The sequence below is a fragment of the Loxodonta africana genome, chromosome 3 (assembly GCF_030014295.1).
Source record: "Loxodonta africana isolate mLoxAfr1 chromosome 3, mLoxAfr1.hap2, whole genome shotgun sequence".
NCBI lineage: Eukaryota > Metazoa > Chordata > Mammalia > Proboscidea > Elephantidae > Loxodonta > Loxodonta africana.
Window position 1 is genome coordinate 93304756 of NC_087344.1, and position 288358 is coordinate 93593113.

General features: G+C 40.7%; 2 protein-coding genes and 1 long non-coding RNA gene across 8 annotated transcripts; 1 reads left to right on the forward strand and 2 right to left on the reverse strand.

Moving 5' to 3' along the window:
- The first annotated feature begins 11615 nt into the window (after window positions 1-11615).
- On the forward strand, window positions 11616-40011 carry PCSK9 (proprotein convertase subtilisin/kexin type 9). Of its 2 annotated transcripts, none has more exons than XM_010591240.3 (12): window positions 11616-12247; window positions 16347-16538; window positions 18600-18723; window positions 25259-25359; window positions 25602-25743; window positions 30370-30566; window positions 32149-32332; window positions 33089-33262; window positions 33533-33681; window positions 34136-34313; window positions 36197-36378; window positions 38105-40011. In XM_010591240.3, exons 1-12 carry the CDS (start codon window positions 12047-12049, stop codon window positions 38285-38287), a joined length of 2007 nt encoding a protein of 668 aa, XP_010589542.2. In that variant the 5' UTR covers window positions 11616-12046; the 3' UTR covers window positions 38288-40011. The 2 variants fall into 2 exon arrangements, with proteins under 2 accessions (XP_010589542.2, XP_010589541.2); XM_010591239.3 differs by having other exon boundaries at window positions 11619-12247; window positions 25226-25359.
- USP24 (ubiquitin specific peptidase 24) lies at window positions 39789-211643 on the reverse strand. Of its 5 annotated transcripts, none has more exons than XM_064282027.1 (68): window positions 211225-211641; window positions 166055-166220; window positions 164679-164746; window positions 160673-160816; window positions 159855-159977; window positions 155625-155660; window positions 155018-155083; window positions 149944-150009; window positions 147513-147587; window positions 146756-146914; window positions 145151-145265; window positions 144859-144962; window positions 143099-143206; window positions 142587-142682; window positions 142333-142494; window positions 142087-142134; window positions 136451-136558; window positions 135647-135796; window positions 134866-134997; window positions 133938-134049; window positions 132137-132213; window positions 130959-131099; window positions 130737-130790; window positions 128980-129095; window positions 121052-121118; window positions 120811-120921; window positions 118982-119080; window positions 118714-118887; window positions 115459-115544; window positions 115222-115315; window positions 114009-114164; window positions 111665-111762; window positions 107885-107980; window positions 107536-107764; window positions 106651-106810; window positions 105654-105809; window positions 103105-103175; window positions 102202-102362; window positions 99520-99581; window positions 97002-97193; window positions 95896-96013; window positions 93334-93478; window positions 90443-90562; window positions 89693-89818; window positions 88117-88215; window positions 86476-86558; window positions 85958-86099; window positions 85627-85746; window positions 84976-85196; window positions 84442-84566; window positions 82996-83137; window positions 82337-82487; window positions 81203-81298; window positions 80433-80536; window positions 78399-78512; window positions 68947-69043; window positions 66472-66588; window positions 65674-65766; window positions 64007-64109; window positions 56976-57097; window positions 55891-56004; window positions 53116-53181; window positions 50987-51049; window positions 49335-49417; window positions 47639-47714; window positions 47145-47231; window positions 46663-46773; window positions 39789-44101 (listed from the first exon to the last, which is right to left on the reverse strand). In XM_064282027.1, the coding sequence occupies exons 1-68, from the start codon at window positions 211543-211545 to the stop codon at window positions 44039-44041; spliced, it is 7860 nt and encodes a 2619-aa protein (XP_064138097.1). In that variant the 5' UTR covers window positions 211546-211641; the 3' UTR covers window positions 39789-44038. The 5 variants fall into 5 exon arrangements, with proteins under 5 accessions (XP_064138097.1, XP_064138096.1, XP_064138095.1 ...); XM_064282026.1 differs by lacking the exon at window positions 39789-44101 and adding an exon at window positions 45459-46241 and having other exon boundaries at window positions 114009-114104; window positions 211225-211643; XM_064282025.1 differs by lacking the exon at window positions 39789-44101 and adding an exon at window positions 45465-46241 and having other exon boundaries at window positions 166055-166217; window positions 211225-211643.
- A 30529-nt stretch (window positions 211644-242172) lies between these two features.
- On the reverse strand, window positions 242173-249754 carry LOC135230733 (uncharacterized). Its single transcript, XR_010321395.1, has 3 exons — window positions 248533-249754; window positions 247022-247217; window positions 242173-245479 (listed from the first exon to the last, which is right to left on the reverse strand). It is a non-coding gene; the product is annotated as an uncharacterized LOC135230733 (long non-coding RNA).
- Between the last annotated feature and the right edge of the window lie 38604 nt (window positions 249755-288358).

Sequence of the window (288358 nt, forward strand, 5' to 3'; positions counted from 1 at the left end):
CTGTGCGATGTCACCAAGGTGCTCCCCCTCTCTGGACCTCAGTCTACTCATCTTTTAAACAGAGATGGCAACCCCAGCTCAACCTGCTCCACAGGGCTGGGCCATATGAGCGAACGAGAGTGAAAATGCTTTGTAAACTGCGAGGCTGTGGACAAACAGGAGTTCTAAGTGGCTGTTAGGCGAGGTGCCATGCTTGTTTTACAATTCCAAACAGTCTAGAACTATAGAACACAGACATTGAAAGTCCTCAACAGCTCAGTTAGGGGTCTATACCTTCAATTTTGTTTTGTCTACACAGAAGTGAATGTTATATATATGTATATAGCCATCTTCATGAAATGGGATCATGACATATTTTAAAAAGTTATTGATTTTGGACATCTTTCCATATCAGTAATATAAATATCTACTTCCCCCTAAGGAAAAGCATTCCAAAACAAAGTTCCTGACAGACTACGACTTCTAGCTAAGGTCTAGGCCAAATCTCTCCTTGTCCTAAGTGACTCCATCTTAGATTTCTAAATGCAGCTTCTGTCATATAATGCAGTCTGTCACTTCTGTAAAAATTTCCACTATATCCCTTAACTTAGAAAATAGGCAGTTCTACAGCAATATGTGGTTAAAGCCAGCCAGCGCTAAAAGCAGATGAGCATCAGTTTGTACAGGTGTTAGACTTGTGATTTGAAGCACCTAAGCCCATTCTGAGAAGATACCCCCTTAAATCCCTTCAACCATGCTTGTAATTTTCCAGACCTTTGTTCTAACTAACATAGCTTTTCTGTATCAAACTCTTTTTCTCTCCTTAACCATTAGAATACTTAGCATTTTCACTTAAAATCATCCTGTTCATTCAACAAACGCTTTGCTTTTATATTTCAACAGAACTCATCATCACAATACTAAAGTAACTTAGTTTAAAACAGACCACAGATGTCTGTTGTTTTTGTTGTTGTTAGGTGCCGTCCAGTTGGTTCCAACTCATAGAGACCCTAGGTACAAAAGAATGAAACACGGACTGCTCCTGCGCCATGCTCACAATTGTTTGTCTTGCTTGAGCCCATTATTGCAGCCACTGTGTCACTCCATCTTCTTGAGGGCCTTCCTCTTTTTCGATGACCCTCTACTCTACCAAGCATGATGCCTTCTCCAGGGACTAGTCCCTCCTGATAACATGTCCAAAGTATGTGAGACAAAGTCTCACCATCCCTGCTTCTAATTAGCATTCTGGCTGTACTTCTTCCAAGACAGATTGATTCGTTCTTCCAGCAGTCCATGTCTAGATGCCAGGAAACGTGTGATTTAAATGGTCAGCCAAAATCCTGTCACCTAGAGCTATCCTTGCAAATGAGGTCAACCCCTGCAAAGATAGTCAGCAGAAACTCTGACACCTGCAACTTTGTAAATGTTAACCAGTCAAAAATGTTTTAGCTATACCCTTCTGTTTGCTCTGTTCAGATTATTCCAACACTGTGTTTTCCCATTTTGCAAAATGATTTTTCACTGTAATAAAATTCTTTGTTTTTGAACTTAAACAGACTCATGGTTATTCCACTACAACAACTCTTTTTAAAAGCTGTAAAATATTCCACTGTGTGAACAGACTAAAATTTGTCCCTCCATTGATGGATGTTTGGGTTGCTGAACCATTGGAAGAATTTAGTGAGAGCAAATAAAAGCATATAATGCGCTGGCAGATCAAACTGAGAATTTTATACATAAGGCAGCAATTGTAGAAGGGGGAAGAGAGCTAAGTTAATCTACATATTGCCATGGGAGCCCATAATTGCACCACCCTAAAAAAAAATTTTTTTTTTTCTTTTTTAAGAGGCAGGACCCCAATAGCTCTTAGGAGCAGGACCAGATGAAAAATCCTCGCCTTGCCTGCATAGTGCCTGGGCTTCTTACACACTTGTTGTTTTCTGCTGTCGAGTCAGCCCCCCCATTCATGGTGACCCCATACACAAAGGAATGAAACACTGCCAGGTTATGCACCATCCCCATGATTGCAGGTGGACTGGACCATTGCGATCCACAGGGTATTCACTGGCTGATTTTTGGAAGTAGATTCCAGGCCTTTCTTCTTAGTCCATCTTAGTCGGGTAACTCTACTGCAACCTGTTCAGCATCATAGCAACATACAAACCACCACTGACAGACGGGTGGTGGCTGTGCGGGATGTGAACTGGCTGTGAATTGACCCCGAATCTCCCACACGGAAAGTGAGAATTCTACCACTGAACCACCACTACCCCGTTCTGACATCCTAAAGAGTCCTTAATGAGTTGGGGCTTTTCTAAGTGCCAAGAACACCCATTACATAGCAGAATTCCTTAATGAGTGTGCTCCTGTCCTCGACCTCCTTGCCTATCCTGGGCCACTGGCCCAGCTCTGGTCCCCTCCTTTGACAACCATGAACAACTCTAGGTTCTTGGTTAGAATATTTTAGGGCTCCCACACACTTTAATTGCTCTCACTTTTCTACCATGACCATTTTTGTACCAGTAGTATCTCTTTTTAGTATCCCATTTGTCTATTTATTTGTGATAAATTCCTAGAAGTAAAATTTCTAAGTCAGAATGTGTGCGCGTTTTGACAGTTTGGTATTGGCTAGAGAGATTAAAGGAGCGAACCAGAGCCAGAAATAGATACCAAGACATAAGGGAACTCAGTTTCTGTTATGGTGTCCGTACTAATAAGTGGGGAAAAGATGGTATATTGAATCAGTGGTATTGCAGCAATGGCTAGCCACCTGGAAACAATAACCCCAACTCCTTGTACAAAAATAAATTCCAGCTGGAGCTGAGGTTTGAATTCTAAACAAAGGGAGGATTTTGTTAAGGGAGAGGCCCTTCTAAACACAGCACAAAATTCAGAAGTCATTAGTTAAAAGACTGATAAATTTGGCTCCATATAAATTAAAAATTTCCAAACGGGAAAAATACCCTAAACTCAAATGTCAATCAACAAGCTGGAAAATAGATCTGCAACATACATGATACTTAGACTAATTTCGATTATATGTAAAATACTATAACATGTTATTAAGCAAAACACCAACAGACAAATTGAAAAATGGGCAAAGGACATTGTCTTAGTTTTCTAGGGTTGCCAGAACTAAATACCACAAAGTGTGTGGCTTTAAAGATTAGAAATTTATTGTCTCACAATTCTGGAGGCTTGAGTCTAAATCAGGGTATCAGTTGTGTTGATTCCTTCTGAGAGCTTTGAAAGAGAAAGTTTTCTATGCCTGTCTCCTAGTTTCTGGTTAATCCTGGCAATTGATGATATTCCTTAGCTTGCATCTGCCTCCATAGTCACAGTGGTCATCCTTCTTCTGTCTAACTCTCCTTGTCTGGTCTATTTTATAAGACACTGTTTGGAAAGATGTCACTATGATGACTAAGGTGTGCCCTACCCAAGCCATGGTCTTTTCGATCACCTTATGTCCATGTGAAAGCTGGATAATGAAAAAGGAAGAGAGACGAAAAATTGACTCATTGGAACTGTGGTGGTGAAAAGGAATATTGAGTATACCTAGGGAGGTGGGGGCCAGGGGCAGGCAGTAGATGCCCTTTTCACTATGTACTCTTTAATCTACCTACATTTTTAAGGAACATTTTTTAAACTGAAAATATACACAGAAAGGATGCTTTCTCCCCCCTCAAAAGGGTCTGTACATTCACAGTGTTGGTACTGCCAAATTGCCCTAGTTTGCACTCACACCAATGGTGGCTGTAGACTAAGGCTTTGTAGTTGTTTAAGGTGGAGAGGAGGCATAAACATTGAGTTCCAAGTATTCATTCAGGCTGTAAATGGAGATCAAGGGAGAGAAGAGCAAAAGTAGAGGGAGGGCATTCTTAGAGTGGGAGAGACTCAAGATTGCTTATGCGGAGAAGGGGAGGAACAAGAAGAGAAGAGGAATTTGGAGATGTGAAAAAGATAGGGGATAGTGGATGAGTGAGATCCCTAAAGAGGTCAGATTGGGGCAGCCACCGACCGGAAGACCATCCCCTCTGCCCCTGAACGAGGAAGGAAGGAGGAGGAAAGGATTAACATTGACCCAGAAAGGACTCACGGTAGAGGGGAGGATCTGGCAAGGGCTTCTTTCTTACCCTGACCACCCCTCCACTGGTGGGGGGTGGGGTAGGCTGGTCATCTTCCCAGGCTATGGGGGTAATACTTAGTGAGGGACGAAAGCCCTGCTGAGTGGCAGGAGGCCCAGCTGGGACTGGCCCCTCAAAGGGAGCAGTGGAGGGTGTGGGATGAGAAGTGACTGCCCATCTGGTTCCATCTGTTGCAGAGTCCAGGGCGCCTGCGGGGGTTTCTTTCCTCCCCCACCTTCATTGAACACACCCACTATGCACTCCACAGCGTCCCCCTTCCTCTGCCTCCTCTCCTCTTTCCAGTCTTTCTGCGCATGTGTGTCATTATCCTCTAGGTGCACTTGTAGGTGAGACGCCTGGTAGATGAGACGCCTACTGTCCCAAAGGGGATCATCAAGGGAAAGCTTGTTCCCATCTCCAAAGGGCTGCTCTTGCTACAGGAGGAGGCTCTTGACAAGGAAGTTGCCCCCCCCCAAAAAAAAACCAAAACACGTTTTAAACAGAGCTCTATTTGCAGGCAACAGGAAGGAATCACCCACCACCTGCGGAGATGCACCCATCTTTCAGCAAACAAGTAACCAGCTCGTATTGTGTGCTGTACAAGGTCCCTGAGTGATGAAAATGGCTAAGCTCTGACTACTTACCGAAAGGTTGGCAGTTCAAACCTATCCAGAGGCCCCTCAGAGGAAAAGCATGGCCGAAAGCTCACAGCCTAGAAAATCCTATGGAGTGCATTCTCTATTCTGTATATCGGGGGTTGCCATGAGTCAGAATTGATCCCAGAGCAACAGGTTTGGGTTTTTTTTAGTTTACTTTGTGCCAGGGACTATGGTGATCAAAGTGGACATGGCCATGGCCACACGGAGGTCACTGTCAAGTGGAGAGTTAGACCACTGGGTGCACAGCCTTTGTTCAGCCAACCCTCTGGAATGAGGTCTTTGCAAATGAGGTGGAAAGTGCACTCACTTGGGAGTCCAAAGACCTAGGTTCGGAACAAGTTTTTTCACTCTCAGAACCTGCTGCTCAATTGCAAAGTGGAATCATAAAGCCTCCTTTGTTTCTGCCCACCACAACTCTTCCAGGAAGGGTGAGCCATGTGTTGTGCTTAAAGATATAATCTGAGGTCCAGAGCCTTTACATCCTCCTGCTTGGTACACAGTAGGTGTTTAGTAGGCACTTGTTGAATTGAGTGCTTGGCCATAGTGTGAAAGGAATCTTTGCCACCTGAATTGTTTAGGACACAGAGTTTGTGCTTACAGTGGAATTCTTGGATGTAAATACATGACATCTTTGCAGATGAAGAAACTCAATCTTTGTAGAACAAGTCCCTTGAAATGCATGTAGGAGACTAGCGCGGACCGGTCATTGTTGTTAGGTGCCATCAAGCTGATTCCGACTCATAGCGGTCCCATGTGACAGAGTAGAATTGCTCCATAGTGTTTTCCTGGCTGTAATCTTTATGGAAGTAGATTGCCAGGTTTTTCTCCCGTGGAGCTGTTGGGTGGGTTCAAACTACCAGTAGTCAGGTGCTTAACTGTTTGCACCTACAGGGCTCCTTTAGTGCACACTAGAAATCAAAATTTTGCAAACTCAATCTTTTGCATGGGAGACGTTTTGTGAGATGAGGTTGTCCGCCTTGTAAAATAATCGATGTGACTGTGTCATGTGAACTGACAAGTGCAGGCCATACCTGGGTTTCAGCATCCCTGGAAAGCCAGGCACAATTGTGTCACTTTTGTTGGGACTTTACAACCCCTCCCAGCAACATTTCTCCAGGGGTGGGCCTCAGGATACCTACTCAAGAATGGAGTGGTGGGAGGGATTAAAAACTCACATTCCTGATCACATCTCAGAATTAATGAACTTGAGCCTCTGTTGGTGAGAACTGGACATTTGCACCTTTAACAAGCTGCTCATTTGATTTTTCAGCAATACAAATACTTTAAGAATGAACTTTTAGAAAAGTATTAATACATTAAATTAATTAATTAAAAAATACTTTTAATAAAATATCCCTGGGTAGTGCAATCAGGTAATGCTCTCAGCTGTTCACTGAAGGGTTGCAGGTTCAAGTCCACCCAGAGGTGCCTCAGAAAAAAGATCTGGCAAGCTACTTCTGAAAAATCAGCCACTGAAAGCCCTACGGGGCACAGTTCTACTCTGACACACATGGGGTCACCATGAGTTGGAATTCACTCGATTAGCAACTAGTTATCATATACTTACAAAAAAGGGCACAAGTGATAAATGAACAGCTTGATGAATTATTACATAGAGAATATACCTGTATAACCACTGCGCAGATAACAAAGAGAGAAGCCCCCTGAAATTCCCCTTCCTCTCACTTTCCCCAGGACCAATTTATCCATTAAGCACAGCAGGCACAGGGCCTTGGCCACAACACTTTTAGGGGCCCATGAAAATGTTTTAGGTTCTTTTAAAACCGGGGGGGGAGGGGAGAAAAAAAAAGAACTTTCAGGTCAAAGGAAATGTTTTAATATTTAATATTAGTATATTTTTATACCAATGCCATCATAACATGATTTCTAATACTTTCTGTATGGAAGAAGGGCCCAACAAAGGCAAAAGTTTGTGTCTGGCTTCTTTTGCTCAGCATTACTTTTGTGATGTAATTCACAGTTGGATTTTCTTTGTCTCATTACACTCTCTCTTACCATCACCACCACCCCTATTCATTCCCTTCCTGACCTAGAATAGGGATGAAAATAGCCTCTGGTACCTAGTAGTTAAGGAGCCCTGGTGACTAAAGGGTTAAGAGCTCAGCTGCTAACTGAAAGGTTGGTGGTTCAAACCCACCCAGCCTCTCTGTGCTCTGCAGGAGAATGACCTGCTTATCTGCTCCCGTAGAGATTACATCCACAACAACAACCAAAAAAAAGCTCTGGGCCTGACAAATTCACTGGAGAATCTACTAAACATTCAGAGAAGAGTTGACACCAATCCTACTCATACTATTCCAGAACATAGAAAAGGAAGGAATACCTCTGAATTCATTCTATGAAGCCAGAATAATCCTGATACCAAAGGCAGGCAAAGACACCACTAAAAAAGAAAATTACAGACCAATATCCCTCATGGATATAGACACAAAAATTCTCAACAAAACTTAGCCAGCAGAATTCAATAGCATATCAAAAAATAATATACCAATGACCAAGTGGGATTCATACCAGATACCAGGTATGCAAGGATGGTTTAACATTAAAAACCAATGTAATTTATCACACAAACAAAACAAGGAAAAGAATCACATGATCATTTCAGTTGATGCGGAAAAGGTATTTGATAAAGTCCAACACCCATTCTTCATTACAAAAACAAACAAACAAAAACTCTCAGCAAAATAGGAATAGAAGAGAAATTCCTAAACATAATTAAGGGCATATATACAAAGCCAACAGCCAGCATTATTCTCAATGGAGAGAAACTGAAAGCATTCCCCTTGAGAATGGGAACTAGACAAGGATGCATTTTATTACCATTTTAATTCAATATTGTACTGGAAATCCTAGCTAGAGCAATAAGGCAAGATAGGGAAATAAAAGGAATTCAAATTGGTAAGAAAGAAGTAGAACTATTCCTATTTGCAGATAACATGATCCACATAGAAAATCCCGGAGACTCTACAAGAAAGCTACTGGAACTAATACAAGGATTTAGCAAAGTGCAAAGTACAAGATTAACATACAAAATTCAGTCAGATTCCTCTACACTAACCAAGAGAGCTCTGAAAAGGAAATCAGAAAAACAATATCATTTAAAATAACCCCCCCCCCCAAAGATAAAATGCTTGGGAATAAACCTAACTAGGAACATACAAAGACTTATACAAATAAAACCCCCCAAAATTACTGTAAGAAACCAAAAGAGACCTGCATAAATGGAAAAACATACCATGCTCATGGATAGGAAGACTTAACATTGCAAAAATGACAATACTACCCAAAGCAATCTACAGATATAATGCAATTCCAATCCAGATTCCAACAACATCCTTTAACCAGATGGAAAAACTAATCAACTTTATATGGGAAAGAAAGAGGCCTCAAATAAGTAAAGCATTACCGAAGAAGAAGAACAAAGTAGGGGAGGCCTCACACTCCCTGATCTCAGAACCTATGATGCAGTCACAGTAGTCAAAACAGTCTGGTACTGATACAATAGACACATAGACCCATGGAACAGAATTGAGAGCCCAGAAATAAAACCATCCACCTATGGACAGTTAATCTTTGACAAAGGGTCAAAATCCATTAATTGGGGAAGAGGTAGTCCCTTTAACAAATGGTGCTGGTAAAATTGGATATCCACTTGCAGAAAAATGAAACACGATTCACACCTCATACCATACACAAAAGCTAACTCAAGATGGATCAAAGGCCTAAATGTAAAACCTAAAACCATGAAGATCATAGAAGGAAAAATAGGGGTGAACCTAGGAGCCCTAATTTATGGCATAAATAGACTATCAAACATAACTAAAAAAGCAAAAACAGCAAAGATAAACTAGATGATTAGGATCTCCTGAAAATCAAACAGTTATGCTCATCAAAAGACTTTTCCAAAAGAGTAAAAAGAGAACCCACAGACTGGGAAAATTTTTTGGCTATGATACATCTGACAAAGGTCTTATCTCTAGAATTTATAGAAAACTCCAACAACTCAACAACAAAAAGACAAACAACCCAATTAAAAAATGGGCAAAGGACATGAACAGACACTTCACCAAAGAAGACATCCAGGCAGCCAACAAATATATGAAGATCACCAAAGAAGACATCCAGGCAGCCAACAAATATATGAAGATCATTAGCCATTAAAAGAGATGCAAATCAAAACTATAATGAGATACCATCTCATACCAGTAATAATGGCATTGCTTAAAAAAAAAACAAAAAAACAGAAAGAAACAAATGCTGGAGAGGCCGTGGGGAGATTGACACTCTCATACATTACTAGTGGGAAAGTAAAATGGTACAATCACTGTGGAAAACGATATGGCACTTCCTTAAAAAGCTAAAAAAAAAAAAAAAAAGAAATACCTTGTGATCTAGCAATCCCACTTCTAGGTATATATTCTAGAGAAATAAGAGCCATCACATGAATAGACATATGCATACTTGTGTTCATTGCAGCATTATTTACAATAGCAAAAAGATGGAAATAGCCTAAATGCCCATCAACAAATGATTGAATGAACAAACTGTGGTACATGTACACAATGGAATACTACGCAACGTTAAAGGATAATGACAAATTTGCAAAATATCTCACAACATGGATGAACCTGGAGGACATTATGCTGAGTGAAATAATCAATCACAAAAGGACAAATATTGTATGAGACCACTATTATCAAAAGTCCAGAAAAGGTTTTCCCACAGACAAAAACATTCTTCAATTTTTACCAGGGATGTGGGTTGGGCTGGGAGAGGAAGGGAAAGCCACTAACTAGACAGTAGACACGTACTAACTTTGGTGAAGGGACAGACAATGCACAATATGGGGAAAATCACCACAACATAATCAAGGTAGGAAGACAATGAAAGGTATATAAGAGTAAAAGGCAACAACAGGAAATACTTATATGTATATAATCCTGCAACAACAATAATAAACAATAATGTAAGAGTGGATACGTAGGTAGATATGTAAGCCGAACGGGGTGGGAAGGCATTTGGAAGTACACCCACATACATATATATGCGTACATGCTATAAATATACCTATGTATATAATAGTGCCTGTAGAGGACATGCACATGAAAACTTAGCCATAGCCATACACCTCCCGGGACTGAGATACTGGGCTTGAGGGCTAGGGACCATAGTCTTGGGGGACATCTGGATCTACTGACATATAATCCATACAATGTTCTCCATCTACCTTGATGAGTAACAACTGGGGTCTTAAGAGCTTTTGAGAGGCCATCTGAGATACAATTGGTCTCTTTCTGTCCGGAGCAAAGAAGAGTGAAGAAAACCAAAGACTTAAGGCAACAGTTAGTCCAAAGGACTAATGGCCCACATGAAACATGGTCTCCACTAGCCTGAGACCAGAAGAACTAGATGGTACCTGGCTACTACTACCAACTGCTCTGACAAGGACCACAATAGCAGGTCGTTGGCAGACTGGGAGAAAAACGTAGAACAAAATTCAAACTCATAAATAAGATCAGACTTACTGGTCTGCTAGAGACTGGTGAAACCCCCCAAGACTATGGCCCTTAGACACCCTTCAAACTTGGAACTGAAACCACTCTCAGGGATCACATGACAGCCATACAATAGAAGGCCTTGTATACCTCAGAACAATCAACTATATGAGACCTAAAGGGCAGCATTTGCCCAAAAGCAAAGTTCAGATGGAAGGTAGGGGCAGGAAAGCTGGGCGAATGGACATTGGAAACCCAGGAGGAAGGGGCGGGGGGAAGAGTGCTGATACATTCAGGGGTTTCCAACCAATGTCACAAAACAAGCTGTGTTTAAATTGTTGAATGGGAAACTAATTTGCTCTGTAAAAGTTCACTTAAAAAACAATAAAGTGTTAAAAAAAAAAAAAAAGATTACATCCAGGAAAACTCTATGGGGCAGTTCTACTCTGTCACATGAGGGTCCCTATGAGTTGAAATCAACTCCTTGGCACCCAACAACAACCAGCACCTAATAGTCAATAGCTGACGATTCCTGTGATCTGGTCTGAATGTCTTTCAATGCGGCATGAGGAGACAGTGCCATTCAATCGAAAAGCATCTCTCTGGCACCATCTTTCAGCCAGGTGCTGTGCCAGAGGGGTGAACCCACAGCGTGATGAAGGGTGAGTCAGGGAAGGCAGCGGGGTGCCCGGGAGGGAGCAGCTGTCGCATGGTAATAAGGCTTGGGTAAAGCTTTATGGGAGGGGGTGGCGTTTGGGCTGGAACTTTGAAGAACAAACAGAAGTTCACCGGGTAAAAAACCCAAAAACCCACTGCCATTGAGTCGATTCCGTTCAACGGGGTATATGGTAGGGTGGGGTAAAATGCTCCATCCAACAGGGAGCGAGCTCAGAAGTGGAAGCTAGCAGTGTCTTCCAAGAACAGCTAGTTGGTGAGGTCCGCGTGCAGGGTACGTGAGGGACAGAGGCCGGAAAGGGTCGAGGCTAAGTTCAGAAGGGCCCGGGATGCCAAGGTAAAGTCCGCTCAGAGTTCGGTGGGCAATGAGGGCAGATGGTCAGACTGATTAGAAAGGGTCTCCCGGCGCGGCAACGTGGAGGGCGCGGAAGGAGTGATTTAACATCTTCAGGGTGAGAGGCATGGCAGGGAGCGGGGTGGCCGGCCAGTGGCAAAGCTGACAGCGGAAACACTGATGGGGGTGGGCCCTGCAGAACCCGGGGTCTGGCTCTGCGCGCAGAGCGTAGTGGGAGGGGCGGAAAGGAGACGCCTCCCGAGAGCTGGGCCCGACTTTCAACCCAATTAGGATTTGGGATTGCTTTTTCTTCCCTCTGAGCGTAATCTGACGCTGTGGGGGAGGGAAAAGCCGAAATCTGATCTTCCGCCGGACCCTGGGCTCAGTTAATATTTAATCAGATAGGATCGTCCGATGGGGCTCGGGTGGCGTGATCTTCCCGAGCACCGTGCGTCGCGCACCCACACCTTAGAAGATTTCCGCTCGGCGTCGAGGCGCGTGTAGCGCAGGCGGGGGCGCGCCGCTCAGCTCCAGGCCCGAGCCAGGAAAAGGGAGCCAGGCAGTGAGACCGCCCGCGGCCGGGTCGTGTCGCTGCAGCGCGCAGCCCCCCGCTCGGAGCTCCGGGCGCCCCCTCGCCTGTGTCCCTAGCCAGGGCCCCAGCTCCAGCATCGTCCTCCCCTGCAAGGCTCTAGGCGCAACCGGTGCGGATCGTGCCGCCCGGGTATTCCCTCCAGGACGCAAACATCTCCTCCAGCCCTGATGGGCACGGGCAGCTGCGGGCGGCTGCGGTGGCCGCTGCTGCTGCTGCTGTTGCTGCTCCTGGGCCCCATGGGCGCCCGCGCGCAGGAAGATGAGGATCGCGACTACGAAGAGCTGGTGCTCGCCTTCTTGTCCAAGGATGACGGCCCGGCAGACCTGGCTGAGCAAGTAGCCACTGCCACCTTCCACCGCTGCGCCAAGGTGTGCTTGCGGGCGCGGGATTGGGATGCAGGGGTGGCAGTCTGGAGTGAAAGATCTCCGAGGGTTCTGTGCTCACCAGGAGAGGAGCTTGGCGTGGGTAACGCGAGAGTGGGGGCGGCCTGCGCTTTAGGGTGCGGGAGGGTGAAGAGGCTGGGGCGTGTGGCCGCACCGTGAGTTGGAGAGGTGCGCGGGGGTGGGAGACAGGGAGGCGCGAGCACAGCACGTCCAGGATCGCCTGCCCAAATTTCAGACGTTGAGCACCTCTGCGACTGCTGTGGTTAAATGAATTAAAGCCTGGAACGCGCTTAGAACGGCGCCTGGCACAGAAAAAGTAGGCTTGCTATTTTGATGTGCCCTGACTTGGTTCGGGAAATAAGCTCTCAGTGGACGAAGCGTGTGTGATGGGGAGTGCCTGTGTGGGTGGCGGTGGGGGTCTTGGAGAGAGATGGCGCTGCTCAGGGCAGGCGAGAGGTGGGATACATGGCAAAAGTTGGTGCGGAAGGCATTTTCTTCATGCCACAGAACTCATGTTTTAATACTGCGTCCATTTCAGCCAAAGAAAAGAATCAAACAGAAGGGGAAGGGACAGAGTTATTCTTGAGACCCGTTGGGGCACTGGAGGCGGGCGGGGAAGGGCTGTGGGTGCTCTGGCCCGAGGCTGGCGCGCCTGGTAGCGGGGACACCAGCGGCAGAGCCCCGCGCCGCAGCCCACCGGGCGGTCCGCGGAGGCTGGGACAGGGATGGGCAAGGCGAGTTGTTTGAAGTTCTCTGTAAGACTCTGGCTGGGGTTGTGGGAAGCTCTCCCCGGGGTGGGGGCCGCTGGTTGCCTTTATTTTACTACCTTCTCAGGGCTCAGCGGAGGTCCCAGTTGCCCGGGCTTGGAGTCAGATCTGGCTCCATCACTCGCTAGCTGTGTGGTGCTTGGCAAGTCATTACTTAACCTCTTTGAGCCTCCGTTTCCCTATCTGTATTATTTATTTTTAATGGAATTTTTAACCGTTTTTCTTTCTTTATTGTGGTTTAGGTGAAAGTTTACAACTCAATTTCTCATTCAAAATCTTATACATGTATTGTTTTTGTGACATTGGTTGCGTCATTATCGTGAAAAGGGAGGCGATAATCCTTCCCGAAGTGTAGTTGCCAAGATTCGGTGCCCAGCAAATGGTGAAATGAAAGGAAAGGAACTCTGGTGACCATATGAGTGCCCTCACTATGTAAACCCAGGAAGGGATCAGTATAGGAGGTGGAACTAGTTATGTTCCTGGGCTGCAGTGTGACCTCCTGGTGACACGGACTTTGCTCTAAAACCGCCACTTCTGGGGCACAGGAGAAAACTTAGCTGCTAACAGCTGCCTGGCTTGTCCTTCTGGCCAGCCCCAGCCCCTCTGTCTGACATGTTCTGGGATGTGAGGCCCCTCACGCTGCCTGTGCGGGCTGGGTTAGCCAGCAGCAGAGGGAGGGCCCTATCTTCTTCAGTCTGGCTTTCACAGGGGAGAGGGCTTACTCAGTTCAAAGAGCCCTCTACTTTGTTCCTGAGCCTTTCATATTCTAGAATGATGTTGCTGGGTTGTGGCAGGATAAGAAAGGGCATTTCAATTCACTACCGCCCCCAAATAATTACTCTAGAAGCGTGGGTGCCCGATCCTAAAAGGTAAGCAAGCGCAGGCTAGAGAACCACCCGAACCAAGCACTTGAGGATATTTCTGCCTGAGTAGAAGCTTGGAACAGGAACCACCTGAAGTTCATTCATTCATTCATTCACTGAGTATTGTCTCCATTGAATTTAGAATGAAAATATTTTTGGCAGGGAGAAAAGGATTTTAGATCAACCGTTATATTTTACTCATGAGCAACTGAGGCTCAGAGAGGGGAGGCCTTACTCCCTCAGTGGGTTAGAAACAGACTCCCAGGCAAGCACTCATTCTACACTGCACAGGGTATCCTCCGATTTATTAGATTTTTATTTATTTATTTTTATTTATCAGAGGACATTTTAGATGGGTCTTTGAAGTTGAAATAGGAGCTCCACAGTGAGGGTGGCAGGAGAGTTTCATTCTAGGTGGAGGGAATAGCATGAACAAGGCCCAGAGCTGGGAAAGCTAGAGGTGGAGAATAGGGAGCACAGGTCCACAGGCCCTCATCCACCTTCTGAAATGCAAAGCGTTCCAAAAACCAAAAGGTTTGTTGTAACTTACTTGGTGGTAAAACCTAACATGAACTGACATGAGGTTATTTATAAAAACCAAACCAAACCCGCTGCCGTCAATTCCAACTCATAGCGACCCTATAGGACAGAGTAGAACTGCCCTGTAGGGTTTCCAGGGAGCACCTGATAGATTTGAACTGCTGACTTTTTGGTTAGCAGCCTTAGCTCTATAACCACTACACCACCAGGGTTTCCAGGTTATTTATTAAAAAAAAAATTTTATTTATTTTTTGTTTTATTTATTTATTTTATAAATATAGTCTTTACTAATTCCCCTTGTGTGAATATTCATATTCCTATGTTTGCTGCATAAACAATGGATTAGATTACAAGATGGTGCTGCAGATTCCTCTGAGCACCCTGACTGCCTAGGCCTGCATTTCTAAAATCCAAATAAATTCTTAATTTTGAAACCCACTTGGCCTATAAACCAAAAACAAACCCAGTGCCATCAAGTTGATTCCGACTCATAGCGACACTATAGGACAGAGCAGAACTGCCCCATAGGGTTTCCAAGGAGCACCTGGTAGATTCGAACTGCCAACCCTTTGGCTAGCAGCCGTAGCACTTTACCACTACGCCACCAGGGTTTCCATTTGGCCTATACTTGTAGATAAAGGATTGTGGACTCTATTCTACTCTGACTGGGGTCCAGTGTGCACATATTGAGACATGAGAGATGAAGCTGTAGAAGGAGGTTGAGGCAGAGACATAGAAGGGCCTCGTGCGCAAGCATTGATCTTGGACTTTACCTGTCAGGCTGTGGGGAGCCACTGAAGGTATTGGAGCAGGTGTGTGTCTGCGAGCAGTAGGAGCAGGCAAGAGCTAACTGAGATAAAACAAACCTGTTCCACGGCCTTGAATCTTTCCTCCCCACCACCCCACTTTGAGAAGTATTGCCTTTGCTCACTCAATCATCCCTTCCACCTGCCTGTGTTTGCAGAGCATCAGGCTGGGTGCTTTACACACTGTCTCTCTTAGCCTTCCCAACAGGCCTGTGCCATAGATATTATGGTCTCCACAATACAGAGGAGGCATCTGAGAGGCTGAGCAACTTGCCCACGGCCACACAGACAAGAAAATATTGAAGTTGGGAATTCAGGTCCACATTTTCCTGGCTCTAAAGCCCATGATACGGAGTTCCTGCATGGCACAAAAGGTTAAGCACTTGACTACTATCCGAAAGGTTGGTGTTTCATACCCACCCAGAGGAACCTCAGAAGACAGGCCTGGCAGTCTGCCTCCAAAAGGTCACAGCCTTGAAAACCCTATGGAGCAGTTTCACTCTGCACACATGGGGTCTCCATGAGTCAGAATTGACCTGATGGCAACTAACACCACCACCTCAATGTAAGCACAAGGCCTTGCACATAGCATGGCCTAATAAATGCCTGACATTAATGATTAAAGCCCGTGATGTTTTCCATATGCTAGACTGCCTCCAGAGGGGAGTCAGGGCTGTACTAGGATGGGGAGGGGTGATTTCTTCTTACTGGAGCACAGGGGAGACAGTCTAACTAGAAAAGCCTTTAGGAGGAGGTAGCCTCTAGACAGGGCCTCCAAGGGCAAGCAGGCCTTGGTTGGGCTGGGACAGACAGCTAGGTGCAGGTACAGAGGAGAGCCTGTTGTTGATTGTGACCCTCGGTTTCATTCTTGCCTGTCTGTCAAAGTGTTGGATAAACTATGCTAATGTTAATAGTTGGACTGTATGTGATTTTTGGTGTGTTTGCTTTTTTGGTCCTAATCTGGTAACTTCTCTTTTTAGTTTACTAGACTTAATTGCGTCTCTTGTTTCCTTTTGTTGTAATTCTAAATAGAGGTGAAATGCAAGTTCATAGAGGTTTTTCTGTTTTTTTAAATGTTATCATGTCACTTCTCCCTGGTCGGGACCAGGATGCTTGGAGGCTGCCGGGCACCTACATGGTGGTGCTGAAGGAGGAGACCCACCGCTCGCAGACGGAGCGCACTGTCCGCCGCCTGCAGGCCCGTGCAGCCCGCCGGGGCTACCTCACGAAGATTTTGCATGTCTTTCACGATCTCTTCCCTGGCTTCCTGGTGAAGATGAGTGGTGACCTACTGGACCTGGTGAGCCACTTGGGGTGGGCACCTCTGGAAAGGGCTGGGCCACCAAGTATATCCTGGGAACTGTCCTTAGTCTGCCCGTCACTGAAATTCAGAAGGAGACAGCACTTACTGGGTACCAGGCACAGTGGCTCCTAGGTTTACGTACAAGAACATCCTTTACGCCTCGCCATACTCCAGTGGTATGTATGTTCATCTTCATTTGAAAGACGAAGAGACTGAGATTCAGAAAGGATCACACAGGCAGTTAGGGGCAGAGCTGAGATCAAACTCAGGTCAGTCTGCTAACGACCTACTGCCTGGGGGAAGCCTGTAGGGACAAGGCCCCTGTGACACTCTGGGATTCAGGGCCCAGGGGAAGAAATTCCTTTGAAGCTGATGCTATACAGAGTAAGGCCCTCCTTTAGGACAGGGCTGTTCTCCCAGCTGTGTCCCAATGTCACATCTTTGGTGAAGCGGCAGAAAGGGACCTGGGTAGTTGTGAACTGCTGGCTAAACACCGCCCTCCAACCCCCAGTGCTTCAAATGCAAATTCTAAAAGCCTTTCTTGTTTTACTCCTTCTCTCCTGTCCTAACTGGAGGAGAGAAACACATGGTTCCCATTTTCACACTGCCCTCTCTTGGCTGGGAGCTTCACAGCCTCCTGCAGACATTGAGGCCCCCAGCAGGGCTGGGTTCTGCCCGAGGTCATACGGCATGTAACTGGCAGAGCCAGATGTGGACCCAGGTCTCCAAGCTCCACTGCATGACTGCAGCATGGTTCAATTCAATTCATCCTGTGGGGCAATGACATGGGTGGGACAGGGCCACAGCCCATGGGGACTCATAGTCTGGAGGGTGGGAGGGGGCAGATAGTAAATGCCTTCAATCAGTCTGCTCAACATACACTTAACAAGCACCTACTGAGTGTTGATGCAGAGAGGAAGCCGACCCAGCCCTTTCCTCTGAGCTCACAGTGAGAAGGAGAGACTGACCCGGGATCTCCAGTGCAGTTAACCTGGGGCAGTGTGCTCTGTACAGTGGCAGGAGTGAATAGATGCTGACACAGTGCTGGACAGCAGACCAGGGCAGCTTCTCAGGGGAGAGGAAGGCTGAGCTGGAGGCCTCAGACACTCGCTGTTGAGAGCTGGGCATCAGACCAGCCTGGGGTCAAGTCCTGGCTCAGCCACTTACTAGTTTTTCTAACCTGGGGCAAGTTCCTTCACCTCACTGAGCCTTAGTTCCCTATCTGGGCCAGTAATAGGAACAGTCATTTAAAGACTCAGTGAGATCCATGAAGTGTTTAAGCAGATGCCAAGTACAGAAACTCAGTGGGGTGTGTGAAGGGTTAAGGGAGGCCATGGGGAGATTAAAGCACCCAGAGACTAGTTGCAGTGGGAAGCTGTACAGCCAACAGGTCTGAAGGGCAAGGAGAGAATAGTGTTTCCAAGCCCAGAGTAAGCTGGTGGCATGGAGGATGGGCCGTCCAGGGGGCGCTGTGGTCCGGGAGGGACGCAGCCATTGCCAGAACCCTGTGCTGAAGCAGGGAGTGGGTGAAGGAGAAGCATTCTTGTCCCCCAGACTCTGGCTGGTGTCGTCCATTGACTGAGCCCAGCCAGAAGCTGCTGCCAGGGAGCCTGGGTGCTGCCGTCTGCAGGCTCAGCCTCCCAGGTTCCGCAGAGAATGGTGAAGAGTGGATCTGGGGCAAACAGAATTACTAGCACAGTTACAATGATTTGGGAGTCACGTCCAGGTCCTGAGTTCCACTTCCTGTCCAGCTTGCCCAGAGCCTGGGCTCTGCCTGGCTGCCTAGACCAGAAGTCAAATTGAGACTCCTTCCTAAAAGAACTCCTCAGAGCCATGCAGTTTGGCTCAGTGGCTGAGCTGTCGGAACTCTGGGCTGCCCAGCCTGTTGGAGTGAGAAAGCCCTGGCTCCCAGTGTGTCATCCAGGGCATCGAGATGGACCCTGGAGGACAAGGTGGGAAGATGCTGAGTCATGGGTGCATTCCAGGGACAGGTTCGATTAGGTGGGGGCAGTGGCCGTGGCTGTGCAAATGGCTTTGGAGCGCTCTGTCTTCCCACAGGCTCTGAGGTTGCCCCACGTCGAGTACGTCGAGGAAGACTCCTCTGTCTTTGCCCAGAGCATCCCATGGAACCTGGAGCGGATGATCCCTGCGCAGTACAAGGCGGATGACTACCAGCCCCCCAGTAAGACCCCGGCCACACCCTGTCCCCACACTCCAAGCTGAATCCACTTTTTCTGCTCTTCCCTCTCTCTCTCCCCCCACCCATGGTCCTCACCTCTCAGGGCCTCTAGGACTTGGCGTTCCCCACTGGCCAATTTTTCCTGTCCCATCCTCCACCACCTGCAGGTCCCCATGCTTCTCCATTACCCCAGGGAGGAGGCAGGAGCCTTTGCTTAAGTGAGTCCCTTTCCCACCTTCTAAAGTTTCTTGTTTGCTGCTTCTCTTCCTTTGGAATGGCTCAACCACACTTGTCTGGTTGTTGGGTGCCATTAAGTTGATGCCAACTCATAGTGACCCCATGTGGCAGAGTAGAACTGCTCTGTGAGGTTTTCTATGGTGTTATATATATGTATATGTGTATAGATATTTTTTCTGAGTCAGAATTAACTTGACGGCAACTGGTTTAGGTTTTTTTTTCTTATTGTTCATCTTTTATTTATTTATATGTTTATTTTTATTGTACTTTAGATGAAGGCTTACAGAACAAACTAGCCTCTCATTAAACAGTACACATGTTGTTTTATGACATTGGTTAACAGCCCCACAACATGTCAACACTCTCCCTTCTCGACCTTGGGCTCCCTATTACCAGCTTTCCTGTCCCCTCCTGCCTTCTAGTCCTTGCCCCTGAGCTGTTGTGCCCCTTAGTCTCATTTTGTTTTATAGACCTGTCTAATCTTTGGCAGAAGGGTGAACCTTGGGAGCGACTTCTTTACTGAGCTAAAAGGGTGTCCGTGGGCCATACTCTCGGGGGGTAGGCTGTACTCTTTATGAAAGCAGATCACCAGGTTTTTCTCTCGCAGAGCCACTGGGTAGGTTCGAACTGCCAACCTTTCTGTTAGCAGCTGAGCATTTAACTGTTTGCGCCACCAGGGCTCCTTACACTTGCCTTGGGGAGGGGGTAAACTGACCAATTCTTCCTAAGCACCCCTGGTCTCAGTGACCCCCAGCTGCCCTGAGGTGAGGACCAGACTCCTTAGTGGGATTGACAAGGCCCTGTTTGAGCTGCCCCCACAGATCTCTCACCCGCTCTCTCCCTGTGCTGCCTCCCTCCTAACATCACTGGACTTTCCATTTGCACAACCATGGCCCCTGCCCCCACCTGATCAAACCTGACCCCGGGTCTCACCCATGACTCAGCATCTTCCTGCCATGTCCTGCAGGTTCTGTCCTGATGCTCTGGACGACATGCTGGGAGCCAGGGCTGCTGTAACAAAGTACCACAAAACGGGTGTCTTATAAGAACAGAAATTTATCATCTCACAGTTCTGGAGGCTAGGAGTCTGTAGTCAGGGAATCAGCTGTGTTGATTCCTCCTGAGGACTCTGAAAAAGAACCTGTCCCATGTCTCTCTCCTGACTTCTGGTGAAGGCTGGAAGTCCTTGGCATTCTAGATTTCTGCCTCCATCTTCAAATGGGCTTCCGTCTGTCTGTCTCTCGCCTTCTGTGTCTTGAAGGACAGTTGCGACTAGGTTTAGGGCCCACCTCAAGATTCCTGGAAACCCTGGTGGCATAGTGCTTAAGTACTATGGCTGCTAACCAAGAGGTCGGCAGTTTGAATCCACCAAGCACTCCTTGGAAACTCTATGGGGCAGTTCTACTCTGTCCTATAGGGTTGCCATGAGTCGGAATCGACTTGATGGCAGTGGGTTTGGTTTTTTGGTTTGGTTCAAGATTCTTAATTTAATTACATTTGCAAAGAGTCTTTTTCCAAATAAGCTCACATTCACAAGTTCCAGGGGTGAGAAAGTGGGTATAACTTTTGGGGTGTCATCATTCAACCCACTATACTCCCCCAGGCTAGAAACAGATGTCAAGGCCCTTGCCTCCCACACTGGGATGCCCCTGGGATTGCCTCAGCCCTCACGGGCTCCCGGTGGGTACAGGAAATGGCAGGAGTGGAAGGCAAGGGTGTGAAATCTATTCTGGAGTCACATTAAGGGACTGGCTGGGGGAGGATACCCCTGGGGCTGTTGGGCTGGAGCAGGGGCAGAGGCAGGGGAGGACTATGCAGACAAGCGCAGGGCAGGCTCCCCCAGGCCTGGGAGCAGACACTCTTCATTCTTGGGGAGACCATATAGCACAGTGGTGATGAGCAGGGGCTCTGGAGCCAGCCTGCTGCACTCAAACCCAGACTTCTTAAGCCATGTGATCTCGGATAAGTCACTGACCCTCAGGTTCCTCTGCAAATGGAGGTAATAGTAGATCCTGTCCTGGAGACGGCTGTGAGGGCTACATAATGCATTGCTGAGGGGTGTGCGTTTATCTGTGCCTGGTACGCAGTGAGAGCACCATGGTTTTATCTCTTTTCCTTTCTCTTCCTCCATGCAACAGTAATTTCTGTAGCACCCACAGTGAGCAAGGCACTGTGCTAGGTGATGGGGATACAAAAGTGAACAATATGCACTTGGTATCTGCCTCCTCACAGAGTTGGAAGTGTGTAAAGAAGGTTAACACAGTATTTAAACAAATAGCTGCATGACACTAATTAGTTTGGGCTGTGGTGAGAGCCAGGAAGAAGTCCAGGCTGCTGTGAGTGTATATAGCAGGTAGGCCTAACTGATTGTTGTGAGATCTGGAAGGCTTCTTGGAGGAAGTGACATTCAAGCCAAGACTATTAGCAGCACAACAGGAAGGGTCCAAGCAGAGGAATGAGCGTGAACAAGAGCCCTGAGACAGGAGGGGGTGTGGCCTTTAGGAAATGAAAGAATAGGGACTAGAAGACAGTGAGGAAGAGCCGAGGCTGGCAGGATCAGCAGGGCTGTGGGTGAGGGTGGAAGGAACAACCTAACCACATCTCAGCTTCTCAGGCATGGCCCGGGCTGCTTGGTGGGAGGCAGTGAGCTCCCCACTCTAGAGGTATGCAGGCAGGCAGGGGCGCCCACTTGCCAGAAGCTGTAGAGCTTCCTGTGCCAGGCTAGAGGCTGGAAGAGGCCGTTCCAAGGTCCCTTTGCCCTGATAGTGATGGCTTCCCTGGAGGCCCCCTTTTCCTCTCCGTAACATGGGACAATAACCTCCCACTTTGCTTTGGGGGGTTGGGGGGAGGTGTGAGGAGAGAGGGCTGACATCTGGGAGGGGTCCAGCAGGCACTGTATCCCATCCAGTCTGGGCCCCTGCCCTTTCTGGCATCTCATTGGAAGCCCAAGGAATCCCCTGAAGGTGGACTTTGGCCTGTGCCCTTGCGGGAGCCGTGGAGGGAATGTGGGGAGTGGGCCGGGGGTGGGCACTGCACGCCGGGAGCCTCTCATCTGGCAGCATCTTACCAAGGAGCTTCCCCTTTGTGAGGACCACCTGCTCCCTGTTGGCCGTGCTCACAGCCACCTGTCCCTGTCCTGGCAGGACAGCAGGCTGCGGTAAGCTAGAAGCAACCTCTGCTCTCTGGCCTGTATTTAGAAGGCGAGAGCGGCCTCCCTGAGCCTCAAACCTTGGCTGTGGCCACACCCCAGGCCCCTTGCCAAGCTCAGCTGGGATGTCACCTCAGAATCTCTGTGGGCACGGTGCCCACCCCCTGTGCTGCTGGGCCCTGGAACTGCTCCTTGGAGCAGATGGTGCTGTGCCCGGCCCTGAGCATGGGTGGGCCAGGGAAAGACACTCAGCATCCTTAGCTTCCTTTCTGCCAGGAGGAACACGAGCCTCAAGCTCGCCTGGCGTGCTCTCCTATAGATGTGCATTCTGTGTGGTTTTACATCTAGAGAGAGAAACAGGCCCTGTGCCCTGCGCTTCATCAGCTCTTATCCTACCGGGATGTCTGCTGATGTATCCATCTCTCCCGCCAGCCTGGGAGCCCTGAGGCCAGGCTCTGCGTTAGGCAGTGGTGCCCAGCTCCTTCTGCCTCTGCCATGCTCAGTCGCAGACTGAGCTGTGCCCCCAGCACCTAGCCTGGGGCCTCTGCTCAGTGCACAGTTACCGTGGCTTACGGGATCCTGCATGGTCTGGCCCAGCCACTCGCCAGCTCACTGTGTGGCTCTCCCCCTTCGACGTTCCACAGCCTGCTTAGTGTCTAGTCACTCCTCCAGTGTGACCAGCACCCTTTGGCCTCAGGGTGCCCTCAGTGTGGCAGCTGGCATGTGGTAGGTGCCCACTGATGAATGAGAACTATTCACACACTTGGAGGAGGCGTCTGAAACCAACAAGGAGCCCTGACGCATCCTGCATCCTGGGAGGACAGGCAGACTCTTGTGAAGCTGCCCAGCTTGACACAGAGGTGAGGATGGATAAGCAAGGTGCATATGGGCTTACTTGTGTTTACTTACTAATCTGTAGTGCACAGGTCAGCTGAGCAGGGCTATGGAACATCGAAGGGGGAGAGTCACACAGCGAGGCTGGCGAGGTGGCAGGGCCAGACCATGCAGGACCGGGCAAGCCCTGGTAAGTGTGTACCTTGCTTACTGGTTAATCTGCCCCTGCCCAGAAGTAACAAACGTGTTCATGGGTCTGGGGCTGGCGGAGGTTCCAGCCAGGACTGGAGGCCGTGGCATGGTGGATGGCGTGTGCACAGGTGGGGTGCTGGCAGCGTGGGTCAGATGGGCTCTGGCTTCACCTCAGGGTGGCACGGTGCAGGGGGACAGTGCTACGTGGGGGCTGGCCTTGTCTGATATCAGCTAGGGCTTCTCAAAGCAGTCACTGAGCCACTCTGTAATGGGTTGACTGGTGACCCTCAAAGATATGTCCACCTCACAGGAACCTGTGAATGTGACCTTATTCAGAAAAAGGATCTTTGCAGATGTGATTGAGTTAAGGATCTTGAGACGAAATCATCGTGAGTTATCTGGTTGGGCCCCAAATTCAAGGCAGAGGGAGAGCTGGGGCGCGCGGAGGAGGTGGCCACGTAAAGGTAGACTCTGAGACTGGAGTTACGCAACCATAAGCCAAGGAGAGCCAGGAGCCATGAAGAGCTGGACGAGGCAAGGGAGGATTCTTCTCTAGAGTCTTTGGAGAGAGTGTGGCCCTGCCAGCAGCTTGATCTTGACTTCTGACTTCTAGAATGGCAAAAGAATAAATTTCTGTTGCTTTAAGCAGCGGAATTTGTAGTCGTTTGTTACGGCAGTCCTGGGACACTAGTCCGGGCTCCGAGCCTCTGCTCCCTCATCTGTCCTGAGAAGAGACTGTCCACCCTGCAACACTTTCTGAGCATCACTGGGTGGCCGTGGAGATGTGCTATGGGGAGCAACGCTGACCGACAACCTCCAGGCCTGCCTCTTTGGGTCAACCACAGATTCACGCTGAGGCCATGCTTCTGGGCTGCTGCCAGCTTGCTCTGAGCGTGGTGGGAGCACTGGGCCAGGCCATTTCTGCCCAATCTGGGGCTCCTTTAATGGACAGTCTCTGCCCGGGGTCTCCCATTGCCCTGCTGACGTATTACCAGGCAGGTGGGTTTTCTTACAGGGCCCTTGTGTTGGTTATGAGGACTTTTCAGAACATCGTTGCAGTCTGGGGCTCTTGCTACCCAATCATCCTTCCTTCCAGCTCTCCTTCACAGGTGTTAGTCTGTTGCAGGCTCTCCCCGCCTTCTGCTCCCTCTGCTGTGATCCTGCAGTTAGCTCTCTCAGAAAAGCTCTTGCAGGCCTAATCCCACCTTAGTGCCTGCCTCCTGGGGAGTCTGAGCTGACTCAGAAGTGCTAGTGTCTGTACGCTGACACTGTGGGGTGAAGTTCCAACACTGCGGATTTCCCTGAGGCTGTAACTTATGTCAGCTGGCCTCCTGGGCTCCTTGAGGAATGGAGAAAGACATGGTCTTGGGGCCAGGAGGCCCAGGCTGACGTGTCTTCTCTGAGCTTCAGTTTCCCATCTGTGAGATGAGTGGCTGGCTCACATGACTCAGACATCCCTGTTAGCTTTGGCCTTTTATTCTCCAAATCCTATTCAGTCTCAGTAAGATATAAAAGGGTATAAATGGGGTTGGCTTATTTTATGCCATAATATTTATTAGTTTTTGAGTGTCCATATTGTTATTGCATATTAATATTAATATTAAGGAGCCAGATTGCATAGTTCACATCCTGGCTCCCCCATTTGCCAACTGCGTGACCCTGACCAAGTTACTTAACCTCTCTGTGCCTCCCTTTCCTTGTCCATAAAAAAATGATGTAATAGTATGTACCTTGTGAAGGGTTTTGAAGATCAAATGAATTAATATATTTAAAGTGCTAAGAATAGTGACTGAGATGTAAATAGTTTATATATGTTAGCTATTATATTGACCACTATCAATTGCTATGATGCCGAACAGGTTTTGGTGGAACTTCCAACTTAAGACAGACTAGGAAGAAAGGCCTGGCGATCTACTTCTGAAAATCAGCCAACGAAAGCCTTGAGGATCACAATGGTCCAATCACATTGTGCATGGGGTTGCCATGAGTTGGAGACCTACTCGATGGCAGCTGACAATAACAACAGCATATTAACTATTATATTAATGCTTTAAATATTGTATTATCCTCTCCCACAAATGTTGCCTTGGAAAGATGGCAGCGGCCTGGTGGAGGTATATCTCTTAGACACTAGCATCCAGAGTGGCCACCGGGAAATTGAGGGCAGGGTCACAGTCACCGATTTTGAGAATGTGCCAGAAGAGGACGGGACTCGCTTCCACAGACAGGTAAGTGCCCTCTTGGCCATGTCTAACAGGAGAACTACCTGCCCTTCACCACCCTGGCCTGGAGGGGGATGGGGACTGCCATCCTCAGAGCTTCCTGGCTGCACTGCTCTCCTGGCCTCCCAGCTATCATTGCCCCTTCCCTGCCATCAGACATGGGGTGGGAGTGTCTATTGTCCAGTGGCCTGCTGACATATTACTGGGCAGGTGGACTTTCTCACGTGGCCCCTGTATTGGTTGAGCAGGCGAACAAGTGTGAGAGCCACGGGACTCACCTGGCAGGGGTGGTCAGCGGCCGGGATGCTGGTGTGGCCAAGGGTGCCAGCCTGCGCAGCCTGCGCGTGCTCAACTGCCAAGGGAGGGGCACAGTCAGCAGCATCGTCATAGGTAAGTGATGGTTCCAGACGGCACTGGTCTCTCCATCTGGGCCTCGTTTGGGAGGTGGCTTAAGCTCAGAGACAATTAAAGAGTCCTGATGGAGGAGGCTGAGGCAGCCCGCTTTAGGGCCAGAGAGTCTCAGAGTGTCAGAGCTGGTTGGGCTCCCACTGGTCCAGATGGGGAGACCGAGGCCCAGAGAAGGGTGGATCTCAGCCCAGCCACACAGCTTTGACCACCAGGTCTGTCTACAGCTCCCACTGTCCCTCTTCTTCCCTTCTGAAATCCTTTAAGAGATTATATTTTGTCATGCTTTTTAGAATTGATGGACCCTTGAGATTATATAAGTAAACTTTCTCCATTTTCTGCTTGCATGCCTCTATGCGGGCAGCTCTACTCTGTCCTATAGGGTCGCTATGAGTCGGAATCGACTCGATGGCACTGGGTTGTTTTTTTTTTTTTTGATGCCTCTAAAACCAGAGGACTCACTCCCTTGCATTACTGATTGGGCCCTGCAGGTCACCCAGCCAGGTAGACTTGGTGGAGAGACTGGCAGAGGACTTTTCTAAAACTTTTACAGGTTACTCCATCAGGTACCCCTGGCTGGGCCCCAGGTGAGGTCCAGCTGAGAACCAGGACTCTGGAGGCCTGTGGACAGAGAAGAGGAAGGGAGCTCTCATTTGCTGAGTTCCTCCCATGGCCAGATACTGAGCGAGGGATTTTGTACACCACACCCTGAGGCTGGCATTGTGATCCCTGCTCAACAGTGAGGAAAACAGCCCAGTGGGGGGAGATGACTTGCCCTGGCTCACACAGCTAGAGCCATTGACCTCACTGGAGAAGTTGCTGGCACCCAGCAGGGCTTGGCCTCCACTGAAGGTCCCTGAGTCAGACCCTGGCCCCTGAGCCAGTGGAGCATCCTGTGAGCCTGTTTGAAAGGCTGGGGGAGACCTAGGAGTCTGCCTTGGGATCGGTGATCTCTGCCCAGTGATGTTCCTATTCGGAACACACATTTTGATAGTGGGTTTTTGATGCAAGAATCAATAAGGGCTTGCCCCATCAGGTGACCCCTTTTGCCTACCCCACCCCTTTATTGACTGACCCAAGCTCAGGCAGGCCAGTCCCAAAGGTCAGTGAGACGGGGAGAGGCCACGTTCCTGAAATCGCTCCCCGTGTGAAAGGCCTTCTCCAGGCCTGGTGCTCTGGCCTTGGGTTGCTTCCTGGGGAAGAACACATTTCCTCTTGGGGCCCTGGTCAGTGTATCTAAAGCCCTTAACACATTGCCTGGTACAGGCAGGTGTTCAGCAAACAGTAACTGTTACATTCATTGTTATGGTCAGTTTCCTCCTCTGTAGGCAGGCGATTGAGATAGTGTGTCAAGTGCTAAGCACAGCCATATGCACATAGTAAACCAAAACCAAGCTTGTTGCTGTCCAGTTGACTCATAGCTACCTTACAGAACAGAGAAGAACTACCCCATAGGGTTTCCAAGGAGCAGCTGGTGGATTTGAACTGCCAATCTTTTGGTTAACAGCCCAGCTCTTAACCACTGCAGCTTAATAAATGGCAGCTGTAACTGTGGTTTTTATTCCTCACTCCCACCCCACCTCTGCCACTTGGCCCTCTCCTTGGCATGAACCCCAACTCCCGTCTTGACCGGAGGCTCCGGGAATGTCCCAGAGGCCCAGATCCAGAAAGTTCTGAGAGGTCAGCCAGACCACACCCCATTTGGCAGAGAGAAGCTGTCAGCTCCAGGCTCCCTGGCACCTCAGGGGCTGAGCTGATGTTAGAACCCAGGTCTCCAGGCCAATAGGCTAGAACTCATAGGCTGGTGAGAGTTTAAACCGTCCCACCATGATTCTGGAGCCCTGGTGGTGCAGTGGTTAAGAGCTCAGCTGCTAACCAAAAGGTCGGCAGTTCGAATCCACCAGCCACTCCTTAGAAATTCTATGGAGCAGTTCTACTCTGTCCTGTAGGGTCGCTATGAGTCAGAATTGATTGGATGGCAACGGGGGTTACCATGATTCTACATACTCAGCTCTAGATGGGGAAGCGAGGGCTGCAGGGGTCAGAGCGAAGGATGCTATCAAGGATGGGGGTCATGAGCCTCACCAGCTCCAGGGTGTGGATTCTCTTTTTTAATTGTGGTGAATATATGTGTAACAGAATATCTGCCATTTCAACATTCTTCACCTGTATAATTCAGTAACGTTAATCATGTTCATCAAGTTGTGCAGCCATCATCATTTTCCATTTCCAGATTTTCCATCACCTTAAGCTTGGTTTCCCCTAAGCAGTATGTCCCCTTTTCCCCCTCCCTCCCAGCCACCCCCTGTACACACTTTCCTACTTTGGATATTTCATATACGTGGGGTCATACAATATTTGTCCTTTTGTGGCTGGCTTATTTCCTTTAGTATGATGTTTTCAGGGTTCATCCATGTTGTAGCATGTATCAAGGCTTCATTTCTCTTTATGGTTGAGTAATATTCCACTGTATGATTATAGCACATGTTGATGGATATTTCGGTCGTTTCCACCTTTTGGCTGTTGTGAATAGTGCTGCAGTGAACACTGGTGTGTTGCATGTGTCTGTTTGCATTCCTGCTTTTAGTTCTTTTTGGGCATATACCTAGGAGTGGGATTGCTGGATTGAATGGCTTTTTTTTTTTTTTTGCTTCACATTTTTTAGAAAAATTTTAATTTTACTTTAGATGAAGGTTTACAGAACTAGTTTCTCATTAAACAGTTAGTACATACTGTTTTATAATATTGGTTAACCACCCCATGACATGTCAGTACTCTCCCTTCTCAACCTTAGGTTTCCTATTACCAGCTTTCCTGTCCGCTCCTGCCTTCTAGTCCTTGGCCCGCGGCTGGTGTGCCCTTTTAGTCTCGTTTTGTTTTATGGGCCTGTCTAATCTTTGGCTGAGGAGAATCATATGGTAATTTTTTGTTCAACTTTTTGAGGCACTGCCATACGGTTTCCACAGTGACTGCACCATTTTACAATCCCACCAGCAATCGATGATGGTTCCTATTTCTTCACATCCTTGGCAACGCCTGTAGTTTTCCATTTTTAAACTCATAGCCATGTTAATGAGTATGAATTGATATCTCATTGTGGTTTTGATTTGCATCTCCCTTATGTGGCACAGGAGCCCTGGTGGCATAGTGGTTAAGTGCTTGGCTCTGAACCAAAAGGTTGGTGATGAATTGATATCTCATTGTGGTTTTGATTTGCATCTCCCTTATGTGGCACAGGAGCCCTGGTGGCATACTGGTTAAGTGCTTGGCTCTGAACCAAAAGGTTAGTGGCTTGAACCCACCAGCCACTCCACAGGAGAAAGATGTGGCAGACTGCTCCGGTAAAGATTTACAGCCTTGAAAACCCTATGGGACAGTTCTACTCTGTCTTACAGGGTCGATATGAGTCAGAACTGACTTGATGGCAATGGGTTGGGTTTGGTTTGGTTTTTTAATAGTTAACAACGTTGAGCAGCTTTATTATGTGTTTGTTGGTCATTTGTGTTTCTTCTTTGGGGAAATGTCTGTTGATGTCTTTTGCCCATGTTTTGATTGGCTTGCAGTCCTTTTGGTGTTAAGTTGTAGGAGTTCTTCATATACTCTGGATATCAAACCCTTATCAGATATATGGTTCACCAAACTTTTCTCCTGGTCTGCAGGTTGTCTCTTCACTTTGTTGATGAAGTTTTTTGATGAACAAAAGTTTTTTAATTTTGATGAGGTCCAATGTATCTTGTCTTTTGTTGCTTGTGTTTCGGTGTCATATGGCATGGAGTCTTTTAATCCTCACAACACTCCCCATTTTATAGATGAGGAAATGGGTCTCAGAGGGGTGAGGTCACACAGCTAATGAATGGGGAGCCAGGACTTGAATTCGAGTCAAGTGACCTAGTGCTGCTGTAATAGAAATACCATAGATGGGTGGCTTTAAAGAATTCATTTTCTCATAGTTGTGAAGGCTAAAAGTCCAAGTCAGCGTCTTGGCTGTGTGAATTCCTTCCTTGTAGGTAGTCCAGAGCATTCCTTGGCTCCTTGGCTTGTGAGGTGAGCCTCACGTGATATCTGTCTCCCGCCCCTGCCGCCTCGTGTGTGTGTGTGTCTAATCTGCTGTTTTTATAACCCAGAAATGATTAGATTTAGAACCCAACCTATTCAGGTGTAATCTATTCAATATAACAAAACTCTGTTTCCAAACAGGATTGCATACACACATAATGTAAAGGGGTTAGAATTCCAGCGCATATGTTGGGGGGACACAGTTTCATCTATAACATTGGTACACACTTAAAATTCTAGAAATTTGAACTGAAGTCTGTATGAGGACAGACAGCAAGCAAGGTTGTAGAGGTCAGAGATGGGGGCAAAGTAGGCCCTTCGTTCTTTTCCGTGTGAGGACTTAAGCTCTAGGTGCCTCAGTTTCCTAGAAAGGGATAATAGCTATTATTATAGGATCATGTAAATTAGTATATTGGGGCACTTAGAAATGGAGGCCAGTTGACTGGGTTTATTGCTGCCACGGTTGTTAATACTCTTCTGGTGTCCGGAGGGAAGGTGGGTGGGGTAAGGGGAGTGGTATCTCCCCAGGTTTTGACCTCAGCTTTGTCCTCTCAGGCCTGGAGTTTATTCGGAAGAGCCAGCTGTCGCAGCCCACGGGGCCGCTGGTGTTGCTGCTGCCACTGGTGGGTGGGCACAGCCGGGTCCTCAATGCTGCCTGCCAGCGCCTGTCCAGGGCCGGGGTGGTGCTGGTCGCTGCTGCCGGCAACTTCCGGGATGACGCCTGCCGCTACTCACCAGCCTCGGCTCCTGAGGTAGGTGCTGGTGCCACTGTGCCCCAGGGCGGGGGTTGGGGGGAGGTAGGCACGATGGGGGAGATGTGGGGACTCCTATGGTGTGTTCCTGGAGGTGGCAGTGCCCAAGCTTCAGTAAGAAGCTGTCAGAGACCCCGAGTGCCAGAGCTTGGGCAGAGGTGAGACTTGAACTTCCACATTCCTAGAGTCCAACTGTGTCCACTTGGCAGCCCACCTGGACACAGCATGGTCCTCCACTCCTCCCACACCACGCAGCTGCGTCCCATGTCCTGACCATTCTCCTCCTAAGCGTCTCCTGAATCTTACCCCTTCACCCCATGCTTACAGCCTCGGCCTTGTCTGGGCCCCATCCCCTCCCCGCAGGGTTGACACAACAACATGTCAGCTTCCCCCCTCCCCAATCTCTCTGCAGCCCACCACATAAGGCCTCAAGGGCTCATTCTAAAACACAACCTACCTACCTCACTGCCCGGTACCCTCAGGGCCTCGCCATTGTCTGACTGCCCCCCAAGGCCCCAAGCCGCCACCATTACCTGAGTGAGGCTCACGAGATTGGGGCCAGATGAGGGCTCAAGGTCACTCATTTGACAAACATCCACAGAGCATCTGGTGTGCGCCAGGTCCAGACGAAGCCCCTACCCAGGAGGGCTGACAGTCTGGTGGGCATGCGTGGCCTGGACATTCATCTGGTCAGCGTTCGCTGGCCACCTACCATGTGTCGGGGTTGGGCACCTCAGGGAAGGAGCTCTTCTAGGAGTTCACAGTCTGGGGTGGGTGGGGGTGGGTGTGCAGTCGTGAACCTGGCAGTACTAACGTACTTGGCTGCTAACTGAAAGGTTGGAGGTTTCAGTCTACCCAGATATGTCTTGGAAGAAAGGCCGGGCGATCTACTTCTGAAAAACTAGCCATTAAAAACCCTTTGGAGCACAGTTCTACTTTGACACACTCAGAGTCGCCACGAGTCGGAATCAATTCGAAGGTGACTGGTTCCCCCCACTTCCCCCTGGCCTGTCAGAGAGGCTGTCCCTGGCTGCGAAATTTAAAGTAGCATAAAACAAACAAAACTCAACACGTCCTCTCCTCCTTTGCTCTCTGTTTTTCTCAATAGCACTTACAACTGCCTTATACACCAAAAGTTTTACTGTTTGTTTATTGTCTGACTCCTCCACCGGGATGCCAGCTCCATAGGAGCAGGGGGTATGTCTGTGTGGACACCACCAGCATCGGGAGTGGGCCTGACATGTAGGGACAGAGGGCAGCACTGGGGCAGGAGTCAGAGATGTCACTTGGGAGCAGACATTTGAATTGGGCCCAACCAAACCCAGTGCCGTTGAGTCGATTCCGAATCATAGCGACCCTACAGGACAGAGTAGAACTGCCCCATAGAGTTTCCAAGGAGTGCCTAGCAGATTCAAACTGCCGACCCTTTGGTTAGCAGCCGAAGCACTTAACCACTATGCCACCGGGGTTTCCGAATTGGGCCCAAACGGGTTATACAGGGGTCTGCCAACTCAGGTGGCAGGGTCTCAGTCTGTCCCTGCAGCCTCTCCCCTATCTGCCATCCCTCTTTGCACCTGTTCAGGTCATCACTGTTGGGGCCACCAATGCCCAGGACCAGCCAGTGACCCTGGGAGTCCTGGGGACCAACTTTGGCCGTTGTGTGGACCTCTTTGCCCCAGGGGACGACATCATCGGTGCCTCCAGTGATTGCAGCACCTGCTTTGCATCACAGAGTGGGACATCACAGGCCGCCGCACATGTGGCTGGTGAGTTGCTGCCCCACCACCTCGGACCGCCATGATTCTAACAGCCCCTTTGGCAGGCAGGTCTACACCAGGACCTCCTTGTGCCAGGACCTCCATGTGCCAAGCTCTGTGTGCCAGGCCCTGTGCTGGGTGCAGGGGACCAAAGATGAGTCAGACCTGGCAGTGCCCTCAAGGACACTCAATTTGATGGGGAGGCAGGTGCACAAACAGAGGCTAACACTGCACAGTAGTCAGGCTGGGGCAGAGGGAGCCCAGAGGAGGCACCTGACCAGCCTGAGGGTCAGGGAAGGCTTCCTGGAGGAGGGACATTTGATCTGGGCTTGGAAGGATGAATAGGAGTTTACCTGGCAAACCAAACAGCAATTGGCAAGGCCTAGAGGTGTGAGAGCAGGATGTAAGAAGATCTTACTGTTTGGCTTTCACTTGGCAAGTGATTAAGGTGTTTTAACTTTTGGAAGAAAAGCTGGGTGTGTCTGTGTGCAGGTGTGTGTGTGTGTGCATATGTGTGTGCACACATGTGGGGGCCACATGCGGGCATGTGGGTGGCGAGTGTGTGCATATGTGTAGGCATGTGTGTGCATATGTATGCGCATGTGTGTGCGTGCATGTGGGCACGTGTGCAATTTGTAGGCGTGTGTGTGCATATGTGTGGGCGTGTGTGTGCACGTGTGTGTGCATGAGCAGAGGAGTCCCCTGTGAGGAGGAGGGCAAGGCCACCCCCATCTCTTATTGCCTGCCCCCTGACCCTCTGCACAGGTATCCTGGCCGTGATGCTGACCGCCGAGCCGGAGCTTACCCTGGCCGAGCTGAGGCAGAGACTGATCCACTTCTCTGCCAAAGGCCTCATCAATGAGGCCTGGTTCCCTGAGGACCAGAGGGTACTGACCCCCAACCTGGTGGCCACACTGCCCCCTAACGCCCATGACGCAGGTAAGCGGGTGTCCTGGGAGCCCTTGCAAGGTCCTGGACAAGCTCTTCTTCTCCCTCCTTGTACCAGGAGGGATGTCCTACCTACCTCCTGGGGAGTGGGGAAGAGAAGTCAGAACTGGCTGTGAACGGGCTACAGCATTTTAACGGAAAAAGTTGAACACGTTCTTTAAGCTCCCCCGCCGAATTAAAGATTCTTCTGGAGTCCTCTGTGAGCAGAGATCCTTGATGGAGCCTCCAGCCACACCCCCGACCTCCAAGGCTTTGTTGCAGGTGGGCAGCTGCTGTGCAGGACTGTGTGGTCGGCGCATTCAGGGCCTACACGGATGGCCACGGCTGTGGCCCGCTGCGCCACTGACGAGAAGTTGCTGAGCTGCTCCAGTTTCTCCAGGAGTGGGAAGAGGCGGGGCGAGCGCATTGAGGTGACCTGCCCCCCTCCCCGACCTTTGTGTATGTCGTGCATGGTGACCCCATGGGTTACAGAGTAGAACTGAGCTCCATAGGGTTTTCTTGGCTGTAATCTTTACGGAAGCAGATCACCTGGCCTTTCTTCTGCGGCATCGCTGAGTTGGTGGCTTTGAACCACCAACGTTTCGTGGAGCACAATGTGTTTGTGCTGCCCAGGGACCTCAGTGTCAGGAAGGACTTTGGAATAGGCAGAGCTGCCCATCCACACAACAGTCTGCCTTGGCAGGGGTGAGCTCTTTGTCCCCAGAGGTATGAGAGCAGGGCTGACTGGCCCCTTGGCAGGGATCCTGAAGAGGGTTCTAGGGGCTAGGACCAGGTGCCTCTGAGTGGGTCCCTGCCAGCCCCCTACATCCTGGGTTTCTGAAGCCCTTTCTAATGCTGGTTCTTGTTTCTATCTTTGGCTTCCAGGTCCGAGGGGGCAGACGAGTCTGCCTGGCCCACAATGCGTTTGGGGGTGAGGGTGTCTACGCCGTTGCCAGGTGCTGCTTGCTGCCCTGGGCCAACTGCAGCATCCACACAGCACCACCAGCTGGGACTGGGATGGAGACCCATTCCCGCTGTCACCAGCAGGGCCACGTCCTCACAGGTAGGAATTGAGTCTCGCCCTGGGGCAAGGAGGAGTTCATGTCTCCTTATGCACCCAGTCCCCTCCAGGCTTGGTCCTCCAAGAGCATACTCCATTGACTCTGGAGCTAGATTGCCAGGTGCGAGTCCCACTTCTACCACATCTGTGCTGTGACCCCGGCAGATGACTTTACCTCTCTCAGGCTCAGCTTTCTCCTCTGTCAGAGGGGATGATGTTAGTATTGCCTCATTGGGTTGCCATGAAATGGGGTAACATCTAGAGCACTAGTTCTGGAACATAGTAGGCAGATAACGAAAGCCAGTGCTGTGCATGAGGAAGTTCAGGCAGGGCTCAGAGGCTGGATCTGAAAGCTGGGCAAACCTTAGCTTGAATCCCACTCCACCACTTAACAGCTGTGTGACCTGAGCAAGTGACTTAACATCTCTGTGCCTCAGTTTCCTTATCAATAAAATGGGAATGATGGGGTTTAGTACATAACTGCCCCATAGGGTTTCCAAGGAGCACCTGGTGGATTCAAACTGCTGACCTTTTGGTTAGCAGCGGTAGCTCTTAACCACTGTGCCACCAGAATTTCCACCTTGGTGCTAGGACGTTATAAATGCTATTATCATTATCATCACCCATTGCTCTAAAGCCCATTCTCTGATATAGGCAACTACCCCGTGTCAAAAACATGCCCTGGGCACCATGACTGGACAGATAGCTGGAATCTGCAGATGGGAACCTGGTGGGGAGGAGGCACTTGGGCCCCGCTTGGGTAGAGCATGGGATGTCCCAGGGAGGGTTTGGGATGGTGGGGAGCAGGCCTGGAACATCTGGCTCAGGAGCTGTTTCTCATTGAATGTGTACTGGGGAGCCACTGAAGGTTTAGGAGCAGAAGGGTGACTAGTAAGGGCCTGGCTCTAGGCAGAGAGGCTGGCTGGGTGTGTGGGGTGGATTTGCAGTGGAAAGATGAGCCCAGTCAGGTGGCAGTGCCCTCATCTAGGGGAGAGGCTCGGCTAAGTCCAGCATATTGCTGCCACGGTGTGCATCAGGCTCCTGGCTTGGTGGAAGTCATTGTGTTCCAGACACTCTCCCCTTTTGGAAAGCCCAACAGAGAAGCTTAAGGGCACATGCTGTTCGGAAGACATAGGAGTCTCAGAATCTCCACATCAAGCTGACTTCCCTTTTACAGCAAAGGGAACTGCAGCCTGGCCATGCTAAGTGACCTTGCCCATGGCCTATGCGGCTAGGATGCAGAGAGTTCTGGTAACCAGGACCCTAACACATATGGAGCACTGGCCAGGCACTGTGCTGGGGCTTCATGTGTGTGTCTGCATTTCATCTTCACAGCATCTCTGTGAGTAGGTGCTGTTACTCTTTCCATTTTACAAATAGGGAAACTGAGGCTCTCAGTATAGGTAATTACTATTCAAGGTCTCATAGCCAGTAAGTATGTCTGACTCCCAAGCCCCCATGGAGGAAGTCCCAGGTTCCCAGGTGACCCAGACAGACCCCAAGCCCACTCCTGAACTTCCACTTGGGTGGCTGGGTGGGGAAGGGCCTGGGGGAATTGGCACTCCTGTGGTAGCATGTCAGGCCTTGGAACCCCTGCCACATTGCTCCCCATCTCTGAGTAGAAGGAGACTATGTTTTCCCTGAAAAACTAAGGCTCAGAGAGGTTGAGCAGCTTTCCAAGGTCACACAGCAGGTAAGCAGCTGCTTTGAGTTGAGAACCTGGGAGTCCTGTCACTCAGACAGGGTTTCTTTTTACCTGGACTCATTTCCAGGTTTCCCAGCTACTGCCTCAGACCCTAAAGAGATGGGGTCTGATGGGGGTGGGGAGGAGAGATAGAGGGTCCCCCAGGCATTCCTGGGTCTGACCTGGCCCTCCTCTGTCCCAGGCTGCAGCTCCCACTGGGAGACGGAGGACCTTGGCACCCACAGGCGGCCGGTGCTGAGGCCACGAGGGCAGCCCGGCCAGTGTGTGGGCCACCAGGAGGCCAGCGTCCATGCTTCCTGCTGCCATGCACCCGGTCTGGAGTGCAAAGTCAAGGAGCATGGAGTCCCAGGCCTTGCAGAGAAGGTGAAGTGTGGGGTGGGGTGGTGCCTGGTGCCCGCAGGGTGCCTTCTCTGTGTCAGCATCTGTCACCATCATACCTTTGTGTTTATGGGTGGATGCAGTCAGCAATTGTGGGGACAGCTGTGTGTGTGCATGCTTGTGTGTAGCTGCCAGTTTCTACTTCCGCCCCATTACTGAGGTTTGCTATCTGGGCACCTGGCTCCCCTTTGCGGAAAACATGCATTTACTGATTGATCCACTTAGGAAACCTGCCTGGAGGTTGCTTGGGGCCAGGAGCTCCGCTGGACACTGAGGACACAGGGGTAACTCAGCCAGGACCCAGAGGAGGTGACACCTGAGCTGAATGCTGAAGTAGAGGGGCAGTTAGTGTGGCCCCAAGGCAAAGCTTCAGAGAGGGCAAGGCCTGGGGGCATGAGAGCCCTTCAGAAACCTCCCGTGGAGCCGCCTGGTTCCTGGAAAGCAGCCTGGTGGCAGCAGTTACTCTGTAACTCTGGTTTCTAAAAGCCACAGGCAGTTTCTTAAAAGGAAGCCCTTAGAGTCTGCTCTTAAATGCACTCAGACTGGAGTTTTCAAAGTGCTAGACATTGGTAACTGCGGTCTGGATTATGCATTCCTTGAGGGCAAGGACTGCCTCAGACGCACTCCCTCCCTTCCTCCCCCTGTACCAGGTGCTGCGCTGTTCTTGGCACTGCTCCTGGTGCAGGCGCTGGGGATACCAACCCTACCAACAGCCCTGTTTCTCCCTCCTGGAGGGTCCATTAGAGTGGAGGAGACAGGCAGTAAACAAAACTAGGCAATTACATACATACACTTAAAAGATGACAAGTGCTATGGAGAAAAAGCCGGATGGTGATGGGGAGGGGGTGGGTTGTCAGGAAATGCCTCACTGAGAAGGCGCCATTTTAGCAAACACTGAAGGAGCCAGGAAGTGAGCCATGAGGATAGTGCAGGGAACAGTTTTCCAGGTAGGGAGAACTGCCAGGGCAAAGGCCTTGAAGCAACAGCATGGCCGGAGTGTACCAGAAACAGCCAGGACTCCTGTGACCCAGGAGCAGAGTGAATGCAGGGAGGAAGGTGGGGAGAAGGCCTCAGAGAGGGAACAGGGCCAGGTCAGGTCAGGCCTGACGGCCACAGTAAGGACTTAGTTTATTCCGGAGTGAGCTGGGAGCCACGTAGGGTTCTGCGCCCAGGAGGGAGGGACGTGATCCGACCTGGGTGTGAACCAGCTTGCTCTGGCCGCTGAGCTGAAGAGACACTGCAGGTGGCTTGGGCAGGAGAACAGGGAGACCAGACTGGGTGGCTCCCATGATGATCTAAGCCCAGGTGATGGGGGCTGGGACCTGGTGGCAAGAAGTGGTCTGATTCTGGAATTTGAAGGGGCCCACAGGATCTCTGATGGATTGGATGTGGATGGAAGGAGGAGAGGATGATTCCCAGGATTTTGCTGAGCTCCTGGGCAAACAGAGTTGCCATTAACTGGGACGGGCAAGACTGGTGTGGAGGGGGGAGAGGTGTAGACTTTCAGGGAAGGTGAAGAGTTTGGTATTGGTCGTGTTAGACATCCACAGCCTTGGCCCGAAGCAAGAGGTTGGAGCATGGATGCAAACCCCCTGGGGCAGGAGGTCCTCAAAGTGGGCTCGGAGTGAGGGAAAAGTGACACCTGAGTTGGGTGGGAGTGCCTGGCCTCCACGTGGGGCTGGACATGTTCTTCTTCTCCCTGCTGTGGCAGGTGGCTGTGGCCTGTGAGGAGGGCTGGACCCTGACCGGCTGCAGTGTTCTCCCCGGGGCCTCCCTTGTCCTGGGGGCCTATGCTGTGGACAACACATGTGTGGTGAGGAGCCAGGACGTCAGTATAGGAGGCAGAACCAGTGAGGAAGCCACGGCCGCTGTTGCGATCTGCTGCCGGAGCTGACCCTTGGAGCAGGCCTCCTCGGAGCTCCAATGCACAGCCCTGTGGTGGGTGGGGAGGTTGAGGGGCTGGGAGCTGCGGTTCCACATCTGGGCTTTCAAAGGGTTTCGAATTCACCCCTCCTCAGCCCTCCATGGCCTAAGTGGGCTCTGGGAGAACTTGCTCTTGCCCTGGGATCAGCCCCTTCCAGATCTGAGCAGAGCATAGCAGGGTTGGAGGTGGCAGGAAGCTCCCTCCATCACTGCGGGGCCTGTGTTGTGCATTCCACCATTACAGTGGGTGAAGTGTGCTATTTCCTGCCAGCTGCTCCCAAGATGCCAACAGCCATGGGCAGGGTTACCTTTACTGAGCTCCTGCTACCTGCCAGCCATTAATCCTATCTCCATGGAGGGGCAGCATTTTTCCCATGGGAAGGGGCTGAAGGGCCAAAAATACCAGTCAGGGTTGTGAGTGTGAAAGGTAGGGATGCCCCTCTCCTCCTGCCCACTGAGAGCCCTTTTGCGCTCCCTGATAAGTAGAGGATCAGTGTTCTACATCCGCTGGGGAGACATGTCCAGTGCAGCATGGAGGCCAGGCACTCTCACCCTGCTCAGGCATCACTTCTCCCTCGCTGAGCCCACTTTGAGAGCCTCCTGCCCCAGGGGGTCTGCATCCATGGCCCACCCACATGGCGACACTGCCCCAGATCTAGCCAATACTTCATAATGTCCAAAGTGCTTCTCCAGCCACGTTCTCACAGGGTTTCCAAGCAGCCCTGGGACAAAGGCAGGGCCTCTTCTACCCACTGGACAGATAGGAGAATTGAGGCAGGAACGAGCCCATTGTCAGCTGCCAGGAGACCTCAGTTCAAGTTCTTGCTTCCTCTGTATTCATCACTGCAGTGATCTCCTCGGCCCTCCCAGCCTGGCTGTTAGGACTTGACTCCTGCCAGATAGCTTTCCTTGAAATTCCTAGTGCTCGTGCCTAACCCCTGAACCACCAGCAGTGGCATCGGAGATCCAGCCAGAGGCAGGAGATGTGTCCCAAGTGGTCACAGGACCATGCCTTTGTTTCTCCCAGCTCCCCCCATCGTGTTCTCTTCCAGGCCGTTACCTGCCTGGGACTGGCCTGCAAGTGACAGGCACCATCCAAAGCTTACTTTTCAGTTTGAAGGGGAGGGCCACATGGTAGATACACCATCTCATCCCCATTTTATGGAGGAAGAAAACTGGGAACCAGAAAGGGGGTGTGCCCTCAAGCTCACACAGCCAGGAAGTGAGGGGGCACTAGAATAAAACCCAGATCTGGCTGGCTCCAAGGCCCAGCCTCCTACCTGCACCAGCGGGGCCCCATTTTCAAAGCAAACACTGAGGCTCTGAGGGGAACAGAGACCTGGGGCAGCACAGTGCCAGCAGAGCCCATGCCTCACCCTACATCTTCCCAGGCTCCTGGTCCCTGCGGGATGGTGTTTCCTGTGGTTAGCTTTGCGCAGTTCCCTGGGACCTGGGCAGTCACAGGTCCTGAGGGACTGGGGGAACCAACCCTCCTTGAACACTACCCCCAGGCAGACAAGCATGCAGTTATCTTTTTAGTCTGTTTGTGAACAGCGCTTTTTATAGCAAGAAGCTTTTCTAGATCTGTTTTGCTTTTGTAACATGAAGATATTTATTCTGGGTTTTGTAGTGTTTTTATTATATGGTGACTTTTAAAAATAAAACAACTTTGCAACGGCTCTTGCCTGGATATAAGTGTCTGGGATGATGTCTTGCTTATATACTCGGCACTTGATAACAGGTTTTTTGAATGGCTGAATGAAGCGAAGTATTTGGGGGGTGTGTGGAAGCTGGTGATGTGAGCTTGCTGCTTCTGTGTCCTAGGAATGAACTCGTCTTCCCATAGCTTCCCTAACTCCAGGCAGTTAGGGTTCCTTTTTGGTAACTTGTCCTCTTACAGCACTCTAGCTGTTCTATAGTCTGTGTCCAAATTGAGCTCCCAATGTCCTTTTCGTTCCAATCTTCCCAGTACCTAGCCCTGGGCCTGCCACAGAGTGAATGTTTATGAAGAAATTAGATGGTGTCAGAAGCTTCTATAATGAGGAGTCAGTGCTATGTCCATGATCACTGTTCATGATTTGCAATCATGAAGCCTCAGGCCTCTTTGCCAAGTATAATTATCCCATTCAGTGGACTCCCTGCCACAGCCCTTTGCTCCCCTCACTGTGAGGTTGGAGGGTGTAGTTGTCTTAAGCAAGGTCTATCTCTATACAGCTCATATCATAAATGGTGAAGGAAATCTCTCTGCCAAGGAAAAATCTTCCAAGTTATGTTTTCTGACAGTTTTGTGTTCTATATGGAAAGTGTTCAAGAGTTGACAGCTGTGAACGGTCTCGAACGCCAGAACAGAGTGGTGCATCTTTGTGCACTGGCATCTGTGACTGTTGTGATGCTAACATCCCCCCTCCCCGCCCCAGCACAGAATCAAGTGTCAGTTTGTCAAACATTCACAATAACAGCTCCATGTCTTGAGAGAGAAGGGGACAACTTGGCTCTCGCAGATGGCTGGCAGGTATCACAGGGGGTGAGAGAGGAATGGGAGGGGGCCAAAGGAAGAGGAGGATCTGGAATAGCAAACATCCCAGGGAAAGGGAACCATGTGAGCCAAGGCAGGAATTGCCTCATTAGGAATGAGGCTCAGACCCTCGGGATCGAGCAAGAAACCTAGCTTGGCCAGTGCACGTGATTCTTGCTGGGGGCTATTTAGGAAGGACCTGAAAGCTACGGGGAAGACATCTGTAGGCCATTGGCCAGAGTTTGGCATCCTCGTCCAAGCTTTGCAAATGAACCCTAAAACGGTCGGACTATGCAGAAGGAAAAATAGTAGCAAACACTTGAAGACCCACAAACCCCCTTATTATTAAAACAGTGGACCTGATTCACGTCACTATTGCAAAGTTCCAACAGGAAATGTAGCACCATTTGGCACTAGGCCACAGGCCCAGGGTGCCCCCACCCCCTGGCTGTCTTCTGACATACGGAGAAAAATGTTGGTGAGACTCCAACTTTACATTTTTGAAAAATTTATTTTATGCTCCTAGAGGCTGAGAACTCTGCCACTCATGACCCAAACTCAGAGTTAAGATTCTTCCCTAGTTTATCGACTTCCTTTTGAAATTTTATAAACAAAATTCTGTACACAAGAGGTAGCAGAGGGAAATTCCAGTCTGCTTGTTCCAAGCTCAAAAGGTAACTGCACACACCTCAATGTTAGCAGGGAGGGTGGGGCAAGACAGGGTAAGTCTGATGACAAGGTGTCCTAGGTCCTGAAATTTACTGTAGTTGTAAGTGACCAGGGGAGCACTCCAGGAGAAGTCACAGGCAAGATGCCTGTTGGGATGCTCTTGTTTTCTTTCCCGGGACGCCTTTAATGGGTAGAACCGGCCACCTTTGGGAAGGCCTTCACTAAGGGAGCTTCTTGAGAACACACGGCATTGAGTTAGTTGTGCAATTCCTGCTCGATCTGCAGACCGTTTTGAAAGAATTATAAAAACATCTTCATCCAAAAAATTGGCAGTAAAAATGACAACTCTTCCCAGGTTAGCTTGTCGTTAATTGTCACTGTGCTGAACTACATTAAAAAAAAGTCATCAGCAGGTTTGTAGACTGCAGCTGTTGGAAATCAAGTGGTTACTGGCAAGTGGGAATGATGTTCGTTGCAACACATAAGCAAAATTAAGCGAAGCATATACTGTAAAGAGGAGTGATGCTGATGAGGCTTTACCAGAAGGACAGCAGGTGCCAGCGGCTGTGGAAGGTGATGTTTCCACAGGAAATGAGGGCAGCCACAAAGTGGCTATTTCACTCCTGAATCTGGGCTCCTGAGTGTGCAGCTGTCAGTGACGAGATCCCAAGACACGTCACTACCAGCATTTCAATGTCATGTCTCACACAATCTTTTTGTGAGGATGGGTGTGGAAAGAAGGGTGAGGGTAGGGTAGGGGTGCAGTAGGGCATGGAGTATTTATGTGCTCAAAATCAATTTTAAAACATCACATTTGAAAATGTGAGAACACTGAACCATATAAAACTTGCCAATTCCCTCCGTCCATTCCTCCAAGGACCCAGTTACGCTCTTAAATGCCGGGCCCTTCCACCCACCCAGTGTATTTGACAACAGCCATGATTAGCCTGCAGGAAGTTACAGAGTTACAAGTTAAAGCCTGATGGCACAGTAACTTTCAGCAGTTCCATAGTGAAATGACTGGCGTATGAAAAGTGTGCAGCAATGAAAAGCTGTCTGTCCTGTCACATGTCCGTACAAAATGCAAAAGCAACCAAAAAGGCACTTTGGGGCTGGCTGTGCCTCTTTGACTTGGCCAACCAAAATGACAGTGGCACCTGGCACTTCTTAAGGGTGCCCTAGCTCTGTGCATGATGAGTTGAAAATAAGGCAGAAGACGTAACTAAAGGCAAAACAGAGCTGAAAATGTGTGTGGGGAACTCAAAATACAAAATCCAGGGAATATACTGGCATCCCCATCCCCACACCCCGCAACATCAAAAGGAGCTGGTGACTAACCTGAATTGAGTGAATGGTGCGGCTACACACTTGGGAGATACAACTAAACGGATGGTTGTTCAATGACTTTCTGGAAAAAATAAACCTTGAGCCTTGTCCCTGTCTTTTCAGTGTTAATTAGTCACGCAGAGGAGAAACAAAATCTTAAATTCCTCCTTGGCACTAAAACTACTATGAAACTTTCACAGTGGTGTCTCCCAATTCAAATGTTTAACTTCACATATAATCAATATCAAGGGTTTCAGTAATTAAGGGTTTGTTTTAGGCAAAAGGAAATGACTGCAGAGTACATAATGTAAGACTACAGTTTATTCAATATGTCTCCAAGCATTAAATGATGATTTCAGGAAGTCAAACTGCAATAAAATTATATCTTAAAGTGCTTTTTATTTTCGTGTTTTTAAAATTTGTTTTGGGAGCAACTCATAGCTTCTTTAGTGACTGGTGTTATTAAGAATGCACCTTGTACTTCTGGAGAACACAGCATTTTTTTATTGCTCTTTTCAATCTCAATTATATCAGAAAAATACTTTAAAGAGCTTAGTAATTTCCAATTTTTGATCCCAGTAACATTTCGCTGAGATCCAAGCTTATGCCCAGAGCTTTTATCCAAACCCTTCTGAAATTCTGTACAAATAGGGAGACATATTAAATACAAAGGTCTGTGTAAACTGAATTCTTTAACTAATATTTTACAATGAAAATGAATTTTATCACATATCTTTACATTATTTTAAATTGGATATTCCTAGTCAATGTTACTGCAAGATTAAAAATTTGCCCCCACACATCTAAAGGCAGCTTGCTTTTTTTTTTTTTTTAAATATAAAAACCAAATGAATTTCTTTTGTAGCATCATAGAGAAAGCAACAGCTTTACCCTCTCTTGTATGTTCATGTAACAAAAAAGTCTGCCTCCGGCTTAATTTCCTAAAATCTCCACAAAAATGTTAATCCACGCGTAGACTGTCCCCCCTGGGGCAGCTGGTCCACATATCAGAGCTCTCTCACTGCCAAACAGCTCCCAAACCTTTTAGTGGCCAAAGAGTGCTTTCTTTTAAAAACGCTGCTTTCCAAGGTCATGGAGGTTCTCCCAGTTCAGTCTCCAGGCCCTTCTAAGGTCTGAAGGGTGAGATTCTGATCTGAAAAAGGTGCTGAGCATCCTGACTGTGCTGACTCCTCGTCTCGTCTGAGCACCCCTCTAAGGGTCCACGTCGTCAAGGTCACTTCTCAACTCGCCGATCATCATGGGTGACTCGGAGCCCTGGGGGAGGAGGAGTGCAAACCGTGTACGCCACAGCCAGAGAAGCATGTCCCTCTGTGCCAACCGGCTTGTGTTCTGTGGTTTAGACATGTCCTCACCCAACAACTCAGTTCAATGTCTATCAAAGGTAATAAGGTATATTGATGATAATACCTTACACTTTGTAAGATCGCATTTAGTCATTGAAACAACCCAGTGACTTGACTAAGGTCACAATGTCACTCACTACATGACCCCGCAGGCAGGCGCCAGAATGCAGGGTGAGCCGTGTGATAAAGTGGACGGGCTGGTTGTGCGGATGCCGCTCTGTGCCAGGTACGTGCCAAAGATGCCAAAGATGGGCCTGGGTCACTTCTCAGTTGGAATTGTCTCTGTCACCAAATATGTGGCCTACCATCTGCCTTGGGAACAATCTAGCTGGGGTGGGGGTGGGGAGGAAGAATAGGGAAGTCTCTCTGGAGAAGTGACACATAAGCTGAGTGGGAGCTGGGGTGGATGGGAAGGACCTGAGGTGGGAAGGCACAAAGCGTATTTGATAAACTAAAAGATGACTGTTGTATCTAGAATTCAGAAAAGGAGGGGTGAGGGTAGGGGAAAAAGAGTTATGTAGGGGTCAGAACAAGCAGGAGTGTATTGTGGATTTTGGCTTTTATCCCAACAGCAATGGAAAACCATCAAAAGTTTAATAAGCAAATGAACTGGAGAGAAGCAAGAGTGGAGGCAGGGAGATTCTTCCAGAGGTCCAGTAGACTAGGGTACTTACACAGGTGGAAGTGGACAGATGCAGGTGTGTAAAAGGCCTCCAATCTGACAGACTTGATGACACTGCTGGGCAGGCGTCTGCCCTGATGCCATGGTAGACAGGGCACCACTTATGAGACAATGAACACTAAAGGAGGACAGCTTTGGTGGGGTTGGTGAGGATGGGTGGGACATGCTGAGTTTGAGGTGTCTTTGAGATATATCAAGTGGAGAAATCAAGAAGAAGACAGCTGATGTTCAGGTCTGGCGTTCAGAAGAACTGAGGCTGTGGGTGTGGATGAGAAAGGACTGGGAGAGGGGGATAACAGCATATAGGAAAGAGCCTTGAGGAACATTTTCTGGTGGTCCAGAGGAGGCTGAACCGGAAAAGAGACTGAGAAAAGACAGCTGGAGGGCTTAGAGGAAAGCCAGGACAGCAAGGTGTCATGGAAACCCTGCAAAAGGTGTTTCAAAAGGGAGGACTGGCCAGGAGTGTCAAATTCTACCAAGCGGTCAATTAAGATGAAGACTGGAAAATTAAGTCACTTGTCACCCTAACTGCTTAGTTGGAAAGAAGAGGGTTGGAGCTAGGCTAGAAGAGGTTGAAGAAAAAAAAAAGTGAGAGAAAAAAAGGAGATATTTAGGTATATAATTCTTTGGAGAAGTTCAAGTGTGAAGAAGAGGAAAGAGGACAGGGGATAAGAAGGAAGAGAGGTCCTTTTTCAAAGGAGAGGTTCAAGATACCAAAGAGAGAGATGAAGACAGAATGTAAGGTTTCTGAAGAAGTGGGAGGGAAGGAGACCTAGAGGCCTTGGGGCAGGAGAGAAGCCTCCCCTACTGTAATAGGAAAGAGACTGAGGCTGGTGCAGATGCGAGGTGGGTATAAGTTTGGGGGCCAGCAGCTGCAGGAGTTCTTGTCCAATAACTTTTTATTCTCTGCAAATAAAGTACGTGATGAGGTAAACTGCTGAGAGTGACCTTGGGGTAGGTCCTATCACTATGCTGAACCACAGTTTCTCTTCTGTAAAATCAGAGTAATAGCTACCTTGCAAGACTTTTATAAGGATTTGAAAGATAATGTTAAAAACAAAGAAAAAGGTGCATACAACATCAACGGTCATTTAATGAGGGCCTACTCTGTACCAGGCACTGTGCTGGGCTCCTGAGGAGACTGCTGCTACAGAAGGGTGCAGACTAGCAGGGAAGACACAATCAGTGCAGTTACACTGACATTTCATTATTCTGCACGTAGTAGGTGTTCAGTACACATTTCTTTCCTTTTTCTACTATAGTGATCAGTACTGAAAAATTCCCCCCTCCCCTTTTTTTTTAACATAAAAACAGGTATGCTTCGATAGCATGGGGCCCTTCCTTTCAGGGGTCCATGTGTCCAGGAAGGCTGGTAAAAACAAAAGAGGGAGGGAGTGATTTTTATAACCTGGCAGAATGAGGTGAACAAGCTGGAACAAGCTAGAATGGATACTCTATGGCCTAACTTTGTGAGGACTATCTCCAAGTTGATAGCCAGACAGAGAATACCTAAAGCCCTGAGTTAATTTTACACTGCAACACCATATAGCTTTGTAGCATACTGTTAGTGAGTCCCAAACTGAGATTTCAGCTTATGAACAGTTCTGCTTACACCAAGAATACTCTCAGGTCAGAGGGTACCCAGCCCGAGAACGGACTGGAGGGTGGAGCTAGTGATTCCAGATGCACACCCCTGAGGAGATATTTTTTTTCTAATTACGGAAATTCTTTCTGGAAAACTTAAGAGCAGGCACTGCTCTTTCACACGCTGACATGCCCTCCAGTTATACCTGTTGTAAATGCCTCTCTCCGTTCTCATTGGCAGGACTGCTCTCCGACCCATTACTGCTTCCGGATTGCTCTTTTTCATTCAACAAAGCTGTGGCATATGCCAATGTGTCCTGTAGGAGATTTACACACAAGAAGAAAAAGTCAGGGGGTGCTCACATGTAGCAGCAATTATGGGGTTGGGGGAGGGCGACCCTGGGAGCAATGTGAGTGGGGCTTTCACAGCTCAGAGCTCACAGCTCAACCTCGGCTCTACGGTGAGAACAAACTGACCAACCCGAGGCTTTGCTTCTAGGCAAGTGATTTGCACAGATTTGCACAAGTGTAAAACAATCTGCTGTCTTTTCATAGATTGAATAGTTTCTCCTGCTCTTTCTAATTTTTAATCTATACCCCTCTTTTTGAGGCCGAGGTTCCCAAGGAACGTACTGAAAAGCCTATGTGAGGGGTCACAAACCACACAAAGCTGAAGGAGAAGCCTCACCTGAGCTGAGATCGTTCGCTGAAAGGTTTTCCCAGTTGATGTTTCATTAGAGACATTACTCTGCGGTGTCCAGTAATGTTCTGACATCTGAGATCAAAGTCAAAACTTTGTCAGAGATGACAAATAACTCACGTGACTCTGCAATTTCTACCACATTAGAGTGTAAACAAGCATCTAAAATACAGCTGAAAGTGGACATAAAATCTACCCGGACTTTCTGTTCCACCAGGAGATGGTTTCACGGAATACTCACTTCCACTCTCAAGGCTTCAACAGAACACTGCTTCTCACATAACCGTTCCTACTTTCCAACCTAAAGCCTTAAGTCACATGCATGAAGGCGCTAATTTAATGACAAAGGCAGGTATCAACTATACTAAAATGTCTGAAGTCTGAAAACACCTTAAGGTCAGTCTCTAAAAGATTTTTTTCCTGAAAAGAGGCGCTATTATTGATTGTTATGACATAGTCAGAAAAGTTCAAAATTCAATTACCTTCTTTTGTAACCACTGTACAGCCCAACTCCAATGATGGGAATTCTCCTTGAAATATTCTTTAGCAGCCGGACACCTGGTTATTGAAGAATATTTTTATTAGTCAAATGCTTTCTGTGAACTGTACTCGTTTAACCTACAGTGCTTTTATTCTGACATGCATGCTGCTTGCATTAAAATTCAGTTATTTTTATATTAAATTTTTCCCTTTTTTTGGTTTGCATAGGTAATACATTCAAGGGTTTAAACCTCTAAAGGCACTAAAAGGTAAATGTGTGGTGAAAGGTCTTCCATCTCTCTAACTTCCAAATTCAGTTCTATTAAAATTCAGCTTGAAGATGAAAAACAAAACAGAACGAAAATTCCACAACAAATTGTTATATACTGAATAAACTCCTTGGATATAGTAAAATTAGTCTTTAACTCTTATGACTTGAATGATAACAAAGGAATGAAATTATGGGGAAAACATTTTTAAAGCATGGCCCTAGAGACCCCCCCTCCATTTTTATTTGCATATCTAGAAAGCTGTTCTTCACATTTGAAAAATGCTGAGGGTGACATTGCCAATAATGTGTGTGTAAGATGGATATGGAAGTGCACATAAAGATTTCTTTGGTTTTTTAATATTATCTTTGCTATTTGGACTAAGTATCTGCTGGTATCAGACCATACCATCTGGCCCCAATACTACTTAGAAATGTCACCGTTTAGGCAAATACTTACGATGACATGCTGCTAATATCAAGCCTAATTAATGAACCCCCAATTGTAGTAGGATGATAGCCATCTGTGTCCACAATACTACGCCGTTTGGACGGCGCATGTTCATGCATTATTTCAAATGGGCTCTAATTCGTATCTGTTTAGAAAGTTCAAATGCCCAACAGATTTCTCATTCTTATTTTGGAATAAATCTAAGGATGGCAATTCCCATGCCTAAGAATAGAAAACATCTGAAGCAGAATAAATTAGGCTATAAAGAAGGCTTGGTGAAAGAGTCCATGATGGCAGTGTAGTCTGCTCAATAACCTTGGGTTATCACACACCCCTCTGTTTTTTGTTCGCCTGTGTACAAAATAAGGGAGTTGAACTAGCTAACCACGAAGGTCCCTTCTAATATCGAGAACCTTCGCTTTGAAGTCAACCAACCTGTGTTCAGATACTACCTCTATGATTCCAGGCCTGTCACTTAAACCACCTGTGATATGAGACTAATGACAATACCTAACCTCATAAGGTTGTTGCAAAGGTTATATGAGATAACATAGGACAAGTCCTTAGCACAGAACCTGGGTTCATTAGTGCTCCACAGCTATAGGTAACATGATTTCTTAAGACACTATTTTGAAATTGAGGACCTAGAGTCTGAAAGAGTTAGTGGCTCTTTCAATAATGAAAGAGGGCTTGAGTGAAGGCCTCTTATTTTAAGGTCCCCAAATCTGCTTTGATTCCTGCCCTCCCTATATACAGCCTGGGTTGTTCAGGTTTTTTTCTTGAATTCTACAAGATCTGCTACTCTTTTGATGGTTCTCTTCATCCCTTGTGGGATCATTTGAAGATGTTTCTGTACCTTCGAAGTAAACACGACCTGAGTCAGACTCTCTCGGTCCTGAGACAAGGCAGAATTTTTCCCAGGTATATTTGACTTTTAACTCAAACAGCACTCCCCCCTGCATTTCAAGCCAGTACTCACTTTTGAGCAAGAGTTACAAGAAATTTGACACACTGGTAGCAGCGACTGCTGTCCACGTGATTACTGTGGTGCATCAAAGCTAAGTGAAGAGAAGAGGAAATGTTAACAATAAAACACTACACTGAAAGCATGTCTAAATAACAAGCTCTGTTGTTCTGAAAATTTATGAATTGTATGGATAAGCAGGTAAGAACAGCTCAAAGCATAGTGGTACTCGACTCAGCAGGATCCCCCAAACTCTAATGGTTAGAAACACTACTCCAAATAGTGTTCAGAAACACCCAGGGTGGTGAAAGCTTGGCTTTTAGAGGAACTGAAAAGGAACTAAAATTTATACCAGCTGATTATTCACCTAAAGACCTCCAGATTTTTCCATACAACAAGCTACCAAGAGAACACTAGTTATAGCACTTTAGTCTGACAGATGGAAAATTACGGTATTAGTTTAGCTCAACACGTATTTCCTGAGCCCCTGCTATGTGCTTCAAAGATTTACAGATAAGTAAACTCTGGTCTCTGCTCCTGAGAAGTTTACAGTCCACATGTTTTAAAAGCATGGGTACTGCTCTAAGTGCACCATTCCAAGTCGGGTGGCCTGGAAAGCTGTGGCTACAGAATTTTTTTTACCTTAGGTCTCATTTTTGCAATATACCAAACCAAACCCATCGCTGTTGAGTTGATTCTGATTCATAGTGGCCCTACAGAGTTTCCAAAGATGTAAATCTTTATAGAAGGAGACTGCCACATCTTTCTCCTGTGGAATGGAACGGTGGGTTTGAACTTCCAACCTTTTGGTTAGCAGCCGACTGCTTTAACCACTGCGGCACCAGGGCTCCTTTTGATAATATACCCATTGCTGTCAAGTCAATTCCGACTCACAGGGACCCTACAGGATGGAGGAGAACTGCAACATAGGGTTTCCAAAGAGCAGCTGGTGGATCTGAACTGCTGACCTTTTGGTTAGCGGCCTGTGCTCTTAACCACTACACCAGGGATCCTTCATAATATAAGAGGGCCCTAAATCTCCCCTTAATTCATAACAAAATCTAAAATGACTCAGATTAACTGGAAATGTAGATAGATGGTGGGAGTTGAATAACATTTTTTTAAAACCAAACCTTTTCTAATAAATAGCTTATTAAAGCCAATTTAGCTTTCTGAAAAAGGAAGCCCTGCCAACACACCTTTATGAGTAGACAACAGAAATTTGGGTAAAGTCATACCACGTGTAAAAAGATAATCACATTTCATATGCTGGGCAACAACCTGAGCCTATGGTTTTAGGTTTTTTCTTTCCCAATGGTTGCAGAGTGCAATGACAGGCTTCTTGAAACAGAAAGTAGCCTTGAGCTTACTTAAAAAGGTCACAGGACCCCTGGATCTTATATTACCAGCTAAAAGGACCCCAAGGTGCATCTTGCCGATGAAAAGTGGGAGCGTTCAGGGTGGTAAGATCCCGTGCGGCTTTAATTCTCCTGATTAAAACGTGGGAATCCAATGGCCCTGACAAGACTTAGGATGTACTATTCACTGATCTAAGCCAGGGAGGGGCAGCAGGAAGCAGACCTGTCAGTGAGGAGACTGGCTAAAACAGCAGCGGATCCACATATTCACCACTGCCATCTTCATTTAAGCCTGGCATACTTGCCTAGTAATCCATTTTCTGTCTCAAACACAAATTTGACTCGTTCTACTTGTATGGGATCTTCAATGACCTGTGAAAAGAAGGAAACAAAGGTTGGTAAGTGAAAGGAGGAACGTATGTTATGGTCACCGGTGCTTCTTTATAGTTCCATTCAAGTAACTAATTTAGTTTCTAACTTAAAAAAACCAATATAAACAAATATGTCATCGCCATATATTGTAAAAATATCGTAAATTTTAAAGATGAAAAACCATTAAGTAATATTTGAAGATCCAATCATTTCCTATCTTTATATATGAACTCCATCTACAGTTCTTTGTGGGTTACAAAGAAGTATATTTCAAGATCCTAAGGATAGGAGGTTTATGGTTTAACTTGTTTACTAAAAATGTATTAAAGTTTTGGTTTATTACAGGCTCTACAAGCTGATGTGAAGGGCTGGATTTGGGTCTTCCTCATTACTATTTTCCTAGTGCTTAGCAATAAACTGTGCACAGTATAGTAATCTATACGAGTCTGTTGTTGTTCAGATGAATAATGTAGTCCTACCTTTGAGAATTAATAATCTTCCGAAGTTTGTAAAAGCACTAGGACCAAATGGAGGTAAAGGACCAGAAAGAAAAGCTTTTTTATAAATGGCATGTATGATGGATTTCCTTATTCAGGTGTTTATTAAATGCCTGCTCTGTGCCAAGGTCTATATTAAGTATCTGGCATCTAAAGGGAACACAGTCCCTCTCTAAGGAGCCTTTGGGCTAGTATCTCTCATTAATTTGTAATAATCAATTCAAAACTTCTTGATTCACTTCCCAAAAGCTTCTTGGTCTTTCTAGTCCTGCTGCTTCCTTTGTAGTGCAAGCCCTTTTATTTCTCATTCAGATTATTGCCATGAACTCTATGTGGTCTCTCAATTCCCGATCTTGCTTCCTTCTTTAGCCCACCCTTCAAAGAGATTCCTTCAGAGGGATCTTTCTAAAGCACAAATTGGGTCATGTCACTCCCCAGCTTAAAACCCTTCCATGGTTCCCCATCACAGATGGCAGGGGTTGCAGACTTAAATGCCTACAGAGGCCAGGAAGACAACCAAAACGAACAATGTAGGCTAAGTATCAGAAAATAAGGGGTAGTGAGGACTGTGGGGAGTTGGAAAACACACGCCGCATTCAGAGAGAACACACTGCTACTGCTCTGGTCGACTGTGGCATGCAGGAAATGGGGCCAATACGACCATATGTGCCTGATTTTTCAAGGCAGGCAGAAATTCAGAAATCAAGGAAAACAGGCTGTGGGCCAAGCAAAACAAGCCTATAGGCTTGAATGTGGCCACCAGGACCACTGGCCTATAATAAAAGTCCACACGCCTTAGCATTGGTACCTGAAGTCCTTTGTGATCTGGTTTGGAGTTTCTTTTCCCAAACTCGAGTCAGCCCCCCCACTCCTTCTTCTAGTCATACCATATACTTACAATTCACTCAGCAACTCAGCATTTTGGGGGAGAGCATGAGCTCTAGAGCCAGTTGCCAGGCTCAAATCCTGGCTCTACCGCTTACTGCCAGGTGGCTTGGGGAAAATCACTCGACTTCGCTAAGCCTGTTTCCAGTAATAGTGTATTTCACTGATTATAACTGACTTCTGCCCCCTGCTTTTCACATCTCTGAAACTGGGATGTATCTTATAACTGTAAAATTAGATTTTACAGTTTAATGGCTTTTATAATTTTTTTTAGTAGTCCATTAAATAATTGTGCTTTATAAAATCATGGTGTCTTAGACTTGATAAACCATAGAGCCAGTAATTTACCTCAGAGGGTTAGCATGAGGTTTAAATGATATAATATTTGTGGGTAGCACAGTGCCTTATCTATAGTTAAGGCCTCATAGGCCTTCATTCTCTGCACTGTAATCGCTTATGTACTTGTCTGGCTCCCTCACTAAGCTGTGCATTCCTATGAGGTAGAATTCTATTACAGCTTACCTCTGAATCAATAAAGCACATTGACTGATCTCTATGGAGATTCAATAAATGTAGACCAAATAAATGGAAAAACAATAAAAAGGACACCTGACATTTTACTTATAAACACACGCTTACTAATACATATCTGAATATAAGTGAACCACAACATTTATGACTTACCAAAATCTCATGAAGTAGTTGGAACGTATTCTTTAATTCATGGGGTGGAGCTGTTTCTAGTTGGTTCTGAAATGTTTTTAGAAGCATAAAAATTCCAGTAACTCTTCAGTGGAAAAACAATCAATAACCTTGGACCCAAGCCCTAGTTCCACTGCTATCTGGCTGACCTTGGGCAAGTGTAATTCCCCTTTCTGAGTTTTAGTTTCCCCAAATACCAAATCTAGAGATTGAAATAAATAATCTCTGAGGACTCTTCCAGCTGCAATACTCTGTGATGCTTTACTGTGAAATTATGAATAAGGACGGAGGAAGAAAGGAAGACAAGAAAGGGGAGAACTTTAAGTCACTAAACAGGCCCAACTTTACGTTTGTATTTTATTTATACATATCCTATTATGTTCCAGAAAAGGCTGGTGTAGCTATGAGAACGCAAATGAAAATGCTCTGAGGTAAGTATGCTATGAGAGAAGTACATAAAAAAGTCAGCTTATGAAATAGAAAAATTTCCCTAGATACACCAAGTGAAGAAAGTAAGGTTATAAAACTCATACTCCTTTGGGAACTTTAATACATTTATACACATACATGGTAGAAAAGGGCATCATATTACAATACACACTTCCAAGGTGCCAGGTACAGCACTAAGTAAGCACCTTCCATAACCTCCCTGAATCCTCACAAGCTGGGAAGGCAAGTAACATTTCCTCCTGTTTTGCAGAGGAAGAAAACTGCCCAAGGCCAGATAATTAGTGAACAGTAAACAGAAGTGATTAACAATCTCTGATACAGGTCTGTACAGAAAAGGCTGAGGGCAGAACAATTTTAATAAGGACCTACAAACACAGTCCACTAATCACCTGCTCCTTTGTTAATACCAGATGTGCCATCATTATAAATACCGGGGCAGGTGAGAAAGTATGGCAGAAATTCTGTGGGCACAAACTAACACACATGGTATAAATTCACACAGAGAGGCCTGGAAGGAAACAGGCAACATGACAATGTTGGTCCCTGGGGTAAGGTGGAGAAGAGGGGTTGGTGGTAGTCAAAGTGGATGTTGTATGTTTTAATTTTTGACATACAATAAAGTAATGTTTATTCCAGTAATTAAAAATGAAGATTAAAAAGTAATGAGGTTTACAGAGACTACATCAGCCTGAGACCAGAAGAACTAAATGGTGCCCGGCTACAGCCGATGACTGCTCTGACAGGGAACACAACGGAGAGCCCCTGAGGGAGCAGGAGAGCAGTGGGATGCAGACCCCAAATTCACATAAAAAGACCAGACTTAATGGTCTGACTAAGACTAGAAGAACCCCAGCGGTCATGGTCCCCAGACCTTCTGTTAGCCCAAGACAGGAACCATTCCCAAAGCCAACTCTGCAGACAGGGATTGGACTGAAAAATGGGGTAGAAAATGATACTGGTGAGGAGTAAGCTTCTTGGATCAAGTAGACACATGAGACTATGTTGGCGTCTCCTCTTTGGAGGGGAGATGGGAGGGCAGAGGGGGTCAGATGCTGGCCAAACGGACACGAAAAGAGAGAGTGGAGGGAAGAAGTGTGCTGTCTCATTAGGGGGAGAGCAATTAGGAGTATATAGCAAGGCTTGTATAGATTTTTGTATGAGAGAGTGACTTGATTTGCAAACTGTCACTTAAAGCGCAATTAAAATTAAAAAAAAAAAAGTAATGAGGTTTACAGGTGTTTCTAGTAATATCTACAAGGGTAGGTAAACAGATTAAGAGCACGGGCCCTGGAGCCAGACTGCCAGGTTTAAATATCCATTCTGCGTCTTAATAGTTGTGTGGTCTTGGGCAAGTTAGTTACTCTGTGCCTCCGTTCTTTTTCAACTGTAAGATGATGATAATATTATCCACCTCATAAGACTACTTGAGAATTAAATATTAACATGCTTGGAACAGTGCCTGGTACCCAGTAAGTGCAATGTAAGTCACAGTAGTTTCTATATTAACAAAAACAGGAGCCCTGGTGGTGCAGTGGTTAAGTGCTCAGCTGTTAACTGAAAGGTCAGCAGTTTGAATTCACCAGCTGCTCTGTAGGAGAAAGATGAGGCAGTCTGCTTCTGTAAAGATTACAGCCTTGGAAGCCCCGTGGGACAGTGCTACTCTGTCCTATAGGGTCACTATTAGAAATGATTTGACAGCAACAGGTTTTAGAATTACCAAAGCTTCATAATTAACTATACACTATTTCAGAAAGTGGGGAAAAAAAAAACTACTTTTGATTTTTAAAATGTTGTGTATAGAAATAACGAGAAATTGAGAAAAAAATTTTTTGCATAATAATGGCCATCACAGCATTATTCTTAACTATTATTCTTAATAAACAATGAACATAATGCAAATGTGCACTACTGGGAAAGGAATGGTTACGTAAATTATAGTACACGAGAGGATGAAATAGGATCACAGATAACTCTGAGTGATATGGGGAATAATTATTTTAATCTCAAGTGAAAAAAGACACAAAATCATAAAGATAATAAAATCCCAATTATGTCAAAATACACGCATAGGGAATAATAAGGAAACACAAGAGAATGTTCATGCTGATTGTCAATGAATGGTGGGATGAGTTCTTTTTTTTTAATTCATTTATTTCCCTGCATTTTCTAAAACAAGGCTATACTATTTTTTGATTAGGAAAAACAATAAGGTTATTAAGAAGTTTATTGCCTGGGAACAAAGAAGTGCTCTCCTGAAGCCCCAACCAAGGACTAGCAGGCTATCACTAGGTTTGGCTGAGGTCTTACCTTAATGAAGTGCAGCATGGTGAAGGAAAAATGCTCATTACAGAAGCAGCAGTACACCACCATCTCAATTAGTGCCAAGAGCGAGCCCGTCAACTCTCGCAAAGCGAACATTACCTAGAGGAAGATAAAATGGGAGTAACCTTTCCTAAGGTCACAGTTAATAGTCAATCTGTGATAATTGGCTTTAGCTGAAATTTACCCAGTATCACCAACATTGTCTCAAATTGGGTTTCTTAACTGCTAGAGGCCTATGAATAAATTTCGGGGTGTCTGAGCCTTTCTGAAATTTAAAATGATTTTGCGGAAATATGTGCCTTCTTTTTGGGAGAGAATCACTTTCATCAGATTTTCAAAAGCAAATATCCCAAGAGATTAAAGTTCAGGCAGTCCCCTGATTACGAACGGGTTCCATTCCTAAATCTGTGTTTAATTCAAATTTGTACGTAAGTCCAAACATTTAGGTATGGTTCATATCTAACATAATCAGATGCTTGCATTATATATAGTGTACCTTTCTATGCATAAAAAAACATAAAAGAAACACTTTGAGATACATGCTTAATAATACATTAATAATAACTTCTTGGTGTGTGTTGCAAAGTAGCACCTGTTGCTTATTATGAACCATTGCATGTTATCTCATGTTTTTAATATAACAGGCTTTACAGGGGTTGGCTCATAACTACGGGTTGAACATAAGGTTTGTACAGAAGTTCATAACCTGGAGACATTCATAATCCAGGGACTGCCTATAATTACAGACAGATCCAAAAAAGCACATAATTTTGAGTTGGGGGGGCAGTATACAGCACAGTACTGTGGATGTAATTTTAAAAACCAGTATGATATACTGTTCATAGATTCACGTAGATGTAAATCAAGTAACAGAGAAAGGATCAGAAGAGTCAATTCTTAACAGGGTAGCTCTGGGAGGAAGGGGAAGGGACTCACTCAGATCGAGGATGGGCCACACAATACTCTTCATTACAATAATATGCAAAATTTAGTAACAAAAGGCATTTTCCTCAAATACAAGAAAATAATTAAAATAAAAAGAAAATGGCTTTAGCATAACAAGTACATACCTCTAACAGGTAAGGCTTCCCTTCAGACAAGAACAATAAGGCTTCTACTTCCTTGTGGAGGGGCAGCAGAGGGCTGGAAGGAGCAATGCTAATGGGCGTCCTTTGTTTAAATATACCAGGTGCTTTAGGAGACCAAAGAAACAAAACACAAATCAATCTCACTTGGTGGTAATTTCATAAAGTAAATACCCATAAGGTAAGGTGACTCTCTCAAGATTCACGTACACAACAGCTTAGAACTGAAGACTCGATTCCTCAGTCTAGTGGGAAAGCCAGACATGTAGACAATAAGATAAAATGTTTACCTATTTCCTAATTCCTGGTGTCCCCCACCCAAGACAATCTTTCAAAGAGGTAAAAATATAAATAGTATAGGAATAAAATGCCCAAGGCTTCCTCTGCAGAGACACTGGACCAATATACTTTTGTTCCTCTAACAACTGTCCTCAAATAATGGCTAATGCCACCTATGCCAAGCAGAATCAACCCATATGGAAGGGATTACACCATTTGCTAGAAAAACAAGGACCTATACTCTAATTTTCTTTTACAAACCTGTCTGAATTCACGAATTAGGTGGCTTAGTCTTTCTGGATAAATGAGTCAGAGTTTGGGAGTGCCCCCTCCATCCCAATGTTCCTTTAGAAATTCATAAGCATTTCTAGATCACAGTGACGCTCTGTGATCTTTAGTCTCATGCCTCTGGATCTTTCTGTCCAGAGGACATTAAAACCCTACCACAGGGGAAGTGGTGGGGGACAGGGGATGAGAGCATAGGCTTGGGCTCAGGCTGCTTGTATTCTCACACTGGCTATGATGCCATTTACTAGCTGTGAGACCCGGAAGAAGGTATTAAATCTCTTTGTACTTAGTTTCCTCATTTTTGACAGGGATGATATCCCTCATAGGGTTGCTGTGGGGATTAAACACAAAAAATCTAAAGCACCATGTAAAGGCATAACACACAAGAAGCACTGAAGAACCTCAGCTGCTTTGTTGTTCTATTATTACTGTTATTGTTGTTGGTACTGTCATGACAAGGCTGAGGAACAACATAAAAACACAGTACACAAAGAGGGCAGGATATCTTTTGTTGTTGTGAGGTGCCAGAGTTGGTTCTGACTCATAGCGACCGTATGCACAACAGAATGGAACACTTCCTAGTCCTGCACCATCTTCACAATTGTTGCTAGCTAGAGCCCATCATTGCAGTCACCGTGTCAACCCATCTTATTGAGGGTCTTCCTCTCTTTCGCTGACCCTCTACTTTACCAAGCATGACGTCCTTCTCCAAGGACTGGTCCCTCCAGATAATATGTCCCAAGTATGTGAGACAAAGTCTCACCATCCTCACTTCTAAGAAACATTCTGGCTGTACTTCTTCTAAGACATATTTATTTGTTCATTCTTCTGGCAGTCTGCGGTATATTTAATATTCTTCACCAACACCGTAATTCAAAGGCATCACTTCTTCGGTCTTATTCATTGTTCTGTTCTTGTATGCATATGAGGCAACTGAAAATACCATGGCTTGGGTCAGGCACACCTCAGTCCTCAAAGTAACGTCTTTGCTTTTTAACACTTTTGAGTGCTCTTTTGCAGCAGATTTGCCCAGTGCAATATGTTGTTTGATTTCTTGACTGCTGCTTCCATGGGCAGGATATAGGATAAACATATAGGGACAATTTATGCCTCTGCTATATTAAATGACCACTGTGCTGCTGGTTCTTGGTGGCGAAACAGAAAACACTACTAACTACATGTTATATTCAAAGATATTTCAGTGACACAGCTCATATCCCAACCGTCTTTGTTTTTTCCAAGTACTTTAATAACACTGTAGCTCATTAATCCTTACTACTCCTAGGGGCCCCCACATGTCTGTCGGTGTGTTGTACTGTGGGGGCTTGTGTGTTGCCGTGATGCTGGAAGCTATGCCACCGGTATTTTGATACCACCAGGGTCACCCATGGAGAACAGGTTTCAGCTGAGCTTCCAGACTAAGACAGACTAGGAAGAAGGACCCGGCAGCCTACTTCTGAAAAGCATTAGCCAGTGAAAACATTATGAATAGCAGCGGAACACTGTCTGATACAGTGCTGGAAGATGAGCCCCTCAGCTTGGAAGGCACTCAAAAGATGACTGGGGAAGAGCTGCCTACTCAAAGTAGAGTCGACCTTAATGACGTGGATGGAGTCAAGCTTTCGGGACCTTCATTTGCTGATGTGGCATAACTCAAAATGAGAAGAAACAGCTGCAAACATCCATTAATAATTGGAACCTAGAATGTACGAAGTAGGAATCTAGGAAAATTGGAAATCATCAAAAATGAAATGGAATGAATAGACATCTATATCCTAAGCATTAGTGAGCTGAAATGGACTGGTATTGGCCATTCTGAATTGGACAATCATATAGTCTACTATATGACTCTCTCTCTCTCTCTCTCTATTTTGTAGTCTACTATGCTGAGAATTCTTTTTTATGCTGAGAATGGCAACTTGAAGAGGAATGGTGTTGCATTCATGGCCAAAAAGAATGCTTCAAGATCTATCCCGAAGTACAACGCTGTCAGTGATAGCATAATATCCATACGCCTACAAGGAAGATCAGTTAATATGACTATTGTTCAAATTTACGCACCAACCACTAGAGCCAAAGATGAAGAAATACAAGATTTTTATCAGCTGCTGCAGTCTGAAATTGATCGAACATGCAATCAAGATGAATTGATAATTACTGGTGATGGGAATGCCAAAGTTGGAAACAAAGAAGGAAGATCAGTAGTTGGAAAATATGGCCTTGGTGATAGAAACAATGCTGGAGATCGAATGATAGAATTTTGCAAGACCAACGGCTTCTTCATTGTAAATACCTTCTTTCACCAACATAAATGGCAACTATACATATGGACCTCACCAGATGGAACACACAGAAATCAAATTGACTAAATCTGTGGAAAGAGACGATGGAAAAGCTCAATATCACCAGTCAGAACAAGGTCAGGAGCCGACTGTGGAACAGACCATCAATTGCTCATATGCAAGTTCAAGCTGAAACTTAAGAACATCAGAGCAAGTCCACAAGACCCAAAATATGACCTTAAGTATATCCCACCTGAATTTAGAGACCATCTCAAGAATAGATTTGATGCACTGAACACTAGTGACCGAAGACCAGATGAGCTATGGCATGACATCAAGGATATCATACATGAAGAAAGGAAGAGGTCATTGAAAAGATAGGAAAGAAAGAAAAGACCAAGATGGAGATCAGAGGAGACTCTCAAACTTGCTCTTGAATGTCGAGCAGCTAAAGCAAAAGGAAGAATTGATGAAGTAAAAGAACTGAAGATTTCAAAGGGCATCTCGAGAAGACAAAGTATTATAATGACATGTGCAAAGAGCTGGAGATGGAAAACCAAAAGGGAAGAACATGCTCGGCGTTTCTCAAGCTGAAAGAACTGAAGAAAAAATTCAAGCCTTGAGTTCCAATACTGAAGGATTCTATGGGACAAATATTAAACGACACAGGAAGCATCAAAAGAAGATGGAAGGAATACACAGAGTCATTATACCAAAAAGAATTAGTCAATGTTCAACCATTTCAAGAGGTGGCGTAAGATCAGGAACCGATGGTACTAAAGGAAGAAGTCCAAGCTGCTCTGAAGGCGCTGGCAAAAAACAAGGCTCCAGGAATTGATGGAATATCAACTGAGATGTTTCAACAAATAGATGCAGCGCTGGAGGTGCTCACTCATCTATGCCAAGAAATATGGAAGACAGCTTCCTAGCCAACTGACTAGAAGAGATCCATATTTATGCCTATTCCCAAGAAAGCTGATCCAACCAAATGTAGAAATTATAAAACAATATTAAAATCACACGCAAGCAAAATTTTGCTGAAGATCATTCAAAAACGGCTGCAGCAGTATATCAACAGGAAACTGCCAGAAATTCAGGCTGGTTTCAGAAGAGGACGTGGAACCAGGGATATCATTGCTGATGTCAGATGGATCCTGGCTGAAAGAAAAGAATACCAGAAGGACGTTTACCTGTGTTTTATTGACTATGCAAAGGCATTCGACTGTATGAATCACAACAAATTATGGATAACGTTGCGAAGAACGGGAATTCCAGAACACTTAATTGTGCTCATGAGGAAACTTTACATAGATCCAGAGGCAGTTGTTTGGACAGAACAAGGGGATACTGACTGGTTTAAAGTCAGGAAAGGTGTGCGTCAGGGTTGTATTCTTTCACCATACCTATTCAATCTGTATGCTGAGCAAATAATCCGAGAAGCTGGACTATATGAAGAAGAACGGGGCATCAGGATTGGAGGAAGACTTATTAACAGCCTGCATTACGCAGATGACACAACCTTGCTTGCTGAAAGTGAAGAGGACTTGAAGCACTTACTAATGAAGATCAGAGACCACAGCCTTCAGTATGGATTACATCTCAACATAAAGAAAACAAAAATCCTCACAACTGGACCAATGAGCAACATCATGATAAATGGAGAAAAGATTGAAGTTGTCAAGGATTTCATTTTACTTGGATCCACAATCAACAGCCATGGAAGCAGCAGTCAAGAAATCAAAAGATGCATTGCATTGGGTAAATCTGCTGCAAAGGACCTCTTTAAAGTGTTGAAGAGCAAAGATGTCACCTTGAAGACTAAGGTGCACCTGACTCAAGCCATGGTATTTTCAATCACATCATATGCATATGAAAGCTGGACAATGAATAAGGAAGACCAAAGAATTATTGATGGCTCTGAACTGTGGTGTTGGCGAAGAATATTGAATATACCGTGGACTGCCAAAAGAAAGAACAAATCTGTCTTAGGAGTACACCAGGATGCTCCTTAGAGGCAAGGATGGCAAGGCTGCGTCTTACACAGTTTGGACATGTTGTCAGGAGGGATCAGTCCTTGGAGAACGACATCATGCTTAGCAGAGTACAAGGTCTGCAGAAAAGAGAAAGACCCTCAACGAGGTAAACTGACATAGTGGCTGCAACGATGAGCTCGAGCATAACAACGATTGTACGGATGGCGCAGGACCAGGCAGTGTTTCGTTTTGTTGTGCATAGGGTCGCTATGAGTCGGAACCGACTCGATGGCACCTAACAACAACTCCTAGGGGGGTTATGTTTTTGAAGTTTTCTTTGTATAAGTCTTTTACATCTCTGGTAAGATTTATTCCAAAGTATTTTATCTTCTTGGGGGCTACTGTAAATGGAATTGATTTGGTGATTTCCTCTTCGATGTTCTTTTTGTTGGTGTAGAGGAATCCAACTGATTTTTGTATGTTTATCTCGTTTTCTGTGTATAAGATCATGTCGCCTGCAAACAGAGATAGTATTACTTCTTCCTTGCCAATCTGGATGCCCGTTATTTCATTATCTTGCCTAACTGCTCTGGCTAGGAAGGACCTCCAACACAATGTTGAATAAGCGCGGTGATAATGGGCATCCTTGTCTGGTTCCCGATCTCAAAGGGAATGCTTTCAGGCTCTCTCCATTTAGTATGATGTTGGCTATTGGCTTTGTATAAAGGCCCTTTATTACGCTGAGTAATTTTCCTTCTATTCCTATTTTGCTGAGAGTTTTTATCATGAATGGGTGTTGATCTTTGTCAAATGCCTTTTCTGCATCAATGGATAAAACCATGTGATTCTTGTCTTTTGTTTTATTTATATGATGGGTTACATTAATTGTTTTTCTAATGTTGAACCATCCCTGCATGCCTGGTATGAGTTCCACTTGGTCATGGTGAATTATTTTTTTGATATGTTGTTGAATTCCATTGGCTAGAATTTTGTTGAGGATTTCTGCATCTAAGTTTATGAGAGATATAGGTCTGTAATTTTCTTTTTCTATGGTGTCTTTACCTGGTTTTGGTATCAGGGATATGCTGGCTTCATAGAATGAGTTTGGGAGTATTCCGTCCTTTTGTATGCTCTGAAATACCTTTAGTATTAGTGGTGTTAATTCTTCTCTGAAAGTTTGGTAGAACTCTGCAGTGAAGCCGTCCGGGCCAGGACTTTTTTTTGTTGGGAGTTTTTGATTACTTTTTCAATCTCTTCTTTTGTTATGGGTCTATTTAGTTGTTCTACCTCTGTGTTAGTTTAGGTAGGTAGTGTGTTTCTAGGAATTCATCCATTTCTTCTATGTTTTCAAATTTGTTAGAATATAATTTTTCATAGTAATCTGATATGATTCTTTTAATGTCAGTTGGGTCTGCTATAATATCGCCCATTTCATTTCTCATTTGGGTTATTTGCCTCCTCTCCTGTTTTTCTTTTGTCAGTGCGGCCAATGGTTTATTAATTTTGTTGATTTTTTCAAAGAACCAGCTTTTGGTCTCGTTAATTCTTTCAACTGTTTTTCTTGTTTTCTATTTCATTTAGTTCTGCTCTAATTTTTATCATTTGTTTTCTTCTGGTGCCTGAGGGTTTCTTTTGTTGCTCTCTTTCTATTCATTCAAGTTGTAAGGATGATTCTTTGATTTTGGCCCTTTCTTCTTTTTGTATGTGTGCATTTATTGATATAAATTGACCTCTGAGCACTGCTTTTGCTGTGTCCCGAAGGTTCGGTGGTTTATGTTTTTAATATTCCTATTTCATCCTGATTAGAATGGCCAGGTGGCTGGGTCAAGTTCACTTGACTAGGATGCTCCAACCCACACCTTGCCTATTTTTCCCCACTAAATCTGTTGTGCCAATTACAGTGATGAATGGACTTTGAATTAGCTTTTAATCCTTGAGCTGTTTTTTCTTTTTAATATTTATATAACTCCCTCCCCCAAGAAATGATTGATTCATTTTTTCTAATGTGACAAATTAATAAATAAGGTGGAGTTTAACATGAATTAAAACAAAAACTTTTAAGTGCTCCTCACATATCAATGAGCCAAACTACAAACAAGTAACATCCATTTAAATGCTAACACAATTACTCTCCATGCTAGATAAATTCAGTATGCCTTTACTTTTCTGGTGTATTAAAGATATAAAAACTTACCGACATTCCTTTGGGAAGAGACATCTGAATGCAAAACCAGTAATGCCACTGTATTGTGAAGATTCCCAAATTCTCGGGCTTGTGCTGAACTCCATCGACGTATCTGGCACCAGAGAAGATAGCCATTAGTGTTTTGGTTAGAGATAACATGAAAAAGGAGATGATTTGCCGGTTCATGGTATTTTTGGGCCACAAATATTTCTCAAAACTTGACAGAAGAGGTCAAGGTAAAAAAAAGTCACATAGGTGTTAAGGTAGCTCGAATGTGTTTTTCCCCTAGACATTATTTACTCACATTCTAAATCAAATCCATTCATGTATTCAGTTTATGTACTGATGTGCCAGGTAGTTTTTCTGTTCATTAGTATAAAGGGAAAAGCCTGTGGAGCGGAGCAGGGGATCAGGAGGCCTGGCCACATACTGTGCTGTACCAACGTGGACAAGTTTTTCCCGTAACAGTGTCTCATCGCTTCGTATGCTACCTGTTCTGCCTACTTTGTGGCTGTGAGGATCAAATTAAATATTAAAAATGAGAATGTTTTCAAAAGTAAAAATGTGCTTCATAAATGCAAGACGATTATTAATTACATGTGCAGCTGAATTACAGCAAATTTAAATCAATCATTAGAGTCAATGGAATTCCTGATACAGAAGGGCTTGACGTAAAAACTAGCTATTGCAGATCTCAACAAAGTATTAATACACAGCATGTTACAGTGTCAGTACTGGTTTTTTAATACTGAAGAGTAAGAGCAGCATAGTGATATGACAGGAAGCTGAGAGGAGGCCTAAGCAGCAAGCCCATCTCCCTTAATAAAGAAAGGGAAGGCTGAGGGAAAACCTTGTCGGTGCAATGTATTACATACAGAATGCATATATATTTCACTCAGGCTTTGAAATCACCAGAGCCTTGAAACCCTGAACAGGTTACTTCTCTGTGCTTTATTTCTTGCCCTTAACATGGGGAGAAAACTGCCTACTTTACTGAACTGTGAGTATCAGAAGTATGAAGTATGGCATATGAAGTGACCAGTTCTGTCTGGCAGGTAATAGGTTCTCCATTATAGGGCTTATCATTACGGCATGTTAACATTTTGTGTATTTCAAGTCTATCAAAAAAAAGAGATACAGTGGGAAACATACCAATAACCACTGCCGTTGAGTCGATTCCAACTCATAGCAAGAGAGCCACTTTTTCTAATATATATCTGCAGTCCTTTTATTATAAAACAACTTCCCTTTCATTTCCTGAAAGAGGGTGTTCTATTTGTAACAATATCATTCCACTTATAAGAGTACAACTTCACTTTTGAATTTTGGCCTTGTTATTAGCATCAGAACAGCCTTGTTCACAGCCCCAAAGGAGGAGAGGTGGAGCTCCCCAGTGCTGCCTATTCCTTGCTTGTAAGCCCCCAGTCAGAATCCACCTTTCCCTCCCATGGCACGCAGCATTTCACACAGATCTAGTCACTCATTTCCATGGGTTATTATTAGACTAAATTCTATGAAGAAGTTGTAAAAATAACTGAACTCCAAAGAATTTTAAAATATATGTAGTACTAGTAATTGGACTCTTATGAAATTTAAATATCAACCACTTACAATAGGAAAGAAAGCAGCTATGAAAACCCTGGCTGATTCACCGGGACTCTAGAAGCGGTCATTACCTGGTTGTTTTGCCGACTGGCCCCTAGGAGAAAGTTGATCATGTGTCGCAGAGCTGAATGCCTCAGGAGAAGATCTCCAGCCCTAATGCCTTGCTGTCATAAGATACCAAGAATGATAAATTATATTCCTATCCAGATAAAAATTTGTTTTAAAAACATAGTTAAAAATGAAGTATTGTCAATATATTTTTTAAATGCTATGATTTACATAAAGAAAACCAAAAAACCAAACCCATGGACGCTGAGTTGATTCTGACTCACAGCGACCCTACAGGACAGAACAGAACTGCCCCATAGTGTTTCCAAGGAGCACCTAGTGGATTCAGACTGCCAGCCTCTTGGTTAGCATTTAACCGCTACACCACCAGGGTTTCCAAGAAGGCACTTATTAAAATCTAATTAAAAAAATTCTTGAGTTCCAATAGCCTCACACTGCTTGAAATGGCTACCAAAAATACAATTAGCCACTAGTTTAAATGCAGACTCCTACTATTATCAGTAAGTAACTATATCTACCTGTATCAGAATTCTTGCAAGTAATGCACTGCACAAATCAAGGTTTTAAAAACTTATAAAATCATATCATATAGATCCTTTATTGACCAGATCCTATATTGGCTAGACATTTTTCCACATTTAAAATCCTTTGTCATTTTTTTTCCTTTAGACTAAAATCCAAACAGTAAAACAGGACCCTTGAACACTGAAAAGTGAATTTCTTTCCTTCACAGCCATTATAAATACAGTAAGACTTAGCATGTAATATGAAATGACATTAGAAAAAAAAAAATCATTTACCTTTTGTACAAAAGTGTTGAAGAGGAAAAAGTACTGAGCACAGTTTTTACAATTTTCTGGAACATCTTTGTCCAACAGAGCTAGTAGTACGTCCAGTAACTGATGAAGGCTGTTTAACTGGTTAGAGGAAAGGTGAAATTACATGAAGAAAAAGAGTATAAGAAAGACATTTGTAACAGTATTGATTTGAAATAAATCACCATAAGAACAAAAGGAAAGTCAGATTGATACAGTCCAGTCTCAGATTCAGATGGATTTATGTATTAGAGAGCAAATACAGAATTATCAGTTTTACCTTTCAAGGAAAGATTAGTACGGGAGACGTAATTAATAAAAGGAAAACCTGGCTGTTTCCTAGAGTTCAGAATCAAGGGCATGATTCTACTGCCTAATGGCCACATTTTCTCCAGAGTCAAATTCTATCTCTTAAAAAAAGGCAGGGCGCTTAGGGGAGAAGTATTTCTGAATCCCTCCCTCCACTATGCTACTTCTTCACATAATCACAGATGCAAAGAATAAAAACACAGACACAGGCAGAGGGGCTAGAAATTAAGCCAATGGAGCAAATGGAGAGCAACAGCCTGACAGAATGACAACGGTAATATCGACTCAACTGTGAACTTACTTGAAAGCTCGCTGACGCCTCATGGAAAGCTTTGAAAAACATTTTATTTGTTTAGAAGCCATTTTGGTTATCACATTGTTCTTCTCTCCCTCCCACCCCAGCTATATTTTTGGACAAGTCCCTATAAATTCATCTGTGATCTGAGAATTAAGACCAGGCTTACTACTCTTATTAGTTCACTCCCTCTGAAGATGTATAGACTTTTGAAATATTCCCATCCTCCCTGTCACATCCATTATAAAAACAGTAAAAGTTAGCATTTACATAGCACTTCATTTTCAAAGTACTTTACAATTTAAAGTGGGTGGCAAGAGGCACCATTTCCATCATGGAGGGGGGGAAAAAAAAGACATAAGATACATCAGCTGGATATCAAATAGAATTTACTGAGGTAAATTGCTTCCATGGTTATGTCCTCCAGTCCCTTCCCTTTCTATCACCTGCAGTCCTGCCTTTAGAGGTTGGTGGGGTGATATGTTATGGCCAGACCCCAATCCTTAGGGAGACTGCACTAATTCTGCTTTCATCCTTTGTTTCAGTTGATACACGGGAGGAAGGTCCTCGTGTTAAGTAATCTTGATGCAGCTTAGAAGTAATTCCACAGGAGTATCTCAGTGCAATGGTATTCAAACTGTCCACAGGTCCTGTGAAGGCAGGGCTGCACATCCCGCCCTGACCTGACCTAGAGCAGCTCCCAATGACCTGTATTATATATTCTTGCATCCAGGTAACATTTGCTTGAAAAAAGGTTCTGCTGTTTAAAAACACTGCCTCTGAGTAAACCTCAACTTCCTCATGATTCCTGGAATTGACAGATAGTCTTCTTCTAGGTCCTTCCTAAATGGCATATTAGACCTCCTGGTTCATTCTGGACTGAGCAAAGCTCTCGAGCGTCTCTGGACTAACAGCGCATCCTGGGCCAGGTAATGCTGCAGGAACTAAGTGCTTGGGTACTAGGCACTACATCTAGATAACATCCTCCTGAAAGGACTTGCTCAAGGTTGCATAGCAAAGCCAAAATCTGAATTTGAAGCAGCAATTCCTAGAATTGTATTCAGTTCATTAAGACACACTGCCTCCAGCCAATATTTACAAGGAGCCAATTAGTTCTGAAAATAACATTTTTCAAAGTTTTCCATGTAGTGTCAGCTGTTTGAAACAGCAAACTTGGGAAACAGCTGCTGTAAGGCTTAATAACATATTGAAAGATCAGACTTAAAATGTGTATCATTTATTTCCCTAAGACTTTTACATCTTTGGGGAGTGAGGATGGCAATAAATACCACAGTTTGTTTTAGCATGTGTGTAAGTGGAACTGTGAACCAGAAGATATGTTGCAGAAAATAGGGTTAGGAAGAAGAAATTTACAGGAACAGAAACAAAGGCTGGGGAATAAAAGAGATCCATGAAGGAACTGTTCTGGCTAATGCCCCTGAGAGAATGACATTATTTAGTTTGGTTATCAACTACAGGTCTGATCAGCAAAATAGCTTATGGGAAAAACAGACAAAGCCGGCGGCAGCTCAAAATGTCTGCTGGTCTAGACTAGAGTCCTAGGCTCAGGTTAGTCTCAGTTCAGAGAGATGTAATACAAACTCCTGAGAGAGAACTCTGAAAAGGGGGTGTTCTAGAGAGAAAATCCTGAAGCAGATCAAAAGCAGACCTAAAATTCTAGCCTACCCTGGTTCCTGCGATATGAGGAGGAAGGGACAGCATGCCTTCTACCCCGGAACTTATCAGAAAGATAGTGCATTTTATGTGGCAAAAGTACCAGACTCCAATCCTAGGTGCTGTTTCTTACTATGAGCATTTAACAGGATGAACATGTAAGATCTAAAAACGAGACTGACCTTATCCTGATAAAACAAGGCACTATCTAGAGTTTTCTCCAGAATAGTGGATACAGCAACTCGTACTTCTCTCACACTGCACTCCAACAAGAAAATCCTAAAATAAAGAGAAATACAGTGTCAGAAAGCAACACAGACTTCTCGTAACTCCAACCTTTCCATCACAGGTCCCAGATAATGTCCTAGAAACAAAATTCCTCAAAGGCCTTGGCTCAAGTCTTCTGAGAACTTCAGTACACACTCATGGGCCACCATAAAGGAGGAAGTCAAACAGGAAAACAGAACCCTTGAACACTGAAAGGTGGATTTTTTTTTTTTTCTATTTCTTTCTCTCTACCCCTAAAATGAACATCTGTATAAATGTAGATTTGGACTTAAAGGTATATGAAGGCAAAGAACCTAACATCTTATGAGTTCTGTAAATTAAGGAGTAGATCTGACACTCCTTCAGTTTCTCAGAATAAGATACCAGTTAAAGTTTAGAGACCAGATAGCACCTTGTGATCCCTCTTTGCACCTATATTTGTATTCTTTTACTTTCCTCTCCGCTTCCCTCCCCTACCCCAACCTTTACTTATTACTTAGCCCTCCTGGAAGCATTTGAGATAGAAAAGGTCCTTGTTCCTTCCATTCTTCTCCTATCATCGTCAACGTCATCATCATCATCATCTCAGCGGTTAACATTTATTAGGCACTTGCAGTGTTACAGTCAGAGACTATCCTAAGCACTGGATATGCATTATTTAATTCAATCCTTAAAACACCCTGTGAGATGGGGTCTTACAGTATTCCCACTGGATAGATGAGGCAGTATTAGACGTGGTGGAAGGCACTGTTAGGCAGAAATAGCTGCTTTGTGGGGCTGCATCATGATGGTAATGACCTGAGAGCAACTAGGTAACCCGCACACCTTTATGCTCTCACTTTGACGTGACAACCAGTATCATAATCAGCAAAGTGAAAATGCATCTATCATTGCTGACATTTAAAAAAAATTTTTTTTATTGTGCTTTAAGTGAAAGTTCACAAAACAAGCCAGTCTCCCTTACAAAAACTTATATACACCTTATTATATATTCCTGGTTGCTCTCCCTCTAATGAGACAGCACACTCCTTTCCTCCACTCTCTATTTTTGTGTCCATTCGGCCAGCTTCTGACCCCCTCTGCCTTCTCATTTCTTCTCCAGACAGGAGCTGCTCACAGTCTCATGTGTCTACTTGGTCCAAGAAGCTCACTCTTCACCAATATCGTTTTCTACTCCACAGTCCAGTCCAATGCCTGTCTGAAGAGTTGGCTTTGGGAATTGTTCCTGTCTTGGGCTAACAGAAGGTCTGGGGACCATGACCTCTGGGGTCCTTCTAGTCTCAGTCAGACCATTAAGTCTGGTCTTTTATGAAAATTTGGGGTCTGCATCCCACTGTTCTCCTGCTACATCAGGGGTTCTCTGTTATGTTCCCCATCAGGGCAGTTATCGGTTGTAGCCGGGCACCATCTAGTTTTTCTGGTCTCAGGATGGATGTAGTCTCTGGTTTATGTGGCCCTTTCTGTCTCTTGGGCTCATAACTACCTTGTGTCTTTGGTGTTCTTCATTCTCCTTTGCTCCAGGTTAGAGACCAATTGATGCATCTTAGATGGCCGCCTGCTAGTGTTTAAGACCCCAGATGCCATTCTCCAAAGTGGGACGCAGAATGTTTTCTTAATAGATCTTATTATGCCAATCGGCTTAGATGTCCCCTGAAACCATGGTCCCCAAACCCCTGCCCCTGCTACGTGGGCCTTCAAAGCATTCAGTTTATTCCAGAAACTTCTTTGCTTTTGGTTTAGTCCAGTTGTGCTGACCTCGCCTGTATTCTGAGTTGTCTTTCCCTTCACCTAAAATAGTTCTTATCTACTATCTAATTAATGAAAACCCCTCTCCCTCCCTACCTCCCTGTAACCACCAAAGAATATTTTCTTCTGTGTTTGAGCTATTTTTCGAGTTCTTAAAATACTGGTCTCATACAATATTTTCCTTTTGCAACTGAGTAATTTCACTCAGCATAATGCCTTCCAGATTTCTCCACGTTATGAAATGTTTCATGGATTCATCGTTGTTCTTTATCGATGCGTAGTATTCCATTGTGTGAATATACAATAATTTATCTGTTCATCTGTTGATGGGCCGCTTCATTGCTTCTATCTTTTTGCTATTATAACCAATACTGCAATGAACATGGGTGTTCATGTATCTGTTCGTGTAAAGGCTCTTATTTCCCTAGGATATATTCCAAGGAGTGGGATTTCTGGATCGTATGGTAGTTCTATTTCTAGCTTTTTAAGGAAGCACCAAAGGGATTTCCAAAGTAGCTGTACCATTTTATATTCCCACCAGCAGTGTATAAGTGTTCCAGTCTCTCCACAGCCTCTCCAACATTTATTATTTTGCGTTTTTTGGATTAATGTCAGCCTTGTCGGAGTGAGATGGAATCTCATCATAGTTTTGATTTGCATTTCTGTAATGGCTAATGATCGTGAGCATTTTCCTCATGTATCTGTTAGCTACCTGACTGTCTTCTTTAGCGAAGTGTCTATTCATATCTTTTGCCCATTTTTTAATTGGGTTATTTGTCTTTCTGTAGTTGAGTTTTTGCAATATCATTTCGAATTTACAGACGAGATGCTAATTGGGAATGTCATAGCTAAAAACTTTTTCCCAGTCTGTAGGTAATCATTTTACTCTTTTGGTGAACTCTTTGGATGAGCATAGGTGTTTGATTTTTAGGAACTCCCATTTATCTAGTTTCTCTTCTGCACTGTTAGTAATGTTTTGTATACTCTTTATGCAATGTATTAGGACTCCTAGAGATGTCCCCATTTTTTCTTCCATGATCTTTATCGTTTTAGATTTTATATTTAGGTCTTTGATCCACTGTCAGTTAGTTTTTGTGCATGGTGTGAGGTATGGGTTTTGTTTCATTTTTTTTGCAGATGGATATCCAGTTATGCCAGCACCATTTGTTAAAGAGACTGTCTTTTCCCCATTTAACTGACTTTGGGACTTTGTCAAATATCAGCTGCTCATATGTGGATGGATTTATGTCTGGATTCTCAGTTCTGTTCCATTAGTCTATGCATCTGTTGTTGCACCAGTAACAGGCTGTTCTGACCACTGTGGTGGTGGTATAAGAGGTTCTAAAATAAGACAGAGTGAGGCCTCCCGCTTTGTTCTTCTTTTTCAGTAATGCTTTAATTATCTGGGGTTTCTTTCCCTCCCATATGAAGTTGGTGATTTGTTTCTCCATCTCATTAAAAAATGGCATTGGAATTTGGATCGGAATTGCGTTGTATCTCTAGATGGCTTTGGGTAGAACAGACATTTTTACAATGTTAAGTCTCTCTATCCATGAGCTAGGTATGTTTTTCCACTTATGCAGGTCTCTTCTGGTTTCCTGTAGTTTTCTTTTCATAGGTCTTTTACATCTCTGGTAAGATTTATTCCTAAGTATTTTATCTTCTGGGGGCTACTGTAAATGGTATTGATTTGGTGATTTCCTCTTCAGTGTTGTTTTTGTTGGTGTAGAGGAATCCAACTGACTTTTGTACGTTTATCTTGTATCCTGGCAGTCCGCTAAACTCTTCGATTAGTTCCAGTACTTTTCTTGAGGCTTCTTTTAAGGTTTTCTGTATATAAGATCATGTCATCTGCAAATAGAGATACTTTTACTTCTTCCTTACCAATCTGGATGCCCTTTATTTCTTTATCTAGCCTAATTGCTCTGGCTAGGACCTCCCCTACAATGTTGAGTTAAGAAGGTAATAAAGGGCATCCTTCTCTGGTTCCCGATCTCAAGGGGAATGCTTTCAGGCTCTCTCCATTTAGGATGATGCTGGCTGTTGGCTTTGTATAAATGCCCTTTATCATGCAGAGGAGTTTTCCTTCTATTCCTATTTTGTTGAGAGTTTTTATCATGAATGGGTATTGAACTCTGTCAAATACCTTTTCTGCATCAATTGATAAAATCATGATTCTTGTCTTTTATTTTATATGATGGATTACATTGTTTTTCTAACGTTAAACCATCCCTGCATACCTGGTATAAATCCCACTTGGTCATAGTGAATTATTTTTTTGATATGTTGATATGTTGTTGAATTCTCTTGGCCAGAATTTTGTTGAGGATTTTGGCATCTAAGTTCATGAGGGATATAGGTCTGTAATTTTCTTTTTTTATGGTGTCTTTACCTGGTTTTGGTATCAGGGATACGGTGGCTTCATAGAATAAGTTTGGGAGTATTCCGTCCTTTTCTATGCTCTGAAATACCTTTAGTAGTAGTGGTGTTACCTCTTCTCTGAAGTTTGGTAGAACTCTGCAGTGAAGCCGTCCAGGCCAGGGCTTTTTTTGGTTGGGAATTTTTTGATTACTTTTTCAATCTCTTCTTTTTTTATGGGTCTATTTAGTTGTTCTACCTCTGTTTGTGTTAGTTTAGATAGGTAGTGTTTCTAGAAATTCATCCATTCCTTCTAGGATTTCAAATTTGTTAGAGTGCAATTTTTCATAGTAATCTGACATGATTCTTTTACTTTCACTTGGGTCTGTTGTGATACTGTCATCTCATTTCCTATTCGGCCCTCACCTGTTTTTCTTTCGTCAGTTTGGCCAATGGTTTATCAATTTGTTAATGTTTTCAAAGAACCAGCGTTTGGTCTTGTTAACTCTTTCAACTGTTTTTCTGTTCTCTATTTCATTTAACTCTGCTCTAATTTTCACTGTTCGCTTTCTTCTGGTGCCTAAGGGTTTCTTTTGCTGCTCTCTTTCTATTTGCTCAAGTCGTACAGATAATTCTTTGATTTTGGCCCTTTCTTCTTTTTGTATGTGTGCATTTATTGATATAAATTGACCTCTGAGCACTGCTTTCGCTGTGTCCCAAAGGTTTTGATTGGAAGTGTTTTCATTTTCACTGGATTCTATGAATTTCTTCATTGCACCCTTGATGTCTTTTATAACCCAGTTGTTTTTGAGCAGAGTATTGTTCTTTCCAAGTGCTTGATTTCTTTTCCCTCCTTTTTCTGTTACTGATTTCTACTTTTATGGCCGTAGGGTCAGAGAAGATGCTTTGTAATATTTCGATGTTTTGGATTCTGCTAAGGGTTGCTTTATGACCTAATATGTAGTCTATTTTAGAGAATGTTCCATGTGCTTTAGAAAAGAAAGTATACTTGTCTGCTGTTGGGTGCAGTGTACTGTATATGTCTGTGAGGTCAAGTTGGTTGATTATAGCATTTAAATCTTCCCTGTCTCTACTGAGCTTCTTTCTGGATGTTCTGTCCTTCACCAAAAGTGATGTGTTGAAGGCTCCTACTGTAACTGTGGGGCTATCTCACTTTTCAATGCGGTTAGAGATTGTTTTATGTATCTTGCAGCCCTGTCATTGGGTGCATACATATTTAATACGGTTTTATCCTCCTGGTATATAGTCCCTTTAACCATTATATAGTGTCCTTATCCATTGTGGTGGATTTAATTTTAAAGTCTATTTCGTCAGAAATTAATATTGCCACTCCTGATCTTTTTTGTTGCTTGCTTGATATATTTTTTTCCATCGTTTGAGTTTTAGTTTGTGTCTCTAAGCCTAAGGTGTGTCTCTTGTAGGCAGCACATATATGGATCATGTTTTCTTTATCCATTCTGTCACTCACTGTCTCTTTATTGGTGCATTTAGTCCATTTACATTCAGCGCAATTATGGATAGGTACAAGTTTAGTGCTGTCATTTTGATGTCTTTTTTTGTGTGTTGTTGACAGCTTTTTTTCCCCACTCAATTTTTTAAGCTTAGTAGTTTATCTTTACATATTGTCTTTTCCTCTTATTTGTTGTCACTGATTTTGTTTCTGCAAAGTCTCTATTTTTTTCTTGTATTTTATTTTGATGAGTAGGATTGTTTGTCTCCTTTGTGGTTACCTTAATATTTACCCTTTTTTTTTTTTTTTTATCTTTAAACCTTTTATTTCTTTATATCACTGTCTTCCTTTCCATATGAAAGATCTATGACTACATTTCTTAATCTCTCTTTTTTATTTTAATGTTGTCTTCTTTTACATAATGACATTGCTGTTGCCCTGTTTTGAGCATTTTTTAATCTTGATTTATTTTTGTTATTTCCTTATCTGGTATTATTGATTTTCTAACTAGAGAACTTCCTTTAGTATTTTTTGTAGTTTTGGTTTGGTTTTTACAAATTCCCTAATCTTCTGTTTGTCTGGAAATCTCCTAATTTCACCTTCATATTTGAGAGACAGTTTTGCTGGATATATGATTCTTGGCTGGCAATTTTTTCCTTCAATGCTTTATATAAGTCATCCCTTTGCCTTCTTGCCTGCATGGTTTCTGCCGAGTAGTCTGAGCTTACTCTTACTGACCCTCCTTTGTAGGTGACTTTTCATTTATCCCTAGCTGCTCTTAAAATTCTTTAGCTTTGGTTTTGGCAAGTTTGATTATAGTACGTTTCGGTGACTTTCTTTTAAAATCTACCTTACGTGGAGTTTGATGAGCATCTTGGGTAGATATCTTCTCATCTTTCACAATATCAGGGAAGTTTTCTGCCAACAAATCTTCAACAATTCTCTCTGTATTTTCTGTTATCCCTCCCTGTTCTGGTACTCCAATCACTTGCAGGTTTCTTCTCAAGAGAGGCCCATATGATTCTTAGGGTTTCTTCATTTTTTAAAGTTATTTTATCTGATTTTTCTTCAAATATATTGGTGCCAAGTGCTTTATCTTCAATCTCACCAATACTGCCTTCCACTTGCTCAATTCAGCTCCTCTGACTTTCTACTGAGTTGTCTATTTCTTTAATTTTACAGTTAATCTTCTGAACTTCTGATTGCTCTCTATGGATTCTTGCAGCTTATTAAATTTTTCATTATGTTCTTGAATAACCTTTTTAATTTCTTCAACTGCTTTATCTGTGTGTTTCTTGGCTTGTTCTGCATATTGCCTGATCTCCCTCCTGATGTCTTGAAAAGTTCTGCATATTAATCTTTTGTATTCTGCAATCCGCTAATTCCAGGAAGGCCCCTTCACCCAGATGATCCCTTGATTCTTTGTTTTGAGAGCTTGTTAAGTGATCATGGTCTGCTTCTTTATGTGATTTGATATTCACTGTTGTCTCTGAGCCATGTGTAAATTATTATATTAGTTTATTTTATGTTTGCTTACTATATCCTAGCTTCTTGCTTTGTTTTAGAATGTCAAAATAGGTTGCTTGAGTGAGCTAGCTTGATTATTTTTCCCTTTGAAGCTCTAACTTCCTGTCACCTGATGGCTAGAGCTGTTACCAGGTGTATGAACCTAGGAGTCCATTCACTTTTCTTGTATGGATTCAGCTCAGGTGTCCAGGTAGCTCGTCATCAATTGTGTGGTACCTCTCTGTCCTAAAGTCTTAGGGGGGCAGGGGTAATTGGTGTAGGTACCAGTATCTGGCTGCAGCCGGGGGTCACGCTCTGAACAATGCAAAGGGCTGAAAACTGTCCCTCAAGGGTCTGTAAGGAAAGCGTGTCCATGTTCTCTACAGTACAGAGGTTGGTGGGTTCTGCAGATGGACCTCAGGCACCCATGGTTTTGGTTGTAAGGACTGGGAGGTACCAGTTATCTTTGGACCCCTGCTGCGGGTAGCTGGGTGACCTGAGTGGAGCCACCAGCCCTTAGGCCCCTGATGTGGGTAGGTGCGGACCCTGTTTAATAGGCAAAGCAGTGTCAAACATCAAACACCCACCTCTCCACCACACAGCTGAAACAGTTGCAGTCTGCCAGCAAGGGCCTATTCTTCTGAAATAGGCCCACACGGGTCCACGCAGTGGGGAAAGGTACTTGAAGTCCATGGACTGTTTGTGCCTGGACAGGAGCCGCTTCTCCCCTGAGCTCCCCGGGTTAGTAGAGCTGAGAGATTATCTTTTCCCCAATTGTGAATTTATTCCTTCTCCAAGGCTGGGAAGATGGCTCGGGGCACACTGCAGGACCTATCTCAGGGCCAGGGAAATTGACAGCTACTGAGGCCGGCTGGGGGGTTGGGGGGACGGTAAAGTATATGCAAGTACTTAGTTTTTGTCGAGTCATTGCTGACATTTCTTGACAGAAAATTCTCATTATTCCATGTGGAAAATTTAAACATGACAATTTTGATGACCCAAGTAAAAGTTGTCCTGAGGCACTCGTTCCAGGTGACAGAAGGGAAAGCTGCTCTTGTCTTCACTGGTTTGGGTGGAGCGTCTTCCTCCCCTTTCAAGAGCATGCTGAAAACTCTGCTCTCTCCCAATAGGGAGATGAAAATGAAGCCTTCTGAGGACACTCCACATAATTGTTAGTGTTATTTGTTAGCTACCTAATTTGAACCAGACAGATAGGCTCTGTTCAAAATCTATGAACAGTCTAAGTGGAGATTATAAAACGGTTTAAAGGAAAACATGTACTCTCCTAATATTTAGCTCTGGAGGCTTGATCAGATTCAGGTACAATTCTTCTGGAAAGTATACGCATGGTGGTGCTACCCATTTCCTAACATATTCCAGAAAGAGGCACCATGAGAATGCAAATCAGAATATGGGAGTTCTAAAGGACAAATCACCACTTTCCACCCAAAATAGATGACATGACAAAAAAAAGGCAGCACTGGGAAAAGGGAACTATTACAGATAAAAAAGTCTTAAAAGAAATATAAACTAAATGCATTGTGAAACCTCATGTGGACCCTGATTTATACAAACTCAATGGTAAAATGACATTTTTGGCAAGAGCCAGTGGATTGGAAGGATGGGTGATGACAAGGTCAAGAGCGGGATACTGGGAGGTACATCCCCAGTAGCCAAAAAACACGGAGAAATCAAGGCACTCGCTGGGCCCCATATATGATGGATGATGAACCCTGAGGACAAGAGAAGTCGGCTTGGTAAGCATGACTGGGAGTCAGGGCTAAACACTCATAGTAACTGAAGCAAGTGGAATTTTTACCTGAACAAGCAAATTATCTTTTTTACTATAGGTCATGGGTAAATACACAGTGTATTTTTGAAAAGTATATATAAATTTTTAGCTAGAATCGAAACATTGACAATACTGCGGACTGTGTAGTGAACTAGGGCCATTTACCTTTCTAACTTGACACCAGACTGTGAGTCCCTGAGGGAAAGGACCTGCATTCTAAATCCCCTGGGCCATAGCAGGGTTCAGGATATGCTTGCCAGTGAGCACGTGGCTACCTGCCTCACATGCTCTCCTTGCACTTGATGAACACTTGTCTGACTGTAGTCCAACAGAGATGGTTAGGGAATGAATGATTTTGGAGTGACCTAAGTTTCCTACTGCAAACAATCAGAAAAATAACTTCAAGTTGAAATAAAATAGGTTACGAGAAACCTCATCTTCAAATCACCTGAAGAAACTCAAATTTCTTTAAATTAAAAGATCTCAACACTTACTTTATTAACTCTCGTCCTTCAGAACTAATAAAATATTCAACCAGCCACTGACAAGCATCAAAACTTTTTGAAAGTAATGCTTCAATAGTGGCAATCCATTCTTCAGTGTCAACCCTTTAGAAAAAGTAGAGATAACAATGTTACGACTATGGTCCCAAAAAATACCTCCATGAAGTGTCACTTAGATTTTTCTTTTTTTTTGGGAGAGGGGAGAGGTAAGTTACATACTCAAGGATGCTAACTACCATGGCTCAATGTGCCCCAGAAACTAATGGTTTGCATTGCTTGGTTACTTGTGATGTGACTATTTTTCCCCGACAAAAAAAAGCGTGAAGAAACTTAAGTCTCATGCTACACTTTTATCTTCTGCATCTTCCTTAAACAATTTCAACTGGAAAAAAGGCCTCACCTGTAGCATTTTGTATTGCTACATTTATCTATATTCATAAAACTCCCACTTTCAGGACAGCTTACTACATCAACATTATTATATCTTATTGCTACAACCATATTAATCCTACTTCATGGAATAAAACATTCAGCCAGAAAAAAGGTGTAATGACTATACTACCCATGACCTGGTACAACCCCAGCTCCCTACCCCCCATAAAGGTAAACAAAAAAATAGAAATAATGTGCATTGTGTAGACAGCTTGGCAAATTTATAAGTGAATATAACCAAATAAATTTCCTTATTTAACCCTATGCTAGACTTTTTACACATTATTTTTTCTCTTTCCATCAAATAACAAAAACCTGTATCACAATTTATCTTTGATTATTCCATATAATGGAAACGCTGGTGGAGTAGTGGTTAAGTGCTATGGCTGCTAATCAAAGGGTCGGCAGTTTGAACCTGCCAGGCGCTGCTTGGAAACTCTATGGGGGCAGCTCTACTGTGTCCTATAGGGTTGCTATGAGTCGGAATCGACTTGACGGTACTGGGTTTGTTTTGGTTTATTCCATATAAAAATGAAGTAGCTATCATATTCGTCTTCTTCTCAAAGAGTTTCTCAACTAACAAAATTTTTCCAAAACCCTCTCCATACCTGGAGAAGTTCACCGTGCTAACAACTGATAAAAGACTGAGAACTTCAGTAGTCTTCTACCTGTAATTGGTCTCCTCATCCTAACTCTCTCTTTATTCCAGGTATTTACAAGCTACTGCTCAACTACTCTTCATCCTCTACTCATTTATTACCTGATACCTATGTGTCAGGTACCCTACAAGGTGCTAAGGATAGAAACCAATGATGAGCAAGACACAATCAGATCTAGAGCTTCTGAGGCACTGCTGTAAACACACTGTCTTCCTGTTCAAAACTCTTCCATGATCTCCACTGCACAAAGCCCTACTCCCTACTCCGGCACTTGGGACAGTCAGTGATCTCATCTAAACCCAACACCCGGGTCTCCCCTCAAGTGAGTTCGTTATATGTAGTAGTAAAACACAACAATTCATTCTCACTGCTCCTTAGGCAAGTCTTGCCTGTTATTCGTGTTTTATCTCTCTGCCTAAAATGGGCCCTCTGTGTTTTTCTATCTTTGCCTTTCAAAACCCTCTGGAAACATCAATGTCTTAACACCTACTCTAATCCCCATATCTGGATATGATTTCGCTCACACCCAAAAACCCACAGTACCCGTACCTTGCACCACAGTTAATGCTTTTTTGTTTGTTTTATCTACCCTTCTTAGTAGACTGTTGTTGTTAGCTGCCATCGAGTTTGTCCCTGACTCACAGTGGCCCCATTCACAATGGAATGAAATGCTCTCTGGTCCTGAGCCATCCCCATGATGCTTGCAGATCGAACTGTTGTGATCCATAGGGTTTTCACTGGCTGATTTTTGGAAGTAGATGGCCAGACCTTTCTCTTATTAGATCAGAACTTTATAGACCATGTCTTAATAATCTGAGCATACTAGGTGGTATCTTTACAATGCTTTAAAATGTTGAATTTGTAAATTCAACTTTAATTGAATTAATCTGTACCTTCTGTCACAAAAGGTTATTAAAAACATATCATTTCTCACCTGAGTTTTTTCTTTGTCCGTAGATAAGTTTGAAAAAGGAATTGGATGGCAAGCTGCAAGCTCGCCTTTGCCATGCAAGGATAATATGGATGCTTTAGTTTAGTCTGAGAGAGGGAGAAAAGATGGAGCATGTTTTCACAGAAGTTTTATAGGTTACTATTACACTTCGTTATAAACTGAGTAATGACACATGATAAAGTTATACACTAATAAGAAAATCTAGCCAATCTGTTATGAAAATTAGTTTAAAAAAATGTTAAGAAATGATATCCTCTTCATTTTCATTTCTTCAAAATAGAGCCTTTAGACCACAGGAAGGTAAGTAAACTAGCAAGAGCCTAAGAGTGTTCCTTATTGATACCTTATAAAGAATCATGGTACTCAAGAAGAAAAATACTTGGCAGTTATATCACGAGCTCGTAATATCTGATTACAAATTAGGAAAAGTTAATCTCCACAAAGCCCCATATCAACTGATACCACCTCATGGCTACTCCATTGTATCTTCTTTATAAATCTTAAACAAGGGCACTTAAAAGTGTCAGTATGTGGAAACCACACTCATCACCATCCACATTATACACTCTGAACACTGCTTGTATTTTAACTATCACCCAGTAACTGACACGTTTATGGGCATTTTTTTTTTTTTGCATTTAGAATGAATGTTAACAACTGAGAGTGAAGATGAGCCACTGACTGCTTTAACTAAAAGCTTTTTAACTGTAATCCTCCTTGTTTCTTTAGTAATGATCCAACTAGCTACTTACAGCATTCAATGACGCTAACGACAAAACAAAACTGAAATAGTCACTGCTGTACACATCTCTATTCTTCATGAACTTGAGGTTTTCATCTCTCACCATCTATAAGAGAAAATCAGGAATTAGTTTTAAGAAGCAGGGTGAAGTATTTAATAATTAGAGGATATTTCTAGTGATATATTACGTAAAATGCAAAGCTTTAAGGCCAATTCCCTTCCCACATGCTTTGAATTTTTAAAAAAGGAGGGAAGAAAATCTCCCTTTTGAATATAAAAAGCTGTAAAAAAAAAAAAAAAAAGTGAATTCATTATAACAAATCCTTTTGGGAAATTTAGAAAAACCCCCAAAAGAATAAATGAATTCTAATCTGGTATTTTGGGTGAGAAGGGACAGAGTTTTGCCAAGGACGAGCAAGTCTATCCTCTCCCTGTGTCAAACAGCCTAATTTTTTCCTCTCTCTCCTAATGAAAGACTCCATCTTTTTCTTAAATTCTCTGATTTAGCCACTCATTGTAAAGACCATTTTACCAGTGCCTACCTTTTGACTGTTTAGTGTATAAAGCCTGGATTGGGTAGTCTGACAGCGCTAAATTTAAAACCTGGGTCTGTGACACTAGCAATTATTTCTCCTTTTCTGAGACTCAGTTTTTCCATGTGAACAAGGGGAATAAAGCCCGCTACTGCAGCAGAGCGTTTTAAGAATTAGAGATTTGTTTAAAGCATGTAGCAGAGTAGGTATTCAGTAAATGATGGTTATTATTGTCACATTAGTTTCGCCTAAAAATTATGAGTCTTGGTCTGAACTTCAGATGAAATAAGTTAATTCTAGCATATGTGTTTCTTTACTGCCCACCCCTCCCCCAGCCCCATTTATTTGTGACAGTAACCCAGCAGGACAGTGACAGTTCTGGCCAATGTTGTGTATTCATATGTGTGCTCTTAATACTCTGTGTGGCACTAATTCAACAGCCATCCCTGGAATCCAGAATAAAAGATTCATGAAACAAGCTGAATAAGATGATGGGGCACTCGGGGTACAACTAAACCCACGAGAAGCCAAGGGGACTTCTGGACCTATGCAATGAGTTTTGACATTTACACAAATTTCACCCCTTGAACTTTCTTTTACATGGTTCTTACCTGGTATATTCGAGCAGGCATTTTCTCAACAAATAATCCTTTTTTCTCTCCTTTTTTAACCAACTTGGTTAGAATAGAGAGCCGGTCATTGTTAGGTCTATGGGGCCGAGGAGATGACTGAGGTGAAATTTCTGGTGAAGATGGAGCTGATCTAAGCGACAGAATCAGAAAACTGTCTAGTATAAAGCAGCTATTATTTTAGCAGTTAAACTAAAACTTATCAAACTCAAACAGTACTAGACTTAAAAAATAAATTGTACGCTTTCCTGATCCCATACATTAAATACAAATTCACTGACAACAGGACCTTTAAAAACAAAGAACAACTTCCTGATAGTGCTGATACAGCTCTATGTTTTGGACATAAAGACATTCAATAAATGGTACCAGGATTTAAAAATCTCAGTTCTAGATGGGAGGAAAGAAATCACAATTCTAGAATGATATATATGCATGTTTCTAAATACAAAATAACTTCTTGCCAAGGAAACAAAGACCAGGTAGCAATAAGATGAAAGAAAAGGGGTAGAGAGATTTACTTATTTTCTTTTCAGAATCTCTCTAGCTGATTACCTTTAAATCCCAAACAGTATATTTTCAAGCATTACAAGACCACCCACTGAAATGACACACTAAAGTATTCACGAAGAGAAACTTACAGAGACAGATCCTCAGCTTCCTGCCTTACAACGCTGACTCGACTTTTCTTTGGTAACACCGGGGAGTTTTGATCAGACACCCTTTGGTAAAAGAGCATATAGGCATTCCAGTATCTTCGGCGTACATCAGTATACGGGTTTGCTTTATAACAAGACATTAAGAAAGAAGTCTTTGTAAATAAGGAAGTTTTTCTTGTCTTGACAATCTAAAATGAAGGGGCCAAAAATCCTATAAGCAACTACTAACTAAATTCATAAAATGCAAAGTTTAAGTAAATGTGTGGCTTTTTAAGAGTACTGCTCAGAATGGAAGTCAGGGTATCACAGTTCTGGGAATAAAAAGGATCAACTCACTTGGGAGGTGAGATAGGAGGTAGCAGAGAGTGAAGGGACTGTATGCTAATGAAGTAAGGGAAAGAAGGTAAATATTCCTAGGCAAGTCAACATTTAAGCAAAAGGCAACTGACATTTAAAAGCATGTTCTGCGGCACAGCATGGGATTATAATTGGTTCACTTAACCGTTTCTGCACTGACCAGGCAAAATTTTCTTGGTAAATTTTGGCAACTATACTGCATCGTATCATTTAAGGTTACTACCATTAGATGCAACACTACCATGACATGGTATCACAATCTAATATAGTGGGGATAACACAGATAGAAATTTAGAAACATTCCTTCAGTATTTCAAAATCAGGCAAGAATGATCATACTTAGGTTGGTTTTGAAATGCTAAGGTCTTTGCAAACTGCTATTTTTCAAACAGCAAATTCTGATTGGATTTTGTGATACGCTTTTCTTCATATTTTTTTTTCTGGGGGTGGGAGTTGTGAAGGCAAAGATGTGGTTTTAAAAATGCATGTGCTAGAAATGTATTCTCTAATTAACCATAACCTAGACAGGTGAAAAGGAAATTTGAAAATTTTAGTACACAACCATTTCTTCTGAAACTATTTTAAGGTTGAAATTCTTTGTTCATTAGTTTCTCCTTGATATTCATTTCTTCTTAACTTACTTCCTTTCCCCCTAAAACTTTCGGGACAAATTATTTTTATAAAATTGTGAATATTTTCTCTGGGCATCAAACACAGCTCTTCCTTCTATAGCTAGAGCAGCAGTATTATAATAAGAATAAAATAGATTATATTTATAGAAACCTATAAATTAAAACCGGAGTCCGGCGGTACAGTAGTTAAGCACTTGACTGCTAACTTAAAGGTAGCAGTTTGAGCCCACCAGCTGCTATGTGGGTGAAGGATGTGTCAGTCTGCTTCTGTAAAGATTACAGCCTTGGAAACCCTATGTAGGGCAGTTCTACTCTGTCCTGTAGAGTTGCTATGAGTCGGAAACAACTCAATGGCAATGGGTTTCTGTTTTTTTTTGGGGGGGGGGTATAAATTAAAAGCAATAAAACTCAAGGAAAATATCAATTGGTAAATACTTACTTTGATCATAAACTTTTGGTCTATATTCTCCTCCGAAGCATTCATACTCCAAGGTCTCATCATTTAGGTCAAACTCTTCTATAACTGTATCATTAAATTTGTACCACTTGCCCTTTCCACATCCCCTAGAGTCCAGAGAAGGGAAAACCTTGTAAGGTTAAAAAACAAACATCCCCACTCTCCACATTTATCCCTATGTAGTGCCTACAAAAAAAAAAAAAAAAAAAAATTTTTTTTTCTTTAGCTTCTACAAACAAAGCAGGTGATTAACATTTTAAAAATATCTAAGAAAAATGTAGCAACAGTTATTCCAATTTCTAAAATAACTTTCCAAATTGAAGGGATTAAAATAGTTATACCAAGCTTTAAAAATTCAAAATGAAGAAAGATCAAAGACCAATGCCAAAGCTTCTGTGCAGCAGAAAGGTAAGTGTGGAGGAATGGACAGGGTTAGGAGAGGAGAGACGGGCTAGGATGGGACAACTGCGGAGAGACTACAGGTTGGGTGCAGAGCATCGCCACAAGAAACCTTACCGCCTATCCTTAATGAAAGAATAGTAGTGGCCTGCATGTGCTTGCCCACTGTGTACAATGACACCGACAAGCTCATAGTTTTCTGTGAGGGCCACTTTTTTCCTTGGGGATCCTCCACCTCCCTGATCCATACTTCGCCCGTTTTCACCAACTTCAGAAGACGAATCTTGGCGAGCCATTCCTGAAACTGTGTAAGGCTCCATGTTTAGCATCCATGGAAACTATTTAAAAACAAAAGGGCCACGTTAACGTTGATCAATCACTTACACGGCACTACTCGATTAAGTCAGATACAAATAAGAGGGATGTATTTTCCTAATTTAAGCCAATTCAAGTACAAAATCTCAGAATGGCTCACAAATCTGGAAAAGTATCCAAATAAGACTTAAGTAGCCTCTGGTCTGTGCAAGAAGTATAGCATATGACTTCACAGCCATCACTGGGATGCCTTGTAGAAATGAGGGTTATTGTTTACAGATCTGCCTATTCCATCAGCAGCAGCTGCTTAAGGCAAGAGGTTGTGCAACCTTTGCAATGCCGAGCCCATACACTGGCCACATTTTAGGTGAAATTTGAAAATACAGGAAGGAAACAGTGAAAAAGAAAGTAAGGTAACGGTTGCCATAAATTTCAAGGAAAAAAAAAAGTTACCCTTATTTGTTCATCATATTTTATGGAACGTCCACTCTCCCAGTCAAATCCAAATCTCATTAGGTGAATTACCAAGACACTAGGTAAAGACTTAATACAGGTCCTCTTCACCGTTATTCTCTAAAGAAAAGCAAAAGCCAATTATCTCCATGGAGAAAATGAAACAGCTAAGTAATGAATGCAAAAGGTATAGATTTCTACAGGTCTTTCCCATCTATGCGTAAACAAGCAATAACACAACCTCATAAAACTAACAATGGACACTTACTATAGAGACAAAGTACATGAATAAGAAATTAACCTTGTTTTTAAAAAAGGACAAATGTAATACCTTCTCTTTACACTTTTCACAGTAATACGCGTTACTTCCCTCTAGAACTTCTCCTCTAACGAACTGATCCAAAGAAATTTCCAAACTTTGACAAGAAGTAACTCCTAGATTGAGAGCCATGAAAGCCTCTTCACGCTCGTATCTAATTAGGAAATAAAGAGAAAAACCATGAGCAATGATGAAATTTTGAAATTATCGTAATACCCAAGCTTGAGCAGAGTTACATTCATAATTGGTGAAATGAACCCATAGCTTCCCTCATTCTTTTGAAAGTACACTGTTAAATAAAAATAACACTTTTTGACAATTCAAAATTGTTTAAAATGATAAATTTCAACAAGTATTTCCTTAAGGACATAAAACATGAAAAACAAAGAAATTTAATTCAATAAACATTTATAGATTCATTCAGGAATATATCTGCAAGTCTCTCAGCAAATGCAAAATTCACAACATACTAGAAGAGTCATTTAAAAACAACAGTCGTGATGTTTTGGGCCAGCGATATACTCACTAACCTGTGAGGACAGTCTTTACAGATCTTCTGATCGGAATAAATGCCCTGAAACGTACTCTTAAAAATTTGATCTCTCCCCATTTTCTGTTGGAATAAAAAGTTAAAACATTACTTGATGCCTGTAAAACTTTTAGGTTGTTTATATAGAATTTTATCTAGGCCTAGGCTAAAACTAAGATTTTATTTCAACCACCTAAATAAAAAGAGTCAGTCTAATTTTTTAAGCTGGGAACTGCCGGGAGAAGAGCAGCTCATTACCAGACCCACTGTCAGAATAATGGAAAACCTGGTGGTGCAGTTAAAAGCTACAACTGCTAACCAAAAGGCTGGCAGTTCGAATCCACCAGCTGCTGCTTGGAAACCCTATGGGGCAGTTCTACTCTGTCCCATAGGGTCACTGAGTCAGAACTGACTTGACGGCCAACGGGTTTGGTTTTTTTCAGGTCAGAGTAATGCAAATCATCAGAAAAAGTAGTAAGAGAACTGGGTCAGTTATGGCAAATGAAAAGGAGAGCATCCTGTGATGATTCTGAACCCCTCTCCCCACGCCACCATTACCAAGTTAGTAGCAACTCTCCATAATCTTTTCCTTTTTCTTGTGAATAGAATGCTATGGGTTTGCATGTTATGGAAAAAAAAGAAAAGAAGTGGATAACTTTTATGTAACATCTAGAATTTGGCAAATATGTAGAGACAAAGTTTATCAGTGGTTACCAGGGGCAGGAGGGTGGGGGGAAGGGGAAGTCATTGCTTGTGGGACACTGAGTTTAAGGGTGATGGAAAAATCTAGAAACGGATAGTAGTGATTGATGACTGCACACATGATGAATGTACTTAATGTCACTGAATTGTAACAAATATAAAAAACGCTGAAATGGCGAGTGTTTTGTTATATATATTTTTACCCCTCCCCTCAACCAAAAAAAAAAGAAGAAATGGCTAAATTGCAAATTGTGCCTACTGATAGGAGGCGAGGTAAACGTTGAGACTGCGAGTAGGCTGCCTGTTCCTTAGAGGGCAATACCATTTTGTCACAGGTTTTACTGGGTAAAGGTTTAAATACCACTGCAAACAATTTTTTAATCTGGTCCCTTTGTCCCCTTTGACAGAGATCTCTAAGTTTCAAGACTGTTCCGCACAAAAAAAAACCCATCAGTTCACCAGTGATGGCTGTGCTCCTGTGATGCCAGGTTACGTCAATGGATACACGTTAAGAGTACATACGTACAAATGATTATTGTGTTGTAACTATAGATTATCAAGAGTTATATGACTCAAGAGGAAACCCTGGTGGCATAGTGGTTAAGTGCTGCGGCTGCTAGCCAAGACGTCACCAGTTTGAATCTGCCAGGCGCTCCTTGGAAACTCTACTGGGCAGTTCTACTTTGTCCTATAGGGTCACTGTGAGTTGGAATCAACTCAACGGCAGTGGGTTTTTGATTTACGGCTCAAGAAGAAAAGAAATATGTAATTGTAGTGATTCATTTGATGTTCAAATGCAGAAGAAACGGATTACAGTTGCAGTGTTAAAGACGATCGATTCCTAATTTGTCAATTTTATAGTAATCCCATATCCCAAGACACTGCTCTGGTACTATAATTAGAGTGTGAGGGAGGGAGAGGAAAGCGACACTTTCACTACCTTGAGATACTCATCCATCTGATCAATGAGACTAGTGAAGAATTCATACGCATCCTGCTGTTCTCTCACATACAGCTCTTTGTTCCACATCTTGAAAATCTATGTAATAAGAATTAAATATGCTGTTCAACACAAAGTTAGCAATTCCTGAATACAGTGGAAAAGGAATGTGAGAGCAATGAAGTGTTTCTAAAAACCAAGTTCACCACTAGGCTGTGAAAACTTTCACTGGAGGGAGATTGGCTTGTGTTCAGCCATCTATACTTTTCCCTGGTCCCCTTAAAATAGTAACAAGTCTATGAAACCGAAGGTGGGTACACGGAGATGTAAGGCTGTGGAACAGCCTCCCCTGTAGAAACTAACCAACTTAGTGGGGAAAACACAAGGTAACCTTCCATTACATGAAACACAGTAAAGCCAGGTTAAAAAACAATGCTCCTTATTTTAAAGACATTAGTGAAACTGGCACAGGTTCAGAGGAATGATTTGAACAAATATTTCAGAGCTAAGTCATGAAAAATATTCTAAATAATTAAAATCAGATAATCTCTAGAAATTCAGAAAGTCTATTTTTCTCAATATTCTAATCATTTGAAACCAAGCACCAATTTGAAGTAGAATGGTACAGTCAATCAGTGGTGTTACTTGGGGGTCTGCAGGCAACGTGGACAGCACCAGGTGACACCGTCAGAGGGGGTGGCATCAAAATGACTGTCTATGAAATTTTTGTGCAGTGTTCCAGCAGAATTTTATTTTTTTATAAAAATATCCCTGTAGTTAGTTATAACAACAAAAACATTTTTCACAAGCCCAGCTTACACGTATCAATACACCTACAAGGCTAAAACTCTATGCTAATTTACTTTTTGAACCTTCTAACGCACTCCAGTCAGAGTTGGCATTATCACTTAATTACAATGACACTTTGAAATACATGGCTCTGTCTGCACGTGCTACAGGCAGCCATACGACGGCTTCTCTTTTAGAAATGAACCTACTTACTGGGAAAAACACAAGGTAATCCTCCATTACATGAAACATTGTAAAGTCAGGTTAAAAATAATGTTCTTTATTTAAAGGCACTACTGATATTGACATAGGTATACAAACCAATTCTTTTACAGGTCGTTGGCAATAGAATTAGTCTACAGTTAATAGCACACTGTTGTTCTGGTTGCTGCTGCTGTTTACATAGTTTTGATTTTGTCAAATTTTCTGGTGTTTTAGCTATAATATTGTGGCAATTAGTATTTGTGAACCCATATCAAACTTTTTTTTTAGAATGAAGTAGTAATTAAAGGAAAAGAACTGATTACAGGAATTATAATTTAAGAGTAATAGAAAACATTACTAAGGATTCCATATGGTCTGGTATAGGAGGAGGTCTGAGGGGTGGGGGGAGGGAGGTGACGTCAACCCTAGTGATGCTACTGTAGTCAATTCGTTTATAGGATGCAGGTGATGGAATTACCTAGACTTAATAAAGACAAGAAACTATTATCACTAGAGAAGGAACGTAACTAAACTTCAAACATATAACAACTTTGACTCTAAAAAAAGTTACTGGGTGAAATACCTTCCAAAAGTTCTCAGGTACATAATATTGGAGCTTGCTTTCCATCAAATGCCCAAAGAGAGACTGCACTTGGTAGAATACACTATCATCTGGATTGTCCGTGTCATCATCCACTGAAAGTAATGACTAAAAGAAATGAAATTTATTAAGTTAGAAATATTAAAGTGCTTCACAGAAAACCTTGACATACACACGTCTGAGTACCCGCATTGCTATTTTAGAATGCTGTGTATGTTTGGATGTGGCTATAGTCCTACATATGTTTACCTCCAACAGCTCCTAGCTGATGTAATCGTGAACAAATCATCTCTTTGGGCCTCCCTTTATCACGAAAAACTACAGCTAGTAATACCAGGATCGCTATGAGAAATAACTGTGTCATAATACACATGAAATACTCTCAAAACCACTGACTGCTGTATCATAAGCTATTACTATATCATTATAAAGTGCTGATGGCATAGCTTAAATATTTCTAAAATACTAAAAAAGTGAGAATTTGAGAATAATTTTGGAGTCCAAAAATCACATTACATCAAGTCCATCTGTCACGTAGGTAGCATGTACAACAGCACATTTATAAAAACAAGTGATTATGAATATGTTGTCTATACTGATTTCAGAAGCTTCTAAAAAATCCTAGTTATGCCTAGTTTTAGCAAACTCAAAATGCAATATATAAATAGGGAATGATTTTTAGGCAATGTACATACTACTACCATACCAAACAGGAAAACGGAAGGAAATCACCTCAGGAAGACCAGGTTGCATATACAGCTGCTGGAAGACTGCGTTCATGTAACAAGTAGCGCCACCATTTCTGAGCCCCACAAACCCTGAACTGGACCTGCTATCCACTGGGGGAAGGTACTAGGAAAGAGAGGAGCAGAAACAGTAGAGAAAGAGAATTAGCACCTCTGCAACCAGTATGTCTCCATACACCTACTCTTCACTATTGACTCTCTCATTCCACATTTGTGACAACAGTAAAAAAATCTACTATCCGACTATTTTATGCATTAACAAAGAGCCACGTAAGGGGGTGGAGGAGAAGGGCAAAGTTTGTGACAGGGAGCGAGGCCACACAAGCTGCCTCTGGTTCGAATTACCCGGTCGAGTGGAGGAGCCGGGACACTCCCGTGCTGCTCTGTGCAGGCAGGACATGTGTAGGAGGTGGGGGCACCTGGGCCTCAAGGAGGGGGCAGAAGCCGTGGCCACAGAAGACAGGTGGGGGCTCTTCCTCCAAAGAAGCCTCTCTGCCACCCCTGCAGCCTCCACCGGGCCCAGGTGGCCAAGTCTTGCCTACCCACAGGCCTAGAAGTGGCCCACTGCTGAGGTCCATCTCCAGGGCTGGCAAAGCAGGAAGGTGGAGAGGCGAGGTGCAGGGGTCTGCACGGAGGCCTGGAGCATGGCCGGGTGATGGTGGGCCCCTGCTGCTCCAGAGATGGCAGGCAACTATTGACTACCACCATCCCCAACCCCGCGGGCTCCGCAGTGGTTGAGGAACCCGATGTGCCACTCCACGTGCATCAGGGAGGGAGATACACTGGCTAACCGTGTCGATAAATGAGTAGGTGTATAGTTATATGGGACGTCTGAGAGGAAAAAGAGATACACACTGAACAGATTTACACATCCAGTGTGCCAGCAAAACCTATGTTCATGAAGTCCTCCTGCAGATGCTAACAGTTATAAACACTATTAACACAATGCTTCTTTTTAGTTCATAATGTAAAATAGCTGGCATACAGTTGGTGTGCATTTCTTTACCCATTTATACAGTCATGCATTTAGTCACTTATCATTCAACAAATATTTACTGAGGGCCTACTATGTGCCAAGCACTGTGCGAGCAATATAGGAGAGAACAGAAAGGTACATGGTTCCTGATCTCAATGAGCTTATAATAGGGAAAACAGACATTCACCAAATAAGAATAATAATAAATATTACAAATTGAGGTAAGTACTCTAAACAAATGGAATATGGTTCTATGAAAGCATTTACTATGAAGAATCTTGACTGGTCTGGATGGCCAAGAAAGGCTCATATTCATTCCCTTCCTTTTTGAGAAAGCAACACTCTTCTATTAAAATTCTCTAATAAGCATACAATTAAGGAAATAAGTAAATACCCTAGCATTCCACATACAGATGTATTATAATAATGTAGATACCAGTACAGTGCTTATCTGGGTAGAAACACTCCAGAAGAGGCATCTTGAATAAAGTTCAACATGGTACTTCTGCTAGTGGAAAAGGGTGCTGCAGTGATACACTCTAAAGTGCTGTTAGAATAGAATCTTGGTTCTGCCATGCCATGACTAGAATCATGTCATTTGCATGTATCATGTACCTGCATCCATGTAATCAGCAACCAACAAAAACCTGTATGTCTTTCAGACTGCAAGGAATTACTAAATATTAACACACTTTTTACAAACATTAGACATACTCTTAGAGCAGGATGATTTCTAAGATCCAGTTGATACTTAAATTTATTTGCAAAGCATAGGTTTAAAAAAATAAAAAGTGACTCCTAACAGTGCTAAAACAAAATATTTCCATGAGGCAAGTAATTCTTCACTATGTTGGTATAATCCCTGATTTATGGGAAAAAAATAGCTTTCACTTTCATCTGATTATTAAATAAATGTAGTAAAACTAAAGCATAGCATTATAAACTAGTAACATTTTGATACTAACACAGTTCCCAATACATGGGCTCTTACATTTCTAAGCCTTTGCAAGTAGTACTTCCTAGGACAGGTGTCCTCACTGCCTTAGCTGCCTGGTACGTGTTCTGTAATTATCAGCTCAGGCATCCAAAGGGGTAAGACCGACTTCTGTGATTTAGAAAATGCAAAGGCAGCTTTCAGAGCATCCTCACACACTCCCACTCCTGATGTGATCCTCTAACAGCACACCTGTAACTTGCTTCCCTCTTACAGACTTCAGTATAGATGAAACTGTTTCATGCATTCATACCTTTGCCCATATTCTTGTCACTGCTGCAATGACCTTCCCACCTTGCTTCAAATGGCTTACTTGTCGTTAAGAGGCTATTTCAAGTGGTAGTGTGAAGTGCCCCTTTGTGTTAGCAGAGCATTTGGGATACCTCTATCTTATAATTAGACACATTATATTGAAATTATCTGCTTATAGGTCTGTCTCTCTCACTATACACTGACATTCTTCAGGGCTGGGATCACAGCTTAGTTTCTGAGCTCCAAAAGCTTACGACACTTCTCAGTGCACCATAAATTCAACAAATCTTTGTTGAATTTAACTGAACATAGCCTGCACTGTGATGCAATGTTGGTTTGACTTTGTATCTCTAGTGCTTGGCATTGTGTTAAGTATTATTACTCAAAAAGGAATGCTACTCTTCACTAAGAATAATTATCAACCAACTTGAAAATGTCTTTATTCTTTGATTAAAAGGGTACCATTTAGTAATACATCATAGTTTGTTAGTATAATACTTATAGTTTACAACTGATTTGAATATGAGGATATAATAACCCACTGAGAGTAATAATGACTTTCTTTCCAGTTAGGAGAAGGCAAATATAGTTTTAAAATTACATGCTTAAGAAATCATCCTAAAAAATTAAATACACCAAGGTCTGGAAACCTTACATCGAACTCCTTGGTGAGCGCAGGGTCGGGCTGATGATGCATAGAAAGGAGCTCTTTTGTAATAATTTGAAGATTTGAAGGTGAGCTATCAGCCAACATTACGAGGACTTCATAAGCCGCCAATCGGCTGTTCACCGCACTACATCTAAGAACAGAAGACACAAATTAGTTTCAACAACAAATAATCTACTTAAGTTGTTCATTAAACTAAATTAGCATTTCAAATAAAAAGTATGAGAGCTATAATCCATCAAACACGGTTAAGTCAGGTCTGATCTCAGAAAACTAATAATCTAGTAGAAAATGCTGTGCTTATTACTTAACAAAGGAACAGGTCATAGACACAGAAGGGTGAATATAGTTTAGAGCTAAATATCTTTTTGGTCTGATGACAAGGTGGCAAAATACTGTCATTTATGACTGTAGAATCAGAATATTCTTTAAGTAATGGATCAACAAAAATGGAGGAGAAAAACATAACTATACAATAACAACATAGGAATAAGTATAAAGATACTAGGTTAAGAAAAAAGGTTTTTATATCACCCTGAAATTCAAATATCTAACTGGCAGAAAAAGTAAGCTACACAAACCAAAATAGATACTCATAAACATTTTATATATGCTCACAGATAAAAAAAAAATTAAAGTCAACTTTTAATTTTGCTGAAAAAAATGGCAACAGAAACACAAAGTATGTCAAATCAGTTCACTTAGAGTGACATAATGGATAACTAGCAAGCATTCTGCAGGAAACTAAAGGCTTCCTATACTGATCCCCTTTAGCAAATTCATTTTGGAGATGGATAATAACTTCTCATCATAACCCAGGCTGATTTTGCATTACTGATGAGATCACAGGCTAGGTAAGATACACAGAAAAGAGGACACCCAATCTTTGAGTGACACACTCATGGGGTATAGGAGATGTGTTCAGGAAGGGGTTATGGGGCTCTTAGATCAGCCCTGTGCCAGGCACTGAGGACAATGGCCATGGAGCTGGCACTGTTCTTTGCTTCTGGTATATAGTTCTGGGTTGCAAAAGCCAAATGGGCAGGGAGGCGCCATATAATATACGCTGAACTTGAAGTTGTTTTGTTGTTACTGATACAAGAATAGCAATACTTTTGAAAAAAGCTACTGAGCATTTAAAATTTTTCTGGCTTTAGGGTTTTGGTGGGGGAAAGGCTGGGAGTCACTGATAAATAAATACCATGCAGTACAATGGGGAGGGATAAAACAAAATGCTTTTCTATTCAAGGTACCATATATGATTTAAAAAACAAAACAAAAACTTCCTGTTGATAGAGGCATTACTTTTAACAAATATAAAAGTATCCATAAATACAAATTGCAGAGGAACTACTAGAGATTTATTTTCTCATTCACAGAAAATTGAAGACACAAAGACACACACACACACACAGAAAAACACAGCTTTAATAAAATCCAAATCTTTCAGAAAAAAGAATGAGGTGAAATTAGGGGTGGGAGTCACAGCCTGAGGGATACCCCAAAAGTTCTAATGAAGGTTTATTACCTATAACAGATTCTGTTAAAAAGTAATCTCTAGATAGAGGAATATTTATATATGTTAAGATCTCTTAAAGTTCCATAAAATACTACTTACTATGTCTTGTATACATTTCAATCACCACTAAAATTATCCAAGAATTTTTTTATTGGTTAAATACCAAATCCTCAGTTTCTTCAGGATTACTCAATTAACTGAGTTTTCAAGGGTAAAGAACAAAATAAGTCAGATTCAGAGCAAATGAGAGGGTGGCTTTGTAGCTGCCTCCTCTTCCTATCTTCCATAGTACAAATACCACCCACATATGGTCAAAGTTACAATGGAATCTTTCAAATTTCTACCCATGAAAATAAAATTTGATTGTAAAATTACTACTTACTAGCAGTTTCCATGATCAGAACACAGTCGCTGCCAGTAAATAACCAGGTCAATGCACTAAAGCACCTGTACTTTTCTTGCAGGAGAAACCCTCAAGACTTGGCTCAGAGCCTACTCACTTTTACTTTAGACATAATTTTTATAAGCTTGGTTTCTCTTGGAAGTTGTTACTGACCAAGTTAACCACACGTTGTTATTTATTCCTCCGATGATAATTATGGTATTACCATATTTTAACACAAATAGCACGCCTTTTGCATTTCTTTGCGGGCTGCGCCCTCCCCCTGTGGGGCACCCTCACAAGCACTGCCATGCCAATCCTCTTCCACACGTTGCTGTAAAACAAAAATTAGCACAGTGCGTTTATGAAAATACCTCGCAGGGGGCAGGGCGCAGGGCGCAGCCGGCAAACAAAGGCAGAAGGCGGTGTTATTTGCGTCAACAATGCAGTAGCATACTTGCTCAGCACTTACTGTGGGCCAGGCTGGTTATATGCTAAGTCTTTTTACATGCATTTCTTTATACAGTGGATAATATTAGACATACACACACAAGATGGAAGACAAATGCCAAGTTAATAAAATCTTTTTGAACTAAAGTTTCAAATTAGAATTTTTACCAAAACTGAACACAACGTGCATTTTCCATACTTTGGATGAAAGTCCTGTTGACTGATGGCGGCGCTGCCAGCTGGAGAATGACTATTTAAAATAATTCTAGAAGCTCGGAAAAGGAAGTCATCTAACAATGGTTTAATGAGTGATGAACCTGGAATAGAGCACAATATTCATGTTGAGGAGGAACACTTACATTTTAATTCAAGTCTTGAACTTTCATATCAGAGCTGCAAAAGCACCCAAAGTCACCTAATGGGAGGGCACTAAATTTAATGCTTATTTCTAAGCGCTGACTATACAGCAAGGCTCTGTGGTTCAGGACGTGGGGTAGGCAGATGGGTGGGTTAGGAGACAGGATATAAGACAGACAAGTAAGAGTGCCTTCCTCTATGGGCTTACAATACAACGAAGGGAGTCAAGCTTCTACTTGGTATCGTAAGTGCCAAAGACACAAGGCAGAGTGGTTTGGGTGAATAGTTAGTCCAGTTAAACGTTCTGAAACTTTTTAAATCTTGCCTTCTTTAGACAAAAATGTTGAGAATCACTCTTTTCTATGTATCCCCAGTAGCCAAAAAGATTTTATAGAACTTAGTTTGTATTATAAAAGTGATAGGGTAATGTTTCGATTAATTTTCTGAGTATAATTTATAATATGAAATATGCTTTTACAAAATACATGTATACCCTAGGAGTTTCATATGTACCCTTCCATCTGGGGGTGGCAGTCGGGGTCTGCCTCCCCAGATGAGAATCACCGCTCAAAAGAAATAAGACATATAATAGATTATACATTATAAATAAAACATATAATAGATTATACATTATAAAGTACATAGCAGAAAAACAAAAGAACCCAAAAATCTACTTTGAGTTATAATTTTTACTTGGTATTAAGCTGCATGATCCAATTACTTTGAATGCTGTAAAAACCCTCTATGTGATCCTGGTGAAAAAGGTAAAATACACCTTAAGTTTAGTTTGTTAGCCACTAAAATTCTAGAAATCCCTTATTGCCTGAAGGGTCAATTTTCTATGGAACGTTTCAGCATCTATCCTATTTTCCCAATTACACACAATGATAATGGTAATAACAGAGAAGTGAGGTATTCGGCCACTTGGTAAGACGAAGCAATAATTACCAAGCATTTCCTTTTCTGCCCCACAGAGTGAAAGAAGGGTCTTAATAAGTCGTAAGTGCCCTGCCAATAAGATGTTGTCTGCTTCACTGGTCTCACAATCAGCTGTGCGATTAGGTTCAAAGTTATCCAGCCAAGTAATCTCATCTTCCAGCATGGTAGCTGGGCTGACTCTTAACTGCTCCATTTCTGAAGCTAAGAAGGACAAAAAGAAGAAGAAGAAAAAAAAAATCAATTACAAACAAAGAAGGGCTTTCCTTTGTGAAATCAAAATCCCGAATTAAGCAAAGTCAAGCAAAGTCAGCCTTTTCAGTTCATAGACATCAAAAAGATTGTCATTAAGTGGCAGGTTAGAACTACAGCCTGCCAGGGGTTATAAAGGCTTATACATATTCATTCAGTCCTTCGCTCCTAAACCAAACATTTATGGAGTGCCTCCTCTGTGCGGGTTGCTGTGCTATATGCTGGGGATGTAAGATGAAGGAGACAGTTGCTCCTAAGATGTTCCAGGTTGGTGGGTGTTAGCAGACGTCCCAGGGAACGAACCCTTCTAGAGAAAGAAGTGACAGAGGGGCCTGAGGAGAGCCCATACTGCAGCAGCGTTACTCATGCCAAGGGAGGGCAGAGTTCTGCAAAGGGCAAAGGTCAACAGTGAAGCAGCCAGGGCCCAGGTTTCTAAACGACGAGCCAACCTCCTGATACCTGAGAACTACTCTGGTCTTTTCTATTAAGTATTTCACTTTCCCCTTCAAATAAGGATTTAAAGCAAAATTCTCTACTGGTGTTGCAACTGGGGAGGAGAGGAGGAGTGATCGTGCACTCCTTCCACCGTAGTATAGCGGCAAGCAAGCAGGGTCCCCACGTGGTAAGGTGGAAAGGGATACTTCAGGGTTGGCCAGAGCTGGATTGGCAATGGATATGAACCCTGTCTCTACCACTGACCGTTTCCTCATTTATAAAATGGGGCTAACACCAACAATGCACAGTGCTGAGTATAAAATACATAGCACAGGCACTGGCATATAGCAAATACTCCCCCCAAAAATGGCAACCATTGTTGTTTCAAAACATTTTACCTGAGAATTTATTTTCCCCGAACATATCTCAATCAGGGATCCTGGATCCCTCATTTGCCACTCAGCAACACAAAACCAAAAAACCAAACTAAACCCAGTGCTGCTGAGTCGATTCCAACCCATAGCGACCCTATAGGACAGGGTAGAACTGCCCTATAGAGTTGCCCTGGTGGATTCAAACTGCCAACCCTTTGGTTAGCAGCCGTGGCACTTAACCACTACGCCACCAGGGTTTCCTCAGCAACACAAGGCCTACATTAATAATTTGTTCATTCATTCTAAAGTTGCATGTTTTCCAGTCCTCAATAAGCAAAGAATACCCTCTGCAAGCCTAAGCCAGAGCACAAAATCTTGACAGCTGCTGCCCAACTCTGCTCAAAAGCCTGGTTGAAAACACGGTATTTAGAGTAGACTGAAAGATGGGTATGTAGTCCATCTACTTCTCTAGAGAGAACAGATGCTATTCCTGAATCAAGACTCAGACAGTATTATCTCAGTCTCCAACAAATTCCATTTCTTTGCTCAGAACACTGCATCCTCTGTTTTTATTGAGACACTTCTGCATCTGACAAATGTGTTTGCCTCAGGGGTGATGCTGAAGATTAGCAGTCACTGTATCCGTAAATGTCCTTTACTCGAAGACTTAAGTGCTGGGAAAAAGATTTGTTCAAAAGACGATTCTGTTTCTTCCTCTAGAGAAGGATATTGACAGCAACCAATCATATACTGTTTCCTTTTTACCCTTGACTTCTAGGAATCTCACAACCAAATTCTGACTGTGGGTGGCTTTACAGCCTGCAGCTTTTTTTTCTCCCGGCCTTGACATTCTTTTCCAATTAATATTTTTGTTGATCCTGATTTGTACTTTATTTCCTCTAAGCTGAAGTAAACTCTTGACGTAAGAAAATAGGGAATAGACTAGCAACTTTTGATTTGAACAACTAACATTCTAACATTTATTTGCATTATTTCAGGGTAAGTACAGATGATTAAAATTTAAACACTCTAATGACAGAATTTCTAATATTTAAATTACCTAACACTAAATATATTAACTGACTTCATTACCAACATGCCTCAATACAGAATTCCTCTTTCCCTCTGTGATCAACCTTGTAAACTGTCAGAATTGACTATACTATCGAGAAACATCCTTCCTAACAATTCTGTATTAGTGTAATTAAAATACGAACCACTGAACAATTTTTAAAATCCACAAGTCTTCTCAACCACTTTAATGTCTGGGTGTCCGACAGAAGAGGAGTTCACTGGTACACAGGTTTACGTGCTATTTTTGAGGAAACAAAATTCAACTTCAAACAGTAATTAAAATCTTATTTATATATAAGACACGTAAGTCGGATTTACAAATGTCCATCTGGCCTTCTTTTCTAATCCCTCCCCCTTAAGCACACAAATCAAAGTCAGATTTTACTTTTACTTACTTGTCAGATCATCTAATAACTGGCACCTCAGATCAAAATACTCCATACACTGAGATAACAGTCTAAAAAACAGATACGTTTCAGTTATTAGAAAATGGCTAAAGATTTCAAAATAAAAAATATTTTCCTTATAAGAACAAGTTCATAAAACAAATGAGCAAGAGAATTTCCCTAAGCATAAAAAAAAAACTTTTATACTGATTCTACTTCTATCTTTTATCAAGAAGCACATTAATGACTTCACTTCTACAGATGCAGTACAGGATTAATACTGTAGAGAGAGAACATAATGTTATCACATTTTGTACTAATGTGTGCACTGATTACATAAGGGATACACTGATTACATTCATTTATTCAAATGATCAACCAGTACTTAGTAAGCACCTACTATATGCCTGGAACAAAAAAACACAGGAGAGAGACAATAAATAAAAAAATCACACACACACACGTCAAATGGTGACAACCCTAAGAAGAAAAATAAAGTAGGGTAGGAGGAGAAAGAAGGGGAAATCATTTTATCTAGATCATCAAGGAAGGGTTTTCTGCAGTTATAACACTTATCAGCACAGGTTTTAGAATCTGATGGTTCTTGATTTTAATCCTGGCTTCATTATTCATAGCTGGGGTCCATGGACAACTTATTTCACCTCCAACTCTCAGTTTTCTTGATTTTTAAAACGCTTACTACAGTATTAGAAACACACACACATACACAAACACACATAAAAGAGGCTCAAGCATGGGCTAATGATGAGTGTGTATAATGAACCAAGGATTATTTTAAAAATGAAGATAACAGTACTGCCAAATTCATTTGGCTGTTGTGAGGATCAAATGATAAATATATGCAAAGAATTCAGCACGCTGGGTGGCACACAGTTAGCACAACGTAACTGCTATTATCATCATCATCACTATTATTATTAAGGAAAAATATGTACCAAACTTTGGTATTTAAAAAAAGTTGTAAAATGAAAACACATAAACAAAAATTCAATTTTATATAAAATTAAACAGCTCTAGAGTCAACAGATTTTTAAAAGACATTCTTAGAGAGTATGTATTAAAAAACTCATCTAGTGCTTTCTGTTTCTTCCCCAAAGTTTAGAGGAAGCTAACATCAAATCAAATTCCTTTTTTTCCCCATGAACGTATATGCCACATTTTCTTTATCCATTCATCTGCTGATAAGCCCTTGGGTTATGTCCACCTTTTGGCTACTGTGAATAATGCTGCAATGACTACATGTACCTTCAAATCAAATTCTTAATATTTAGTTATATTTAATAGTCTTGTTTTTACAATAAGTACAACAGCTTGTTTCTTAGAAATGGCTTAAATACTTTCACTAAAGAAAAATTAGTTTTACAAATTAATGAAAGGATTATCTGATTTAAAAGAAATTTTATCAAGGAAAAGTTGGAAATCTAAGGTCAAAAAAAGAAGTTTCTATAGCTTCTAACTCAGATGCCTTTACTGAAAAACCATTCTCTGGCATTTGGTTTTGCACCATAAATGAATTACTCTTCATTATCAGAAATGCATAGCTAATATCTTACTTAGGTTAAATCTTGGTGGTAAACTGGAACACAATTGTAAGTTTTGGCTAAACCTTTAACATTTAAGTTACCCTCAACAATCTTTAAGAAACCAAAATCCTGACTTCTTTATTTGTCGATCTACAATGTTAAACTAGAAGGTTAAATATTTCAAGATAATATTTGTGTTGAGACTTAGATATGTGGGCCACAAATCCTCATAATCAGGAAGTGCATGAGAACATAAATATCAATATACACACTTAATTCTATAATGACAGCTTGCAAATAGATAATATTCTAACTCAGTTTCAGGAAATTCTGCAGATTATACATCTCATATCTACAAAATTTAGGTGTTAAAAAAAAAAGCCAAGGGTTAGATGCTTACATGTTAGGAGTCTAGGGTAGCCCTGACACCTCTTCCCTCCCAGGGCTCTAATTTATAAAGCATGGACACAAGGAAAGTACATATCGATTTCACAGATCTCTCTGGTATCTTATAAGCCCCACAGGAGGGCTCTCTGGTGAAAGCTGAGTTGGAGAAAGTGGCTTAAACTTAAGGTTGAAGTGGTACCTCCTACCTCCCCCCCGGACCTAGATCAGGGCATCCATGCATGTAGACTAGCCTGTAGAGATGAGACGGGGCAGAAGAACCAACTTACCCAAGTGATTTTATAGCCTGGACCATAAGCCTTCCTACATGCCCAGGTACATGTAAAACTAAGAATGAAAGCTAGAAAGATAGCACAGATATGGACTTATAAAGTATGCTGAGCCGAGAAAGTGATGAACAACGGGACAAGGGCAGTGCCCTTTACACAATTACTCAGCTCAAGTAACTTCAGGCTCTCACCAACCAGGTGAGCTCCTCCTTCTCTTTGGGTTAGGTGGGCTAGGTGGAATGGAGATGGGGGGAGCGAGTCTGGTAGTTCTTCTTCTAACTCTCCTATTCTGAATTTTGGGGAGAAAAACAGAAATGCCCTCTTTTAGGGCACAAATAACAGAGAAGAAGAAAGGAGAAATTCTTTTGTCATCTCAATAATGTACTCTGGACTTTAGGGGAGCAACACAGAAATCATTATTTTATTCTTTCTGCCTTTCTTGTAACTTCAGCTTTTCTATCTTTGTTACATACCTCTGATTGACTCCTCTCATAATACTGGTTGGGGACCAGAGAGGCAGCTGAGCCGTGAGAATGACACCGAGGAGAAACTGATTGGGCTTCTGTACATCCGGATAAGCTGAAGTGTCTGTCTGACTAAGAGTATATAGTTGATCACAGGCAACACGGCGAATCTGAAATTACATTATTAGTGGCAAAGGACACATACTGATCAACGTTAAAGAATGCTTAAAAAGGGCCTTCCTCCAAAGCCCACGTTACTTACTCATTCGAGTTATTGATGGATACCTACAAAGTTATGAGAGTTTCAATGGTAAAGTTTCCATTGAATAAAACAGGACTAACAAAAAACAAGTGTGTTTTGGGAACTGATTTCCCACTGTAATTACTAATCTACCTTAATCAATAGGTGCATAACTGAATCTAAACGAAAGTAAGAAAAAACGTCAAGTGTTTACAAAGTTAATTTTCAAGGTCACGTAAGAAGTTAGAATTTTAAAATCTAATGAAAGTTCATGGCTTAAAGCTGGTCTTTCCTGATTTTGGCCAACATGCTAACAATGCCAGCTGTCCTTATGAACTACAGATATTGAACATTGGCTGTGTAATTTTATTTGTTATAAACAAATACAAATTATTTTTTTTAAATAAAACCCAGATATTACACCATTGATCTCTTGCTAATCATAGCACTCATCTCATAAATTGGTGGAATACCTTGGAGGTAATGGAAAGGAGGGTCAAATAGTCTTACCAGTCACTGTGCCTTCAGAGTGGTCTGAGGCCCCATAGGTCACCCTGAGAGAACTAAATGCCATTCTTTCTGTACTCCCCACAGTTTCACAGGTATTCAAGGGAGCCCAAAACAGAACAGGGCCAAAGGGATTTTTATAAAGTAATTAAAAAAATTCCTACCTCAGCACTTGGGGATCCAAGTAGAATATCGATGATAAAATCAGCAACACAGGGCAAGTTATAGAAAGATGCTAACAATAAAAATAAGGAGAATTGGGCAGAGGAGGGGAGAATTAAGTTAGGCAATACATTAAAAAAATATGAATAAGTTCCTAGGCTTAACTTTAGCTTTTCTTCTACATGGAAATCAGAATTCAGGACCTTCTACAATTGTTTCCACATCTGTCAATTTATCCCACGAAATTCTAAGGTGCTCAAGAGTGGGAACCATGTCTTAGTCATCTTTATACCCCCACATTTCAGCATAATACCTTGCACATACACTGACAGAATAAATATTTATTGCGCTAAACAACTATCAATACTTGCTAGCTGGAAAATGCATCCTAAAAGAAACTTGTTAGTTCTGTCAAGTCAATTTTCAACTCATGGCGACCCCATGTGACAGAGTAGAAGCGCCCCATAGGGTTTTCTAGGCTGTAATTTTTACTGGAGCAGATCGCCAGGTCCTTCTCCCGTGGAGCCACCGGGTGGGTTCGAACTGCCAACCTTTTACTTAGCAGCCGAGTGCTTACCCACTGTGCTACTAGGGCTCCTTCAAAACAAAACAAACAAAAAACCAAACCCACTGCCCTCGAGTCAAGTCTGACTCATAGTGACCCTACAGGACAGAGTAGAACTGCCCCACAGAGTTTCCAAGGAGCGCCTGATGGATTCGAACTGTCGACCTTTTGGTTAGCAGCCATAGCTCTTAGCCACGATACCACCAGGGTTTCCTAGGGCTCCTTAGGGAAGTTATAATTTTTTTAATTGATTTGAAAATATCTGTAAACTAAACAATTTAGGAATACTGAACTGAGAGTATGGTGTATGTTGAAATGCGTTTCATAACGACTTATACTTCTCATAAACCCCCAAAAGCACGTGTGCTCAAAGTAAATAATTACGAACGGTATTTTAATATTCCATAATGTTTAACTTTTTCTATACATTTACCTTGATTATCTTTACCTCTCGTTTATGCAATTAGCATGCATGCTATACTAAATACATAAGCATCACCAAATGTACGTTAACAAGCAGTATGCATCAGTTACAATAGTTAAAAAGAGTAAAGCTCCTATGTGTTGGTACAATTTTTAAAACTTCATTCCTGAATACTTACTGAGGGCTTACTACACACCAAGCAGTGTTTGGGTGCTGGGGTTCAGCAGAGAACAAAACGGGAAACAGTCTGCCTTCATGGATCTTACAGTCTAGCTTGGAAGGGTTTGATGACACTGAACATGATAATTAAGTAAATTATATTGTATGTTACACAGTGATAAGTGTTAGACCAAAGGGAGAGTTATGAGTTTTTTAAAGGTGGTCAGAACGTCTAAGAATGTGACATTTAAGCAAAGACCTGTAGGAGATGAGAAGAGAGCTGTGTGGATATATGGGGAAAGAACATAGTGGAAATAGGGAATAAAGAACATAGCAGAAATAGGGAATAAACTGCAAGGTAGAAGCAGGAAGATGAGTTAGGGCACTACTGCTATAATCCCAGTAAGAGAGGACAGCAGTTCAGAACAGTGAAGGTGGGACTAAGGAGTGGAATCTAGATATAGTTTGAAGCAGGATGTGCTGACAGATTAGAAATAGGTGTGACAAAAGCAATCAAGGATGACTCCAAGGTTTTTGGCCAGAGCAACTGAAGAATGAAGCTGCCATTAACTAAAATGGGAAATCTCTTGGGTGATACAGGTGAGATCAGTAGTTCAGTTCTGGGCATGTTAAGTTTGGGATGTCTAGTTGATATCCAAGTGGATGCAGATCCAAATTTAAAAGCTGTCAGCATATAGAAGGGATTTAAGGCTGTCAGACTGAATAAAATCACTAAGAGAGTGAGTGTAGACAAAGAAGAGACGATGGCAAAAGACTGAGCCCTAGAGTGGCTCTAATGTTGAAAGAACAATTAGTAATATCCCCAGTGTACCAAAGCAACAATAAAAATGAAAGGGCAAATCTTAAGTTGCATAATCTTTAATACTGAGTCATTATCAGTTTATACATAATTTATCAACCTATTCTATAATCTGGAAACCCTGGCGGCACTGGTTAAGAGCTATGGCTGCTAAACAAAAGGTCAGCAGTTCAAATCCACCAGGCGCTCCCTTGGAACCCCTATGGGGCAGTTCTACTCTGTTCTATAGGGTTGCTATCAATTGGGATCAACTTGATGGTAATGGGTTTTTCTTTTTATTCTATAATTTAAGAAGCAGTAAATCTGGATTGTTTAAATTCCTCAACCCGATAGTAAGCTATTAGAAGGCAGACACATGCCCTTGGTAATATCTACTGTGGGATTTTGTACACAGAAGGTGCTCAACAAAGACTTGTTCAGTTTTAACTACTCTAGCACTTACTTAGTCCACATGTCAACTCCCCCCCCCTTTTTTTTTCATTTCTATGAATATGACCTTATCGATGGAGAAAGGTAAATAATTTTCAACAGAAACCTGGCCTTTCTCTAAAAGTGATTAACTCCAAGTAAGCCTGTGGCATACCCAGCTGCTGGCTCCGAAGCTGTAGGCACGTAACCAGAAGAGACAAAGCCTCTCCAGCAATCAGTGAGTCTTTGGTGGATACAGACTGCTGTCGAACACAGATTCCTGCATGCAGGGCTACTGGCTCTCCTTCACTCCCAGAGCTGCAATTGCTTCCTGAAAATAGGCAAGCACAAGTTTACTGTGGACCTACAGGAACTGTGCAATATTCCAGTATCTTTTTAACATGTTCCAGACTCCTCATGTGACACAGTTCAAAAAAGCACTTTGTACTTTAGTCTAAGAAACCAGAGAGATGTGATCACGTTATTTCAAACACCGTAACTTCTCTGTACATAAAACACATTTGGAGGCACTCAAAATTTATTTACAAGGCAAAACTAATTTAAGGTAATGGAACAGCAGTATAATTTTGGCGGTATGAGGGAGTCCTCTGGGGCTACTGGAACTGTTCTCTATCTTGTATCTTGCTCTATGTGAATTACATATATATAAAAACCTAAAAATCCTGTATACTTAACATTTCTGCACTGCATGTATGTCACATATTTTAAAAACTTTTAAATTATTAAAGCATTTATAAACACATAGATGGAGCAGGAAAATCAAAGGAAGCTTGGAAATAAAACTTATGAAGGCCTAACAAAAACTGGCTAAACTAAGAAAAGACTGTTTTCCAGGTAGGAATTCTAGATGAATCTGTATTACAGCCAAAATTATTCGTTTCATGACACTTATACTCAGCCAAGCTAAAAACCCTGGTTGGCTTGGTTTCCCCACTTACTCCATGTGTTTATAAATTCTTTCTTGAAAGAAGTATGACGTACATATAGTAATGTGCACAAATCTTTAATACAGCTTGGAAAATTTTTACTCAGGCTCAAAAGCAAGAGAAAAGGCTTTCTCCTTTTTATAACTCTGACAAACCCATGAACAGATAATTAGTACAGCTATTTCTTGCTCCATGTTTTAATTACTTTCCCTATTTGATCAATACCTGAACTGCTGAGTCTGTTTCGAATTCCAGCAGGAAACAGAGAATTACTTTCTTTAATTGGTTGGCTACTCCCAACAAGGTCAAGGCGTCCTGCAGCTGCAGCCCATGATAGTCTCATGAAACAAGCCACGGTAGAAGTGAAATCACTTACTTCCATTGTCTAAAAGAAGTTTGGAAAGAGTGTTATGACAGAAGGCAGTACCTGGGCACATTCCATCGACTCATATAACCTTTTTACTGGTCTCGATTTCATGAGACTCTTTTCCCTCCAAGATGGTCCATAAGCACAGCCTTCTTCACACTACCACACTGTTCAAAAGTTTTCAATGTCTCTCTCTTACTCTGAAAACAGAGACTCTGATCTCCATACTCTGGTCTCAAATTACCCCTCATCAATTTTATTTTTAACTATTTTCCCTCTTCCCACACGCTACATTTTGGCCTTCATGAACTACCCAGTGACGTCCCATACATGCTCTGGCTTTGTCTAACTGTGCTCATGCTCTCCCCTGTTGGAGTTCACAGCTCTCCTCTCTCCAACTATGTCTTCTCTCTGCATATTTAATTTCTATCTATTCTTCAAGGTCTAGCTCAAATGCCACCTCCTACTTTAAAATCGTCGATGGCAGTCACAGTTGAAGGTGATGATTCTACTTCCTTTGAAGGCCCACAGGACGTTTCCTTTATAGTTCTCTCATAAAACTTGATACTTTCTCCCTTGAATGATAGTTATTTCCACACTACTGGCCTCTTTCTTACTCACTGTAAGTTCCTGGAAAGCAATATTCATGTCTTAATCATTATATATTTGCGCAGTCCCCATACCCCCCAGCCAGAGCCTTCTAAACAGGAGTTTAAAAATTCTTGAATACACAAATCACTTACTTGTATTGCAACCCGTGCAGCAGGGATAATTTCCTCAACTCTAATAGAGGACCTATCAGAAACTGACAACTGTCGGTAGGATGACTTCTCTGGGGTACCACATAAGGACATCTGCCTGCTTGTCTGACGGCTGACGTTTCGGAATGGGCGAGAAGAAAGTGCTTCTATGCCATCTTTGGTGAGGTCTTCATCTAATAATGTGGGCATTGTTTGTCCAACAAGTAAAAACCTTAAAATGAAATAAAAAAGTGGGCTTATTCTAGGTTATTTCATACTACTTAAAAATGATAGGGTTTGGAAAGAAAAATAAAGTATTGCTCTGTGAGACTAATGCAATATATTTACATACCTTGCAAGCTGCAGACAGATGGAATAAACACCTTGCCTGGTTTCATAGTCTACTTCTGATGGGATGGAATCCCTCTGCATGACATTTACAACCAAACTTAAAAGAAAAGAAAAAAGGCAGGATATTCAAGACCTCCATTCCTTTTATAGGAAATTTTCCATAAGTAATTTAATTTAATTAGTCGTAAGTGTTAAAGTTTCTACAAGATCCTCAAACATAAATGGACCATACCTATTACTGCCACAATACTTTTCTATGATATCTATAACCTTTGATGATCTACTTAGAATTGGATTCCTTGCTTAGCCAAAAAGATAGCCAAGATAAGAGCGTTTTGGGTAGTTCCCCTCTCACTAAGTGGTTTAAGTTCACTGAACAACCACTGCCTCAGTAGTAGTAGAACTATCAATTCAAAAATATATCCAAAATTGGTATACTCAATCAAGTTTGTTTCTCACCATGTCCACTACAACCTATGTTACTACAAAGGCTTCCTAACTGGTCTCCCTGCTTCCACTCTTAACTTTCCCTTCTCCAAATCTATTCTTAAAAGATCAACCAGAGTGATGCTTTAAAAATACCATATTTTTACATAAATAACATGTGCCTTCTATGTTTGTTTGCAACCGTGCCCTCTCCCCTCGAGGTATTTTCATAAGTACCACTATGCCAATATTATTTCATATGTTGCTGTGAAAAAAAATCTAGCTTCAGGTGATGGAATTCTGTGTGATTTTCATTCTCTTATTTTTATTTGCCAAAGTCAAAGTGTACTTTTGCAGTAGTAAAAACGTTTCCACTTAAAAAAAAAAAACAACTTGATGGGGGTGTTAGGACTTACAAATTTACACACATGAAAAATACCAAGATATTTAAGTCATGCTTATTTCTCTGAAGGGGCCAATAAATTGAACTTGAGTTTACAATCACTAAAGAAGAATAACTTAAAAAAACTGAGCATAGTGCGCTTACGAAAGTACCTCACAGTGGGAAGGCATGGTTGGCAAACATAGAAGTCACCTGTTATTTGTGTAAAAATGCAGTAAGTCAGATCATGGCAATTCTCTGCTCAAAATCCTCCAATAGCTCCCTACTTTATACATATAAAAAAGAAGAGTCTTCACAGTAGCTTATAAGATCCTACTTACCCTGACCTCTGTAATCTCCCTGACCTCATGTCCCACCGCTCTCTGCCTAATTCACTCTGACCCAACCATACTGGCTTCCCGCTGTCCACCACACCAGTCATGTCTCCACTGCAGGGTGATGCACTCACTTGTGGCTCCCAGGTGTTTCCATGTCTTGCTTTGTTTCCTCACCTCCTTCAGTGTTGTAAAATATTACCTCACCAGTGAAGCTTTCCCTAATCGCCCTATTAGAAAGTGCAACCTTCTCTATCACCCCTTCCCTATCTTATTTTTCTCTATAGCTCTTATCACCTTCTGATATATGCTTTTACTTATTTACTGTCTGCCTCCCTCTCTTGACTGTAAGCTTGAATGAGACAGGATTTTTGTCTATTCGCTGCTCTGTTCCTGGTGCATAGAACAAAGCCTGGCACCAGAACTGACATACAAAAATTCCAAACCACACCAATTGCCGCTGAGTCGATTCCAACTCGTAGCAACCCTATACGACAGAGTAGAACTGCCCCCATAGGGTTTGCCAAGGCTGTAAATCTTTACAGAAGCAGACTGCCACATCTTTTTCCCGTGGAGCAACTGGTGGGTTTGAACTGCCAACCTTTTGGTTAGCAGCTGAGCCCTTAACCATTGTGCCACAGGGCTTCTATACAAAAATTAGCCAAAAGAAAAATGCCTTTACTACCACAGCTCTGTAACTGAATGATGTAAAATGAACTTCTACTATGAACACCTCTACGATGCTGCACAAAGAATAAAACTAGATGTGTATTAGACCTTCCACACTGCTTGTGAATTCTTTTAGCTCCCATTTCCGTTTCCCATCCCCTTTATCTCTTCAAGGTCCCTACCAGCTTTTCTTCTCATGACCTCCAAACAGGAGTCCTTCAACTATCCTTTGCTTAAACTTCAAGTTGGCCTTCACTTCTTCTTAGCCCAGAGGAAAAGGCAGGCCTACTCCTTTCTAAAGTAAATCTAGATGGCGCTTTTTCTTTTATCTTTCCTTTAATCCTTACTCTTTTCTTCTTTATCAGCTCCCTCTAGTCAGCCTTCAGTGAGATCCAAGTCTCCTACAAGCTAAAATAAAAACCAAGCAAACTTTATCCTCAGTTATTGTTTCCTTCAAGCTACCAACACCTTTTTCCCACTTATCTCAAAGCAGAGATTTCTCCTTACTGACTCTACTTCCCTTCCCTACCTTACACTTGCCCCTCAGCTCTGGCTGGCTTATGCCGGCTTTATTTACACTGATGCCTCTCCCAAATCTCTAATACGATTCTCTACTTCTCTCCCTTCTCTCCCAAGCACCATTTCCAAATCATCTGCTTCACACGACTCATATGCAACCAAATTTACTTCTCTTGCTCTCCTGTTTCCACCATCCTCCCAAAACGTGGTCTTATTTCCATAAAAATACACCATTTACTCCCTTCTCCCAGGCTAGAAACCACAGAGACATTTTATAAATATCTATCTCATATCTAACTAAAGACTTGTTTACTTTACCTTATAAATGTCATTCTGCCATTGCCCTTAATTTAAGACCTGCTGTCTCTTCTCTGGAAACCCTGGTGACATAGTGGGTAAGTGCTACAGCTGCTAACCAAAAGGTCCATAGTTTGAATCCACCAGGTGCTCCTTGGAAACTCTATGGGGCAGTTCTACTCTGTCCTACAGGGTTGCTATGAGTCGGAATTGACTCGACGGCACTGGGTTTGGTTTGGTTTTTGGTCTCTTCTCTGGACCGTTTTCACAGCTCTTCACTCTTCTCCTTGCTTCCAGTCTCTCCCATCTCTATTCATCCTCTCCACTGCTGTCAGAGTAATTGTTCTAGATAATTCCTTGCTTAGAAATCTCTGTTTTTCTATGGTCTACGAGAGAATAGCCAAATTCTTTAATGTGCCCCTTCCTTATAAACTTCTTTCTACTATCCTCTAATGTAGCCTTCCTATAGTTTCCAGGACAGGCCGTGCACCTGATTACTTTTACTCATTCTGTCTCTCTCCCTCTTCCCTCCCCCAGTCTTAGAATGTCTTTTCCTTTCTGATTTACCTAAGGAATTTCTACTCATTTCCCACCTCTTCAGTTCAAATGTCAATTCTCATCAAACATTTCCTAACCTTATTACCCCAAGCAGATTTAACCGCTATTTTATTTTCACCCCCAAGCCCTTTTCATAAGTATCTTTTAAAATACTTATAATATTGTCTAAGCATGTTATTTTTCTTTGTTCAACCATGAGCATCTCAGGGGCAGGGATATCTAATTTATCTCTGAATCCTCGGCACTAAGCAGCACTCCTTGCACAGTACGGATTACTGGAAGTCAAGTTCACCTTCTCCCAAACTAACGTGGGAATCAAAAGAAACAGATACAATCTCCTGACCTTTACTCTTTTTGAGAATTTCCCCCACTATCAGGGGAAAGGCATTTGCTTCTGTAAGTTTCTCAGCTAATCAAAAGTTGTAAAATAAATTAAAATATTCTGAAGGACTGAAACATCCTTCCTTCTTCGTATAACTCTCACAGTGCTTCACTTAATACCCTGTAGGAATAAGCAAGTCTTTGCAGAACAATCTAACTAACACACCTACATCCACTTTATGCAACTCACATAAAAATATATTGGAACTCTAACCTCAAACCTCCCGCTTTGAGGAAGTTCTCACAGAATGATTTTGCACAGCTCCTTGCCATGTCATCGTCGGCTGTGGGCATGAGTTTAGAGCTTAGCACCTAGGAAACAGGTAAGCACAATTAATCATCCCATTTTCAGGAGATATTATCCCTTCACTAAATACAACATTCAGATGAGTAAGAGCATCTTTAAATGCTGCTACCTTTTTCCCGGAAATATTAAGGGGTTGAAGTTTCACAATAAAAATAATCTCATTTTCTAAATTCTATTTACTTAGCAAGAACAATCTTTCTGTTCTGAAGAAAGCTGTTGTGCTCTTTTATGAAATCAGTAAATGTGAAAGTCTAAGGCCCTCAGGTTTAGGTAAGAACAGATAACTTTACGTGATACACTATATATGTTCTTGAAGAAGTATATAAACCAAAGTTTTATAAATCTGTTGCTGTCGAGTTGATTCTGACTCATAGCGACTCTATAGGACGGAGCAGAACTGCCCCATTAAGGTTTCCAAGAAGCGGCTGGTAAATTCGAACTGTGACCTTTTGGTTAGTAGCTGAGCTTTTCACCACTGTACCACGAGGGCTCAAAGTTTTATAAAACAGCCTATATATTAAAAATGCTAACTGAGCTCCCTAATAATGACTTTCACTTCTATTTATTGAGCACTTCCAAAGCTGTAATCTTTACAGGATCAGACTGCCACATCTTTCTCCCATGGAGCAGCTGGTGGGTTCAAACCACCAACCTTCTGGTTTGTAGCCAAATGATTACCCACTGTGCCATCAGGACTCCTATTGATACCTATCATTTATAGAGCACATTTACAGAGTTTTTCACATACAGGTAGTCCTTGACTTATGACGCATTTGAGTTACAAGAAACCACACTTACAACTGTTTATTATTTTTTTTATATCTTATTATTAGTAACATGTATTATATACAATGTTGTAGCACACAATTGGCTGGCGTTACCACTCTCATATGCTCAAAGATCAGATTTATAAAGATACTTAAAAGGCAATAATAATGAAAACTCAAAAAGAAAAAAAAAGAACTATTTGACTTAGTCTGAATGGACTTATGATGGAGTTGTGGGAATGGAACCTCATCGTAAGTCAGGAACTACTTGTATACAATCTCTACTGGCTGCATGAGAAGACAGGGAAGTAGCCTTCATCAGTAGCCCTCATAGCACAGTGGTTAATGCTCAGCTGCTAAACGAAAGGTCCGCTGTTCAAGCCCACCAGCCACTCCTCGGGAGAAAGATGTGGCACAGTTTGGTTCCATAAATATTATAGCCATGGAAACCCTATGGGGCAGTTCTACTCTGACCTATAGGGTCGCTATGAGTCACAATCGACTTGACGGAGTGGGTAGGCATAAGACAAACTGCTTAACATGCATTATTTCTTAATCTCACTAGGACTCACATAATAATCATACTATAGTACAAGACTACAAATCTAGCTTATGCTCCAGTTTTACCACTTAGTAGCTGAGAAACATGATTTTCCCTTTTGCCTCAGTTATCAGCAAAATGGGGACAGTATATACTAACTCAGAGGACTATTTGGATTACCTTGAGATGATAATGTTACCATGCTTACCAACAAATTTCTCATAGAGCTTCATTAACATCAAGAACCACCATGTGTCTGTCAGTTTGTCGTACTGTGGTGGCTTGTGTGTTGTTATGGTGCTGGAAACTATGCCACTGGTATTTTAAATACCAGCAGGATCACCTACGGTGGACAGGTTTTAGTGAAGCTTCCAGATCAAGACAGACCAAGAAGAAAGGCCTGACAATCTGCTTCCAAAAATTAGACAATGAAAGCCTTATAGATAACATGATTGCAGATTTGGCACAGGACTCGGCAACATTTCCTTCTGTTATACATACAGTCGCCATGAGGTGGAGCTGACTAGACAGCAACTAACAACAACATCAACGAATTATAGTACCTTTAAAAAACATTAGGATGCATTTAATAACTTCTGAAAACTCAGCCGTTGAAACCTCTATGGAGTACAGTTCTACTCTAACACACATGGGGTTTGCAATGAGTTGGAATCAACTTGAAGGCAACCAGTAACAACAACAATTATTTATTTAGATGCTATTCTGCAAGCTTACTAGTGCACATAAGTATAAACCAAAAAAAATGCAGCATTTCGGAAATAACAAAATGTTTTAATTTATGTTCTTTTTTATTCAAAACTAATTTTCCAACGAATCATTTTATAATAACAGAAATCTGTTTACTTATTTCTGAAAGCAAGAATCTGAAAAAAACTAAAATGGATCTATCAAACCAAAAATGAAATGAAATTAGGTTTCTTACTTCTAAGTTGTAAAGCACTCTGAAGGTGGACATTCCCGGAGCAAAAGATCGAAACAGACTTTCTAAAATTGAACTGGCACTTGGCTGATGCTGTTGCTTTGAAGAGAGGGAAGGAGATTTTGAAGACTGAGAACTTGATTCAGATAGCAATGTTTTCTAAGTTTAAGAGAACAAAAAAGGAATACATGGTTTAAAAGCACAAATTAAAGAGAAACAGATCCCAGTACATATTCTAATATTCTTCTTTAATATAAGCTATTTAGAAAATAAAATGAAAAAAAAAAATTGACCTAAAACCACATCGCTATAATAGCAAAACATTAAACATTATCAGACAAATTGTAAGTGATTGACAATATTCAAATACTATATGAAGACCTTTGAGAATATATTCTAGGCAACACCAGCAAGGCCATTTTAATCTGATTGAGTGTTTCAAAATTTACACTTCAAATACCAATAATAAAATTATTAAAAATTACTGAAGAAGTCTTGAGAATTTTTTAAAGTTAAGATTAGTGATGTATTTCATAATTACATCAGTTCTCTTCTCCCCCAAATTAATACATAAACTACACGTGACAAGACTATCAGCTCATCTAAATGTCAACACCTGAAATATAAAATATACAACTTAGCAATACTACTAATTTTGTTCTAAATGAATTTATTCTGAGAACATAATTAAATAATGTTATACAGAAAACACAATTTTAATATATATATATAAGACCCTTAAGGACCAACATTCTAAAAATTAAACAAAATGAACTTAAAATATCAACTGTGAAAAAATTAAACACTAATCCATTTATGCAAGGAACTCCAACATATGCAATGATCAAATTTAGAGAGAAATCATGACACAGAAGAAAAACATCTTGAACGAACCAGAACCAGAGTCTGATCACAGAGAAGTCGTTTTCTCTCTTTGGGCTTTGGTTTCCTAATAAATATCATGAGAAGGGTGGAAGTAGATGATATTAAAGGTTCTTTCAGTTCTAAAATATGATGTCCTTATCTGCTCTACTAGGTACTTTAAAAGCCAACATGAAGTCCTGATTTTCATTTAGGGCAAAGGCATTTTTCAGAAGAAAAAATTTTATGAGAAAGGTGATATCACATGGCCTGAATGTGATTTCATGTTGAATGTTCACAGAATCGTGGTATAAAGCTTCCATGCCGGTTACTTAACTGTCCATGACACTCATACCTTTCTTCCCAAAGAATCAAGTTGATCAAGGGCTTCCTGAATGGCTGGATCAGTGGGTATCAAGAGCAGAAGCTTTCGTACTCGTAGAGTTATCCTGAAATTTTTCAAATAAGACACAGTTTCATTAACAGTCATTTAGTAAAGAATGTTAGGCAAATTACCTTTCAAGTGAAAAGCTGGTTGATTCCCTAACCTTAATAATTTTCTCTGTTAAGTTCTACAAACATTTATATTTACCTTGGCTCCTCTAGATTGGCAAGCTGGTAAAGCATGTCAAATACATTGCATACAAGTGCCATTACAACCCCAGGGAGGGACTTCTCCTAAGGGAAAAAAGCAAAACATAAATATGTGTTTATAAAAGAATCCTCTCTCCTTTTCTAATTGATTTGCAAACAATAAAAGTACTGGTTCTGAAATCCTGGCCACTATAAAGCCTGCGGGGAGCACAACCCTCACCTGCGTTCAAGAGGAACAGATGGGAACAGAAGAGAATGAGGGAATCACTGTTCTACAGTGGGTTTATCGCCTGGTCTCTACCTGCCCGTAAAGGGGTTAAGGGCCCAAAAGATAGGCGGCAGAGAGAAGTAACACAAAGGGCATATGGAATTAATACAATAGACAGTGGGCGCCACTGAAAGCTGATTGTAGTTCGTCTGGAGCGAACAAGGTAATGAGTGATTTAAAAACAACATTACAGTAATATGTAAACACGTATATACAGTCACAAACAACATATAGGTATATATGTAATTTAAGTTGATAAGAAGTTACCCAGTTGTTTCCTAAAGATAAGGAAAGACAGTATAACTGCATAGAAGAGATTCAGATGTGATAAAAGTACTATTTTCTGGCTATAAAGGACAAGGGTCACTGGACGCCACTGTGGAATGTTTATACAGGAGAAGATGCTTAATAAACTCAGGATAAATATGAGAACAGTTTAAAAATATTAAATTTTAAGATTCCTGTTATTAAGTAACTGCCACGATACCACTCTGAGTGGAATTTCTTTCTTAAATTCTTGCTACACATAAGTAGTAAAAAACCAAAAAAAAAAAAAAAAAAAAAACCAAACAAACAAAAAAAAGTAATACTGATACAAAACCTGAAAAAAGTTCTTTGACATCTATTGTAAAATTATGCACTGTAAGTTACAAAGATACAGTCCCACAAAAGTCTTATATTGGAATGCAAGAAATATTATGTATACAATAATCGTGGGGGTGGGGGGGGGAATCCAAACCCTACAGGTCTTTTGGTGCCCTGGTAGCACGGTGGTTAAGAGCTCTGCTGCTAAGCGAAAGTTGGCAGTTTGAATCAGCTCCTTGGAAACCCTATGCAGCAGTTCTATTTTGCCCTACAGGGTCACTATGGAAACTCTGCTGGTGTAGTGGTTAAGTGCTACGGCTGCTAACCAAAGGGCTGGCAGTTCAAATCCACGAGGCGCTCCTTGGAAACTCTATGGGGCAGTTAAACTCTGTCCTATGGGGTCGCTATGAGTCAGAATAGACTCGACGGCACTGGGTTTGTTTTTTTTTTGTTTTGGGTCACTATGTGTCAGAACAACTCAACAGTAATGGATCTGGTTTGGTGTATAGGTCTTTTAAATACCTTTTCTTTACAAAGGTTTGGTATTACCTTGCATTTCTAGACTGTAAAAGCCTAACGAGAACAGTCTTATTCAACTTTGTAGCCCTGGTGCCAAGTTCAGCTCCTGACATAGAGAAGGTACAAAATAAACAAACAAATTGATGGATTCATGAATTAATTCAGCAAATACTAATTGAGTACCTACTATACTCTAGGCACTGTTTTAAGTTCTGAGGATATAGCAATGAGCAAAACAGACAAATTCTGCTCTTATAGAGCTTATGCTTTATTTACTGAGGAAGACAGACAATAAACAAGATAAACAAAACATACAGTATGTTAAAAGAAAAAGTAGGGAAGGAAAATGAGAGTACAGGGGTAGCGGCTGAAAATTTAGACAGGGTTGCCGACGAAGGCCTCACTGAGAAGGCAACATCCGAGTAGAAGCTGAAGAAAGTGAGAGTGAACCATCTAAATATTGAGAAAGAGCATTCCAGTCCAAGGGAAGAGCAAGTGCGCAGGCACTACTGTGTCTGAGGACCACCTGGAGGCCATACGGATTGAGTGGCATGAATGAGGGGAAGCTGGGAGGAGACAAGCTTAGACCAGGTAGGCCCTGTGGGTCCCAGTAAAGACTCTGAGTGAGAAGGGACTGAGAAGGGAGACTGGAGCTGAGGAGTGACATGATATGACTAATGTTTAGTAAGACCAGAAGCTACTGGCTGCCATGTGGAGAAGAGACTGAACTAGTATAGAGGCAAAAGCCATGACAACAGTAGGGCACTACTGAAACACTCCAAGGAGCAATGATGGTTGCCTGGATGGATGTGGAAGCTGTGGAGGTAGAAAAAAGCAGCTCAATTCTGGATGTATTTTAAAGGTCGAGTCAAGGATTTGCTGATGGATATGGGTGTGAGAAAAAGAGACTCAAGGGTGACACCAAGGATTTTGGCATGAGCAACTAGAAGAATGGGGATTCCATTAACTGAGACAGGGCAAGATTGTGGGATGAAGAGGTTTGGGGTGGGGGCAGGGTGATAGGGAAGAGGATATCTGGAATTCAGTTTGGAATATATTACAATGGGGGCCTGATTAGACATTAAGAGATATTGAGTAGGTAGATGGATTCCTGTATTTAGAGTTCAGAATAAATATAAAAACTGGGCCATTATGAATGTGTATATAATCTATAAAGCTTTGTGACTAGATGAGATTACTAAGAGAATGAGCACAGTTAGAGGAGAGGGCCAAGGACTAAGCCTGGGAACTCCTCTGTAGAGATCAGGGAGCTGAGGAGACAAAAAGGGAGCAGCCAGAGACAGGAGGAAAGTCAGGTGAGTCCTGAAAGCCAAGTGAAGCTAGTGTTTCAAGTGCAGTGACCATATGCATCACCTGCTGCTGAAATGTCAAGGAAGATTAGGAGTGAGAGGTGAAGGTGACAAGATTACCTTGAAAGAGCATGACTGGCAAAGGTCAAAAGAGGATGGCAAAAGAGAAGTTGCAAACACCGACTGGATAACTCTTTCAAGGAGCTCTGCTGATTTGGGAAGGAGAGAAAGGGGCAGTGACTGACAGTGGAACTGGGGTGAAGAAAGAGTTCTTTTAAGATGGAAGAAATAAACAGCATGTTTGAATACTAAGGAGAATCACATAGTAGAGAGGGAAAATCAATGCATCAATGAAGAGAGATGTATGAGAGAAGCAGCAAGTGGAAAGGCAGAATGTTCTGTGATTCAGAAGAGAAATTATACATCTTCTCCCAATTTAATCCCAGCCCTTCTCTGTGACAGAGTATTGAAAGTCAGGACTTGTCTGAGAGGAAAGGACATATTACTCAGATCTATATGGCAAAATGATTATTAAATTCTTGTTTTTAAACTGGAATTTATCACTCAGTACCTGCTCCATGGCATATGATGAACTGAAAACCCCACTGCTACTGCTGCTGGAACTGGTTGAGGAATCTGCTGAGCTCCCAGATGGGGTCCCGCTGCCTGAAGTCTTTACTGTGAGGACTTGTTCATCAGAAAAGCCCAGTTGGTGGAGTAGTTTTTGATCTTTATTCACTGTCAGCTGCAAAAAGTGGTTTCTTACTTATTGAGGGGGAAAGGCACAGGAAAGTATTAATATCAGGTTAAAGTGGCAGAAATTGTTTACTGAAGCCTACCAGACTATCATTTGTAAATATTTGTATATTATCCACAGGAGAGCACAACTGCTTGGCTATCTTCCACCGGACGCTCCCTATGGTTTCATTACTGTGAGCCTGTAAAATAAAACACTGTCATGAGATTATATGTCTACTTATTCATTTAAACAGCTGTTAGTGAGCATCTACTATATGCCAAGCACTATTTTGGAAGCTGGGAAACACAGCAGAAAACCCAGGGTCAAGAATCCCTGCCTTTGTAAGGTTTTCTGTCTGCTTATAAGTATAGGGTTCTATTCTTACTCCAGTCTCTCCCCATCACACACAGAATAAACTCTCAAGTCCTTCTCAATGCCTCTGGGGCCTGCCCACTGCACTGTCTTCTCCTTCCCTTTGTGGCTGTGCTCTAGCCACCTTGTCGCTGAACATGCCAGGCAAACTCCCACCTCAGGGCCTCTGTACCTGCTGCTCCCTTTGCTTGGAATGCCCTGCTTCCAGATTACCTACAGGGCTCACTCTGTTACTTCACTCAAATCTTTGCTCAGCTGTCATCATATCAGGGGACACTTTCCTATTCACCTTTATCTAAAATGATATTTCATGAATACCCATCACTCTCTACCAATTTATCCTGCTTTACTCTTAATGCATTTATCAACACTTGACACTATACTGTGGTTGTCAGTTGCTGTTATGGATTGAACTGTGTCCTCCGAGAATATGTGCTGTAAATCCTAACCCCTATCTAGGCAGTCCCCGGGTTATGAACCAGCTCCATTCCTAACTGTGTTTTTAAGTCAAATGTGTAGGTAAGTCACAACAGGTACACACGGTTCTTATTTAGCCTTACTTTAGCACAAGAAAGGAGCGCTTGGTGGCTGCAGTGGCTAAGAGTTTGGCTGCTAACCAAAAGGTCAACAGTTCAAATTCACCAGCTTTTCCCTGGACGTCCTATGGGGCAGTTCTACTCTGTCCTATCGCGTCGCTATGAGTTGGAAGACAGCAACAGGTTTGGTTTGGTTTTCGGTAGTGCAAGAAATGGCTCAAAGCCTTTTCAATGATTTAAAAGCTGCAATGTGCAGCAAGTGAAGGGATTGTGATGATGAATCTGTTTTGAGTAGGGGTTGGTTCAATGTTTCAAAGAGAGGGCAAATTTACATAACATTAAAGGCAAGTACGAGTTGTCCCTTAAATCAGACATTCATAATCTGGGGACTGGCTATACCTGTGGTTACAATCCCATTTGGGAATGAGTTTTGTTTATGTTAGTAAGAAAATACTAGTGTAGGTCTGTCTTAAGCAAATCTCTTTTGAGATACGAAAGATTAAACAAGCAAGTGAGCAAGCACGGAAGAGGGAAGACACATGCCATGCCACATGAAGATTGCTGAGGAGCAGAAGCTCCAAAGAGACAAAAACCTTCCTCCAGAGCAGATAGAAAGGAAGCCTTCTCCTAAAGCTGGCACTCTGAATTTGGGCTTCTAGCCTCCTAAGCTCAAGAAAATAACCTTCTGTTACAGCAGCACTAGATAAGCAACAGTTGCCACTGAGTCAATCCCAACTCATGGCAACCCCATGTGTGCAGAGTAGAACTGCTTCACAGGGATTTTAAGGTTGTGACCTTTTGGAAGCAGACTGCCAAGCTGTCTTCTGAGGTGCCTCTGGGAGGGTTATATACTTACATATACATCTGCTTGTATCTCATCTCCTTCATTTCATTTTTTATTCTAAATTTGCTTACCAAACAATTTTAGAATAGCCAATGATGCAGCTATCACAATTAACACTGTTCTTATAAAAATAACAAGATAAAATGAAAATGGCTACAGAGCTTAAAGTAAACCTACCTCTACAGTGAAGGTATCTTTGGTAGACTCATAGGTAACATTAAGAGTTAAAAGATGTCCATGAAATGAGGCACCATGAGGTAGAATAGTTCGTGGAACAGAGTAAAAATCCTTGAAGCGGATACAATAAACCAAACAAGTCAGATACAGTGCCACTGTTAAACATCACAAAAATACATATCTAACACATTTAGTCTAGTAATGTACTGAATGAAGCTGCTTTAAAGGAAGAGAGGCTTACCTCTATAGTAATCACATAGCGTTCTGCCAGAAGCAGCAATCTCTCAATTATTACAAGTTTAGTAGATCTAAGGATTAAAAAAAAAAAAAAAATTTTTTTTTTAACATATATGAGATGAATTGCTGACTTGAGCTCAATTCCAATCTTTTTCACCAAAACCACAACCACAGTTAGCACTCATTGGTCAAAGACTGAAATTCGCAGACTAAACTTCCCTTTTATCCAACAGGGAGGTGCTTAAGCCACGTCACAGCTGTAGTGCACATGCAGGATAAGGAAGGAGAAGCCTGTCCCTCCCCACATTTTCTTGCTTCTTCTTTTTTAAACAGTTGTTCCATGCACAGAGGATCTGAGTCTCTAGGTCTGTTTGTATTAACTCACCCAAAATGAACACACACAGTGAGTTTGACTCTCATAATCTCACAGCTAAAATATGCCACAAAGCCCTGTAAACACATGGAATCTGACAAAGTTCTGAGCTGCCTGAAAATAAGAGGACAAATAAAGACCGGTAGGTATACCACAAGTAATGAGTGCTGCCTGTTTTCATCAGCCTAAGGATGAGGGTGAAGGGAAGGATAAACAATTGTTCATCTGGTTTAAGTGACTGTTATGCATAGTTAAAATACGTAACAATTTGTTATCCCAAGGGTTTCAAAATACTTAAGAAATCAACACACACTGGGAGATGCAACCATCTCTGGAACAAGAAACAAACACAGTGGAGTGTTGAGCTGTAACAGACTGAAAATGAGACTCAGCGTCTCTTTTGGTTGAAGCTTATGGAACTTACTTATTCATTTTGAAATTAAGAAGATTCTAAGAGTCAGCAATTATATTATACAGTTGCAGCTCCATACTGTATTTCTAAAATTGAAAACAGGTACTACCACTTTCTAGCAATTGGTCTGGTATGCTGATTAGCAGTACTGGGAATTTTACTTTAAAAATGGTTGGTTAATCGCAGAGTTCTGTCAAACACATTTAACAGAGTTCCAAATCCTTCCAATCTACTGACAAGAACTAGAAACTAAAACTCAGAAGATCTGTAGGATATCTAAGGGCCATAGGTAAGTGAATGCACTGATGAGTGAACTGTTTTACTCGCCTCAGCAGTGAACTAAGTCACAGACAGCACTGTGAAGTACTGTACTGATGAGAGAGTGAACCCTAGTCCCCTCCTCCAAAAGCTGAAACAGTTCTTTCAAAACTACTGTAATGACATAAACTATAATGCCCTAGTTCAAATTCGACTTTGAAATTATATATTCTGATTAATTCTCGAGGTGTAATAAGAATATTTAAAAACTATTATGTGATTTTGCTCTGTAGTCAACCAAATATAAAAAGACTCAGAATAAAAGGCATTTAGTAAAAAGAAAAAAAAAAAGCACAGTCATCTAAAGAAGTAGCAATCCGATGGTTCATAAATCCATGTCTATTCTGGTTTATAAGACAAATAAACTAAGGAACTAGATCACGGAGATGGACCACATCTTACAAACATGTAATAAAGGAACTCTTTAACACACATTCTTAATGGAAGTCTATTTGAGGTACACTTTCATGAATGTGGGAATGCAAAAGTTCATATTAGTGTTCCCATCATGAGTTGAATCTATAATTACTTTCTGCCATTTTAAAATGAGGTCTGAGAAGCTTGTGTTTTATTGGGTTCTGTTACAGATTGGGAAACTCTGGTGGCGTAGTGGTTAAGAGCTACAGCTGCTAACCAAAAGGTTGGCAGTTCGAATCCACCAGGCGCTCCTTGGAAACTCTATGGGGCAGTTCTGCTATGTCCTATAGGGTCACTATTAGTCAGAATTGACTCAACGGCAATAGGTTTTTGGTTTTGTCATGGACTGAATTGTGTCCCACCAAAAATACGTGTATCAATTTGGCTAGGCAAAGATTCTCAGTATTGGGTGACTGTCTACCATTTTGTCATCTGATGTGATTTTCCTATGTGTTATAAATCTTACCTCTATGATGTAGATGAGATGGGATTAGCAGCAGTTATTTTAACGAGGCAGGACTCAATCTACAAGATTGGATTGTGTCTTGTGCCAATCTCTTTTGCAATATAAAGAGAGAGGTGAGTAGAGAGACATGGGGACCTCATACCACTAAGAAAGCAGCACTGGGAGCAAAGAACGTCCTTTGAACCCAAGGTTCCTGTGTTGAGAAGCTCCTAGACCAGGGGAAGATTGATGACAAGGGTCTTCCTCCAGAGCTGACAGAGACAGAAAGCCTTCCCCTGGAGCTGATGCCCTGAATTTGGACTTGTAGCCTATAACACTTTTAGGAGAATAAAATTCTCTTTGTTGATGTCATCCACTTGTGGAATTTCTGTTATAGCAGCACTAGGTAACTAAGACAGCTTCTTTCACAATAACAGAAGTAGCTATGTAAGACATATACACAACACTAGACCCAAGAGCAGTGTAGTACACATTCTTCTCCAGCACACATGGATCCTTTTCTAGAATAGACCATATTCTAGCCACAAAACAAGCCTCAACAAATTAAAAAATACTGAAATAATACAAAGCATCATCTCAGATCACAATGCTATATAATTAGAAATCAACAACAAGACGAACAAGGAAAAAAAATCAAATACTTGGAAAGTGAACAATGTCATGCTTAAAAACCCCACTGGGTAACAGAAGAAATTAAAAATGAAATTTAAAAAATTCCTAGAATCAAACGAGAATGAAAATACAACATACCCAAACCTTTGCGACATAGGAAAGCAGTTCTCAGATGCCAATTTATGGAAATAAGCACACACATCAAAAAAGAAGGGCCAAAATCAATACCTTAACCCTACAACTCAAGCAAAAGAAAAAGAGCAGCAAAAGAACCCCCCAACCTCCACAAGAAAGGAAATAATGAAGACTAGAGTAGAAATAAATGAAACAGAAAAACAACTGAAACAATCAACAAGACTAGAAGCTGGTTCTTTGAAAGGATCAATAAAATCAACAAACCACTGGCCAAAAGAAAAAAACAAGATACAAATAACTCAAATAAGAAAAAAAATCTGAACAGACCCGCATAAAGAGAAATTGAAGAGGTCACAAAAAAAACTACCAACAACAACAACAAAAAGCCCTGGCCCAGAATTGGAGAATTCTATCAATCATTCAGAGAAGAGCTGACACCAATCCTACTCAAACTATCCCAAAACACAGAAAAGAGAGAAATACTCCAGAATTCATTCTATGAAGCCAACACAACCCTGGTACCAAAACCAAGAAAAGACACCACTAAAAAAGAAAATTAAGGAGGAATATCCCTCATGAACACTGATGTAAAAATTCTCAACAAAATCCTAGCCAAAAGAATTCAATAGCGTATCAAACAATGCATCACAACCAAGTGGGATTCATACCAAGTATGCAAGAATGGGTCAACATTAGAAAAGCAATCAACATAATCTACCACATAAATAAACAAAGGAAAATAATCACAAGATCATCTCAATTGATTCAAAAAAGGCATTTGATAAAGTCCAACACCTATTCCTGATAAAAACTCTCCTCAAGAGAGGAACAGAAGGGAAATTCTCCAACATAATCAAGGGTACATACACCAAACCAATAACCGACATTATTCTCAATGGAGAGAGACTGAAAGCATTCCCGAGAAAGGGAACCAGACAAGGATGCCCTTTATCATCATTTTATTCAACGCTATATTGGAAGTCCTACTCTGAGCAGTGAGACAAGAAAGGGAAATAAAGGGCATCGAAATTGATAAGGAAGAAGTAAAACTAACCCTATTCGTAGATGATATGATCCTATACATATAAAATCCCAGAGAATCCAAAAGAAAGCTACTGGAACTAATAGGAGGATTCAGCAAAGTGGCAGGGTACAAGATCGACATACAAAAATCAGTCGGATTCCTCTACACTAACAAAGAGAACTCTGAAAAGGAAACCAGGAAAACAATACCATTTACAATAGCCCCCAAAACATAAAATACTTAGGAATAAACCTAACTAGGGACTTTTATACCTTATATGACTTATACAAAGAAAACTACAAAACACTACTGTAAGAAACTGAAAGACACCTTCATAAATGGAAAAACTTACCATGCTCATGAATAGGAAGACTTAACATTGTGAAAGTATCAACACTACCCAAAGCAATCTATAGGTACCATGCAATCCTGATCCAAATCCAACAAAATTCTTTAATTAGATGGAAAAACTAATCACCAAATGTATCTGGAAAGGTAAGAACCCCTGGATAAGTAAAACATTACTTAAAAAGAAGAACAAAGTAGGAGGCCTCATACTCCCCGATCTCAGAACCTACTATACAACTATGGTAGTCAAAACAGCCTGATACAGGTAGACGACAGACACAGAGACCAATGGAACAGAATCAAGAACTCAGAAATAAATCCATCCACCTATGGACACCTGATCTTCAACAAAGGGTTGAAGTCCATTAAATGGGGAAGAGACAAGTCCCTTCAAGAAATGGTGCTGAAAAAACTGGATATCCACTTGCAGAAAAATGAGACAAGATCCATACCTCACCCCATACACAAAATGCATCAAAGACCTACATGTAATATCCAAAACCATAAAGTTCATAAAAGAAAACATAGCGATAAAGCTAGGGGCCCTAATTTATGGCATAAATAGAATATTGAACATTAACTAAAAATATACAGACTTCAGAAAATAAACTAGATAACTGAGGCCTCCGAAAAATTAAATATGCTCAACAAAATACTTCTCCCAGAAAGTAAAGAGAACCTACAGACTGGGAAAAAATCTTTGGCAATGACGTATCTGATAAATGTTCAACCTCTAAAATATACAGAAAACTTCAACAACTCAAACAATAAAAAGACAAGCAATCCAATCAGAATATGGGCAAAGGACATGAACAGACGCTTCACCAAAGAAGACATTCAGGTGGCCAACAAATACATGAAAAGATGCCAGGCCCCAACCCCCTGCCCCCCGCCCACAAAAACAAAACAAAACTCACTGCTGTAGTGTTGATTCCAACTCATAGTGACCCTACAGGAGAGAGGAGAACTGCCCCATAGGGTTTCCAAGGAGCGGCTGGTGGATTCAAACTACCAAACTTTTGGTTAGCAGCCAAACACTTAACCACTGTGCCACCAGTGCCCCCATTAGCCATTAGAGAAATGCAAATCAAAACCATGATGAGATACCATCTCACCCCTGCAAGAATGGCACTAATTGAAAATTCAGAGAACAATAAATGCTGGTGAGGTTGTGGGGAGATTGGCACTCTCATACTCTGCTGGTGGGAATGTAAATGGGTACAACCACTATGGAAAACAATGTGGCACTTCCTTAAAAGCTAGAAATAGAAATACCATACAATCCAGCAATCTCACCCCTAGGAATACATCCTAGAGAAATAAATCTGTCACAAAAATAGACACATGCACACCCACGTTCACTGCAGCATTATTCACAATAGCAAAAAATTGGAAACAGCTTAAGTGCCCAACAATAGATGAATGGATAAACAAATTATGGTACATACACACAATGGAATACTACACAACAATAAAGAACGATAAGGAACAATGATGAATCTGTGAAACATCTCACAATGTAGATGAATCTGGAGGGCATTATGCTGAGTTAAATAAGTCAATCACAAAAGGACAAATATTATATGAGACCACTATTATAAAAACTCAAGAAAAGGTTTACAGACAGAAACCATCTTTGATGGTTACAAGAAAGAAGAGGGGAAATCACTAACTAGATAGTATGTAAGTGTCAACTTTGGTGAAAGGAAAGACAATACACAATATAAGGGAAGTCAGCACAACCTGACCAAGGCAAAGGAAGACACTTAGAGGAACACAAGGGAAAAAAAAAGAAGAGGCAACTACAATAAATACTATAGCATACACAACGCTACAACAACGGTAAAAACAAATAATAACTTAAAAGCAGATACACAGGCAGATACATATGCTGGATGGGGGAAGAGGGCATATAGGAGTATACCCATGCACATATATAGGTTAGGCTGTGGTTATTTTTATATACATATTTGTATGAACAGCATGTATATTCATATATTCAATAGAGCACAAAGGAGGCACAGTCATAGGAGCTTCCTAGACACATTCAAACACCCTGAGGGACCAAGTTACTGGGGCTGAAGGCTAGGCACCATGGTCTCAGGGGACATCTAGGTCAACTGACATAACATAGTTCATAAAGAAAATGTTCTACATCCTACTTTGGTGAGTAGCATCTGGGCTCTTAAGAGCTTGCCAAACGCCATGTAAGATACATCTATTGGCCTCATCCCATCCACAGCAAAGGAGAATGAAAAAAACAATGATACAAGGAAATTACTCCAAAGGACTAATGGACCACATGTACCACAGCTTTCATCAGCCTGAGCCCAGAAGAACTAGATGGTGCCTGGCTACCACCACTGACAGCTCTGACAGGTATCATAATAGAGGGTCCTGGACAGAGCGGAGAAAAATGTAGAACAAAATTCAGATTTACAAAAAAGACCAGACTTACTGGTCTGAAAGAGATTGGAGGAACTCCTGAGACTATGGCCCCCAGACAAACTGCTAACTCAGAACTAAAGGCACTCTTGAAGTTCACCTTCTAGTCAAAGATTAGACAGGCCTATAAAACAAACAATAACACGAGACGAATGTGCTTCTTAGGTCAATCAAGTATACGAGACCAAATGGGTAACACCTGCACAAAAACAAATCTAGGGAGGGACAGGAAAAATGGATGAATGGAAACAGGAACCCAGGGTGGAAAGGGGAAGAGTGCTGACACATTGTGGGGGTTGCAACCAATGTCGTGAAACAATTTGTGTATAAATTTTTGAATTTTATAGCTATACCATACTCAACTCGTTTTAAAAAAGAAGATGAAGAAGAACGTGGGCATTAGATACTGCTTCGATTCCCTTTCTAAAGGAAAGCTTTAAAAAGAAAAGAAATACCTCTCAATTATAAATGAAAATACAGTCATTCCAGGAGCAGAGAAAGTCTATACTTAGAGAGTACCCATCAACACAGGGCAGCAGAGCAAGGCACAAAAAGTGAGCCCTTCTTTGAGCAAGAGCCAAAGATTACTGGGCATCATTCCACTTGGGCTGCTTATGGGCAATGAAAGGACTCTACAGCCCCACAAAAATGTTTTATTTACCTCAATCTATTGTTCCTAAATAGTCATTGTTTCTCCTTACCTTACCAATGAACCAGAGCAGACACTGAACTCAGACTTCACTGGTAATATTTGTAGTAATTAAACAGCAATGTGGTTAGGTAGAATGTCAACATTTACAAAGTTTTTGCTAAAACTTAGTCTGAAAAATAATTTTAAGTAAATATTTTAACTGACAATGCTTACTTTTAATTACTCAACATCTATAATGCATAATTCTATCAATATCTTCTACTTCATTTTGCTTACCCTGGTTTTGACTATTCATAGAGCAAAGTTACAAGATGTCTAAGCAAGAAAATATTTCAAACTTGAAAAAAATTACTTAGTACAATGAATACTTTTATTCTATCCTAAAAAGGAGGCTACCTATGTTAACAAGAATAAAAGTAAAATGAATTCAATTAAAAAAATACAACAACAAAACTTGTCTCCTAGGAGAAAAGCATAGAGGCAGAGCAATACGTGGGTGGTTCTGATGTTGACTTATACATTTTCAAAAGTGACATAGATTTGTCGGTGCATTATAGGGAACATATTATTTTCTTGGGATATGGCTGTTTGTAAAATCTGATATACAATGAGGAAATCAATAGTTGAGAGGTCTCCATAGGAAAAAAGGCAGCAATTATTTTTAAAAATTGATATATACATTTATGGGTTGTAGGAGTGGCCATTCGTTTTCAGTTCTGTAATCACTTACCTATATGGAGACTGAACTGATGTTGCTACAGTTGGCATGGCGGTCGCTGTAAGCATTTTTGTTGCTCTGGTCACAGCATGCGTTAGAGTGGGGCCACCAAGTGCTGAGCTGGCTGCCTATAGAATATGAAATAATCATTCTACCTCAGGGTTTGTCAACCTCAGCTCTAATGACATTCTGATTAGATAATTCTTTGTTGGGTGGGGTCTTCTGTGCCTTGTAGGATGTTTAGCAGCATCTCTGGCTTCTACCCACTGGATGCCTGTAGCTATACCCCCCCTACTCCCAGTTGTTGACAACCAAAAATATCTCCAGACACTGCCAAATGTCCTCTGGGAGGCAATATAGTCCCCAGTTAGAACTACTGTTCTACATATAGAATCACTTACATAGTTCCTCAATTAGGGGTATGTGAATAATTTTTTTTTTTCTTTTATGATAACATATTGGATGGAAGCCACTGACAACTTGGGAAATCCTGTACAGATTCTAGCAAATATTCATCACCACAAAGTTTAATTTATTAACATATTGGGGCAGTAGCATTTTATGCTTTTGGAATACTCTTTATTAGATATATAAAGTTTAAACAAGCACAAAAAAGAATGAAAATGAGTGTTTAATTCTTTAACCATAATGGTGGAAATAAGGCATTGGGAATATATGAGCTAGCATTACAAAGCAATCTTCTAAAGGACAAAGACAACCAATAACACCTACTACTGAGTGTCCTGTTGTAGTCTCTAATATCATTTATGATATAAGCGAGGTGAGACATAGGGAAGGATAGGAAAGGAAGCAAGTGCCTGTATAAAAGTCATGGACAGACAAAGAAAGGAGAAAAAGAACTGATTAGAAATATGGACTCTGTAACAGACCTGTTTTCTGAAGACAGTTCCTATACCCAAAAGGGAAGGGGTGTGTGGAGTGAGAAGAGAGGTGGTGGAGATAAAAGAAAGGATTTCTTACAAAATACATTTCTATATGGGGGCATTAAGGCACATATCTGTTCCCCTTACCACAATATTGTACTATTTACAAATTCTTCAATAGGACCCAGCCGTAAACAACAACATTATACACTATCTCAAAATATAAAATTATATGAGGAAAAATATCAAGCATTTACTTCAAAAACAAGTTAAATAAAGGAAATCAGAGTCTCAGAGAAGAAACCAGTCTACAGGGCTAATAACCTACACTAGCCACAGCTTCATCTACCCTGAGACCAGAAGAACTAGATGGTGCCCGGCTACCACTATCGACCATTCTGACCAGGGCCACAATAGACGAGCCTTGATAGGAGAGAAAACATGGAACAGAACTCAAACTCTTAAAAAGTCCAGGCTTACTGATCCAGTTGAAACTAGAAGGCACCCTAAGACTACTGCCCTGAGATAACTCTTTAAACACTGAAGTGAAACCATCCCAAGGTTACCTTTTAGAGAAGTCACAGACTGGCACACAAAATAAAGGATATTACTTTGCGTATGGTGCTCTATTTTAAAACCATCTATATGAGAGCAAAAGGTCAACAATTACTCTAAAGCAGAGAGAAGTTGATAAGGGTGCTGGAAAGGGAACAACCACGATGCAATTAATAAGAATGCTGACACACTGTGAAAAATCTAACTAATGTTACTGAACTACTTATATAGAAATTGTCAAATAGAAACCTAATTTGCTGTGTAAACTTTCACTGAAAACACAATAAAATATTATTAAAAAAAAAAGATTAAATAAAAATTTCTACTCACTTCTAGTCTTGTGTAGCAATCAGCGATAAATTTCTTATGTAAAGATACTGAATCCTAAAAGTAAGAGGTATGTGGAAATTAAAATTAGCACTTTGGCATTTAGTTTTAATCATTATTAAAGACAAAATATCAAAATAAAGAAGCCAATTTTCAGGCATGCCAAGGATCATAACTTATAAAAAAAAATATTTACTTTTCTGCTTTTTTATGTATGATACCCACCTTCTTTAACCTAGGATTTAAGTTAATATAACTATAGCTTATGATTAACTGAATAGCTTCATTAGCAATTTCTTCATCAGGTGATTCCATTGCTATCTTCCAAATGAAATCCATTCCTATCAACTCCAGCTTTTCCACATACTATTCAAAAGAAAAAAATAAATCATATAGCACACCAAGGTCACAAAACTACAGACAATTATTTTCTGCTACATCGTGAGTCCATACCTCTTAGGTTCAATATAAATTTAAGCTACAAAAAGCCACTGACATGTGAAATAACTACTGTACTGACATGAAGGTTTAAAATAAAAAATAACCATCCACAAAAACAATGGGCAATCTCATGTGAAGCAGGATAGGTAAGGAGATTTTCTCTAGACATCCTTAAACCCAAGATGGACAGCTACCCGCACAGGCAATTGAAGCAGAAACGCTGAAAGAATGAGATGGGCACTATTCTTCATGAACTTTCTGCATAAGGAAATGCAGTCAAGTCTGAAGAGGTTACTAAGCCTTGGGGCTCAATATGGTCTTCCCAAAGCTCAGTTAAAAATGGCAGGAACCAGGGCCTACGACATATTGTAAAAAGTCTTACCACTCCAGGAAGCCAGGCTCTGATTGAAATGGATTTGGAAAAGGAGTTATTTTCTGGCTTTCTTTTTTAAGGTGCACATGTACATATAAACACAAGCTCTATACATTTTATCAATCCTTTTTTCCTGTTTCATTATCTGTTTCTAAATATTTATCCCCAAATCTTTGCCACTACTATTCCAAAATTCAAGATTTTGTTACTTCTTAAGATACATGTGAATTGCTGGATTTGCAGAGTTGGAATCTTAGATAGAACTGTCCCTGTTCTGCATTCATTAAGTCCCAGGAGGCCACTGGCTGCCCCAAGATTAGCAAAAGCAAAGAGAGTGTTTTCAGAGGTCAACTGTGTTCTCCCAGGCAGTCAGTGAGGTAGTGTGCCAGAGAAGGAACTTACCCATTACACTCTTAAGGGAAGCTTTGTCTCCAATGCAGAAGATGGCAGTCAAGAAGATGCTTGTTCTTTAAAATACATGCCTTCTCTCAATTATAATACATGATTTTTTGTTTTTTTCTGAATATCAAGTTTTACCAGATAATTCAAGTTACCTGATTTGGTTAAGCTATGAGAATAGTGTACTTACCAACTGAGCGCCTTGTCTTTTCAATCGATGATCACAGAGATTCACATTTTCAAAAAAAGTCTTAAATAAGTTAAAACCTGAAATTGTAGAACTTCAGATAAATTCATGGACTCTAAGTAATACAGATAATCAAAAACTCAAAGTTTATCAAAGACCTAAGTGTAAAAGCTAAAACTATAAAACCCTAAGAAGAAAACATGGCACAAATCTTCATGACCTTTGACAAGGCAATGGTTTCTTAGATACAATACCAAAAGCAAAGCAAGAAAAGAAAAAAACTGATAAGACGTCATCAAAACTAAAAACTTTTGTGTATCAAAGGACCCTAAGAAAGTGAAAAAGACAACCCACAGGATACAAAATATTTGCAAATAATATATCTGATAAGCAGCTAATACAGAATATATGAAGAACTCTAATAACTCAACAATGAAAAGATAAATAACCCAATTAAAAATTGGCAAAAATCTAAATCATTTTCCAAGGAAGATATACAAATGGCCAATAAGCACATGAAAAGACACTCAACATTATTAGTCATAAAGGAAATGCAAATCAAAACAATGAGATACCACTTCACACTCATGGGATGGCTAGAAGAAAAAGAACAAATGTTGGCGAGGATGTGCGGAAACTAGAACTCCTGTACATTGCTGGTGGGAATGTAAAATGGTGCAGCCTCTTTGGAAAATGCCTCGGCAGCTCATCAAAATGTTAAAAATAGAGTTACCAGCAATTCCACTTCTAGTTATATACTCAAGAGAAATGAAAACCTGTGTTTACACAAAAGCTTGTACATAAATGTTCATAGGAGCATTACTGATAATAGCCCAAAAAATGAAAACAACTGAAATATTCATCACAAATGAATGGGAAAAACAAAATGTGGTTTATCCACACTATAGAATATTACTAAGCCATAAAATAAGGTACTGATGCATGGACTAGCCTTGAAAAAACTATGCTAAGTGAAAGAAGTCAGACACAAAGGCCCCATAGTGTATTTCATTTACATGAAATGTTCAGAACAGGCTAATCCACAGATACAGAAAGCAGGCCAGTGGTTGCCAGAGACTAGGGAAAGAGAAACGGAGAGTTACTCCTGACGCTGACGCGTATGGGTTTTTTTTTGGAGGGGAGGGAAGGGAAGGGAGAGAGTTTGATGAAAATTTTCTGGAATTAGATAGTGGTGATGGTTACATAACTTGTGAATATGCTAAAAATCACTGAACTGCACTCTTTAAAAAGTGAATTTTATAGTATGTAAACTATCACAATTAAAAATTCAATTTTAAAAAAAGCCCAGAAAGAGGATTTCTATACCTCGACAAATTTTTACCTTAATGAATCATTCTTGTACTAAGTAATTAATGGAAAGACAGTTTGGAAATTTGCACTATCAGGCCATATAATTTAAAATTTAATTATAAGTTACCATTATGCAAAAGGGGGTTTATCTGTATATGTAAATACACAGCAGTGTCTTCATATGGGAGCCCTGGTGGCACAGTGTTAAAGAGCTCGGTTGCTAATCAAAAGGTCAGCAATTCAAATCCACCGGCTGCTCCTTGGAAATCCCATGCGGCAGTTCTACGCTGTCCTATAGGGTTGCTATGAGAGTTGGAATCAACTCGAGGGCAATAGGTTTGGTTGCTGTTTTTGTGGTCTTCATATGCGTAGGAAAAAGGTAAAAAGGACATTCCAAACTGTTCGGTTGTTTCTGAGATGTGGGACTAGGGGGAAAGGGAAGAATAAAATTTCGTACTTGAAAGAACTGAAAAGCGATTTAAGTTTTTCCTACCATTCATAGTGATTTCATACGACTCCAACTTAAGGATTTTCTCCTTGAAGAGCTGCTGCTGAACATCACTCTCGAGATCATGCTGCCCTTTTGTAAACCATTCAAAACACATCTGTGGATTAAGACAAATATGACCCTGTAACTCAAGTCAACTTCAGGCAAACACATATTCCACTTCGGGCAAGTAAAGGTAAATTATTTTGAATACTTTAAAATTTACGTTGCCAAAATACCACTTAAAACTGAAATGCTTGGGACTCTGGAGCGAAATGAAGCAGCTACTAGCAATCTTTGTCCCTTAGATAATGAAAAAATACACTCATACTTTTCACTGAGTTTTATATTTGGGCTTTTCCATTAGCATTTATTACCTCTTACTCTGTGCCATATTTAATCCTTTCAACAATCCTATGAGGTAGTTAATATTATTCTGTAAAATGTGATGAGGAAACAGAAATTCATGGTTAGAAAACCTCAAAGCAGTTGTTCTGCTCCTGGTCTAGCCTGCTCCCAGTGGTCTAATGATATTTTTAATAATGTATGTAGGTACTGAGTCTTCTTTGGCGCTACTGGGGTATAACATCATTACAGGTACTCAAAGGTTTCTGTTGGTGAATAAAACTCAGTTTTATGGCAAGAAAAAAATTAAAGATATTCCTAGAGCTCTTTAACTGTACTCACTTGGCTAAATTTGCTATTTTATCCAGAATGGTATGAAAATTACGAAAGAGTGCATACATTTATTTATATCAAGGATATATATTATATATTCTTTTAGCACTTATGGTTACTGATCTGTTACTATAAAATGTTTATTTACGTACATTAAAAAGTGATTTGAAATGATGAAACACGTGACACACACAAAAATGTAAGATATTTAAGTTTTCACTGCTGCCTCACTTTATCCACGATAGCACCTTCTTACCTCTCTATCTAATTCACAAACATCCTGGCCAGTCACAAGACATTCCCAGATTTCCTTGGCACGATTCCAACCCAGATAGAGAGTAGCTTCTTGCAAGAAAAATGCCAGAAATTTTAAATGTGCCTCTAAATACTGCAAAAAGAAATAATGCTAATTAGTTAACTCCAGGCATTCATACCTGAAAGCAAAGTTAAAAAAAAAAAAAGAAAAACTTTTAAATTTTAGGAATCATTTTAATGAATGTTTTTTCATATAACAGGGTTCAGTGAATGTGAGCACACTCTGTTTATAACAGGCTGACAGTACAGTGTAGGTATTAAGAAGCTACTTCAAGTCTACTGCAAATTCAGCCGATTTTAGATGTCGCTAAAATGTAATTTCAGCAATTTCAAAGTAAAACACCATAAACTCACAGCTGGTGATGAAGCTTTTCTATTTTTTTTTTTTTTTTTTAAACAATAACATTACCAATCAATTGATGTGAAAAACAAAACTCATTATCCACAGAATTATTATTTCAGATCAAAGACAAAGAAAAGGTGTTTATTATGCTATCATACACAATTCTTGGGTGATTTACTGAAAGATTTAACCACACTTATTTTTTTAAACTTTTATTTTGAAGTAATTATAGCCAAGGTACACAGCTGTTCCACTGCCCTAAGCCTACCTCATGCTGCTCCTTTATAGTCACACTCAACAAATACTAACTCTACAGTTCAAGGGCAAAAAGGTCAAATGAATGCTGGAAATCATGAAGCAAAAACACGACGCCTGATACCTCCCGGTAAGTGTATCGGCCATCCACTAGCGTTGAACCTGTCAGTCCTCCAGGTCCAGCCACAGCTGCTGCCAGTCGATGACAAGCTATCAAACTTCCTGTTACCAATTTGACTATTTCAAAATTTTTCTTCAAATCTTGAATAATGCTCTTGGCAAAAACAACAAAGACAAAAGTGGCATGAGAATTTGCAGTTACTTTCTTGACTTCTTACAAACTTCTATTATAAGACATAGTCCAACATAAGGGATGGCAAAGATTTCCTCACTCACATTTCTTATAAAAAATGAAACCAATCTGGTGTGTATACTTATTTTGGAATCAATAACCTTCTCTCTTATTTTTTGCTTCTAAAAGAGATTTTTTTTTTTTAAGAAAAAAGTCTTTCAAAGGAACTATTTCACTTCCTGTATACTTTTCCAGATCTTTCTTCCAGGTGTATTACACTGAAGAAGCTCTAGCTCCTTAAGCAAACTAATCTTTTTACAATATAAAATAAGCCTTTGAATCTTTACAATCAAATTTCTAAAATACCGTTCGGACCTTTAAAAATTGCTTTAATTATTTCAGTACATTAAAGAAATAAAAAAGGAGCGAGTTAAGGGTATATCAAAAGAAAACCTCTACAGAAATGAAAGCAGAATGATGTTCAAACTCGAAGTTGTTAAATAATGTAAACCAATTACACTAATAACCACAAAAAATTTAATGGAGACTATAAAACTCAGCAATTTTAGTCTGTATTGTTATTATAAAAGGTTAGGCAAATAATTGTATAACAATCACATATAGCTATACTCTTACCTTGTCTTGCTTTTGATAGGTTTGTTTTATAAACGAGCGGGTGATTTCATGGAGCTGACGCAAAGCTGGTACCACCCAGACAAACTGAGGATTATTAAGTTGAGATGACTAGAGTTAAAAAGAAGTTATATTAATTAAATTAAAAAAAATGGCAGACTAAATTGATTAGCTATAAAAAAATTACCAAGTCAATTAGGTTTTATTATTACACATTGTATTATTTTTCCCTTCATATAGCTCAATTATAGCTTATCTTCATGCACTCATAATTCAGTCTCCAACTTCTTATTCTGCATGCAATTTCCTAAGGCCAAGGACTGCAAACAGGAGTGGATGTGAAATGACAGTAAATGTACAGGGATACATCAGCAAAAACAGACAAGGAATTAGCAACTTCAGAGGACAGATTAAGTAGCACAGGCTGCTAAGACATGTTGACATAAATAAAATAAACTGATGGCAAAAGCTTGACTTAGATAATACTGAGCTTGCTGGTAAGTAAAATGAAATAAAAACAGGGCTTTTTATAATTATCTGATTAAGATACCAATGATATGATCAAGATACCGAGAGTGATCTAAATTACAGGAAGTGGTCATGATCTGTTTGACTTTCCTAGTTAAAGCAATTTAATAAGAGGCAATCCCATTTTTATTAAGTATTATAGCCAGTTTATACTTATACTGTACTTTATACTTTTCAAAACATTTTTAAATATGTCTGAAATTGGTGCATGACAATCCAGGTCTTCATAGTACAGACCTGGCAAGCCTGACGTTCATGTAATACTCTAAAAAGAGAGTTGCTTTATAATAAACATCATTTCTGAAACAATGAGATTTTATATTACACTTTATCATAAAATTTGCTAAGAATTTCAGATAAGACACTATTAGTTAACTGACCAATTATTAGGTTTCTAACTAAAAAAAAAAAAAAAAATTGAGTAAAAGCTTAAGTCCTTAACATTTATTTTAAAGGCCGAGTTTTGTTTTTTAAAAATTTTCTTTTGTCAAGTCTTTCTATAAGATCAAGATGCCTGGTTTGGGGAGAGGGAGGAGAGAGGGACAGGACTTTCAATGTCTTCTGCAGAAAAAAATCCTTCTACTAAATATGTAAACGTGACAGAGCTATTGCCAAAACAATAACATTTTCCTTGCCTCAAAGAGATTAACCAATCAATCAGCAAATACCATATTTCCTGAATTCTAAGACACAGGTTTTACAAATTTTAACATTTTTCAAACTGATGCTTCTTATGATTATGTCAAAAGAAATTTACCAGCCACTAGGCATAGGAGTAAGTTTTGATGGAGCTGTCCTTACCTGAGTATTTGCAAACTTAGTCGTATACAAAAGGCATTTATTTGTTCGCCTACCTATCATTTTAGTTGTTACTTGGTACAGGTAACACCAAATAAGGATGGATTTTTAACTTAAATTTGGATCACTGATTTGTTACTTAAAATGTTATCAAAAAAATTACACCTATGATGTAGCACTGACTTGGCTGTTGTGTCCATCAATACAACTAAAAGCAAAGAAAGCTGCCAGTAGTTTCAGACTGAAGAATTTTTCAGATCCAAGAGAAGCTGGGGTGACAGACTCACACTCTATGAGGGGTTATATCACTTGGCACTAAATCTCTCTCTGTCCAAAGGTGCAACTTAATTCAAGAGAAACTGCTTAACTTCTAGTATACACAAATAAGCAAAAAAGAAGCTTGAGTCTTACAAAATAGGAGAAGCACACAAAACTCCATATCCTTCAGGATGCCTCAAAATTATACACTCAATCTTAAAGATTTCAAAGAGGTCAAAAGCACTACAATAGATAATGAAAAGCAGTGTGCCACAGTGAAACTGTGCGTAACAGGCCAAAAGGACGCTTAGACTCAAACTGAGTGTAACTCTAAAGAAATGTATGCAATTGTAAGGGTAAATATAATCCACTGCTGGTTGGTAAAACTGAAATGTACGATTCTACAAACTTTTCAAATTTGTGATACTTGTTGCAATCATTGGCATCTTAGAATCAGAGAAATAAGGTATAAAGGCCAACTACTTGCGAGACTCACTAGAATATTTCTGCTAAAATATTACAGTTGTAAAGTGACAATGATCAAAACTCTAAGGTTGCAATCCAAACTGATACCTTCCAAAAGGATTACAAAAATTAGGATGTAAACATAAATCCTTTAGCAATAACCAGATATATTAAAAAGTATTATGACCAGTTAGTCAATTATGGTTTTTATTTAACGCTGAAAATTATCCTTTGAAGGTAGCTCATTATACAGTAAAATAAAATAAAAAATAATATAAAATTATAATTTAAGAGTTATATCTAAAATAGCATCTGTAAAATTTAGCAAACAAGAAAAATAAATTTGTCATAGAGTCAATTTCGACTTATAGCGACCTCACAGGACAGAGTAGAACTGGCCCATAGGGTTTCCAAGAAACAGCTGGTAGATTCAAACTGCCAACCTTTGGTTAGCAGCCAAATACTAAAGATTCCATTTATCTCATCTTATGTATGACTTCATGTTGCTTAGTTATAAGACAAGCTTTCTCTCCTCCAATTACAAAAGGGGCAAAAAAATTTAGTCAACAATTAAAATGAACATATTTGATAATGTCAAGGAACTGAGGTTTCATAAGTAGGAGTTAATGGAATGAGCAAATTAGACTCTTATAATTAGATGAAACCTTAAGAGGTCAACTGGTTTAGCCTGCAAACCTACAGCTAAATTTTCCTTACTCATCTTTGTGCAATGACTGCCTAGTCTCTTACTATTTCCAGTGGTGAGGAACCCATTACCTCTGGGGGCAATGTATCCTATTTTCAGGTTCTTCTTACAGAAAGTTCATTGTTCTGTTATACTGAAATATGCCTCCCCATAACTTCTTAGGATATATAAAGAGTATGTTGAATCAAACTTCTCTGTAACAGTCCTCTAAATATCGGAGGAAAGCTTTCAAGTTCTCTCGTCTCAAAGCTGGACATCCCCACTGCCTCATTGGTCTTGTTTTCCCAGATCTAGCCATCTATCTAGAACCGAAGCATACATTTTTGCACTGGAGAACATTTTTAAAAGTATTTCCTCCTGTACTAACATCACTGTGAGATTGCACTGAGGGTACCTTGCTACTGTTGCTTTCAGTTACATGTTTTGGCAAGTAGAGGCTGCTCAACTATGGCTAAATAACATTTTAGTGTCCTCGCAGGGTGCAAAGGAGGCAGTAAGAGGAAGGGAACAACAGTTACTGAAAGCCTGCCAGGCACTGTGCTATGTGGTCTTAAGATAACTTAAGGAATATGCAAACACTAATTGGGTAAAAATGATTTTTTTGGTTTAGTAATTTTGGGGGTGATGAGTACATTTAAACTTTTTAATTGAAGGAAAAAAAGAAGTGAAATAAGAGGGGAAGGGCTGGGGGTAGACAGTGGAAGGCATAAAGGAAGCAAAGGAAAGAGGACCAAGGGAGCCAAGGGTATCCTGGCAGAATCTACAGAAATAAAGGTCAGAATTTCCGAACACAACAGTGGAACTTGGGAATTTTAAGAGTGTCAAAAGCAGAGGGAAGGGCAATCAGTTGGGGAAATAGAGGTAGCTGAGGGTGGGAGGGGAGTGAGAGGTGGGTGATCTTGTCTTACCCTTTGCTTAGTTTCTGTGTAGCCTGGCAGGGAGACATAATCCCCAGTCAGCCCACCTTGCTGCCTGGCAGGAAAGGGCATAGCATAGAAAAACACCTTTAGTGGCAGGATATAATTCACCCCCCTGCCTGGAGTCATATCCAGGGGGCTCTGATCTTCCCACTGCCCCCCTTCAGCAACACGTACTTTAAGAGAGCATGGTGAAAGCACTTAGTAAACGGAAAAGTGCTATATAAATGCAAGATACTATTATTTGGAATGAAATAGTGGTATACCAGTTTCTTTACTGGGAGCAGTGGGGAAATAAAAAAAAAAAAAAAAAAGGAAAATATTCAAGTCTCACAAAACGACTCCAAAAATTTCCCTATTACTTTTTAAGAAGTTTTGTTATAAAACAACAGACATGAATGAACTGACTGCAAAGAAAAGCAATAAAGATGCAGTGATGCTACTGGCTAGAAGAGCTATGTAAGGCTTAGCTGTAACAAGGAAGAAAGGGAGAAGGTCAGAAAGGATTTTCTGGTTCCAAAAGCCATTTCCCTGGAGAGAAAGAAAAGTCCCTTAAGCTCTGACCTTCATATCTAAAAAGAAATGTATCTGTTACTGAGAAGAAATCACCCCTTTTCTCTTAGCATCTAAACTCCTTCAACAACTCTGGATGAGTTTCGATCGCAAAGGCAGAAGCTGCTAAATTATCTGAGATCACTGAGCCGAGAAAACTGGAAAAATTCAAATTGCATCTGAGTGGAAAGAGAATAATGCTGCTAAATTAAAGGAATGATTCTTCAAAACACGAGAGTGATCAGCTCGTTTGTGAATGACTTTTAAAATCTCTAAAGCTACGTTTATATGTAGAAAACTCACTTGATCAAAATCTTCAATGTCAGAAATATCAAACACAAAGTTCTTAAATGACCCCACCTAAACTTTATGACCAAATGTGACTAAAGAGAATAAAAGCCACTGAGTCACCAAAGCCTCTTTATTAAGAGCTAAACGAGTCTCTGAAAATACCAATTGAAATTAGTTAGCAATATTCAAGATCCATTAAGACTTACTAATAAAAGCCAAGGTATATGTTCTACCAATGAAATTGTTAAGCTACTGGCTATTTTACCAGAAGAATTTTCTTATGTTAATAAAAATGAAATTCAGAAAAGGAAATCCCTCCCACTGCTAGGCTTTAAGTCTGGTCGGGCCAACCTGAGGCCTGAGTGTAAGGAGGCTGTGACTCTGATTAGGGCAGCTGCGACGGTGGATGCACACTCCGTCCCACTTGGCTGGCCACTGTGATCATCCCTCTGAGAAGAGACTTGAGGTTTAAGGACCAGAGCAACAGAAGAGCTACAATCACTATCGCTTAATCACTAACCATCATTTCAAAGCACAGTCCACGTGTCCACTATAACCTGGAGGCCAGAGACCTGAAGGACAAGGCTTCTGCAGTACCAGTCCCTCTTCTAGTCACTACCCAATCCCACCTTGTAAAGTCAAGTCCCAGCAACATTCAATAACTGTTTGCCTAAAGAATTATTGAGGAACAGGTATGAATCAAGCACCTGAAAAACTACTACGCGCCAGCACCGAACTAACCCCTTTTCTTTCCTTCTCTTACTCTGCAAATGTGCCTGTTTCTTCCCCAGTGGGTACCATGACTATTTAGAATCCATTGTACTTATTAAATAAAACAGTGTATATTTTGGATTTAATTTAAAAGAGAAAAGTGAAGTTGAAGATCTTATAATTCCATGAAAAGAATAAAACCACTCTTTCAATGTGACCATGGATATTTTTTTTTTTCCCTCTGAGAGTCAATAAGCTTAGGTCATAAACAATATTTAAACATTAAGGTTGCATATGAACATTACCATAAGAAACACTAAAACATACTATTATTTTAAAATCATGATGTACTTTATTAAAGAGAATTGTTACACTAGTATACCTTGAATTTGATTTCATCCACAAATTCTTACCTTGAATCCATCCTTCTTGTTTTTATCCAAACTTGTCCATTCTCCAGGCTGAAAGTTCATTTTAAGAGAAATATAAGTGACTTGGTTAAAAACAGTACCTACAATTTCACAGTCTTAGGACTATAAGGTAAGAGCTTCCAGACAAGATATCTGGTTTAATTTACATAAAAGGGGAAGAAAATTACTTGTCTCTAATTATCCAGGCAGTACTGTTGCTCTGACAATTAGACTAAAAATAAAACTGACCCTTTTAATATCTTCTATGCACTTGACGATGTAGCTCTTCTTGATTGTTTCTTTCACGGCATATGCGTCACTAAGGATTGTCAGGTGCTCCTCCAAGGCTTGCTGAATGAGACTGCTGGGCAGGGTCGGAAGATGAGCCAGTTCCCAGAGCACGTCTAACACCTACAATTACACCGCATATGATGAGCCAGCCAACGCGCAAATAAAACTACTTTAAATATTTGTAGCTAGAAAAATGCATTTGATTCTCCTGCCTTTCCCGAAGTGGTTTCAAATCGAGCTTCCCGGCCTATTCGTCCTATCAGGCTCAGTAGCTTCTGTCTTACTCTATCACTCTCAATCTCCCAGCTCTGTGGAATGGAAAAGAAAAGACACAAGAACTGCTTCACAATCTGATTTTATCAAACTGGCAAAATATGCAAAAACTTTAAGCTTGAACTTAAGGAGTTTAACAAATAAGAATAACACATTTAGATGCTGCTAATTTGGCATCCATGGGTGGTGCAAAGGGTTAAGCACTCAACTGCCAGCCGAAAGGCTGGTGGTTCAAACCCAGCCAGAGATGCCTCGGAGGATAGGCCTGTAGACCTGCTTCCAGAAGATCACAGCCTTGTAAATTCTCTGGAGCAGTTCTACTCCATACGCATGGGGCACCGAGAGTCGGAGCTGACTCAACAGCAACTAACAACAATGTGGAGGTAGGAGGCCTCCAAATGAACTTATTTTAGTAAAACTCAACAGGAAGCAATTGTGACTGAACACATACCTTCTGAATGAGAACAAACAAATGATTAAGCTGATCCGAGTTAAATTTCACAGCTGCTGCTGCAATAATACTATGAATATTCTCAATCACAGTAGATGATTGTCCTGACTAGAAGAAGAAACATTGGAAAACAGTTAAGTAATCCCTAAACCTTCTCCCTGGCATCTATAGAACTAGAAGCAAAAAAGTAACAAAGATAAATTGATTCTAGATTATTGAGGAGGTACCTGTGTGATTATATTGGCAAGAACAAAGTAACCATTATTAGTGGTTATTAGTTGGCCTTATTTAAATTCCTAATATAAACATAAAAAAAGGTAAGAATCAAGTTCTCAATCTGACATTCATTTCAAAAGAACAAAATCTTTTCAACTGGCTAAAAAAATCCAAAGTAAAATACATGACAAACTTACTCACTTTTGGTATTTTACAAATGATTTTGAGGGCCTTTTTTAGTTGAAAGTATTATCTACCTCACTTTTTACATGCTCATGTTTTGAGACTTCAAATTAATATTTATTTATCCCATGTGTAGTAAGTCCCAGACTCATTTTATAACCTCAATCATGGTACCTTCAAGCCTCACTGTTTGTCATGTGAAACACTTGAAAGACAGGGACATTTTTAGATTGAATTCTACAAGTATTTGCTCAGTATCTACTATACAGTGGATGTAGAAGGGCTATACCATATATATATATATATATATCATGGTCTACAATCTTCAACCTGACACGGACTCACATCTTATAGTCATGAAACAAAATTACATGAGGGTATACGACCAAGGTCAAGACATGGGAAGTAAAATCTATAAGACCTGGAACTATTTTCTTTCAGTTCTACATCTAACCTCCTATAGTCTGCTCTGCACTGCTGTGCCAGGGGCCCACAAACTACATCTCCTAAACTCCTCTGTTAGCTTCTTCCAATTATGCTCTGCCAGTGAGAGGGAAGCACTGCTGGGAGATCAGAAGGCAGGAGGAAGGAATAGTGTTTCTGGTTCAGACTCAGACAGTGGATGAAGGTACTGGCATCTGTGGCAGCAAGTGATTCCAGAAGCCTTGAAGGCGTTGGAACCTCACTGGCACTTCTAGCACTTTTTAGCATGAAACTTAGCAGCAATTTAATGTCATGCTATGTTCATTATTTTCCTTCTATATTTTAAGTTCCTTGAGGTATAGGGCTAGGTATAGGTTGAATCATATGTAACCACCATTTTTGTATGTGAAAAATGGTCAAATAGCAACAATTTTATATGGCTCAACACAAGATATAGCCATCGTGTCTAGAACATAGCAGATAGTCAATAAATGTTTGATGAATACATGAACTCTAGTAATAAAATATGATGATAAAAGAGTACAGATAGCTAATACTTAACCCTCTACCTACAGAGTTTAATCATAATAAATACCATTTAAATGTTCACAATGTGCCAGGCAGAATGTACTGTATAAACTATTATTTCTCACGATAAGTAGGCATGGTAGGTTATTTTTAAACTCATTTTAACTATGAGAAAACTGAAGCTCACAAATGAGTAGTTTAGGAAACTAGTGAAAATTGCACAACTAATTTGTAATAGAGGCAGGATTCAATGTGAGGCTCTGTGACTTAAAAGCTTATGCCCTTAATCACTGATTTCCTTTGAATTACTTCAAACTATTAATTTGGTCATAAGCCCTCTGTTTTAACACACTCGCTACATTAAATCCAAAAATGTTAGGAAAAGGCAAAAACAATTCTGCTCAACTTACCTGTATCTTCCAAATTTTAGTCAGCTCATCTAAAGACAATTTACTGCCCAAGAGCTCAATAATTCCCTTTATACGATCACAGTACTGTGCTTGATCTATGTTGCCTAATGGAAAAAGCAACAGAGAGGAAGACACATGAGGTAAAGACTGATTCTTCTAAATACTGTTCTATTAATTCCAAAGCAACAGTAATTTGCCCTAAGATTATTTAAAGACTAATACAGTCAATTCTGTACCTTTTTTACACAGAATTTATAAACTGTATGTCAGGTAACTTTTTAAAGCAACTTACCTTCCAATGCAATTGACAAAACTGAGTTCTCCACTAGCCAATCTAATAATCTGTCTGTATCTATTGCATTCTTCACAGATTTGGACAAAGTGCTGTCTTCTATTAGTTTGGTTACCTAAAAAGACAAGATTATTGTGATTGAGTCTAATGCAAATATACATTACATTATTACATATAATCACTACACATAGAAGCTGTAACTTTCATAATGTTAAAATGTGGTCTGATAATCAATCAAAATGTATCAAAGGCTGGTTGGTAGAAGTTAACGGAGTACTATCTGTGATATCTCTTTAAAGCAAGCATGGAGTCAGGTCCTTACAGTTCTCACACCCTGGGCCACTGCTAACTGGCTCAAGGATGAGCAGCTGACCTGGGCTCAGTCAGGACACTTATTCTAAACTGTGAACTTGGGACTAGAGAAATTGTCAGTCCCTCTCTGGTGATGGGGACTGCAGGATGTGAAACCATCAATGGCCATGATCTCTACCATATGAAAGATGCCACTCTGTAGGCAGAGAGAAGACAGGGCCACATGCTCAAAACAGCAGAGACAAGACTTGACTGAGTCCTGGCAGCAGCCACGTCTCAAATTCTAGTTGTTCCTGCATTCACATGAGTTCTTGCCCTTCCATCATTTGGCTCTTCGATCCTTCATTTATGTTAAATAGTCCAGCCTCCTTCCAATAAATTCCCCTTTTGGCTTAAGGTGGTTCAAGATGACTATTTCACTTGCAGCCAAGATTCCTACTTAGCGAAAAAACTAAAGGAAAAATACCTACAGTTATGATTGAACTATAGTGGCTCTACTTCTCACACACCAAAACCAATTAATGCTGTTTGTATGGATCTACACAAAGTCCAGGAAATTATTTCCATCATCTTGCTTAGACCATCACAGATGCAATCATTTTGTTCTGCCCTAACCCCAGTTAGAATATCTGGTTTAAGAAAACCTGTATCTCAAAAAAATAAAAAGAATTGTACCCTTAGGGTACAAAGTAAATCCCAAACTACATATTCCAAAGGATTGCTGCTGTTGTTAGCTGCCTTTGAGTTGGCCCCCAATTTATGCTGACCCCATGCACAATGGGATTGGAACATTGTGATCCATATAGTTTTTGCTGGCTGATTTTTGGAAGGAGATTGCCAAGTCTGTCTTCCTAGACTTAGTCTGACAGCTCTGTTGAAACCTGTTCAGCATCACAGTAACACACAAGCTTCTACTGACAGATGAGTGGTGGCTGCGCTTGAGGTGCACTGGCAGGAATCGAACCTGGGTCTCCTGCATGGAAGGTGAAAATCCTGCCACTTAACAACCACTCTTCTCTTCCAAAGGATTACTTTCTAAAAAAATTCACAAAAACACTAAATATCCTAAATAATTCAGAGAATGAATTTTGAATATAAAACATAAAAAGATGGCTTATCTTTTATATACCAATATAGCTCAAAACAGTAGAACTTTGAAGAAGCTATAATAACTGGATGCTTTCCATGTATAAAATATCAACACTTAAATGTTGCCTTTATATAAATAACCACAAGTTTTGGCAGAACTTACGGTGTGTGTTTAAGTATTTTAGAAACAAATCCAAAACTTACTTCTTTGAGGGAATTCATTTTAGCACTAAAATGTGGTGATTTCAGCATGCGCAGCAGGATGTCTAGTCGCAGGTCATCCACAACTGTGACCAGGTCTGGTTGGAACTGCATGCAAAGTAACTTAATAGCAGACAAGAGCTCGGGGATGCTGACCAATCTCTTTCAAATTAAAAAAAATAAATAAAAAAGAAAGAGGAACATCTTGATCTCAATACTTCCAAAGCATAAAGGAAATAAGGTTAAGGAATACAGGACAATTTCAATAATAATAATAATGGTCTGGGGGTATGTGACGCTCTATATGGCCAATTAATTTCCCTTTGCTTCTAAACAAAGTTAGCACATGGGTGAACAGCAAAGGAAAGAGGGGGGTCCTGTGAGAAATTCAATGACAAAATAAGTCATGTTAAATTTAAATAATAAAATTGTTTTAAACAACTTTGGATAAGCTTCGAATACTGCATTATTTAACATTTCCTTCAATTCTATACTTCCTCTAATACTGCCAAAACGAACACGCTAATACAATTCACTTACAGAGAATCCTATGCTCATTCTAGTGACTGTGGTGACACCATAGCTATCGCTTCAGGAAAAGCATTTTTAGGTTAGAAAATGTAAAATCAATTTGATATGAAGTGCATATCCATGTGACCAGAATCTAGTGAGAAACAGCATCTGAACCTTGCCCGAAGTCCTGGCTTCACTTCCACAGACTAACTGGCCTATTGCCTACTTGGCTGGAGACAGCATTTACCTTGTCTTTGAGGTCCTTCTCCTCCACACTCCGTACATCCTGAATTGTAGTGAGGATGACTGGGTCTAGCATGGGCTACAGAAAATAAAACACTAGACTTATTAAGGGTCCTGAATCTGTCCCAAAAGCAAAAGAGAAGATATTTCACTCACAGCTCACAAAGGAAAGGGTGCAATGACAAGATCTTCATTCTAGTATGAGAGCCACTACTAACTAGCCAATGCCACCCAATGAAGCCTTAACTGACTCGGTGTCTCAGTTTCATTACATGTTACATGGGTGCAATGCCTGTCATTACCATTTCATAGGGGTAATTTTGAAGAGCAACAAAACATACAAGGATTAATTTTTAAAACATTCAAGAATGGGTATATATTTTTGTGATAAGGTAAATATTTTGCATTTAATTTTTAAAAACAGATACAACATGAACCATACAAACTATGCTCTTGCATGCACTTTGCTTGCTGATATGAATGAGGCCTATACCTAAGGCTCATACCTACACAGTACTCCGGAATGGCAACCCAATCAGATAACGCACTCTAAACAGCATGTAAGAAGCAGTAAAATACCAGCTAGATCTAATTTATCACTTCCATATAAGTAAAATAATTTACAAAACTTAGAAACAGCTGGTGAGGAGAGACGACAGACAATATTTAGCTATCAGGGCTGTGAATATATTAGAAATGAATTAAAATAACATGAAGCAATTATCAGATATATTTTTTCTTTTATACTTATGCCAATTGTACAACAAGGACTGAAGGCTCTTACAGTAAGAGGCAAGTCATAGTGCTCTTGTTGGCATGTGCTAGGCCCTTTTTAATCCTCACCACAACTCTATGAGATAAGTATTATTATCCTCACCATTTTACAGATGAACAACTGAAGCAAAGAGGTTAAATAAACCTTTCAAAGCCACACAACTAGCAACTGGTGGAGATAACTGTTTAATCTGTGTCAACTAACATTTATTATGGTATGAGTTTACTGCTAAACACAATTTATTTGGATAGCTTGAAATAATTAAAATAAAAATGAAGTTAAATATGTTTTGGTTGGAAATTCATGTACTTCTTATCCTTTCTAAAGTAAACTGTACTTATATGTAAAAGCTGGAATTTCCAAAGAACTTAATATTAATTAGCAGCTACAATATTTGTTGACTTTCCTCCAATGGAGCAATGCATAGATAGAGCTTGCGTTTAAAATCTAATCATGACCCCGATTATCAAAAAATCTTATCAGTCAATTCACGTTGCCTCTGTATGCCTTAATGTTTTAGCTACAAAACTAAAAGTTAGCCTTGAATGTTTAATAACTTGAAGAACACTAGATGTTTTGAAAGAAATATATAAACGTCCATCCTATTTCACTTAAAAATCTTGCAGTATTACCTTGATACGTAAAGAACGTATTTAACATTTAGAAACAGCAAAAATTTCCAGAACCTACTACAAAAATCACATCTCCCTTTTTAAAATGGTGTTAAAGTAAATACGACAGTAGAAAGAAGGAATAGTGCATACAAAAACATTACTCTCAAAGAACCCTAAGCTTTCGAAACCATTTATGGTGATTTAAAAAAAAAAAAAAAACCTCTGTAAAAGTTACAGGTTTTACAAACTTATTTATAAAGAAAATAATAAATGGAGGTATTTCAATATAATATTTTATTTAGTAAAACTTGTTAATTCAAATGGAAAGGGAAAAAGAAACTAAAACAAGCCTTTAACATTAGAAAACTGAATACTCATAGCTTTGCTTTTCCATGACCCGGTGACTTATAATTCTGCAGAGGCAGGAAATCAGATGAATTGTGCCGTGAAGCTGTGATTCAGAAGTGAATGACTTTGCTAGTGAGTCTAGCCAACTGCTTAACACTGATCTAACTTACCACATAACGGTCAAGCTAAAAAAGAAAAAACAAACAACAAACCCATTGCCATCCAGTCAATTCTGACTCATGGAGAACGATGAGCTGCTCCATAGGATTTTATTTATGGAAGCAGATCACCAGACCTTCAGTGGCACCACCAGGTAGGTTCTAACTGCCAAGTAGTCAAGGGCAAACCACAGGATCTTATATAATGGCACTGAGTACTTAAATGATCCTGTGAAATGGGTAGTAGTATATGCTCATTTTATAAATAGAGAAATATGTGCTATCATATAGAAATTACAACTGACAATACGATAATTTGAAAGGGTAAATATCCTTTCAAATGTCTCCTATACTTTAAATTACTTATTTCCTGATTCTTCTGGTAATATTTTTACTAAAAGGAAGCTAATCCGAAGAAAAAAAGAAGAAGAAGTTACTCTGGACTAGGCATAATGCTGAACAACCTCATAAAAAGATACTATTCCTGTTTGCATGTCTTGGATCACCTTCTGAAGTAACTGTAAAACAGCTTAGTCTTACCTGTACCACTGAGGAGTTAAGGTACTCCGCACACACTCCCAGGGGCTGCACCAATGCCGAGACTGCCTAGAAAAAGACACAACGACTGTGAGCAGTACATGTGAGAGAGTTTTTTCCTTTCAACATTAAATGAATTCCTTTTCAAATATCAGAGAAAAATTTTAAATGGTGATTAGATCAAGTCATAAATGGATGACCAGACAAATTATACTCTTGGATATAAAGAACTGATAAAAAAAAAAAGATGTCGAGTCTTTTAAATTATTATAGAAATTTAATGTAATTTAAATCAGAATACACCAATGGAATTTTTTTGGCGGATGAGATGAAATGATACTAAAGTTCATACAGTCAAATAATGAACATTTTTGGAAAAATGAGAGTATATTTGGGGAGGGAGGGAAATGTCCTTTTAACAAAAAAAGGACCTACATGAACACAATTATAAAACTTCACCAAAGTCATAAAAGAAGGCTTGAATAAACAGGGAGATACCATGTTCCAATCAGTTTGGTAGAAATGGCAATTCTCCATATAAAAACTAAAAAAACCAAGCCGAGACGAGTCGTCAAGTCAATTCCAACTCACGGCAACCCTATAGGACAGAGTAGAACTGCCCCATAGAGTTTCCAAGGAGCACCTGGCGGATTCGAACTGCTGACCTTTTGGTTAGCAGCTGTAAGCACTTAACCACTACGCCACCAGGGTTTCCATTCTCCATATATTGACTTATAAATTCAATACAATTCCAATCATCATCTCAATGGGATGTTTTTTCAGGGGAACTTGACAGGCAGACTATATCCAGAAGAGTGAAAATATGAGAATAACCAAGAGAATTTTAGGAAAGAGTGATACTGGGCAGGGCTGGCACTACCGATCATTAAAACTGCACAGCAATAGCACAGAAATGAATCAAAGCGTGAACGAATGAATGGAACAGAAGTCCAGGAACAAAGCCATATACATACGTGACTTTGACATACAATAAAGCTAGCAAATCAAAATACTAGAGAAACGATGGATTACTCAATAAAGAATCTGAAAATAAGTGGTTACTTACTAGGAAAAAAATAAAAATGGATCCCTATTTTATACAATATATATATAAAAAAAATTCCAAATAGATTCAAAAGCTAAGTTTAAAAAATAGAACCATAAAAGCATAAAAAGGAAAAAATATTTTTATAATCTTGAGCTGGGGAGACATTTCTTTTTTTTCCCCCCATGGTCCCCAGAGCCCTTGGCCCAGAGTTTGCATGTGTCTATGGAGCTTCCATGACCTTGCCTTGGACAAGTTGTGCTGGTTTTAGGGGGACATTTCTCAAGCAAGTCAGAAAAATTTTAAGCCATTAAGGAAAAATTTGACTACATAAAATTTTAAAACTTCTGTACGGTAAAACATACCATCGATAGAAATTAAAAAGAGAAACAAAAGACTGAGAGGAAAAATATTTACAAACACACGAAACAGGGCACTGATATGCTTAACATAAAAAAATCCCTATAAATTAATTAGATAAACAACCCGAAAGACACACTAAACATCCACAGCAATCCACAGAAGAAACACAAGCAATAATCATATGAAGAAATGATCAAACTCATAGAAAATCAGAGTATTACAAATTAAAGAGTAACAGTATTTTTTGTCCATCATATTGGAAAATTAAATACTGAAAATATTCAGCACTGATGAGAATATTAGGAAGCCTTTGTGAGAGTACAGGCTGCTACAGGCATTTTGGAAAGAGAGTTAGTGCTATCAATTATAATAAAAAATGAATATAGTCTTTAACCCAGAAACCCCATTTTCTAGGAATCTATCCTTTAGAAATAGTAGCATAAGTACATGAAGATACATTTACAAGGAACACTTTGTAATTGCCAAAGCATAGAAGTAATTCAGTGTTCGTTAATAAATAACTGCATGATGGTACACCATCTGCAGAAATATGATGGCGCCATTAAAAAGACTGATAGCACTGACCTGGAAAGATGTCCATGATAAAATGTTAAATGAAAATATACTATTAGGTATAGCTTGATCACAATTTTGTTTTAAAAAGAGAGCAGGTACACATAGATGTGTTCTACATCAATTTAGGTAAGAGTCAGGCTACGTATCAAATGGCTAATCGTTATCTCTGGGAGGTGAGTATGTATGTGGGGGTGAGGGAGTATAGGGAGATGCAAGTTTCATCTCTTACTTTGTACAGATATTCTTACCTGGTGGGATTGTGAGTCATATTCTTCTCATAGTATTTTCCAAATTCAAAATATGTGACTTGTGCTTAAGTCTTATAACCAAAAAAAACAAACCAACCCCACTGCTGCTGAGTCAATTCCGACTCATAGCAACCCTACAGGACAGAGTAGAACTGTCCCATAAGGCTTCCAAGGAGTCGCTGATGGATTCAAACTGGCAACCTTTTGGTTAGCAGCTGAGCTCTTAACCACTATGCCACCAGGGCTCCTTATAGTATGGCCAAAATTTACTCTGGGACATAGCCACTTTCTCAACTGGTCAGAAATCAAGCACTTACTGTGAAATTTTAATTATATTTGTTTGCTAAAATTAGAGTCTCAATCCTTAGAATTTCTTTCTCCTATGCCTGAGTTTTACCATCTCCTCACTGTAATTCAAATAATATAATTCTACATCAACTGCAACAAACAACACAGCTGTCCTGATAAATGGTTTGACCTAAGGAAAAAATCTTGGAGGAATAGCCCAGCTTCATATGTATCTATCCTAAGCCAATTTTTGGTCGAGTAGGGTAGAACTTCTGGGCTGCTCTGTATTTTTTTTTTTTTTTTTAAGTTTTCAGTAAATTAGTGAGTAGTGTAACATTTTTTTAAAACGAAATAAAATTTTCTGATCTATGTCCAGTGAGGAAACCCTCGTGGCATAGCAGCTAAGTGCTATGGCTGCTAACCAAAAGGCTAGAAGTCTGAATCTGCCAGGCGCTCCTTGGAAGCTCAATGGGGCAGTTCTACTCTGTCTATAGGGTCACTATGAATCTCAAACAACTCAACAGCAAAAGATCTGGTTTGGTTTTGGTTTCTGTCTAATGACCTGTACAGCCATTTCTTAAGAAACCAGAAAGCTGAGAAAAAATAAAAACTCTGTACTTGAATAGGTTTTTTTTTTCTTTTGTTTTGCTTTTTAAATCATTATTATCTTTCAGGTCAACTTCCAACATACTTTATCCATTCAATGGGGATCAAAATGACAGCCCAACAATCTAATTAACTTCGTTCCAAGAAAAGCAGAAGAAGCTCCCTGATCAGCAGAAAAGTTTGTCAGTTTATGATCTGGCAAACATCTGACCTTTAGGGATGAGAAGTAGGTGGCAAGAAAGGGTCAGTCTATTACTGAAGCATCAGTCTCTCTCCCTGACCATTATTATTTTATTCATCCAAAGAGGAACCAAGGGAGTTGCTTAGTCATGGTCCCCCAGAAATAACTGCTATTGTAAGCACCATGTGTATCACTTAGGTATATTACTTTACCACATCACTTTCTGCACTGATCAAACACAGCAGCTAACACAGTGTCTTATATGTGTTAAGCATGTAACAGATTGTTTTTAATTCAATGATTAACTAGAGAACAGAACATGAAGTGTTTCAGTTACACACGTCAGCAGTGTGTAAAAAATTAATGATTAAATTATTCCCCTTATCACAAGGTTTATTTTTTGAGAAAATGACGTTGATGCGAAAATATAATGATATTAAGTTCCCTGAATAAACTGAATGCTTCGAAGGCCAGTGTAGCAGGGGCAGGGGTCTGGGGACCATGCTTTCAGGGGACATCTAAGTCAACTGGCATAATAAAATCTATTGAGAAAACATCCTGCATCCCACTTTGAACAGTGGCGTCTGGGGTCTTAAACGCTAGCAAGCAGCCATTTAAGATGCATCAATTGGTCTCGACCCACCTGGATCAAAGGAGAATGAAGAACACCAAGGACACAAGCTGATTACGAGCCCAAGAGACAGAAAGGGCCACATGAACCAGCGACTACATCATCCTGAGACCAGAAGAACTAGATGGTGCCCAGCTACAACCAATGACTGCCCTGACAGGGAACACAACAGAGAACCCCTGAGGGAGCAGGAGAGCACTGGGATACAGACCCCAAATTCTCATAAGACCAGACTTAATGGTCTGACTGAGACTAGAAGGACCCTGGTGGTCATGGCCCCCAGACCTTCTGTTGGCCCAGGACAGGAACCATTCCCGAAGCCAACTCTTCAGACATGGATTGGACTGGACAATGGGTTGGACAGGGATGCTGGTGAGGAGTGAGCTTCTTGGATCAGGTGGACACTTGAGACTATGTTGGCATCTCCTATCTAGAGGGGAGATGAGAGGGTGGAGGGGGTTAGAAGGTGGCGAAATGGACACGAAAAGAGAGAGTGGAGGGAGAGAGTGGGCTGTCTCATTAGGGGGAGAGTAATTGGGAGTGTGTAGCAAGGTGTATATGGGTTTTTGTGTGAGAGGCTAACTTAGATTTGTAATCTTTCACTTAAAGCACAGTAAAAATTTTTTAAAATATATATATATGATATTATATCTCGGGAATGATTTGAAGCTCCCATCTCACAGCTCTTTGTTATCTGTAAGTCTCTGTGATGCCAAAAAGCTTACTAAGCAACCTTGCTGAAATAAAATATTTTTCTTTGTGCCTGCCTGATGCAATGAAACGAATGCTGATTTATATGATCATTTAACTGAGTCATAAAATTTGTTATGTACACATATACTTGCCACATATGGCAGATATCCTTAGACAGTAAGATAATTTCATGTAACCATCATAAATTAAGAGAAAAATACCATAGGCAAGGGAAATCAATGAGATAAAAACACCCAAATACACTATGTTCAAATTTGATTAATTAGGAGTAAAGATTTATTTATTAGAACTATGAATGTGATCTTGTAAAGATGAACTTATAACTTAACTTTTAATGTAATATATCCAGATTGTGTCCCCCAGGTTGCATACCAACACAAATAAAGCGAACTTCCACATGGAGCGCACACAGTAGCTTAACTTACCCCAAGTTCTATGTCTTCTGAATGCAGCTTGGCTTGGATTGCTGCAAATCCACCCAATTCTCCAAACTGAGAAGGAAAAAAGCACAATTGCACATTGAAATGCCATACATTTAGTAATCTCAGCAAGCAACCAAGTCTAACATTTTACTTTACGTTCTGTAACATTTGGTCTCAAGAGAATCATCATGAAGATAACTGCTAATTCTCCTATGGTATACTGCAGGAGCTGTGCTGAGTCCTAGAGCTGATGTTTATTTGTATAAAGAATACGCACAAAGAGAGGAACTATAAAACCTACCTCCTTAGGAAAAAATTCTGATTATTCTCTCTAGCTGTCATTTACTTAAAATACCAAACTCTGGGGTATCTCGTTGTTGTTAGTTGCCGTCAGGTTAATTTTGACCCATGGCAACCCTTTGTGTGCAGAGTAGAACTGCTCCATAGAGTTTTCAAGGCTGTGACATCGCCAGGCCTGTCTTCCAAAGAACTGCTAACCTTTCGGTTGATAGTAAAGCGCTTAACCATTTGCGCCACACAGGGATGCCATGAAATCTCGTTAGAAAATAAAAAACATATTATATTGCCCATACTAATAAAAGCTGGATACCTTATTTACCAAATCCACAACCCATCCATGAGGCTCCTATGAGAAAAGAAAACAAAAAATGAGGTGGCAATATAAAAGCTTTTTCATTAACACATTTTTTTATTCTAAATGAAAAATTGGAAAACAAATACTAAATGTTAAAAAGTATTTTTGAAAGGTTTTTCCAAGTGTTTCTTAATGTGAGTCTTTGATATTACTGTAAACAATTTTGGGAGTCTCTGAGTGCATTTTGGTGGGATTGCCACAATATAGGATATTTATGCCATTTTGGGTAGCTGACATCAGTTGTTTAAGCTCACCAAAGAACAAGATAATGAGTTATATTCTCTAAGAAAGTTATATTGTAGAAGTTAGTAATTATTAACCTAAAGAGTAGCAAATCAGGAATAAGATGAATGTTTTATTTAGTCCCAGTTTTATAATTAGTTAGTGCTCCTGGGCAAGCCCTTTCTTTTCTCCTTTCTTTCCTTTTCTGAGCATTCACTGTTCCAGGTCTGGATACTGTTGTAGGGGCTGGATATAGGACAGTGACTAGGAAGAGAAGCTCATATTCTAACACAGTCAACAAAAACAAGTAAATCAACAAATACATAAAATAGCTGAAATAGTGTTAAGTCCTATAAAAGGACAAACAAGAGGTCCTCCCAAAAGGAGAATAAAGACTTATTCTATGGGTGACGGGTCATGGAAGACCACTCTGGAGAGGTGTTCGTTAACATGGGACTTAAAGTATGAGATAGATTTAGTCATTCAAAAAACAGTTCACGCAGAGTGGACAGAAGAGTGAAGGCCCTGTGTGGAAGACAGAAAATGGGCTACCTAATTTGAAGAACTGAGAGAAAACTCTCCCAGCTGAAACATAGTGAGCTGGGGGAGGGAGGCACAGATGAAGCTGCAGAAGGAGACAAAGGCCAGATACACAGGAACTTGTAGAATATGATTAGAAGGAAAGCAACAGGAGTGTTTTAAGTGAGAAAGTAATACATTTTACGTTTTAAGATCACTCTCGCAGTTATGTGGTGAACGGAATGGATGAATTAGAGAGTGAAAAGTACAGATGCTAGTTGGAAGCCTAGTACAGTCACTAGATGAGACATGATGGTCTTTGAAGTAAAATGGTACGAAATGGAAACAGATTGAAGAGATATTTAAGATTAAATCAAGGGACTTGTTTATGTTTTGGATATGGCCAAATTCACAATGACTTTATGGTCTGAAAAATCTTAAGCTGACAATTTACTCTAACTGGATCCTAATATTCTCAGACACCTGGAAGATATAAATGTAATTCCTTTCTGGAAACAGGGAACTTGCAACTCAGGCCTAAAAATCCCCCTTAGATTAAATTCCAAGAAACATGACCTCACAGAAAAACAAAGTATTTCCACATATGCACATGCATACACATACAAAACAAAGCATTATCAGTAAAAGCCAAGAGAATCAGACCTGCAGGTATCAGACAGGTTGCAAATTAAGCATAAAAGTGGGAATTGAAAACATGAGTCAAGAACATGAGACAATAAAAAATAACTAAACAAAGTTGAAAAAGAACCACCTAGAATTTATACAAATGAAAAGAAAAACACAGTAACTGAAATTAAAGACTTAATGAAAAGGTTAAATGGGAGATTAGAGAGAGATTAGTGAACTGGACTACAGATCTGAAAAAGAATTATCGTAAGTTCAGCACAAAGAGACAAAAAGAAAATATGAAAAGAAGTTAAGGGACATGAAGGACAGAATGAGAAGGTCTTAACATATACCCAATCAAAGCTGCAGAAGAAGAGAGACAATATTTGAAGAGATAATGATTGAGAATTTTCCAGAGTTGATGCAAGACACTAATCCTTAGATTCAGATGCCCACTGAATCTGAAGCACAATAAAAAACATAAAAAAAAAAACACAAAAAACCTCAGTTAATAGTAAACAAAAACAAAAAAAAACCCGTTGCCATTGATTCTGAATCATAGCGACCCTACAGACAGAGCAGAACTGGCCCACAGGATTTCCAAGGAGCAGCTGGTAGATTCCAGACGCCAACCCTTCTGGTTAGCAGCCATAGTTCTTAACCACTGGGACACCTGGGCTCCATCAACAAAAGGTGAGTGAAACTGCCAAACATCAAAGAGGAAGAGGAGATCTCATAAAGCAGCCATGGGAAAAAGACAGACTTTTACAAAGAAACAACAGTTAGACGAATAGGGACTTTTCCACAGCAACAAACACAGGAGTCAGCAGAATGACACCATCAATAGTTTGACAGAAAATAGATGTCAATTCAGAATATAAGACCCTGTGAAAATATTCTTAAAGAAATGGGAAATAAAGTGAAGTTCAGGCCACCAAAAATAAAGATTTAACAGCCCCTACTAAATGATGCTTTATAGGATATACTTCAGGAAGAAGGAAAAAAAAAAGAAAAATCCCTATGGAAGGTCTGAGATGCAGAAGTAATGGTACACAAAGAAATTCGTATATAAATATGGTTATGTCAAAACACTGTATAAAATAACAATGATGATGATTCTATTTTATGGGGCAAAAAACACAGGAGAGGACTAAGAGAATGCACAACAGTAAAGATAAAGAGAGATGAATCCGGAGCAAGAGATCACACAGAACATTCTAAGGTTTTGATATATTGCTCAGAGGCGGATACAGATAGATGACATTTGGGTTCTGTTTAGTTAATAAGTTAAAATTTTTAAGGCAATGATGAAAAGAATAACTGGGAGGGGAAGAAAAAGGTGAGCAGAGAACCATACTGAAGCTAGAGAGGGATGTGGTAGCAACGGCAGAAACTTTAAAGATGGACAATACTAGTGCATGCTGTATGCTAGTGGGAATGATCTAACAATGAGGAACAGGCTGCAGATACCAAAGACAGAACAGAAAATCTAAGGAGTAAAATGACTGAGAAGGTAACAGGGGAGGGGATCTAGGGCCTCTGAGGAGGAGAAATCTTTCCTTCATGATAATGAGAAGAAATAAAAAGACTAAACCTTTTCGGGGTCTCAGTTGCTGCATCACAAAATTGAGGGGAAGAGAATGAGTGTTTGCTAAGTACTTACTAGGGTAAGCCACCGTGTTCAGTGTTTTTATATACATTTGTCATTTAATCCTCACAATGAACATGAAGCGAAGATTTTAATACTCTGGGGGACAGTACTACATACGGTTAAAGAAAGCAGACCCTGGAGCTGGACTTCATGGGTTCTCTTTCAATAACTGCATATGTAAACTTGGGCAACTGACTTAACCTCTGTGTGCCTCAGTTTCTCATCAATGAAATGGGGTTAAAAACTATCTAATTTATAGAGTTTTTGTGGGGATGAAATCACAAAGCACATACTCAGTACCGTTCCACTCAACTCTTACCTCCTCTCTGCAGTACTGTATGACCCTACAAGACAGCATTAACTACTCTCTCTATATGCTGTATATCATACATATTACTATAATTGCATCTATTGTTTATTATACTGTAATTTTTTTTGTCTTCATATTTCTCCAACTATACTATAAGGTAGGAACCATGTCTTACTACTCTTTATATTAACGGAAAGGTCTGTTTTATTTGTATTTATATTTCCAGACACAGTAAATGCTCAATAAATGATTGATGAACTAAACCTCTCCTTCTACTACAGCAATGGACAAGGTTTCTATTTATTAATTTGACTTCTTTTAACTGTTTCTCATAAACCAAACAGTGTTTGAGCCAAAGGACTGATTAGATCATGAACTCCCTGTGGGTATAATGTTCTTGGCACACTAAAGGCTTTTAAATATAAAATAAAAGATATTGGTTCTGGGCTTGAAAAAGCAAAAGTTTTTATGCTTATAAAGTTTAGAAGACAATTATATATGAGACTAATTACCAGGTTATTTTCTCAAGGTGCAATTAATCATTTCAAATGTTCTAGTCTCTCAAACATCTCCATGAAACTGGGACACCAATTAAACTGGGGTTCTGATCATCCAACAAACAGGTCACTTCTCATTTTATTAAACAGTTTCAAATCTATAAAATTCTTTACAATGTTAGTTAACAGCTATATGAAAACATGCAATGTCTGAAAAATTGTTAAAGCAATTTTATGAGCCATATTTGTCATTTTTCCTAAGTTGTTTCAGTCCTTTCATGTAAACTGTCATTTTCATAGCACAGAAAATCTTCTCTTTCAATGTCTCTCAACAAAAAGATGAAACAACCTAGGCTCACCTTTTGGAAAGTAGATACTGGTGAAATAGCAAACGTATTTCCCTCCCCGAACACTTCTGCCCAATTCCTTTGAGATACTTTCATTCTGTTTTTAAAATGGTATTCATTATCAGGATTGAAAGCCTATATTCCAAGAGAACAGAGAAACATTATTATTACCTATTTCTACAGCAACACATATTAGCACTAGAAAAGAAGAAAAAATACAGCATTGGACTCCTTCCTTCATTAATGCAATGTTCCAAGAACACTGACAAAGCATATTCCTTAGTGCAGAGGAGCAAGCAACTAACGTGGTGCTCTTCTGTCCTTTTCAATATTTGCTGTGAGGGGAGTGAGGGAGGTAACAGGGTCAGGTCTGCTTCAAAGCACAGTGATGCCAAAACTCCAGATGCACCAGGACTACCACAGGTAGAACTGGGCAAGAAGGGAAGTGACAACAGAAGTTAGGAGGGAAAAGCATAAGAAGTGTCCCCTCTCCATTAGCTGTTGGAAAAAAAAGCCAGAAACCAAACTACGTGAAAACCTTATGTGAAAGTATATAAGGTGTGAATAATCAGGGAGAGATAATGGAAAGCTGTTTAATCATTCTTTTGAGCTGAAAAAGTTGTTAAAATTGGAAAGGCTATATCTTTCAAACTGAAAACACAAGATGGTTGCTCTGCTTATAAGATAAAAAGCAAGAATCCTAACTGTCAATATCTCTAAAGATAAAATCATTATCACTCATTATTAATTATGAGTCAGAGGAAAGCAGGTATTTTAAACAAAATCCAAACACAAAGTACTTTTCATTTTAGAGATACTGTTTTTTTTACCATGGTAAGCACACCCAGGAGACCAATAGGAATTGGGTCTTGTTTTATTCTCTCTGCAACCAGTTCTATTAACAGCATCAACATGTTGTAGATCCCTTCATGAATTTCAGTGCCCCACTTGTGAACTGCGCTTGATGTCAGGAGCTACAAAAACATAAAGGACGGCCTAGAGTTTAATTTGAAATAAAGAAAATAAGTTTACAGTTTATCAGTTCAATCTCAAATAATTAAGAGATTATTAACATAACACGAAAAGGTTAGCAGTTCGAATGCACCAGATGTTCCTTGGAACTCTATGGGACAGTCCATCTGTCCTATAGGGTCGCTGCAAGTCAGAATCAACTCAATGGCAATGGGTTTAGTTCATTTTTATGTAGATGACTCACTTAAAAAGACTCATAACTGTAGTGTACATCTACTTACCAGTTTATGTAGAGTTTTGTTCTTGAATTTTAATTTCTTTACATTAAAGCAGTTTGTTTAAAAGAAAATTTTTATTTGCTTCTCTACTTTTCATATTATTGGGGAGGCCAGGTGATACAGAGCAAGTAAAAACCTGAGATCAACTCCTGGCACTGCTGTTTTCTAGCCGTATGGCCTCAGACATATTTACCTTACTCGCAGAAGCTCAGTTCTCTCATCTCTACAGAGGCATTAATTTCTGCCCATTTCACATAGATGTTAAGAGGATCAAAAAATATAACATATGGGAAAGCATTTTATATATACTCTTTTATCTACTTTCGAGTCAATTCCGACTCATAGTGACCCTAAAGGACTGAGTAGAAACCCACAGGGTTTCCAAGGCTGTAATCTTTATACAAACAGACGGTCACATCTTTCTCCCTTGGAGAGGCTAGTGGGTTTGAACCACCGACCTTTCAGTTAGCAGTTGAGTGCTTAACCACTGCACCACCAGAGCTCCTTATTTTATAAATAGTACGGTATTATTAATGTAACCTAATGGCTGGCTGTCACTATTAATCAATATTTGTGGAATCTAAGAAATGAATGCTATGTTTCCATTGACTCTAAGACATATATTTTCCACATCTCAGAAACAGGACTGAATCTTCCTATCAATGCCATCTGTTGGCCAGACACAGCAAGACTCTAAATGTGAAAAAGTTTTAGAAATACCTTACCAATTTTGTTCACTTATGTTTTCCTTTTTAGTACGTTCAAAAGTAATATTCAATTTAAAAAAATGTTTAAACAAATCTCAAAAAGTTCTTTCTAAAGGACATAACATTATAACATTGTTTACTTAGCAGCTATTTTTCTTAAGCATAAACATAAAATATAGAACAATGATGCATCTTATAATTGAAGGCATTTTAGATTCGTTAAAATGGAGGGAAAAAGATACACAGATGAATCTAAAATCATCATCGTTGGATTCTCCCAATCTCCAGTCTTCCAGTCCTAAGAAGGGAAGTCTAATTCAGGGACAATTGCCAGGACAGGGAAGGGGGAATCAAAGGACTTCGCTTAATAAAATAATGGCAAATTGATATGGTGGTTTAATACATTTTTGTAAGATTTCCCCTCAGGGAAAACACTGTGTAATAAAAATATCATCTTAGCTACACTGGGAACCCTTTAAAAAGAGCAGCATAGAAGAGGCCAAACTTCTTGAGCTGTATGGAAAAAGCTCTGTTCCAAGTTTTCTAAAAACCAATTAGCTCCACTATTTGCTCAAATGAGCAAAAATCTTAAGGCTGGGTTTATATAAACCACTGAGTTATTATTTTTTGCAAGATACTTTTCGCCTATTTATTCCTTCTGTATTTGCAAATTAATAAAGCAAATTGAAGCAAGAGATTAACACTTAAGACACTTTATGTGACTACAAGATAAAAACCTATGTGGTTTTTATCACCACTCTCTCTGCTGCCACCTTATTTGTTCACTTTTTACTTTGAAAAATGGAGTTTTGTCTACCTTCCAGAAGAGGTGGAGGAATGCAGGCAGCACCTCTGTGAGGAAGACGGTCACAAGGTTTAAACATGACCATGCATAAAGGCCAAACCTAGATTTTTTTCCCCCTGCTTAAATATACTAATAAAGAATCCAGGCTGGCCTGAAGGTGAAAAGGTGAAGGAGGTAGAAGTAACAGGCAAAGCTCCTCTTTAATTTGCATTAATTTGTGCAATCATTTATTATATTCTTTCTCCAATAAACTTTGAGGCAGCTTGTAAGATAAGCCTGGGCGGGGGAGAAGGGCAGAAACAGGGTCATTACACCATGTCACAATGCTAAGGGAAGCAATGGCAATTATATAAAATACTACTGAGTTTTCCGGCAGCCAAGCCTAAAAGGTACACAGAATTCTGTTAGCTCCTTTGATCTAACAAAAGGAAGTACATATGCCTTATCGATAGGGAGAGAACCTTTTCACTAGGTGCTGAACTCTAATAGAATTTAACATTTACAAAAATTATACATTTTTACATAAAAAACACTGAACAACATAATGCAGAGTGCCACTGTACTCAAAGTTTTATGGAAAAACAAAACCAAACCAAGAGCTCTTTATGTGACCATTTATTATACTAACAGCTGAGGGCTTAATATAAAACACTTCTCTGAAACATCTCTACAAAGAGTTAGTGTTATAATCGGAATATACAACTTTCTGGTGAACTGACTCAATACAGGGCTTTTTGGATCTGTAGATCATCAACCTAAAGGTTCTCTACTTAGACTAACAAGCCCTTTTCCATGACTCTGAATAAACTCGCATTTTCTCTTTCTCTGTAAGTTCACACATACATTATGATATGTTTAACAGTGTGTTACATTATGAAGGAAACCCTAGTGGCAAAGTGTTAAGAGCTACAGCTGCTGACCAAAAGGCCAGCAGTTCGAATCCACCAGGCGCTCCTGGGAAACGCCATGGGGCAGTTCTACTCTGTCCTATAGGGTCACCATGAGTCGGAACCGACTAGACGGCAACTGTTTTTAAAAAGCTATAATTTTAAACTATAAATTGTTAGATGAATTATCCAAAATGAAGATAAATCTTGGTTCCATATTATCTCTCACCCAAAATGACAATTTAAAAAGACTTCTTCCTTTTTTCAAAGAAGAAGCTGTTTTTGTTTCTAAAATTAGTTTTATTTTTTAAGTCTCAAATCAAAGGAGATTCTGTCTACCAAAATGCAGTACGGAACAATCATTTGCAAACGGACAGTTTGTTTTACTGGGTTTTAATATCAACATAAACTTTACCCATCTGCAGTTCTAGTGATTTACTTGCATATGAGACCAAAACGGATGTCAAAACCCAGAAGTACAACACAGCAGGAGACTCATCCACTCAACAGACATATACTGTGCTCTTTCTACGAGTTATATACTGGGAAAAAGGACAGTATCTACGCAGACATAGGCCCTGTTCTAGTGAGAATTCAAGACTCAGGTTCTAAAAATGGAATCATGCTGAGTCAGAATGTTCTTAGAAACACGACTCCTGTGATCTCCGATTCTTACTGTTAAGAAACATTGCTTTATTAGAAGTGACCAGAATGGGGGTGAGCGTATCACTTCAGCTCTGACAGAGATAATGCTGCGTGCATGCCATTTGCCAATAAGAACACCTGATCCAGTCAAACCTTCAGGAGTGTAAAATGTCTGCTTCTGCCTGCATATGATAAGTATAAAATGGCTCATATTTTGATAAAGAAGTGTTATCTTTCTAAGCACCACAACCATTAGTTTATTAAGATGTATATGTAATTTTCTAGTATAATTCTTAACCTATTCTTCAGCAATTAAATAATAGGAAGCAAACGTTATATTCAACCAAAGATACCTACAAACAATAAAATATAAAAGAAATCATTTATAAGCCCGAAAGCTGGAGCTACTTTTTTCATATTAAAAGATTCCTCTGTTGAACAAAATGCATAAGCTGGTCTCACACATAAAAAGCTAAAACAAAAATAAAAAACTTGTCCAACTTCACTCCCACTAAAAAACCAGATTAGGACATTTTTCTTACCTTTTTAAATGCTTCAGGCATACACCTATCCATAAATCTTTTACAATTCTCATCAGACTCGCAAAGACCTTAGTACAATAAATGAAAAGATACACCTTATTTAGATTTTAGGTACTTTATAGAAATAATATATATAAATCATTCAAAATGAATACATATAAAACTATTTATCATAGAAACTCTGATTCTTCAGAGATTATTAAAAGCAGAATATAAACTTTCTGGTGAGGGAACAGGCTGAGAAACAACCACAGTGTTAGCTAAGTAAATACTAATTAGAACTGCAATGGCTGATCTTATGTTTCCATGTCAGAATAACTTCAGTGATCTGATTAAATGGCTAATGAAAGACCAGCAGAAGCTACTTGCCAGCCACTACTGTTTCCCTAAACAGCTCTTAAAAAAAAAAAAAAAAAATTTTTTTTTTCCTCCAATAAATGCCCACATCACTCTCCTTCCCTAAAACCTACTGATGAACTGTGTAATGAAATAACAGAAATGTGCCTTGCAGGCAAAAAGTGATAAATACTTTCTAACAATGAAATCAATCCACTGAAAAATCATCCTTTGGACAGAACACATTGAAAAAAAAAAAACTAGTAACAAATTTTGTTTCCCACTAGGAATAATTAAACTGGACACACGTTCTTGTTCTCACTGACTGCCTAGCACAGTACCTAGATTCTAGCAGGCACTCAGTCAATGCTGCTGCCAAGAAGGCAATCATAAATACAATCATAAAAGCAAATTGCTTACAGTTAAAACAAATCTTAGTCAAAATATTTCCTTTTAATGTATCTCATTTAATCATGATAGTAAACTATGCATACCTTTAATAAGAAAAAAAAATCACAAAAAAGTCCCAATTCATTTCATTTTATAACTGAAATCACTATGACAAATATTTTTTCTTTTACAGATTTACAGTACAGAAGTTTCTTTATATTGACACACAAGCTTCCAATCTAGTATTTTATTACTTTGTTAGTTTAATATTTGTAAAGCGTTTATGCCAGTGCCAGGTACTTAATAAGCACTCAAATGTTTACTAAATAAATATGATGTTCTTCTCTTAGGAAAAAAAAAAAATTAAACCATTAAATTAAGATTTAAAGCACCCCAAATTTCTGTGGAAAAAGTCAGTTGTGATTTCCATAAAGCTTTTCAATTATACTTTAAAGAGTTTTACACTCCATTAGAGCTAGAAGAAAACAGTTGGTTTAGTTCAAAGCTTTTACTTTACAGGGGATAAACAAAGACTAAGAGGTTAAATAATCTGACCACGATTACAAAGACAGGCAATGACAAGGGCTAGAATTAAACTCAGGCCTCCTATCAAAAAATGTTTTCATGGGATCTGAGGTCTGAAAACTTACCAAGTCGTGCTAAGTAAGTGGATGCCAACAGGCATTTGCCTAGTGATTCTTCTCGCTTGTAAGGGATGGACCATTGATCAGTCAAAACACGGCTTTCCAGTTCATATAAATTTGTTGTAGGGAATTCAATTCCTTCTCCTGAGCAGTTTCCATTTTCATCATTCTTCTGACAAAAAAGGATTAGGATAAAAAGCAAATAAACTAATAAATGATTACTTTAAATTTAAAAAAATTTTATCAATGGCAGCTATTAATACCAATAATGTGGATTCCACTTTCATTTCTCATTATCACATTTTTCACCAAGTGTATCTAAAATCTTAGGAATTTTTATCATTCTGGCATTCCTACTCCTTCTCTCAGAAGGTGACTTCCTCTCTTTCTTCACAAAACTCTCTCAATATCTCATAAAATATCAAATCTACCTTCGCCTGCAGTGATCCTATCCTCCTCCCCTCTTTTTTCACTGAGGGAATTAATTTCTCCAAAGAGTTATCTGTATTTGCGGTCTTTGTCTCCTCACCAGTCACTCACTCCTCACACCAAACCCATCTGGACTCCAGAGTCCCTACTCAGGAGCTCTTGGGTGGCTCAAACGGTTAAGGGCTCAAATGCTAGTCAAAAGGTTGGTGGTTCGAACCCACCCAGAGCTCCCTCAGAAGACTAGGCTGGCGATCTACTTGTGAAAGGTCACAACCTTGAAAATTCTATGGAGCAGTTCTAAGCACACATGGGGTCGCCATGAGTTGGAATCAACTTGACAGCAACTAACAAAAACCCCCCAAAAGTGGTTATTTTTCAGGTCACCACTAAACTCTGTATCATTAAACCCAATGGACATGTTTCAGTCCTTATCTTATTTCTCAAGAGTATCTGATCTTGTGCTCACTCTCCCTTCTTAAATGCCTTCTTTTACCTCCCAGGAAAACATACTTCCCTGTTCTCCTTCCACAAATCTGGCTGTTCTTATTCTGTCTCCTGTTCTGGTCCATCTTTTTCTTCCTGATCAGCATATACTGGAATCCCTCAAACTAGGAAGTCCAGTGCTAGGCCATCTTCTCTCCCCACTCCAGATCATCTCCCTGGGTAATCTCATGCACACCTCAAACCTCCATTACTTCCCATCTACAGATGAACTGTAAACTTTTATCTTTAGCTTAGGTTCTCCTCTGAGCTTCAGATCCACATATCCAACTGCCTAAGTGACATCTTCTCTTAACTATCTTGAAGTACTCTCAAACTCAATGTGTGCCCCAAACCAAATTCATGACCCTTCCTCGGCAATCCTGGTCCACTTCCGGTGTTCTCCACTCAGGAAATGGCACTGCATCCATCTAGCAGCACAAACCAGGTCCCACCTGACAGCCAGCATAGCACCTGAAGGCCAGTGAACGAGAGCCTTCAGATAAATCCAGCCTCCAGTCATCAAGTCACACCCTGCCATCTAGTCTTCCAGCTGAAGCCCTAGGTATCATAGAGCAGAGATAAACTGTCTCACCTGTGCTGTCTGAACCCCTCCCCCCATATCCACAGAATCTATGCACGTAATTAGCAGTTGTTTTATGCCACTATTCCTGAACTTACCCTTCCACCTCTTTAACTTACTTAGTTCCTATTGTCGTTGGGTGCGCTGCAGTCAACTCTGGGCTCATAAGGACCCTAAAGGACAGTGTAGAACTGCCCCATAGGGTTTCCCAGAACATAATCTTTATGCGAGCAGATTACTAGATCTTTTTTCCTACTAAGTGGCTGGAGGGGGCACCTCACCAGAGCTCCTTACTTAACACCTCTACATCCTTAAATCTTTCAAGGAAGCTGCATGGGATAAAGAGCTTTATTTGGATTTTGTCTCTGGTTTCTGGAAAACAAATAGCTCTTGGAATCCTCCAGCAATCAAGATCCTCCTTTGTTTTCTAAAATAGCCAGGTAAACATAGAAACATGTGCAAATGAGTAGGGGCTAAACAGGCCCCACCCTGGCAGCAAACCTCAGAAAAGGAAATGACACGATGGCATCAATCATACATATGGACTGATTCATGTATATGTATCAAGGCTCCAGTCATGCATATACACTGAGGTCTCAATGACTTACAAAGGACCCTGGAACTTCCTCTTTCAGGTTTCCTGAAGTGGTGAACAGGAGAAGGTGGCACATCCCTGAGGACAGTGGAAGCCTGAAAGTCTTGTGCTGCCAGGACTTCTCCCAGCCCTTGCCTGATACATCTTTTTGCTGTATCCTTTCTGGTTGTAATTAATGAGTAACTAAAAGTATAAGCAGTCTCCGTGAGTTCTGCGAGTCCTTCTATTGAATTATCAAACCCACCAGGGGCAGTGAGGGCCAGCAGAGGCTGGAGTTTGCCTATTTGGCAGGGGCTGGAAGGACAGTGTCCTAACTTACAAAAACCCAGCTCTGGGTGGTTAGGGTCAGAGAGAGAAGGTGCCACATGGGTGGCTAGCATCAGGACGACAAAGTGGGGAAGTGGGAAAGTGGGGATATGAGTTATCTCCACATTTTCAGGATCAGCCTTGTATTGATTATTTACTTAGAAGCCTCTCTAGAACTTTTAAATTAGGTCAGTTCCTACAATTACTGACATTCTGAACCTCCCCTTCATAGCACTTCTCAAAGATGTAATTTTATATTTATTTGTGATTTATTTAATGTTTGTCCCCATTAACCAACCTTCACCAGGGCATGGATCCTGTCTGTTTTGGTCATCTCTGAATTCCCAGAGGAAACTTGGTTGTGCAGTGGTTAAGAGCTTGGCTGCTAACCAAAAGGTCGGCAGTTCAAATCCACCAGCTGCTCCTGGGAAACCCTATGGGGCAGTTCTACTCTGTCTCACAGGGTTGCTATAAGCTGGAATCAACTCTACAGCAACAGGTTTGGTTTTTTGGGTTTTGTATCCCCAGAACCTGGTAACTAACACAAAGGTATTTAATGAATATTTAAATGAAAAATTAATTAATGCAAAGTTTCAACTATCAAAGGGATAGCTGCCAGACTTCCCATCAATTCTCAACATGTTAATTTGTAATAAAGTAAATAGGACCTTCCCAAAAAACTGCCTAATACCTACTCTACAGTGGCATCACTAGGTTTGGTGTCACCCATTCAGTAACTCATGGTGTCACTCCCCCACCATGGGCCTTCTCCTGTACCAGACCATACAGAATTCTTAGTAATGTTTTTTGTACTAATGTTACTTCGAAATTGTAATTCTCATACATCACTTCTTTTCCTTTAATTACCACTTCAATCTCAAAAAAGTTATTGACATAATTCTAATAACCAAGATACTGCAGCTAAAACACCAGAAAATTTGACAAAATCAGCAACCATGAAAACACGGGCAACAATGAAAACAACAGCACCTGCTTGTAGTGCCTGCAGACAAAACCTCATGATTTGAAGCTCACTGCAACTGGGTAATAATGACAGCTCTGACCTGAGCACAGTAAAAAAAGAATTTTTTTTTTTTTTAGCACATTAGAAGGTTAAAAAAGTAAGTTAGCACAGAGTTTTAGCCTTGTAGGTATATTGATACATGAAAGCTGGGCTTATGAAAAATTTTTGTTGTTGTAATTCACTACCGTAGTTTTACACAAATAACCCTGTGCCTTCCACATTTGTTTGCCAATCCTGCACCCTCCCACCACGAGGTATTTTCCTAAGCACACTATGCTAATTTTTTACAGCAGCGCATACAAAAGTACTTCGTGGAGGGGGGGTGCATGATTCGCAAACAAACACAGAAGGTCTGCATTATTTGTGTAAAAATATACTACAGGGATATTTTTGTGAAAAGGAATAAATTTCTGTTGAACACTGCAAAAAATTTTAGACAGTCATTTTGATGTCACCCCCCCCGAGGGTGTCACCTGGTGCAGTCTACACCCCCATACACCCCTCTAGTGATACCACTCTACTCTGATTTCTTTGAAAATCTAAAGATTTTCACAATTCACGCTCATCATCTCATTTAAAAAAAATCATCTTTAATCTCAATGAAGGAAAGAATCACACATATGAAGAATAATAAAGCAAAGAGAAGAAAGCTAATTTCAGTCCCATTATCAATGATCAATTTTTTTTTTTTTTTTATCAATGATCAACCAAATAGCTAAAGAATTCAACACAGGCTATATTTTCAGATATGTGGCTAAATTAGGATGAAAAACAAGATAATTAAACACAAAAACAAGAGTAGAAAACAATGTAAACTAAGGGCTAGGGGATGGTAGATTAAGTAGGTTTAGAATCAAAATGCATGGGGAAAACGTAGTTTTTGACATACCACACTTTTCAGAAATACAATTAATCTACAAACTCTGTAAATAAATCAATTATACTTAAAGGGCCCTCAAGAGACCCAAATATTAGTAGGATAGTCAAAATTGCATACTTGCTAAATGCAACATGAGATTCTGGGTTAAATCTTGAAACAGGAATTTTTGTTTAATTTTACTTTGTGCTTTTTTCAAAAGAATTTAGTATTGTATCAGTATTAATTTCCTGATTTTGATAACTGTCCTGTACATTTAAGGGGCCCTGGTAGTACAGTGGTTAAAATGCTTGGCTGTTAATTGAAATAAAGGTCAGCGGTTCAAACCTACCAGCTGCTCCACAGGAGAAAGATGTGGCAGTCTGCTTCTGTAAAGATTACAGCGCTGGAAACTCTATGGGGCAGTTCTACTGTCCTACAGGGTCACTATGAGTCAGAATCAACTTGACGGCAATGAGTTTGGTTTTTCTTTTGGTTTTACAGTGTTTTTAGGACATACACACTGAAGTATTTAGGGGTAAAGGTACAGCATGTCTATAACTTACTCTCAGTTTAGGAAAAACAACACAAATACACACACGCAAAAACACATTATTATATATGTACACACAGAGAGAAAAAGACAAAATGTTAACATTTAGAGAGCATAAATGAAGGTTACACTATTTTTGCATCTTTTCCATAAAATTGAAATATTTCAAAATTAACATTAAAACAATTTAGATGAATAAACATATAAAACCATAACATTTGGAGTCAGACAGAATCTAAGAAAATCCAGTATTAATATTTTACATATGAAGAACCTCATGAATGAGAAGTAAAGATTCACCTAAGATCAAAAAGGAGCTCCGGTGGCACAGTGGTTAAGTGTGTGGCTGCTAACCAAAAGGTCAGCAGTTCAAATCAACCAGCTGCTCCTTGGAAATCCTATGGGGCAGTTCTACTCTGTCCTATAGGGTCACTATGAGTCGAGATTGACTTGATGGCAATGGGTTAAGATAAAAAAATAGTGGTTAGAAATACTAATTACAGTTAAATTATACTAATTATGCTCTACTTAAGAAGCTCATTTCATTCCATAACATAATTTGGTTTCTAAGTAATTTCATGTTTTTGTTTTAAATTACCAAATAAGTGATAGATGTTCACTGTAAAAAATTCAGAAAATATGAATAAGCAAGTATTTAAAATCACCATTAATTTCACCATTTAAAAAGACTATTACATTTTAATAAATATTTTTCTAGTAAAAGCTTTTTCTTTAAAGAAGCTTTTCTCAAAAATTCACCAATATGAAATTAACCCCACTCTCACCAGTGCCACAGCCCTCACCATTTTCTCTTTTTTTTTTGTCTGCTTGAAAAGACAGCTGCATAAGGCAATAATTACAAAACTGTGTTAATGGGTTTATAATGTTTAAAGATATAATTTGTATGACAATAATAGCACAAAGTAGCAGGGAGGAAACATAGCTTTATCAGAGAAAAGTTTTTGTATGCTATTGAAATTAAGTTGGTATTAATCTAGACTGTTATGAGTTAAGATGTTAACTGTAAACTCCAGGGCAACCTCTAGGAAAATAACTAATATACAGTCAGCCTTCCATATCCACAGACTCTGCGTTCGTGGATTCAACCAACCATGGATCAAAAATATTTGAGAAAAAAAAAGAGGAAGTTCCAAAAAGCAAAACTTGAATTTGTGTGTGCCAGCACCATGCTGGATCTACACAAATGAAGGGATGTCTAGGCTACCCTGCTGTAGCCTCCTGCCATTTCACAGATCCTCAGTCTCTCTCCAGCACTGGTTGTTTGAGCACTGTTCACCTCACGTCTCATTCGCTTGCTACCTGTGATTTATGCAGCCTTTGTTTCTGCGAAAAAATGGCTCCTAAAAAGCAATGAAGTGGTCAAAGCAATCCCTCAAGGGCTAAGCGTGAGGGTGTTAAGGAGGGCGAGAGGAAGGAATTTAAGGCTATTAAGAGATGGCTGGCTAGCTATGTAAAGGGCTACAGCCTCAGAACTTAAAGATCACGGGAGAACTGGCACCGGCTGATGGCCAGACAGCATCAGTGTTGCCCGAAGAGCTCAAGAAACTCATAGAAGAGAAAGACTACCTTCCAGAGCAAGTCTTCAATTGTGATGAAACGACTATTTACACAGCATTTACACTGTGTTAGGTATTATAAGTAATCTAGAGATGATTTAAAGTATACAGAAGGATGTGCGTAGGTTATATGCAAATACTACACCATTTTATATAAGGGACTTTTAGTGTCTTCGAGGGATCCTGGACCCTTATAGGACAGAGTGGAACTGCCCCATATGGTTTCCAAGGAGCACCTGGCGGATTCGAACTGCCGACCTTTTGGTTAGCTGCCAAAGCTCTTAACCACTACACCACCAGGGTTTCCATTAGTAATTGTATTAAGTGTAAATAGACTAAAAACTCTAAACAGAAGGCAGATATTGGCAGAATGGATTAAAAAAAAAAACATAATTAAACTATACGCTGCTTACAACAGACATACTTTAGATTACAAAACACAAATAGGTTGAGATAGAAGGATGGAAAATGACTTATCATGCAAACATACAGGAGCTGGAGTGGCTATACAGACACCAGACAGCATAGATGTTAAGACAAGAAATATATTACTAGAGACCAAGAGGAGTACTTCATAATGACAAAAATCAATATGGCAAGAAATAAAATAAAAAGATAAACAAAGCTAATGATAATCAAGAGTTGGAATGGTTATACCAATATCAGGAAAAAAAAAAAAGACTTTACAACAAAAATTGTAATAGAGACAAAGAAGAGTACTTTACAATGATGAAAGGATCAGTCCACTGGGAAGACACAACAAAATTATAAACCCATAGGGTCGCTATGAGTCGGAATCGACTCAACGGCACTGGGTACTGGGTTACGCAACTGACAACAGAGACCCAAAATATATGAAGCGCAAAAACTGATAGAACTGAAGGGAGAAATACACAATTCAACAGTAACGGCTGCAGAATTTAATACTTAGCTTTCGATAATGGAACAACTAGGCAGAAGACAAACAAGGAAGACTTAAACAATACTGAAAACCAACTAGACCTAACAAACATAAACAGAACATTGCACCCAACAACAGCAGAATACATATGCTTCTCAAGTGTACATGGAATGTTACATAGGACAGACCACCTTCTGGACCACAAAACAAGTCTTACTTAAAAAGATATAAATCATACAAGTATCTTAAACAATCACAATGGAATGAAGCTGAAATCAGTAACAGAAGAAAAACTGGAATATTCACAAATACATGGAAATTACACAACACAATGTGCTAAAGAAAAAATCATAAGAAAAATTAGAAAATACTTTGAGATGACTAAAAATGACAATACACATATCAAAACTTATAGAATGAAGCTAAAGCAGAGTTTAGAGGAACATTTGTAGCTATAAATGTCTATTATTAAAAAAGATCTCAAATCAATAACTTTTCATCTAAGGAGATAGAAAAAGAAGAGCAAACTAAACTCAAAGCAAACAGAGGGAAGGACATAATAAAGATTAACCAAAAAAAAAAAAAAAAAACAGTTCTTGGTGTATCAGTTCCAACTCATGGTGACTCCTTGTGTGTCAGGGCAGGACAGGGTTTTCAATGGCCAATTTTCCAGAAGTAGATCACCAGGCTTTTCTATCAAGGTGCATCTGAGTAGACTCAAACTGTCAACCTTTCAGTTAGCAGCAGAGTGTATAAACCATTTGCAAAACCCCAGGACTCCACTACAAAGCTATAGTAAAGCAGTATGGAATTGGCATAAGGATAAACATATAGACCAATGGAAAAGAACTGACAGTCCATTTATGGTCAATTTATTTTCAAAAAGGGTGAGAAGACAATTTAGTAGTGAAGTAACAGTTTTTTCAACAAACAGTGCTAGAACAATAGGATATCTGCATGCAAAAGAATTAAACTGAACCCAAACCTCACACCATATACAAATATTAACTAAAAATATAACACAGAAATAATCTTCGTGAACTTGCTCTAGACCACTGTTTCTTAGACATGACACCAAAAGCATGAGTGATAGAAAAAAAAGATAAATTGAACTTCGTCAACTTTTGTGCACCAAAGGATGCCATCAAGACAGTGCAAAGAAAAGGTACCGAATAGGAGAAAATATTTGCAAATCATGTATCTGATAAGAGACTAGAGAGACTAGATTCTAAAATATAAAAGATCTCTCACAACTCAACAACAAAAAGACAACACAATTATTAAAAAATGGGCAAAGGATTTCAGTAGACATGTCTCCAAAGAACATATACAAATGGCCAATAAGCACATGAAAAGACAGTTACCATTGTTAGTCATCAGGGACACACAAATCAAAACCATAACGAGATACCACACATACTTGGATAGCTAAATTTAAAAAAAGACAATTAACAAATACTGGTTAAGATGTGGAGAAACTGAAAGACTCATACGTTGTTAGTGGGATTATAAAATGGTAACAACACTTTGCAAAACAGTTCAGCAGTTCCTTATAAGTTAATCATAGGGTTATTATATGATCCAGCAATTACACTCCTTGGTATATACCCAAGAGAAATGAAAACACATGTCCAAATGAAAACTAGTACTTGAATGTTCATAGCAGCACAGGTGTGATGTGAGGAAATAAGAACCCTCATTGATTGCTGGTGGGATTGCAAAATGATACAGGGCAGCACCTCAAAAAGTTAAACACAGAATTGTCATACGATCCAGTAATCCCACTTCTAGGTATATGTATAAAAAGAACTGAAAGCAGGAATGCAAACAGATACCCGTGGTACGCCAAAGTTCAATGCAGCACTATTCACAATACCCAAAAAGTGGAAAAAAAAACAAACGCCCATCAACTGATGAATGGATAAGCAAAATGCTAAGTATCCATACAATGGAATATTATTTAGCCCTAAAAAAGGAACAAAGTACTGATACATGTTACAATATCAACTCAAAAACATTATGACAAGCGAAAGAAGCCAGGTATAGATCAATTATATGATTCCAATTATATGAAACGTTCAGAACAAGCAAATCCATCGACAAAGAAAGTACATTAGTAGTTGCCACAGGCTGGGAGGGAGGGGAAATTGGGAGTAACTGCTAACTGTACAACATTTCTTTTTGAAGAAATAAAAATGTTCTAAAATTAAATACTGGTGATGGTTGCACAACTCTGCAAATGTGCGCTTTAAAGGGTGAACTTTATGGTATGTGAATTATATCTCAATAAAACTGCTATAAAAAAGTGGATTAAGGAGCTGGGGCTAAGATGGCGGAAGAGTCAGACACTTCTGATGGTCCCTCTTACAACAAAAAAAAAAACAAACAAACAAGTAAATCGATTATATATATGACAAGCTAGGAGCACTGAACATCAAAGGCAAAGTTAAGAACTCAGACTGAGTGACGGGGGAGGGAGAAACAGTTCAGAAGCAGCGAGGAGCTGTCAGACCTGACTCAGCAGGAACCACTGCCCCCCAGCCCCGATCCTCTGGCACAACTGCAGAGGCGCTGGCAGTAGTGTTTGGGATGTGGTTTCTTCAGACATAGAGAGTGAGCAGCAGAGTCTACTCACACCTCCAAAATCAGCTCTTGACAAAAGGTAAGTGCTTGCACCTAATTTACCCCACAGATCAAAAAGCACACCTTTCAAAAGAACTCTCTCCCATTTATCGGATCCCTCCTCCCTCTGCCTCAGGCCTTGAGCCACCTTCACTGGCAGCCGATTTCCCTGGGGCTGAGATAGGTGTGTGTCCTGCTGTGTGTCCTAAGCCATTCTCCTGCCTTGGAGAATGAACAAATTAACAAAATGGGGGAAAAAAATTATTTTGCTGAGTGTGATCCCCTACTATAACCAGATACCTGTGCATACACCAACCACCACTGCTCCTCTAAGGCCGTATGTGAGAGCCCGCACCACCTACTTGGTGAACGACTACACAGACACCTGAACTAAATCCATACAAGAAAAGTGAATGGACCCCTAGGCACATACACCTAGTAACAGCTCTAACCATCTGGTGACAGGACATTAGAGCTTCAAAGGCTCTAATAATCAAGATAGCTCACTCAAGCAGCCTATCTGGGTATATCAAAACAAAACAAAGCAGGAAGCTAGGACACAGTAAGCAAACATAAAACAAATTAATACAATAACTTATAGATGGCTCGGAGACAAGAGTGAATATCAAATCACATAAAGCAGACCATGATCGCTTAAACAAGCTCCCAAAACAAAAAATCAAGGAATCTTCTGGATGAGATTAGTTTCCTGGAATTAGCAGAGGTAGAATACAAAAGATTAATATACAGAACTCTTCAAGGCATCAGGAAGGAGATCGGGCAAAACGAAGCACAAGCCAAGGAACACAAAGATAAAGCAGTCAAGGAAACTAAGAAGGTTATTCAAGAGCATAATTAAAAATTTAATAGGCTGCAAGAATCCACAGAGAAACAACAATCAGAAATACAGAAGATTAACAATAAAATTTCAGTATTAGACAACTCGATAGAAAGTCAGAGGAGCAGAAGTGAGGAAATGGAAGTCAGAATTAGTGAGATGCAAGGAAAACACTTCACAATATACTCAAAGAAAAATTGGATAAAAGAATTTAAAAAAATGAAGAAACCCTAAGAATCATGCGGCACTCTACCAAGAGAAAAAACCTACGAGTGACTGGAGTACCAGAACAGCAAGGAAAAACAGAAAATACGAAAGAATTGTTGAAGATTTCTTGGCAGAAAACTTCCCTGATATCAGGAAAGATGGGAACATACCTATCCAAGATGCTCATTGAACCCCACACAATGTAGATCACAAAAGAAAGCCACCAAGACATATTATGATCAAACTTGCCAAAACCAAAGATATAGAGAGAATTTTAAGAGCGGCTAGGGATAAACAAAAAGTCACACACAAAGGAGAGTCAATAAGAATAAGCTTCGACTACTCCACAGAAACTATGCAGGAAAGAAGGCAATCGGAGGACACATATTAAACCTTGAAGGAAAAAAATTGCCAGCCAAGAATCATATATCCAGCAAAACTGTCTCTCAAACATGAATACAAAATTAGGACATTTCCAGATAAACAGAATTTTAGGGAATTTGCAGAAACTAAACTAAAACTCTAAGAAATATTAAAGGGAGTCCTCTGGTTAAAAAACTAGTAACACTGGATAACAACCCAACACCAGAACGTAGGACAGAGTGACCAGATTATCACCCCAGATAGAGAAATCACAACAATAAATCAAGATTTAAAAGAAGTTCAAAACAGGGAACAAGAGATATCATTATGCAAAAGATGAAAAGAAGGACTAAAAAATGTAGTCATATATGGAGAGGATAAAACTTTGGTTTAAACTTAGAAAAATAGAGGTAAATAATAAGGTAACCACAAAGGGGACTAACAAGCCTACATATCAAAATAAAATAGAAGAAAACCATAAAGACTCAGCAAAAACAATCAACAACAATGAAAAAGAGGAAAAGACAATATATAAACTACTCAGAACAAAAAATTAAGCAGAAAAAAGAAGCTGTCAACAACACACAAAAAAAGACATCAAAATGACAGCACTAAACTCATACCCACCCATAATTACGCTGAATGTAAACGGACTAAATGCACCAATAAAGAGACAGAGAGTGGCAGAATGGATAAAAAAACACGATCCGTCTATTTGCTGCCTACAAGAGACACATCTTAGACTTAAAGACACAAATAAACAAAAACACAAAGGATGGAAAAAAATACATCAAGGAAAAAACAATCAAAAAAGAGCAAGCCATCCCACTTTGAAATGTGGCGTCTGGGGTCTTAAATGCTAACAAGCAGCCATCTAAGATGCATCAATTGGTCTCAACCCACCTGGATCAAAGGAGAATGAAGAACACCAAGGTCACACGATAACTATGAGCCCAAGAGACACAAAGGGCCACATGAACCAGAGACTTATATCAGCCTGAGACCAGAAGAACTAGATGGTGCCCGGCCACAACCGATGACTGCCCTGACAGGGAGCACAACAGAGAACCCCTGAGGGAGCAGGAGATCAGTGGGATGCAGACCCCAAACTGTCATAAAAAGACCAGACTTAATGGTCTGACTGAGACTAGAGGAATCCCGGCGGTCATGGTCCCCAAACCTTCTGTTGGCCCAGGACAGGAACCATTCCCCAAGACAACTCATCAGACATGGAAGGGACTGGACAATGGGTTGGAGAGAGATGCTGACGAAGAGTTAGCTACTTGTATCAGGTGGACACTTGAGACTGTGTTGGCATCTCCTGTGGGGAGGGGAGATAGGAGGGTAGAGAGGGTTAGAAACTGGCAAAATTGTCATGAAAGGAGAGACTGGAAGGAGGGAGCGGGCTGACTCATCAGGGGGAGAGTAAGTGGGAGTATGGAATAAGGAGTATATAAGTTTATATGTGACAGACTGACTTGATTTGTAAACTTTCACTTAAAGCACAATAAAAATTATTAAAAAGAGCAAGAGCGGCAATATTAATTTCTGACAAAACCGACTTTAAAGTTAAATTCACCACAAAGGAAAATGAAGGACACTATATAACGATTAAAGGGACAATATACCAGGAGGATATAGTCGTATTAAATATTTATGTACCCAATGACAGGGCTGCAAGATACATAAAACGAACTCTAACAGCACTGAAAAGCGAGATAGACAGCTCCACAATTATAGTAGGAGACTTCAACACACTACTTTTGGTGAAGGACAGGACATCCAGGAAGAAGTTTAAAAATAACATGGAAGATTTAAATGCCACAATCAACAAACCTGACCTCATAGACACATACAGAACACTCCACCCAACAGCAGACAAGTATACTTTCAATCCAACGCACACAGAACGTTCTCTAGAATAGATCACATATTAGGTCATAAAGCAAGCCTTAACAGAATCCAAAAACATCAAAATATTACAAAGCATCTTCTCTGACCATAAGGACATAAAAGTAGAAATTAGTAACAGAAAAAGCAGGGAAAAGAAATCAAACACTTGGAAACTGAACAACACCTTGCTCAAAAAATACTGGGTTATAGAAGAAATTAAGGACAGAATAAAAAAATTCATGGAATCAAATGAGAATGAAAACACTTCATATCAAAACCTTTGGGACACAGCTTAAGACGTCCTCAGAGGTCAATTTATAGCAATAAATGAACAATCCAAAAAGAAGGGCCAAATTCCAATAATTATCCCTACATCTTGAACAAATAGAAAGAGAGCAACAAAAGAAACCATCTGGAACCAGAAGAAGGCTAATAATAAAAATTAGAGCAGAATTAAATGAAACAGAGAACAGAAAAACAACTGAAAGAGTTAACGAGACCAAAAGCTGGTTCTTTGAAAAGATTAACAAAATTGATAAACCACTGAAGACTAAGAAAAGAAAAACAGGAAACGAAGCAAATAACCTGAATAAGAAATGAGATGGGCAATATCACAACGGAACCAACTGAATAAAAGAATTATATCAGATTACTATGAAAAACTGTACTCTTAACAAATTTGAAAACCTGTAAGATATGGGTAAATTTCTAGAAACACACTACCTACCTAAACTAACACAGAGGTTGAACAACCAAATAAATCCATAACAAAAGAAGAGATTGAAAAGGTAATTTAAAAACTCCCAACAAGAAAAAGCCCGGCTTGGACGGCTGCACCAAGAATTCTACCGAACTTTCAGAGAAGAGTTAACACCACTACTACACTAAAGGTATTTCAGAGCATAGAAACGAACTGAATACTCCCAAACTCATTGTATGGAGCCAACATTTCCCTGATACCAAAACTGGGTAAAGACACCACAAAAAATTACAGGCCTGTATCCCTCATGAACTAAAACACAAAAATCTTCAACAAAATTCTAGCCAATTGAACTCAACAACATATCAAAAAAATAATTCACCATGACCAAGCGGGATTCATACCAGGCATGTAGGGATGGTTCAACATTAGAAAAACAATCAATGTAATCCATCACATAAATAAATGACAAGAACCACATGATCTTATCAATTGATGCAGACAAAGCATCTGACAAAGTCCAGCACCCATTCATGATAAAAACTCTCAGCAAAGTAGGAATAGAAGGGAAATTCCTCAACATAATAAAGGGCATTTATACAAAGCCAACAGCCAACATCATCCTAAATGCAGAGAGTCTGAAAGCATTCTCCTTGAGAACAAGAACCAAACAAGGAAGCCCTTTATCACTACTCTGATTAAACATTGTGCTGGAGGTCCTAGCCAGAGCAATTAGGCTCGATAAAGAAATAAAGGGCAACCGGATTGGCAAAGAAGTAAAAGTATCTCTATTTGCAGATGACATGATCTTATACACAGAAAACCCTAAAGTATCTTCAAGAAAACTACTGAAACTAATAGAAGAGTTCAGCAGAGTATCAGGATATAAGATGAACATACATAAATCAGTTGGATTCCTCTACACCAACAAAGAGAATGTCGAAGAAGGGATCACTAAATCAATACCATTTACAATAGACCCCAGGAAGTTAAAATGCTTAGGAATAAACCTAACCAGAGATGTAAGAGACCTATACAAAGAAAACTACAAGACACTACTGTAACAAACCAAGAGAGACCTACATAAGTGGAAAAACATACCTTGCTCATGGATAGGAAGACTCAACGTTGTAAAAATGTCTATTCTACCAAAGCAATCTATAGAAACAATGCAATCCTGATCCACATACCAATGATATTTTTTAATGACATGGAGAAACAAATCACCATCTTCATGTGGTAAGGAAAGAGGCCCCGGATAAGTGAAGAATCACTGAAAAAGAAAAAATGGGAGGTCTCACACTGCCTGATTTTAGAACATATTATACTGCCACAGGAGTCAAAACAGCCCGGTATTGGTACAACAATACATATACAGACCAATGGAACAGAATTGAGAATCCAGACATAAATCCATCCACTTATGAGCAGCTGATATTTGACAAGTCTCAAAGTCTGTTAAATGGGGAAAAGACAGCCTCTTTAACAAATGGCTGGCTTAACTGGATATCCATCTGTAAGAAAAAAAAAAAACAAGAGCCTTACCTCACGTCCTGCACAAAAACTAACTCAAAACGGATCAAAGACCTGAATACAAAATCTAAAATAAAGATCATGGAAGAAAAAGTAGAGACAACCCTAGGAGCCCTGATATATGGCATAAACAGCATACAAAACATTACTAACAATGCACAAACACCAAAGGAGAAACTAGATAACTGGGAACTCCTAAAAATCAAACACTTATATTCATCCAAAGGCTTCACCAAAAGAGTAAAAAGATTACCTATAGACTGGGAAAAATTTTTGGCTACGACAATTCCGATCAACATCTGATCATCTCCAAAATCTACATGATGCTGCAAAAACTCAACAACGAAAAGACAACCCAATTTAAAAATGGGCAAAGGATATGTATGAACAGGCACTTCACCAAAGAAGACATTCAGATGGCTAACAGATACATGAGGAAATACTCATGATCACTAGCCATTAGAGAAAGGAAAATCAAAACTACAATGAGATTCCATCTCACCCCAAACAAGGCTGGCATTAAGCTAAAAAACACAAAATAATAAATGTTGGAGAGGTTGTAGAGCACTTATACACAGCTGGTGGGAATGTAAAATGGTACAATTACTTTGGAAATTGATTTGGCACTTCCTTGAAAAGCTGGAAATACTACTACCATATGATCCAGCAATCATATACCCTGGAATATATCCTAGAGAAATAAGTGCTTTCACATGAACAGATATATGCACAACCATGTTCATTACAGCACTGTTTACAATAGCAAAAAGATGGCAGCTACCAAGGTGCGCATCAATGGATGAATGGATAATTCTCATAATGGAATACTACGCAACGATTAAGAACAACAATGAATCCGTGAAACATCTTGTAACATGGAGGAATCTAGAAGGCATTATGCTGAGTGAAATTAGTCAGTTGTAAAAGGGCAGATATTGTATGGGACCACTATTGTAAGAACTTAAAGAAAAAGTTTAAACACAAAAGAAAATATTCTTTGATGGTTATGAGGGTGGGGAAGGAAGGAGAGGGCTATTTACTAATTAGACAGTAGACAAAAACCATTTTAGGTGAAGGGAAAGACCACACACAACACAGGCGAGGTCAGCACAACTGGACTAAACCAAAAGCAAAGAAGTTTCCCAAATAGAACCGAATGCTTCCAAGGCCTGAGTAGCAGGGATGGGGGTCTGGGGACCATGGTTTCAGGGGACATACAGGTCAACTGGCATAACAAAATGAATTAAGAAAACGTCCTATATCCCACTTTGGTGAGTGGTATCTGGGGTCTTCAATACTAGCAAGCAGCCATCTAATACGCATCAATTGGTCTCAACCCACCTGGAGTAAAGGTGAATGAAGAACACCGAAAATATAAGGTAAAGATGAACCCAAGAGACACAAACCAGAGACTACATCAGCCTGAGACTGGAAGAACTAGATGGTGCCTGACTACCACCGATGACTGCCCTGACAGGGAACACAACAGAGAATCCCTGATGGAGCAGGAAAACAGTGGATGCAGACCTCAAATTCTCATAAAAAGACCAGACTTAATGGTCTAAGACTATAGGTACCCCAGAGGTCAGGGTCCCCGGACCCTCTGTTAGCCCAAGACTGGAATCACTCCTGAAACAAACTCTTCAGAGAGGGACTGGACTGCACTACAAGACAGAAAATGGTACCGGTGAGGAGTGAGCTTCTTGGAGCAAGGAGACCCATGACTGTGGGCAGCTCCTGCGTGGGGGCAAGATGAGAAGGTCGAAGGGGACAGGAGCTGGTTGAATAGACATGGGAAAAACAGAGTGGAGAGGAGGAGTGTACTGTCTCATTAGCGGGAGAGCAGCTAGGAGTACACAGCAAGCTATGTATAAGTTTTTGTATGAGAGACTGAGTTGATTTGTAAACTTTCACTTAAAGCACAATAAAAAAATTTGATTAATAAAAATGAATTCAGAGGTTACAGTCACTGAACTTAAGTGAGTATATAAATATCATCCAAATTTCAAAACACAATGAATTGTTGCTAATGATCTATAACAAAAAACAACACACGTGCCCATTAGACAGTTTTAAAACAGCCATTTTAAAAATGTTACATTTAATTGTTGACGGGCAAAAAAATCTTCTATTTCCTCTTAAGTAGTTAACATTCTTGTTTTGACAATCTTGTCTTGACAAAGGAGTAAACAGACATGCTGTACACACAAATGAGCAAATGATACAGAGCAGCATTACATTTCGAGGAAGTTGCTGCCAAAACAAAGAGGCAGGGAATCACAGAGAGGAGCAAATAGCGACATGAACCCATATGTAGGCTGCTTGAATGTTTTGTGCCATCTCTTTGAGTAGAGCCTGTCCTTGGCAAAAATTACAGACTGAGCAAGAGAACACGGGCAAAGCTGATCAAAATTATCCTACTGCAAAATAGCTCCCAATAGACATAATGTATTGGGCTTCTAATAAGAACTCTCAAATGTAATATACATTTTCTCACTAGATGCCAAATTCAAGTGACACTCAAACAAACATTAATAATCACTGATTCTAAATTGATTAGAAACATATTTATCGAAAACCTGGTGTGTTCTTGACAGAATGCTTAGTGCGGGGATACAGATGAATATACAATTCTTATCTTTAGAGAGCAGGAACATGTGAAAGTAGACAAGGGGGTGACCCAAGCCAGCCTGTGTGTATCCCTGTGCACACATACGCAGTGAGAATGAGTATAGGCACATAGGTGAAGAAGTTCAGAGCATTCCAGGCAGAGGGTTACGGATATTATTTCAAAACCAGTACTACCTTATTTTTCAAGTGGATTAAGTAATAAAACCTCAATTAAAAAAAAAAATTCTTTTTACAATAACCATGTAATTCAGCATTTGTTAGAGATGCACAGAAATGAGCCGCAGTTAGTTGAGAGTTTAACTGCTAACCAAAAGGATGGCAGTTCTAATCCAGCAGCCATTCCTTGGAAAACCTATGGGGCAGTTCTACTGTGTCCTATAGGGTCACTGTGAGTTGGAATTGACTCAGAGGCAATGGGTTGGATGGTGCAAACGATTAAGCACTCCACTATTAGCAGAAAGGTTGGCGGTTTGAACCCACCCAGAGGTCCCTCAGAAGACAAGCCTGGTGATCTGCTTCTAAAAGGTCAGAGCCTAGAAAATCCTTTGGTGCAGTTATGTAGGGCAGCCATGAGTTGAAATCAACGGCAACTAACCATCACCACCACCAAACTACGATTTGGAATTGTCCAGTTCAGAATTAAGATAAAAACAATTAACAATGCTGGGTACACAATCTTAAATCTAGAGTATTTTTAGTTTCCTAAATGTTATGAAACCCTGGTGGCATAGTTGTTAAGTGCTATAGCTGCTAACCAAAGGGTTGGCAGTTCGAATCCGCCAGGCACTCCTTGGCAATTCTATCGGGCAGTTCTAATCTGTTCTATAGGGTCACTATGAGTCGGAATCGACACGACGGCACTGGGTTTGGTTTTGGTTTTTTTAAAATGTTATCCGATTTATATTTATAAATACAAATGAAATATAAACAGGCCTCTGTGCCTCCCATCATACTTGATAATGTCATGAGCACAGCCATTCAAATAAAAAAATAGCTGTGATTATTGTTGTTAGGCGCCATCAAGTTGGCTCTGATTCACAGCGACCTTATGTTTAACACGAAGAAACACCGCCCAGTCCTGTGCCATCTTCCCGATCGTTGGTCTACTGTTTGAGTCCTCTGTTTTGGCTACTGAGTCAATCTATCTCATTGAGGGTTTTCTTTCTTTTCTCAGATCTCCTACTTTACTAAACATAATGTCCTTTTCCAGCAACTGGACTTTCCTGATGACATACCCAAAGTAACTGAACTGATGTCTCACCATCCTCACTTCTAAGGTGCATTCTGGTAGCGTTTTTTCTAAAGCTGATTAGTTCATTCTTCCTGCAGTCCATGGGTATATTCAATATTCTTTGTCAACACCACAGCTCCAACGCATCAATTCTGTCCTCCTTGCTCTGATTCTATTTTCCTCTATTTGCAAAATGTTCAGAATAAGGCTTACTAACAACTTATGTAAAGTACAGTTTTAGCACTTTAATTGTCAGACTTGAAGGTTTTCATGGAATTGATAACTGTTGCTCCGCATAGTGAGTGTAGTGAAGATCTTTAGATTTAACACTTAGATTATTTGCACAAAAATATTTTTCTAGATGGTATTTTTTAATATAACTAAACATGTTAATACATGTATCACTATCCATATCCAGAAACTTGCCCATTTAAAAAATGCAGATGAACCAACCAGAACATAGGAAATATCGTAACTTGGGAGAACACACAAAACATGTGATTTACTTAATCCTTTCAATTTTTTTTTTTTGGTGAGCTTTAAAAAAAATTAGTGCACGAGCTTTTAATACTGAGTTATAATAGTTTTAAAAACTACTTCCATTGAGTTTTTAAACAGAGAACAAACAAGTTGTTCTCAAACATGACAAGGATATATTATTAAAATTTAAGCATTCTTTGCTTAAAGAGGAAACCCTGGTGGTGTAGTGGTTATGCACTACGGCTGCTAACCAACAGGATGGCAGTTCAAATCCACCAGGTGCTCCTTGGAAACCCTATGGGGCAGTTCTACTCTGTCCTACAGGGTCACTATGAGTCAGAATCGACTTGACAATAGTGGGTTTTGTTGCTTTAAGAAGCAAAACCTACTTGGGTAGGTCCCGCCTGGTAGTTAAGAGATAAGCCCTTGTCTGCTCACTCAACAAATACGCTTTTTCAACTGAATGAATAAAAAGCTGCCAATATTGCTTAAAGATTATTTTAATACTAAATTCAATTACTATACTATCCTATTAGCAAACAATGTACTCAAAAAACCCTCTGAATTACTGATCAATGTATAGAGAAACGAATGTGCCACACTGATTTCTTCAAGCTGATTTTAAACGGATTTGACGCAGTAGTTAAGGTTGGCAGTTTGAATCCACCAGCCACTCCTTGGAAACCCTATGGGGCAGCTGTACCCTGTCCTATAGGGTCACTTTGAGTCAGAAGCAACTCGGCGGCAACGGGTTTGTAAATTGAAGGCTCTCACATTTTTTTCTCCAGTCTAGCCCTCTTCCCTGGACTCCAGGCCTTTCTGACATCTCTCCACTAGGATATCTGGTTTTTGTTGTTGGTGGGTGCCATCAAGTCGATTTCAACTCATAGCGACCCCAATATGACAGAGTAAAACTGCCCCATTGAGTTTTCTTGGCTGTAATCTTTATGGAAGCAGATTGCCAGGTTTTCCTCCCTCGGAGCCACTGAGGCCCTAATAAGGAGCTGCCCACTGCTTTATCTCTCAGATCTCATCTCCCGCTCTCCTTAAGAGCTCCAGTCATACTGGTCTCCCTGTTGTTGTTAGCTGCTGTCGAGTTGATTCTGACTCGTGGTGGCCCCATGTGCAGAACAGAACTGCTCCAGAGGGTTTTCAAGGCTATGACCTTTCAGAAGCAGATCCCCAGGTCTTTCTTTTGAGGTTTCTCAGCAAAGAAAATAGAGCAGGAGTCAGGGAAGTTCTACCTACTGTTTGTTTTTTGTAAATCAAGTTTTATTGGAACAGAGACCCACTCTTTCATTTATGTATAATCTACGGCTGTTTTCACACTACAATGGCAGAGTAGCTGCAAAAGAAATCATATAGCCTGCAAAGCCTAAAATATTTACTATCTGGTCCTCTACAAAAAAGTTTGTTGACCCCTAACCTAGAATATTCTTCCCTCAGATAACCACATAGTTTACTCCCTCACCTCCTTTAGGTCTTTGCTCAAGTATGACCTTAATGAAGCCTTCCCTGAATAACCTATTTAAAAAACAACCCTTTTCGTTAGTAGCCAAGCTCTTAACCACTGTGTCACCAGGGCTCCATAATAGACAAATCCACTTAAAATCAGCATGAAGAAATCTGCTGTCTCCCCTCAACAGACTAAAGCTCTACCAGGCATAAGTTTTGTTCTGTTTGTTGTGTTATTTTCAACAGTTCCTGGTACAGAGTAGGTGCTTAGTAAATATTTGGTGAATGAATGGATGTTAGACATTTAATAAATACTTGTGAAAGGGAAGGGATTCCAGGCACAGAGAGCTGTATGCATGAAGGTCAGATACTAAGAGAGTGAAGCATATTTAAAGCACTTTCTTCTTCTCTGTAGCATCAAATACTGAGTTATATTAAACTCTGTTTAGTGTTCTGGCTCCCCAATTACATAGAGTTACTCAGTGAAAGGAGCTGTAGCTTATTCTCCATTCTCACACCAGCATCTAAACTTTTATCTGACACCTAAATCCTCTGTACAACATCCCCAGCAGCATCCCAGAGCCTCTGCCTAAATATGTCTACTGACCAGGAGCTTATGACATTTTGAGATTGCCTGTTCCATTTCTGTTCAAATAACAAGTTAAGCTGAAATCTCTCTCTCTGCAATTTTGATGAACGCCTACCTGACTACAGTCAGATGGGATACATTATTTTGTGTGCACCTCTATTGGCTCCCTTGTGAAAGGGAGAACGCCACTTGCTTTGCTGGTGACTATGAAGTTTTTGTGTTACATGAGGTTATGTAAGTGAAAATGCTCTGTAAGCTCAAACAGCATATAAACAAAAGTAAAGTGCTATTATGATTATCTAAACTGTTCTTAAGGGGCCCCAGTAATACAGTGGTTAGGTGCTTGGCTGCTTGCTAAAGGCTGCTCCATGGGAGAAGGACGTGGCAGTCTGCGTCCCTAAAAATTTACAGCCTTGGAAACTCTATGTGGCAGTTCTACTCTGTCTTACAGAGTCGCTATGAGTCAGAATCGACTCAACAGCAACAGGTTTATACTGTTCTTAAAAGGTTATTCTGCTCACATTTTTACTTATAGGACTACAACTCCACTGAAAGTATTTTTATGTTTCTCTCTTTAAAAAGATACTCCAACTTCTTTGTAGCAACCAGTTCTAATTCATCTTAATCATTATAGCCATAAAATAATTCACTATGCTTAACGGAAATTTTTAAAGTAAAGAAATGGAGAATGAAGGCATTTTGTGTGTGTTTGTGTGTAAAACACACATAGACCTGAGAGATAAGAAAACACCCTAGCTGTGCGATCTTTGACCAAGTTTCTCAACCTTGGCACTACTGACGTTTTAGGCCAGATAATTCTTGTTAAGGGGGACTGTTCTAGGCATTGTAGGATGCTTAGCAGCCTCCCTGTCCTCTGCCCACTAGGTACCAGGCAGTTCCTCTAGTTTTAACAACCAAAAAGGTTTCCAGACCTTTCCAAATGTCCCCTGGAGGGCAACATCAGCCCCAATTGAGAACCACTGTCTTAGCTAAGACCTGCTATCTCCATACTTCAGTTTGATCTATAAAATGAAGGCATTTACCTATAAATTCAAGACTTCTTCTGTCTCTAACAATGGTTAAGATTCTACATAAGATCAAAATAAAGCTTACTGACAAGTACAACTTTACTAAGGGGGAACAAGTAGGGAATGAATTTTGTTATGAAACAAGTTAACGCTTTTGTTCAGTTTTCCATATTTCCTTAGTAGATAACACTAAAGCTTCCCTGCATAGTTAAGATGATTCCATGATAAAATCTTTTAAAAATATAATGCGTATATTCATAAGAGAAGTGGGCTAGGCTTTTAAAAAATGTCAGCATCAAAAGACAAAAAAATTGGAAGACTGTTCCAGAACCTAGATTAAAGAGACATAATAATCAAATCCAATGTGTAATCTTTGATTCACTCCTCAATTATTTCTTTTAAAAAGCTTATTAAGGATATTTTTGGTACAAATGAGCACATCTGAACATGGACTAAATACCAGATAATGTTGTTATACTGATCTTTAACTCCTTTGGTGAGATAATGGTGCTGTGGTTCTGTAAGAGAATGTCTCTGTCCTTAGTTGATGCATGCTGAAGTATTTAGGAGTCAAGGGTCATTATGCTTGCAACTTATTTTTAAAGGTTCAGGGGAAAAAAGTGTATCTTTAGAGACAGAGATAAAACAAATACAAGAAAATGTTTGCAAATGCTGAATCAAGACGTAGGATACACAGGTGTTCACTGTACTATTCTTTCAACTTTTTCATAGATTAGAAATTGCTCAAGACAAAAACTTAGGAAAAAAACACCTAGTATACAAATCAAATTACTGCCACACTGGATCTGTGGCTGACATAGCACACACTTGTTTTCTAGCACTTTATTAAGTACTTTTACCCAATACTCCCCACTCTGTCAGAATCTCCTAGAGTAGTTGGAAGCCCTGATGGGGACAAGCTATTCTGAAAAAGCAACCCAAGTGATTCTGATCTGGTGCTGGCCATGCCCTACCCACCTTTTAGGACTGCTGCAATAGGGTATGTTGCTGTTGTTGTTAGTTACTATTGAGTCAATTTCAACTCATGGCGGACCCATGTGTGCAGAGCAGAGCTGTTCCATAGGGTTTTCAAGGCCGTAACCTTTTGGAAGCAGATAGCCAGCCCCATCTTCCAAGGTGCCTCTCAGTTGGTTTGAACCACCAAACTTTCGGCTAGTAGTGGAGTGTTTAACTAACTCCTTAAAAGCAGGGAGTATGTCTTACTTAGCTTGGTATTCTCAGAGGCCAGATGAGAGCCAAAGGCATTCACATTCAGTAAGTATTTGTTCAGTGTTGAAAAAATAGTTTCATACTGTTTTTTTCATCCCCTATATCTCCTTACATCAGGGTAAAGGAGGGGAATAAATGAACAGTGCCTCAATATCTTTACTTCAAAATATACTCACTTTGTTTCAAAAAAGACTCACCTGGATTAACAGTTATATCATTAATCGTTATTATAGGATATTAAGGAGTCCTGGCGGTACAGTGGTGAAAGTGCTCGGCTGCTAACCAAAAGGTTGGTGGCTCACCAGGTGCTCCACAACAGAAAGATGTGGCAGTCTGCTTCCATAGATTTACAACCTTGGAAACAGTTCTAGTATGTCCTATAGGGTCACTACTAGTAGAAATCGACTCAATAGCAGTGCGTGGTTCTAATTATTGCAGTGACAAACGAGACATACAAATATGATAATCTGAAATACAAACCACCACTAAAAAATCAGTTTTGTATTTTAATTATACTGTAGCTTGTTTTCTCTTTCCTTTCCAGAAATGATAATCTCTGCAAATAATCTTATCCTTACTGAAGCATGGCTCAACTAAACCGTGTAACAGAGCTATATAAAAACAGCCTGCAAGCAATCCTACTAAAGGCTAAAAAACTGTCTGTTTCCTTTAGAATCCATTATGTTCTTAGCTGTGTATAGTATTTCTTTCTATGTGTGTTAACAAAAATGTATATAAAGCAGAGGGAGTGGTACTGAATACCAAAATTCAAATTTAATGTGCTATGTCCAAAATGGTGTCCTATTATAAAGATACTGACAACAGTTCAAAAAAAGTTCCTTCTTACAAACTAATATGAGGTAAATACCATGACAGAAACCTGCTATAAGCCTACCAAAATATTTGTTACCTTCAAGTTATGGCATAGGGTATTTTAGGAGAGATTAGCTCTTTTGATATATGTAAATAGAGGAAATGTGTTCCAGAACAGTGATGCAAACTAAATATTTTCCAGACTGGTTTATTTAATTTAGCAACCCCTATGTCAAGTGTCGCTATGTCAAGGGTCACTGTGAGTCGGAATCAACCTGACGGCACTGGAATTGGGTTTTTTTGTCAAACGTTGCTATAGGATCGCTATGATTTGGAAGTGACTCCATGGCAATGGGTTTGGTTTTTCGTTTTTTTTTGTTGTGGTTATGTCAAGTGTTACCTTGGACCTTACAGGGACTACAGAAGGCCAGACCCTGCCCCCAAAAGACTCATAATTCAGTACAGGTGACAATTAAAGGAACAATTCCAATATAATGGACTAAATCTATGACAGCCATATGGAATTGTTTCTTTTCAAATTCAAGAAGGGGCTCTTAACTAAGAGGAGGGAAAGAAGGAATGAGAAGAAGTACAATGAAAGGTATCAAGCTGACAGAAAACTACTAGCAAATATTACTTAAACAAGACTAACACTACACACAGTATGCTAGTATTTTGAGTTTCATGGGATTAGGAATATTGGTAGACGAGTTAGCTGAACTGAAATAAGGAGTATGTTCACTACCTATCTCTGCCAACCACAAGCCTGTGTTAAATCTACTTTGCAGAGAAAGGATCAAGTGCAAGGATCAAGCTCGTGCCACACAGACAAGACTACAAAATAACTCTCATGGTCTAATGCGGCAAGAGAAGGGGAAAGAGAGACGAGGACATGCCAGGTAGAAGAGAATGCATGTGCACAGGCAAGGGGTTATCAAAGCAGCTGGCATATTTTAAGGCTGATTTTTTTTTTTTTTTAGGTATCCTCTAAGAATTAATCAATATGCATTATGTTTTATTTCTGCATTCCTTTAATTATTTATTCTAAAGCAAGCGTTTAACAGATAAATACCATTTCAAGCTCTTTCAAAATGCTTAATTTCAAACCTACAAGTGTGTAATATATCCCAATGGTATTTGTAATAATCAGTGTTTGATACGTAAAAAACAAAAAGGCAATTTTAAGGAAATAAAGGATACACACCTGAAACAGACCAATTATTAAATTAGGTGCTACACCGCTGCTAGAGATTTGTATACTGACTACTAAAACTTATTTTTAAGTATTCAATACCCATGTGCAACTGTGGATAGAAGCAGGCTCACTAAAACCACTGTCGTCAAATCAATATCAACTTGTAGTGACCCTACAGGACAGAGTACAACTGCCCCATAGGGTTTCCAGGGCTCTAATCTTTATGGAAGCAGACTATCTTTTTCCCAAGGAGTGGCTGGTGAGTTCCATCCACCGACCTTTTGACTAGCCACCAAGTACTTTAACCACTGTGAAACCAGGGCTCCTAGAAGCAGACAGGGTTGTTAATCCTTGTCAGGTGTATCGGATGCTAAGTAGACTGACTGGCCCAGCACCTTCCAAAGCGACAGCAATCGTTCAACCTTCCTCTCCTCAACCCCCACTACCTTTTATAAACTTAGTAATAGCTGCATAAGTAAAAACTGCTGAATAGGAAAGATAACCTACAAGATAAATATCTTTGAGGGAAAAAAATGGATTAAGCTGTAACACTTGCCCCTGTAACCCAAACTGGTATGTAACAAAGGAAATGGTGATGACTAAAATACAGGAAATATATAACGAAGGATATATTAAAGATGACTTACAGTCAAAGACTTCCAGACAGTATTGAAAAGTGTACAAAATACACCTTGGGAGGCAGAGGCTGGGTTCCCTTCCTGCCTTTGTTAATAAGCTAAGCGTCAACATCCTCATCCCTAAACTGAGAAAACTTAATACCACAAGATCTCCATGGTCCCTTCTAGCTCTGAAACAAATCCTTAACTTTAATCCTTAAATTTATAACTTTTAGTTTGGTTTACTGGAATAGGGAGAAGGGGAGGGCAGGAAACAATTCAGTCCTTCAGATAACTTTTCTGTTTTATAAGGTGTATCTTGGGATATCTCTCCCATGTTATATTCACTATGGACTAGATGAATCCAAGATAACCTTGCACTGCTTCTGATCTTTGATCCCCTTAACAAATGCTTGGAACTCCTTTGCCGCAGAGGTTTTATATTTCAACCATATAAAAAAAACAAACAGGACTTGATAATACATATTATTCTCTACAGATGTCTGTATGCCTGTATACATGATAAACCAGCTGTTTTTATGGTACAGATTTTCAATACTTTTTGTTGTTGTTTGCACAATTTCAACACTGAGAGCACTGGTTGCCCAATAGATACCTGAAGTTTTCTCAAAAACGAATATGAAAATATGATATATATAACACCTTAACTGTTACTAGTGAGATATAGGATGATCTGTGGCTACCAGAACTCGCCAAAGGATTTCAAAATGAAACAGACATGAGAAGTAACTCACAAAATGAAAATTACTAACATTTACGAAGTGTTATTTTAGAAAAGTATTATTTAGCAATATGATAAAACTGACCATAAAAAAACAAACTCCTACTAGTACACTAAAGGACTGCTAATGTTACTTATGCAGACAGGCTTTCATTTCCATAGTTACTGCCACTATTTCCACTCTCATGTTGTTGTTAGCTGCCATGGGTAGCCCTTTGACTCACGGCAACTCCATGTACAACAAAACAAACTGCTGCTCCGCCCTCTGCCATCCCCATGACCAGTTACTGACTGGACCGCTGTGATCCACAGGGTTTTCACTGGCTGATTTTCAGAAGTAGATTGCCAGGCCTTTTTTCCTAGGCCATCTTAGTATGGAATCTCTGCTAAAACCTGTTCAGCATCATAGCAATATGCAAGCCTCCACTGACAGACAGGCCACTGAACCACCAATGGTCCCTTTCACTATCCTCTAGCTTTAAAATGCCTTTTTTAAATCATAAGAGATTTTTAGCCTAAAATAAAAGTAGTTCTATAGCAATTTCTCTTCTCTGAGAAAAATTTATACATTCATGCTTTCAGGACAAAAAGTGATGATATTTAGTTGAAATAATTAGCATCATTATTAAAAGAGATACTGTTTGAATTAACCCTACTAATATTAAAAATCCAACAAGTAATTAAATTCTGTACCTTCCATGGCTCTAAAGAAATATCATTTGAGAGAAGTATCAGTTGGTTTCCTGGCAATGGATAGCATGACAGATCAAATCATATCAGAAAAAATTCATAAGGCACTATCCAAATGATTTTGATAGATCTAAACTCTTTCATATTTAACCCACAACTCTTCAAGGCCTCTAGTTTCTGAATTAGAACATTATAATTTTCTAGATTTAAAACCTAGTTGCCTTTGAGTTGACTCTGACTCATGGCAACCCCATGTGTGTGAGTAGAACTGTGCTCCACGGAGTTTTCAATGGCTGATTTCTCAGAAGTACATCACCAGGCATTTCTTCCAAGGTGCCTCCAGGTGGACTCCAACCACCAACCTCTAGGTTAGAAGCTGAGCTGTTAACCTTTTGCACCATCCAAGGACTCCTTATGAGTTTTAGGCCATAAGAAATTCACTAACCTTGAAGCTATACTAGAGAAGGGACTCTTACCTGGTTTGTTCACTATTGTGTTCCCAATATCCAGCTCAGTTTCTACCACACAGTAAGAACTCAATAAAAATGTACTGAATGTACGGGGCTACTTTTGTTTAATGGGCTATTAACTGTTTTGTTACTCTATATTTTCAGTTTACCGCATGTTTTTATCACTGGAGTTTGATCTGCATCATTTTTAATATAAATTTATAGTTTTTATCCTGAGAGCGCTTTATTTTCCATTTAATAAAAATAGCAGAAATAGCAGTCCCATCCTCTTAAAATTGTGCAAATAGGCATGAGAGAGACACATTAAAATATATCAACGACAGATAGAGTTACTTAGACAAGTGAGTAGAATCCTTCTTGCAAACAGCACATCAGATTGTGTATGGAGGCTACCAACAGCCCTACATTTGTAGGTAACCTGCTACCAGTCACAAGGAACAGCGGTAACAAGGGAAGACTGTGCTGGCCAGGTGTGCTCCTTTGGCAGTTTTAAAAAAAAAAATACTCTAAAGGTAGCTGTTCTCAAAATACTGTCACAGACTTCTGAGTTTTCAAAAGCCTGCAGGTAATCTAAAGGCCAATCAAAACACACACTGCAGTCATATGTAACAACATCCTCAGGTTTCTTGTTGCATTAAAAAAAAATAAACAAACGAACATTAAAAAACAAGGCAGAATGCCTTGAGATACTGGGGCAAGAGTGGGGAGGGCATGCAGGAAAGAAGGGCAGGAAAGCAACTAAAGGAATAAAAGTTCCCCTGAAGCTTAAACTGTGATTCAAATTTGAAAAGTACTGCTGAATCACATCTCCCGAGCCATAGTTTTCATTTAATAACTAGATAACTGAATATGAATTCTAGGTTTTTTTTTTTTAAAAAAAAAAGCACCCAGATTTTCCTCAGTGGCAAAGTTTTAAAATAATTTTGGAGTCTGCAAAATTTTCCTACGAACTATGCAACAATTTAGAGTTTTTATTAATAAAAAAAAAAAAACTCTCATTGTAATGGACACTACAGTTTGATTTGTCTTTAATAAAGTTTATATACTTTAAAAAAATCATTACAGAAAATCTGAAAAGTTCAGAAAAACAGAAAGATAATCACCTATAGTTCCATCACTCAAAGGTAATCATTATTACTCTTTTCATACCCAAAACAAAACAAAACAAAAAAAAACCAAAGCGACCCTACAGGACAGAGTAGAACTGCCCTGTAGAGTTTCCAAGAAGTACCTGGTGGATTCAAACTGCTGACCTCTTGATTAGCAGCTGTAGCACTTAACCACTATGCCACCAGGGTTTCCATCTTTTCATATCAGCTTATTTTTTAAAAATTTAAGGGTATACATTTACATGTGATATTTTCTGAGGGGCCCCGTAGCTTTTAATTTCTCAAAACAGTCAATAAATTAAAAAATTAACGAAATATCTAGTCCAAAACCCCTATTTTATCAATGAGAAAACTCAAAGAGAGGCTCAAAGAGGCAAACTGACTTGCCCAATAATATACAGCTGGCCAGCAACAGACCCTGAACAGACTATATTCCCCCACCCCCTGATTCAATATTGTTTCAAAAGCCATTTTTATTTCATTTAAGATTTTCTTTCCATCCATCCATTTAGGCATCTATCCAGTCAAATATGATTGAGAGCCAGAGGTAGTATGGACCCTGGGATAACAAATGGTCCTGGGCCTCAGGCCTAATAGGAAGAGAGACAGATATATGCAAACATTTCACCTTTCTGAAGTGTTTGCATGTATCTATGCAAATGAGACCATTGCTTTAATTGGTATATGCACAAATGCAGCAGGAGAATGTGGTGGCAGGAGACAAGTATATCTTACAGTGTGGCATTTAAGCAAACCTTGAAGAATGAACTGGAGTTAGCCAGGTAGATGAGGTGTTGCGGGGTACAGGTGGGAGGGAGAGTTGGGAAATATATGGTATTTAAACTGTAAGAGCCACCACTCATCTGTCAGTTTGTTGTACTGTGGTGGCTTGTGTGTTGCTGAGATGCTGGAAGCTATGCCACTGGTATTTCAAATACCAGCAGAGTCACCCATGATGGACAAGTTTCAGCGGCGCTTCCAGACTAAGACTAAGAAGGATTTGAAAATCTACTCCTAAAAAAGCTGGCCAGTAAGAACCTTACGAATAGCAGTGCTTCCAGACTAAGAGTAAGAAGAAGGATTTGGCAACCTACTTCTAAAAATGCTGGCCAGTAAGGACCTTATAAATAGCAGAGCATGATCTGATATAGTGCCAGAAGATGAGCCTCTCAGGTTGGATGGCACTCAAAATACAACTGGGAAAGAGCTGCCTCCTCAAAGGAGTGTCGACCTTAATGACGTGAAGGGAGTCAAGCTTTGGGGACCTTCTTCACTGATGTGGCATGACTCAAAATGATAAAAAACTGCAAGCATCCATGTGGAATGCACAAAGTACAAATCTAGAAAAATAGGAGTTGTCAAAAATGGAATACAATGTTTGAAGGTAGATATCCTAGGTATTAGTGAGCTGAAATGGACTGGTATTGGCCATTTTTAATCAGACTATCATATGGTCTACTAGTAGGGAATAATGAAGAGAGATGCCATCATATTCATCATCGAAATTTCAAGATCTATTTTGAAGTACAACACCGTCAGTAACAGGATAATACCCATATGCCTACAAGGAAGACCAGTTAATATGACTATTATTCAAATTTATATACCAACCACTAAGGCCAAAGATGAAGAAATTGAGATTTTTACCAACTTCTGCAGTATGAAGTTAATCAAACATGCAATCAAGATGCATTGATAATTACAGCTGATGGGAATGTGAAAGTTGGAAATAAAAAAGAAAGAAAAATATGGCCTTGGTGATACAAATGATGCCAGAGATTTTATGATACAATATTGCAAAACCAATGACCTATCACTGGACGTACCTTTTTTCAACAACATAAACGATGACTATGCACGTGGACCTCGCAAGATGGAATACACAGGAAGCAAATCAACTACATCTGCAGAAATAGACAATGCAAAAGCCCAGAACAACGCCGGGGCCAACTGCGTAACAGGCCAACAATTGCTTACATGCAAGTTCAAGCTGAAGCTGAAGAAAATTACAACAACGCCACAAGATAAAGCAAGCCGTTGCAGAATCCAAAGCATCAAAATATTACAGACCATAAGGCCATAAAAGTAGAAATCAATAACAGAAAAGCCAGGGAAAAGAAATCAAATATTTGGAAACTGAACAATACCCTGATCGAAAAAGACTGGGTTTTAGAAGCCATTAAGGAGGGAATAAAAAAATTCACAGAATCCAATGAGAATAAAAACACTTCCTATCAGAACCTTTGGGACACAGCGAAAGCAGTGCTCAGAGGTCAATTTGTATCAATAAACGCACACATACAAAAAGAAGAAAAGGCCAAAACCAAAGAACTGTCCCTACAACTTGAACACACAGAAAGAGAACAACAAAAGAAAACTTCAGGCACCAGAAGAAAACAAATAATAAAAATTAGAGCAGAATTAAATGAATTAGAGAACAGAAGGAAACCCTGGTGGCGTAGTGGTTAAATGCTACGGCTGCTAACCAAAGGGTCGGCAGTTCAAATCTGCCAGATGCTCCTTGGAAACTCAATGGCGCAGTTCCACTCTGTCCTATAGGGTCGCTATGAGTTGGAATCGACTCAACGGCACTGGGTTTGGGTTTTTTTTTTTTTTTTTGGTTTAGAGAACAGAAAAACAACTGAAAGAGTTAACAAGACCAAAAGCTGGTTCTCTGAAAAAATTAACAAAATTGATAAACCATTGGCCAGACTGACAGAAGAAAAACAGAAAAGTAAACAAATAACCTGAATAAGAAATGAGATGGGTGATATTACAACAGACCCAACTGAAATTAAAAGAATCATATCAGATTACTCTGAAAAATTGTACTCTAACAAATTTGAAAACCTAGAAGAAATGGATGAATTCCTAGAAACACGCTACCTACCTAAACTAACACAAACAGAGGTGGAACAACTAAATAGATCCATAATAAGAAAAGAAGAGACTGAAAGGGTAATCAAAAAACTCCCAATAAAAAAAAGCCCTGGCTCCAATGGCTTCACTGCAGAGTTCTACCAGACTTTCAGAGAAGAGTTAACACCACTACTACTAAAAGTATTTCACAGCATAGAAAAGGACAGAATACTCCCAAACTCATTCTTTGAAGCCAGCATATCCCTGATATCAAAACCAGCTAAAGACACCACAAAAAAAGAAAACTACAGACCTATATCCCTCATGAACTTAGACGCAAAAAACCTCAACAAAATTTTGGCCAACAGAATTCAGCAATATATCAAAAAAATAATTCACCATGACAAAGTGGGATTCACAAGAGGTATGCAGGGATGGTTCAACATTAGAAAAACAATTACTGTAATCCACCATTTAAATAAAACAAAAGACAAGAACCATGATTTTATCAAGCATGATTTTATCAATTGACGCAGAAAAAGGGTTTGACAAAGTCCAACACCCATTCCTGATAAACACCCTCAGTAAAACAGAAATAGAAGGAAAATTCCTCAACATAATAAAGGGCATTTATACAAAGCCAACATCATCCTAAATGGAGAGATTCTGAAAGCATTCCTCTTGAGAACAGGAACCAGACAATGGATGCCCCTTATCACCACTCAGTGGATGCCCCTTATCACCACTCTTATTCAACATTGTGCTGGAGGTCCTACCCAGAGCAATTAGGCTAGATAAAGAAATAAAGAGCAACCAGATCGGTAAGGAAGAAGTAAAAGTATCTCTATTTGCAGATGACAGGATCTGATACACAGAAAACCCTAAAGAATCCTCAAGAAAACTAATAGAAGAGCTCAGCAGAGTATCAGGTTACAAGATAAACATACAAAAATCAGTTGGATTCCTCTACATCAACAAAAAGAACATTGAAGAGGAAATCACCAAATCAATACCATTTACAGTAGCCCCCAAGAAGATAAAATACTTAGAATAATCTCACCAGAAACGTAAAAGACCTATACAGAGAAAATTACAAGACAGTACTGCAAGAAACCAAAAGAGACTTACATAAGTGGAAAAACATACCTTGTTCATGGATAGGAAGATTTGACATTGTAAAAATGTCTATTCTACCAAAAGCCATCTATAGATACAATGCAATTCGAATCCAAATTCCAACGACATTTTTTAACGAGATGGAGAAACATATCACCGACTTCATATGAAAGGACAAGAGACCCTGGATAAGTAAAGCATTACCGAAAAAGAAAAACAAAGTGGGAGGCCTCACTCTACCTGATTTTAGAACCTATTATACCACCACAGTAGTCAAAACAGCCTGGTACTGGTACAACAACAGATACATAGACCAATGGAACAGAATTGAGGATACAGACATAATCCATCCATGTATGAGCAGTTGATATTTGACAAAGGCCCAAAGTCAATTAAATGGGAAAAAGACAATCTTTTTAACAAACGGTGCTGGCATAACTGGATATCCATCTGCAAAAAAATGAAACAAGACCCATACCTCACACCATGCACAAAAACTAACTCAAAATGGATCAGAGACCTAAATATAAAATATAAAATGATAAAGATCATGGAAGAAAAAATAGAGACAACGTTAGGAGCCCTAATACATGGCATAAACGGTATGCAAAACATTACTAAAAATGCAGAAGAGAAACCAGATAACTGGGAGCTCCTAAAAATCAAACACCTATGCTCATCCACAGACTTCACCAAAAAAGTAAAAAGATTACCTACAGACCAGGAAAAGTTTTTAGCTATGACATTTCCGATCAGTGCCTGATCTCGAAAATCTACATGATTCTACAAAAACTCAATTACAAAAAGACAAATAGCCCAATTAAAAAATGGGCAAAGGATATGGACAGGCACTTCACTAAAGAAGACATTCAGGAGGCTAATAGATACATGAGGAAATGCTCACGATCATTAGTCATTAGAGAAATGCAAATCAAAACTAAAACGAGATTCCATTTCACTCCAACAAGGCTGGCATTAATCCAAAAAACACATAATAAATGCTGGAGACGTTGTGGAGAGACTAGAACACTTATACACTGTTGATGGGAATGTAAAATGGTACAACTACTTTGGAAATTGATTTGGTACTTTCTTAAAAAACTAGAAATAGAACTACCATACGATCCAGCAATCCCACTTCTTGGAATATATCCTAGAGAAAACAAGGCCACAAGAGCTAAAGTATGTCCTTAAGTATATGACTATATCCCACCTGAATTTAGATACCATCTCAAGGATAGATTTGACACATTAAACACTAATGACAGAAGACCAGGCAAATTGTGGGACGACATCAAGGACATCATGTATGAGGAAAGCAAAAGGTCATTAATAAGACAAGAAAGAAAGATCAAAATGGCTATCAGAAGAGATTATGAAACTTGCTCTTGATTGCACGCAGCAAAAGCAAACAGAAGAAATGATGAAGTAAAACAGCTGAACAGATGATTTCAAAGGGCAGCTTAAGGAAACAAAGTATTATAATGAAATGTTCAAAGACCTGGAGTTAGAAAACCAAAAGGGAAGAATGCGTTTCACAATTCTCAAGCAAAAGAGCTGAAGAAAAAAAATTCAAGGCTTGAGTTGCAATATCGACAAATTCTGTGGGCAAAATACTGAACAACGCAGGAAGCATCAAAAGAGGAGGGAAGAAATATACTAGGTCACTGTACCAAAAAAAATTGGTTGATGTTCAACCATCTTAGGAGGTAACATATGATTAAGAACTGATTGTCCTGAAGGAAAATGTCCAAGCTACACTGAAGGCACTGGTGAAAAACAAGTCTCCAGGAATTGAAGGAATACCAATTGAGATGTTTCAAAAAACGGATGCAACACTGGAAGCATTTACTTATCTATGCCAAGAAATTTGGTAGAGAGCCGCCTAGCCAACTGACTGGAAGAGATCCGTATGTGTGTCCACTCCAAAGAAAGATGGTCCAACAGAATGCAGAAATTATCAGACCGTATCATTAATATCACACAAGTAAAATTTTGCTGAAGATCATTCCCAAGTGGTTGCAGCAGTACATCGACAGGGAACTGCCAGAATTCAAGCCAGCTTCAGAAGAGTACATGGAATGAGGGGTATCACTGCTGATGTCAGATGGATCCTGGCTGAAAGCATGGAATACCAGGAAGATGTTTACCTGTGTTTTATTGACTATGCAAAAGCATTCAACTGTGTAAATCATAACAAATTATGGACAACATTGTGAAGAACGGGAATTCCAGAACACTTAATTGTGCTCATGAGGAACCTGTACTTAGACCAGGAAGAAGGCATTCAAATAGAAGGGGACACTGTGTGGTTTAAAATAAGGAAAAGTGTGCGTCAGGCTGTATCCTTTCACCACACTTCTGCAATCTGTATGCTGAGCAAATAATTTGAGAAAAACCCATAATCCAAACCCGTTGCCATCGAGTTGATTCCGACTCATAGCAACCCTAAAGGACAGAGAACTGCCCCACAGGGTTTCTAAGGGGTGCCTGGTGGATTTGAACTCCCGACCTTTTGGTAGGCAGATGTAGCTTTTAACCACTACGCCACGAGAGTTTCCAACAATCTGAGAAGCTAAGCTATATGAAGAAAAACGTGGCATCAGGATTGGAGGAAGACTCATCAACTACCTGCAACACGCAGATGACACAACCTTGCTTGCTGAAAGCAAAGAGGACTTAAAGTACTTACTGATGAAGATGGAAGACTACAGCCTTCAGTACGGATTACACCTCAAAATAAAGAAAACAAAACTCCTCACAACTGGACCGATAAGCAATATCATGATAACCTGTAACCCGCTGCCATCGAGTTGATTCCGACTCATTGATGAACAGAGAAAATATTGAAGTTTTCAAGGGTTTCATTTTACTTGGATTCACAATCGACGCCCATGGAAGCATCAGTCAAGAAATCAAATGCCGTATCGCATTGAGCCAAATCTGCTGCAAAAGACCTCTTTAAAGTGTTAAAAAGAGAAGATGTCACTTTGAGGACTAAGGTGCACCTGAACCAAGCCATGGTATTTTCAATTGCCTCATATGCATGTGAAAGCTGCACAATGAATAAGGACGACCAAAGAAGAACTGATGAATTATGGTTTTGGCAAAGAATACTGAATAAACCATGGACTGCCACAAGACCAACGAACAAATCTGTCTTGGAAGAAGTACAGCCAGAATGCTCCTTTAGAAGCAGACTTTGCCTCACATACTTTGGACACGTTATCAAGAAGAACCAGTCCTTAGAGAAGGACGTCATGCTTGGTGAAGTAAAGGTCAGTGTAAAAGAGAAAGACCCTCGACGAGAGGGACTGACACAGTGGCTGCAACAATGGGCTCAAACACAGCAATGACTATGAGGATGGCGCAGGACTGTGCAGTGTTTCATCCTGGTGTACACTAAGAGTCAGAATCGACTCGACGGCACCTAACAACAACAAACTGCAAGTGACAGCAAGAAGGTAAGACATAAGGCCAGACAGGAGTCCGGAGATGTTGAAAGGGGAGTTGAAATTTTAGCTATAGGAGATGAGGAGCCAGAAATTATTTTGGAGCAAGGTTATTCACGATTAACATTTGCATTTTATAGAGATCATTCTGGTACCAGTGTGAGTTGCACACAGAAACAATAAGAAAAGGGAGATAAACAAAACCAGAGCTCTAACAGTGGGGACAGGGTTAGAACAAGCAGGATATTCAACAAGAAAAGTAAGGAGTCTAGGACAACTCAGACAACTGACAATGGTGATGCCACTCTCAGTATGGAATACCTTAATATTTTCCATAATCTGAAATATATTTTAAATTGATACCAAATTCTTTCACTGTAGATTTTCAGCCATAAATTTCAGAGAGTAAGTCCATTTCAACCCAAAGCTGACAATACAGAAATGATAAAAGGAAAAAAAAAAAAGCAAAAGAAATGTTGAACTGTTAATGAAAAGCCAGGTTCTAAAAGTGCCCTACACAGAAACTGAAGTCTAAGCAAGAGAAATGCCTGACCAACAAATTTTTCTGAAAAAGATTTTAATTTCAGAAACCATTTGGAAGCCTACTGATAAAGAATGTATCATGTTGTTTATTAAGTCAGTGTTTCAGAAAATGTTTCTAACATAAACACCTTAAATTTAAGTAAGAAGCGTATCAAATAATGTCAATCAAATTTCACAATACCAATAACTGGTTAGATATTACAGGAAAGCAAGCTGCGTGCCTGAACAACCAAGTTTATCTTTAGAAGTGGGAAGACTTTGGTGGGCACTAAAATATTATTTATCTCTAAAAGCAAAATCGAATCTTCAGGTCAGGTGTAGAAAAAGGTTCTATAGACCTCTGCATCACTGGTGAAACATCTGTAATTTCTGGAAGGATTATCAGAACAAAATTCCAACTTAACTGTTCTTTTTTTTTTAAACAAATAAATCAAACCTACATTTACATATTTCATTAACTAGCTTTAGGTAATCATCTCTGAAACAAATAGATTCTACTTTACTCACACAACACACACACACCCTGAAGTAAAAAATGGAAGCCACCAATGGCAGAGCAAGGTTTCTCACTGTTGGAGAGAAAAGTGAATCCATAAACATGTCACAGAAACAAAATGGTTAGACAATATTTTCCCAAGAACTCACCACAGACATTATCAGCAATGTCACCTACCATCAATACGGAAACCCTGGTGGTGTAACGGTTAAGAGCCACGGCTGCTAACCAACCGGTCGGCAATTCTAAACCACTAGGCACCCCTTGGAAACCTCATGGGGCAGTTCTGCTGTGCCCTCTATGAGTTGGAATCCACTTGGCTGCAACGACGGCAACGGGTACTATCAATATGAGCTGAACAAAAAATGTTCATAAATTGTGATTGAAAAATGACAATACTAAACTATAAAAATTCCTGTAAGAATGAGAAATACAAGTTTAAAAAAGAAATTAAGACTCCCTAGAAGGATAGAAGAAAAAAAAAAAAGACTGCATTTACTCTTTTGAAGCTGAAGCACAACTATCTTAGTAGTCCCTCCACAACCCAGCATCCTCAGACTGAAATGTCCCTCATATGTGAATGTTCTAGCTACCTGAAGGTTCTTTATGTGCTCAATCCTCTTGTCCTTTCTTAAAAAAAAAAAAAAAAAAAAAAAACCCCGCTTAAACTTTGCTAAAATGTTCTGACCTTTCTTAAACAGTGCATACTGGAACTTTTTCTTGAACGTAGCACCATCAAAAAAACACAGCTATTCTCTCAAGGGTTATGAAGTATATAAAGCTGTTTCAAATCACCCTTTACAAATTGGCTAGTCTCTTTTGGTTGCATTTGCTTTTAAAGTTTTACTGTCCCTTCCTTTACAATCAAGATGCTGTCACCTCTTCACTATTGCCAAATGTGTTTGCCTCTAACAGCTCATCACCTCTTCTTTGGACTACTACAAAACCCTTCTAATGTGCTAGGAAACCTAACATTAAAACTTATTAGAGCTGTTTTTACAAACAAGTTAAAACACACAAGAGCGAAATGCATGCACTTTAGTGCGTTAATTTTACGGGGTGTTTTGAAATAGTTCGATATGTATTACGTGTTTATTTCCTTACTTCTTTCTGATGTCCTGAATTTGAAAAATTTCCTGGAAAACTCTACTTGAGATATGAAGTATATTCTATCTTTCTAAATACTTCTTATTAAAAATGAAAACTTTTTTACCTTTACATTCAGATTTGAATAAAATAATGTTATATATTTGGGCAGTAAGCACAAAAATATGTAATACATTGAATAGCTGCTGTTTAGGCTGTATTAAGTTTGAAACCCTTTCCGCACGTTGTTAAAACATTACCACAGTTTTCTAATACTGTACTTGGTTTCAAACACTAAACTAACAATATTATTATGCTGTATAAAACTGGTACTACCTACTATGATTTCACTACAACTATACATTCACAGACACACAAAAGGTACTTCATTCAGCAAATGGCCAGGTAATTACAAGGTGGGAATCCAATCGTTAGATGAACTCATAAACCTAGTTCCCAAAGGAGAAACATAGATTATAAAGAAATTCTTATTTCAAAACTAAGGGTATGCTGATTGTAGATTCACCACTTTAATTCCATCTACTTTCAGCTAATTTTTGGAATTATTTTAATTTTTACTCTAAAGTCTTTAAATGAGATTGTTTTGTTTTTTTAGCTTACCAAATCACAGTAAATTACAAACTACGGGCCATTTATTCAAATCACCAATAAAAAAAAAAATAGTTAACTAATATTCATGTATTTGCTATTCACACTCAAATGTAGTACTAGGATTGTTGTCTTTTAGGGGGGAAAACCCCACGAATTTTAATATAAACTTTAACAAAAACATTGGTGGGTTTACAATTTTAATTCATTACTAGCACTTACTGTCAAAAAAAAAAATAGGGTAAGTTAAGTAACTACAAATCAATGTGATTTTGATGTGATTTAGATATACTATAGTAAGAACAACTCTGTGGCTCTTAAAAAAAAAAAAAAAAAAGCAATGAAATCTTGCAGATACTTCTAACAAAAAACCCTCCAGAAGCAATGCCCATATTAAAACAGAAACAAAACAAGGAGTTCACAGTATTTGTTAGATCACAGTATTAAATGTCACTTAGGAATATTTAATATCACAGAACTAAACCAAAAAATCCACTGCCGCGGAGTCGATTTCAACTCACAGCAATCCTATAGGACAGGGTTTCCAAGGCTATAATCTTTATGAAAGCAGACTGCCACATCCTCCTCCTGTGCAGTGGCTGGTGGGTTCGAACCGCTGACCTTTCAGCTAGCAGTCAAGCACTTAACCACTGCACCACTGGGGCTCCTATCACAGAATTAGACAGCTAAAAAAGTATTTCCTCAGTTAATGTGAAACCTACTCGCAAAAAGTAGGTTATTTTGTAGAGACAAAACAAAAAGACAGATGATGAATCAGATGCATTCCACAATTGTTAGATTTTATAAGATGCCCCTCATGGTACCTGGTTCTGATTTCTACTGAACCCCTGGACGGGATCACAATTTAAGCTTAAAGGACCAACTCGTCTGGGTCTCTGTGCACGACAGACCAGGGAAGCACTTAGTAGTGACTGGAGGGGTTTACATTAGCCACATAAGGGAACAGTGAAGAACTCTGACAGTGGGGGTGTTAAACGTCAGGATAGGATATTCAGAGCAGCTGTGAGATCTCATTCTCTTTAATAATAGTACAGACTCTTACCTTCCATGGAATGCTTCTGAAGTAATGCTGCTCAAATCAAAACTGGAGAGCTTCTCAAAGTCCCTTGGAGGGTCCAAGAATTACATGTCTGCTTCCAGCACTACTAGTAACCAAATACAACTTTTCTGCACAGCAATTACCTGTATCTCACCAGAGGATATTAAAAAGGTGGCTTTCTCTGCAGTTCTATGTGTTTTGCTAGATATCTGGGTCTTTTTCATCAGCATTATCCTTGTTTCTACTGAACCAGAAACCAACTGCTTTTACTTTCTAAATTTTAATTTTTAAACCAAATCCTAATTATAGCAGGGCCCCTAATTATAAACTGATTTACCTAACTACCTACATGACCTTAGGAAGTCACTTCTTGTAAAATGAGAGGCCTGGACTAAAACCCTCTAGAATGTAACATCCATGTTCTGTTCACCATTGTACTCCCAGCTCCACAGACAGAGAAGGCGGTGAGTGTTTACTGAATAAGAAGATCGTTCTCGTTCCAAAACGACAAACATAAAATAAACTTAAACATCTTTCCTTTTTTAACCAATTAGATTTTAATCTGTGTATTCCCAAACGTTTTTAGAGGACATTTAAACAGAAATTTCCTATGCAGCAAATAGAAATTTATAGAATTTAAAATAAAGTAGTAATTTTTAGGAAAAAAAAAGGGTTAAGTTATACAATAGTTGAAAACCTTCACCCAGTTTTTTTTATACTTTTCATTTCTTCATCCCCTTTAACCAATTACTGTGCCCTACTCCTTTTTTTTTACTCCTTTATTCCTTTGAAAGGAAGGCAGCTGGTAGGGAGAAAGAGCTCCAAACTTACAGTTTTAGCTTCATCTCTTCCATTAACTGACTCTGAGAACAAGCCACTTCCTTTGGAGCCTGAAAAGCTGCATTTGTAAAACAAGGGAGCTGAACACATTATTAAAGTCTAAAGTCTTCTGCTTTACAAATCTATGATTCACCTTTCATTCTACCCATTATCCTATTCCTAAAGCCTTGATTCAGTGCTCGCAACAACAGTTACACTTGTGCAGTAGCCTCAAAATTTGTCTCTTCCCCTTTATTTTTCCTTCTTATTCATACTGCTACCAAATGAATATGATCTTAAAACCATGAGTAGAGCAGACTGCAAACCACACTGGTTTAAAATCAGGGAGACCTGGGTTCAAAGTTAGACTCTGCCACTAACTAATCATATCTCTAAAATGGTGATGCTATTACCTATCTCAATGAAGGCTATTTATTTTATTTAAAATGTGTAAGGCATCTAATACAGTGCCTGACCCATGGCAAATGCCCAACAATAATTAGGACCTACCTCTATTTCCCAAGATCAAAAGCCTCAGTTTCCCACCATCCACAGCAAGGATGACCAACCAGCTCCATGAATGGCAAGCAAGAAAACTTTTAAAGCCACAGAGGCAAAAACTGGGTTAAAGTTTTTTTTTTATGTAATGAATTACTTAATATGGCCCTTTTAGCCAAGCATGGCCCTGTATTCACACAATGACTGGATGGGACTATGTAAATAAGGTGTTTATGGTCCACCAAGGGAATTGGACACCTGCTAAGAATACAAATAAGGTTCATGAAACCCCTGTGGGGGTGGGACTATGCAAATAAACTCCATAACTCTGAGTATGGTCTGTTAGTTCTGTGTTGCCACTGCTAACAAATTATCGAACCCAGCAGAGTGGAGAGGACAGTGGGAGGGACTGTTGGTGTCCGAATTGGTAAAAAGATTGGAGAGAGGAGGTATGGCACCTCACAGGAATCAGCCTTGGGCAGATGCTGCTGATGGTGATTCTTTCTCCTCCTTGTGAACTTAGACTAAGAGGTCAGATGCTGCCCATCAGGCTCCTGTGTGTTAGGGAAGTGTCTACCTGCCCTTCTGCCAATATGCTTCATGGGTAAGGCAGACTTAGTCACCATGTCCTCCTGAACTGTCAAAAGCAAATGGTGCAGCCTCCCCTAAGCCAAATCTACAAGTCAAGATGAAATGAATGAAGACGTGACACATCTCTTCAAAAAGCTATCCATTCTCTGGATTTCACCAAAAAGGAAACTCCTCAGCCTACCATTCATGTCAAAAGATGCTTCTTCCAATTCTTTGTATAGTTCTTAAATGTACAGGCAATAAGCTAACATTAATGTTAGCCCCCCAAACCAGACCAAACATTATAATTTATTTTTTCAATCATAAAAAATTAAATGGTGTGATAAAAGGGAAAAAAGGATGAAATTTCTCACATGATGAAGGTACACTGAGCTTTGTAGGGTCATACAGGCTCCTTCAGAAAAAACAATGGCTTTCTTAATTTCAAAACTGGGTCAAAAGAAGGAGCAAGGCGAGGAATGATGGGGACTAGAAAAGAGAAGCTCATTTCTTAAAGCAACTCAAATACATATACATACGTGGTTGTTGTTGAGTCAATTCCAACTCACAGTGGCCCCATGTGTGTCAGAATAGAATTGTGCTCCACAAGGTTTTCAGTGGCTGATTTTTTGGAAGTAGATCACCAGGCCTTTCTTCCAAGGAGCTGCTGGGCGGATTTGAACTTTCAACCTTTCAGTTAGCAGCCAAGCACAGTAACCATTTGTGCCATCCAGAGTGCAGTTACTTATGTTGAAATTAAGAAAAAAAACAACCCCAAACTAGGAATAATAATCTTTATTTCCCTATACTAGTTAATGGTACAGGTGAGTTACTGGGTAACAGTAATTTATCATGTATGTGAAAGTCTTCACAAGACCAACAAAATCTTGTGAAGGAAGGTAATTTTTTTTTCAAGTGACACCTTTCTAAAGCTACTTTTGCCAAAGAACTGCTGCAAAAGTAAATAATTTTAAAAATTCTTTCAGAAAGGTTAGCTTCGTTAAGAATTATCAAATTCACATGTCTATTTATAAATACAAACCCACTAAAAGATGGCAACAGGGAATCTGAGATACGTGCTTCTCTGTGATCAGGCCAAATTGTTCTAATGGCCCTATGCAATTATCAGACCAAAATTCATCCCATGAGCTGCCATTTTTAAGTAATTATTTAAAAGCACTACTGCTTCTAGTTGATCTTTATTTTTGTACTACAAGGTTGTTTTCTTTCCCATGTTCTCTGCTCACTTCCCAAACTAAACAAGTCTACCTTTCTCCACCTAGATTTGAGATCTGATCAAAGCCATTAAGCCTAGACTACCCTTTTTTCAACAGGCTTCTCCTCCATTTTCTTTTATCTCCGATTCTGTTCTCTATCCCTCTATATATCACCCCCAGTACCACTATAATCCCTTTCCCAGCTTGTTTTCTCTCATTCCTAACCTTGTCTATGACCAGCACTACCTTGCCTGGGCTTAGTTGCAGCTTCATCCTCCAATTCCAATTCCCATTACTGCCCAGTCTCTCCTTTGCTCCAGTCTCCTGAGCCTATTCTCTCCCAGTCCAATCCCCACTGCTTTAACACCTGACCTTGTTAAAGCCTGGTCCCCCAAAACCAGACCTTATTGCAGTTGAGTCCCTTGCCCCACCTTGTATCAATTCCTGTCACTCCTGGCCCCTGCCAAGACCTCTTCATTTCAGACCCGGCCCAATCTACCCTCTTTCTGATCCTTGGCTAACACCAAGCCCCGTTCCTAACCCCAGCAATCCTTCTCTACCCCCAGCAAAGGGAACCACTCTGCCTGGCCCATCCCACTTTTTCTGACTCTGAACCTGGTGCTTCCTCCAACCCTTCAGTGAAACCCAGTGCCACAAAATCTCCGACCTCAGCATCGTCTAGTCTCCTACACCCTGATACATGCGTTCCCCACCCCCCCAACGACGCACTCCAGGCTTATGTGTTTGTCTTCCCACATCTCCACATCCCCGACCCTGGCCTCAGCCAGCTTCCCTAGCGTGCTAAGCCCGCAGCTTAGAAGACCCTCCCCACCCAATAGCGCGGCCCTGCTCCCCACCGGTAACTCCCACTCGGACCTCTCCCCCGGAGCGGGGAGGGGGTGTTTCTCTCCCCACATGACCCCAATCCAGTGACCCGCCCCCCGACCCTGACTGGGGCCTGGTGCTCTTCTCTCTCTCTGCACCTCTGACCCCACTACGCCCCCTGCCCACTGCTCCTCTCCCTACTCCAAGCCCAGTGGGGTGTGTCCCCTAGCCACGGAACTCCCCCCAGCGGCCTCTCCCGTGAGGGTCACCGGTTGCCCCTCCTCACCTCGGCGTCCACCACCTCGTGGTAGGCAGGCGGGGGGTCGAAGCCGCCCCCGCCTCCGGTGCTCCCGCCGCGGGAGGAGCCGCTGCCGCCGTCACCTCCGCCGTCGCCCCGCGGGCCCCCACCAGGCCCCGGACTGGGGCCACCGCCGCTGTCCATAGGCTCGTAGCCGCCGTAGTCCAGGCCGGGCCGCTCGTTGGTGAGCAGCGCCACGGCCTCATTGATGTCGTTTTTGGCCAGACGCAGGGCCTTGCGGATGGTGGCGGGGTCCGAAAAGCCCATGCACAGCAGCGTGGTCATGTGCTGCTCCTCCTCCGATTCCATGGTTCGGGTCTCCAGGCCGCGCCGGTGGTAAGCGGCGAAGCTGTGGGTCCCCGGCCTCGCGAGCCGCGCGGCGCTACCTCCGCGCCGCCCCCGCACCCGGGCGGGCCCCTGCGCTCCTGCCCTGCTTGCTCCGCACCCGCGGGGCCAGGTTGGGTGCGGGCGTGGGCGCCGCGAGCCGAGCTAAGGCGGTGGGGCTCAGGCGCGACAGCGGCCCGGCCCAGCCCTGTGCGCCGCCATGTTGGCCTCCTCCCGCCCGCCTCCTTCTCCTCCCGCCTCCTTCTCCTCCCCCGGCCCGGGGGGCCGCACCTCCGCTCCCGGAAGCTGCAAGAGCTGCAACAAGGCTCGACGTTTACAGGCGATTTTTTTTTTTTTTTTTAAATAAAAGAGGGAAGGGCGAGACCGCCTTGCGGAGCGTCTCTAGGTTGAAAGGGCTGCGGTGAGGCCCGGGCACAGGCGAGGGAGGAACCTCTGTCGTCGCCACCGCCCGCCCATTTCTCAAGCAACAGGTTCCCGCAGGAGCGGGAGGGGCCGGAGCGAAACGCAGCTCGCAGTGCCGGGTGTCGCCCAGGCCACTCGGAGCCTCCCCGAAATACTCCCAGCCGTCCCGATCGTTCCCAGCTCAGACGGTGGTTTCCTCCCCTGCCACCCCCGAACCTCTTCAGAGTCCCAACTGGATTCTCCCTCCCGGACTTGCTCAGCCCAGTGCGACCCGAAATGCACCCCATCTTGAATGGAATTCACTCAGTCGCGAGTGTGCTCCACCTCCAACCGTGCCTGAAATGTACCACAATCCTGAAGTAAATTCACCCTACACTCACGGAAATTCACCCACACGCCGCCTGAGATGCACGTCAACCGCACGGAAATTCACCCACAACGCTGCCTGAAATGCACCTCAATACCGGCATAAATTCATCCCCAATTCACCCCCACATACACTTGTCCTCAATTTCTCCAGCCCTCACCGAAATCACTCTAAGCCGGTTGAAATTAATTCCCAATTAAGACTTGATTTTCCTTTTAATTTAGACTGACCACCTGCCCCCACCGAACCTGGCTGAAATCCCCTGAGAGTCTATATTTTCCCAAACGGAACTCTAAATCCCAATGCTGTCTATGAAAACCATCAAAAACCCAGACTGCATCACCCTCCTTCAGCCACAGACAAGAACGCTTTGGATATCTGCTCCCATCTGATGCTGACCTACCCACCCACATCTTTACTGCAGTCGTTTCTCAGGATTCCCTCCTTGCTCCTGCCTTTTTAGAGGCACACCATCTCTGTTTGTTTCTGCCTTTGAGCAGTCCTTTTCGTATTTAAAGGTCTATGTATTTGCTTTGTCTTTCCACCTTTAGGGCTAGCACTCTGGGACCCTATCTTCAGTCTCCTGATTTCCACCACCTGAGGCTTGGCCCTTGTATTTCCCCCCTTCAGTTGTCTTCAATTCTTGCTTCTCCTAGTTTCTTTCCCCACCCTCACCCGGAATCCTGAAGCATTTTCCTTATCTCAAGAGGTATTTGCTAACTTAGATCTTCTCCCAACGCCTTCACCCTGGACTCAACTTGAACCTGAAGCCCACCAATTAACCTTTCTTTCTCATTCCATCAGACTCCTTTTATTGACAATTTAGCACTAAGATATAGGGATGGAAGCCCTGGTGGCATAGTGGTTGAGTGCTACAGCTGCTAACCAAAGGGTTGGCAGTTCGAATCTGCCAGGCACAACTCAGGAACTCTGCAGGGCAGTTCTACTCTGTCCTATAGGGTCACTATGAGTGGAAATCAACTCCATGGCACTGGGTTTGTTTTTTTGTTTGTTTGTTTAAGATATAGGGTCGCTGTGAGTTGGAATCGACTAGACGGCACTGGGTTTGGTTTTGGTTTGAAGGTTTCCACAGAGCCCTGGTGGTGCAGTGGTTAGGAGCTGCCCGCTAAGCAAAAGGTCAGCAGTTTGAATCCACCAGCTGCTTCTTGGAAATCCCAAATCTTAAATGAGTGGCAGTACTTATAAATTTTCTTTGCAGTCTCTGTTTCCATCTTTTTCCCTGGACCATGAGCTCTTCTTGCCTAGTAACTTGCTACCTGTATTTATAAACACCAGTGATTTGATTTTCATATCACTATTGTTTACCTTTAAATGCAGTAACTGTATTCATTGTACTGACTGAAGACTTTAGAGGCCCCAGGTGGTGTAGTGGATAAGTGAGTGGGTAAGTTGAGTCCAGTTAGCTGGGCTGCTAACCGGAAGAAAGACGGTTGGCAGAAGGCTGGCAGGCAGTTCAATCCCACCAGCCACTCTGCGGAAGAAAGATATGTGGCAGTCTGCTGTAAAGACTTACAGCCTTGGAAACCCTGTGGGGCGGTTCTTTTCTGACCTATAGGGTAGCTATGAGTCGGGCTCAACTGATTTGGTGGTGTAGTGGTTAAGAGCATGGCTGCTAACCAAAATGTCGGCCGTTTAAATCCACCAGCTGCTCCTTGGAAACGCTATGGGGCAGTTCTACCCTGTCCTATGTGGTCACTGTGAGTCAGAATCAGTTGATGGCAATGAGTTGGGTTTGGGGGTTTATTATTTACATTTCAATGAAGTAACTGTATTCATTGTACCTACTGAAGACTAGATTATAAAGACTAGGTATAATATCCAAGCAAAGTACCTTAATTTGTGAAAGAAAATAACAAAACAAATCCTCCTTCTTCTTACATTTCTGAACAAAGAGAACCTGCTAAGGAAGAATGCCTATAGTTGGATCAGGCCACAATATGTACATTGAAGTAAAATTTTATTAAGTGTATCAACTTCTAAGTACTCAATGAAGTTTTTTTTTTATATTTATCTGTAGCATGTTAAGAACAAAAGTAATCTAAACTATAAATCAATATTAGCAGTCTATTATGGTATAGAGTCCGTACCAAGATATTTAATTATTCAACAAAATACATTCTGAATATTTACTAGGTGTCAGGAATTGTTGTTGGCATTAGTGATGCAATGGTGAACAAAGGAGACATAATTTGATGATGGCATTCACTTTTACCCTGTATTTGAAGTGAATTCAGTGACCAAATTCAGAAATGATCTACAAGGAGAGAGAAAGTACCAGGTAAAGAAAAATTATTTGTTTACTACTAAGATTTGAAATAGAATCCAGGTGATTATGAGACAGAGCAGACCAATTCAGATGGCACATAAAAAGACTCATCAACAGTGGCAAGTTTATAGAACATGACAGAGGAAGTTGTGCTTTGCTGAGAAGAGGAAGCAGAGAGAAACAAAGTCTGTTATAAAAACTGGAAAGAAGCCATAGAGGGCTACAGAAAAAAAGGAAGGCCATTTTGAAGGGATCCTGGAGTGACTGAAAAGCCAGAGTGTCACCTGAGGTTGCAAGTAGTCTAATCACACTTTCTTTGCATGTAGGAAAGCAAGTGAGCACTTTAAACCCTGTTGAATTGGAACAGCAGGGGAGGAGTCTATGGTATGCATATTCATACTTTTCATTTACATTTTTATTTTTATTGCAGTAACATATAGAAAATGTTAAAAAGACCATAAAATTTAAATAGCATTCAATTTATATATATCCTGATCTAGAAGCTTCTGAGGGGGGAGCTAGGTCTAGAAAAGAGATGTGATGGACTATGTTGAAGACAAGACATTAAGATTTTTTAATATTAATTAAATAATTTTAAAAATATTTATTGAGTTTATTTTGAGCCAGGCTGAGGACTGGGGAGACAACTATAAGACATGCAGTTTTCACTATTTTACTATTTATAAAGAGAGACAGACAAATAAGCAATAATCATAAAGTATGAGATAGGAGTATTTCATGATGTAAGAGGAGTGCATAGTGGGGGTACATAACTAAATCTTGGGGATCTGGAAGGTTTCCCAGAGAAGTGATATTTAAATTATAAGGAAATCCAAGAAAAGGAATACAAAATGAGGGGAGAGAGTTCCAAGGAATAGGAACAGTATGTTCAAAGACCTTGTAGAGGGTGAGAGTAAAGCCAATTTAGAGGAATGAAAAGCCAGTTGAGTATGGCTGGAGTGCAGAGTTCTGGAGAGGTAGTAGTGAGGAAGAAAGCTAAAAATGTACACAGAAACAAGGTCCCAGAGGGCCACTTAAAATGTAATAAGAAGTGTGAACTTTAGCTTAAGGAAATGGGAAGCCACTGAAACATTTATGCAGAGCAAGTTTTAGAAGATCAACCTTAGTGTGGAAAATGATTTAGAAGGAGGAAGAATGAAAGTAAAAGCCCAGTTAGGTGACAAGACAGTTAGCCTTTGTAGGCAACTACTTTGAAATAAAGAGTTGATTTTTGTTTCTCTATTCAGTCTACAATCTTGGTCTCTGTTATTGGTTTCCAGAAGCTTTACTATGATGTGTTTATGTATGGTATTCTTTGTATTTATCTTCAATGGAGTTTGTAGAGATTCTGGAATATGTGGCTTAAAGTCTTACATTAATTTGGAAAATCCTTAGCTATTATTTCTTCAAATATTGCTTAAGTTTCATTCTTTCCTTTTCTTCTGGGGCTTCGATTACATCAGTGTGTGGCCTTTTCCAGGATTCCCATGTGTCTTCTGTGCTTGTTTCTGTATTTTTTATTCTTTTGTCTCTTTGTGCTTCAGTCTGGATATTTTCTTCTGTCTTCCTTCTTGTTCACAAATTCTCTGTTCAGCAACGTTTTATCTGCTGTTATACCTATCTATTGAGGTATTAGTTTAGGTTATTGTATATTTAAGTTTTATAATTTCACTTTAATTCTTTTTTTAATTTTTTATGGCTTCCACATCTGTGCTGAAACTCCTACCACCTTGTCATTTAATTTCTTGAACAAATGATCACAGCAGTTTTAGAGTATGTCTGATAATTTTCACATCTGGATCTCCTGTGGGTCTGTTTTTATTGTCTGATTTTTCTTTTAATTATCAGTCCCTTCTTATTTTTTATAAGTGTAATTATTATTATTATTTTGGGGCATTGTGTTTTTTAAAACTGTAGAGATAATTTGAGGTTCTAAATGATGTTTTCTTCCTTGAGAGAGGATTTACTTTAGTTTCTTGCAGGTAATTGTGGGTAGGGTTGGTGATAAACTTAATTAAATCAGGCATTGAGCTTTTTGAGAAGGTGTACCTCAAACTTTGAGAGAACTGATCTATTTTTGGTTCGCCTTATAGGGTTGCTATGAGTCAGAATCAACCCTATGGCAATGGGCTTGGGCTTTACTCCTAGGGTTCTCAACTGTTTTAGATATTTATTGCTTTATCTTAAAGTAATGCTTGTGTCTTAAAACAACAACGATTTATTGTTTTTTGTAATTCTTTGGGTTAACTGAACACTTCTGCTTCACTTGGTGTTGGCTGGGGTCACTTATAAAGCTGCTTTCATCTGAGAGCATGGCTGTGGCATCTTGGTTCTCCTCCACGTGGCCTCTCTCTCTCCATATAATGTCTCATCCTCCAGAGCCTATCCACATGGCCTTTCTCTCCATTGTGATAGCCTGGACTTCCTTAAGTATGAAGGCTGGATTCTAAGAGGGAGAATTCTAAAAATGAGAATCTCAGTGAACAAGTGTCTATCAAATCTCTGTTTGTGTCACATTTACTGATATAAACCAAAAAAAACCCAAAAACCAAATCCAGTGCCGTCGAGTCGATTCCGACTCATAGCAACCCTATAGGACAGAGTAGAACTGCCCCACAGAGTTTCCAAGGAGTGCCTGGCGGATTCGAACTGCCAGCCCTTTGGTTAGCAGCTGTAGCTCTTAACCACTACGCCACCAGGGTTTCCATTTACTGATATACTACTCATAAAAACAAATCAGATAGCCAAGCCCAGAGTCAATGTGAAGGGGACCACCCAAAGGTATGAATGCCAGAAGGTGTAGTTCATTGGGGGCCATTAATATAACAGTTTGCCATACCAACTGAAAGTCTAGGGTGTTTACCAGTGGCCCTTGAGCTGCAACTTTTGTCATCTCAGGCTTTTAAGACTGTCTAAAGCTTTCCTTAGCTTCTCAGCCTCTCAGGTGCAGCTTAAGAATCAGCAAACACTTCAAAAGGAAAAGCAGTGCCAAATGATGGGCTCCCCTCTCTGTTACTTTCTTTTTCTTTGGGATTTGACCCTTCAAGTTCTCATTGCTTTGGAAAATTTTTCAATGCCTTCAAATAGATACTTCTTCTACTCTGACTAGTTTTTTTTTTTTTTTTTTAGTTATTGTCGATAAGAGGATTGGTCTTAGACAAACTAGTCTGCTATTGCTGGAAGCAGAAATCCCATAGAAAAGTACTTCCAGGTAAGGGGGAAGAAGAGCATGCCTTGAGAGAGAAGGAGATTTTCCAAGACTAGGAAGTGGTTTGTGTCATGGAGAGAAAGAGCCTCACCGTGCTGCCTCATAGTGCCCCCGAAAAACAAAAAACTCAGGAAATAAAAAAAGCTCAAAGGGAAATGACTACCTGGATCCCAAGACTTCCAGCTTCCACAAAATTTCCCAATCTCTAGCAGTGCACCTTCCCTCAAAGGACTTTAGCCTGTGTGGGCTTAGACTACCATCCTTCAGTGTTAACTATTGTAGACCAAGGACCAGAGGCCCTTCTTGATGCTCTAGACTGCAAAAGATCTCTGCAACCTTTATAAATCCCCCCCGGAGGTAGGGGAGGAAGCCCTAATAATAACTGTAACTGAATGTGTCAATACCGTGGCAAATGAGGGTTCAGGTGAGTTTTAACTTGTTTTAGAAAAAATAAATTGATATGTCATGCTCCAGATTTTAATGGATACAAATTCATACCCATGATATATGTTAAAAATAGTAACAACGAGAAAACTGGCATTAATAGTCACACCTTTCAATACTTTGGCATTCATTGATTAAAAAAAAAGTAATAATAATGGACAAAAGAACAATTACTTATAGAGGAATCTATGTTCAAGGTATTTGCTGCAAAATAAATAAATAAAAAGAAAAAAATCAGTATGGAAAATAGAGAAAGCTGGAAGAAGGAAGAAGAAAAGATAATTCTCAAGTTTGAGATTCTTCCCACCCTTTAGTCCAAGCCCACTGCCGTTGAGTGTATATTGCCAAATGGGGAGCCATTTAAAAGTTAATGTGGTATCCTTCACGTAAGAAGATGATGCAGTCCAATGTTAGCTTTTGGTTATTTTTCCAGCAGTAGCAGTCATGAGCCCCCATGACTAATTGGCAGACCTATCCCCTGGGCACTGCAAATTGGTCCCACTGCCTCCACTTTGGAAGGCCTTTCACTTGTGGTAGATGAGCTATGAATGCAGCAGTCCACAGCAAAAGAAGTACATGCTGTTGGATTGGCAGGTAGAAGGGAGACATGGGAGGTAAGGCCAGAGTTTTGACTGCCAAACTGAGGACTTTTCCTTAATACATTAGGAAGTAGGCAGCTATTAAACAGTTGAATGGAGCAATGACCTGATGGAAACTGGGCTTTAGGGAGATTAAACTGGCATTAGTGCATTGCATATAAGAGATTAAGAAGCTGTGAGATGAGAATGAAAAGAAGTGTGCAAAAGGAGGGTAGATGCTTCAGGATTTGGCCATTGGATTTGATGATCAAGGGAAAGGAAAGATTCCTAGGTTTTAAGGCTGGGTGATTGACAGAATCATGGTGGTATTTTCTGAGATCAGGATTTGACCAGAAAGGCAGATGATGATTTTGGCCTTAGGGGAGTTGAGGTTTAATTAGGTAAGTTTGCTTGCAAACTTCCGCAGTCATATCCTATGCACAGAATTGGAAATAAAATAGTTGAAACTGATAAGCATCTGCGAGGAAAATATACTGGCTTATTTAATTTGGAAACTGAGAAGATTTTTACAAAAAGAGAAAGATGAAAAGGCACATTTCTCTGATGGCCCAGTTCCTGATCTTGAACTCAGCAGACACTTACCTACAGATGACACTATATGCCAGCTGAAGATGGCAAATCTCATTTGGGGAAGTGTCCCAGTCACACACTGCCCATTTCTGCCCCATGCTCCTCACTTCATCTCGCTGCTCCTGCAGAGCTGGTTCCACGTTTCAGCTTTCTGTAGTGCTTTTGATCTGCTTGTTGTCTCTTGACTTCTGTAACTTAATTCTGCCCTGGTGGGCTGTTAGAAAGCCCTTTCCATGGGCTCTGAGGATCCTCAGACTTCAGCAATATCACAGTTGCCAGTGAGAGACTTCCCTGGCATCAGCAGCCCCTCAGCACCCTCTTGGGCAGGCTGACTCCGCCAGGAGACAGAGATTTGGACAGTTTATCTTAATTGTATTAGCAGTTTAGCTTCTCCAAAGCCATATGCTTATATAGAATTTTTAGCCATAATGTAACAGCTTGCAATTCTCTTTCCTATTCTGTAATTGATTGAAAATTCTTACAAGGCTTATGTTTACCTTGATAGCAGTATTGAAACTCAGTTGCTGAAAATAGAAAGATGAGCTCCCATATATTTAGCTGGAAAAAAAAAAAAAAGAAAAAATCAGAATCTGAGGCTTTTAGTTCCCTCTGAAACCAGGAGGACCTAGCCCTCAGGCTTCAGCTTAATTCCAACATGTGTTAGAAGTCTGTTTCATTTCCCCAATGTTGACTCACCAGGCTAGATTAATTTTCCAGGGTGTTGTGCTAATTATAGGTTAGTGGAGCTAATGGACTAAATCAAAATGGCAACAAGTGAAAAAGTAGCAGAGCTCAGAGTTCTACTTGGATGCAGAGCCATTTATAATTTCACAATTGTATGGTTACTACTAATTAATAAGAACTGCAGTGACCCTCAATTTTCAAAGGAGCCCACCATCATTTTCTAGTTAATCTTTCCCATCCATTACCATATTCATTTTATAAGAAGGGTGGAGCTGATGAATTACTTGCCTCAAGTCATATCTGTGGTTAAGGCCAAAATTATACTTTAAATGTTATGAATAATAATAAAAAGAATGTATTCGTGGAGTGCATTGCAGTTTCCAAAGGACTTTCACCTTCGTTATTCCACTTAACACTCACTAAGCATCTCTAAGAAGGTTTTTTGTCTGTTAATTGAGGACAACAGAAGAGAAAGAGGTTGGGTTCATAGCTGTCTTAGTTAAATTTAAACTAAATAAGAAAATAAAGAATATAACATTGTTATTCAGCAGTGCAGAGGTCGGAGTTATACAATCTTTGCTCCTCACTCCCTCTCTTGTTAGGTTTTCTCAGCTTTTTGAGAATTCGTAGTGTAAACATTCAGTCACATTAGCTTTTTGTTGTTATAAGGCTGTAGTTTTATTCCAGCCAAACCTAAAATGTATGAACCCTAGAATCTAGTGCCATTAAAAAAAAAACATTAGAAACCTCCATTTAAGAAAACGGAGTTAACCCAGAGATTGCTTATGTTAGAATATTGGAATAAAATCTTCAAAAAGCTGAGCTGGCTCTAGTGACTGCTGTAAACCTTCATTGCAGCCTGCTGTTTCTCCTCACTTTCTCACTCAAAAGCCTGGATCTTTTCCTGACCCTCATAGGCCTGTAGAGTTCATATAACATATTCGATCCTCCCAGGATCTTCTAGAACCACATAAGCAGAGAATAGAAGAGTTGGATGAGTTCTTAAAGGCTGTGGAATCTAGCATCCACACCTTATAGATGAAGAGAGACTCAGGAAATTAAAGTGATTTTTTCCAAGCCCTATAGCTAATTATTGTCAGAACTGTGGTGATAACCTGCCAGACTTTTGCTCTTGTAGAGAAAGAACTGGACAATGATAGTCAAACTCTCACTTAAGCAGTGCTTGCCATAATAAAACCAAAAAAAACCCCACCAAACCTGTTGCTGTCAAGTTGATTACGACTCATAGCAACCCTATAGGACAGGGTAGAACTGCCCCATAGGATTTCCAAGGAGCTGCTGGTGGATTCGAACTGCTGACCTTTTGATTAGCAGCCTAAGCTCTTAACCACTGCACCACCGGGGCTCTGTTTGCCATGATACAACTGCTGAATTAGCCAAGTAGAAGGCGGTTCCCAAAATGTGTTCACAGATGCTCCCTGACATGGGGTTTTACGGTCATGTTACTTTGCCCAGTTGGAAATTCATGATGCACACTAGAAGACTGGAGACTCTAGAAAGTCCCTTGGGGAAGAATTTTTGTTTTAGCAGGCATTTATCAAATTATTTCGTCAAATTTTTCCCCTCAGAGAAAACCTAGTCACAGCCTGTGTAGTTAGTGTTCCTTGGAACATACTTTGGGAGACACTGATGAACAAATAAATGGTACCTGTTGAAATGGGGAAGTTACAAGCAGGTAGAAAGCTTCCTACTAGATTCTTTTCTACATGTTATTTTATCCTCACAATCCCAGGAGTAGTTATTATCAATTCCAACTTATGGCAACCTCACGTGTGTCAGAGTTGAATTGCGCTCCATGGTGTTTTCAATTGCTGATTTTTCAGGAGTTAGATTGCTAGGTCTTTTTTCTGAGGTGCCTCTGGGTGGATTCAAACTGTCAACCTTTTGATTAGCAGTCAAGCACATTAACTGTTTGGACCACCTAGGGACTCCATGTATACTTTAACGCATTGCCGTCAAGTTGATTCTGACTCATAGCCATCCTATAGGACAGAGTGGAACTGCCCCATAGGGTTTCCAAGATTGTAATCTTTACAGAAGCAGGCTGTCACATCTTTTTCTCCTGGATCTGCTGGTGAGTTTGAACTGCTGACCTTTTAATTAGCAGCCGAGTGCTTAACCACTGTGCCACTAGAGCTCCTTATCTATACTTTATAGGACTCTAGTTGCACGTGACAGAAGCTGGACTCAAATTTACCTAAATAAAAAGGGGTGTTTATTGGTTCATGTAACTGAGAAACTTGGAACATTAAAACCAACAAGCTTCTTTTTCTCCTATTTCTGTGTCCCTTTGTTTGCCAAATCTATTCATTCTTTTCACAGACAGATATCTTCAAGAGAATGGGGACATGTTGTGCACAGCTTAGGCTCATGCCCTGACCACTCTGCAGCCAGAGCAATAAGGATTCCTCCCCACCAGCCCTGCTAGCAAAATCCTGGCGAAGGACTCTGATTGCCCAGCTGGGGTCATGGGCCCCATCCATCTCTATGGCTAGGAAGATGGGTACTATGATTGGTTTAGACTGAGTCTTGTGTCCTCTCCTGTGGGCAAGGGATATGTACTCTCAGAAGACCAGGAAGGGGCTCAAACAAAACAATAGTCAGTCTGAAAGCTAAGTAGCTTGTCTCAGGTCACGCAGCTAGTAAGCGGCAGAACGGGTATTTAAGCTCAGATCTGTCTGACTCCAAAATCCATGCTTTTTTCTCGATAGCTTGTTGTTTCAATAAGATATAGCCTCTGCCCTTAAGGAAGTAATAATCTGCTAGGAAAGCTACAAACCCCTATAGTAAGAGCCATGAAAGGTTCAAGCACTTTGGACATTCAGAGGAAGGGAAGATTATATCGTAATACCCTGAGTTAGAGTTCTTAATTCTTTTGGGGTTATGAGCACCTTTGAAGATCTGATGAACCCTGTGAACTCTTTTCCCCATAAACACAGACACACAGATAACACACACTCAGCACGCGTACGTGCACACACATGCACGCACGCTGCACATACACCCCCCACACTAAATTTTGCATGTTTTGGCAGGGGAGAGCAGTATGGATTTTAAAGGCGTTCCTGGCTTTCTGTTCTCCAAGGTACTTAGGCTTTGAATGAAGTATTACTGATCCGAAAATGTGCTTATCTAGAAGAACCAGTTCAAAAGATCTAACCTTGGTGTAGAATGTTGGTATCACCAGCAGGGAACTGATGAGCCTCCGATGGCAGGCCCTCTGTATAAGCAAGAAGGGCCCAGGAAGCCAAAATCAGAGCCACTGTAGAGAGAGAAAGGTGCAGGAAATAACGTGTTCCCTGAACAGACTTAGGAACACACTGTTGAACAAATAAATTGTACTTGTTAACACAGAACGATCACAAGCAGAGCGCACTGCAGTGAGTTACTTTATGTGGTCCTTTTCTAGCTATAGTCTTTGTAACTCCCACTGAATGACTGGGTGAGGACTATGACAATGAGGTCCTTGTGGCCCACCAAGGGGATTGAATAGCTTGCTCATAGTGTAAATAAATGCATGGCACCCTTTTGGGGTGGGACCATGCAAATAAGATGTATGGAACCCTAACGAGGGGATTGATCAGTTTTGCCATCCCAGTAGGCTTAAGATGAGCCATCCCAAAGGCAGGAGGAGAGGATCTCACCATCACCAAGAAAGAAGAGCCAGGAGCGGAGCACATCCTTTGGGCCCAGGATTCCTGCACTGAGAAGCTCCTGGAACCAGGAGATTGAGAGAGAGGTGTAACACCAAAGACGGTGACAGGCAGTGGCAAAGAAATGGCGGCAGCAGAACAGGATACTGTCAGGAGATGGTATGGTGGGCTTCCCAGCCCACAGGGTGAGAAAGCTGAGTGCCTTCACGCAGGAGGCTTGCTGGCACCTGCGGCACTGGGTGGAGCTAGATCTGAGTGCCTTCTGGTTCTGGCCGAGGCTTACTGGCAGAGTGGGGGTGCTTCATGGCAGTTATCTGCAGAGCTAAAGGACCTTTGTAATACTTGGCCAAGCAGGGCAGAGGTCAGGCCAAGGGGCCAAGGGGCCAAGGGGCCAAGAGGCCAAAGGGCCAAGGGGCTAAAGGGCCAAGGGCCAGGGAGAGGCCTGCCTGCGGCACGGCTGAGAAGAGGTTGTCCTGATCAAAGAACTGCGTTCTGAGTGCTCCTGAACCTGAATTGTAACCTGTTACTTCCCTAATAAATCCCAAATTGTGAGTATTGTCTGGGAGTTCTGTGTGGCCATTGCAACAAACTGTCAAACTCAGCAGAGAAGTAGAGAGTACCATGCGAGGGATGGTTGGTGTCAGAATTGGAAAAAAGTTTGGAGAGAGGAGGTATGTCTGGCCTCTGCCTCATAGGAATCAGCCTTGGGCTGCTGATCTTGACCTCCTTCCCCTTGTGAAGTTAGAGGAGGTCAGACGCTGCCTCTGCCACACCATTTTTACACAGGGTAAGCATTATTCCTAGAAATTACCAATGCAAAGATGTCACCTGGAGGATTAAAGTGTGCCTGACCCAAGCTATGGTTTTTTCAATCACCTATGTACATGTGAAAGCTGGACAACAGATAACGGAGACTGAAGAATAATTGATGCATTTGAATTATGGCGTTGGCGAAGAATATTGAATATACCACGGACTGCCAGAAGAACAAATAATCTATCTCGGAAAAGGTCAAACCAGAATGCTTCTTAGAAGCAAGGAAGATGAGACTTTGTCTCACAGACTTTGGATGTGTTTTCAGGACGGACAAGTCCCTGAAGAAGGACATCATGCTTGATAAAGTAGAGCATCAGCAGAGAAGAAGAAGACCCTCAGTAAAATGGATTGACACAGTGGCATAACAACAATTGTGAGGATGGCGCAGGACCAGGGAGTGTTTTGTTCTGTTGTACATAAGGTCACTACGAGTCGGAACTGACTTGATGCCACTTGGCAACACCACCAATGCTAGTTTTTGACATTAAGTGTAAATAATAAAATCACAATAATCTAGTTTGACCTCCCCACTTTATAGAAAACACTGAGAGAGTAAAGAAATTTACCCAAGGACATACAGCTTAAGAATGTCTGGGTCACCAGATATCTTGACTAGGGCTCTTTCTTCCCTCCATCTTACCACAGAAACTGAAACCAAACCAGTTGCCGCAGAGTTAATTCTAACTTATGGTGACCTTGTGTGTGTCAGAGTAGGGTTTTCAATGGCTGACTTTTCAGAAGTAGCTCACCAGGCCTTTCTTCCAAGGAGTCCACCTTTTGGTTAGCAGCTGAGCACCTGGACCATTTGCACCACCCAGGGATATATGTAAATGATGGCATTCACTTATCATAATGCCCATTTCACTGCCTGTTTTCTTTACCATATTGTAAATTCCATAAGAGCAGGAACTGTGCCTGCTTAATTATTCACTGCTACATCCCCAGGACCTAGCTTACAGTAGGTGCTCAATAATTGCCTGTTGAATGATTGAAGGGATGACTGAATGGCAGAAATTTCACTGTTGTTGTTGTTAGGTGCCCTCGAGTTGATTCCAGTCGTAGTGACCTCATGTGACAGAGTAGAACTTCCCCATAGAGTTTTTTTTTTTTTTTTTGGCTATAATCTTTATGGAAGCAGATTGCCAGGTCTCTCTCCCCAGAAGCCACTGGGTGGGTTTTGGTTAGCAGCTGAACACTTAACTGTTGTGCCACCAGGGCTCCTACTAGAGATGAAAATTAACCTTTGCTGTTTTTTATATATATTTTTTTACAACGTAGCTTCTGTCACTCTGGCACTCCTTTTCTCCCTCAGCACCTTCCGCAGCTTCCGAGTCATCCTGACTCATGCCGGGGAAGCCTCCACCTTCCACACGTAACAAAGGCCCAATGACCTCTGAGTCATGGTTGACTGGGTTGATTGGGCCTTGGAAGTGCAATTGACTCATTCACTTCCTTCCTGACTCTCTGGGACAGTTCTAGATCCCAGGGAAACACATGTCTGCCTAAGAGGACACAGCCCACACCACAGAAAGCACCCTTGCCTCCTTCTCCTTAGTGGATGCCACCACCCAGCCCTGAGGATGACAAACCTTTTCTTAATCTCTTTGAAACCAAGGCCAACTTTGAAAAAAGCGAAGTTATTCCCAGGGTGCTTGTTAATCAAAGCAGCTGTCCTTAGTTGCTTGGCAAAGGTAGGTATGGAGGGTATATCTGCTAGCAGGCAGTTTGTGTCTAATTTATCCAAAGGAAACGGCCATGTGATGTACTTTTCATTTACTGAAGAGAGATAAGTGTTCAGACCTTTGCAAATTTACACTGAAATTAATTTTTCAAGGTTCACACAACTACAATGGTATTAACTTTTCCTTTAAAACATAAAGTATGATTAAAGCAAAAAAAAACAAATCTACTGCCGTCGAGTCGATTCCGACTCATAGGGACCTCATAGGGTTTCCAAGTCTGTAAACTTTATGGAAACAGGCTGCACATCTTTCTCCCACAGAGTGGCTGGTGGGTTTGAACCACCAACCTTTTGTTTCACAGTCAAGTGCTTAACCACTATATCATCAGGACTCCTTAAAGTATGCTTAGCCATGACAACTTATACATTTTTATAAATGTCTTCTCTCACAGTGTTTTTGTGAAACTTAAAGGAGTATAAAAACCACCCAGCCTCATGCTTGACATATCTGTTGCCTTTCTTCTTTTTCCCTTTCCATTTCTTAGGGTAATGGAAGCCAGAGCAGATAAAATGGCTATGTGTATCAGTTAGGAATATTTTCACTTATAAATAACAGAAAATTCAATACAAGGGATTAAAGAAAGACTTTTTTTTCCTCACGTAACATTAAGTCTAATGGAGTTGGCTGGTTTTGGTCTGGGAGCTCACTAAATCCACAGCCAGTAGCTCTTAAATTCTCTTGGCCTTTTCCTCATGCACATTGCCTCATGATTTCAAAATGGCTGTCACAGCTCCAGGCATCATATTCACATTTAAGACAAGAAGGAAGGGTAAGAGACCCATCTGATAACACTTTTATCAGGAAAACAAAATGCTTTTCCAGACCTCTGTCTATGTCTTATGTCTCATCGGCCGAGAAGCCTTACGGTAGTTGAGAAAATAAGTGCTTAGTTTTTCCAGCTTTTATAGTAGAGGCAGGTAAAGAAAAAGGTGGTCAAGAATAGGTCATGGACTAGCTAGCTTGCAATTTTGCCACACTGAAGCTTTTAGTGTGACTCTCAGATGTTCTGTAGAGTTAGGGGAGGGAATGGGAGTCAGTTGGCAAGATTAAACCTTGCTTTCTCTTCTTTGCCTAAATAAAGACTAAATTTAGTGTATTTGAATCCCATCTGGGCTCTTTATGGGTCTGTAAAGTAGCTGTCTCGTGCTCTCCATGAGGGCCAACTGTTAAAAGTTTTAGGAAATTTTGTGAACAAGCCGGTAAATGCAGCCATTATTAACAATTAAATTATGTTTTTACAGTTAAGTAAATTATATTTTTAAAAAGGTAATAAATACTTAAAACTCATTACTTTCTAATGTTTTACTACATTTTACTACTATCCATGCCCTTAAAGTTATTTGTCTGTTGTATCTCTCTATATGGTATTTAAAAATGACCTATTGTTCTTATTCAACATTGTGCTAGAGGTCCTAGCCAGAGCAATTAGGCTAGACAAAGAAATAAAGGGCATCTGGATTGGCAAGGAGGAAGTAAAATTATCTCTATTTGCAGATGACATGATCTTATACACAGAAAACCCTAAGGAATCCTCCAGAAAACTACTGAAACTAATAGAAGAGTTTGGCAGAGTCTTAGGTTATAAGATAAACATACAAAAATCACTTGGATTCCTCTACATCAACAAAAAGAACATCGAAGAGGAAATCACCAAATCAATACCATTCACAGTAGCCCCCAAGAAGATATAATACTTAGGAATAAATCTTATCAAAGATGTAAAAGACCTATACAAAGAAAACTACAAAGTACTACTGAAAGAAACTAAAAAGGACCTACTTAAGTGGAAAAACATACCTTGCTCATGGATAGGAAGACTTAACATTGTAAAAATGTCTATTCTACCAAAAGCCATCTATACATACAATGCACTTCTGATCCAAATTCCAATGACATTTTTTAATGTGATGGAGAAACAAATCACCAACTTCATATGGAAGGGAAAGAAGCCCAGGATAAGTAAAGCATTATTGAAAAAGAAGAAGAAAGTGGGAGGCCTCACTCTACCTGATTTTAGAACATATTATACAGCCACAGTAGTCAAAACAGCCTGGTGTTGGTACAACAACAGGCACGTAGACCAATGGAACAGAATTAAGAACCCAGATATAAATCCATCCACGTATGAGCAGCTGATATTTGACAAAGGACCAGTGTCAGTTAATTGGGGAAAAGATAGTCTTTTTAACAAATGGTGCTGGCATAACTGGATATCCATTTGCAAGAAAATGAAACAGGACCCATACCTCACACCATGCACAAAAACTAACTCCAAGTGGATCAAAGACCTAAACATAAAGACTACAACGATAAAGATCATGGAAGAAAAAACAGGGACAACGTTAGGAGCCCTAACAGAAGGCATAAACAGAACACAAAACATTACCAAAAATGATGAAGAGAAACCAGATAACTGGGAGCTCCTAAAAATCAAACACCTATGCTCATCTAAAGACTTCACCAAAAGAGTAAAAAGACCACCTACAGATTGGGAAAAAATTTTCAGCTATGACATCTCCGACCATGCCTGATCTCTAAAATCTATATGATTCTGTTAAGGCTCAACTACAAAAAGACAAACAACCCAATCAAGAAGTGGGCAAAGGATATGAACACGCACTTCACTAAAGAAGATATTCAGGCAGCTAACAGATACATGAGAAAATGCTCTCGATCATTAGCCATTAGAGAAATGCAAATTAAAACTACAGTGAGATTCCATCTCCAACAAGGCTGGCATTGATCCAAAAAACACAAAATAATAAATGTTGGAGAGGCTGCGGAGAGATTGAAACTCTTATACACTGCTGGTGGGAATGTAAAATGGTACAACCACTTTGGAAATCTATCTGGCGTTTTCTTAAAAAGTTAGAAATAGAACTACCATACAACCCAGAAATCCCACTCCTCGGAATATACCCTAGAGAAACAAGAGCCTTCACACAAACAGATATATGCACACCCGTGTTTATTGCAGCTCTGTTTACAATAGCAAAAAGCTGGAAGCAACCAAGGTGTGATCAAAGGATGCATGGTTAAATAAATTGTGGTATATTCACACAATGGAATACTATGCATCGATAAAGAACAGTGACGAATCTGTGAAACATTTCATAACAGGGAGGAACCTGGAAGGCATTATGCTGAGTGAAATTAGTCAGTTGCAAAAGGACAAATATTGCATAAGACCACTATTATAAGATTTTGAGAAATAGTTTAAACTGAGAAGAACACATACTTTTGTGGTTACGAGGGAGGGAGGGTAGGAGAGGGTTATTTACTGATTAGTTAGTAGATAAGAACTACTTTAGGTGAAGGGAAGGACAATACTCAATACACGGAAGGTCAGCTCAACTGGACTGGACCAAAAGCAAAGAAGTTTCCAGGATAAACTGAATGCTTCAAAGGTCAGCAGAGCAAGGGTGGGGGTTTGGGGACTATGGCTTAAGGGGACTTCTAAGTCAATTGGCAAAATAATTCTATTATGAAAACATTCTGCATCCCACTTTGAAATGTGGCGTCTGGGGTCTTAAATGCTAACAAGCAGCCATCTAAGATGCATCAATTGGTCTCAACCCACCTGGATCAAAGGAGAATGAAGAACACCAAGGTCACACGATAACTATGAGCCCAAGAGACACAAAGGGCCACATGAACCAGAGACTTACATCATCCTGAGACCAGAAGAACTAGATGGTGCCCGGCCACAACCGATGACTGCCCTGACAGGGAGCACAACAGAGAACCCCTGAGGGAGCAGGAGATCAGTGGGATGCAGACCCCAAATTCTCATAAAAAGACCAGACTTAGTGGTCTGACTGAGACTAGAAGAATCCCAGCGGTCATGGTCCCCAAACCTTCTGTTGGCCCAGGACAGGAACCATTCCCCAAGACAACTCATCAGACATGGAAGGGACTGGACAATGGGTTGGAGAGAGATGCTGACAAAGAGTGAGCTACTTGTATCAGGTGGACACTTGAGACTGTGTTGGCATCTCCTGTGGGGAGGGGAGATAGGAGAGTAGAGAGGGTTAGAAACTGGCAAAATTGTCATGAAAGGAGAGACTGGAAGGAGGGAGAGGGCTGACTCATTAGGGAGAGAGTAAGTGGGAATATGGAGTAAGGTGTATATAAGCTTGTATGTGACAGACTGACTTGATTTGTAAACGTTCACTTAAAACTCAATAAAAATTATTAAAAAAAAAAAGAGCTGTTGTGCATTTCTTCACAACTCTGTGTTTAGTGACATCATGTTGGTAGCTTTACACCAGCCATGGTGGGAGTACTTACACCACAGTGTTCTGTATGTTTCTATATTGATCTCAAATCCCATAGGGTATAGGTCACCATTATGCTTTCAAAATACATGTGTATAAACCAAACCAAACATTTTGCTACTGAGTCGATTCTGACTCATAGTGACACTATAGGACAGAGTAAAACTGCCCCATAGGGTTTCCAAGGAGCTGCTGGTGGACTTGAATTGCCAATCTTTTGGTTAGCAGCCAGGTTCTTAACCACTACGCCACCAGGGGTCCACATATGTATATGCACTCATAATATGAACTTAGAAGTATGTATACCTTTGTGAGACTCTTCTAGCATTAACTATAAGTCATTAGAAACCTGTAGGTCATAAGAAAGTTAGAAAATTTCTGAACTTAGACATAGAAACATAGAAGCATGTAAAGTATGTAAAGAACGTAAACAACCTTTAAGTTCATTTTGACCCAGCACGCTGTAACGCAAGAAAACATAACAAAAATCTAAACAACCTCCCTAATCTCTAACCTTGAAGAGAAGATGTGTCATCTGGCTACTCTCTAACCCTGGAGAAAAGACATAACAATTGTATTCTTTAATGTCATGCTAGCCCTCGTTGTGTGGAGCCAAAGTGACAAATTTATATATAAACCCTGAATTTCTGCTCACTCACGGAGAAAAGGAAGAGATGGAACTGGGATTCTGTCTGCTGTCTGCCGCTGCCAACTTTGGACCCTATCTGCGAGGGACCTTCGCTGAGTTCCAGCTGTGGTTAAGCCTTCCTCCCAAGACTTCTCATTAAAGGTAAAAGCCTGAAGTCTAAAGATTTAAACTTCATTGAACTAACATTATAATTGTCAATTCTGATTCTCCAGTTCTAAACGAATGTTGTGAGGTCTTACCTGAGGCCTTGCCATGACCACCTTGTAGTAAACTAAATGAGTTTCTGTATGTCAAACCTGAGTTATCTCTCTATTAATTTTCTAAGATAAAATCCTATATAACACACAGAAATTGGCAAATGCCACAAATCTGCACTTTTTTTTTGAGAGCTAGTTGTTAAACATTTTGCAGCAGCACTGTGCGCAGTCCTAGAAAACAATAATTTAGAGAGAGGGTAGAAATACCTGCACATTTGGGGCAAGTAGGTAGGCAATTTAAAACAATTTTCAGAGCCCTGCAAAGGGTTAAACACACAAGGAAACTGTCACTTGTGCTTTAAACCAACACAGTAAGAATAAGAATATTCTATAGGTTGCCCTGGCCTAAGGCACTGAAACAGGCCTGCTGCTTTAAAGATGTAGGGCTCAGCTGGAGAATCTGGTGATGGAGGCTAGAGATGCAGGTGGGACGCAGCTTAGAGAGAATTTCATATGCCAGGCCGAGGCATTGGGAAGCTGTTCAAGGTGGAGTTGGGGGCGGTCATACATCTTTTTATCCACCTCCATCTGCTCATTTATCTAGGTGCTATTTTCGCTATTTGGAGGAGGTGTGGGTGATTGCTCTTTCTATGACTAAGCTCACTTTGGTACTCAACACAGGTACAGTATTAAGCAATCCGTCAGCTTTAAGAGTTTACATCTTTACTGCAGTTCTAAAGAAATAATAAAAGGAACACCTAACATGCCTAGTTGTCAGCTACTATAAGGTACCACATGAATCAAAAGTGGAACTAAAAAAAAAGATAACCTATGAGTTACAAACCACCAGCGTAACATTTCGTTTAATGGAAAATGTAAGTTTTCTGGGGCCAAAGAGAGAGATTGGAGCATACTGGCTATAACTATGAAGAAAAGGTAAAAAAAAAAAAAAATGTCATCAGCAGAATCAGAGAAAAGTAGAGGAATATGAGTTAGGCGTATTGTTGTACAAAAGCATGGGATAAACAACCCCCAAAACTTCAGGAACCTTGAAAAAGAAAAGCTTTAAGAAAGATGAAATGCTGTCTCTATTCCGAACTCCCCGTACCCCCACCCCGCCGCCACCAAATGATCACATCAACCCAATATCGGTCAACATATAGATCCAGTTTTTTCTTGTTGGTTTTCTAATTATTTCTCCAGGCTCATATTTCTTCCATCTCACTGGTTTGGCCTGTGGCCTTTGGGCAATGTTAAGCTCAACTGTATGTGCTGTAAACCATTTCTGTGTGTGTGTGTCACAGAGAGAGAGAGAGAGAGAGAGAGAGAGACTCGGGTGCTAGAGGGGTAAGAGGTTGTTGTATGTAAAAACCAGATAAACTGTTCTGGAATCATTTTAGGTTTTGAAGAGTTGTGGTAGCCACTAACATCTTGGTCTAGTAGTTTCTCTCCTTGCTTTCCTGTGGAAGAAGAGACCCAGAATAGCATGAAGCCAAACAAACCAAACCAGTTCCTGTCAAGTCCATTCTGACTCATGGCGCCCCATGTGTGCCACGGTAGAACTGTGCTCCCTAAGGTTTTCAATGACTGATTTTTCGGAAGGTAAAAACAATTTTTTACTTCGGAATTTTACTTAATATCTATGTGTAGAAATCAATTCATTAAAAAATAACGTATTTTCCGTGTTAATCAATGTTGCCCAAATGCAGCAAAAACATTCTAAATTTACTGACTTTTGAATATGTCTTTTAGCCAGAAATTTACTCACTTTTGTGATAAAGCACAACAAATAACATCCTATGAACAGTAAGAAAAGTGTTTTTTAGACAGATTTTGAGAGTCCATTTTCATAAGTTGGGAAGATGAAAAAAGTAAGAGTCCCTGCTTGACAGGTGCTTAAACTTATTCTCATGTATTTATTAACTGTTTGTTTATTTCTCTGTTAATAAAAGGAGAAAAAGGTAAGTGAATTAGCAGGAAGTAGAAGGCACATTCAGATGGCATCCCAAAGAAAAGTGAACAAAGGACTATGTATAGAAGTGAGGGCAGGTTAACGAAACAACAAGGGCTACTGAGGCACCCAGAAACTAGCCACTGTGAGAAATCTCTGCTGCCTCTTGGCCTGACAGGGCCTCATGGGAGTTGGAGTCATGAAGGAGAGGGTACCCAGCAGGATCTGAGGTCACAGAGGGAAGCAACCATTACCAGACCACTGTGCTGAAGCAGGGAGGGATAGGGGAACACTATATTGACCTCACGCTCCTCCAGCTTTTTGTCTCCATCTGTTGTGGGTTGAAATGTGTCCCACAAAAATGTGTGTCAACTTGGCTAGGCCATTATTCCCAGCATTGTATGATTGTCCACCATTTTGTCATCTGATATGATTTTCCTATGTGTTGTAAATCCTACCTCTATGATGTTAATAAGGCAGGACTGAGGCAGTTATGTTAATAAGGCAGGACTCAATCCACAAAATTAGGTTGTGCCTTGAATCAATCTCTTTTGAGATATAAAAGAGAGAAGTGAGCAGAGAGAGAGGGGGACCTCATGCCACCAAGAACAAAGGTCCCTGCACTGAGAAGTTCCTAGACCAGGAGAAGATTGATGACAAGGACCTTCCCCCAGAGTTGACATAGAGAGAAAGCTTCCCCTGGAACTGGCACCCTTAACTCGAACTTTTAGCCTCCTAGACTCTGAGAGAATAAATTTCTCTTAGTTATAGCCATCCATGTATGGTATTTCTGTTATAGCAGCACTAGATAACTAAGATACCATCCAATGCCTCCTGTTGGCTAAACCCGACTGGAAGCTAGAGGGTAAGGGAGGCAAAGGGATATGACCTGTAGCAGTTAGCTCCTTGGGACACAGTGCAGGGCACAGAACAAAGGAGAGTGGACTAGAGGATGGCAAAAGAGTGAATTTTGCCAATTAATATCAGTGAGCTTGATATTCCAGGTGAAAGAAAATTTTGACTCAGATTCCACTTGGATAGGACTATTAGGAGAGAAGGTAAAAGTGGATTAGCAACTTGGGGTTGTCTTTTTTCTCATAGTGAGCAATAAAATCACCTAGACCTGGACTATGTGAGGAATCAAAGAACAAGAGAAGATTGCACACTCTTAGACTGGTCTCCAGAGGCAGCATGTGGCCCAGATTTGAAGCAATTGCTCCAGGTTTGGGATAGTTCCTCGTTTGTTCATACCAGAATGATACTTCATTTTGAAAGGAACTCAGGCAAAGTTTGGTTTAGGAGGCCTGGATTCACTGAGAAATTGTTTTGGGCAAAGAACAGCTGGCTTAGCTAGCCAGGTCTCCCATCCCGGAGAACAAGCCTTTTTAGCATAGCATCCTCATCTCGGGCAACACCTGGCAGGGCCTGCCAGGCACATAGAACTTTCACTGAGTGTTGGCCGGAAGTTATACTGCTCGGAGGAAAGGCAGGGATTACTTTGTCCCCATGTGGGTGAGATTTGATGGAAGGTGAAAAGTACCTTCCAAATTCCAGTTTTCTCTTTTCAGAGTTCCTTTTCTATCTTGTTTTTGTCATTGTTTACTGGATCATTGAATAAATATTTGTTGAGTGCAATGAGTCAGGCAGGGTCATCTTGTCACTCAACACTAGTCCACTCTGAATTGTACAATGCCACAGACCTGTTAGGTTCTATACTTGGCCCAAGGGACATAAAGATGGGTAAAATATTGTCTTTACTGACTGACAGGTCAGTGGTTTGGACACACCTGGAGGCATGTTGGAAAACAGGTCTGATGATCAGCTTCTGAAAGGTCACAGCCTTGAAAACTCTATGTAGCCATTCTGGTCTACACACATGGCATCACTATGAGTTAGAATCAACTTGATGGTAACTAACAACAGCAGCAACAACAACAACCCTTTAGGAACATAGTGTGAGTGGGGAATCACAGGGCAACATTGTAAGTACTGCAACAGACATGAATCAAGTGTCGATGTACAGAGGTTGGAGCAGTTAACTTTGCCTGGGGCAGTGTAATGAAGCTAAAGAATCCCGCATCATCTATTGCTTTGGGTTAAGTCATCGAATACCCATATAAAAGCATTAATATTTTGGGGGCGATGGGTGATGTTAACCTTACTGTTAACAAATTCAGGTCAATTTTATAAAAATTATTTCATCTTTTTTTCCTATATATCGTTCCTTTCAGCATTTACGCATGCTCAAACTTCTTATGTACTAAAGACTTCTCCCAGCACCCCATTACCCCATTTCTCTCCTTTCTCTTTCATGGCAAAACTTGTCAAAAGAATTGTGCTCACTTGCTGTCATTATTCTCTTACCTCCCAATCACTCCTCATTGCCCATCTTACTTCATCCTGGCTTCCACTCCTACCATGAAATCAAATGAGTCTAAAATCAACAATGACCTCTATATTGCTAGAGGCAACTGGCGACTTTTCAATCCTCGGCTTACTCGACCTCTCAGTAACATTAGATGCTATTCACACCAGCTCCTTCTCAAAACACTTTACTGCTTTGGCATTTGTGAAACACATTCTCCTCATTTTCTCCCTCCGATTTTGGGTACTCCTTCTTAGTACTCTTTCGCTAGAATTACTCTCTTCTGTATGATTGACTGCTAACTGAAAGATCAGCGGTTTGAAACCACCAGTGACTCTGCAGGAGAAAGATATGGCAGCCTGCTTCTGTGGAGATTTACACTCTTGGAAACCCTATGGTTTGCTATGAGTTGGTATGGACTCGACAGTAGTGGGTTTTATATGATCTTTACGTATTGTGGTTTTTCCTAAGTCTCTTTCTCTTGTCCCTCTATAATCTCTCCCAAGTGAATTTATCAACACTCATGGCTTCAATTATCATCTATATAAAAATATCACTCAAATTCATATATTTAGCGCAATCTTCTCTTTCAAGACTCAGATCCATATATATCAAGATTTCCATTGGAGAGTCTAAAAAGCACCTCAAACTCAACTTATTTAAAACCAAACTCATGATGTCTCATCTCAAAAACGGCTTTTCTACAATGTCTATCTGGAAACGAAGCATCATTTTTAACACTTTCTTTTCAGTCACCCCAAATATCAAGTGCTGTTTATTTTACGGAAGGGTTTCTCCAGTCCAACCACATCTCTCCTTCTCTTCTAGCTCTTAAATCTAAGCTACATCATCTCTCCCTTCAACCATGGCAATGGCCTCCTGATTGATTTACGTGTGTCCACTCTTGCCTTTTCTCCAATTTATTCTTCATAGGGCAGCCATAGTGATCTTTTCAAAAACACGGTATGACCATGTCACCCATTCGCTAAAATCATTCTGTGGATGCCTGCTATCCTGAGAGTAAAGAGCAAAATCCTTAACAAGACCCATAAGGCCTTGAATGATCCCTACCCTCCCACCTTTCAGTCTCAGCTCTTTCCGTTCTCCTCTTGCCCAGCGACATGGTTTTCCTTCAGTTGTTCCTATTTTCGTGCTATCTCAGGAACTGTGGAGTACTAGTCCTTGACCTGGAAACTCTCCTCCCCTATTTTCACCAAATTAATCAACCTTTAGATCTCAGCTCAAACGTTACATTCTCAGGGAGACTTTCTCGACCTCTAGATGCTCCATCTGCTACCCCAACAGCCTATGCTTTCTTAGTTATTTCCGTTTCGTAATTATATGCTTGCATGATTGTTTGATTAATGTCTGTCTTCCCCACTAGATGGTAATACTCACGAGGCCCAAGTCTATTTTTGTTTTCCTCGCTCTAGGATTCCTAGTGCATAGTGTAGGGCCAGGCGCATAGTTCTTATTAGTTGCTGTGGAGTCAGTTCTGAATCTTGGTGACCTCATGTGTGCGGAGTAGAACTGTTCCTTAGGGTTTTCAAGGCTGTGACCTTTCGGAAGCAGGTTGCCAGGCCTGTCTTGCCAGGTACCTTTGGGTGGGTTCGAATCGCCAACCTTTCGACTAATAGTCAAGAGCTTAACTATTTGTGCCAGCCAGGGACTCCAGGCACATGGTAGGTGCTCAGAAGTATTTTTTGGAAGGAAGGAAGAGCGTAAAGGGACTTTTTAACCTGGAAGGGCCCAGAAGGACAGTGACCGAGGGTAAGTAGGTTATGACATTTGGCATAACTCAGGAAAGATATAGTCAACATGGTGGGTGCATCACAACATGGTGACTCCCAGGCAGGACAAAAGTGAAAAGACATGCCAAGGACGCAGAGTGCCACCTCCATAGGCACCCTGGATGCCTCTGTACATCTGCCATATGTGGGGGCAAGCACGACAAACTATGAGCCAGGAGAGCTATTTTCTGGGCCTGGGTTTGATGTTGTGTGTTCTTTCCCTCTCATTCTTAATTTCATCTATAAAATGATAGGGTCAGATTACTACAGAAGTCAGGGTTCTTAGTTGCACAGAACAAAAATGCCTCTGCACAATTTAAACATAAAATGAACTGCTTGAAGGGATCTTGGCTAGCTTACGTGATTACCAGGAAGTCTGAAGAAGCAGGCCTAGAAAACAGGCTAGAAGAAGGCCAAAACCAGGGCTAGAGTCTCAGTGAGGGGCCAGGAGCCTGCCCACGATGCCACTGCAGCCACCGTGCTGGGGAATGCTGAGCATCACAGCTTGCATCTCTGCCAGCAGTGGGCACTGGACACTCGTGTTGGCACCATTGGCTGTACTGCCCTTGGGAACTGGATGCTGCTTGCTGCCTTTGCTGCTACCCCCAAAAAGAATTCTCCACTCTCCCTCCTGTGTCATTAACTCCTGGCTCAAGAAACCTGAGCAGGTGCATCTGCAATTCTGAGTTAGGTCATATGTTAGAGCACTAGCTGCCAGGGAACTGGGAAAGCAGAGCTTTCTAGAGAAGGAGACAGGCTCTACTGTCCATCAACATGCTTGAGATGGTGAGTTCCTTAGCAAATGAATCAGAGGGATCAGATTCTGGGCAGCCAAAGCCCATTATATGTTCAGTCCTGGGTAGTCTCTGGTTCAGTAGCAGGATTCTCAACTTCCATGGGGGAGACCTGGGTTTGATACCTGGCCAATGTACTTCATGTGCAGCCACCACCAATCTGTCAAGGGAGGCTAGGTGTTGCTGTGATGCTGAACAGGATTCAGTGGAACTTCCAAACTGACACAGACTAAGAAGAAAGGCCTGGCAACTTATTTCCAAAAATTAGCCACTGAAAACCCTGTGTATCACAATGGTCTGATCCCATTGTGCATGCTGTTGCCATGAGTTGGGGACCCACTCGAAGGCCGCTAACAACAAGGCAGTCTTTAAGGTCACCCCGACTCTAACAACAGATATTTCTACCATCAAAACAGAAATGAATACAGTCATCTCAACTCCCTCTCTTTTCACCTCAGCAGTCTACAAAAGCCACACTATCATCACATTGCCACAGAAAACTTTGCCCTATATCACCGTCCTTACTTGTAGATGTCTTACTTCGGAGACATGCTCTGTGTGTCCTTGCTTTACGTGTTTAACTGAGCCACAAAGCCAGCCTGTTTTTCCTGGCTCCACAGCCCTAAAAATAGGACATTATTGAATAGCCTAATAACCTAGTCAGTAGTCTCAGTGTGCAGAGGGCCTGTGTGTTGATTCATGTTTTTGTGGGTAGATGCTTTGTCCGTTGGAGTATCTATTTTTAAACTTGCCAAATGTCACTTCTCTCTTAACAGTTGATTGCCATTCTCAAAGACATGAGCTGTTTTTTTTTTTTTTTTTCCTCTAGCAGAATTTATACTGCAAAGTAAAGGCATACTTTATATTGTCATTAGTGTCTCTTTTTGGTCAGAAGCAACTTTTTTTTTTTCTTGCCTACACTTCCTTTTTTTTATTTGACAGGGAGCTAGGAAAATCAATGGAAAAGGAATTCTGGAAGAAAAGGGTCCAGAATCATGGAATCATTTATGCACCTTCTTTTAATGCAGTTTCCACCATCTCTGCTTGCTTAGGCAAGGAATTTAAAGTAGGCAAGCTGTGGGAGTGAAGCAAGCTTTCTAAAATCATTCAGTGCGAATAGCTGATTCCGCTTGAATTTGTTACTACTCCAAGGTAACATAGAGGTGTGAATATAAAGTAGTGCCAACTGATGCTTTAAAACCCACCAGGCATCTAACACCTCCAAATGAATGTTGAACTCCTCAGAGTCCGTTTTGGAAGGTGTTGTACCTGGTCTGACAATACCTTTTGTTCAAAGCAGTTTTGAAATACTTTCTTAGTTTCCTAGAGCTGCCATAACAAAATACCACAAAGTGAGTGGCTTTAAAGAACAGGATTTATCGTCTCACAGTTCTGGAGGCTAGAGGTCCAAATTAGGGTATTGACCATGTCCATGCCTCTGTCCTAGCTTCTAGTGGCTTTGAGCAATTCTTGGTGTTCCTTTGGTGCAATCTTTGGCAATCCTTTGCAGCTTGTAGATGAATCTTCACTGGGTGTCTTCCTGTGTGTGTCTCAGTGTCCATTCTCCTCCTTTATAAGACTCTAGTCATATGGGGTTAAGACCCACCCTACTCCAGTATGACCTCATTAACTTCAGTGATAATATCTTCAAAGAAAGGCCTTATTTCCCCAAGGAGTTAACATACTTGGCTCATAACCAAAAGGTTTGTGGTTCAAGTCCATTCAGAGGTACTTCAGAAGAAAGACCTGGCAGTCTATTTCCCAAAAAAAAAATCATAGAAAATCCTGTGGAACACAGCTCTACTCTGACACACATGCGGTGGCCATGAGTTGGAATCGACTTGACAGCAACCGATAACTGGTTATTTTCCCAAAGTCACGTTCACAAGCATAGGGGTTGGAACTTCAACATATCTTATTGGGGGACACAATTTAACCTTTCCCAGAATACTTTCCCAGGTGTGGATCAGGCTTTTAATGTCATCGGCGATAGCAAATTTATGTGCTTTGGGAGCATGGGTGTTAGCTCAGGAGAAGGTGCTGCCCCATTCTTTGGTGGTGGGCGTGGGGAAGGCCTAAGTGCGGCCATAGCAAATAAGTTGAGCTTTGGAGTCAGAAGAATGGTCCCTCTCCCACTTAAACCTTGGTCAAACTACTCAACCTCTCAGAGCATCAGATTCTTTGTGTGTAAAATGGGGGAGATTACACCTTCCTTGTGAAGTTGTTATGAAGATTAAATCAGTTACTGTGTGTGGAGTGCTGGCTCCTGGTGGCAATTCAAAAAATGTTAATACAGGCAGTCTCGCCTTATGAATGAGATCTGCTCTGTGTTTTTAAGTCAAATTCGTGGGTAAGTTGGAACAGGTGCATACGGTTCTTATTTAGCCTCACTTTAGTGCAAGAAAAGGTTTGAAGCCTTTTTCAGTGATTTAAAAGCTGCACGTGCAGCAAGTGAAGGCGATCGTGATGAAGAATTTGTTGTGAGTAGGGGCTGGTTCAACTGTTTCAAAGTGAGGGCAAATTTACATAGTACTAAGCGGCAAGTACAAGTTGTCCTTAAATCAGACATTCTTGACCCAGGGACTGCCGGTACCCTTCTCCACTGCATCATACTTGTTAACACAATTTGTCTCCAGCCAAATGAAGCTCTTGCACTTACAAGCCTGGCAGTTTCCTATCTCTGTGTCTTTACTGATAACTTTTCCCCATTTTGTTACCTGTCTTTAATACTCCTTTCCTCATCTTTGCATGTCCAAATCCTATTTTTCCTTTAAGGCCTGGCTCAAATAAAAATAATAATAAACAGAGAGGTTAAATAACTTGCCCAAAGCTTCACAAATAGTGATACAGCCAGCTTTGGGCACAGGTCATCAGATGCCAGTGTCTGAACTCTTTAACTAATAAGCTACCTTACCTGAGTGTGTAAATGCCTCAAATTCAAATTCCACGTTCAAGTTCCACCCTCTTCGTGAAGGTTTTCAGATCCCTCACTTGGAAATATCCTCTTTCACCTTTGAATCCCATTCACTCCATTTACAAATCTTCTCTAACGAAACACGTGTCTTTCCACTTTATATTATAATCAATTGGTTTTTGATCTTATTTCCATGCTAAACTGAATGTTCAGAAAGTTTTTTTTTTTTTCATGGTACTCTTCTTAGTACCTTAAGTAATCTGTTGTAGATGCTCAAGAATATTTGTCGAATGGCTCTTCTAAAAAAGAAAATCTGATTATGGCTTTCCTCTGTTTAAAATGTTCCATTTTCTTTACTAAAACCTGAAATCCTTAACATGGCTAGAAGGCCCTGAGTGGTGAGTGCTCTCCCCTCCCCACTCCTCTGAAGTCTCACCTGGTACCACTCTCCCCCTAGCTCTCTCCTGTCCAGCTTACTTTCTATTCATTCTTTCTACCCACATTGTTCTTCTAGGACCTTGACATTTACTTTTCCCTTTACTTGAAATGCTGGGCTTTCTTTCCCCACTCTGACCTTGGCTTCTGTCATAACTATTCTGATGACCTTTCCTTGTCACATTGCCTCCCTCTGCCCTACTTGGGGATGGATGCATTGCATTCTGTGAGAAGGCACCAACCTGGCAACACCTGGCTCTGCATTCATTCCCCTGGTGGGAATACCAGGCTGGCTGACACTTAAGGATCTTGGCCTGACCTCTGCAGCGGTATATGGGTCAACAAAAACCACGTATCCAGCTCACCCTATCACGGAGGAGGCGAGCTCTGACTCCATGCCAGAGATTGATTCTGGCAGTGGTGTTTTTGGAAGGGACGCATACCCTTCATCTCTCCTTGGTTCATGCATTCTGACTTCCAGCAGGCCTGGCTCAAAGCCGTCTTGGCCAAGAGGAATTTTTATAACCTGGTTGGCTTAATTTTTTTTTCCCCCAAATTCATAACCCCAGGCAGAAACACTCTCCAAACAGCTTTTGTATCAGAGGGAATAGAGTAGGGAGACATGCAAGGGAGGAAAGGGAAAAGGCAAGGACACCTACATTGGAATAGGTTAGTTCTTCATTTAGTAATAAATTGTTTTTATAATAATGAGTATGTTGTAGTAGAAAGAACATGAGTCTGCTTAAGTTTAAAAGCAGAGCGTTTTATTATAGTGAAAAAGACATTTTGCAAAATGGGGAAACACAGTGACAGAATAATCTGAAAAAATGCTTCGGGGGCTGCAGTGATACAGAAGCTTATGAAGGGAAAAAAAAGTGCAAACAGAAGGGTACAGCTAAAACATTTTTGATTGGTTAACATTTACAAAGTTGCAGGTGGCAGTTGGTTGACCATCCTTGTAGAGGTTGATCCCTTTTGCAAGGATAGCTCCAGGTGACAGCATTCTGGCTGACCAATAAAATCACATGTTTCCTGACATCTAGACATCTGCAGCTTGTGTTAAACTGAGTTACTTTAGTGTTGTGATGGTGAGTTCTGTTGAAATATAAAAGCAAAAAGTTTGTTGAAGGAATGGGATTATTAAAAATGAAAATTCGACATATTCTAATGCTTAAGGAGAGAAAAAGGTTTTGATACAGAAAAACTATAGCTTTGTCTTTATTTAACGTTATTTTAACTGAAGGAGCCCTAGTAGCACAGTGGTTAAAGCGCTTGGCTGCTAATCAAAATGTCAGCAGTTCAAACTCACCAGCTACTCCATGGGAGGAACGGTGAGGCGGTCTGCTTCTGTAAAGATTTACACCTTGGAAGTCCTATGCGGCTGTTCTACTCTCTCCTATAGGGTTGCTGTGAGTTGGAATTGACTCTTATAGCAGTGGGGTTTGTTTTTTCTTTGTTATTTTAACAATAATTTGGGTTAGTTAGAACAAAGGTTTGGAAAATTGCAAGTATGGTTAAAGGGGCTTAAGGGGGTATTTTCTTATAATTAGCTTGGCCACTAAAGTTACCTGTTTAACACTATGTCTAACACCTGTACAAAGTGGATATTCTTCTTAGAATGGACCATTTTTAACCACAAATTTGAAATAAGCAAAGCAAAGTGGGCAAAACCACACTTTTCTGTAGACCTGCTGATATCTAGGTTAGAGGTACAGTGGAAAATGTCCAGAAGTGACAGGCTACATTATATGACAGAAGCTGCATTTAGAAATCTAAAATGGAGTCACTTAGGACAAGGAGAGATTAGGCCTATGTCTTAGCCATAGTCCTAATCTGTCAGGAACCTTAGCTTTTGGAATGTTCTTCCTCACTTCTCCCCTTTGATCAATAATTTCCCTGGGAATTTGATTATCACACTTAGGAGTACATTCTTCTGCATGGACTTTGACCTTGGGTAGAGGCTTTTACTTTGCTATTTTTAGGGCCTCATCTTCAGGGTGAGGTGGTCTCATATTGCCTACAAAGGAGTAACCTGTCTTCTGCATGGGTTTAAAAGTTTAAATGGGTGGCTGCTTACCTTGTAAAAGTCAATTAAGACCCCAGACTCTATCAAGCAAATGACGAGGCTTGGATGTCGTCAGGTGGATAGTTGTGCACCACAGTAAGAATTTTTACCATACTGTTTTTTCCATGCTATTAAGTACTCTGCTTCAGTAATCCTTTACTATAGAGATGTGAATAGAGCAAGGCTGAATGTGAAGGAACAACTTGACAGACAGAAGGCTTTCAACTAAGGTATAAGGTAAAATTCCTCTGTATAGTCGGTTTCTTTAAGATGCATGACATGTTGAACCGTTAAATGAGTAGTCTAGTGATTACAGAGATTTGAGAAACATTTCATAAACCATTTGATTATACAAACAATTAGTACAGTAATAGTTGAGAAAACTAAATCTACTTGCAGTATGGAGTGCAACTAAGATTTTATATTACTGGGGAACCAAATGAATATGTCAAAGGATGAGGAGTCAAGTTCAGGGTCAGTGTGTAACTAAGTGGTTTTTTCATCAAATTTTTCTGAGATTTTAGTCTACTTGACTAGACATGTTGATCTAGGGGTAGTATGAGGTGTTGGCTATAGCATAGACCCTTGTTGGCTGTGCTAAAAGGATGATTTTAACTGATAAAACAAAACTATTTCAAACATAATAAGTATTATACATAGGGCAACAACCTGTATTAAAAGCACAGGGTTTTAAGGAACAATATTGACTTGAGACGATATTGTAATCAAAGGGATAATTTTGAAAGTGTGAAACAGGTTGTAAGAATATTGGTAAAACAAAAGAACACGGTAACAAGAAAACTTGAAACAAAAAGAACTAATATGGATTCTAATTCTTGATGGTTATAAGGAATATAATTATTTCTTAAAAGTAGTACTTATAAAAAGAGGTCTTGCCTTTTGAGGGAAGTTATATGAAAACAAGGAATAATACCTCTTAGTTGGAGGTTAGTGACAATAAAGAAAAGGATTAAGATAGTTAAAAAATAAATTCTAAGTATTTCTACAGTTAAATTCTTTACCATTTTAAAAAGTTTAACTTTACTGAACAGGAGTTGTTTTATAAGCAAGGAAAATTAAAAACTATTAAATGTTTAAAATAAATCTGGACTATTTTAAATGAAATGTAAAAAAATAAATAATATAATAAGGCAATAAAAGAGAGAATGTAAGTATGAAGCAAATCTCAAAAATATTAATTGTAATTCTTACCTGTCTTAATTGATCAAACACAGTGATTTTAAAGGGAAAAAGAATCATTAACAATTATTAGGGTAAAACTGCCTTTAGAGAAAAACAAATAGTACTATCGAGACTATTATTTGTATGGAAAGGCAGGGAATCGTACGATAAAAAGGTAGCGAAGCAGCTAATATTAAAATAACGATGTTTTTCGTTTAAAGAAGAAGAAATTAAAAAATTTTAAGAAAGAGTAAAATGCTCTTCAATGATTTCAGATTAGTAGGTTTAGATATAGGCCTTGTCCTGGAATCTTGGATATGTAAGCAGTCTACCCAGATGCCAGCTTCTGCTCATCCTCGGGTTCAGCTGTTTTCTTCTAAGGTTGTCTGCTTTTGGTCCATCTTCATTGGAATTTCAGGTTTAGTCCTTTAGTAGGCTGGCAGGTCCAAAAGATTTTTTCCTTTTCCAATAAGCATAGTCTCCAGGCTAAATAAAAGGTAATTTAGATATACTTGGCTTTTGAATGTCAAATGTCTCTGAACTGTGAAGAATACTTTTTCAAAGTAAAATTAAGTATGGCTGTTATAGTATTTTGTAATTATAGAAACGTGAGAAAGATTCCAAAGTAAAGTAGTGGTAGTTAATCTTAAGAGGAAAGCTAATTATTTACAAAATTGGTTAAGGAAAGAAGAGCGTTGTTAAGATTCATCATTAACAATCAGTTTTACTAACGGCATAGGTGCTTTTTTGTGCAATAATGACAATGTTGAGGGCCATTCAATTTTGAAAACCTGTTTCTCGCATAGTTATTTCAGAATTTGTTCCTTGGATTCTATGAGTAGAATAATTTAGAATATTCTGAAAGTACTTTTCTTCAATTTGCAGGCTACAGAGTCTCTTGCAGATTAAAAGAAAATAAACTCAAAGTGATCCAAACTGTTAAAACAATTGACTCTTATTTAAAAAAAAGAAAAAGGAAAAAGGATTTCTATATTTGAATTTTAACAATAATCACTTATAAGTCTTATAGTAACCATTTTAGTTTACCCAATCCATGCAATTAGTTTGGCTTCCTGTAGGCCTGGATTAATAATAAAAAAAAAAAATTCCTTTAGTTTTTAAAATCTTGATTTGGTCCCATAATTTACATATTTGAAATATTATAATCCTTTGTCTAAGCTTAATATGGTCAGTTTCATTGAAATATTTTGTTAAGTAGCACAGTAAAATCTGTAGATGACAACTTAAAATGTCCAGTTAGCTTAGTACAATATTTCTTAAGAGAATTGTAGAAGCAATATTTAAAAAAAAAACAAAAAAACTTTGAACAGAAGAAAATACCTTTAGTGTTTTCATCCCTGTTTCTTAAATGATCATCCCTGTTTCTTAAAGAGGCTTAAACATAATCTATAATAGTTTTAAAACACAACACTATATTACTATGTGCCCATAAGTTTGAATAGTAATAAAAATTTCATGGGTAATGTTGTTAATTCTCTAGTTAAACTATGGGAACAAGGTAATAATTAAAAATTATGTAACACATTTCATATAACATATTAGTTAAAAAATTTTAGTATTTATTTCTTTATAAAACAGAAACAAATCTTTGTGGCTTTTTATGAAATCTTAATGACTTTAGAAATTAAAACTTATTAAACTTATAGTTGCAGTAAATGAGAATTTTGATGATATGAAATACATTTATTTTTAATAAATCTCTCAAACTTCTTGTGACAAAAATGAATATACTTATTACAAGAATCTCTATATTTATCTTCTTCTGTGGCATAAAAAGTAAGAGTTTATAAATTTCAATTGTAATGAATGTTTATTAACTTAGTAAGCTTCTTAAAATACTACAAATCAATTTAAGTTTATATATTATAAAACATAATTATTAGTGAAGTAAGTTTGTTTAAATAGTCTATATTTTCTATTCAAAACTTTATTATTTATCTTATTTTCTTGGTAAGGGGTTTAGTCTTTTTTCTTCTTATTAATAAAAATTATTCTTTTCTTCCATACTTAATGGTCTGGCTGTGACTAGAGGAATCCCGGCGGTCATGGTCCCCAAACCTTCTTTTGGCACAGGACGGGAACCATCCCCGAAGACAATTCATCAGACAGGAAAGGGACTGGACAGTGGGTGGGAGAGAGATGCTGATGAAGAGTGAGCTATTTGTATCAGGTGGACACTTGAGACTGTGTTGGCATCTCCTGTCTGGAGGGGGGATGGGAGGATAGAGAGAGTTGGAAGCTGGCAAAGTTTTCACGAAAGGAGAGACTGGAAGGGCTGACTCATTAGGGGGAGAGCAAGTGGGAGTAAGGAGTAAGATGTATATTAACTTATATGTGACAGACTGACTTGATTTGTAAACGTTCACCTGAAGCTTAATAAAAGTTAATAATAAAAAAAAATATTCTTTTCTTTAAATAAAGCACATTTTATATATTAAGTTAAATTACTTAGAAATGTTTTGCTTCTAAGATTTTGCTTTTAAGGTTGACATAAATACATTTGTTAGGCTAGGGTCTGAATTGAGACTCTTATCAATTTATTTAACTTGTATAAACACTTATTATTAAACCAATTAGAATAATACCATCAGAAGGTAAGAAATTATTACCTTCTCTTTCACATGTTTTATAGGATCCCACAGAGAAGAAATACTTTAAAGGCCTTGTTGTACCAAATAAACAAGTTATCTTTTTTAGTGCACCTTTTAGAGTCTTCCAATTGTTATTTAAGGCTTATCTCACAGCTACCCAAGACAAGACAGAGACTTAAACACAAAATGAGACAAAAATCAAATACATTTGTTGGTGTACAACAAACAAAATTCCATGAAATTATTTGATTATGGAACTAATTCAGAACTTTTGGGCTTATACTCAATATCACATAAGACAAACTTATGGGAAACTAAGTGCAGTTGAGTTTTGAAAAAGCAGAACAAAGGTCTGCATGCAGCAAACAACTTCTTTTACTTAATTTAGGATTAATTCAAGGCTTGTCTGTTTATGAATATTCAGTAAATTTAATAAAATTTCTTCTGAACTGTAGACCCCCTGAACTGTAGACTAATTTTATTTAGATCATTTATTCCCTCCTTTTCACAGTGGGCCAAAGAATTTGGGCTGCCTATGAAACTATTTTGAGAGACCGTGGGTGTTTGGAGGGTAGAAGGAGTTGTTCCTGATTAGTGGTCTCTGTCTTGTTTGAGTATTATATGGATAACCAAAAAAAACCACATCCAGAGCTGTCGAGTCGATTCCAACTCATAGCGACCCTATAGGACAGAGTAGAACTGCCCCATAGAGTTTCCAAGGAGCGCCTGGCAGATTTGAACTGCCGACCCTTTGGATAGCAGCCATAGCACTTAACCAGGGTTTCCATTATATGTATATATTACAGAATTTTTTTAGGCTGGGCTCTCTAGAGAAGCAAAACCAGTAAAGCATATAAATATATGTAAAGAGGGATTTATATTAAGAAAATGGCTCACAGAGAGATTTACGTTAAGAAAATGGCTCACATGGTTGTAGAGGCTGGAAAGTCTCAAGTCCATGAGTTGGGTTGGAGGCTTCTCCTGACTCACATAGCTGCAGGAGTTGGTGACCCAAGACTGGCAGTCCTCTCGCTCACAGGCAGTGGGGACCAACGGATCCCAAGATAGGCAGGCAAGATGGCAGGTAAGCTGCTAGCTCAAATCCCAAGAACTGGAGATCAAATGAACAGGAGACAGCTGCAGGATCCAGGTTAGCAAAAGCCATCTAGCCTTGGCAGAAAAGTACACCTATTTTGGATGCAGGCCACACCTCCAAGGAAACTCCCTTTCAACTGACTGACTACTCACAGCATATCCCATCATGGAGGTGATCATATTATATCAGATCTCATCATTATATGACTGCCAAACTACATCGTAATTGCCAAAACACTGAGAATCTTAGCTCAGCCAAGTTGACACACAACCTTAAGATCACAGGAGTCTAGATGGTAAGTTTTAATAAACATTTAAAATTCTTTTCTAGTTAGTTCTTTAGGAAAAAGGGACATTTAGATAGAGTAAACTATTATTGAAGGGACAGAAAAAGGAACTGCATATAGCCTTATATTGCTGTTATTAAAAAAACCAAAACCATTGCTGTTGAGTTGATTCTGACTCATAAGTAACATTTGTATGAAATAACTAGGTGGGGCTGTTTCCGTAGTTAAAAAAAATTTTTTTAAGGTCAAGACCAAAGTGAGAACTGACAAAACAAAATGAAATAGAATAATTTTCAAAGAACACAAATTCGAGAGTGCAGAGTTCAATTTGAAGAGATTACTCAGCTTTACTCAGCAGTCTATGGTCTCTCACGATCTGTGGAAGTGACCTTTAAAATTCCTGGAGAGTGGAAGGCATGCTGAAAAATCTTTGCACACTTAGAAAACTGAAATTAACTGTCCAGCTGTTTTTTTTGTTTTGTTCTGTTTTTGCTAGAAAGCAGAAGTTAAAAGAAAAACTTTTGTGCAGTTTTAAAATGAAAATGATTAGCAGCTGCACATTAGCTCTGTTCACATAGACACTAGTTCAGAAAATTCAGACTCTAGCTCTAGAGCTCTGAATACATGACTTGCTGAAACATTAGATTCTATCCCTGACACAGACTCTAGTTCTAAAGGCTCAGTTTCTGAAACCCCAAATCCTAGTTTTGAAAACCCCAAATTCTAGTCTTGAAGGCTCAGCTTCTGAAGATTTAGCTGCTGAAAACTCAGCAGGATGTGCAGTGAACTGAAAGCAAAGGAGACAGAAAGAGAAGTGACAGGTGCCTGAAATTTTAATCTTCTAGGGAGGCAGCTTTACTGTCCTGCTGTTTTGGATGCCTTTTGGCACCAATCAAAAAAGGTGATCTTTATTCCTAACTTACTGCACAGGAAAAATTAATTTAGACATGTCAAAAGTTTTCCATATGAGGCATTTGCCCTTTATTTTTCTTTCTTAAAGATAAAATAGGCACGCATGCAAATTTTAACCTGCTCCAGAGATTTTAAGACTAGAAGTCACACAAGAGTACAAAAGAGCAAATGTCTAATTCCAGGTTGCCCTTCAATTAGCTTTATGCACCTAGGGAAATGAAGTATGCGGCAAGACTGAGGCTACACCCTATGGCAAGACCAAAGCTGCAGTCTTGTTCAGCTAGGCACAAAATTGACAAACTAGTGAACAAAAATACGAGAGACAGATAAATGTGGACAGGTCAAGGCACTCGTAAAGAGGTCAGGTATTTCCTAAATTGCCTTTAGTTAGATTATGTCACTGGCTTAAAGGAAAAAAAAAAAAAAGGAATAAGTAGCAGGACCATCATGTTTACTCAAGAGTTGCATGGGAATTCTCAAAGAATATTCTCCACTTTTGGATTTGTTATTGCCTATTCTATACAGTCACTATGAGTTGGAATTGACTTGATGGCAGCGGATTTGGGTTTTTTTTTCCTTTTATTCTTCAGTTAGACCAAATATGTGCACCAAAACCAGAAGGAAGTACTGCCCTTGATTATTGTCTTGGAATCAAAATCCAAAGAGAACTGAGCTTACACTGTGACCAAAGTTTAAGGACAATTTTCTCTAGTGGCATTCTGGTAGAGCGAACTCAAGTCTCACAAATAACTAAATGTAGCACTACTTTCAGGTTTCTCTGGGTTACAATAAATCTATTACCCTGAGCTGCCTGAAAGTAGAATTACCTTCCATAACTACCCCAACACTCAAGAGGTAGAATTACCTTCTACATAATTTAAAACAGTGAGAAAAGGGAAAACAAATCCAGACTAAATAAAAATGAAAGCAAGTTAACAACGATGAAAATGAGCCAATAATAAAAAACTCTAGTTGAACCTTGGATGCAGCAAGGTGGAGTTTCTTATATCTGAGAGGTACTCACCCTAGCAGCCCCCAAATGTCTGTTGAAAATGGAGGGTCCAATTTTCTCCGCTGGATTCAGAGTCCAATTTCTTGGCTCTCTGGGGTTGCTGCAAGAAGTCACCTATGGATCCCACTTCTGACACCAATTATTGTAGTGAAAAAACCAAGAGTCTATTTAAGTTTAAAAACAGAGAGTTTTATTATGGCAAACAAGGCATTTTGCAAAATGGGAAACACAGTGCCAGAATAAACTGAATAAAGTGCTTCATGGAGCTACAGTGATACAGAAGCTTATAAAGGAAAAAAAAAAACAAACTACAAATAGAAGTAAAATTTTGCTGAAAATCATTCACATGCAGTTGCAGCAGTACATGGACAGAAAACTGCCAGAAATACAAGCCAGATTTAGAAGAGGACGTGGAATGAAGGATATAATTGCTGATGTCAGATGGATCTTAGCTGAAAGCAGAGAATACCAGAAAGATGTGTACCTGTGTTTTATTGACTATGCAAAGTCATTCAGCTGTGTGAATCATAACAAGGTATGGATAACATTGCAAAGAACGAGAATTCCAGAACACTTAATTGTGCTCAGGAGAAACCTGTACATAGACCAAGGGGCAGTTGTTCCAACAAAATAAGTGGATACTGCATGGTTTAAAATCAAGAAAGTTGTGCATCAGGTGGCATCCTTTCATCATACTTATTCAATCTGTATGCTGAGCAAATAATTTGAGAACCTGGAATATATGAAGAAGAATGTGGCAGCAGGATTGGTGAAAGACTCATTAACAACCTGCGATATGCAGATGACACAACTTTGCTTGCTGAAAGTGAAGAGGACTTGAAGTACTTACTGATGAAGATCAAACACTGCAGCCTTCATCATGGATTATGCCTCAACATAAAGAAAACAAAAACCCTTACAACTGGACCAATAAGCAACATCATGATAAATGGAGAAAAGTTCAAAGTTGCCAAGAATTTCATTTTACTTAGATCCACAATCAACACCTATGGAAGCAGCAGTCAGGAAATGAAATGACATATTGCTTTGGGGAAATCTGCTAAGTGATAAAAAGCAAAGATGTCACTTTGAGGACTAAAGTGTGCCTGACCCAAGCCATGGTGTTCTCAGTCACCCCATATGCATGCAAAAGCCCAACAATGAATAAGGAAGGCTGAGGAAGAATTGATTGCCTTTGAATTATAGTGTTTGTGAAGAATATTGAATATACCATGGGCTGCCAGAAAACAAACAAGTCTGTCTTGGAGGAAATACAGCCAGGGTGCTTCTTGGAAATGAAGACAGTGAGACTTTATCTCATGTCCCTGAAGAAGGACACCATGCTTGAAAAGGTAGAGGGTCAGCAAAAAAGAGGAAGACACTCAACGAGATGGATTGACACTGTGGCTGCAACAATGGGCTCAAAGATAACAATGATAGTGACGATGGTGCAGGACTTGGCAGTGTTTGGTTCTGTTGTACCCAGGGTCTCTGTGAGATGGAACTGACATGACGGCACCTAACAATACCGACTAAATGCTTAGGGAGAGAAAAGGTGTTTTTGTCTTTATTTAACATTAGCTTATTTAGAAGAAAGTTTTGGAAAATTACAAGTATGGCTGAAGGGGCTTAAGGGGTGTATCTTCTTTCAATTGGCTTAGCCGCTAAAGTCACATGTTTAACACTATGTAATAAAAAAAAAAATGTAATAGCTGTACAAAACTGGATAATTTTTCCTTAGAATTAACTATTTTCAACCACAAATTTGAAATAAGCAGAGTAAAGTGAGTGTTATGAGTTGGATTGTGTCTCTCAAAAATTGTATCAATTTGGCTAGGCTGTGATTCCCCGTATTGAGTGATTGTCCATCATTTTGCCACCTGATGTAATTTTCCTATGTGTAGTAAATCCTATCACTATGATGTTAATGAGGCAAAATTATAGGCAGTTATGTTGTTGAGTCAAGGGTCAGTCTACAAGATTAGATTGTAATTTGAGTCAATCTATTCTGAGACATAAAAGAGGGAAGAGAGCAGAGAGACAGGGCAACGTCATACCACCAAGAAAATAGTGCCAGGATTAGAGTACATCCTTGGAACCAGGGTTCCTGCACGGAGAAGCTCCTAGTCCAGGGGAAGATTGGTGACAAAGACCTTCCTCCAGAGGTAACAGAGAGAGAAAGACTTCCCCTGGTGCTGACACCCTGAATTTGGACTTCTAGCCTCCTAGACTATGACTGAATAAACCTTGTGGTATTTCTGTTATAGCAGCACTAGATTACTAAGACAGTGAGCAAAACTGCATATTTCTGTGGAACTGCTGGTATCTGGATCAGAGGTACAGTGAACAATTTTATAGAGGCGACAGACTGCATTATATGACAGAAGCTGCATTTAGAATTCTAAGATAGAGTCACTTAGGACAAGAAGAGATTTGGCTTAGACTTTACGCATAAGGCCTAATCTGTCAGGAACCTTAGTTTTTGGAATGCTGTTCCTCAGGTAGCATGTATCAAACATTTACTAGGTCCCAGGCACCATTCTAATAATTTGTACATACATCGTTGTTGTTGTTAGTTGATGCTGAGTCAATTCCTACTCGTTGTGACCCCATGTGTGCAATGTAGAACTGCTCCATGGGGTTTTCAAGGCTGTGACTTTTCAGAAGCAGGTCGCCAGGTCTGTCTTCTGAGGTACCTCGGGTGATTCAACCATCAGACTTTTGCCTAGTAAGTGAGTGCTTAACCATTTGCATCACCCAGGGACTCCTGTACATACACTAGCTCACTTAATTCTCTTAATTGAGAATTTTGAGTTATGTTCTATTATTAACCCCACTTTATAGATTGAAGAAGTTAAGAAACTTGTCCAAGGTTATTAAGTAGCAGAGGTAGGATGATAGCTGAGCATGGGTGAGTCCTTATTGAACTGGTTGCCTTGGGGATGAGTATATCACAGTTTCTAGCACAATGGTCGAGCAAGTATGATTGTCAAAAGAGCAGATCCTAGAGTTCCCAAGCCTGACCCAGGATCTTCCCTGGGTGTCCACATGCCAGGGATTACTTTTTAGATGCTTATTTCAGTCCTCTGAGAAGTAGCCTGGTGTAAGGCAGAGAACATGAGCTTTGAAGTCGCGTAGGCCTGGGTTTGAAACTCAGCTTCTTCTAGCTGCATCCAAAACCAAATCCATTGCCGTTGAGTTGATTCTAACTAACGGAGAACCTACAAGTTATAGAATAGAACTGATCCATAGACTGTTCTTGGCCGTAATCTTTACAGAAGCAGATCGCCAGACCTTTTTTCTGTAGTACCCCTGGCTAGGCTTGAACTGTCAACCTTTATGTTAGTAGCTAATTGCAAGCCACTTGTGCCATGCAGAGACCTACTCTAACTGTATTGTCCAAGACAATTTATGTAACCTTGCTGTGACTCAATTGGTGGTTATGATTCATAATTCATTTGGTCGTGAAGATGAAGTGAGAAAACACAATAAAGTTTCTTGCCTTGTGCCTGGCATGTAAAGGGTGCCCAGTAAATGTTAGTTATTAATATGGGGGAAACCCTGGTGGCCTAGTCGTTAAGAGCAATGGCTGCTAACCAAAAGGCTGGCAGTTCGAATCTACCAGGTGCTCCTTGGAAACCCTATGGGGCAGTTCTACCCTGTCCTGTAGGGTCGCTATGAGTCGGAATCTACTCAACGGCAACAGGTTTGGTTTTTTTCGGTTATTCATATGGGACCGATGTAAAGGGAATAAATACAATTATTATTAGCCTCCCTCCCCTAAATATTATTATTAGCTGATAAATTCCATCATAACCTTTGAGCTAAGGCATGCTGTCTCTGGGAGGTCCTGTTAAAAAGAAAATACCTTGAAGGGAAAATAAATTAAACCCTGATCAGTCTAAATCATTAAGTCTTCATTTTTTTTTTTTTTTTTTTTTATATATATAAGCTTTCTGGAAAGATGGTAACTTGTAAAAAAAAATAAAAAAAAGCCTTAATAATACTAACAACAGCTGCCTCCATTTAGTGAGGGTTTATTACATATTTGATGTCTTAAATATTATTGTTAATCCTTGTAACTACCCTGTGGGAATGGTATTATTATCAATCAATTTATGAGGCTTAGGAAGAGATTAAGCAACACAACTAAAGCCCCCTGAGGGTAAGCAATGGAGACAGGATTTAAATACAGGACTAGTTCCAATGTCCACGCTTTTCCCGTTCTGCTACACATGAGCTTGGCAGTTCCTCTTCTGGGTCGAGGGCAGGGGGAACCCATTGCCGTTGAGTCGATTCTGACTCGTAGTGACCTCATAGGACAGAGGACAACTGCCCCATAGGGTTTCCAAGGAGCAGGCGGTGGAATTGGAACTGCTGTCGTTTTGGTTAGCAGCCAAACACTTAACCACTGCTCTCACCAGGGCCTGTCTTTGGGAAAATAGAGAAGTAAATAAATTAAAAAGAAAGTAATTCCATTTATTAAAACAAACAAAACAAAAACTCAAAAGTGTTTATAGTTACATTATAAAAAACAAAACCAGTTGCCATCCAGTGGACTCTGACTTATAGTGACCCTACGTGTTTCCGAGTAGAACTGTGCTCCATTTCATGGCTGTGATCATTCAGAACAGATTGCCAAGTCTCTCTTCAGAGGTGCCTCTGGTTGGACTCTAGCAGCTGAGTACTTTAACCATTTATACCACCCGGGGACTCCTAGTTACATTATACTCATCACATAACCCTGTGACTTCAAATTGCAAGACAGAGAGGCAAGCTCTCACTCATTAACACAATGTAATAGCCTTGAAAGACAAATAGAAGAATCATGTCAAATGAGAACATCTGAAGCTATATATATATATATATATATATATATAGAAGCTATATTTAGTAAAAAGGACAGAATCCAGAAGAGTAGCAAAAAGAGTATATACACACTTACTAAAGTTGGGTAAAAATGGTATCTGTATACTGATGAGAATCAGAAGTGTTCACAAATTCCCCCCCAAACCAAACCCATTGCCATTGAGTCAATTCTGATTCATAGCGACCGTATAGGACAGAGTAGAACTGTTCCATAGAGGCCCTAAGGAGCAGCTGGTAGTTTCGAGCTGCTGATCTCGTGGTTAGCAGCCATAGCTTTTAACCACTGTGCCACCAAGACTCCAAATTGTTCATAGAGTTATGTAAATGCTTAATGTATGAAGCTTCTTTGCTGTTGTATTTTTGGGCAGAGTGGTTTAAATACCGTACTCAATTTAAAAAAGAAGAAAGAAACAGATTGAACCAAGTTAAAAAAGGAACAAGGTTTTTCTTGAACTGTCTAGAATTAAGTGGTAAAACCAGCTCCTTGGAAACACTTTAACAAAAAGCTATTACTACCTTTATTCAGAGTAGACTGAATGGCAACTGGCAATGGAAACCTTAATTCAAACGCATGCCCACTAAGCGAGAAATGGGAGCCCACGTTTGTAATTAGCTCTTAGTATCTGATACAGCTTAAAGGTCCTGGGTGGCGCCAATGGTTTGTGCTTGGCTGTTAATCAAAGGGATGCTGGTTCAAACAGTGCCATGGAAGAAGGTTCTGGCAGTCTGCTTCCTTAAAGATTATAGCCAGGAAACCCCATGGAGCTCAGGTCTACTCTGTAACATGTGGGGTCACCATGTCTTGGAATCAATTCAATTGCAACTGATTTGTTTTGTTTTTCACCTCGCGAGAGATTTATTATTATGTTGTTTCCCTTACCTAGAATTTGAGAACTCTTAGGTGTACTAAGACAGTGATAGAAGGGGTTCAACTTTTTGCTATATTTCACAAAGTATGGTAGAAATTGAATATTTTCATTGTATATTTTAAAACTGGCAATAGTTAAAGATATAAGAGCTTGAGCTAGGGCTTTGAACAGTTCATTCTAGTTTGAATCCCTGCTGAGAAGTTGCATTTCTAGCAAGTTCCCTACTGCAAGTTTGCATTTCCATCCCAGATATACTGAATCAATCTACATTTTAACAAGATCTCCAGGTGATTCTTATAACTTCTTAGAAATGCAACTTCTCAGCAGGAAACTCGTTAGAAACTCAGATTCTGAGCAGGGGTTCCAACTAGAAATAACCGGTTCATAGCCCTGGCTTGAGCTCTGTTCTCAGATCACCAGAGTTTGAATCCCAGCTTTGTTACATACTTGCAATGTGCAGCTGGGCAAGCTAATCTCTTCCATGTCCTTATGTGTAAAATGGGGTGAATTGTAATGCCTACCTCAATGGGTCAGTGCCCAGAACATAAGTAAGCTTTCTACAAACGTTGTTTCTGTTGCTGGTAGATGCCATCAAGTCTGTTCCAATTCATAGCGACCCTATGTACCACAGAACGAAACCCTGCCCAGTTCTGCACCATCCTCACAATTGTTGCTGTGCTTGGGCCCATTGAGGGTCTTCCTCTTTTTTTGCTGACTCTCTACCAAGCATGATATCCTTCTCCAGGAACTGGTCCCTTTTGATAACATGTCCAAAGTACGTAAAACAAATCCTCACCATCCTTGCTTCTAAGGAACATTCTGGCTGTACTTCTTCCAAGACAGATTTGTTCATTCTTCTGGCAGTTTTTGGTATATTCAGTATTGTTCACCCACACCATAATTCGAAGGCATCAATTCTTCTTTGGTTTTCCTCATTCACAACATTATTCCATAAAAATTAGCGATTGTTAAACCATAAAACGTCTTTTGCTTTTATTTGAAATTATCTTAATTCAGCACTAATTTTGTTATCTCAAGCAAATCAGAAGTAAGGACTGCTAGGTGTAGAAGCTTTGATTGCTGTGATATGGGAAGATGAACTAACTGTGAGTAAATACAGTTTGGTCAATAAAATCTTCCCAAATATGGGTGAGAGGAAGGAGAAAAGAGAGGAGAAGTGATGGGGGTCCTTGGTGATGAAGTCTGAGGATGAGTACACAAGACAGATAAGTTTTGATAAGGACAAGGGGAATGGGATGCCTGGGCAGAGCACCGAGATGGGAAGCTGAAGTCACCACAGACCAACAGCTGAGTAGTAAAAGGGCAAAAGGCTTTCTCCAGAATCAGAGAGAAAGGGTGGCAGCTTTGCTGACGCCTGACCCTTCCTGAAAAGAGATCGTCATCCTCCTCTACTTTCTGTGCCGCAGTTGGATTTCAACACCTGAGCCCAGACTAGGACGTGCAGAGGTGAATATGTGCTTCAGGAGGCAGTTGTGTAACCTAGATGCCAGCTGGGGTGTCCATCCCTGGGAAGCCTGGTTGACCTGGCCCTGGACCTGAATTCCATGGCCTATGACAATCACAAGGCCTCCACAGGATTTCTCTCTGGCTCTGATCTCTTCCTTTACTTCACTGCTTTGTGCTGCCCCAAGTCAATTCCGAGGCACAGCCTAGCCTCCCCACCAAGGTCCACAAACAATTCGTACACATCGATTCTTGCGTAAGTGTAATAGTGTTACTGAGGGTGGAGTGGGGCAGATAGTACAGGTCAGGGTCACATCCCAGCCGCATAGTCTGCTCCTCCCAGTTCCATTCCTTTCATTTTCCTGGTCTCTCTTCCTTCTGGCCCCACATACAAATTTTTCCCATGTCTCACACAGGGAGACAACCCAACCCAAGTACTTATCAATGCATTTTATCAACAAAAATTGTTTACCATCCTCAGAGGAATTCTGATCAAAAAAATTTTTTTTTCACTTGCATTACTAGTTATGAGTGTACTAGATGAAAAACGAAACAAAGCAAACACAATACTTTTGTGAACTATCATTTCTTACAAAAGGAGTGTTTACATGAAAACAGTTGTCTGTGAATGGAGTTTGGACAAATCAGAAACCTAATGGTGGCAAGAAATTGGGACCAATGGTAGGGCTTGAGGAGCCATTGAAAAATCTTAGTAGGAAATTGTGTCTTTCAGGAAGTCACTCTAGTAGCACTAGTGGAATGGCAGAAGGAGGTGAGAGTGGATGTGAGGAAACTGAAGGCAGGAGACAGTGAGTCCTAGGATAAATCGTTGTAGGTGGTGGGGGAAGGGAGGGATGGATTCAGGAGATTGAGTTTATAGAATTTAGTAGCCAATGGATGTGGGAAGTTGGGGACAGGGTCAAGAATTAGGGTGATCAGCTCATCCAGCTTTGCCTGGAACTTCAGCAGTTTTAAAATGGCAAGTCCTATATTCTGGGAACCTCCTCAGGTCTAAGCAAACTGGGACAGTTGGTTATCTCCTAGATTTATGACCTGGGAGAGTAAGGGGTTGGCAGTGCCATTTGTTAAGATGAGGGGCATAGAAGAAGAAGGCTAGTGGGGTGTTACAGTAAGAGGGGAGGTGGTGGTTGGTGATAAGGGTCTTTGAGTATAATGTGTTTGAGCTACCTGTGGGCTATCCCAATCAAGTGGTCAGACGAGAGGTCAAGGCAGATGATAAAGATTTGATACAATAACACCAACAATCACAGCTACTACTAACAAAAATAGCCAAGATTACTGAATTTTTACTATTTGCTGGGCAGTGTTCTAAGTGCTTTACATTTATTATCTCATGTGGTCCTCACAGTCACTTTATGAGCTGGGAATTATTAATCCCATTTTACAGTTGAGGAAACTGAGGCACAGAGAGGATAAAGAATTTGCTCAAGGTGAACAATCACAAAGCTAGTAAGTGGAGGTGCTGGGATAAACACCTCTGACCAAAGATGCTCTTTGAGTTTTTTTTTTTAATGATAGTAGAACATCGAAAATGCCCTAAATAGCAGGCAAATGATTAGCATAAGTTAGAATACTCCATTAAAAGAATACCCCTGCTCCAAGAGAAAGAATTCAGCCTTCCTCCCTTTCTTTGCCCCTTGCAGAAGTCAGTTTTGGTCCTTTACACCTTTGTGATGTAGAATCAAGAGCAGAGGGATAAATAAGTGAAAGTGAAGATGAGAGGTGTTAATTTTTTTTTTTTAAAGAGTTAAAATGGCTGATGGGGAGGGTCACGGACAGTCTGTCCCTGAGCCATTTTCTCTAACAGCACTTGGTGACCCGGGTGCAGGAACGAGGAAGACCTATTGAGGCAGGTGAGATAGGAGAGCAAAGTTGGTGAGGAGAGTGACTTTCAGGCAAACCAACCACTAGGCTGAGCTTGGGTAGCATGAAAGGAATAGAAAGGGGTTGTTAGATTCAAAGGTAAAGGAAATTATGGTTAGGCCCATATTTTCTCCTATGCCAGAATGGCCAACAATGGCAGTACTACTGTGCTGCTTAGTTGTGAAGTGAATAAGTAATTTCACCTTTCTGGGCCTCAGTTTCCCCATCTGTAAGATTACATAATCACCATAGTATTCTCTAGCTCTAACCATATATGATTGTGCAAACCAGCATATGCCAGCCTCTGAGGCCTCTGGGTGAGGTGCTTTCTGTACCTTCTATACTGGAGCTGTTGAGCCAGTGTGAATCATTTTGTGCTTGGAAGGAGCCAACCTCAAGGAACAAGATGTGAGGTTTCAGTTCATCAGGGCCAGGTGCCAAGCAATAGTTCTAGCTGCTATTGGCCACGTGTTCACACTCAGGTTACTTTGCCTCAGGGGTCTCAGTAAATATTAACCAACTCTCTGTATGACCTTGGACAAGTTACTGAAATAGTTCAGGACATGGTTTACTCAACTATCAAGGAAAAGCTAGTGGTTACATACTCTGGGTGGCCATGAAGCAGTGTGACTCACAGTGGGTGAAGGAAAAAAGGTACAAACAGAAATGTTTATTCCTGGAAAGGCCACAGCCTTAGGGTGAGTTCTCTAAAAGCAGAGCCTGTGGAGGGATTCTTGTTCAAGTGATTTATTTGGTGAGTGTTCTCAGGAAATGGGGAGAAAGGAAAGCAGCACAGGGCAGGAGACAAAAGTTAACCATGAGCGTGATCTCCTCTGGGGTCTAGTTTCAGTCATCTTCCATGGGCAATCTCAGGAGCACAAATTGTGCCACAGAGTTAGCCTCATCTGTCAGTCTGACCACTCATCTGTCAGTTTGTTTTACTGTAGTTGCTTGTGTGTTGCTGTGGTGCTGGAAGCTATGCCACTGGTATTTCAAATACCAGCAGGGTCACCCTTGGGGGACAGGTTTCAGCGGAGCTTCCAGACTAACACAGGCTAAAAAGAAGGACCTGGCAGTATACTTCTAAAAAAAAAAAATCGACCAGTGAGAACCTTATGAATAACAGTGGAACATTGATATAGTGCTGGAAGATGAGCCTTTCAGGTTGGAAGGCACTCAAAATACAACTGGGGAAAAGCTGCCTTCTCAAAGTAGAGTTGACTTTAATGACATGGATGGAGTTAAGCTTTCGAGACCTTCATTTGCTGATGTGGCATGACTCAAAATAAGAAGCAGCTGCAAGTATCCATTAATAATTGGAACATGGAATGTACAAAGTATGAACCTAGGAAAATTGGAAGTCGTCAAAAATGAAACTGGACTCATCAACATTGATATCCTAGGCATTAGTGAGCTGAAATGAATTGGTATTGGTCATTTTGAATTGGACAGTCATATGGTCTACTATGCTGGGAATGATGACTTGAAGAGGAATGGTGTTGTATTCATCACCAAAAAGAATATTTCAAGATCTATCCTGAAGTACAGTGCTGTCAGTGATAGAAAAATATCCATATGCCTACAAGGAAGACCAGTTAATATGGCTATTATTCAAATTTATGCACCAAGCACTAATGCCAGAGATGAGGAAATCGAAGATTTTTACCAACTTCTACAGTCTGAAATGGATCAAAGATGCAATCAAGATGCATTGATAATTCGGGTGATTGGAACGTGAAAGTTGGAAACAAAGAATAAGGATCAGTAGTTGGAAAATATGGCAGTGATAGAGATGACACTGGAGATTACATGACAAGTCAGAACAAGGCTGTTGGCTGACTTTGGAACAGACGATCAATTACTCATATACAAGTACAGATTGAAGCTGAAGAAAATTAAAACATGTCCACGAGAGTCAAAGTATGACCTTGAGTATATCCCAGCTGAATTTAGAGACCATCTCAAGAATAGATTTGATGCATTGAACACTAATGACTGAAGACCAGATGAGTTGTGGGATCACATCAAGGCCATCACACATGAAGAAAGCAAAAGATCATTAAAAAGACAGGAAAGAAAGAAAAGACCAAAATGGATGTCAGAAGAGATTCTGAAACTTGCTCTTGAAAGTAGAGTAGTTAAAGCAAATGAAAGAAATGATGAAGTAAAAGTGCTGAATAGAAGATTTCAAAGGGTGGCTTGAGAAGACAAAGTACAGTATTATAATAAAACGTGCAAAGACCTGGAGTTAGAAAACCAAAAGGGAAGAACATGCTTCGCATTTCTCGCGCTGAAAGAACTGAAGAAAAAATCCAAGCCTCCAGTTGCAATACTGAAGTATTCTGTGGGCAAAATATTGAACGATGCAGGAAGCATCAAAAGGTGGAAAGAATACACGAGTCACTGTACCAAAAAGAATTGGTGGTCGTTCAACAATTTCAGAATATCAAGAACTGATGGTACTGAAGAAAGAAGTCCAAGGTGTACTGAAGGCATTGGCAAAAACAAAGCTCCAGAATTGACAAAATATCAGCTCAGATGTTTCAACAAATGGATCCAGTGCTGGAGGTGCTCACTCATCTATACCAAGATGAGCCAACTGGCTACCTGGCCAACTGACAGGAAGAAATTCATATTTATGCCTATTCCAAAGAAAGGTGATCCAACCAAATGTGGAAATTATCAAAAAATATCACAGGCAAGTATAATTTTGCTGAAGATCATTCAGAAGTGGTTGCAGCAGTACATGGACAGGGAACTGCCAGAAATACAAGCTGGATTCAGAAGAGGATGTGTAATGAGGGATATCATTGCTGATGCCAGATGGATCTTGGCTGGAGGCAGAGAATACAAGTTTTTTGTTGACTATGCAAAGGCATTCAACTGTGTGGATCATAGCAAATTATGGATAAAATTGTGAAGAATTGGAATTATAGAACACTTAATTGTACTCGTGTAGACTCTGCGCATAGACCAAGAGGCAGTCGTTTGAACAGAGCAAGGGGATACTGCGTGGTTTAAAGTCAGGAAAGGTGTGCATCCCAGTTGTATACTTTTACTGTATTTATTCAATCTGTATGCTGAGCAAATATTCTGATAAACTGGGCTATATGAAGAAGAATATGGCATCAGGATTGGAGGAAGACTCATTAACAACCTGCGATATGCAAATGACACAGTCTTCCTTGTTGAAAATGAAGAAGACCTGAAGCACTGGTGAAGATCAAAGACTACAGCCTTCAGTACCTCAACGTAAAGAGAAAAAAAAAAAAAAAAAAAAACCCTCACAACTGGACCAATAAACATCATGATAAATGGAGAAAAGATTAGCATTGTCAAGGATTTCATTTTACTTGGATCCACCATCAACATCCATGGAAGCAGCAGTCAAGAAATCAAAAGACAGATTGCATTGGGCAAATCTGCTTCAAAAATCTTTCTAAAGTGTTAAAAAGCAAGGATGTCTCTTTGAGGACTAAGATGTGTCTGACCCAAGCTATGGTATTTTCAATCCCCTCATATGCATGTGAAAGCTGAACAATGTGTAATAAGGACCCAAGAAGAATTAATGAATTGAGAATCAATGTTTGTGAAGAATATTGAATATACCATGGACTGTCAGAAGAACGAACAAATTTGTCTTGGAAGAAATACAGCCAGAATGCTTCTTAAAAAGGAGGATGGCAAGATTTTGTCTCAAGTACTTAGGAGGCGTTATTAGGAGGGACCAGTCCTTGCAGAAGGACATCGTTCTTGGTAAAGTAGAAGGTCAGCAAAAAAGAGGAAGGCCGTCAATGAGATGAAACGACAGAGTGGCTGCAACAATGGGCTCAAACATAGCAAAGAATTGTGAGGATGGTGTAGGACTGCATAGAATTTTGTTAAGTTATATGTAGGATAGCTGTGAGTCTGAAGTGACTCGACATCACCTAACAACAACAACAATTACTTTTTGGAGATTCATCCAAGTTGTTGTGCGTAACAATAATTCATTCCTTTTTTTTTTTTTTTGCTGAGTAGTATTCGGTTGTATAAGTATACCATAACTCATTGCTGTTTAAGTCGATTCTGACTCATAGTGACCCTATAGGACAGAGGAGATCTGCCCCATAGAGTTTCCAAGGAGAACCTGGTGGATTCAAACTACTGACTTTTGGTTAGCAGCTATAGAACTTAACCAATATGCCACCAGGGTTCCCAAATATACCACAGTTTGTTTAATTAATCACCCACTGAAGATATCTGGGTTGTTTACAGTTTTGGGCTATTATAAACAAAGTATAAACACTTATGTACAGGTTTTTGCATGAATATAAGTTTTCATTTATCTGAAATAAATACCAGGAGTACAATTGCTGGTTTGTATGGTAGTTGTATGTTTAATTTTTAGGAAAATGCCAAACTATTTTCCGAGTAGATGTACCATTTTACTTTCCCACTGGCAATGTGTGAGTGATCCAGCATTTGGTATTGTCATTATTTTTATTTTAGCCATTCTGCTAGGTGTGTAGTGTAATTTATATCTTCTTGTTATTTGTCATCTTGCTAGAGGTTTGTCAATTTTATCGATCTTTTCAAAGAACCAGTTCTTTGTTTCATTAATATTCTCTTGTTATTCTGTTTTCAATTTCATCAATTTGTACTCTTCATTATTTCTCTCCTTCACTTGCTTTGGGTTTATTTTGCTCTTTTCTATGTTATTGAGGTGGGAACTTAGATTATTGTTTTGAGAATTTTTTTCTTTTTTAATGTATGCATTTTATGCTATAAATTTTCCTCTCGGTACTGCTTTATCTGTGTTCCCCAAATTTTGTAATGTTGTATTTTCAATTTCATTTAGTTTAATATATATTTTGATTTTATTTGAGACTTCCCCTTTGACTCATGAATTATTTAGAAGTGTGTTGATAAAGCTTCTAAGTGTTTGGAAAATTTTTCTATTATCCTTCTGTTCTTGATTTCTAGTTTGATAAGTTGTGATTGGAGAACCCACTCTATTTTTCCAATTCTTTTAAATTTGCTAAGGTTTGTCTTATGACCTTTCTTGGTATATGTTCCATGGATCCTTGAAAAGAATGTGTATTCTGATTCAGCTTAGTGAAGTGTTCTGTTTATGTCAGTTAGTTCCTGTTGGTTGATGGTGTTGAGTTCTTCCATATCCATAATGATTTTTTGTCTAGTTTTTCTATCAGTTGTTAGAGAGATGGAGTGTTAGAGACTCCAGCTATAGTTGTGGATTTGTCTATTTCTTCTTTCAGTCTATTAGTTTTTGCTTCACATATTTTGCAACTCTGTTGTTTGGTGCATACACATTTAGGATTCCTACATCTTTTTGGTGGATTGACTGTTTAAATCATTGTAGAATATCCCTCTCTGTCTTGGTAATTTTTTTCTCTGAAGTCTATGTATTATATAAACATACCTATTTTCTTTTGATTAACGTTTGCATGGCCTACCTTTTCTCATCCTTTTACTTTTAACCTCTCTTTATTGTTACATTTTAAGTGAGTTTCTTGTAGACATGTAGTTGGATCATGTTTTTTAATCCACTCTGCTAATCTCTGTCTTCTAATTGGGTACTTAGACCATTTACATTTAATGTAATTATTGATATGTTAGGGCTTACTTCTGCCATTTTATTTTTTGCTTTCTGTTTGTCCTGTTTGCTTTTTGTTTCTGTTTTCTTTTTACTGCCTTCCTGTGGGTTACTTGAACATTCTTTAGAATTCCATTTTGAGTTATCTACAGTGTTTTTTATTGTGTTTCTTTGTATAGTTTTTTGGTGGTTGCTGTATGTATTACATTACGTATACATAACTTATCACAGTCTACTGGTGTCATTATTTTACTGGTTTGAATAAAGTGTACAAATCTTACTTTTCCTTATGTCCCTTTATCCCCCCCATTTATAATATAATTGCCTTAAATATTTTCTCTCTATATACATTTAGAATCACATCAGTGTTATAATTTTTGCTTCAACTGGGAAACATAATTTAGAAAGCTCAAGAGGCAAAGGGTGTATATTATACTTACCCATTTTTTTTTTTCCCTTTCTGAGACTCTAAGATTTCTTTTCTTTTTATCTTTTTCCTGTCTGTTAAAAAAACTTCCTTTAGCCATTCTTTTGGGTAAATCTGCTAAAGACAAATTCTCTTCATTTTCTTTCATTTGAGAATGTCTTGATTTCCCCTTGATTTTTTTTGTGAGAAAATAAATTTCTGTCCTTTTTAAAAAAACTGTGATTCAGGTGAAAGTTTACAGAGCAAATTAGTTTCTCATTAAACAGTTAATACACAAATTGTTTTGTGACATTTGTTGCTAACTGGCAACGTATCAACACTCTCCCCTTCTCCATCCCAGGTTCCACGTCTCCATTTGTCCAGTTTTCCTGTCCCTTCCTGCCTTCTTGTCTTTGCTTTTGGGCTAGAGTGACCATTAGTCTCGTACACATGATCGAACTATGATGCATGTCCCTCAAGTGCTTTATTGTTGGCCCTATGTTGTTTTTGTTGTGTGCTGTCAAGTCAATTCTGACTTATAGAGACCCTATAGGACAGAGTAGCATTGCCCCATAGGGTTTCCAAGGAGAGCCTGGTGGATCTGAACTGCTGACCTTTTGGTAGTCATCTGAGCTCTTAACCACTTCACCTCCAGGATTCTGTTGGTCCTATAGACTTGTCTAATCTTTGGCTGAAGGGTGTACCTCAGGCGTGACTTTAGTACTAAGTTAAAAGAATGTCCGGGGGCCATACTCTTGGGGTTTCTCCAGTCTCTGTCAGACCAGCAAGTCTTTTTTTGTGAACTTGAAATTTGTTCTACATTTTTCTCCCGCTCTGTCCAGGACCCTCTATTGTGACCACTGTCAGAACAGTCGGTGGTGGTAACGGCACCATCTACTTGGGTTCAATCTGATAGAGATTGTTGTAGTTGTGGTTCATTAGTACTTTGGACTAATCTTTCCCTTGTGCCTTTGGTCTACTTTATTCTCCTTTGCTCCAGCCAGATGGGACCAGTAGATATATCTTAGATGGCTGCTCACAGGCTTTTAAGATCCCAGTCGGTAGTCACCACAGTCAGATGTAGAATATTTTCTTTATAGACTATGTTATGCTAGTTGAGCTAGATGACCCTTGATACCATGGTCCCCAACCCTCAACCCAGTAGCTTTTTCTCTCAGGGCACTTGGATGTGTCTGTGAAGCTTCTATGTCTTTGCCCTGGTCAAGTTGTACTGACTTCCCCAGCATTGTGTACTGTCTTACCCTTCATCGAAGTTACCGCTTTACTGTCTAGTTAGTGGTTTTCCCTATCCACCCTTCCCCTTCTGTGTAACTATCAAAGATTGTTTCTTTCTGTGTGGAAACATTTTCATGTGTTTTTATAATAGCGGTCTCATACAGCATTTGTCCTTTTGTGATTTTCAGTCAGCATAATGTCCTCCAGATTCATTGATGCTGTGAGATGTTTTGCAGATTCATCATTGTTCTTTATTGTTGTATAGTATTCCATCATGTATATGTACCATAGTTTGTTTATCCATTCACCTGTTGGTGGGACTTAGGTTGTTTCCATCTTTTCAGTATGTGAATAATGCTGCAGTGAACATGAGTGTGCATATGCCTATTCACGTGACAGCTGTTTTTTCTCTAGGATATATTCCTAGGAGTGGGATTGCTGGATCTTATGGTATTTTTATTTCTAGCTTTTTAAGGAAGTGCCATACCATTTTCCAAAATGGTTATACCATTTTGCATTCCCACCAGCACTATCCCCTTCATTCTCGAAGGACATTTTCACTGAATATAGAGTTTTAGGTTGACAGATCTTTTCTTTCAGCACTTGAAAAATGTTGTACCATTTCATTCTAGCCTTCATGGTTTCTGATGAGAATACCGCTGTCATGTGAATTGTTTTTCCTATGTAGGAATGTATCATTTATTTCTCATTGCTTTCAAGATGTGTTTATTTGTCTTTAGTTTTCATAAGTTTAACTATGATGTGTCTTCACATGGATTTCTTTGGGCTTGTCTTGTTTCGGGTTTGCTCAGCTTTTTGAATGTGTGCACTTATGCAGGGTTTTTTTGGCCACATTTGAGAAGTTTTCAGCCACTGTTTCTTTTCAGCCTTGCCCTCTTCTCTTTTCCTTCCAGGATTCTGATGACATGAATGTTACATCTTTTGTTATAGTCCCACAGGTCTGTCCATGAGGCTTTGTTCATTTTTGGGAGGGGGTGTTTGGTTTATTTTCTTTCTGTTGTTCAGATTGAGTGACTTCTATTGTCCTGTCTCCTAGTTCACTAATTCTTTCATCTTTCCTCTCCATTCTGCTCTTGAGCTCATCAACTAAGTTTTTTATTTCAGTTATTGCATTTTCCAGTTCTAAAATTTCCATTTGGTTCTTTATGTCTTACTTTTTTTTTTTTTGGTGAGACTTTCTGTTTGTTTGCTGAAACTTGCAGTTTTTGTTTGCTTCATGTATGTTCCTAAGTGCTTATTCAGATATTTTTATGATGGCTGCTTTAAAATCTTTGTCAGATAATTCCAACATCTTTGTCATCTTAGTGTCAGCATCTATTAATTGTCTTTTTTCGTTCAGTTTGAGATCTTCCTGGCTTCTTCTGATGCTGTTCTGGCAGAGAAAGGAGGAGTGCTCCCCTGTTACTGTTATATGAGAGTAGAAGTCCAGATTCCCCATCCAGCCTCCACTGATAGCTGGGAGGTGAGGTCCTTATTACTGCTGGTCAGAGGCGAGAGTTCTGGCTCCCCACTAGGCCTCCACTGACAAACAGGGGAAGAGGATAGCCTCATTACTATGGGTAGTGGTAAAAGTCCTGACTCTCTACTAGGCCCCCACTGATACCACTCCACAGAGGAAAGGAAGGGGTATCTCTTTACCGTTGGGTGGGGATGGAAGCCCAGGCTCCCCACATGGCCTTCACTGTGTTGCAGTGGTGAGGGGGGATCGCCATTGCCTGGGAAGGATGAAAGTTCAGTCCCCTACTTGGTCCGCTCTGATACCAACCCATTGGAGAATTGGAGCCCCTCCTTTCAGTCTGGAAATGCTGGAAATCTAGGCTCCCCACTCAGCTTTTGCAGACATGGGTGGAAATGGGGCCACAGTTTTTCTGTGGCATTTGGCTGGAGGAGAGCAGTTACTTTTCTTTGTCTTGCTAGGCTGCCACTTTTCTGGTCCTTTGGCTGGAGAAAGCAGGCCTTCGGGGGGCTTTTTTGTTTGCTCCCATTTGTGTTCCAGGGTTGTTGGCTTACTCAGCATCATGTCTGGGATATAGCAGGCAAAAAGACAACCCAGAGAACTCACTACCATGTCCTTAGGCCTCAAGGTCCCTAGTTAGTCTTCTTTCTCCCTACCTTTCAGAGTCTTCTTATGTTTGTTTTATATGTAACGTCCAGGGTTTTTAATTGTACTTTGGGCGAGGGATAAAGAAAAGCATGTCTACATCTCAGAACCAGATGCTGCCCATATATGTTTCTATAAAGGTTAAAAAATGGGATCTGTGTGGTTGCAAATGGGTGCTCTCATACCATTGCTCCATCCCTGGTTTTCAGCTCTTGACTCACACTGTGCCTGCATTCAGCTGCCTATACACATGGACTCTCTTTTCTTGCTTCTTCCTTCTGTGGGAGGGTGGCATTTTGCCTAAGCCTGAGGCTACCCTGGACTTAACTCAAGTTTGATCTGTTGTCCTTGCTACCTCCCTCTTCCCTAAGGCTTAGTTGTTGTTAGGTGCCATGGAGCCGATTCCAACTCATAGTGCCCCATGTATAATGTAACAAAACACTGCCTGGTCCCTCACCATACTCATGATCGTTGTTATGCTTGAGCCCATTGTTGCAGCAACTGTGTCAATCCATCTTGTTGAGGGTCTTCCTCTCTTTCGCTGATCTTCTACTTTACCAAGCATGATGTCCTTCTCCAAGAACTGATCCCTCCTGATAACATGTCCAAAGTATGTGAGACAAAATCTTACCATCCTCCCTTCTAAGGAGTATTCTGGCTGTGCTTCTTCCAAAACAGACTTGTTCGTTCTTTTGGTAGTTCAAGGTATATTCAATATTCTTCACTAACACCATAATTCAACGATGTCAATTCTTCTTTGGTCTTCCTTATTCATTGTCCAGCTTTCACATGCATATGAGGTGACTGAAAACACCATGGCTTGGGTCAGGCACGCCTTAGTCTCTTAAGTGAAATCTGCTGCAGAAGATCATGGCTTGAATATAGGGATCAGGCAGACTTGAGCAACAACCTCCCTCGGCTTTATTTTCCTCATTTCTGTAAAAAGGGGAATAATACTACCAGTTGCCATCAAGTTGATTCTAACTCTTCGCAACCTCATGTGTGTCAGAGTAGAACTGTGCTCCATAGGGCTTTCAATGGCTGATTTTTTTGGAAGTAATCTTTCTTCCAAGCTGCCTCTGGGGGGACTCGAAAAACAGGACTACCATAAGATTATGTAAAGTATCCAAGGTGGTACCTGGAACAAGTTAGGCTTTCTTCCCCCCCTACACCCTCTCCTGATTCTATGGGTTTAGGCATCAGACTCTAGAAAGGCAGCCCTTCAGAGACTCCCCCCTGCCCCCATAAGAAGTAAGGAGAGGGAGTGAGCAAAAGAATAGAGAGCCAGTAGAGATCTGCTTTCCTATGACCCATGGGTTCTGCACACAGCAGCCAGGCCAGCCAAAGCCGTTTCCCATGACTGACACACAGTCTCAAGATAGGCTTGTTTCCTGGGTCCCCTTAAGGGTGTGGGTGGGAGCAGAGAATACACAGGGGTGTGGGGGGAGGATGTTGTTTTTCAACTGACAAGAGAGACTCCATTTCCGATTCTCACAGGCGACTTGAATGCCCGTCACATTGGGCAGGGAGAGCTGCCCAGATCTGACACTAACTCCTTGTGGAAGAGGCTGGCAGGCCAATGGGGCAAGAAGGGATGCCTGCAGGGCCGGGAAAGGCTGAATGAATTTAGTGCCTGTGAATGAGGCAGGATTGGCAGGCCTTGAGACAAACTCCCTCTTTGTTCCTAGACTGTACCTCCCAGACAAGAGCAGTGCCAGCTTTTTTCACTCCATCCTGCCCACATTCTTTGGCCCAACTCAGCTGTGAGGAGAGGCACAGAGGCTCCCATGTTTTGAGCCCAAGTGTTAATTTGTGTCTTGGAGACACACAAGTAGCCTGCAGCCTGCATGCGTGGAGTCTTTGAGCTGAGAGAAGCCAAGATAGCAGCTTTTCAAACATTTTCGACTGTAGTCTTCAGTGAGAAATAGTTTTTGCGTCACGACCCAGTCACATGCGCGCGCGCACACACACACACACACACATTCATCTAAACTCTCATACACAACTTACCAGTAAACCAAACCCATTGCCGTTGACTTGATTCTGACTCATGGTGACCCCATGTGTTACAGAGTAGAACTGCCCCAGAGGGTTTTCTTGGCCGTGATCTTTACGGAAGGAGATCGCTAAGCCTTTCTTCTGTGGCACCTCTGGGTGGGTTCAGACTGCCAACCTTTAGGTTAGCAGCCTAAATAAAATAGATTAGACAATATCAGAGATCAGTAAAGATACTGTTTTGTGAAACTTTTATTTCAGTGCATGTGTGTTTTGAGTCATGATACAAATTGTATTTCTGAATACTTTGTGGTAAAAAAAAAAAATTGAGAAACACTTGTCTAGATCACTGTTTCCCCAGTTACATATTAAATTGCCACCTTGCAGACTGACAAAACACAACAGCATATTAAAGGCCTGAAAATTCCTACAGTAAAGAAATCATTGATTGAACTTTGCTGATCAAGTGTGTGGACTTGGGCCCCCTCACCTCTCTCCAGTGCTTACACAACTACCTTCTGGAACTAATATTTCACAGAGGAGACCTAGAAGGAATTGAAGAAATCCTCTAGAATTTCCCCAGGGGTTTCAGCTACAGTGTAACAGGGGCCTGCTTCAACAAGAACATGCTACTTAATCTGTTTTATTGCTAGGTGCCATGTAAGATTTTGTTTGAAAACATTCTCCTGCTGGTCCAACTGTCTCATATTATGATTGGGTAAACTGAGACTCAAAGAAAGGAAGTGACTGACCCAATGCTAAACAATGAGGTAATGTTAGAGCTGGGACTCAATTTTGATGAATTCTTTACCGTAACCCCCTGACCCGACCTCTAGGAGCAGATAAAGACCTTGATGCAGGAGATACTAGGGGCAAGGCTCTGCGGTGGGGCTCGGGAGGCCTCGCTGTGACCCCTACTCTGCTGCTGATGATGTTTTGTGAATGGGTTTCTGTATTTCAGCTTTCTTATCTGTAACATGACAAGTAAATAAAGATTAAAAAAAAAACCCTTAAAAATGAGAGAATATATATGAACATTCTCTGAAAAGGCATGTATTGCATAGTAAATATAAGGAACTTATTTTTTTCTCCAAGCCTCGGAAAGGAGGTTCCATAGTTTCAAACAGTAACTTACAAACCCTATGGTATTGCAATTTAATGCAAACTTTTTCATATTGTCCTTTTCTGAGGAAAGCTGCTACTCATTGCTATAAAAACAAAACAAAAACAGACAACAAAATAACAAAAACAAAACAAAAGTAAGAATGTCTAGGAATAGTTCCAACTGAAAACCTATTATTGTCTTCCCGAAAGTAACTGCCTAGGTTGTATACACACCAGCAAAAAAAGTCATTTCCTCATCCATAGAGGGTTTAAAGTGAAGTTCTATTTTACATCCAATGATGTCCACATCTAGTGTTGTTCAAACAGCTTTTGATGAAAAAACAAGTGCTGGAATGAGATGTGGTTCCCGTGCCTCCAGACCTACTCTTTGTTGTCCTGTTCTGTGCCCAGGAAGTTGGCCTCTATGGACTGTGGACTCTGTCAATGACTTTCTTGCCTTTCAGCCTCTAGTGGAGTTTAGCCCGGTAAGGAACACTGGCTGGAGCTTACAGGGCAGGAAAGAGTGGGTTTGTGGTATTTAGTCCCTTGGCTAGCTCCTTCTACTGAGAGTCACAGCTCAGTCAGGTGGCCTTTCCCACCCAGTCCATGTGACAGAGCAGTGACCCTGTGTCTCTAGATTCCAATAACCACTCCTGGGTGGTGCAAATGGTTAATACTCTTGGCTACTAACCAAAAGGTCAGAAGTTCGAGTTTACCCAGAGGTGACTTGGGAGAAAGGCCCGAAGATCTACTTCCTAAAAATCAGCTGTTGAAAAATCTGTGGAGAACAGTTCTACTCTGACACATGTGTGGTTACATGAGTTGGAACCAGCTCCACGGCAACCGCTTCCCCTGGCTTTGGACTGGGGGCGGTGATAACTGTCCCCACAGTTACTAATCCTGGGGTCCTGCAATATTCGTTGTGGTTTTCCTATATACCCCGACTATACCATTCCTTTGTTAAACTCTCCCTAAGTTACCCATTTTGAGTGGAACATCTGTTTTCTCCTGGGTCCTTGACTGATACACAGTTTCATACATATTTTCTCATAATATTATGTATTTTATTGTCTTTTCTCCATCTAGTGCCATGAGACCTGTTAAAGTATAGAATATTCACATTTTTCTCCCTTTTTCAGCCCTGGTGTTGACAGGCTGCTATGGGTACGGTAGGACTTCTCAACCCTGGAGTGCTTTAAGAAAAGGCTGATGCCCAAGCCCCTCCAGGAGACTCTGACTCACTGGGCCTGGGAAGGACCCAGCAAGTACATCATCGGAAACTCCATACAAGAGTCACTGAGGTGGGGAAGGAGGTCTAGTTTTGCAATTTGTCTTTGGGAGACCATAGGCAAGTGTTTCTCCCTGGACCTAGTGTCCCATCTATAAAATGGGGAAGTTGGTTATGATGATCTGTCACTCTCTGACTCTGGATCTTATATTGTTGTTGTTGTTGAGTGCTGACAAGTCGATTCCGACTCAAAGTGATCCCATGTGACAGGCTAGAACTCCCCCACAGGGTTTTCTTGTCTGTAATCTTTATGGAAGTAGATTGCTTCTGGTCTTATATTGCTGTCCCCAATTCTGACGACAACAGTTGAGGGCGGGATGAGAACATTTGTTCTGACTGAATTCACCACTGCCCTCTTGTGGACATGGGCACAGCTATCAAGGAGGCTGAAGTGTCTCTCAGCAATGGCACGTTCTTTGTGGTCACGGGAATGTCCGAACTGAATGGGCCTTAGAAAGACAATTTAGTCAAGCTTAGGAAAGGCTGGCTTTAGCCATTATCTGAATATAGCCCCCTTCTCTAACAGCCTTCAGTAAAGACTTCCTCCTATTTCCTGGGCATCCTTATTTTAAGAGCTCCTTTTTCAGTGACGCAAATGGTGAAGTGGTTATAAGTGGTTAAGCACTGGGCTACAGTTAAGCAATCAGCTACTAACCGAAAGGTTGGAGGTTCAAGTCTACCCAGAATCACCATGATTAAAAATAGGGCAAAGCATTTAGGAAAAAATTTAATAAGGTCACAAATTAGCCCCAATGAGGCAGAATGAGTGAGGCACAGCAGTGGAGACCTGAAAACACAGAAGCCACGTTTCTGCTGAGAATGCCCCACGTTTGCAGGGGCTGCAGGGCCCTACCTCCTTTCCTCCTCCCAGATCCTCCTTCCTAAACCCTTTCTGGAGTCCATAGGTGGTGTAAACAGCTCGCTCAGCTGCTCACTGAAAGTATGGAGGTTCAAGTCCACACCATGGTGTCTTGGAAGAAAGACCTGGCAATCTACCTCCAAAAAGCAGCCATTGAAAACCCTATGGGTGCACTGTTCTACTCTGACACACATGGGGTCACCATGAGTGAGAGCTGAGTTGACTTTAAACCCCTTCTGATCTGCCATCTCTTCAGGATTCCCCCTTCTGGCTTCAGCTCCCTTGACACACTCCCTTTCCCTGGCCCCCATCTTCTCTCAATTCCTTGCTCAGTGCGCCCTCTTGGCTCCTTATTTCATCACACATCTGCTCCTCTGTCCTCTTATGGTCAACAAACTTCTATTGGCTCTTTCACTTTCAACTGGTAGTTGTTTTTCACCAAATATATGTGATATAAAACCCCATGGCTGCTGAGTCGATTCCAACTCATAGAGCAGAACTACCCCAAGGAGAGAGCCGCTGGTGGATTTGAACTGCTCAACACTTAAACATTGCACCACGAGGTATAATGTGCTTTAATTATTACTCCGTTTTATATATTAATTATTATTATTGGTAGGGAGGATGTAAGAATTGCATTATTTATTTATTACCAGTATATTTTACACTATACATATTTTTGTTAGGGAAGATATAAGAAAAAGGGTAAACATATTCTTGAGCATCAGATGTAATTTTGCCCATTTAAATGTACATGAACCAATGTTTGTGCCATGTTTGACAACTTTCAGTGGTGGTTTTGGGTTACCCACATCCTTGTGCCACCACTTTCTGGGTTAATATGAGTCCATTTACTCACTCAACAATGCTTTTTCTTGAGCACCAACTCTGGACCAGGCACTGTTCTAGGTTCTGGGGATACATTAGGGAACTAAACTCTCTCATGAAGCACATATTCTGATGGGAGTAGAATGCATACATAGTATATATAGTAGAACGCATTTATTTGCTTCAATTGTAAGTTCCTTCTTGAGTTTCGGAAATGGAAACAAGCCGCTAACTTCGTTTTCTTTCACCATCTCCAACATGCAATCTCTTTCTGATCAATTTCTGGGAATACTTTGCTGTTTATTGGCAGCTCTGATGAGTTCAATGAGCCATTCACAATCTGCTAATTTTTCTAGTAGTTGAAGTCACAGTAAGAAGAGGAGTCATTCACAATCTGGTAATTTTTCTAGTAGTTGAAGTCACAGTAAGAAGAGGAGCCATTCACAATCTGGTAATTTTTCTAGTAGTTGAAGTCACAGTAAGAAGAGGAGGGAAGAGACGCCACTTTTCAGGGCTGAACTAATTCCCATACCGCCCCTGGCTCTTACACACAGGTGTGAATATAAATTATGCTACCTCAAGGCAGGAAAACATGTTGGTCTGCAGCTTGCGCTCTGGAGACTCAACGACCTGGGTTCAGATTCTGGTTTTGTCACGTATTACGTACCTGCATAGCTTTAAGCAAGTCGTTTAACCTCTCTCAGTTTCATTTTCTGCCTGCACCCACCCCCACCTTCCATAAAATGAGGAAAATGATAGTAATCACCTAACAGACATGGAGTAATCATTAAATGAGATATATATATATAAATATATAAAGACTCATTTATATATAACTTTATATGTAGTGCTTGGCACAAAACTCAATAAATTATAGCTATTTTTACTAAATATATTTGAGCATTTACAAAAATCTATTTTATTTTGGTCGTTGTGGTTGAGAATACACACAGCCGAACATCCACAAATTCAACAATTTCTACATGCACAATTCAGTGACATTTGAGTTGTGCAACCATTCTCACCCCCCTAATAACTGAGCATTTCTTAATTTTCACATAACACGGAGACTGTTGGATTGATTGTGCTGTAATCAGGGAACATACTGTGTATAGTCTGCCAAGTGCTGAGATACGGGAAGTACTGGTGCATATAGCAGGAGCACCTGACACAGTCTAGGCAGGCTGGTGGGTGAAGTGGCTTATAAGTAGAAAACAAAAAATCTGGCACAGAGAGGTTAAGTAGTTGTTATTAGTTGCCATTGAGTCGATTTTGACTCAGTTGATTTCGACTCACGGTGACTCAATACGACAAAGTAGAACTGCAGGCTGTAGTCTTTATGGGAGAAGCTCACCAGGTCTTCCTCCTGTGGAGCCGCTGGATGGGTTGGAACCTCTGACCTTTCAGTTAGCAGCCAAGTGCTTAACCATTGCACCACCAGGGCTCCTACACGGTTGTTAACCAAAACCAAACCTCTTGCCACTGAGTCAGTCCCGACTCATAGTGACCCTATAAGGCAGAATAGAACTACGGCACAGGATTTTCAAGGCTGTAATCTTTATGGAAGTAGCCCTGGTGGAGAAGTGGTTAAATCACTTGGCTGCTAACTGAAAGGTTGGTGATTCAAATCCACCATCTGCTCTGCAGAGGAAAGATGTGGCGGTCTGCTCCTGTAAAGATTTACAGCCTTGGCAAGGTCATGCAAGCATAGACACATCCAAACCGAGGGACCGAATGGCTGGGCTGAGGACTGTGGGGACCATAGTCTAGGGAAACATCTAGCTCAACTGACATAACATAGTTTATAAAGAAAGTGTTCTACATTCTACTTTGATGAGTAGCATCTGGGGTCTTAAGAGCCTGTGAGTGGCCATCTAAGATACTCCACTGGTCTCACCCCTTTGGGAGCAAGGGAGAATGAAGAAAACTAAAGACACAAGGGAAAGATTAGTCCAAAGGACTAATGGGCCACATCTACCACAGCCTCCACCAGACTGAGTCCAGCACAACTAGATGGTGCCCAGCTACCACCACTGACTGCTCTGACAGGGATCACAGTAGAGGGTCCTGAACAGGGCTGGAGAAAAATGTAGAACAAAATCCTAACTCACAAAAAAAGACCAGACTTACTGGCCTGACAGAGACTGGAGAAGCCCTGAGACTATGGCCCCGGACACCCTTTTAGCTCAGTAGTGAAGTTCAAGGTTCGCCTTTCAGCTAAAGATTAGACAGGCCCGTAAAACAAAAAGAGACCAAAGGGGCACACCAACCCAGGGGCAAGGACTAGAAGGCAGGAGGGGACAAGATAGCTGGTTATGGGAACCCAAGGTTGAGCGGAGAGAGTGTTGACTTGTTGTGGGGTTGTTAACCAATGTCATAAAAGAATATGTGTACTAAGTGTTTAATGAGAAACTAGTTTGTTCTGTAAACCTTCATCTAAAGTACAATTGAAAAAAAAAAAAAAGATTTACGGCCTTGTAAGCCCTATAGGGTAGTTCTACTCTGTCCGACAGGGTTACTAGGGGTCAGGATGGCTAGACTGCAGTGGGTTTGGTTTAGTTGGAATCTTTTCAGAAGCAGACTGCCACATCTTTCTGTCATGGAGGGGCTGGTGTGTGTTTGAACCACCGGCATTTTGGTTAGCAGTTGAGTACTTTGTTAAAACCAAAAAGAGAAAACCCAAACCCATTGCCACTGAGTCAATTTTGACTCATAGTGAGCTCTTGTTAGTTGTGGCTAATGTCTCTTCTAGCTCTTGTGGCCAGTGTAGACTGGACGCTCTTTAAGAGGAGGTTGTTTTTGTTGTTGGTTGCCGTCAAGTTGATTCCTACCCATGGTGACCCCATGTGATCAGAGTAGAACTGTTCCACAGGGTTTTCAAGGCTTTGACCTTTTGGAAGCAGATCACCAGGCCTATCTTGTGAGGCTCTTCTGGGTGGGTTTGAACTGCCAATCTTTTGGCTAGTAGTCAGGTACTTAACTGTTTGTGCTACCCAAGGACTCCTTCGAGAGAAAGAGAGAGGAGTCTCATCATATTTATTTTTGAATCTCCAGGGCCTAGTAGGCTTTCAGATTATGTTTATTGCTTTGCTGAACTCAGTGGTTCTAGCTGAACATAGAATCAGCTGGGGAGTTTAAAGAGCTATTCATGTCCGGGCCCAACCTCAGATCTCTTGGACCCAAATCTTTGAGACTGGGATATGGGCACCTGTGCCATGTGATTCTGATGCAGACAAAGTTGAGAACCGTTGGACTAAATATTCTGCTAGCCCTCTTCTTACTTTTTGCACTGGGGGGTGCTGTTGGATAGCATAAAAGTAGTATTTCTCCAACCCAGGAGTAGTATTTCTGTTTTTCAAATTTGTTTTGTGTATTTCCTCTTAAGAACTTGATAGAGAGCTTGCTGAGATGGACAATGGCTTGAATGAGACTTTGTGGCTCTCTTTTGAATGCTAATCATTGATGTTTGAGCAGGCATATGCCTGAAGTTTCTGGCAAGTCTGTAGTTTCATTTATTTTTTCTGCCTTCCTCCAGGAGCAAGATGTTTACAAGGAGTGATGTGAAGTGTAGCAGGCAGAATCATGGGCCCCCCACAATGTGTACATCCTAATCCCTGGAAACTTACATGGCAAAAGACACTTTGCAGATATGATTACATTAAGGGTCTTGAGATGGGGAGCTTATACTGGATTATCTGAGTGAACCCAATGTAACAATCATAAGGGTCCTTAAAAGCTGGAAGAGGGAGGCAAAAGGTTACAGTCACAGAAGGAGAGGGGAGGATGGAAGCAGGATTCAGAGTCAAAGCTTTGAAGACGCTAACTGATGGCTTTGAAAATGGAGGAAGGAGCCACAGGTCACAGAATAAAGGCAGCCTGTAGAGGTTGGGGAGCCCTTGGGTGGTACAACGGTTAAGATACCCTGAGGTTGTTAAGTTGGAAGTTCGAGTCCACCCAGAGGCAACTTGGAACAGAGGCCTGGCAATCTACTTCCAAAAATCAGCCATTGAAAACCCTGTGGAGCACAGTTTGTCTCAGCACATATGGGGTCTCCATGAATCACAATCAGCTCAACAGCAAAAGGTCTTTGGTAGATGCTGGGAAAGGCAAGGGTACGAATTTTTCTCCCAGAACTTCTGGGAGGAACTCAGTTCTGTCAGCAGCTTGATTTTAGCTTAGTGAAACTTATTTTAGACTTTTGACCCCTGGAACTCTAAAAAATAAATTTGTGTTGTTTTAAGCCACTTAGTTTGTGCTAATTCGTTATAGCAGCAATAGGAAACTGAAACATGACTAATACCTGGAACCTTCCCCATAGCAGACATTCCTGCTTGGTTACCTATTCCCCTTCTTCCTTGCCTTTTTCCCAGGTACTTACATACCCAGCCTCCCTTGCATGTGGGGAATAACCATGTGATCCATTGAATCATAAAGAGAACTCAGCGGGGGAAATATTCTCCCTCCCTGATAAGAAGAGAAATATACAACAAAGGCTCTTTCTCACTCCCTTGGCCACCTACCGCTTTTTGTTGATAGGTGCCTTCAAGTTGGTTTCGACTCATAGTAACCCTGTGTACAACAGAATGAAACACTGTCCTGTCCTGCGCTATCCTCACAATCATTGTTATGCTTGAGCCCATTGTTACAGCCACTGTGTCAGTCCATCTTGTTGAGGGTCTTCCTCTCTTCTTCACTGACCTCTGCTTTACCAAGCATGATGTCATTTTCCAGGGGCTGGTCTCTCCCGATAACATGTCCAAAGTATGTGAGACAAAGTCTTGCCATCCTTGCTTCTAACGAGCATTCTGGTTGTACTTCTTCCAAGAAAATTTGTTGGTTCTTTTGGCAGTCCATGGTATATTCAATATTCTTCACCAATGCCATAATTCAAATGCATCAATTCTTTGGTCTTCCTTATTCATTGTTCAGCTTTTGCATGCCCATGAGGCAATTGAAAACACCGTGACTTGTGTCAGAGACACCTTAGTCTTCAAAGCGACATATTCCTTTTAAACACTTTAAAGAGGCCTTTTGCAGCAGATTTGCCCAGTGCAATATGTTGTTTGATTTCGTGACTGCTACTTCCATGGGGGTTGATTTTGGAACAAAGTAAAAGAAATCCTTGACAACTTCAATATTTTCTTTGTTTATCATGATGTTGCTTATTGGTCCAGTTGTGAGGATTTTTGTTTTTTTACGTTGAGGTGTAATCTATACTGAAGGCTGTAGTCTTTGGTCTTTGTTAGTAAGTACTTCAAGTCCTCTTCACTTTCAGCAAGCAAGGTTGTATCATCTGCATATCGCAGGTTATTAATGAGTCTTCCTCCAATGCTGATGTCGCTTTCTTCATGTAGTCCAGCTTCTCGGTTCATTTGCTCAGCATACAGATTGAATAAGTATAGTGAAAGGATACAATGCTGACACACACCTTTCCCGACTTTAAACCACGCAGCATCCCCTTGTTCTGTTCTAACAACTGCCTCTTGGTCTATGCACAGGTTCCTTATGAGCACGATTAAGTGGTCTGGAATTCCCATTCTTCGCAATATTATCCATAATTTGTTATGATCCACACAGTCGAATGGCTTTGCGTAGCCAGTAATACACAGGTAAACATCTTTCTGGTATTCTCTTCTTACTTTAGATACATGATAACAAGATGTCTAGAGTTGCAGCAGCTATCTTGGGACCATGAGGTGAAAGTCCACCCTTCATACCCTAAACGTCCTTATGGTTTAAAACCAATGTTAGCTCAGCCCAAAATACCTAACAGTAATATTTCATCTTCCAAAATATATTCCTAATTCATCTTTCAGAAACCATACAATTTCCTCCCGAGGATCATATTAAATCAATAAAAGTATTGAATGCCCCAGGCACCAGTCAGAGCACTGGGATGAAGACATGAATTAAACAGTCCTGTTCTGGAGGGATTCACGGTCTGTATTAATCAGATCCTCTTTGGTTGCAAGTGGCAGAAACCCAAATTTATAGCGTTGCTGGCAGAATTAAATGAGACAAAGTGTAAATTTAAGGCATCTGCCATGGTGCTTAATCGATGTTAGTACATTACCATTATTAGAGGGCTTTTTAGCTTATAAAGCTCTTTTACATGTGCTTTTCATTTTAATTTTCATCTTCACAAAGATCCTGAAAATAATGAAGATTATTACCCTCACCAAGAGATGGGGAGAGTGGAGAGTTATTGTTTAAAGGGTACTGAGTTTCTGTCTGGGGTGATGAAAATATTTGGAAGGAGATAGTGGAAGAAGATAGTTGCACAACATTGTGAATGTATTCATGTCACTGAATTGTGCACATAAAAATGGTTAAAATGGCAAACTTTATGTTAGTATGTATCTTTTGCCACAATAAAATTAAAAAAAAAATTTATTACCCTCAATTTATAGTGAGGAAACAGAGACCCAGATTTTGAGTTACTTTCTAAAGGTGGCCCTAAAAACCTTTGGCAGGGTGGTGACTAGGTTCCAGGTTTTTCGATTTTTGTCTTGGTGCTTTGTTCTCTTCATTAGGGAATAGACCGTAGGATGTCAAAACTGATAAAATGCTTAGAAAGCATCTAGCTGAAAAAACCCACTAAAATCATCTAGCTAAGGGATGGCAAATAATTTTTATTTCCTTTGTGTGTCATCTCTGATCTACTGGAAGCAATTGTCTGAAGCACTGTATTATGTCCTGCTTAATGGTGGTACAAATGGTAAGTGTACTCTGCTACTATCTGAAAGGTTAAAAGTTCAAGTCCACCCAGAGGCACCTTGGAAGAAAGGCCTGGTGACCTACTTTGGATAAATCAGCCATTGGAAACCTTGTGGAGCACAGTCCTACTCTGACACACATGAGGTTGCCAGGAGTCAGAACTGACTTGATGCCAGCTGGTACTAGTACCGAGAAAGGATGCTGTGATAGATTAACAATGCTTGCCACAGGCTTTGGATGGGTGGGTCTTCCATAGCAATGTAAGTACTTGCTTTATGTAGCTTGTCCACCTTCTCATTTAATCAACAAAGAAATCAAACCTCAGAAAGGGGCATTGACTTACTCAAGGTTACACAATGAACTAGGAGTGGGACTAGGACTAGCAGTATTTCTCACTTACAGTCCAGTTCCTAAGACCACAAATCATGCTTAAATATTTAAACTTCTTTTTTCTTACCTTAGCAGGGTTTCCATCATTTAAATGGAAATAACTGAGGCAGCCTAGAGCATTAAAGACGATAGGTTGTAATCCCAGCCCTGATGCTATGAGCAAGTGGAGCGTTGAGCAACTTGGCTAATCTTTTTGTGTTTACAGATTAATCTGTTTCTTATCTTCCCCTAGCTCAAAGAAACTGGACAGTTCAAGCTTTACGAACTCCCACAACTAGATGCTATCTAAGAAATATCTGCCATGAAGGTTAAAATGAAAGAAACACCTGGGGATACACTGTATAGAAGCCCTGACAGGCTGCTTGCACTGGTAAATTGGGCTGTCAATGTGTTTCAAGGCAGTAAACTGGAGACAAAGAATGGCAGATTTGCATGCTGCAAGAAATAAAACAAAAGAAGTAATCCTCTTACCTGTCAGGTTACAGAACCCTGGCTTGTTTTTTACATGTGCGCAGGCATTCCAAAGAATCCCATTTCACACAGACATTTGGCCCTCTGCAGATGAGGCTGGGTTGCTCTCAGGATTTCAAGCCGACCCAGAGCTCTGGGCCTTGTGGGTTTGGCTGGAGAGCAGTGACCCAAGGTTAAAATACAAAACTCTGCCTGGCTCTTCAGGTCAACTGTAGCCTTCTCCTCCTTGTTGTTAGCTGCTGTCTAGCGGGCCCCTGACTCACAGTAACCCTGTGCACAACGGATGGAAATGCTGGCCGGTCCTGTACCATTCCCTGATCTGTTGCACATCAGGCTGATTGGTCCATAGAGTTTTCATTGGCTGATTTTCGGAAGTAGATCATCGGGCCTTCTTTACTAGTCTTAGTCTGGAAGCTCCAGTGAAACCTGTGCAGCAGCATAACAATACACACGGCTCCGCTGACGGACGGGTGGCTGTGTAAGAGGTCAGGAACTGAACCCCGATCTCCTGCATGGCCCCTGTAGCCTCCTTAAAACCCGTTGCTGTCTAGTTGATTCCGACTCATAGCGACCCTATAGGACAGTGTAGAACTGCCCCACAGGGTTTCCAATGCTGTAGACTTTACGGAAGCAGACTGCCACTTTCGGTTAGCAGCCGAGCACTTAACCACTGTGCCACCAGGGCTCCTTGTAGCCTTCTTAAAACCTGTTGCCGTCTGGTCAATTCCAACTCAAAGTGACCCTATAGGACAGAACAGAACTGCCTCATAGGGTTTCCACTGAGCAGCTGGTAGATTTGAACTGCCCACCTTTTGGTTAGCAGTGGAATGCTTAACCACTGTTCCCCCAGGGCTCCTGTAAACTGCAAAGGGCCTTGAACATAAGAAGTAGAACTCTCACTGTCTGAACATGAGAACGATTAATTTCTGCACTTTTTAGAGAGAGGCCCTGAGGAAAGAATAGTGAGTCCATAGAAATTCTGCTTCTCAGTGACATGAATCCTCCTGGGTAATGGAATCTGTATACTGGGTTTTCCAGTCGGAAAGTTGTATACCACAAATGCAGAACCAGGTCATAAAAAGCAGGTTTTTATGGCTTGGTGTTCTATTGCCCAAAAACTTAGTAGTTTTTTTTTTTTTTTAAGACTTGCATTTCAGAGGTTACCAAGTCCTTTCACATATATCATCCCTCTGACTTTCCACAACAAATGGCAGGTGGGTATTCTCCCTATTTTAGAGAAGAGGAAATTGAAGTCCAGGGAGGCTGAGGGAGTAGCAGAAGGTCAGGTGGGGAGCCAGTGGAGGGAATGGGATTTGAACGAGGATTGCTGGTTGCCATGCCCAGAAGTGTTTCTACCTCATGGTGGCTGCCTTCACGGGGTGTGTAGTTACCAGGAGTACTGAGGGAGGAGTGGAGGTCAGGGCCCTGGTGTGGGGAGGAGGGGGGGGATGTGTTGTTGGAACAGCTGGAGATGTAGAACCTGGGGTGGGCTTGAATCACGGGAGGGTTGGGCAGGCAGGTTTCTGGGGTGACAGACAGAGCACAGCCAGGAGATTTGTCTGGCAGCAGCTGCTATTTATTGAGTATTTACTCTGAGTCAGACAATGTGTTAAGGGCTTTATGTACATAATCCCATTTAATTTGAGGCAAACACTATTACTTTCAGGATGTGGAACCTGAGTCAGGGACGTTAAACAACTTGCCCCAAATCACATAGTTTAGTAAGGGATGGAGTCCAGATTAACAGTCTGGTGTGTCATCTGACTGCCAAGTGACACCGGAACTGAGTCCATATAGTGTTTGTTGTTTTTGCTGTTGAGTCAATTCTGACTCACAGTGACTCTACAGGACAGAGTAGAACTACCCTATAGGGTTTCCTCAGCTGTAATCTTTATGGGAACAGACTAGCAGGTCTTTTCTCCCAAGAAGCTGCTGGTGGGTTCGTACCATCAACCCTCTGGTAAGCAGCCCAGTGTTTTAAACATTATACCACCAGGGCTCCTTCCATATAGTGTAACCAAAAAAAACTTGGACCCGTTACTGAAGAGTTGATTCTGGCTCACAGAGACCCTATAGTGTAGGGTGGTACAAATAGTATACACACTTGGATGCTAACCCAAATGTTGGTGGTTCGAGTTCACCCAGAGGTACCTTGGAAGAAAGTCTTGGCGATCTACTTCTGAAAAATCAGCCACTGAAAAACCTATGGAGCACAATTCTACTGTGACACACAAGGAGTCTTTTTTAAAAATTTTTTTATTTTTCAGTGTAATGCTGGGAAATAAACATGTAAAAGAAGGCTGGGGCCAGTTGGGGAGGTTCTCGAATGTCAGATTAAGCATTGTCTTGTGGGCAGTGCGGAGCCACGAGATGGGAAGAGTGGAAGCATGCTCCTTCCTCATGAGAAAGACAGAAATTTTACCCAGCAGTCAGGCAGGCACAATTGTGGTAATTGTTTTGGTGCCATTTCCATGGACTAACAAGCTGCTTCACACCCCTCCCCTGAAAAGAGTAAGTACATTGTTTCCTTCTATACCCTTCCAATTTCTTTTGAAGATAAAAATAATTTTAGAGCCTCTTTTGGCGTCATAAACTCTGGAGCCATTTTTACTGAGAGTTTGGCTTGGGCCCCTGTGAAGATGCTGAGGGACAGCCTTTGGCCCCACTGACTATTGCGTCTCTCTCTGGCTAGCAGCCTGGGCAAAGCTGTTCCCTGGGGAATGCATACTTGGCATCCCCGACTTATTTCATATGCCCCTAAATAAACCTCTTCGATTTAAATGCTCCCACGGGGTATCTCAGGAGAAAAGAGTGTTCCTGAAACCAAAACTCAGCTGACGTTCATGCATCTCAAGCGCATCACTCATGCTGACATCGGAAGGGCTTTCTGACTGCCCACGGAGGTGGTCATCACTGATGCTAGGGGGGCCCGGGCTTTGACTACTTGCTAGCTTCACGCGTCAGAGCAGAGGCAGCTTCGTGGGAACCTGGGAGCTTGCCTGGACCTTTAGCTGAGGAATGACGTGACACAATGTGTTGTGATGGAAATGGAACAGCCTAGTCAGATGAGCCTGGAAACGTCCTCTCTGAGGAGTTGTGGGCTCATATCTGTGGCCCTTCTACCTCCATTAGATATAGCAGAGCATATCTGTGTATTGCTTTGTACTTTACGTATAAGGATTTTATCATACATCCTTATTGAACCAAACAGAGCAACCCTGGGAAACAGGAGTTATTGTCTCCAATTTATAGGCCAGAATACTGAGCCTCAGAGGACATCTCCTGGGGGTTTGCGACCAATCTCAGTGTGCTCTCCTCCATGTTCCCCTACAAAAGTATAATCAGGCGAAGTCACATTCTCAAGACTACCAAGACAGGCATGAGGGAGAGAGGGATCTTTTTTTTTTTTTTTTAACTGTACTTTAGATGAAGTTTTACTGAACAAATTAGCTTCTCATTAAACAGTTAGTACACACATTGTTTTTTGACATTGGTTAACGACCCCATGATATGTCAAGACTCTCCCTTCTCAAACGTGGGCTCCCTATTACCAGCTTTCCTGTCCCCTCTTGCCTCCTAATCCTTGCCCCTGGGCTGGTGTGCCCCTTTAGTCTTGTTTTGTTTTATGGGCCTGTCTAATCTTTGGCTGAAGGGTGAACCTCAGGAGTGACTTCAGTACTGAGCTAAAAGGGTGTCCAGGGGCCATAGTCTTGGGGTTTGTCCAGTCTCTGTCAGGCCAGTAAGTCTGGTCATTTTTTGTGAGTTAGCATTTTGTTCTACATTTTTATTCAGCTCTGTCCAGGACCCTCTATTGTGATTTCTGTCAGTCAGTGGTGGTACCCAGGTACCATCTAATTCTTCTGGTCTCAGGCTGATGGAATATCTGGTTTATGTGGACTTTTTGCCTCCCGGGCTAATATTTTCCTTGTGTCTTTGGTAGTCTTCATTCTTCTTTGCTCCATGTGGCCTGGGATCAGTTGATGCATCTTCACTGGCTGCTCACAAGCTTTTAAGACCCCAGATGCCACTCACCAAAGTGGGATGCAGAACACTTTCTTAATAAACTTTGTTATGCCAATTGACCTTGATGTCCCCTGAAACCATGATATTCAGACCCCAGCCCCAGCTACTCTGTCCCTCAAAGTGTTTGGTTGTGTTCAGGAAACCGGTTAACTTTTGCTTTAGTCCAGTTGTGCTGACGTCCCCTGAATTGTGTGCTGACCTTCCCTTCACCTAAGATGATTCTTGTCTTCTATCTGGTTAGAGAATTCCCCTCACCCTTCCTCCCCACCCTCGCAATCATCAAAGAATGTTTTCTTCTGAGTTTAAACCTTTTCTTGAGTTCTTACAATAGTGTAAAACCTAAGCACTTCTGAGTTATAAAAAGAGCAGAATAGACACAGAGACACATATAGGGGTAAGATGCCATATGAAGACAGATGGCACGTGGCAGATGCATCTATGAGCCAGGAATGTCAAGGACGGCTGGCAGCTACTAGCTGAAATAGACAAAGAAGGACTGTCCATAGAATCATGCCCTGATTTGGTCTTCCAGGCTCCTGAACTTTGAAAAGATACTTTTCTGTTCTTTAAGACCACCCACTTGTATTTTTTGTTATGACAGCAGTAGGTATCTAAAACACTGCCCCAGCAAAACACCTGGTTGGCATGAAGTTTTAACTTAGAGCCTGTGGAATTCTGTAAAAGAGATAATGTTGATGAAAATCTCACAAATTCTGGCTAAACCAGAATAATGGAAAGATTAATGAAAAGTCCAGGGTCTGATGCAGCCCTGCTCCAATTTCCAGATCAGAACTGGAATTATCTCTGTCTCTCCAAGGGAGATGGCAGTGAATCCTGCAGCCCTATGCTTTCATCAGAATCTACCTTTCGTGGTAGTTGTTGGGTGCTGTCTAGTCGGTTCCGACTTATAGTAACCCCAAGTGTGCAGAGTAGAACCTCCCTACAGGGTTTTTGTTTTTTTTTTAGTTTCTAATAGTTGTTGTTTCTGTTTTTGGAATTTTTCTTTATCCTTCTTTTCCCAAATACTCACATTATATAAAGCAAGTGGCTGGCATTGCCAGTCCCAACGTGGCTGTCTGTCATCATGGCCACAAAGTTTTACCAGTGATGTGCTCTTTCACTGTCTTACCAGTGGTCTTCATGAGAGTGCTAATTAAAAAAATTTTTTTTTTATTGTGCTTTTGGAGAAAATTTACATGGCGAATTTGGTTCTCATTTAACAATTTCTGTGCATACTATTCAGTGACATTGGTTACACTTTTCACAATCTGTCAAGATTCTCACTATTTCCATTCCGGTTGTTTGTTTCCATTAATCTAACTTCCT

Coding starts and splice junctions, on each gene's coding strand:
- USP24 (XM_064282024.1), bottom strand. CDS start 211,545: ATGGAATCGGAGGAGGAGCAGCACATGACCACGCTGCTGTGCATGGGC. Junction 93,479..95,895: donor CAACAGGACTTTCATCCAAA/GTATGGAAAATG, acceptor TTCTGTTCTTAG/ATGTAGTGCGGTGAACAGCC. Junction 69,044..78,398: donor GAAGGACGAGAGTTAATAAA/GTAAGTGTTGAG, acceptor TCTTTATTTTAG/GATTTTCTTGTTGGAGTGCA.
- PCSK9 (XM_010591239.3), top strand. CDS start 12,047: ATGGGCACGGGCAGCTGCGGGCGGCTGCGGTGGCCGCTGCTGCTGCTG. Junction 12,248..16,346: donor CCTTCCACCGCTGCGCCAAG/GTGTGCTTGCGG, acceptor GGTCGGGACCAG/GATGCTTGGAGGCTGCCGGG. Junction 18,724..25,225: donor GGATGACTACCAGCCCCCCA/GTAAGACCCCGG, acceptor TGCCTTGGAAAG/ATGGCAGCGGCCTGGTGGAG.